The sequence below is a fragment of the Solea solea genome, chromosome 12 (genome assembly GCF_958295425.1).
Source record: "Solea solea chromosome 12, fSolSol10.1, whole genome shotgun sequence".
NCBI lineage: Eukaryota > Metazoa > Chordata > Actinopteri > Pleuronectiformes > Soleidae > Solea > Solea solea.
Genome location: NC_081145.1, coordinates 25,082,935 through 25,371,292, shown reverse-complemented (window position 1 = coordinate 25,371,292; position 288,358 = coordinate 25,082,935). Strand labels below are relative to the sequence as shown.

General features: G+C 40.6%; 14 protein-coding genes, 1 long non-coding RNA gene and 2 other non-coding genes across 22 annotated transcripts in view; 8 read left to right on the top strand and 9 right to left on the bottom strand.

The window, feature by feature from the left end:
• The window catches only part of nrn1la (neuritin 1-like a), a 70,234-nt gene extending 57,390 nt beyond the window's left edge, over positions 1-12,844 (top strand). The window contains exon 3 of the mRNA XM_058646631.1: positions 11,103-12,844. Coding sequence (XP_058502614.1) covers positions 11,103-11,403 — 301 coding nt within the window. The 3' untranslated portion in view covers positions 11,404-12,844. The remainder of the gene's footprint in view (positions 1-11,102) is intronic.
• A 29,652-nt stretch (positions 12,845-42,496) lies between these two features.
• Positions 42,497-52,685, top strand: pskh1 (protein serine kinase H1). Of its 2 annotated transcripts, XM_058646624.1 has the most exons (5): positions 42,497-42,901; positions 44,634-44,786; positions 44,879-45,426; positions 47,184-48,095; positions 51,376-52,685. In XM_058646624.1, exons 3-5 carry the CDS (start codon positions 45,358-45,360, stop codon positions 51,691-51,693), a joined length of 1,299 nt encoding a protein of 432 aa, XP_058502607.1. In that variant the 5' UTR covers positions 42,497-42,901; positions 44,634-44,786; positions 44,879-45,357; the 3' UTR covers positions 51,694-52,685. The 2 variants fall into 2 exon arrangements, with proteins under 2 accessions (XP_058502607.1, XP_058502606.1); XM_058646623.1 differs by having other exon boundaries at positions 44,634-45,426.
• Positions 52,686-63,622: 10,937 nt separating this feature from the next.
• On the bottom strand, positions 63,623-95,450 carry fa2h (fatty acid 2-hydroxylase). Its single transcript, XM_058646626.1, has 7 exons — positions 94,931-95,450; positions 71,099-71,218; positions 66,644-66,786; positions 65,436-65,536; positions 65,176-65,348; positions 64,752-65,004; positions 63,623-64,302 (listed from the first exon to the last, which is right to left on the bottom strand). Exons 1-7 carry the CDS (start codon positions 95,210-95,212, stop codon positions 64,235-64,237), a joined length of 1,140 nt encoding a protein of 379 aa, XP_058502609.1. The 5' UTR covers positions 95,213-95,450; the 3' UTR covers positions 63,623-64,234.
• Positions 95,451-107,060: 11,610 nt separating this feature from the next.
• Positions 107,061-116,848, bottom strand: csnk2a2b (casein kinase 2, alpha prime polypeptide b). 3 transcript variants are annotated; one of them, XM_058646627.1, is made up of 12 exons: positions 115,830-116,848; positions 114,208-114,319; positions 113,389-113,490; positions 112,376-112,438; positions 111,913-111,972; positions 111,735-111,818; positions 110,763-110,873; positions 110,565-110,666; positions 109,852-109,952; positions 109,424-109,572; positions 108,799-108,882; positions 107,061-107,859 (listed from the first exon to the last, which is right to left on the bottom strand). In XM_058646627.1, the coding sequence occupies exons 1-11, from the start codon at positions 115,931-115,933 to the stop codon at positions 108,806-108,808; spliced, it is 1,065 nt and encodes a 354-aa protein (XP_058502610.1). In that variant the 5' UTR covers positions 115,934-116,848; the 3' UTR covers positions 107,061-107,859; positions 108,799-108,805. The 3 variants fall into 3 exon arrangements, with proteins under 3 accessions (XP_058502610.1, XP_058502611.1, XP_058502612.1); XM_058646628.1 differs by lacking the exon at positions 112,376-112,438 and adding an exon at positions 112,126-112,176 and having other exon boundaries at positions 115,830-116,845; XM_058646629.1 differs by lacking the exon at positions 112,376-112,438 and having other exon boundaries at positions 115,830-116,847.
• Positions 116,849-118,205: 1,357 nt separating this feature from the next.
• znf319b (zinc finger protein 319b) lies at positions 118,206-124,836 on the bottom strand. The gene is made up of 3 exons (XM_058646622.1): positions 124,491-124,836; positions 122,404-122,562; positions 118,206-122,307 (listed from the first exon to the last, which is right to left on the bottom strand). The coding sequence occupies exons 2-3, from the start codon at positions 122,406-122,408 to the stop codon at positions 120,468-120,470; spliced, it is 1,845 nt and encodes a 614-aa protein (XP_058502605.1). The 5' UTR covers positions 122,409-122,562; positions 124,491-124,836; the 3' UTR covers positions 118,206-120,467.
• A 1,115-nt stretch (positions 124,837-125,951) lies between these two features.
• On the top strand, positions 125,952-130,103 carry usb1 (U6 snRNA biogenesis 1). The gene is made up of 7 exons (XM_058646630.1): positions 125,952-126,305; positions 126,977-127,116; positions 127,450-127,633; positions 128,109-128,162; positions 128,309-128,414; positions 128,823-128,903; positions 129,488-130,103. Exons 1-7 carry the CDS (start codon positions 126,139-126,141, stop codon positions 129,593-129,595), a joined length of 840 nt encoding a protein of 279 aa, XP_058502613.1. The 5' UTR covers positions 125,952-126,138; the 3' UTR covers positions 129,596-130,103.
• A 2,659-nt stretch (positions 130,104-132,762) lies between these two features.
• Positions 132,763-140,309, bottom strand: pla2g15 (phospholipase A2, group XV). The gene is made up of 7 exons (XM_058646625.1): positions 139,993-140,309; positions 138,275-138,431; positions 136,243-136,361; positions 135,352-135,450; positions 134,887-135,111; positions 134,634-134,746; positions 132,763-133,195 (listed from the first exon to the last, which is right to left on the bottom strand). Exons 1-7 carry the CDS (start codon positions 140,141-140,143, stop codon positions 132,794-132,796), a joined length of 1,266 nt encoding a protein of 421 aa, XP_058502608.1. The 5' UTR covers positions 140,144-140,309; the 3' UTR covers positions 132,763-132,793.
• Positions 140,310-141,102: 793 nt separating this feature from the next.
• lcat (lecithin-cholesterol acyltransferase) lies at positions 141,103-147,327 on the bottom strand. Its single transcript, XM_058644858.1, has 8 exons — positions 147,228-147,327; positions 146,914-147,143; positions 145,419-145,575; positions 144,739-144,854; positions 144,501-144,596; positions 144,131-144,355; positions 143,361-143,556; positions 141,103-142,716 (listed from the first exon to the last, which is right to left on the bottom strand). Exons 2-8 carry the CDS (start codon positions 147,062-147,064, stop codon positions 142,353-142,355), a joined length of 1,305 nt encoding a protein of 434 aa, XP_058500841.1. The 5' UTR covers positions 147,065-147,143; positions 147,228-147,327; the 3' UTR covers positions 141,103-142,352.
• A 2,088-nt stretch (positions 147,328-149,415) lies between these two features.
• uba2 (ubiquitin-like modifier activating enzyme 2) lies at positions 149,416-160,214 on the top strand. Its single transcript, XM_058644857.1, has 17 exons — positions 149,416-149,652; positions 150,923-151,006; positions 151,368-151,438; positions 151,548-151,612; positions 151,703-151,803; positions 151,928-152,049; positions 152,167-152,234; positions 152,375-152,496; positions 153,265-153,364; positions 153,481-153,632; positions 153,759-153,852; positions 153,999-154,111; positions 154,294-154,449; positions 156,836-156,932; positions 157,397-157,502; positions 157,606-157,757; positions 158,822-160,214. Exons 1-17 carry the CDS (start codon positions 149,512-149,514, stop codon positions 159,064-159,066), a joined length of 1,989 nt encoding a protein of 662 aa, XP_058500840.1. The 5' UTR covers positions 149,416-149,511; the 3' UTR covers positions 159,067-160,214.
• Positions 156,293-162,993, bottom strand: LOC131469647 (uncharacterized). Its single transcript, XR_009241823.1, has 3 exons — positions 162,915-162,993; positions 162,647-162,712; positions 156,293-156,954 (listed from the first exon to the last, which is right to left on the bottom strand). It is a non-coding gene; the product is annotated as an uncharacterized LOC131469647 (long non-coding RNA).
• On the top strand, positions 162,033-162,103 carry trnag-gcc (transfer RNA glycine (anticodon GCC)). Its single transcript has one exon. It is a non-coding gene; the product is annotated as a tRNA-Gly (tRNA).
• A 731-nt stretch (positions 162,994-163,724) lies between the features above and the next one.
• On the top strand, positions 163,725-163,796 carry trnad-guc (transfer RNA aspartic acid (anticodon GUC)). The gene has a single exon. It is a non-coding gene; the product is annotated as a tRNA-Asp (tRNA).
• A 1,732-nt stretch (positions 163,797-165,528) lies between these two features.
• Positions 165,529-177,496, top strand: ano10b (anoctamin 10b). The gene is made up of 16 exons (XM_058646369.1): positions 165,529-165,693; positions 166,187-166,248; positions 167,721-167,998; positions 169,508-169,681; positions 170,207-170,344; positions 170,800-170,916; positions 171,564-171,680; positions 172,303-172,635; positions 173,581-173,763; positions 173,939-173,994; positions 174,088-174,162; positions 174,423-174,587; positions 174,672-174,863; positions 174,957-175,094; positions 175,200-175,316; positions 175,777-177,496. Exons 3-16 carry the CDS (start codon positions 167,728-167,730, stop codon positions 175,798-175,800), a joined length of 2,100 nt encoding a protein of 699 aa, XP_058502352.1. The 5' UTR covers positions 165,529-165,693; positions 166,187-166,248; positions 167,721-167,727; the 3' UTR covers positions 175,801-177,496.
• A 5,149-nt stretch (positions 177,497-182,645) lies between these two features.
• snrkb (SNF related kinase b) lies at positions 182,646-212,145 on the bottom strand. Of its 2 annotated transcripts, XM_058644739.1 has the most exons (10): positions 211,108-212,145; positions 210,907-211,007; positions 210,128-210,293; positions 209,523-209,591; positions 209,298-209,369; positions 208,214-208,283; positions 196,239-196,612; positions 195,756-196,150; positions 184,718-184,859; positions 182,646-183,958 (listed from the first exon to the last, which is right to left on the bottom strand). In XM_058644739.1, the coding sequence occupies exons 7-10, from the start codon at positions 196,472-196,474 to the stop codon at positions 182,881-182,883; spliced, it is 1,851 nt and encodes a 616-aa protein (XP_058500722.1). In that variant the 5' UTR covers positions 196,475-196,612; positions 208,214-208,283; positions 209,298-209,369; positions 209,523-209,591; positions 210,128-210,293; positions 210,907-211,007; positions 211,108-212,145; the 3' UTR covers positions 182,646-182,880. The 2 variants fall into 2 exon arrangements, with proteins under 2 accessions (XP_058500722.1, XP_058500721.1); XM_058644738.1 differs by lacking the exons at positions 208,214-208,283; positions 209,298-209,369; positions 209,523-209,591; ... (1 more) ...; positions 210,907-211,007; positions 211,108-212,145 and adding an exon at positions 199,013-199,435.
• LOC131469604 (piggyBac transposable element-derived protein 4-like) lies at positions 203,396-206,412 on the bottom strand. The gene is made up of 2 exons (XM_058644737.1): positions 206,015-206,412; positions 203,396-205,572 (listed from the first exon to the last, which is right to left on the bottom strand). Exons 1-2 carry the CDS (start codon positions 206,410-206,412, stop codon positions 203,511-203,513), a joined length of 2,460 nt encoding a protein of 819 aa, XP_058500720.1. The 3' UTR covers positions 203,396-203,510.
• Positions 212,146-212,543: 398 nt separating the features above from the next.
• LOC131469603 (probable E3 ubiquitin-protein ligase HERC3) lies at positions 212,544-224,841 on the bottom strand. 2 transcript variants are annotated; one of them, XM_058644735.1, is made up of 23 exons: positions 224,547-224,841; positions 224,285-224,405; positions 223,634-223,710; positions 222,297-222,518; positions 221,426-221,517; positions 221,010-221,140; positions 220,787-220,914; positions 220,474-220,550; positions 220,283-220,401; positions 219,823-219,882; positions 219,439-219,544; positions 219,083-219,278; positions 218,745-218,893; positions 218,242-218,358; positions 217,620-217,718; positions 217,313-217,480; positions 217,086-217,226; positions 215,935-216,101; positions 215,779-215,845; positions 215,608-215,678; positions 214,833-215,016; positions 214,608-214,710; positions 212,544-213,667 (listed from the first exon to the last, which is right to left on the bottom strand). In XM_058644735.1, the coding sequence occupies exons 1-23, from the start codon at positions 224,767-224,769 to the stop codon at positions 213,456-213,458; spliced, it is 3,030 nt and encodes a 1,009-aa protein (XP_058500718.1). In that variant the 5' UTR covers positions 224,770-224,841; the 3' UTR covers positions 212,544-213,455. The 2 variants fall into 2 exon arrangements, with proteins under 2 accessions (XP_058500718.1, XP_058500719.1); XM_058644736.1 differs by having other exon boundaries at positions 220,283-220,389.
• Positions 224,842-246,637: 21,796 nt separating this feature from the next.
• gnrhr4 (gonadotropin releasing hormone receptor 4) lies at positions 246,638-267,610 on the top strand. Its single transcript, XM_058644501.1, has 3 exons — positions 246,638-247,165; positions 265,184-265,388; positions 265,478-267,610. Exons 1-3 carry the CDS (start codon positions 246,647-246,649, stop codon positions 265,942-265,944), a joined length of 1,191 nt encoding a protein of 396 aa, XP_058500484.1. The 5' UTR covers positions 246,638-246,646; the 3' UTR covers positions 265,945-267,610.
• Positions 267,611-288,358: the final 20,748 nt, after the last annotated feature.

The following is a 288,358-nucleotide window of genomic DNA, read 5'->3' as shown; positions in this document are numbered from 1 at the left end:
CCAACTCTCTCTCTCAGTTTTGCATTCAGATCCATCCATAGGAGCTTATTTAATAGAACATTGACTATTCTAGCCATTATGACTACATTGTGTGTGTGTGTGTGTGTGTGTGTGTCACCATGGCCCTACAGCCCACCCGTGGTCCTCCTCCACAGTTGTTACCTCTCCGCTATTCCTTGAGGTACCAATTAAACTACTAATCCTGCAACTCAGTGAGAGAGTGTATCCTAATGCTGGGACATATAGTCTCTCTCTCTCTCTCTATCACACACACACACACACACACACACACACACACACAATTCACATATCTACGTACACACTTCCCTCTAATTTACGCTAACTCCATGTTCTCGCCTCACTTCCTGCTCTCTCCATTCTCATCCCCCTTTTCTCGTCTCTTTATTTTTCTCTGTCGTCCCTCCCCCCCTCAATCGCTCCTCCCTTCCTATCTTTTCCCTCCCTTTATCATCCCTCCATCCCTCCTTTCTTTTTCATTCTCCTCCTCCTCTCTTCTCTCAGGAACATGTTTTAGCACTTCTATCAGAGCCACCTAATGAGGAGGTAACGTGGCACTCCCGTCTGAAGATCCACACACACACACACACACACACACACATATACAGTGTTGTCTGAACAGGAGGCTATGATTTGCATCTAGGCCAAGGCTGCTCCATTGTCAGTGATCTCTGAGGAGTACAGTGCTGCTTTTATTCCTCATATTCACAATAGGCTTTATGCAGCAGCAATCACTTGCTGTGGATCCTGAGTCGGTGAAGCTGAGAAGGAAATATTTGGGACTAAAGATACTGAGGAATTAGGGACAATAGAATTAGGCTGTGGCCATTTCCTGCTGCTTTATAATGAACAGTACAGGTTTGGATGATGAAAATAGTTACCACGTCGCCTCATATTAAAGCACAGATGCCTATCTGTCTGTCTGTCTGTCTGTCTGTCTGTCTGTCTGACTGTCTGTCTGAGTTCTTGCCTGAAACCCTTGATAATGATGCTACCATCACACGGGCTGTGGTGTAAACTCAAAGACTGTGACTGGCTTAGTTGTAATAAGAGCTGCATGGTTAATGGGTCATTGTGCAGTAAACGCCACACTAAGCTCCTCCAGCCACACTCCAGGTTTAACAGCAACACGTCTTTGCTTCCTCCCACTGAATTCAAGTGGAGCCAAACATCAGCGTTGAGTTCTATGTTTGTCCAACCAATCACGAGTCAGTTTCAGCTGTCAATTGGGAATTTAAATCTTTTTGAAGAGCTTAAATGATGGAAACCACATTTAGGAAGTATTTATTTGAGTCCAATCTGCTAATGTGGAGGAGTCAAGGGTTTATGACCTGACTGCATGACTGCAGCCTGATCAAGATGTTCTGGCCTCACATTTGGGAGCTGTCATGTCGTCCATCTGCGTGAACTCATTATTTTTCCATAATGGGAATGTGTTGGGGGCTAATGGGGGCGTCATCAGTGCAGTAGGAAATCATAAACCAAAGCACCAGGAAAGCAGATTATTATCCGAAATGGTACAAGATTAAAATCCAACACAATAAAGTAGAATAGAATGTCGTCGTCATAGTGGAAACAGGAGAAAAATCAGTGGGTCTTTCTTTCCAGATAGATAGTGGTGGAAGTTTTTTATTGAAATGATTTGGTTACATTGGAACAGTAAATATCTGCACATAAATCCATGCCAGTCCATCATCATGTACTGTGTTGCGACTTTTCCATGATAAAATGTGACGTCAACCGACTGCCGGCTACTGGTAGAGTCATGAGCGCGACGTATGACACAAATATCCAACCCACAATTTTTAAAACCAGCAAGAACTTTGGAGACGTTCCTGTGACGAGAGGATCCAGTGTGTTTGTGTCGCGTATAAAACGACGGCCGTTCCACGCACGTGATGTGACGATCCTAGTAGACTGGAGTCGAGCTGAGTTGTGGTACAACTGTATAATGGAAAAGCACCATTTGTGCGTAGGCATTTTGTATTTCACTGAAAATGCAGTCTGACCTGAATCATGACATTCATTGCAGCGCACTGTTGACGCAACACATGCAGCAAATTCAATGGCGATCCATGTGATTTTTATGAAGACATTTCATTGTCTCAAAGTAGCTCAGTCGAGTCATTACAACACGTGTCATCATCCTTTCATGTTACCTCAGGATGGTGGAATTTACTGAACCTGAAGAGCAAAGTAAGAGCCAAGGTTTTATTTTCACCAGGTAAAATGGGTTAAAACATTAGCAGAATCAACAGACACACCATCATCTCTTTATATTCATTTATACATAATATATGCACAAACACTTAAAACATAATATATAAACAGAGAGTTTATATATCCATTCGAATCATAAAAGCCCATAACTAGTGTCGTAATCATCATAGAATCATCTTATTATGCAGTGTGCGGCTCAGAATTAGACATTTATAATATGCTCAGTCAAAGAAACCAAAACAACACAGAGAGAAGTTTGTCATGGGCAGGATGTGATGGAAAAAAGACAATTATCTGACAAAACACAAGTGCTTAGGAAGAGTGCGGCATTCGTTTCCTTGGTTACGGTCAAACATACAAAAGCCGGAGTCCTCCGATTGCTAAAATGGGTTTCATCCGAAAACCCTCTCTCACACAAGGTTGAGTTTTCTTTCAAAAGGAGCCTTTCTGTTCAGATTTATATTTTTATCCTCCACAGATTTAGATAAGGCCATTCCCTTTTCTGTCATCCCGCTGCACTTCTCTCTATCCCTGTTCCTGTGACTCTCAGCGCTGCAGCTCATTTAGGATGCAGCCGTTATAGGATTTAAACTACTGCCAAACAAACACCCAAAACACAATAAGCTCGGAGTGCTACTCAGGTGTGGTTAATAATGTCCCTCTAGTGCTCTTTAATTTTAGGGATGCAGAAAATCTTAGACAAGCTGAAAACATCTATGGCATTCAAGAGGATCACGAATTAGAGCACGGATACTCGACCTGAGGCCATCGGGATCCGCCAGGTTCGGACAAAATCCTGAAATGATTTTGGGGCTCTGGTTGGAATCGGGCATGTAAAACTGGTGTGGTTAATTTCAAATTGAGCACATTTAAAAACAGCCCATGGTTTAAAAAAAGTGCTTGACAGAGTTAAAGGCACAGCAACATAAAAGGTATAAAACATAATAAGATGGTAAAATCGAGATAGAAGTATCCGGGTTGACCAAGGCCAAGGAGAAGAGGTGGGTCTTTAAAAGTGGTTTAAAATGTTCAATGGTGGGGGCAGATTCAATTTCCATGGATAACTTGTTCCACATTTTGGGGGCAGCTCCAGCAAAAGGCTTGATCGCCCCCTGGAGTTTTTAGTCGGGATTTTGGCACAGCTAAAAGCAGCCTGTTATTAGACCTCAGAGCTCGGGATGGTAAGAGGTAAGATGGTGCCAATCCGTTAAGAGAGTGTTTCAAATCAATCCTAAAATGAATAGGAAGCCAGTGGAGGGAGGAGCAACACAGGTCAAAATTCAATTCTTTTTCAAAAAACTTCCACATGTGGGAAACGTGATCGTAGCTTCTGCTTCAGTTGATTGATGGATGATGGATGGATGCTGCAGTCGTATCCATCCATATGTCCACATTAAGCTCTACAGTCCACTGAGCATGGCTTCACGGAAGAGTGGTCAGGAAACACATGTTTGGAAATGACATGCGACATGTTCCCTTAATACACAGAGGACAGGGAGTGCAGTGGGAATGTTCTTGTACAGGCAGGGAGTGGAAGAACGCTAGTCGGGATTGAAGGGACGATGGATGTTTACCGAATCCATGAAGAGGAAAACCTGCTGTGGGGCAGGTTAACGTCAAGGCATTTGGTCCACTGGTGTTTTAGCTTCGCCTTCCAATCAAGGAGGTCACATCATCAGCCTCTAGATGCTCCTCCTACAGCATGGATGACTTCATCGTCATTCATCGAAAATGAGGGACCATGACTGTTCCATCATGCTCCTCCATTTTCGATTTGAAGCAGAATTTTGCAAGTCTGGTCGCTTCTCTCTACAGTTTTGCACCACCACCATTGTCTACTGCTTTATGCATCTTTATGCAGTTGTTTTCACTGGAGCACAAGCCGTGGAGCCATGTCCATGCTGGTCAGCATCCTCTTTGCACGATTCTGTGTTTTTAAATTCTCGCTAAAAGCCAGTTCAATGTTTACTCATGTGTGGCCCCGTCCTGGATCAGACAGTCGTTTCCTCCTTATAGCCAGTGATGCAATTTGTGTATCTCGTGAGACACTAGACTTCCCGAGACCTCCTGATTCTGAGGACTCCAGGTTTGTGGTCCTGATCTTGAAAGGGTGGTTTCCTGCTCACAGACAGTAGGGGGCAATGGAGACAGCCTCCAATCTCCCCAAAACAAGATGTTTAACCATCACAAGTTAGACTCCGACTTGGCATCTTTAGAGTATATAGTTAAGCCCCTAAAACTTAGTGTGACAGCCCTGTTTTCCAGGTGAGGTCCAGAACATTTCGTATTTGTCTTCTTGCCTTTGGTCTTTCACAGATTTGTACAGGGCCTGAGGGCTCAACACCCTCCAACTTAAGAAAGAACAAACTGGAAAACAAGTTAAAAGAAGAACAAGAAAAAGGGCAAAAAACAACACATCAATGGGCACGACAAACAAAAGGACAAACACAATGTCAGTCTGCTGCTCGCCTGTAGGTTTTTGTTGTGTGTGCAGTGCATGTGTGGCCCGATTTGCTTGAGTTTATCTATGTGCGTGTCTTTCTTCTGATCTGCAGTGCAACACCTTTTATGTGGTGGAAACGATTTAGTCAAACAGAGCAAACTTCCTGAAAACCTCAACATTTGTAAAACCAAGAAGAACACAAAGAGGGGGTGAATACTTTCTTATAGCAGAGTGGATCAAAGTGAGTTGAAAATCAGAAAGGACTTTATTCTCTCTCTCTCACTCGCTCTGCAACAAGGTGAAGGAAGCCTTCATGAAGCACATCAATCTGGTAACCCCGATGAAGGCCACTGCAGCACAAACATGTCGGTTGTTATATAAAAGCTTTGTCAAAGTCAATCGCAAGAATAGAATTCTCTTCGTTTCTTTGCTCCTTTTCAATTCACACATGAGCTGAGAAAATGCAATGTTTGTTTTTTTTACCTTAACCTTGGACAGAATAGTCACGACACACTGTGAGGTTTGTGCAGGATTTATAAAAAGGCCCACGTAAGTGATGTTTAAGAAAATAACACTTTCACATGCCGTGTTATTTTCAGCTCGTGAAGGGAGATATGATAGTGAACGTGGGCAATGTTCTGAGCGAGCTAGACACTGTATCGACTCCGTGGTTAAATATGGAACATTTGTGAATTTCCAAGTTTTTATTTCATGAATGAATAAGTAAAATTGGAGGATGGAAAAAACCACACACTCCAAAAACTCAGCAGAGTACATCAACACCAAGGCCAAGTTTTGATCGTAGAAATATCACATGAAAAAAGAAGAAGTTAAAAGAATTACTGGATTGTAAATCTTCTCCCAGGCCCAAACACTCTTCTCCACAAAGTTTGGTTTGGAAATCAGTTTAGCAGATTTGTGTGTGTGTGTGTGTGTGTGTGTGTGTGTGTGTGTGATGGCAGATGTGGCAAATGCAGTAGTAGTGCTTTACTTTGAATATGAATGTACAAATTAAAACAGTTTTTAAACAACACAACTATAACTAATGCAGTCTATAGTGTTACATTTGTATCAATATTAGTCAAGCACCGGCTACTCCTTTATGGGGCCCAAACTCAGCTTAGGGCCCCATAAACGCCCTGATTAAGTGTGTTGAAAATGGCTCCAGATGTCAGTAAATGTATCCTGTAACACGGAGCAATGGAACACAGTCAAAACCCAGATGGCCATACTGCTGTGTTCAATCGTTTTTGTTTAAAAACGTGGACGGGGAAACAAGCTCCGACGTGGGGTTTTTGGAGGTTTTCAGATATAAGCAGCAGCAGAGCAGACGGACCCTCGGGAAAGGTTTTGGTTCGCGAGAGCAGCTGGTTGTCTGTCAGTGTCCTCGCTGTGTTTCTGCTGTCTCTGCACCACCTGTGACTGGAGACCGGACCTAAACCCAAAAATCCCCAAACCACGCCATTGAATTGGCCAGTTTACAAGCTCTAACGGGGGGGAAATCAATTTATTATATGAAGTGTGTTCACCTCCGCTACAGTAGGTGGAGATACGTCCCTGTCCCCTGACCGGGTCGGGAACCCAGGTCTTCTTGCTGCAAAGGCAAGAGTGCTAACCAGGTCATCTCACCTGATAATCAAAAATCTCTGTAACTGTGTTGACCAAATACGTCACACACCATAACACCTTTAGTTGCCAGCATGCTGAGCGTCTCTCCACCATCTACTAACTTTAAAATGTTCAGTTCTGTGAGCTGGCAGAACATTAACTTTGTCTCATTAGTCCGACAATGTGGTGTTTGCCGTGTTTTTCCTCCTTTTTCTGTGTATCGGCTTCTTACTGACTCTTAAATGAAGTATGAAATATCCCCCATTTCACAAGCAATAGCCACACTGGTTTAGGAGGACACACAAGTAGACCCGCACACACACACACACACACACATCACCAGATGTTGTCACCCCCTCCACCCCCTTCCGTCAACTTCTCCTCCCACAGCAGCAGGTAAACATTCGTCGCAGAGCATTTGCTCTGTCACAGCTGGACCTCTGGAGTGTTTAAGTCTTGAACACAGTCCAAACGCACTCACTCACTCACATACACACAAACAAATGATCTTACTGAGGACATATCATAGACATAATGTATTATCTAACCACTTACCTTAACCCCAATTCTATCGCTAACCCTTTGGTCTCAACCCTGAAAAAGCTCTTTAAAGTTGTGGGGGCCAAAAAAAATGTCCTCACAAACATAGGTTTGGATGTCACAAAGAATTTAATTCAAGCACACACACACAGACACACACAGGTTTGCTCAGTGTTCTTCTCAGGACACTGCATTGACTGCATTGTCCCTAACCTTAATCTTAACCCTAACCTTAGACTGCTCCTCAGAAAAGCAGGTTCTTCTTCATGGGGAAGTCTTAAGCCTGAAGAATTCCTTTAAAGTTGTGGGACCCAGCCAAAAAGTCCCCTCAAGGTCAAAATATCCCCAGGTTTTTATCTTTTTGGGGTTTTTTTTGGTCCTCACAAAGATATGAACCTCTCTAAGACATTCTACCTCACATCAGGGACTTTACTCACGCTGTGGAGACCTAAATCTGTTTACACGGTAACGTTATGGGGACATGTCTTAGGCATGAATACATGTTGGACAGTTTAAGGTTAGTGTTAGTATTAGGTCAGTAGTAGTTATGGTTAAGGTTAAAAGAAGTCTCCAGAAAATGAATGTCAATGTAATGTCCTCTGAAGTCATGGAAACCAGACTGTGTGTGTGTGTGTGTGTGTGTATGCTTGAAAGTAAACGTAATCCACATGACATTGTATAAAACTTCAAATATTGTATTTTTAAAGGACTTTCTTAAGCTGTTTAACGTCAACTGTTCAGTTACGGCGAGATTTACATCAACACTTTGCAGGATCAGAAGTAATAAAAGGCTGCAAGGCATCAGAGCGGCAACAAAGGAGAACATCCCATCATATTTATCTTATTTGCTCCGGTGATCAATTCCACACAACCACACAATGAATAAAAAATGAGTCTCCGCTCTTCTCAGAAGCAGTTGGTCTCACCAGCATCAGATCTGTGTCTCTTTTCTGTCCCTTTTTTTCTTTGATGCATATCCGGAATTTATGAGGACTGACTCTACCTTTGATTTATTATGTAGTAAATTGAACTTTGATTTTTTTTTATAGGGTCAGTCCACGCAGTTTGGAGAATTGTAGAGCATTCAGTCTGAGGAGTCTTAAAGGGACAGTTTAGGTTATTTGAAGAGTGGTAGTTGTTCTCGCTGATAACACAGGAGGTTTCAGAGAGGGAAGCAGATTTTAGCCACTTAACACAAGTTACAACACCTCTTTAAAACCCTATCTGGACAGGAGTAGTTTTACATGAAGAGGTGGGGTAATGTAATGATTGGGAAGTTGGGGTGAGGTTGTTTCCGGTGCCAGGTTGGGGATCTCCAGGTTTGTTACCTACCCTTGCCCTCCAGGTCTGGGCCTTTGTTGGTGTCCCGGGTCAGAACATGTGGCTTGTCTGAGTGCACTGAATTAGACGTAACGGCAGTAAATGGCTCCTGGAAGAGACAAAGCGATTTACCCCAATGTACCCCTCCCAGTCGTGGTAGTTCTACTGAGATTTCTTATCCCGTGCAAATTGGCCGTTGATATTACAGATAAAATGACATTACTCCACCTTCCCATGTAAAACTAACCCTGGTTAAGAGTATGGTCAAAACTGAAGTTTATCAACTTCCCACTCCCCTGCACCAAAGTCCACAGAGAAAATCAGTGTTTTTAGCTTGTGGGGACACAGGAGGTAAATCAGTGACTGATGGAGGCAACAGCGGATCAACATCTCCTGTGTGCCATGATATAAAAAAACGATGATATTTTCCTTGTGGGCTTTGGTTTAGGGAAAGATTGTCACTGAATATTAATAGAATTTCTCAAATATGTTTCTGTTTTTAAGGTTTGGGGGGAAACTGCTTTGTATCGTGTTGCGTGTGAGGGTGCGATAGACACACAGCTCCTGTGTTGTGAACATGGCAAAGTCGTGGTAGTAATTAGATGAATGTGTTTTGTGTGTTAATGTGAAATGTGTTGTCAGCATTTGTGAGTTTTGTGTCAGGCATATTTTGAAAAGTGCCATCTGCTTCGGCTCCTTCCACCGTCTCCCCCCTCCCCCCTCTCCCTCTCTCTCCCTCTCTCTCTTCATGTATTTAGCACTCAGCCAGTATTTCCTTGGAGATAAACTTGTGATGAGAGGAAGAATTACCAGCCATTTACTGTCAGACTCAGCATGAAGGTTACGTGACATAAAGTTTCACTAAGAAAGGAAGAAGAAGACGTGTGTATCCCGGGGAAGTCTGTGTAAGATAATTACTCCTGCCCGTGTGTTCTTCCTCGCTTTCCTTCTGTTTTCCGCCCTCATTGTTTCTCCTCTCAGGTCTAGGACTGTTCCAAACAATCACATTTATATGAAGCAGCAACAATTCAACAAAGTCCATGACAGAATGAAGTGTTGTTTAACCCACAGGGAAACCTTTGCTCTCCGAGCGGTGAAGAAGAAGACAAACAGAGTTACTCCATGAAATGACTTGTGCTTCTCTGTCACAGCGACTTCCTCACTTACGTCTTCATTAGTTAAACCATGTGAGCACAGAGATGATTGGTGTGGAAGTGTGGATTTAAAGGAATGATGCATCAAATCCTTAGGCTTAATTTGCTCAGTTTCATATCTATAGGTCGACTACTGCACTCGTACTGTTGCAGCACTGCCTGTGATCTCTTTTTCTACTTCTGTGTCAGCGTTGGAAATAGCCAGGGGGACACAGTGTGGACTGCCAACAGCGTAAAAGAAAATGATTCATTAAAAGATAGCTTTGGAGATCCTTGAAAGACAGTAAGAGCAGGCTACATACTGCAAACTCTACGGCAACAAGCGCTATGCGCAACAAACGTGGATTTGCAAGCACTTGCGCACCATCTGTCGGTACTTTTTGTTCAAATGACAACGTGATGCCGAAAAACAACAAATACTCTCAAAAGATCACAAAGGTAGAAAGTTAAACTGCCTGTGCAGTAGAAACAGCGCCACCATGGCATCGCTTTGCAGCCCTTTCCGAGCTTTCAGTCGTCGCCACCGTTCAAACGCAGCACTGATGTTCACTCTGGGCTTGGATCGTTCTGCATCAGCCTATTTCTTGTCAGTAGCTTTCCAAAAAAAAAACAGTATTTGGATTGCAACCAACACCTGCTGTTGGTACCTCTTCTTTTCTGCCATAACGTTGCTATTTAGGAAGCTAGCATATTCTCTGGCGTTGTCTTCTGAGCATGCGCGATTAGTGCACAGTTTACGGGCATTAATTAATTAATTAAGTAGTTACAATCTGGGTGTGAAGAGGATTTTAGGCAATACAGTAAAAAAATGCTCTCCTACTGTAAGAAAACACTCCAAATCCTCTCTTTGTTGTACCGCAGGATATATTGTCTGTATGAAAATGTGTGTTGTCTCCTGGTTCTGTGACAATATCTGCCGTCTCATCGGTGGATTGTAGTGTGTGTGGCAGCTGGATACTCCTCACTCTTCCCTTCCGAGTGTGTTGGAGAACCTGTGTAGCCTTTAGTTTGCTTCTATTGTGGGCTGTTGTAAAAAACAAGGAAGTCCAGAAAGGCTGCCTCCGTAGAGATGACCCAGCTCCTGGTATAAATATAAAAGGTAATGAAAAACAACAATTCATACAATCAGGTGAGAGTCCAAAAAACTAATAAAAAATAGAGACTAATTATTTTATCTGCAGTTTGTGCTAAATGAAAAATAAATTCACCTGGGATGCCATTGGGTGAATTTATTTTTATACCCGTCCAAACTAACGTTCCAAACTGAACTAAACTGTGTGTCTGGTACGGATTGGACAGCGATAACGGCCGTGGATGGATGGTTTTCTGAAGCAAAACTGCTGAGCTAACCAATAATGCTATTTTAACTCATTCGGTCACTCGTCTAAAAGCTTTAAAGCAGAACTATGCAGGACTTTTACCCTTATTTAACAGCTTTGGAGTCATTGCGATGGTTAAATGTCTTATTGCAGGGAGATTGGAGACTGTTTGGAGTTGTTTCCCCAACTGTCTGTTAGTGGAAGTCAGGAAGGCAGTGATAACGTTATTTTAGACGTTCATCATGGAAAAGCTGGTGAAAAAAGGAGGAAAAAGTTTTCGGAGGAAGAGAAAACGTTGTGGGGGGGCTACACATGAGGGACAGGGAGGGGGGGATCATCAGACGATGGATGCATGTTTACAGTAGTGTCGTAAAAACATGTACTCTGAAACTGTAGGGGGAGCTCTGACCTGACTTGCACAGTTCCACTTTAAATCCATCTGAATACCCTGAATCTCCCATGTGCTCTTCCTTTCTACAGGTCGTGGGATGACTTCCATGACTGTGCCAACGTGGCGATGGCCGGCTGTCCGGAGGAAGCAGCAGCCGTGTGGGAGTCTCTGCGACAGGAATCCAAAAAGATGCAGTTCTCTGGGAACCTCTACGACATGTGCTCCAACCGGAACAGCCACCCAGTCTCCTCGGTGTCCTCGCGCGGCTCGTCCAACCAGGGCGAGATCAACCAGGAGTCTCTACGAGGCCACGCTGCTCGCCTGACAGGCCGCCTCCACTTTCTCATGCTACTCTCTCCTCTGCTGCTGCTGCTGCTGTTTTGGATATAACCAACGTTAAAGAAGTGGGACTCATGTGAATAGATGTAAACTTTGTGTATCTTTTTCCCGTTCCACACGTCCATGGACTCTCCACTGTGTTTTCCTCTGCCCTGCCAGAGGCTGAATACGTCTAACTGCATGTTCAGAGGCCAGAAAGCCCTTTTGATAATGTATCTGTCAACTGCCTGTGCTGTTTCATGCATATTCTCTGCCTTTAAATTAGTCTTTCTGTCTCACACACACACACACACACACACGCAGCTACACAACCACTGTACAAACAGGCCTGCAAACACATGCATAGTTAAACAGATGCAACCAGCAGCCTCATGTCATCTGTCCTTATCTCCTATGCCCTTAAATCTACTTAGTGCAAGCTTGTAGATGCTGGTTCCCGCAGGAGTCAACATTTGTCCTCTTTTAATGAGCCGGAAAAGTGGGGGAGATGAAGATGCCACGGGTCGTTCCTGCTTCATATTTGTTTATCGTCTCTCGCTCAACTCTGTGATAAACGGTGACACACCTGGTTTATCACTCGCTCCGGCGCAGTCTCGTCTTCTCCATCATTTTCCTCTCTCTCTTGTCTCCGAGGCCCGCTGCTGTCAAAGCTCCTGTTTCTGTGACTGACAACAGCAGCAGAAAAGTTCCAAACTGTTTCTCAAATGTCAGAATAGACAGAGAGTTTGATAGGGATGATTTTCCAGAAAGGGAGGAGGTGTGATGAGACGCATAATTAACCTGAAAGTGAACACATTTACATTGTTTTTGGGGTCGCTGCATTCAAAGCCGGGGTTATTATTCGTTCCCTGACAACTTGTAATGTTGCAAATTGGACCTTTAATAGATTTTGTTTTCAATTTTTAGCAACGCACAACCATCCTGCGCTAGAGACTAGAGGCGTTTAATGAATTTTGTGTCTGTCAAGACTCTGCGCTCTGTGCAACACAATATTTGAATCCAGCGAGAGAAAAAAAAGACCAGAAAGGCTGAGAAAGATAAAATAGAGAAGAAGTCAAAATAAATGTTTCCCCTGAACAACTTAAGACCGTCCCACACGAAAGGATTTTCAAATCTGACTTGATTTTAAAAGCATTGGGAGACCAAAGGCACAACAAACTTGAAGATTTCAGGGAGGAGATTCCAGGGAATCGCAGAAACTCGACTCGCTGTCGTTGGTTATCGAGTGTTCTGCTCACGCCTCCGCCAAATCACTGTTTAGTCGTAAATATCAGACACGTTTAATCCAATGACCTTAAAATCCAGGATAATTTGGCCAGATAATCTGTTCAAATCAGAAGGCACCCCCGATTGTTGGAAGGGCCAGATTGGGATTGAAACCTGGCCAATGAATTCTCTAGCGTGGAGCAGACTTTAGCGAAAACAAGTACTGAAAATCTACAGTCCGTATGAGCAATATACGACTTCTCTAATGCAGAGTTTCTCAATCCTGGTCCTTTAGATGTTTCCCTGCTCCAACACACCTGATTCAAGGCTTTTTCAGAGCTTGATTCAAGGCTTTTTCAGAGCTTGTTGATGAGCTGATTATTTCAATCAGGTGTGTTGGAGCAGGGAAACATCTAAAACATGCAGATTGAGAGACAAAAAAAGGAAAATCAACAATGAGCATAATGTACATAAACCGTGGAGGAGCATGACATTACTCACTGTGCAGCGGAAGTTAAAGTAAAGTCAAGAGTTTATACTTTTATTCGGTGCTTAGCCAGGTATGAAATCCTGCGGGGCTCCTCCTTGGCATCCTGCCGCTGCAGCCATACAATATGGGAGCAAATATGTTCTGCAGAGCGAATCACGGTCCTCTCACATGCCAAGTGTATTTCCTGCTTGCGTCGTAGTCACAGTTTGGTCCTGCAGGGCTTTCGGCTGAAGCTGCTTGTTATTCTACGAGGCTGCAGGTAACAGTTGTTTCTGTCTGGTGCAGGATTAGAGAGAGAGAGAGAGAGAGAGATGAGTTCACCCAGAAAACAAACACCGTTCTGCCTAGTTGACGATTGAATCCACCTGTCTAACAGTGTGTCGTACACAAGGGGCTCAAAGTTATAGGTTGCCTTGCTTCACAAAAAGGAGGAAAACAAAAGCATTAAATCAAGCCGGGCTGACTTTAAACACTCGACGGTGAAGAAGCTCAACACAGAAGCCTTAAAGGCTTCAGGAGATCCACACAGAGTCATATTGAGTCAAACCTGTCGACCCATAAAGTTCATTCTTCATACCAGCAGTTATTTTCATCATCGCTTCATTACGTTCTAGTGGAAAATGATGACGCTCTCAAACGTCTTGTTTGAGTGATTTCTTTTGTTGTGTGGAGCAAAGAAACCAGAACATTATTATTATTTTGAACACACAGAAGCTCCCATTGAAATAAAGTCATTTTATCTCTGGTCTAGCTTTAAAGGGGAAGTCTGTAATTAGTTCCTAACTTTCCTTATTCAGACATGAAGAGGATTTCAACAAGGATTTATGGAGGTTTTATGGACTCTGTTCTTTCATATACCCCCCTAGCCTACGACGATAAATGACTGGATCTTTAAGTCAAATAAACCCAGTGTCTGTTGGATTCCAGTGGCAGAAAAAAAACCCTACAAGGTCAAAGGTCGTGAGCAGAAATAAAGAGTTTGTGAAGGATAAGAAAAAGCTCTCCAATCAGCCCATAACGTTTTCTTCCTTTCCATAAAAAAAAGGCAGGATGTGCTCGGATGGTTTAAAGCAGCTGCTGTACGTTTGAGCATTAATTAAACTGGCAGAATTAGCAATTAGAGGCCTGCGCTGCTAATTCACCGAGGTGCACCAATCTGAAAAGTTACTCCGCGGTGCTCGGATAACATGTCGTCACTGGAGGCTGAAGCTCAGAAAAGCATAAATCTGCAGGCTGCGGAGACGGGAGGAAAATCCGAGTGCATGTGTTTGTACGAAGCAGAGCCTCAGTTCAGTCGTCACACTGTTGTTTTATAGGAATATAACTCGTGCAGATTGGATCTCGGAGTGTGTTCTGTGCGGAGGTGCTGCTTTCATTGTCTCAAACACCAAACCCCTGCTATGAGGAGACGTGTTCCATGTAAGCTGCAGGGGACAAATCTGATTGCGGTGAAGTTTTCAATAACGCAGCAGTGGAAATGTAACGTTATTGACCAGAGCAGAGCGCCACCACATCTTTTTGCCTGCGGCGACGACTCGTTGCTCTGACAAATGGGTTAAATTGGACAGAAAGGACTGTGGGAGAAAGAGAAGCAGCACTGAATCACTGTCACATTAATGGTGCAGTATATTTGGTGTGATAACGTGGATCACTACATACCATCGTGCATGTGTCGCATATCACCCACTCCTTCTTTGACGATGATTCTCTTTTAGAAGAGGCTTTTGAATCTTTAATGAAAGCTTAAAACTTCAAATTCAACTCCCTTAAAATTGTTTTACTTACATGAAAGAGACAAAATTTACAAAAGAAGATTTTTTACTTAAGTACAGCACTGAGTGTTTCCCTTTGACAAAAGGTTAAGGTTAGAGATGATGCTTTGTTTAGGCAGTGCTCTAAGAAGAATAGCTGTATGTGTGTGTGTGTGTGTGTGTAACCCCTGTCCTCCAATTCCACTGTGCACGCTGAAGTAGCTTTAAGTTTCAGCGGCAGATGGCGGCGTGAAAAATGCACGATCCCTGTGACCAGAGGTTTAAGTGGGACAGTGAGACTCAGCCTTGAGGAAAGGAAGGTTAACCTGAGCGCTGGAGTCAAACTGTCGCCTGCGGGGGAAAATGGTGCAAGCACAAAGTTCTGTGTTTTCAAACTTTAGGCTTCAAACCCGTTCTTCTCACTTCTCCTGGATTTCATTAATGATGGAACACAGGACACGAGATACAGTAGGTTCAGCTCTGACCGCCACATACAGCTCAGAGAAGGGTTTTTGGAAGAGCTGGCAAGTATCTGAGAGACAATCTGGTCGTAGTCGAGTTTAGCAACCTATCACCTTGAATCTGAAAAATGTGACAGCGATCAAAGACAACACTGCTATAATGAAAGTTCAGAGGTCATGAAATCAAGCCAAATTATAGCAATTTAATGTAAGATTTCAAATAAAAACTTCATATGACGTCATCAAGATCGATTTTGAACGTCACCTCCGTCAAAGCCTGAGTGCGTCAGAATTCCCTGAATCATCTGAATCAAGCTGACAAGAACCAGGGGCCCGGGTTTGAGAAGGGCCCAATAAGACAATCTGGAGTTTAGCAACCAATCGCCTTGAATCTGGGCGATTAAAAGCTAAATGACCCAGGGAAAAAGAAGTACCCACTCGCGGACGCTAGGGACTTTTTAGATTACCAGGAACTTTAGAGGGGCGGGGCTATGTGCTGAAGAATGCTGTAAAACTATCTAGTTTGTCATGATATTTAGTGCGTATCGTTCTAAAGGTCATTTGCACACCGGACATGATGAAATAGTGCTAATAAATTTGGATGCAAATTATGGCGCAGCCTCCCGTGCACATCAAACAAGATGTTCTTGTTTATTAAAATGGAACGGGTGACATGAAGTTTGAGGTGCGGTGGAAACCACGCAGATTACCGGGTGGGAATTCTTCTCCCCTGGTAAATAAGTTCCTAATAAAAGTTCCTGCAAATGTTGGCTGTACTGAAAGACGTGGCTTGTGTGGTAGAAATTACTCCTTTACACCAATGTCACTAACTTTTTTGTCTTAGTTTGACGTAGAATGGGGGGGCTAGGGGCCCTAGAATCTTCTTAACACCCTTGGTTACACATAGTGTGTCTTGTGCAGACTGAAGAGGAGGATGATGGGAAATAATTATTTTTCTTTTTTTTTTAAATCCCACTTTTATTGCCTGTTTTGAGGAAAAAGACGTTAAACAAATCAAACTAAATACCTCCTCCTTTGATTAAACACACACGCAGTCTTGCAAATCACTGTTTTATGACGAGACATGCACAGATTGGTTATGAGTTGTGTCGCATCGCCGTGTGTAGTGTGAATAATTACCGCTCTGTGGATATCAGTGTATATAGGAGTATATTTCATATTTAAATGGACAGCGTCATATTCTGCAAGTGCTACTTTTAAAGCTTTAACATTTTATGTAAACTGTGCTGTTTCACACTGAGCTCCATTTACTCCTTTTGTTTATTGCTCTCGCTGAATTCCCGCTGAAAGTTTTCACTCTCGGGTTTCTCGAGTCAGAAGAATGGGAGGATGAGGGTCAGCATTATCTGCACTCTGGTGCTGCCATCTCTTCACCGGTGACATCATGTTTTCTTTCAACCTGTTTTTATGGATCATGTGTCCAATCTTGAAGTCATGGTTACAGCCGTGTTCCGACGCCACAACAGATCCAAGCTCGAGTAGATTTATTTTTATGTTTCCTCTGACTCTAACGGGACGTAGCCATTGGTCAACTGTGGTTGTTTTAAAGTGCTTTACAAATAAAGTTGGATTGGATTGGATACAATTGTATTTAATGCATGAAATGTGACTGTGATTATCTCCCGTTCTTTACAATTCCAGGGGAAGATACATAAATGCCAGTGATTACCATCATTCTTACCATGTTGCCAGGATCAGACTTTCTGTAACTCCTTATCCACTGCTATAGAGGAGAAGGAGGAGAAGGAGGAGGAGATGATGGTGTTTATGACTTGTACTAAAGCCAGCCACCAGGGGGCGATCTAGTATTTAATACTGGGATCAGACTACACGATATTTTTGTCTTTTGCCTTGGTCGCCATGTCAGATTATCGTATAATCCCCGTTCTTGCCATGTCTTGTTCGTGTATGACCCCCGACCAATAATGGTTCACGACACTTCGTAAGGTCATAAGTCATCGGGGAGGCGGGGCAAGCAGTTGTCAATCATAGCTTGTGGACTTGGTGTTCCCTTGAGGAGATGTCAAAGAGGCAGAGGTACTGTTGCCAAAATCCAACAAAATGCTCTTCTGTGTCACTATTCCACCTAGCAGCAGCAGCAGTCTCTATCTCTACTCTATCATCCTATTGATCAACGTCCAGGGGCACGTCGTAGGAGACTAGAGATGCTAGTGTTGTCCATAATCGCGTCCAACACTGGAAATGTGTCAATCACGACCAAAACGCTTGAAAATCGACCTGAATTTGTGTCGTCTGATCCTGGCGTAGGTCATTTTCCCGTAGACTTTGATCCAAAGAGAGATCTCTTTGCAACAGGTAGAGTTGCCCCCTGGTGGCTATACACCTACAGACATACTCCTACTTCATGATTTACTTCACCAAGGAAACCGAGAGATTTCGTCAAGTTTTCTCTCTGTATATGGTCTATGGTACTGGAGTGTGAACTTTTCCATTTTCAGTAAAAAAAAAATGCAGATAAATGTAAACAATACGGACAAAAATATTTGACCACACCTGTTATGTATTCAATTCCAGTTTTTCAGTCCGGCTTTGAGCTCGAGCTCCTTAATCTTAATCTCAATCTTAACTCTTCAGCATACCAAGACGTTTTTGGACAATGCTTTGAGGAAGGTCTCTTTTCTGTTCCAACATGACTGTGTCCCAGTGCACAAAGAGTCTAACCCAGCAAGGACTCTAAAGACATGGTTTGATGACTTTGGTGTGGAAGAACTTGACTTGGTCCCCACTGAGCCCTGACCTTTAACCCCATTGAGCACCTTTGGGATGAACGCCAGTACCTGACCTCATAAATACTCTGCAGAATGAATAAATGGACACAAATCCACCATAGAAAGTCCTCCAAAAACGTGTGGAATAGTGTTATAGCTGCAAAAGACGCTGGGACCAAGGCGTCTGAATACTTTTGTCCATATAGTGTATTTGCCCAGATCTTTTCTTTCCCTCCTGTGTTGTCGTCTCTGTACAGCAGATGGTGATGGATGTCTGTGCTCAAGGTTGCGTGTGAGTGTGTGAAAGAGAGATCACGTTTCTCACTGTGGTGTAAATTTCTTTGTGGAGTTGATCATTTATCTGCACAACGCGTGTCATTGTTGCTTGTTTCCAGTCAGTGACTCACCTTTATTTCCCCCCGCCGTGAATAAAGGGAATGAAGATCACACTTAAAGCCGGCGTTAACGCCGACACACGCTATTCACACACACACAAACATGTATATATAAACCTGAGAGACGGAAGTTTCATGGCAACACGGACAAAACACGGACTTTCACAGAGACTCACAGACTTTAAATCATGTCAGTGTGGACAGTGAGGAGGACAGTCCCCGGCACAGCAGTGCACCCAGGAGTCCTTTCACATCATGCAGATGCAGCGTTTTCAGCTTTCAAAGACAACTCTGTGGAGACATTTTGTGCTCGTCCTTGTACGTCTTTACTTATGTCTGCTTGCCTCACACTTTTTCCCCCTCTCTCTCTCTCTCTCTCTCTCTCTCTCTCCCCCCTCTTTTTTGTTTAGTTTAGTTTTGTTTTTTGTCTTGACCTTCATGTCCGATCTCTCTCTCTCTGCCTGTCGGACAGGTACTCTCTGCGCTCCTCCGCCTCCTCGCTTACATCCATACATACACATAACGTAGTGGGATTTGCTACCTTTATAGGGAATCATTAAACTGGTGCTGACTGACTGACTAATTGAGTGTGTCCTTATTGCCTTCTAACATTGAAATGAATTTTTGTACAGTTTTCTTTCTTTTTTTTATGTTATCTCAAACGCTGGGACCTTGGTAAAGCTTTCAAGGTTTTGTGGCCATGACTTACACACATAAAAAACATTATACTGAAAGGGTTGTTATTGAATTTCGGCTCAATAATAAAATAAAATGTGCTGCAGATTTACACGGCATGCTCGATGGATCGTTATAAATAACTTGAGTTATTCTATTTTTACCCTGAAATATTTAACATATGATAATACGAAGCAAATGATCTGAGCTCACAGAAGTGGTAATTATAATAAAGAAGCTCTGCTGCCTTCTGTTGCATCACTGAATACTTAAGGCGAACACACGGCCTTGGTCCGACTAAATCCTCCCTCGGGCTCGGTGTTTCTTTAAAAACAATTGCTTCTACATCCAAAGTTTTTCCCGTGGGTAAATAATTCAGAGTGGATTCCAGTCACACTATTTTTACACATTATGGCCATTATGTGAAATATGATACAGGATGCTAACACACTTGTGCCTGGACTCCTTGTGCTCATGTAAAACCACCACAGGGATGGTTTTACCCCGCGGGCCTCCTAAAATATCTGCTGTGTGAATGTGGTCAGGGATGTTGTCCTACAGTGGACACTCTGCCGCCGCCTGACCTTATGCTGCTGTTTGCACACAGTGAGCCAGAGCAGTGGACAAAATGGAACCAGCGGGGGTCACATGGTCACACACTCTGTGTTGTGTTGAGTGGAAGAAGCCAGGGCCGGACCACAAACTCTTTAGGAGGCTGTCTTTAAGTATTTTCTCACAGAAAGTTCACGAAACAAAGGGGAAAACAAAAAAATGCCAGTCAGACACAAAGTGGAGCCGGTCAAGTATAGAGAAGAAAAGTCAAACTGACGAGGTACAAACTGTTCAGTAAGCTTGAGATTATATCAGGATGTTCATATTCAGTAATGATGTTCATGACGATAGTTGACAGAATTTAAAAGTTTATTTTGATATTGAACGATACAAAGTTCACGTTCTAGAGTTCAATAAAAACACATTTGCAAAATCCATCTATAAATAACAAACACACAACAGAAATGACTTATTACAACTTGATATTAAGTGGCGGGCCTCATGACATCGATTGCAGGGCCTCATGTGGCCCTGGGGCCACGAGTTTGAGACCTCTGCTCTAACATGAATGGAATAATAAAGAAGAGTTTGCAAATGACATGAAAACATTCATAAATAGCCTTACACACAGGTGCACCTACAACAACAGAACAAACAAACAAACAACAACAAAAGGTTCCACATGTAGTCAAAGTACATTAAGATGTTAGAAGATAGTTATTTACTTGCATTCCTGAACAGAAACATTAATTTAGTAGTTGAATGTCATGCTCGATTACTTTCTGACTCCTCAGAGAACAAACCCAGTGAGCCGTCTCAAATTTGGTTTGTATAAAAAGGTGAATTCAGTTTGTTATTTTGCCAAATAAATAACAATACAGTTTTAGTACAAGTTTTTGAAAGACTTGTAAAATATTTGTTCATACCATCAGAGTAGGTATGGGATGATACCACTTTTTTTGGGATGCCGATATCACAAATTTGAGGATCTACCGATATCGATATTAGTCAACAACACATTCGTCGAGTCATTTCATTTTCAAACATGACTCGGTTAAAATGCTTTCGCGGATTTTTTATTTATGTTTTTTACAATCTGTGCATAGTGAAGCATGTGATATATAGGATACTTCGATTGTAAAGTATTTTACATTTTTATCTGTCTGATCCAATGATTTTCCAATCCACTCCAACTTTATTTATAAAGCACTTTCACCACAACCTGTCGAGGCAGATGACCGCGCATCTTTAGCCCCTTTTCCACCCCTGCCACATCCCAGCTCACCTGGCTTGGCCTCGGCACGGCACGCCACGGTTTCGGTTGGTTTCCCACTACAAACATAGTACTTACTCAACGTGGGTGGAAACAAACAAGTGACTAGTGACTTGTAAAGCAGTTGTTTTCAGTGAATCTTTGCCCAGGGCCTCAGATTTCCTACAACCACCCCTGCCCGTGCACTTGAGTGAGTCTCAGGTGAACGTAGGCCACACTGCTGTATGTTGTGCAGGAGTTGCTCGCAGTTATTTGGAACATTTTTTTCTTTTCTTTTTCTTTTTTTGCAGATGAATATTTTATTAGCGCCGGATGCCTCAGTAAACAGAGAAGCAGCAGCAGTTTATAGAGCGAAGATGAAGTCCCGGGGGCCTCGGGGGCCTGCACAGTAAGTGCAGGAGCACGTGTAAATTCACAGTCCACCGGTCCAAAGACAGTGACACACAAATCCTCGACATCTGCATGGACACGTACGCAGCCAAGGTGTTTTTCAGCCCCGATGTTTCCTTTTTTTTTAAAGGTCACTTTCCTGCACTGAGAGTTTCCTCTGTGGTTTTGCAGCGGGGAATGAGCAGGGAGAAAACCTTCAGCTGGAGTTATACAAACACAGCTTCTCCCTGGGTTTGCACTCAGAAAACTGGGGGTAGTTATCTGTGTCAAAAGTTCTTTATTTATTCATTTTGACCTTGAGGCGCAAATGTTTCCGACACAGCGGCGGCTCTCTCCTTTATATATACCAGACAGCTGTGAAATGGGTGATTATACCTCTGTAAAGAAAAGCTGAAATGAAGCAGCGGGAAACTTTACAGCAACAGAAATTAATTGAGAGTCTTTAAAAGGAAGTTGAAGGATTCTTCGGCGCACTCAGACTTCTGTTTTGTCCTTTTTTTTACTGCATGAATTACTTATGCTGATGAGTTTTAACTGCATTGCAATAAAGTCTGATTTTTCAAACTAATAAATCTGGCTCATTATTAAGATTGGTCTATCTTTATCTTCTTATCTCATCTATGTATATATATATATATACATAGATGAGATAAGAAGACATGTATATATGTGTATATACATATATACACATATATACATGTATGTACAGTATATATATACACATACACATATATACATGTATAAAGTAAAGTGAAAAAAAGCTCGGGCCGGCCCTGTGTGCCTGTATTTGAATGACAGGACAATGAAAACAGGTTTCCAGCTCGTTACAGAACTATTTTTATCAGTTATTCTTTTCCTCTTTTTTTTTTTTTTAACGATTAGTTCTTAAATACTAATTATCTTATAGCAATATTTTCACAACTCACTGCATTAAACGTTTGACTAATATGCCGCAGTGAAATTAAACCATTTAATTACACAAAGGGTCTGGAAGGGACACTGTACAAATCTCATAATTAAGCAGAAATGAATCCAGGCTGAACTCCTTAATGACTGAGCGAAACAAACGAGAGCGCTTTTGTGTTCTGTGGTTACAGTCGCAAGCACGAGGGTTTATTTATAAAAAAAATAATAATAATAATAATTACAATAGTACAAAAACAACACACTTAACAGGATTTTATTTGACAACACTTTTATTGTGTGTGATGAAATATATATTCCAGTGCTATTGTAGTGGAACTCCACTACCTCTAGTATTATTACCTACAGTATCTGCAGTGCTATTGCTGCCCCTAGATGAATATTATTATCATAAATATGATCAATTTTATTTGAATATTGTACTTTTAGGACCGGAAACTGAAATAGTGAGTGGGGAACATTTTGTTATTCACAGTAGGTTTTTAATCTGAGTCTGTCTTTACACGCACAGCTCAGCTCATTGTCTTATTTTGCTTTTTCATTATTGATAGCATACCTGGTACCTTTTTTAGTACCTGCACTGGTGAGGTTCCACTCGAGGTGAGCCGAGCTGTCCGGCGTTTCAGGGTCAATGTTGCCCCTTCCCCTTGTGTTTTTCCTGCCCTGATTATTTCCACCTGTTCTCCATTAGCGATATTGTCTGCGTCTCCCTTTGTCGGTTACCAGTTCATCTTGTCTTGTGAGCCAGAGAACCAGCGTAACCCCCAGTGTCATCGTCTTGTCAAGATTCATCAGCGTGTTCTCCGTGCCACTGTCGCATCAGGGTTTGTACTTTTGTTTGCTACTTTGTTACTTTTTCGTTGGAATTTCAAAATTGAATATTGTTTTTTATTTTTTCACTCCATCTCCCAAGTCGTGCAATTGGGTCCAAGTCCTTGTTCAGCTGTGACAGCGTCGGCAGACTGCCGGTCACTGACTGGTCAGATCGTGTCATCACTGGACGAGTCACGAGAACGACGTCCGACACCGGATTCAACCAGAACAATGCCAAACTGTAGATCAGTTAAAAAGTCTTTAAAGGCGACATAGACCGGAAAAAATAGTGTTGTATTGTTTTCCTGGGCTCTGCGAAGCGGATCGGCACTTCCGTATGTTGATGATGTCATCAGTATACCTCACCACTCCTCTCCCCACCGTAGCGCCTCCCGGTGCGAGCACTAGTCCGGGCACATCCGGTTGCGTACATTCAACCGCAGAAGAAGAAGAACTACTCTCGTTGTAGCTGCTGAGATGCAGAGCATCCACCGTGCCAGAGGGGGAGCTGTGTATCTGAGAGCTGGCCTACCAATTACGTCACTTCCAGGTACCTGGCCAATCACAGGACAGTGGGAAAGCTCTCGTTGGCTGGCCAATCACATCCACTGGTTGCCTCTCCCTTTGCAGCTGTCTTCAATCAGTCCTCATCACCTGCAGAATAAATATCTATCCGGCTCTTCACCTCGACCACTGCCAGATCATCAGTTTCCACAGCGTGGTGACAGTGTTGGCCAGCTCTCTTGTGTGTCATATTTTTAGAAGTCAGTCGTTTTCCTTGTCTGCCTCTGCTCAGGTTTTATTAGACTTCACTTTGACTTGTCATAACAAATTCCTTTAAAACTGCTAATCCAGTGGGTCACTAAACTGAACCTTAATGCCTTAATGAGCCATTATATGAGGTCTTGCTTGTTTTGTAACATCAGTAAACATTTTTCTTCAAGAGTTTTAATCTCAATCACTAGTTTTGGGGCTTCTTTAATACAGCATGACATCCATTTTGGAAGTCAGAGTCAAATATGCTGGATGCCCTTCCTGGCACAAACCCAACCCACTACTGAAAGCTTATTTTTTCCCAAAAGTTTGGACTTTTTTCACTTAACTGGCCAGACTACATGTTCAGTGCTCCCCAAGGACATTTAAGTTTGAGATCCCTGGTTGAGACTGTCAATCACAGTGCTTATTTGCAGGTGTTGGTGGAGTGAGGCTCCACCTCCTGTTTTGAAGAAGGAGACTTTTACCAACAAACATGGACAACTTTGAATTCATTTCATTTTTATTTTTCATCTCTGGGTGAATTCCAATAACATACTTCCAGGAATTTCCAGAAATTCTCACCAAGAGACATTTAATTCAGGTGTGAAACGCGAGAATATGCTGATTCTGTGCTTGAAAACTGGCATTCGTGCAAAAAAGGAAGGATTTCTTTCAGGTCTGTAACCTGACGCTTCATCCATTCAACGTTCCAGGCGACTCAACTCTATCTGCCCTCATGACCAAACTACATCTGGCAAATTAGATTCATAAGAGAAGTTAATAAATCATTTTTTTTTTAAATCAAATCCATACAAAGGTGCACGCTTTGCACATCAGTGACTCAGAGGCACCGCTTCTCCTCATTCTGAGCATCCACAATCGCTGCGAGTGAAACACTGGGAAATACTGTGATGTAGAAGTCTTCTCTCCTTCCTTAGTCTTCTCACTTTATTTGGTTTAAATTGAATGCATTGTGACAAAGACAGCAAGAGACTGTGAAGATGTAAAGACTTGGACATGAAGGACAGATTATGAAAATATATGCAAGGGAGACGTGAGCACGGGGGGGGGGGGGGGGGAGAGAACGCAAGGTTGTATTAATGAATGGTTTCACTGGGAGGGCAGAGAGAGGAGGAAGAGGAGGATAGAAGAAAGTAAAGAAGAAGAGGAGGAGCCGGAGGTTAGCACGAGAATGGGTGAGTGTCAAGGGATGTTAAAAGAAAGATGGTTTTGTTATTTCAAAAAAGGAGGACAGTGTGAGCGTGTGTGTGTGTGTGTGTGACCTTGAGTGGACGAACCAGTAGCTATATAATTCAAGGCATTTTGCAGACGTGCACCAACACACACACTTTTCTTTATAGGACACTGCATTGACGTCCATTCATTTGGACTAACCTAAACAAAGCCACAGCATTTGTATGCTGTGTTTTCATCATGGTACAGTACAGCACAGTTTGGAATGGTAAAGTCCTGGGTCAGGCTTCGTGCTTCGATTAGAACAGTGCCTTTACTGGGTAGGCGTGGTGTGATGATGTCGTACCTGGGCAGCGACAACAAACGACAGCATTAATTCAATTCAATTTTATTTGTATAGCACTCACCATACATGATCTCAAGGCTCTGTGCATAGACGACACATAGAACCAAGAATTCACACAATGAGCAGCAATGGAGAGAGAAAGAAAACTCCCTTTTAACAGGAAGAAATCTCTGACACAACCAGACTCAAAGATGTGCGGCCATCTGCCAAGACAGGTTGGGGTGAAATGAAAAATGGGGGACAGAGAGGGGGGAGATAAAGGACAAGAGGGAGGTGAGGTAGAGAGAGAAGAGAGAGACCAGGAGTAGATACACAACAGTTGTGTCAAGAATCAGTGATGAGTGATGAGTTAATGAACTCGTATGTTTTAAGGTTCAAGGAGCAATGAATTTCTTTTGAGTTATAAATGAAAAAAACTCTCACTTTTCAGAATTCACAATTTGTCTCCTCATGTTTACTGTCACATATATTCATATTCACATATCTATGTATTTGTATGTATTTTTTAGCCATTTACTTCATCATCATCATCATCATCACACTGTTATGTCTTATATATTTCCTCTTCCCCGTTCCCCTCCTGTTACATGGCTGTCTGTCTGTTTTCCCCTGGTCTGCATGAGTGGGTGTGTCTGTGTGTTTGTGGGTGTGTCTTCTTGTTTTTGTCCCTGCAGTCTGGCCGGAGAAACCCCTTTACCTGGTTTCCCTCCAGCTTTTGCTTTTCATTTTTTCCAGGATCACCTGTACTTTTTGTCCCTACCTGCTGTGGCCAGCCTGCTTCCTTTGATTTTGCTTTGCTGCTTGTTTTTTGTTGTTTTTGGATTGACATGATTTTTTCAATTTGGATTGAAATGAAGATTTTTGTGATTTTACTCTGGACTCTGGAGGTTTTTGTGTCTGCATTTGCGGGTTCTGCTAATGTCTTAGAGGCAGCGTAACACGCCCGCTTAGTTTAACAGTTTATATGTTTGCCGTGAATGATCTTGAGACTAGAGCTGCAACGGCAAATCAAATTTTGATTTGATGTATCACCTATTTCATTAATCGAATATCAATTTGAGTGATTATTTTCTGGGGGATTTCTTTCCTTGGTTTTTGCTCCATAGAAAAAACAAATGTCTCATTTGTGGATAAAAAAAACAAGAACGTCATCATTTCAAGGTTTGAGAAAACACCCAGCAACATTTTCTAATATTTTATGAACCAAACAACTGATTGATGGTGAATTGACCGTGTCTTAACCCTCAAAAAAAGCCTTTGATGTTGCGAGGATCTGCTACAATGTCCTTGCAACATCAAAAATGTATTCAGTGTCGGTGAAGATGATCTGACAGAGTAGTAATGGTCAACAGAGCTCATTACACATGAGGAGGATTGATTGACGGTCCATGAGTGTCCACACAAAGACTGCACCACCAGCGCACGTGTGTGTGTGTGTGTGTGTGTGTGTTTGCCTGCAGTAATCCCAGTGACAGCAGCCTCACTGCCTCAGCTGTAGCCTGACCTTTTCTCTAATTGATGCTAATCAATTGAGCTCCATCCCGCTCTGTCGCTGTGTTAGTTTCCTGAATTTCATCACTGCAGATTCACTTATTCACTCGCTCGACCGTTGTGGGGATTTTTCTACTTTGGGTACACACGAGGTCGTCCTCATGTCCACAGTGTCCTGACCAAATGTCCAAGTTTGAGGACGGTTAGGTTGGTAAAAATTGTATTTTTGTATCAGGTATAAGGTGCAATTTCCATTATTAACACAAATGGTTTGTAAATCTAAAAAAAAAAACACAGAACAAACAAACATGAAATGTAATACATAAAATATTAACCCTTAGAACACTGTTTTTTTCAGCACTATCTATAGGCAATCTGATCATTTTCATCAACTATATAGACACAACTGAGCAAAAATTACTAAAAATGTTTAAAATCTGATTGAATTTGTGAAATATGTCACAGTTCAAAGTTCACTTGGCTCATTTTTTATGAACAAAAACAGTCGAATTTTGTGACTTATGCATAATTATTGCTACTTTATATCACAAATAAAAATGCGATGTAAAATGAATCTCAACAACACATAAGAAGAAGAACCTCACAAGGGTTAAGCAAACTGTGATGTTTTATTTATCCACAAGGGCATCTAAACTACATATATATATGCTAAATATAAAAAATGTAACAAGAAAAAAATATGAATTAAAAATTAAGTAGAGAAAAATATTTCTCAATTGCACAAATCCATCAGAACAATGGTGTTTTTCCACTGAAGAGAAGCCAGTTATTACACTATAAATATGGAAGAAATATACACAACAATAAAAGTGGAGAGCAACAACAATAATATAATTTAAAGGAAATAAAAATATTTCTCAATTGCACAAATCCTTCATCGCAACAATGGAAAAACACACTGAAGAGAAACCAGTTATACTATCACGGACAGCCAGGGGTCAAGACTAAACCAATCCACAAAAGCTATGAATGAAATGTGGGTTATTTGTATTATTTATTTGTAAGTCCAGGTGTGACTAATTCCATTAAAGTAGCCTATTGCTATAACTCCCATACTCGTTGACCCAGAGGTGAACTGTGTTCTAAACACAGCTCTGGTAAATCTGAAGAAAATATATATGAATATTATTGTTTGGGCTGATTACGTATTTATGGTATTTCCTGGTTACAAAAACAATATATTGACAGTATAATTACTGTATAATCTATTGGATTATTTTTTTACAGTGTACTGTGACATTTCTGACTATTGTTTAGAATGTTTTTATTTCCAATAGGTTAAATCAGACATTTTTTTTATGTTTCTGTAATAGTTAATACACCAGTGTGTAGAAGCTCTTTAACCATAATGATTTTTTGTAAAACAGTACATGGATAACAATAATAATGATTTTTAATGCTAAAATCTAATTGTTGTTATCCATGTGCTGAATAAACAGTAAAAGCATGTTATTATTTCTTGATTAAGATGTTAATCCTTTAATCCTTTACCAGCAAAAGTCCTGCACCCGACGACACATGCCGCAAGAACTGCAGGCATGCTCGAAATTTCGGCACGGAATTGCCGATCTAGTTGTTGATGTTATTTACTTGCATTCCTGAACAGAAACATTAACTTTAGTGGTTGAATGCTATGCTTAATTAATTCATTAATGTCTGAGCCCAGTGAGTCGTCTCTAATGTGGGTATAAAAAAAATGTGAATTCAGTTTTGTTATTTTTGCCAAATAAACAACACTAACATTTTCAGTTTTTTTGAACGATTTCTAAAATATTTAAGTTCTCTAGTTTCTTTATGACAGGTGTTCTAATAAATGAATAACTTCCAAGTTCATTTTATGTGTTTTATTTGATAATTATTAAGCAAAAAGGCTGGAAAATAAGTTGCAGACGCCAAAATAAATCAGCCTCTGGGAATCACTGATGACACTAATCAAACCTCTCTCTAAAAGCTTTTCCACTCCGACTGTTTCCTGTTGTTTGAATCCTTTTTTTCTTCTTCTTCTTCTTCTTCTTCTTTTTCTTTGTTTAGTTTGTTTTGTGGCTGCAGCTCGAGCGTCCAGCTGTCGACGTGAGCTTCAGTTGCAACGTGTTGCGCCAGAGAAGAGGCCGTTTGATCGGTTTCTAATGAGGCCAGATCTCAACAGACGTTCTCCTGCAGGTCTGTGGAGAGGTCAGGTGGGGGTGCAATAGTCCCTCACCCTCTCTCTCTCTCACCCTCGCTCTCTCTCTCTCTCTCTCTCTCTCCCCTGCAATCACACATATGAGAAGAGCTGTAAGTGCATGCTGTGACATTCACTGGTGTGCACACTGGGAGCCACTCAGTTCCTGATCAATACACTCACTGCCTTCTGCACACATACACACACACACACACACACACACACACACACTCACTCAGCTATTCTTCCCAGGACTCTCAGTCATTGACCTCCATTCATTTGGAAACCCTAAACAACCCCTAACCATAACCAGTTAACCAGGTCCTGCCTCATTAGGACCAGGTTTCGGAACAAGGTCCAGAACAAACACACTCTATTGTGGGGCTGCAACGATTACGACATTAACAACAACAATTTTAACATAATCAACTCAACAGTTAAGGAAGAGTATAATTTTGAGTTTTGGGAAAATACCGTTAGAGATTGTCGACCAAACAACTCATCAATTAATCTGGAAAAATAATCAACAGATTATAGGATTATGTAAATAATCGTTAGTTGCTACCCAATTTCCAGCTTTTCATTCTCACCATCATCTTTTACACCAAAACCTGTTTAAGTTTAGGACTAAGATTTGAATTGTGGTTAAGTTAAGGTCAGGGTCAGGATTAATGAATGTTAGTCTGATCTTCAGAGCAGCAGCAACTGTGTGTGTGTGTGTGTGTGTGTGTGTGTGTGTGTACACCTGGTATTCCTAATGTTGTGGGGACCTACATCTGTTTACACAGTCACATTATGGGGAGTCCTCATAACATAAATTATATTATTATATTTTAAGATGAAGTAATGTTTTAAAGTTAGACTGAGGTTAGGTTCAGGCCTGTATTATTTATGGTTAAAGTTAGAGTAAGTCTCCAGAAAATGAATGTAAGTCAATACAATGTCCTCTGAAGCCATGGAAACCAGTGTGTGTGTGTATGTGTGTTCTTGTATTTATATCTATGTGAGGTCCAAGAAATGTAAAAAAAACAAACAAACAAAAGTACCTTTTTCAGTGTTAAGACCCCTGGTTTTAGGGTAAATGTTAGGGTTAGGCACTTAGTTGTAAAGGGTTAGGGAATGCACTATGTCGTGTCCTCACTATATGAACAAGTTTGTGTGTGTGTGTGTGTGTGTGTGTGTGTGTGTGTGTGTGTGTGTATCAAACACTAAGTAAGTTTGAAGTGAAGGTGAGCAGATGTGTTTAGTTTAGTGGGAAACCTCTATATTGTGGAGCAGTTGTGTGTGTGTGTGTATGTGTGTGTGTGTGTGTGTGTGTGTACAGGCGTTAGTATAAGGTGGCTGTGATTAATTTCTCTCCGTAGCCATGGCCCTAATTCCCGGCTGAGCTGGGAATGGTCCCTGAAAGAGTCCCAGTGGAAATCACAGTAGGCAGGCAGGCAGACAGCAGCTGAGAAACACTGATGAATTATCCATGGAGAGAGAGAAAGGGAGAAAGGGACGGTGGGCAGAGATAGAGAGGAGAGAGGAGAGGAGCAGACAAAAAAAGAGGTGGAAGGGGAACAAGAGGAGGCAGGAAAGAGGTGATAGAAAGATAAAAGAGATGCGAGGAAACTAAGCATAAAAAAGAAAAGAGTCCTGAGGAGGAGGAGGAGGAGGAGGAGGAGGAGTGAGAGATAAAAGAGAGAGTCTGAGAGTGTGTTTGCTGATGGATGGATGGCGAAAGTGAAAGCTGTGTTTTTGCCCCCACTCGAGAACACACAGCACACTCACTGCTGGATCAGCGTCAGCGTGTTGGTTTTTACACAGTATCTCTCTAGGTTTTTACGTCTTCATCCCAGCAGCTGTCAACGGAGAAGGAAGTGGGGACTCGCAACAAGCTGCTGCTGCAGAGTGTCAGGGGCCCAGGACAACAGCAACAGCAGAGAGAGAGAGCGCTTAAATATCATCAGATATCCACAGGAGAGGGAAATGACACCATGGCAGCAGCTTGTTTTCAATTGGTTCAGTTTGATGTACATGTAGGGTGTCTGTGGGCCCTGGAAGTGATGAAGACCAAATATGTGCATATTTGTAGATTTAAATGTTTTACAGAAAATAAATGAACATTTTACAGGTTTGACGGTAACATATGGTATTTTTCTATTACCAACATAGATGTTTTGTATATTTAACACCAAAAATCTATGTTTTTCTATTTTCAACTAAATAATTTTTGAGATATAACAGTCATAAAATGTGTATTTTAGAGAAAATCAATGTAAATTTTACAGTTTTGTTAGTAACATATGTTTTTCTTCTATTATGAACAAAAATGGTTTGTAGATTTAACGGCGATGAAATTTATATTTTACAGAAAATAGATGTTTTTCTATTATCAAAATTTTTTAGATTTAACTGTCATAAAATTTACATTTTACAGTTTTGACTGTAACGTGGTATTTTTCTATTATCAACACATTGTAGGATAAAATCGATATTTTACAAAAAACTAAATGTAAAATTGAAAGTGTTGTTCTTCAGAAAATGTAAACATCACCAAGTCTGCAAACCTTTAAACTGTGTTTGTATATTTACATATTTCATTATTTTGGTTTACCCACTGTATATTTTGAGGATATTTTTTTCTTCAGTATGGTTTTCAGGGACTCTGTATCTCTGTACTAGACCAGACCTTTGTTTTATTAGTAGTATTTTGATATATCTGGATTATTTCCTGATTAGGTTTGAGTTTTATTTTTCTCTTAGTTACTGTTACTGGTGTTATGTCACTTTATCACTCCCTGGTCTTTGTCTGCTTTCCCGCCTTTTTGATGACCTGCCCCGCCCTAATTAGTTTCACCTGTGTCTCGTTGTCCCGCCCCTTCCTCGTGTGTATATAAACTTTGTTCTCTGTCAGATTTTACTTTCTGCTCCTCGTATCCTGTTCCCCTCGTGGATTTGATCTCAGTAAGTTGGTTTTTACTTTACCTTTGAGTCCTTTTGCTTTGCTTTCTTTGTTCGTGTTTTATTATTGTTGCTTGATTCTGCCTTTGTTTCATTCATTAAGAGGATTTTTGCTTGCAATAAAACCTGAATTGTCCTGCACTTGGGTGCAGTTTGTGACACCCTGTGCCTATAGAACCACTTAATAAATGATATGCCTGCTTAAGTATGTGATATCTTAAGAATATGTTTGTTTTTTCTTGTCAATAGAGAGACTTTTTTTCAACTGGAAACTGAAGTTTGTGTTGCTGTATAAACTGCTTACTCCCCTGCACCAAAGCCCACTGAGAAACACAATAGTGCAACTTACTCCATCAGTAAATACAAATGTTTGTCTGTTTTGTGTACTGGGTGTCGAATTCTTCATTCAGGTTTACCCGTGTGACACAAACTCACCAAACCAGGCAGATCCTGTGTCCCCTCAAGCTAAAAAATGATGATTTTTCTCTATGGACTCTGGTGGGAGAGTGTTTGGTTTACAAATGTCCTTTTTTCAGTCACAACAGTGACAAAAGTGGAGCAAACCTTAAAAACTATCACTCTAATATTGTGTTGTTCCCCCAAAACGTCGACATACAGTGAACGGCATATGTAATGATGATGTGTACATGAAGTGAAGCTCTATATGAAACTTAGAGGAGAACGTGTATCTGCTATACATATTTCATGGCGTGTGTTTTTTATATCCCACTGAACCACCGGCTAACCACGTTACCCTGTGTGAAATAGTTTTTTTGTTGCGTGCACCTGACGGTCACGTAGTAGTTTAGCTATTAATATTCACCACGACGTATAATTAAAGCATCATTTCCATGTGGGGTAGTTGTTGATGACTTGTGTACGACTCCGCGTTGTTAATGACTGTTGCTGTTTGACCTCGCGTTAATGCCGGGTATGATAACAGACAGCCTGTCATCACACAATACATTATAGATCTGTAATGGCCGAGTTATGTGGGTGTTGTTTTCCACGTTCCCTCACATGGTTCTCTCTTTGCCTTGAGGTTTTCCACAGTGTCCAAATCGCACAGAAGATGATTATATTATGATGATTGCGCCTGTAATGAACTCATAAGCTACTTTTAATGTCTAATGACCAGTGCTCGGACGAGAAGGGCAAACACATTTGCTAAAATGCAGGGGAATGAGGTATTGAGCTGTTCTGTTCCTCCTCTGCAGATGTGACAGGAGGGAACTTTGATGTTTGACTTTGTTTGAGGTTTAAAGCACTGGTGAGTACGAGTGTACGTCAGTGTTTTATTCCTGGACCGACGTGACAAATTCTGCGCCAAAATACGCCCCTGACACATCCTTATTTTGGATGCTGTGTCCGTGGTTTGACCGCAAATTTGTCACTCGCATACAGCGGTGGCTCCCAACCTCGTGGGAAGCCGAGGGAGGGGGACAGAGAGACACAGCAATAGGAGGTGTGTGTGTGTGTGGGTGTGTGTCTGTGTGGATGAACAAGGGAAAATATGAAGTGAAAACAATCTGAATGAGTGTGAAGAGAAAACAAACAAACATCAGTATCCTGCTGCTGTTGTCCTGACCTTTATTTCATTAAAACTCAATTTGGATCCTTGTCTTTATTATTTGCCTCCCCTAAAGAGAAAGATCAGGGGTTGTTTTTTTATGACGTACTGACATAATGGTTACATCCATACAACAATTTCCCTGCCGTGGGACTATTAAAGGAATATGTTGTGTTGTCTTATGCCATGTCATGTTATGTTATGTTATGTTATGTTATGTTATGTTATGTTATATTGTATTATGTCATGTTATATTATATTATGTCATGTTATATTATGTCATGTCATATTATATTATGTCATGTTATATTATATTATTTCATGTTATATTATGTCATGTTATATTATATTATGTCATGTTATATTATATTATGTCATGTTATATTATGTCATGTCATATTATATTATGTCATGTTATATTATTTCATGTTATATTATGTCATGTTATATTATATTATGTCATGTTATATTATGTCATGTTATATTATATTATATTATATTATGTCATGTTATATTATAATATGTCACACCATGTCATGTCATATTATGTCATGTTATATTATGTCATGCCATGTTATGTTATATTGTATTCTGTTATGTTATCTTATCTTACTATTGTGTTTTTAAAATTCCTCTGACAGCGTTTTTCTTTGCTTAATTTTCACCGGCTCTGCCATGATGAAAATAATTCTATCACTGCCTTGATCGTATAGATGGTACCTGGCTAGGGTATGTGTGTGTGTAGTGTCCTGATTGTGCAAGGCTGGTTTTCCTCTAACAGACAGAAGAGTGGAGTGGAGACGGCCCCCAAATCTCCCCACAACAGCATCACAATGACTCTGATGCTGTTAAATTAGGGTAAAAATCCTGCATAGCTCTGCTTTAAGTGACAGGGACACATCGTCATGTCGCAATCGAACCACGTCAGAACGTTCAAAATCACAGCCATCTGGTGAAAATGGTCCACCTGTGTGTATGTTTTATGTTTGACAAAGTTGAGGATTGCAATTTTCAACGCACTAAATGCACCGAATCCCCATCATGGTGCAGTGTATGTATGTGTAATGGTGTATTTCCAGAGAGTTTTGTCCCAACTAAATGCTATCAACAAGAGACTGTGGCAGAATACACTGAGAACAGGTTGCTAATATCTTGTTTTCTCATCTACCTCTGTTACATTTGTGCAGCCCAGGGGAAAACAAATCTAGAATAATATGAGACAGACCACACTTTTGACTTCAGAAGTGTTTCCTGATGACACATTTAAGACTTTACCTGGCGTTAGTTTGAAAGGAAACGACATAGAGGCAAACAGACCCCTGAAAGTCAGAGCCTCAGTGAGTTGTTGTTGTTGTTGTTGTTGTTTTTTGTTGATGGACATCTGGCTCTTGGCTGAGATACAGTGAGCGTCGCTGCTGCTTCTCACTGAGGCTGGAGGTTTGGTCATTATCTGGCCTTTGCTGACAGTGCAGTGTTTTAGGAATAACACACAACACTGAGCCAATCACACCGTGTTTGCAGCGATCCTGCATTTGATTTTTTTACCTGCAGTCGAATCAATATGAACTGCACACAACTACCCAATAAAGCAGGGGTGGGCAACCTATTTTTGTTCATTGTTATTGATCAATAATTTCATCGTTCGAGAGAGAGAGAGAGAGAGAACTAGACTCCTGCATCTCCTCTGGATTTTGTTTTCAGGCTTAGTGTAATCTGATCTGTGATGGGGGGACTTCAACCAATCCTAGAGAGCCAGAGAGCGCCTCCTCCTGGCTGTTCTACGTAGTGTAAAGCGACTTAAAAAAAGGGGGGGGTCAAAGTTGCAAATTTTTTTTATTTTATTTGAAGAATGGAATACACAATGTCTTTGTACGACGGATGGGTGTAATGGCTTAAAATAAGATTTCTGTATTTTTAGATTAAATAGCGAAAGACATTATGTAGTTGTATTTTATACAACTGTTCTAAAAGTCATATACTGTATGTGATGACACAGGCAAACAACAGTTTAACAGTTTAATTTTCTGCATAGCAAAGCACAAATCACAGAATACATGTTATTGACAGTACTTCGACTCGCTGGATTTGACCCCACGACCCACCAATCTCTGTGCACCGGTCAATGCCAACAACACACACACAAATATACATGTAGGCAAAAAAACCTGCATGAATTCAGGACCATGTCACTACATCGTCTTAATCCTCCTATAAACTGTTAGATCTTATAAGTTTATTGCGAACTGCATTGTCTGACATGGATCTAATAAACGTTGATGCAGACGACTGAGTCACAAGCTATGATGCACGTCAAGATCATCGGTCAAGACACGAGAGTGATGACGCTTTTCTATGATGCAGTTGTAGCATTACTCAGCTTGGCACGGCTCAGCTCCACACAGCTTGGTGTCAGAAATGTAATTTTCCATTACTATAGTATCTACTCCACTTGGGTACTATGGTCGTCATAGCACGGCTGCGTGAAACGTTAAGTTTTATATGCGACACAAACACACAGACTAGTGACGGTCAAAGCAGTTGTTTTCGGTGCATAGTGGGAAAGCACTGAATCATTGGAATCCCACTGAGTTAATCTTTGTTTTCCCTCCATTCTGTCCGTCTCTGTTGCTCTTCATCTCATGCTGCATTTCTATTGGTTCTTTAGCAGATGTGGGTCGTAGCAGCAGCCAATCACACTACGATGTTCATCCTGAATTTTGTTGTCAGAGACTGTGACTAAGAGGCCGGATGTGGGCCTGTCTAAGACAGAAGATATCGCCACGTTTAGTCATCTTTTGTCTGAGACTGAAAAACATCAGATCTGATTCACATCGATGGGGAAAAAAAACGGTCTGAACATAGTCCTCAGAGAGAGGGGGAAATGTTCTTAGGTTATCTAAGGCTGCATGTTCAAAGCAGTGAATGGGACTCAGGACAGAGAACCGTGATCCAAAAAAAGTTACAATCCAGGGATGAAAATCAACAACTGCTGTATTTTTCTTCTGCAGCTTTAAAGCTGTTGTAGTGAAGAAACTGTGGTTCTTTTTCTGTGTCTGCGCCCTCTGAGACCCGTCTGCTCTATTTATCTCTGTCTGCCCGTGGATCCCTCTGTGCATGCCTCTCTACTCCTCTGTCCCCTAAGCAGCAAGCTAATGAATTAACATCTACCCACACTGCGATGTCTGAGGAGTTCTTAAGCACTCCATCACAGTAGTTTCTTATTCACTTCCTCCTAAAGTGGTTTATCGGGCCTCAAGGTTAACTCCAGGAACTTTTCCTTTTCACGTAAATTTGTCAGAGCGTGGTGCCTCCTCCCCTCTACATGTCACCCCACTTTTCAGCGCCAACACTGAGCGATAGTTGGCTCAATTTTAGCTGCATCTGTCACTGTCTCCGTGTCTGCATGTCACTCTGCTTGATGATCTGCCATTCAGCCCCATCTTTAACAGTCACAGCACACACACACACCTATGTACCTGCTGTTCTCCAGTCAGTACTATAGAAGACTGTCTCCACTCTCTCTCTCTCTATCTTCTCAACTCTTTTATTCACTAAATATTCATTATTAAAATGTATTGAAATTTTAACCACATTTTCATAAAAGGGTTTGCTGAAAGAAAATAGTCATTTCACTGCTGTTAACTCTGCCTCTGTTTGGTCTTCGTGAACAGAAACACATCCTTCAGCTTAATATTGGCCCTGTCAAGTAAAACTATCAGACCTGACTGAGGGAGTGGTTGTGTGTATACAGCAGCAGAGCAGGGGCGGGTGCTTATTAGAATCTTTATCATATCAAACTGGGTTTTTTTCTGGACAATTCTTTGTGTTGGTATGGCGCTTTTCCACTGCACAGTTCCAGCACCACTCGACTCTATTGCTTTTTCATTAGTGATGGTACCTGGTACTTTTTTAGTACAGGTTCCAAGCGAGCTGAGCCGATTGATTGGTCAGAGTGTCGTCACTGGAAGAGTCACGAGCGCGACGTCCGACACAAGAATCAAACGAACAATGCCGAACTGTAGATCAGTTAAAAAAGACTTAAAAATCCCAAAAACATGCGTTAATCTCCAACATTTAGCAAAGGACGTGTCCAAAATCTCAGGTGTATTTAGTGATTGTTGTTCCGTGACTGTGACTGTTTAAGACCTCTGCTCTACACGGTGTTTTACTCACACAAACAGCGGAGCAACATTTAAATAAACACTATTATGTTTATGACTGACTTAATGTAACACAAATAAGTGCAATTTACAGTAAAAGTAGCAGAGGGTTTTTTATTTTTGGTATAATCTGATTTAAAGAGGGCGTTCCGGTTTGAACGTCTGACCAGGAATGTGGACTATAGGTGGAACACACCCATAGTTATTGCTTTTTTTGAAAAAAAGTCTTAAGGTTTTAATCTCAACAGTACAACCCAATCAAATACATGACATAGAAGGAAAATACAAAATTGTTTTACTTGAAAGGTCCTTTTACTTTTACTATAACTTTTTAATCCAATTTTTATACCTCTATAAATGTTCTTTTGACATATTTGGGGACTGTCCAGCTGTGGCCACTGTAAAGTTGAATTTAAGGACACAAGGGACTTTGAATCTGTCACATGGGGGAAATATATCGCCCTGGTGATTTAAAAAAAACTGCCATAAAAAAATGGAGACACAGCATGAGCAGTAACTTATGGGATGGACGATTAAAAAAAAAAAATAAATAAAAAAAAAAAGTTATTAGCACAGGAATTTAAGACATGTCCAGTTTAATCTGGGACCAGATGAAAATCTGGCTGCGTGTGGAATAATCACTGTGAACGTTCTGAAGGAAACTAATATCTTGCCCGAGGTGGTCAACGATATCCTTGCAAACGATCGCAGTAGTATTCTGTGATATTTTTATCTCCTGTGGTGTCACTAGAATATTCACACAATATTCCCTCAGGGAATTAATGCGCCTCCGGCAATCAATAGTGCGTTTACTATGACCTGATTGTACTGACAACGTGCAGCAGTGCTTTCTCTGTTGTTTTTTTCTTTTTTCTTTTTACTACGCCTCACTCTCTGGGGGAAGTCCCCCCGTCAGAGTAAGAGGGGGGGAGGGAACAAAAATAGCAATATCCTCCAATAAGACGGATGTGATTTTTCTCCTGTTTCCCCCACTGCACCGAGCCGCTTGTAAACGCCACATCAAAAGTTGTCCACTCACTGTAAACTCACTTTATTTCATCCACTGCAGCATTTACACTGAAACACACACACACACAGATATGAGGGAGGAGCCAACATCTGTGTCTCCGCCTGAGACACAGACGGAGTCAATTGGGCTTTTAATAGAGCATCTCCTCTTCCTCTGTGTGGATAAATAATACAACAGTCAGCAAATCTAGATCTTAAAAGATGATCCTGACCTTTTGGAGGAGGGGTTGCATGACAATGGAGAGTGAGTGTCGGGACTGAGGAGGAAAAACACAGCACAATTGATGCAGAGAGACACACACACACACACACACAAGTGTCAATAGAAGCATCTTAATCAGAATGTGACTAAGAGGTGATCAATCATGAGGACGACAGAGTAGGAGAGGCCCTGACCTCAGCTGCACTGCAGATACAGATACAGGAGGAGCACTGAGGCTGTTTGGGCAGCACTGGCACCTCAGAGACTCCGCTTCTTCTGCTTTTTTTTTTTATCCCCGTTCTTTGTCTTCTCTCTATCTCCCTCTCTTTCCATTTTGATTACTCTCCGCTGTCTCATCTCTCTGCCTCCTCCTCTTGCTCCCTCCCCATATTTCTGTCTTGTACCCACCATCTGTCATCCGCTGTCTCCCTCCCGTCACCCTCCGCCCCATCCGTCTCCCGCTCATTTTCACCCCCTCGATCCAATTCAAGGACCTTTATTGGCATCATAAGATGAATTTTTACTGTCTCTCTGTCTGTCTTCCAGGAACATTTGTCTCCCTCTTACTAAGTCTACACTAACTCTGCGGCGTCCTGTGCAGGCTGAAGGAGTCACGGTCAGTCGACGCGCCATCCCGCCAAAGCTGGAGTCAAGGCCGTGCTCTCTTTTATCACCTCGCTCATGAACAACAACGCAGGGTTAAAGTAAATGCTCCTCAGGCCCCAGGATGCTTTAATAGTGGAAGTATGAGTGTTGTAAAGAAACAACCGGCCTAATAAAACCCCTTCAAGGCAGATGTTATCGTCAGAGACGGCCTTGGACGGGGACTTTTATGTGTACAGTGACACCATGTGGAGTTGCCATGACTAACAGATTGGAGCATCATTGTTCCATAATGAGCCGCTCATGCTGCAGGAGTCGCAGCTGAAATGCATTTTTGTCTACAAACGTCTGCAGGAGACGTTTGTCATCTGTTTCTGGACGATGCGAGGAAAACACCGAACCGTGACACATACCAGAGAACAACTCGTTTCATTTCATTTTGTTGTGGATGTTTTTGGGGGATTTTTCTAACAACTTCAGACGATCTTTCTGTAAACAATAAGACATATTTATTTATTAACGTATATGGTGTTGAAATCTCAAGCTTCCTTTTATTTCTTCTATAAAAGCAATGCAGACCTATGGAGGACTAATTAGTCTAGGTCAGGGATCTGAAAAAAATATACTGTAAATTAAAAGAGCCATTTTTTGTCCCTTACCCAACCAAACCAATGTAATCTGGAGTCGCAAAAACCTATTTGATCCATAAAATGAAGAACACATCATGTATTAAGTTTATATATAGATCTATATTAAATAAAACATAGTTTGTTGCATTTATGAAATTTAACAAGTAGAAAAGTAGCTTGAGTAAAAGTTACTTAGTTTCTTTTTTAACAAGTCTTTTTTTTAACTCATCACTCACTTGTCCTAATCATTCCCCTGTCCTCATCACTCACCTGTCCTCATCATTCCTCTGTCTTACTCACTCACCTGTCCTCATCATTCCCCTGTCCTCATCACTCACCTGTCCTCATCATTCCCCTGTCCTCAACATTCCCCTGTCCTTATCATTCCTCTGTCTTACTCACTCACCTGTCCTCATCATTCACCTGTCAACATTGTTTTACTCAGTACTTAAAGTACAGTACTTAAAAGAAACATACTTAAAATTACAAATTTTACACAAAAAAGTACACAAAAAACCTACTCAGTTACAGTAACGCGAGTAACTGTAATTACTCAGAATTAAATCAGACATGGCAGGATGACAGTGTGTCAATACCTCGTAGAATAGATTAGAACAGACTAGAATGGTCTAGATTAGAATAGAATGGAATAGAATAGAAACTGAAAAAGTTTTATGTATCTAAATATAATGTCCATGTCCACTTTTTAAATCCCCTCACATGTTGTTGTTGTCTGTGAGGTACAATCACATCAGGTGAGAATAACGTAAAATGAAGAGTTTATTCATCTGTGACTAAAGGGACATGAACTTTTGATGGAGCTGGGAAATAAAATATATTAAAAAAAGAAAAAAAAAAAAAAAAAAGCAGTGCCTCCCAGACTTTCTAGTACTTTTCCAACAGAGATGTCAGCACTTTGTCAGAGAGACTTCGCTCTGTATCCAGGAAGTGACGGTGAGGAACTGACTGGGGTCGAAACACAAGCTGAGGGAGGTCGTCCCGTCTCTACAAAAGAAGTTGGGTGGAAGAGGAGCTCAGTCAAGGTGGCGCGAGACAGGGAGACACACACAGGAAGTCTAGGAGTTTGGCCCTTCGAAATAAAAGTCCACTGTAAAAGGGATAGTGAGGGAAAACTAAACTAAAATATGAAAGACCTGAAATAGGATAGGAATAGGATTTCATATATTCTACGGCACATAAGAGACGTTGATCCACTGCCGTCTGCATCAGTGGGTTCCAGCACATATACCAGGCCTGTATGTGAGACACCTTGAGCAGAGAAGAAGACGTGGATCGTGTAGCTCATACAGCCACACATCAATAAAAAAATTCCCTTTAAGAACTGGCTTCAGATTTGGTTTATGTTAAGGTATTTCAAATGAAAATAAAAGTTCTTTAAACATAATAAGTACACAAAGTTGGTCCAGTCTTCTGTCTCGACGTCATCACATCATCTCGTCACTTCTACGAGATGATGTGGTGCTCGTTGATGTAACGCTCGTGCCGCCTCTGGTACGCGGTGTGAATGTCGCCCCAGACACCAGTTTTAAAAACTCTGACAAGCTTCATCAGCAGTGTGTATGTGTGTGTCCACTTTTGGCTGATGGAGATTAGCATTTGTTTATTAATATGTAAGAGTCCGCACTTTAAAGCTTTAAAGTCCAAACCCATTATCATTAATTTATAACCCTTAAGTGTCTCATAATCCTATAATGTATTCAGTAAACTATTAAAAAACCAGCTGATTGTGAACTGCTATTCTCAAACTTTGAGGTTATGTTTTGGACATTTACACGTCGGGTGTTTTTTGGCCTCGTCCACTGGACGTCCACCTACACTTATAGCCAGTGAACTGTCAGTGACGTGGTGTCCATGTCACAGAGCACGCTGTGCTTCATTAACTACTGTAAACATGACCAAAATTGACCAGATGGACATCGTACTGTAAGAGAGAAACCAGTGATTGAAACTATAAACCCTGGTCTTCTATAATCTCGGTCAGATAAATTATGTCGTCCATCTTTCTGACTTTAATCTCAGAATTTGACTTTTTTCTCAGAATTTTGATTTCTGATTTTAATCTCATATTTATGACTTTCTGGTTTTAATCTCAAACATCTGACTTTCTGATTTTAATCACAGAATTCTGATTAAATCTCAAATTTCATGCTGTTTAAATGTATTTTATTGTTTTAACTTTCTTTTAAAATACATGTGGCCCAAATACTCTTCCATAACAATGCACTAAAAATTGCTTCTAAAAATGAAAAAATTCACACAAGCATTTTATTGTGAAATTTCCAACCGGAAGCTGTGAGTTGCATTTCCGTCTCTTCACTTTTCTGATTCTCGGATTTTTTTGGGAAGGTGGTCCTGAGTGAGGAGAGGAGAAAAAAAGAAAAAAAAAAGAAAAACAGCGTCCACAAGAAGCGAAAGAAACGACGAGGACAGTTTCCATGTTTTTTTCCGTCTCTTCTCGTTTTTAAAACACCTTAAAGGCAGAAACGCGGAGCTGCGGGAGACGTTTAGAGCAAGTTTAGGTGACGGACGGAGCGCTACATGTGACATGTTGGTCTTTCGGGGGGAGAAAGTTGTGAAAGTTGCGGGGTGAAAATGGAGAGCTCAGCTGAGTGAGAGTGGGGTGAGGAGGCTGTCTTTGGCAGAGCTGCGAGTCCTGCCCTTCTGCTGCTGCTGCTGCTGTTAGCACCATACTTAGCACCACTCTTAGCACGTCCCGCTATCTGCGGAGAAGTTTCTGAAGGTGAGTCACTTTTCACTTGTGTTTTTCTTAATGTCATGTAAAAGCTGTTGTTTTCTCTAAACTGTCTGAATGTGATTGTGTTTGTTGCTGTTTTTAGTCAAAGAAGGAGAAAAAAAAACATTGACATGACTTTTAAGGCCTGGCCATTTTTTTTAATCTTATCTTAAGTTTTTTCCCTTAACTCATTCACTCTGCTTTGTTTTCTGTTATCTTTGTGCCAGTTTTCCTTTATTTTGAAGCCGGGTTTCTACTTACTTGGCTGAAAACATGCTTGACAAAGTAAAATATGACAACTATTTAGTTGTAAATACCTTTTTAGTATTGAGCTCAATTAAACTGTCTGAGTGACAGTATATTAAGTTTTTGTGGTCATTTCCAGACATCATGTACTGCACTAGCTTAGTTTCACTATATAACATAACTTATTTAATTAAAGTATGTTTTCGTTTTACAATGGTGTACTTCTGGTTTTACAATGGCAAAGTTGTTTTAAACTAAATTCTTTTAAATGAAGTGTTTAAAACATGTCACATCACACAGCCTCTGTATGATGTTTCATTAAAGTATTAAATCAAAATGTGTGAAATGCTGTACCATGACTGATGTTTAACATCACAATTTGGCTGGATACTAATGTTTTGTTGTTGTTGTTTCCTTTTACCACTATTACACAATCTTTGAATGGTCACGAAATACAATACATCATTTAAAAAGAACACGTTTTCTGCCTTCAAATTATTTTATGCCCTCTTTCTTATAGTGGATTAGCTGTAATTGTGCTTATAGTTTAGTTGTAGATACTTAAAATACCGTATGCAGTTGATTTAGTGGCATTTTTTTTATTTTTAATGGCAAACATAATTCATACCAACTGCTGTGAATCACCAACAACATCAACATTGTGTTCTTGGCCACTTGACAGCATTTGTGTAATCATATATACTGTGTGTGTTGTGTAACATCAGTACTTTGTGTTAAATGCTGTGCAGATACACAGTATTTTCAATACTGTTATCAAAGTTTTGTTGTTTTCCTTTTGTACCGCAATCTTTTAGTTATCACAAATTCAATAAAATATATTAAATAACCTCTAGAATTACATAACCCTCATTCATAGTTACTTTTAATCACCTTTTCTTTGTTTTATGAGTTTATATTTCTTTACTTCAGCTACTAATGACACCTAAATCACCCCATGATCAGCGAAAATCTTAATCTTTTGACCCTAATATTTTCTTTCTTGGGCAATAATTTATATTCCCGGAAATAATGTCATTAAAATGTGTTCTTTATTTTATTAATTGTGATCCTCACAAACAGACATGTGTGAAAATGTGATGTAATAATGTAAGAAAGCTACTCCGGTCACATTTTTATTTGAAATTCAACATTATTTAGATATGATAGGGACAAGATGGTCACGGGTTCAAATTCCAGGATAAGACGAGGGCTGGGGAGCATCTGAGCAAGGCAGATAAGTCTTGTCCATTGCTCCTGTGCTTGGTTTGTCTGTGTTCTACTGGATGGGTTAAATGCAGAGGTTTAAATTCACTATCACTAATAAGTGTGCATTTGTGGAGTTTTGGCGAGGGGTGTTTGAGTTTATTTTATACATTTATTCAAATTAAAAAGTGACTTCAGAGTTAACCATATAGTCAAGCATTGTGCCTATTTATTTGGTGAACCACTCAAGTTTCATGTTGCATTGTATGTGCTTTTTCTTTTTTAACAGAGGCTCCCGCTGCTGTTACTCAGCCTGTGATCCTCCAGGGGAGCTGCTTTATCTGTGGCAAGACCACTGCTGACACTGCAACTTCTACCATTGGATCAAAGCATAGCTGATGGTCTTCGTTTCTGTGGAAGTTTTGCATGAATCCAGAGAATGGTGTTACATTTCTCCTTAAAGCAACCATACTTTAGAGGCTCTGGATGAACGCCACCTCCCCTGATCAAGGTTTTTTTTCTGTGTGTGTACAGTGAGCATCTACTCTTACTGCTCATGCACTTTTCTCCACAACTGTTGACGATTCATGGCATCTGACATGGCGCCCTGCTAGCTTCTTCAGGGGGATTGAGCTGCCGCCTGGATGCTGACGGTGCCGCTTGGCCGAGTGTGTACAAGAGCCATCAGCGCAGGTCTGTAAAGGAACATAACAGCTGATGATTAAGTCCTTGCTGGAAGAGTCGAGGCGGCCGCTGCACTTGCCAAAATGCTTTCTTGAACTCTGACTTTTTAAAGTGGACTTGAGTGGATGTATCAGTGAACTCTTGACTGCTGATGCCAGCTCGTTGGCTCTGGAGTGGGTGTAATCTGCTTTATTCATGAACCGTCTGTCTCCGCGCGGGTACGGCCTGGATGTTGGATGCCCTGAGGTTGTTAAATCGGCTGTTGCGGTGATGAGGCAGGGCTCCTGGTGGCCTGTGTGGCTCGCTGGGCAGTGGCCCAAGGTGATGTGATGGGTTGCAGGAACAGTAAGGTCCTCCCTGAGCCTCCAGGGGATGTTCAGCTGGACCTCGTCAAAAAGGTAAAGTAAAAATGTACATTTTGATAATTATCAGTACGGTCCTATTTGATGATTTTAACCCTGTTTCAGTCCTTAAGTCACTAAAATATTATTGAAAAAATTTAATAAAAACCCCAAAGTTGTTGAATATACATTGATAAAAACTAGGGATCAGTCGATACTGGTCAAAATGCCTGGATCAGACATCAAGGAAGAAAAAAACATCAAATCCAATATTAGCCGTGAACCCTACATGTCACATAAATGCCTCACTAAGCACAGATTGTAGAATAAAAAAAAGTTTTATGGTTTTAAAATGTTTAAAAAGTTAACAAGTCGTCTGATAAATACAAGCAAAAATAATAAAATCCTCACTATGAGAAGCAAGTGACAGAAAGAATCTGTGTGTGTATGGGGGGGGGGGGTTTCCCTAAAGAAAACAAATATCATTTTACTCTCAGTCAAATAATGAACGATCTATATATGTTCCCCACAAAGATAGTGTAATTAGGATGATGTCATTAGTGGGATAAGAAACATATCATTAGAGATAACTTGTTACAGATGTCTTATCTTTGTGTTGTTGACTAATATGTAACAAGTATATGTATTAAATATGTATTTTCTTATTTAAGTCTGACAGAAAGGATATGTTGTATGATATTATTATTAATAGTTTATGTTAAGTCAATACCACACACAGCATATTGTTTTAATAAAAATATATTAATTTTTAACAGCCTCAGAGTCATGGTGATGGTGATGGTGATGGTTAGATGTCTTGTCACGGGGAGATTGGGGGCTAACGTGGTGGACAACGGATGGGTGTTGGATGTTTACGGTGGCAGTGTAAAAATATGTCCTCCGAAACTGTAGGGGGAGCTCCGTAGAGGAAAAAAGGCAAACATAATATGCGCTACTAGCTCTGTAACATCCACGTGTTGGCACCTATACGTCAGTATTTTTATGCATTTTAGGGAAATATGGGAAATATAAACAACATCATTGCAGATTAAAAAAAAAAACCACACAATAAATGTTACTTTTAAATATTTACTTTCAAATATTGAGATGAAAGGAAAAAAATCATTAAAAATTCACACGACTGAATAGAAAATGCTGTCTAGCTCAACAACTACTTAAAATTCTTGCGTTTTAAATAAACATATACATATATATATATATATATATATATATATATATATATATATATATATATATAATAAATATATCTTGTGGCATGTTTTATGTAACAAAATAAGCTTCCGCTACATTTCTGGCATCGCAAATAATGTTTCAATAACTTCTGCATAGAGTTTACATGTTCACCCCGTGTGTGCGTGGGTTTTCTCTCCGGGTTCTCCAGTTTCCTCCCACATGCAGATTTGGGGATTAGGCAAAATTAGACACTCTAAATTGACCGTAGGTGTGAGAGTGGATGGTTGTTGGCCCAGTGATGGACTGGCAATCTGTCCAGGGTGTGACCCCGCCTCTTGCCCTATGTCTGAGATTGGCACGGTGCATTTTATGTCAAAAGTTTTAATCTAACAAAGAAAATGCATGTTCTTAATGCGTGGGGATCTAAAAGAGAAGCTTATTTTTTCAATCATCACAACAACTGTGAATTTTTAATTATTTTGGTCAGTTTTATCATGCCAGGAAATACGCACCTTAATAAACGTTACCTTATTTCTCCGTATGTAAAGGACTACATGTTATTGTTCTACTCTGTTGTTATTGCTGTTTCCATCTGTGATGAAGTTGTGTTGATGTTTCAGGTTGATCCTCCCCCGCCCCCTCAGACAGATATCTTTAAGCACTTCATACGAGGGGATGGCGCCGGAAGCAAGATGGGCAGGGCCGGTGACAAGGCCGACTCAACCTCCCCATATCAGGCCCTGGCACAGGCCGCCACTCCCACCGTCTCCGCTCAGACGCCCAAGGACCCGTCCGAACTGTCGGACCCGCAGCGGAAGAAGGTGGCGAAATATCGAGCCAAGTTTGATCCCCGGGTCACCGCCAAGTACGACATCAAAGCTCTGATAGGACGGGGGAGTTTCAGCCGCGTCGTCCGCGTGGAGCACAAGAGCACGCGGCAGCCGTACGCTATCAAGATGATCGAGACCCGTTACCGCGAGGGGAGGGAGGTGTGCGAGTCGGAGCTGTGCGTCCTACGGCGCGTCCGTCACACCAACATAATCCAGCTGATGGAGGTCTTTGAGACGGCGGAGCGCGTCTACATGGTGATGGAGCTGGCCACCGGGGGCGAACTCTTTGACCGCATCATCGCGCGTGGCTCCTTCACGGAGCGTGACGCCACCCGGGTGCTCCAGATGGTGCTGGACGGCGTCAAGTATCTCCACACTCTGGGGATCACTCACCGCGACCTGAAGCCAGAGAACCTGCTCTACTACCACCCGGGCGCCGACTCCAAGATCATCATCACCGACTTTGGTTTGGCGAGCAGCAGGAAGAAGGGTGACGAGTGTCTGATGAAGACCACCTGCGGCACGCCGGAGTACATCGCGCCCGAGATCCTGGTGAGGAAGCCGTACACCAATGCGGTGGACATGTGGGCGCTGGGGGTGATATCGTATATCCTGCTGAGTGGAACCATGCCCTTCGAGGACGACAACCGCATGAGGCTTTACCGGCAGATCCTCAAGGGGAAGTACAGCTTCTCTGGAGAGGTGAGGAGTTACAGTAGATCTGTGTCCCGCTCACTCTCGCACTCTCACACACTCTCTCCACTTCACCCATATTTGGAATACATTCTTCACACCGCAGGAGGTTTTGTCAACAAATTTCCAAGAAGTTCAGCTTTCGGCAGGACTTTAACACACACATGCACACTTTGTAAACCTTTTTAACTGCACTCCAGAATTTTTACACGATGTGTCACTGTTCTCGACTGCATTTATTTGTCTTGTCTAAGTCAATATTCACCTCCCCCCCTCCTTCCCTTACCCCCGTCAGAGTACAGTAATTTAAGCTCTATCTGTGTATTTAGTTGGAAGAAGAATGCTGAGTAGTCTGTTGCCTTCTCTGGTAGTGTGGGATGTTTATGTTGCGAGTTGGTTTTACAATGATAATGTTTGTCCCACATACAGTTATTCTAGCGCAAATAGAAGCTGAGTGGTTTTACAGGAAATCATGTCCACTTTTTTTTTTTTTCCATGTCTGTGACCGCCGTGACCTCAGACTAAATGTTTTCAGGTTTCTTACCACTAGGGCCTGCAGCAATTCAATGATTATTAAACTATTTTGTCAATCGATTAATTAGTTTAAAATACATTTTAAAACTAGCCGTCTGATTTTTCAGCTTCTTAAATCAGAAAATGCTCTAGTTTCTTTGCTACGTGTAACAAAGAAATCATCAAAAGTGACAATTATTCGAGAAATAAATTGGTTATGAATATAATCTTTGTTGAGTGGCAGCTCTACCTACCACAGTGTCATGAACGCATTAAACCTTAGGGGAATTTCTTCAAATTTGGCAGCAACATCTAGTTTTAGTTCAGGATAAACTGATCCGAATTTGGTGGTGAAAGAAAAAGCAAATATTTGGTTAGATTATATTTTTTATATATATATTCGGACTGCAACTAACACTTATTTCCATAATCGGTTATTTTGTCTATTATTTTCTTGATTAATCGGGAACTTGTTTGGTTCAGAAAATATTGAAAAATGTTGATCAGTGTTTCTCAAACCTGGAAATTATGATTTTGGTGATTCAGTTGTAATGATTTCTTTGTCATATTGAGCAAGGAAACCAGAAAATATTCACATCTAAGAAGCGAAAGAATTGTTTTAATTCTTCAAAAACAAACAAACACTCAAAATGATCGATCGAGTATCAAAGTTCACAATTAATTCAGTAATCAATTGATAATTGATTAATCGCGTTATTGTTTCAGCCTAATATAAAATGTATTATGCTGCATTTACATGTACATATAAATCTAAAGCTACTAGAGCAGTAAATGTGGATCAAAAGAGTTCAGATGTGGGCAGGAAAATCTAAACAATGAGCTGAAATTACACAAAAGTGGCATCTGCTGGTTTGTCACTGTACACTGTCACACCCCCTTTGCCTTGAAAAATTCACTCTCTTTATTTATGGAAATAGTTGTTCTGGAAGTTATAAAACATTTGGAGCTGCACAACCAAGTTCTGCTATAACTTATGGTAGCCGCTCATTCTCACTCGTGTGTGTGCGTGAAAAAATAAGTGCCAGTTCTCCCCTTATCCATATGTCTGTCAGTATTAGTAAATCATGAAACACTTGAGTTATGAGAATAACTAGATATAGAATAAAGATACCAAAAGATGTTGAGTCCGAGTTAAAATCTATAAAACATGTTGCCCTTAGATTACCATTAACGTTTCCAAGAACAATAAGAATTAAAATCTCTCGTCACTAGAAACAAACACTAGAACAGGGGCAAACTCATGTTTGTTCAGGGGCCACATCTCACGTGGGCCTGACCAGTAAAATAATAGCATAATAACCTATGAACAACAAGAACGTTACATTTAATGTAATATCTTTTTTGGGATGTGATTATTCTTTTATTATTTTTTTACTGGAAAATATAGTGAATAACATTGACAGACAAACTGTAAGTTTTCCAATTTTTTTCCCATAATTTAAAGTGAAAAAAATATGAAATAGAAATAACAGATACCACTGCGGTACTCAAAACTCTAACATTAGTGTGCCGATACTGTGTTTACACATGAAAGTGAGTATGTTCTCAGTGTGGGAGCAAACTCAGCTGCATTTTTTTATTGGGAACATGCAGTCGATCTTTACATCTGTGTTAAATAATGCTCGTGTTTCCCTGCTGTTTCCAGAGAGGATGGAATCACAGTCTGGACATTGTTGTTGTTGGTGGAGTTTTTTTTACCGTCACGTCTATAAATAAATAAATGAGTATGACGTCGAATCATCGTTTAATTAACAGTCGGCAAGTGTTACACTGGATCATGTGGGAACATGACTCATCAAATTAAAACTTAGACTGAGTTTGACAGCATTAAAAATCCTAAGATGTGTAAAAAAAACTTGTTGTTTACAGGAGTGTTTGATCAGTGTGCTTCACATGGATCAAATCCATGTTGCTCTGCTGCCCTCTTGTGGCCAGAGCTATGCAGACAAATAACAAACTGTCCATACATCACTTTTCTCCACATTTGTGCCAAAAGGTTGATATTTGTAGGCCTTCAACTAACAATTATTTTCATAATCGATTGATCCGTTCAATTTTCAATTGTTTGGTCCATTAAATGTCTGGAAAATGTTCATCAGTGTTCAACGACGTTCTCTTTACGTCAAAACTTACTGAGTTTTCGCTTAATTTGTTTGTTACACAGACAAAAAAAAAGGAACCTATTCATAAGAGAGGTTGTTTTAATAATAAGTAACCAAATTAATTATCAAAATAGTTGGCGATTTATTTAGTGATTGATTAATAAGCGATTCATCTGTGCAGCCCTAGATATTTGCGACATCAGAGCTTAAGCTCAGGTCTAACTTTTGTCATTTTGATGTGGAAATTTCAAAATGTTTGCATTTCCATTAGGGCTGAACGATTTTGGAATAATATATATAATTGTGATTGTTTTTGACAGCAATTGCAATTGCAATTGCCAAATCAGAGGGAATGGTCATTTTGGAATCATTATTCTCATTCGAAAAAACACATGTTCAAAACATGATTACTCTGTGATATTTGTGCAGATCTGTGAGAAACAAAGATGTTTTCTTCAGTCTGTGGAATAAGATAAGACAATAATTAGTGTAAAATTACATTTTGACACACATTTTGCTTTGAAAAATATTGCTCATCCTGTGATTTGAAAATTGCAGTAGACTGCATTGCGACTTTAATAAAAGTTAGATGAATTGTTCAGCCCCAAATTTCACTTTGTCTCACATCTGTCCGTCTGTCTCCCGTGGTGCAGCCGTGGCCCAGCGTCTCCAACCTGGCCAAAGACTTTGTGGAGCGGATTCTGACGGTGGACCCCAGCGAGCGGCTCACGGCCGGCCAGGCGCTCAAGCACCCGTGGATCGTCAGCATGGCGGCGTCGTCGTCCATGAAGAACCTCCAGCGCTGCATATCGCAGAACCTCCTGAAGAGGGCGTCGTCACGCTGCCACAGCATCAAGTCGGCGCAGTCGACGCGCTCCAGCCGCTCCACCAAGTCCAACAAGGCGCGGCGGGTGCGGGAGAAGGAGCTGCGCGAGCTGAACCGGCGATATCAGCAGCAGTACAACGGCTGACGCTGACGCCTGCCGCCCTTGACTCTGGATTTCTCTATCACCGTTTTGTGATTATTCTAAAAACTGATCCCCGATCTATGAAGACAGTGAAAATAATGAGTTCTATATGACACGGTGTGAACACAGAAGGACACACCGGAACAAACGTACTGTACTGCAACGGTTACATCATCATCTCTTCGTCCATTCCTTCACCCTCTCTCTGGCTGGACGGCGCCTCCCGCTCCTCCCGTCCCCGTTTTTGTGCCTCTCACTTTCCTGTGTCTCTACATATTTATTTATTATTATTAGTCTCCATTGGAATGGTCACTGGATAATGACCTTCCGCGAGGATCTGTTGAACAGAGTTCTGGGTACTGAACTTTCTAAAAAGAAAAAGAAATCGGGTGGAGATCAAACTCCCCCTTCACTCATTCCTGATTGAAAATTGCTGTGAATTTATTGTTGTAGTACTTGTACAGACCTTGTCTCGCTTTAGATGTGGGTGATGGAAACACACTGCAAAAAAAAAGACCACACCCCTGATAATCCAAAATGAAGGCATGTTGTTTTTATTATTTTTATTATTATTATTATTATTATTATTAGTCACTTCTAAGCTTATCTAATCTTGCCATTTTTTCCCTCTGATGATATTCTGAAGCTGTCAAAAGATTGTGAAGCTGTTTTAGTCTTAAGTGTAAATCTGTCACATCCCAGTTTATTTTAAAGTCGTGGTGAGCCTGTTAAGTCATTAAGTGTTCGGAATGGTACGCGGCCATTTGTGGGCGCTGTGTAATCGCAGTGAGAACGACACAGTGAAGGCAAAATCATTCATAGGTGAGAGATAGGAACTTTGTGTCGTGACCACCAGTCCCTTTTGTATGTTAAACTAAAGCCCACTTAAAGGTACAGTGTGTAAAATTTGAGTTTCAGGTCTGAGAAAGGATGTTACAAGTAACGTTATAGGTGACTATCCAAATACAAACGTAATCTCTAAGAGGCTGAGAAGGGGAAAAACCTTGCCTGCGGCGCGTGCAGTAAAAGCATCAATGAATCAACGCTCCAAAGCACTGCAGCGTTTTATGCTGACGTAACACCATGTGACTCATAGCCCTGGTATGTGACACAATGAAAACACTAAAGATGTATACAAAACCTCAAAATCAACCCGTAACAGCCAACACTCAGTGATGAGTGCGAGTGGATGCAAACGATCTGAAAAGAGAAGAACACAATTTATCATGAGCTTTTGAATTATTCATGAAGCCTGCCGACGTGAAGCCTGCCAACTCTTGCTCTGGTCGACCATCAGGGGGCAGTATCCATATTTTACATGGCTTGTATTATATTGCTTTTTGAGACACCAAGTTTCTTTTTCTTTTATGTTTATTTGTCACATCGACGACAAATACAGTGACATAATACCTTTTGTGGAGAAGCATAAAAAACAAGGCAATCAGAGATGGCCGACTTCACCCCATTCACGCAACAAGCCTCTGGCGGCCTCTGTTGGTCATATTGGCAAGTGCAAGTGTGGAAACATGCACGGTACAAAAAAAATAAAAAAATCAATTGACATTTCAGTCACTAGATGGTGCCAAGTGCTCACTCTCACCAGAGGAGTTATGTGAGTATTTCACAATATAGGATTTTGGCCCCCCCCCCCTCCATAAAGCCAATTCTTGCCGAAGGAAAATTTCACCTAAATTTTACACACTGGACCTTTAAAGTAATAGTTGTGTTATGATAAGAAAAAAGTTTTGCCTCTTTATGTCACTGTTTGACAGACTTTTCCAACTGGAAAAATTAAGTTTGTGTCGCCTTTTTTAAACCACTCACTCCCGCTCACACCAAACTCCATAGAGAAAATCAGCGATTTTACGCCACGACACACGGGAGCCGTTGATCCACTGCTGCCTCCTCCACTAACTTCAAATGTGTTTATTGCCACGTCCGTGTTTGAAATCCTCCTTTTGGCTTTCCCCCAAGTGACTCAAACTCACCAAACAAGACGGCACACGACATTCGCACCCGCGTCCCTGTGACCGTAAAAACGCTGATTTTCTCCATGAGGTTTGGTGCAGGAGGGTGAACTTGAGTTTCCAAGCTGGAAAAGGCTGAAATCACTTAATTTAATGTGTGACAAAGTAACGGTTGTTATATTTTCTGTCCTTGCTAGAATGATGGGGTGTAGTGAGGTCGTGGCCGAGGTGATTGATAAAGCTTTTGATTGTCTTTAACACGTTTGTCTGAAGCTTTCAGTGCAAAAAAAAAAATGATGTTGGATCTTGCACTCAAAAAAAAAAAACACAGAATGAAGGAAGGAATCCACTGAGTGTATGAAGGTGATTTACTATGCAGTCTTTGTTTGGAAAGATTTATTTTTTATAATCTTTTAAGTGCACTTAATTGAGAACTGAATCAAAATCGTAATTAAAATTAATTTTGCAGTCACAGCCAGAACAAAAGCATGTCGATAATGACGTCAGTATTGATCTGAAATGAGATTTCAGTTTTTGTAAAGTAAGTTTACATTAATGTCATTGACCTGAATTGACTTAAAGCATGGACGTGTTGTTTTATGACTTATATCATTGTATTTAACGTCTTTTAATCCCAATTTGCCCCAAAATAACCTAAGTCATTGATTCAGGAAAAGAAGTCATGGACCTCTTCTTCTTTTAATTTTTACCTTTTTATCCAACAAAGCTCTTGATGTACAAACTTTCGTAGACTCTTTCTTTTCTTCTTCTTTATGTGAGTGATTTGTTTTTGCTGTGATTTGCCCCCGGACTCATGAAATGTGCTGTAGTTGTGAACTTTTTGTTTTTGTTTTATTTTTAACACATACTGGAAACCTAACCGAGCCATGTCAGCTGACCTCAGTTTTTCCTCTTGTTTTATTTTTATTTTTTTATGTCTCTCGCTCTTTTTCTTGTTTCAGGATCCTTTAATGTTTCTGGGTTTTTTTCTTTAATGCTATTTTATTTCTATTTTTTGAGGACGTCTCTGTCCCACTGCTGTCTTCTGATCTGATATGTCATTTACGTCTTCTTGGTGGGAGTAAAATTCTTATATCTTCAAGCAGTTGGTCAGCAATTGGTGGTGCGTGGGCCAAAAGTGGCCCGCCAGAATCAGTATCTGGCCCCCGGCAGATGAGTTAACAAATCTGAGTTCAGGGCTTTTATTCTGAAAAAAATATATAAACTTATTCAAATGAGATTCTGTTGCTAGAAATGACAGTTAACCTAAACTAAAAGTTTGGTTTGCAAACACTGCTGTTGTCATGGTGACAGCCAGGTTTGGGGAGTAAATGTCCGTAAAATAACTACTTGCACGTATTAGACTCAAAGAAGAAGAAGCAGTGATTTTAATTTAAATGATTCACAGTAAATATTAACAGTACGAGTTTGTGTCCACATTGTTAGTTTAAGGCAGCAAAGACGTTTTAAGGCATTTTCTCTGATGAAAATACAATGTTTTGGCCTAAAAATTCGATTGCTTACAAGAATTGTCCCTTGGCCATGTTAACTTGCTGATCCCTGTCTAAAAGAATATACATTTACACTCCCATCTTTACTCTGTCCACATTTTAGACAGGGTATTTCCACTTAGGCTTGAAAAGGTGCAATTGAAAAGTATATATGTATTGTTTCTTCATTGAGATAATACCTGTGGCCACTTTGAAATAGATTTTATTACAACATAAAGTGTTCTGAGGTAGCAGCCTGAATGCTAGTTCACAGATTTCTGTCCAAAAATAAACATATCAGGTTTTAAATGTTACGGTTTGGGCTGCAAGGTTAATTGTTTGGTCCATAAAGTGTTGGAAAATGTTTATAAACTTCAAAATGATCATTTTGATCATTCGGTTTTTCGCCAAACCTGAAAATAATGATCTTCTTTAACGTCTTATTTTGAGCACAAACCAAACATTTCCCCCCAAAAAATATGTTTTAATGATTCCTTTGTCAAATGGAGCAAAGAAACTGGGAAATATTTACATTTAAGAAGCTGAAAAATCATACAACTTCTCATTAATTCTTAAAACAGAACATTCAAACTGATTAATCGATATTATAATAGTTAAAATAATCTATCCAGGTACCGGCACTAATTCTAGTTCACAGATTTCTGTCCAAAATAAACATTTTATCCGGTTTTAAATGTGACGGTTGGGCTGTGAGTTTAGTCCAAGAAATGTCATAAAATGTTGGAAAAAAAGGTCACAAACCAAAATGATTCACTTTTAATGATTTATTTGTTTTTTACAAAGCAGAGAAATCATATTAAAAAAACAATGAATCAATAATCAAAATAGTTGGCGATGAATTAAGTCGTTGATAAATCGTCGCAGCCCGACTCACAGCAATGTTCCAAGAATCACAGCAGCTCAGTTATTTTCCACTGTTGTTGTTGTTCATTAGTCATCTTGGAAGAATGTCAGCAGCACATTTTCCTTTCTTCTTTCTTATTTTTTTATACACTTATACGAGTGATTTTTGTATCGATGTCGTCCTGAATGAAGTAGCCAACTCAACACTGTTCCCTGAAAACAGCTGTTTGTCTCTTTTTTTGTTTGTTCTCATTGTTGCCGTGTCAGAATAAATAACACTTTGATTCTTTTACCATTAACTTCTTTTTTTTCTTTGTTTCTCTCTGAGTTGTATGTGCAAATAAAACACCTGAACCTGACTCACTAGGTTTGTTTTATTCCTTCTCATGACCCTGAAAGGTTTGTTCAATGTCAAAGCAACCACCACGTAACGATGCATGACTTTTTGTCTTTACTTTGGATGTTGAACTTTAAAATGTCTTCTACTACATAAGAATTGCCCACAACCACAGGAATCTTCCAGTCCACAAGGTGTCGGTCCCCGTCCTCTGAGGTCGTCAAGTGTTAGAAAAAAAAAATTATGATATAAGACGTTTAAACTATGACATTTTGGTCACTTTTGGACGACATACTATACTATGACTTTTTTGTCTCATTTTGGACGACATACTATACTATGACTTTTTTGTCTCACTTTGCACGACACACTATACTATGACTTTTTTGTCACATTTTGGATGACATACTATACTATGACTTTTTTTGTCACATTTTGGACGACATACTATACTATGACTTTTTTGTCTCATTTTGGACGACATACTATACTATGACTTTTTTGTCACATTTTGGACGTCATACTATACTATGACTTTTTAGTCTCATTTTGGACGACATACTATACTATGACTTTTTTGTCTCATTTTGGACGACATACTATACTATGACTTTTTTGTCTCATTTTGGAACGACATACTATACTATGACTTTTTTGTCTCATTTTGGACGACATACTATACTATGACTTTTTTTGTCACATTTTGGACGACATGCTATACTATGACTTTTTTGTCTCATTTTGGACGACATACAAAACTATGACATTTTGGTTACTTTTTGGACGACATACTAACTTATGACTTTTTGTCACATTTTGGACGACATACTATACTATGACTTTTTTGAGTGATTTTGGACGACATACTAAACTATGACTTTTTTGTCACATTTTGGACGACATACAAAACTATGACATTTTGGTTACTTTTTGGCAACATACAAAACTATGACATTTTGGTTACTTTTTGGACGACATACTAACCTATGACTTTTTGTCACATTTTGGACGACATACTATACTATGACTTTTTTGAGTGATTTTGGACGACATACTAAACTATGACTTTTTGGTCACATTTTGGACGACATACTATACTATGACGTTTTTGTCACATTTTGGACGACATACTATACTATGACTTTTTTGTCACATTTTGGACAACATACTATACTATGACATTTTTGTCACATTTTGGACGTCATACTATACTATGACTTTTTTGAGTGATTTTTGACGACATACTAAACTTTGACATTTTGGTCACTTTTTGGACGTCATACTATACTATGACTTTTTTTAGTGATTTTGGACGACATACTAAACTATGACGTTTTTGTCACATTTTGGACGACATACTATACTATGAATTTTTTGAGTGATTTTGGACGACATACTATACTATGACGTTTTTGTCACATTTTGGACGACATACTATACTATGACTTTTTTGTCACATTTTGGACAACATACTATACTATGACATTTTTGTCACACTTTGGACGTCATACTATACTATGACTTTTTTGAGTGATTTTGGACGACATACTAAACTATGACATTTTGGTCACTTTTTGGACGACATACTAACCTATGACTTTTTTGTCACATTTTGGACGACATACTATACTATGACTTTTTTGAGTGATTTTGGACGACATACTATACTATGACTTTTTTGTCACATTTTGGATGACATACTATACTACGACGTTTTTGTCACATTTTGGACGACATACTATACTATGACTTTTTTTGTCACATTTTGGACGACATGCTAAACTATGACATTTTGGTCACTTTTTGGACGACATACTATACTATGACGTTTCTGAGTGATTTTGGACGACATACTATACTATGACTTTTTTGACTGATTTTGGACGACATACTAAACTATGACGTTTCTGAGTGATTTTGGACGACATACTATACTATGACTTTTGGTCACTTTTTGGACGACATACTATACTATGACGTTTCTGAGTGATTTTGGACGACATACTATACTACGACTTTTTTGTCACATTTCGGACGACATACAAAACTATGACATTTTGGTTACTTTTTGGACGACATACTAACTTATGACTTTTTGTCACATTTTGGATGACATACTATACTATGACTTTTTTGAGTGATTTTGGACGACATACTAAACTATGACTTTTTTGTCACATTTTGGACGACATACAAAACTATGACATTTTGGTTACTTTTTGGCAACATACAAAACTATGACATTTTGGTTACTTTTTGTACGACATACTAACCTATGACTTTTTGTCACATTTTGGACGACATACTATACTATGACTTTTTTGAGTGATTTTGGACGACATACTTAACTATGACTTTTTTGTCACATTTTGGACGACATACTATACTATGACGTTTTTGTCACATTTTGGACGACATACTATACTATGACTTTTTTGTCACATTTTGGACAACATACTATACTATGACATTTTTGTCACACTTTGGACGACATACTATACTATGACGTTTTGGTCACTTTTTGGACGACATACTATACTATGACGTTTCTGAGTGATTTTGGACGACATACTATACTATGACTTTTTTGTCACATTTTGGATGACATACTAACCTATGACTTTTTTGTCACATTTTGGACGACATACTATACTATGAGGTTTCTTAGTGATTTTGGACGACATACTTTACTATGACTTTTTTGACTGATTTTGGCCGGCATACAAAACTATGACATTTTGGTAACTTTTTGGACGACATACAAAACAATGACATTTTGGTTACTTTTTGGACGACATACTAACCCATGACTTTTTTGTCACATTTTGGACGACATACTAAACTATGACGTTTTTGTCACATTTTGGACGACATGCTAAACTATGACATTTTGGTCACTTTTTGGACGACATACTATACTATGACGTTTCTGAGTGATTTTGGACGACATACTATACTATGACTTTTTTGACTGATTTTGGACGACATACTATACTATGACTTTTTTGTCACATTTTGGACGCCAAATTCAAAATTCCTGTTGACTTGAGGCCATGGTCACAGTGGACTTTTTTGTTCGTCTTGGGCTTTGTTTCCAAGTTTTGTGGACATTTTGTGCAACGTTAGTTTACAATTTCTAATTTGTATGAAAAGTGCCGCATAAATAAAGCCTTGATTGATTGTTTGTGTTTAAGATGAAGCTCCTCCACATCGACAGGAGACTTAGCAATGTAGCAGTGGCCCTTTAAATGTATAACAAAGAGACAGACAACACAGACCAACATCAGAAATATACAGTTATTTATTTACAAATATGTTTGCATTTGCATAGACGTTTTAAAATTCAAAAGTATTTTTTTTTTTTAAGATGTTAGAGCAGAGGCCTCAAACACACTTAAATATCAGGTTATTTATGGGTTCATTTTTATCGTCTTTTTGTGAACTATATGTCGTCACATACCAAAATAAACACTTTCATCTGGAAATTCTGTGAATTTTGTGACCTTACGACACAATGTTAAGCTCATAGCTCCCTGTTAAAAAGACCAGAGAAGACTTTGTACTCATGTGAGTTTGAGACCCCTGCGTTATAGTAAACAGATTTAGGAAATATTATTATTGTATGTATGCTGCATAATTTAGCACAAGGAAAAGAAAAAGAAAAAAAAACTTTTCACAATCAAAGCTGTTGTTTACAATTTTTTTTCCATCTCATATCATATAAATATACATAAATAAAATCTATTATATCATTATTTCTCCAACAGGTGGAATCATGAACAATAAACTCATCATCATCATCATCATCATCATCAATATTATAGTCTTCACCATCATTTAAGACATTAAAAATATAGATTTTCTTATTGGTTATTTCATAAGAAAAGTGTTTGCTGTGAATAGTTGGTCAATTTTTCTTCCATCACAATGTTTTTTTTTAAAAAAAGAAAAAGATCAGCACGACACATTCTGCTACTCGATCAAGTCCTGGACGAGGATTATTCGGCGGGTTTGGATGACGCGAGCCTCTCGCGGGATCACCTGATGACTTCATTATTGCTTCAGTGAATAAGTGAAAAAAACTAAAAGAAAACAATTCTCTCGTCTTTAAAAGTGGTTACAAAAATTCTGAATCACACTTTTTTTCATGTGTACAAATGAACATTCTGCTTTAAGTTAATCCTGAGCAGAGCTGCAACTAAGGATTATTCTCATAATCGTAAAGAGTCAGAAAATGTTGATCGTGTTTTCCCCAAAACTTGCAAATCATCACGATATCAAATGTCGTGTGTTTTGTTTTGTCCCCAAACAAAGAAACAAAGCTGAAAAATCATGAAAGTTATCATGAAAACCGGCCCAATAAATTAGGCTCATGTTATTAAATGCATATACAATTGCCTACATGTTATCATCCATTTAATATATTATATTTCTCTCTGTTTTTGTGATTAACAGATTAATTTTTGCATCATAAATGTTAGTTTCTTTGTGAATTATATAACAAAACAAACACTTTTACTTTGAAATGGTGCAAAATATCATCCCCTGGATTAACCGATCATCACAAAAGTTGGTAATCGATGATTAATCGCATAATTGCTGCAGCCCTGCTCAGGAGTAAAGATCCTTTTTTCCTCTGTTCTGGTCAAATATTCTCTCACTGTTCACTTTGAATCATCAGTTAAGTTGTGTAAAGTTTTGTTGTCGGATGTTAAAGAGGAGGCGGGGTTTTTTTTAAAGGATCCACCAGTCACTGTGAGAACGTCCCACTGGGCGGTCAGATGAGTCACGCATCGTCATCCTGCAGGGGTCGGCGGGGTCAAACACTCCAGAGGGTTCAAATGTACGTAGATTCCAAGAAAAAGAAGAATTTTGTTGTTGAATAACAATAAAAACAACAAAAACCCTGTGGACGTTGACCCCGCGACCCTCACAACAGGGAAGTCCGACAGGCCTGGCTTCATGCCTCTGCATCACTCCGCCTCTGTCACCATGACAACACATGATACTATACGTCTAACACACACACACACACAGTATAAGTATGTCTCTCACTATCCGCTCAAGTCTCTTTTGTACAAAGCGTCTTCGAAAATATCTTCTTTTTTTTACATCTTTGTTAAAATCATTAACGACAAAACAAAAGAAAAAAAGGAAAAAAGGAAAAGGGACACTTGCAAAAATATATCTCCGCACACATTTAAGAATTCTGCTTTACATGACGTTGTTGTTGTTGTTGTTGTTGTTGTTGTTGTGTTTGGTGATGACACAAAAATCTACGCCGGCTAAATCTACGATATCTTAAAGGAAAATGTTTCCTTGCTTAATGGAAAGGTTACACACGTGTAACTTTATAACTTGTGGTAACTTTAATTTGTAACCTGCTCACTCAACACCACACCAAAGTCCATACAGAAAAACACTCCACCGCTGCCCCGTGTGGTCAGTTTGTGTCACAAAATAACACATTTGAACTTGTGCCGTGAGAGGAGAGGGAGTGGTTAACAAAAACAACAGAAACTTCAGTTTCCTGTTAGAAAACACAGATTTAAGAGTTTATAAAAAAACAAAATGACAGCCTCTTCTCTCTGGCAGCCATGTTTTCAGTGAGGGTGAAGGTCTGTGTCTCACGCTGGTTCAGAACCTGATTATGTCTCCTTACTTCATATAACACTCTGGTCTAAACCCTTTAACAGTTCACTGGATTAATGTGCTCTAGTTTCACGTTCACTGGTGATTAACAACTTAACAGCATGTTCCAATATGTGAAGCTTCAACACAGAGGAAATAACCGTGTGATGGAGATGAGTTGTGTCGCAGTCACAGCTGGAGAACATGACGGTTGTGTAGCAGCGAAGCACAGACTCAGCAAAGACTCAGCAAAGACTCGGCAGAGACTGAGCAAAGACTTGGCACTGACTGAGCAAAGACTGAGCAAAGACTCAGCACAGACTGAGCGAAGACTGAGCAAAGACTGAGCAAAGACTGAGCAAAGACTGAGCACAGACTGAGCACAGACTGAGCAAAGACTCAGCAAAGACTGAGCAAAGACTGAGCACAGACTGAGCAAAGACTCAGCAAAGACTGAGCAAAGACTGAGCACAGACTGAGCACAGACTGAGCAAAGACTGAGCACAGACTGAGCACAGACTGAGCAAAGACTCAGCAAAGACTGAGCAAAGACTGAGCACAGACTGAGCACAGACTGAGCGAAGACTCAGCAAAGACTCAGCAAAGACTGAGCACAGACTGAGCACAGACTGAGCAAAGACTGAGCAAAGAATGAGCAAAGACTCAGCACAGACTCTGCAAAGACTCAGCAAAGACTGAGCAAAGACTTGGCACAGACTCTGCAAAGACTCAGCAAAGACTGAGCACAGACTCAGCAAAGACTCAGCAAAGACTTGGCCAGGATGTTTTTTTCCTGAGCTTGGTGATAGAGTTGGGGTCTCTCTCTCTTTCTCTCTCTCTCTCTCTCTCCATCTTCACAGACACTTTTTCTTTGACTCTTTCCTCCGCCCCTTTTTCTTCTCCATCCGTCTTTCACATTCACGCACCATCTATCACTTTCTTTTCCCTCTCTACATCACAGAGCCAGGACAGTGTTGAGTGTGTGTGTGTGTGTGTGTGTGTGTGTGTGTGTGTTCTTGTATGGGTATCTTGGTGAGGACCAAAACAAGTGAGGACATTTTGGCTCGTCCACACGTTCCATCATCCCTTAAAGGGGCTTTTTGAGGGTTGACACTTTTAAAAGTTTAAGGGTTATGGTTAAGCATTTAGTTGTGATGGTTAAGGTAAGGGTAAGGGTAAGGGTCTATGAATGCATTATGTCTATGAGTGTAAACTGTGAGGAGATTCTGGCTTTGTGAGGACATTTAGGCTGGTCCTCACACAGGTTAAAGGTTAGGCATTTAGGCGTGATGGTTAAGGTAAGGGGCGAGGGAATGCCTTACTTTTTTTAAGGTTAAGACCTGGTTTTAGGGTTGGGTTAGGCACTTAGTTGTGATGGTTAAGTTTAGGGTAAGGGGTTAGGGAAGGTCTACGATGTGTCCTCACATGTTATAAAAACAAGGTTTTTGGCTGGTCTTCACACAGGTTAAGGGTTAGGCATTTAGTTGTTAAGTTAAGGTAAGGGGAAAGGGAATGCCTTATGTCTATGAGTGTCCTCACAAAGTATGTACGTGTGTGTGTGTGTGTGTGTGTGTGTGTGTGTGTGTGTGTGTCTCCTTTTCTTGCAATGCTATTGGCTAATGTTTAAGAAACCGGGAAAAATCATTTTGTATTTGGAGATGGTTTGAATTTTTTTATATATTATTTAAAACAAAACATAAAACAATAACAATCAAAGAAGATGCTGATTTTTGCACATGTTTTGCTTTATATGTGTGTGTGTGTGTGTGTGTGTGTGTGTGTGTGTGTGTGTGTGTCTCCCTTACATTCTCTCTATGGCCCAACAAACTCCAGCTGAGCAGCTTAGTGAGGGGAGGGCGTGGCTGGCAGGTGAGTGCAGCAGTGGTGTTTACCAGTTTAGTTAAAAAAAAAGTTAAAAAAATAAAAAATAAAATAGCACAGAGAGGCCGCGCAGCTGTGCAGACATCACTGCAGTGAGGAGTTCAGATGCAGAAAATGAAGGAAGAGTCGATGGCTGGATGTGACGCACGGGGGGTTTGGGGCGACAGCACAGCGCAGAGGTTCCAGGCGCGTGCAGACGTGGACGTTTCTGTCCTGTGCTGAGGAAGCTGTGGAAGCTGTGGAAGCTGTGGAAGCTGTGGCTGCAGAGACGGAACCATGTGATAAAACGGCATCAGTGGGCTTTTTGGGAGCATGAGGGCCGGCGACTATAACAACAACAAGTCCTGAGGCCCTACACAAGAGCCGGGTCTGCGTTAGAACTCCTCGTCGGGGATGACTGTGTGGAAGGGGTGGTCCCAGAACGTGGTGGTGATTCCGAAACCTGGAAGAGAAAAATGCGGGATTATTATGATGAAGATCAAGCACACGGGGTTCAGTCCATGAAATCAAGGGTTTCAACGGGGCCACCGAATTTCAAAATAAAAGCATTTGTGTTGATGTGGGCAGTGTTTCATGTGTTTTTGTGAGGCAGTTTCAGCGTGTGCAGTTTTCACATCTATGTCACAATTTAACTTCCATTCAAGAGTGCTTTTAAAAGGGGATAAAACCTATAGAGCAAGTTTAAATTGTTCAAAGAAACAGACTTTAGTCTAAACTGCTCTGGCATTCATTTTCATCCATGTAAAACTTTTATTTTCTTTCCTTTATTTCACTCCTTTCCATCAGTTTCTGTGATTGTATACGTCGTGAAGTATTTAACAAAGCTTTATTTATGCTTACTTAGGCCTGGCACATGTGGTATGGTACACACTACAGTGCTGAAGCACTCACCTGATCGCTGGTGTTCAAAGTGGTGTTTGACGTGGTAGGCCTTCAGGCTGTACATGTACGAGCCTCTCTTGGGCGCGCCGTAGTGAAGGTAGTAGTGGATCATGTCGTACACGACGTAGCCGCACAGTCCTCCGACGAACAAGCACAGCCCGATCATCTCTGGGAAGGTGCTGTGGAGGACGCCGTAGAAGCATCCCACCACTAAGGAGGCGAGGCCGGGCGGGAAGACCAGGCGAGAGCCGTCGAACGGAGACTGCGGGGGAAAATGCAGCCGGAAAATTCGAATGACTTGATTTTGAATAATCAATTTAGTTGAAGAATGAAATAGATCGACTGTTCGCTGCGGCCCAAATAATAAAAGCCAGTTTTATGATCGTCAGGAGACCTGCTCTGCTGATGATGATGATGATGATGATGTTCGTACCTTGTGGTGCTGCCCGTGCAGGAGGAAGTGCAGCGTGATGAGGTAGTAATTATGGGCTGGCGGTTTCATGTGAAAGACAAAGCGATGGATGCAGTACTCGATGAATGACCACAAGAACCAGCCCAGCAGAAACAGCAGCGGGAACGAGTACTTATGGATCGTGATGGAGAAATCTGGGAAGGCACGCACAGATGTTGACACACGTGCACGTGAAAATGACGTAACCAGTGAGTGTGTGTGTGTGTGTGTGTGTGTGTTACCTGAGGTGACGTCTATCCTGCTGTTGCCCTTGGCCAGCGTCGTGTAGCAGTACCAGCTGAGATATAACACGAGGGGCATCCACACCACTGGAACCCAGTACCTGTGGCAGGAAACCAGACAACCACCACTTTAACAAAGTCTCATCCTCACCCTCTCTCCTTAAAAAAAAAAGAGTTATCGTGGCATAAACTCAATGATTCTAGACTATGGCAGAACCATCTGCGCTCTTAAAATCGAAAATGAAATCAAAATACTTCGTAGTATCTTCTGCGGGATATTGTGATGTACGGATCATTTCAGTCGGGCGTGTGAATCACAGGTTACCTCGCGATACCAATAACGATTCTGTCATAATCAACATATTGCAAGACCATCACATAGCGATGCATCACCATATCTGTCCAAATGAAGAAAACAAAATGCCGTAAACTCGTTTACAATGAGTTTCCCCCTCATTGGCAGGGACTGTTTACTCTAGAGCGCCTTCATGTGTTCATTAATCTATTGATATTAGAGGAAGGAGGACGATATCTCACCAAATCACTATTTTGACCCACTCCAAGTTGTGAGACCTAAACATCAGTTAAAGTGCAGTAAGGGCTACAGCCAGTAGGGGGCAGCAGATGTGTCAAACACCCTTTGCCCTTGTTGTTTAAGGTGATTAAATCAGCTGTTGAAGTGATCAAATATAGAGATGGTATCATGGACTTTGTATCTTGGTAAGTGTCAGCTCATGAGGACGTAGGAAAAACCCGGTGCTCGTGCTGTCGCTGTAGCAAAAACAACGTTTATGAAGAGTGGAAGCACGTTTATTTAGCTATTATTTGAGTTTCAGTACAAATTCTACTGCACAATACGATTAAAGCACTCACAAGAAGATGATTGTGGTTATTTTTAATATATATATTCTATTTACAAAGCAGAATTCCTCCTTTTTCTTTTTACTTAAATGTAATACTTAAAAAGTGAGACAATTTCAGAGGTTAAATATAACAATACTCATAGTTATTCCATGTATGAACAACAGCCACTAACACATCAGAGGTGCAGACTTTAAAGATTTAAATTAAGCTGAAACCTCTATTAATTTTCATCAAACCCAACAAACTCCTGCAGAACACTACAGTATTTTCTTTTACATGTTCTCCAGTTTTCAATCTTTTATAATATAAAAAATGTACAGTAAATAAATGTGACGTGGTCTTACCAGGAAGTCTTGGTGCCGGCCTCCAGCAACGGGTTTCCAAACAGTCTGATGGGTCTGTCGACGGGCTGGTGAACCCACGCGTCATATTTCTCCCCGAGGTGACCCACCTGCCACGCCAGAGGCTTCCGCCAGTCCACCAGATCCTGCACACGCACCCAACAACACACAGAAATCAGGTCAAACACCAGCGCTGTCAAAACTGGCAACCCATAATGAGACATTCCATTGTAATTATAACATTATTCATTATTTTGCATCATATACAGCATACAGTATGTTTTTAGTGTGAAGTATACATATGAAAACAAAGACTCTTACTTTGAAATGATGTGGAAATATCATCATGAATACCTTATTTTGTGACATCATGATGGAATATTGTGTTTAGGGCTGCAAAAATGTCATAAAATGTTGAAAAATGTTGATTGTTGTTTACCAAAACCTGGAAATGATTTGTCTACAGGCCAAAAGGATTAAAATTTTAATGATTTCTTTTGTTGTATAGAGCAAACAAACCAGAAAATATTCACATGTAAGGAAAATAAGAAAACTTGTTTTAATTAGTGAAAAAAGAACTGACTTATTAAATGAATATAATAATTGATTAATCGCTCGATCCTGAACTGTTGTTTATTCCAACTTTTTTTATTTTCCATCTACACTGGCCCCCTCTTGACCAGACTAATGGGGCCCCAGGTCAACTGAATTTTAACACCCCTGCTCTTCACTGTATTGGGTAAAGAGTCACTTTACTCCAGCAGGAGGCAGCAGAGAGCCAACACCTTTAGAACAACACAGGAACAGAGCAAACCAGGAAATGAGCGTTCATCTGTCTCGCTTGACAATCTGCAGCTTTACCTCCGTGTCGCTGAATTTGAATACAGTTTTATTTTCATGACGAGTCCAAAGGCCAGAGCGTGATGTTTGTTTTGGTTTTTTTTAACAAGCTCCTCATGCTTCAGAGAACGGCACACGTGAGGCACTGACACGTGTAAACATGTAAACAAACATGTAAACAATGGAGCTTCAGACTGGTCTGTGGTCGGGTCTGAGGTGTTTGAGCAGAAACATCAACTACTTCTGCAGCGTCACATGCTGATCACACAGGAAGTGGCTCTGATGGCCCTGAGGGTGAGGATAACGGTCTCAGGCACCTGAGGCTGATCAAGTGCTAATTACACACACACAGACCAGACAAGTGAAAACCATGATGAAGCGGAATATTTAATGTATATGTATAATGTCTTTCAAGTGGTAAAGGCATCAGTAGTAGACTGTGGTAGTAGATAAGTCATCCCTCGGCAATACATTTGCATTTTAGAAGCTGAAAAAAAATCAGAGAAACTTCCTTTAATTATTGAACACTCAAACACTCAAACTGATTCATCAATTATTAAAATAGTTGACGCTTCATTTAGTAATTGATTAATAATGAATGAATCGCTGCAGGCCGAGACTTGATACCACCTTACTGCGACTGACACCAATATCAGACAATTATTTTGCTTCCAAGGATGAAATTAGTTAAGTTATAATGTCATTTTATTGTTTATTTTTCACAGTAAGATTTAGGTGATTTTTTCAATTTTATATCAACTTTTTTTTTTAAACGAGATTTCTGATTGTCTCAGTTGCTTCATGTGAATATTTTCTTCATGTCTTTGCTCCATATAACAAAGAAATCATTAAAAACGTCATCATTTCCAGGTTTGACAAACACGTTTTAACGTTTTCTGACATTTTATGGACTAAACAATTCCTCGATTAATCGTGAAAATAATCGACACATTAATCCACTATGGAAATAATCGTTCATTTTTTTAAGTGTCACAATGTATGATTTCAACCTTCAGATAATGTCTCCAAGACAGTGGCTCGACAGTGGCCACTGTTTTACTCGCATTAGCGAGTATAAATAAAAGTGTGTGACTTCTAAAAATGTATAACATATAAAACAAAATATGGCCAGTGTGTCAAAAACTCTCAAACTTAACCAAATCTTAGACTAAAACCAGAACTTAACTCTGAAAAAGCCCTTTAAAGTTGTCTGCGACATTTAATGTCCCCACAAAGATAGGTTTGTACGTACACACACACACACACACACACACACACACACAGCTATTCCTCTCAGGAAACTGCATTGACTGCCATTCATTTGGACAGCCTGAACAAAGCCTTATCTTTAACCTTAACCTTAACGAGTTAATGTATAACCTTGACCTTAATCTAACCTTAGTTCAAATCTTTGCTAAAGAAATGAGGTTCTGCCTCATTAGAACCAGGTTTTGGTCTCCATGAGGACTACTGGTACAGTGTTTATGCCAGAAAACACACACCTTTATCTGGAGTAACCACATTAAATGTGGGGTATTATTTAGTTTGACTCAGATTTGTACTTATTTTGTTAATTTTAGTTTGTATAATTTCTCATTTGGTGCACGATCACCACGTTACTTTGAATGGTTCACTAAGGTTTTCCTTCAATTCAGTTCCTTTCATGCACAGAACTCATTAACTTTGCTTTAAAATGTTCTGCATACAGAGAAATCATATATATATATATATATATATACATACATATATATATATGTATGTATGTATATATGTATATATATATATATATACATATATATATACATACATACATATATATATATATATACACATACATATATATGTATATATATATATACATATATATGTATATATACATACTGTATATATATGTATATATACAGTATTTATATGTGTGTTTGGCACATCGCGGCTTTCGTTACCGACATCAGAGGCACAATGGAGCTGGAGAACATTGATGGACGCACTGATGCTCAGCAACAGAGCAAACAAGATGGACTGGTTTCACTCTGTCATCATCATCACAGCTGAGTCTGTGCGAGGAGGTCTGCTGCTGATGTAACCGGTGACAATCACACCAGCAGGTTTTTTAATTCATGACGCAGTCATTCTGTGTGTGTGTGTGTGTGTGTGTGTGTGTGTGTGTGTGTGTGTGTGTTCCTAAAGTCCCTGTTTACTCAGGGACTTGTCTTCCTTACGGGGACAAAAATCAACTCCCCATAACGTTAATGTCTACATTTAAAGGTGAAGACATGTTTTTAAACGTTAGGCTGAGGTCAGGGTTAGGATTTAGCCAGTAGTAGTTATGGTTAAAGTCTTATTTCTACAGGTACAAGGACGCATTATTCAAGTTTGAATGAAAATGAAACTGTATTCATGTGCGTGTGTGAATAACAGTAACCCTTAATATCTGCCAAAAAAGATAGCATAGACTGATACTGGTCAAAATCACTGGCTCGGATATCGGACAGATACAATTGTGAAAATCTAATAACATCCAAAAATCTTTTAAACAGCGCATGCTCGACTACACACAGACTGTAAAAATATAAAAAGCAACAGCATTTTAGCTGAGTCATGTTGTGGGCTGTTTATTTCTTATTTATGATTTATTTATTCATAGCTTAATAAAATAACTAAAATGACTCAGTTCACACTGTAGTTTGTGATTTCCATCCCTAAATGTTCAGGTAAAGCATTTATTGACTAACTGTGCCTCTGAGATTAAGTCAAAAAAGTGCATGTCCATTATAATCTCAAATGAAACTGTGAAATTCGATCCTGTTTAGATGAGATGACACGGGGGAAACACATGGTGGGGTGAATGAGTGAAGGGGTGAATGAGTGAAGGGGTGAGGTTGGTTGTGACTGTGAGTCCAACAGTGTGAGAACTTCAGGGTGAACAAACACACGTATGAGGAGGTGAATAACCTGACGACCGTTCCACTCTTCATCTAAACTGATCACCAGTGTGCACACACACACACACACACACACACACACACACACACACATATCAGGACTCCCACATCAAATTCAATGACTTTTCGAGGGGTTTCCAGGACCAATTCCCTAAAATTCAAGGACCAAATGTGCTGACATAGCCTAAGATTGGAGGGCAACGTGTAAGAGCGTCTTCGTCCACGATGACAAGTGATTGTCCTCGGGATCTTGGGTCAAAGTCAGTCTTTGTAATTTTCCTTGGAATTGTTCATTACCCAGGCATCATGTGGTCATTCGCTCTCTCTGCTTAACTTTACTTGCTCATTGTTCTGCGCAGAATCTCACAGTAGGTGGCGCCGTAACAAACAAGCGAGACATTTAAACACTTAAATATCAACTTGTTTCTTGCTAAATTCAAGCACATTCAATGACTCATGTCTATTTCGGGCCACACGAGCATAACCAGTTCATGTGTCACTTCAACCTTATCAAAAATCAAATATTATCCCTAAAGTTACACCAGTTCCTTTAGATATGAGGTTCTTCATCATGAGGACCAGGTTTTTGGTCTCCATGAGGAGTAGTGGTCCTGACAGGGGACAGTGTTTATGCCAGAAAAGGTCACTCAGAGGTCACAAATAGACAACAACACACCTTATCCAGGTCTACAGGGCTGCAGAGGTTGTACGGGGAGTTCTCATCCTCGTCTTCCACCTTGGAGTCTGTCTTCTTTCCTTCCGTCTCTTCCGTCTCCTTCCTCCTCTCTCTCAGAGTCTGCCAAAAAACGTAGGACAACGTCTTATCATCTCATTCAATTTGATTTTATTATAAATAATGTAAATATTAACACACTTAGATTTAATTATGTATTTTACGTGAGTGAGCGTGTGTGTGTCAGTCTTTTATTTATTTAAATTTATAATCTTCAACCTTTGAACCCCCTTTTATACGCCTGGAAAACACCACTACGATCCTCGGTGAGTCACCAATTCTGAAGCAGAACAGTATTTGGGCAAACCTTGATTCAATAAATGCATGAGGGTCAATCATTGATCTGACGTGTTTGCTCAGTTTCTTATTTTAAAATGTGAATTAATGCAGGTAAAGGTCGAGCTGAACACAACGGGGCTTTAATGTGATGCGTGAGCACAGCAAAGAGAGGTGCCATATCTAGATGTAAGAATTTCAATGGAAATATTGGTGAGCCAACAAAACATGGGTGACAAAGGATGTGGTTTCTTTGGCTGCTGCACACACACACACACACACACACACACACACAGACTGGACGCTTTGCATGTTGCTCATAATTGTTCAGTCATTCTGTGAAACTAAAACCACACGGTCAAAGTTTTCAAAGTCCACCGCGTCACACGTTTGTGACGTCAGCCACGATTGCCTGATCTCGAAAGTTGTGTTATCTTGGACAAAAAGGGGGCAGACCCATTTTTTGGACAATTCTACAGCCTTAAAAATCAAAAATAATCATGATCAGGTCATAAGAGAGTCAAGGGTGGGAAAGATTTCAGCAAATCTGAACGTGTGACGACCCAAAGAATATGTCCTGTGACACATTTCTGGTTCCCCGACCCCAGTTTTTGAGAATTAATGTTAATATAGCAACGGCAAACTAGAAAAGAAGTAACGCCGTTTACGTCAACGCTAAAATACAGTGACGTAAAAAGGCCGAGCAAAGTCACAGGAGGCAAATTTACTCTCACTCATACCCGGGTATGTTACAGCAGAAACAGTATTTCTAATTTTAGTATTAAGTACGACCAGAGGAAGCTTGCGTACCACTGGAGGTACACGTACCACAGTTTGGGAACCATGGCACTAAGTAGTCTGAATATATGGACCAAAAAAAAAAATCTGCTTCCCTGTTGTTAGTAACAGTGACATTCAGGGATGAACGATTTTGAATTCTTATCTAATTGCGATTATTTTGACAGAAATTGTGAAAATATGAGTTTTTAACTCGTAATTATTCTCATTTTCATTGAAAAACACATACTTAAAATGATTACTGTGTGATATTTGTGCAGATCTGTGAGAAACAAAGACACATTTGAACAAATATTGCACCGTATTGCGATTTCGCTAAACTTTGATTAATTGGTGACATGTCATAAATCTCTCCCATCTCTGTTGTGTAACTGGCCACAGATGCTTTAGCTCGTCATCCTGAAATATTGAACATCTGGCAGTGTTCAGACTCACAACTACACACACACGCATAAAAATTAAGCACACACACACACACGTGTGCACGGATCCCCTATGGTTTGTCGCAAACTTCACCTTGGCAATTCAACACCCGCAGATGCAACACGACACCGTCTTGTTATCACGCCGCGCTAAAACGAAACAAAGCAACAAAAAAAAGCAAAGAGAGCGTGAAATTGTCCTGAAGGATTTAATGAATGGAACTCTGACGTGTGGTAATATGAGCGCCACACTTCTGTGGTCACGTGAGCTCGTCCACAATAAACACAGGAAGGAATACGTTTTTATGAAGTAATAATTACAGATGATATTTATTCATTATTTATTACAGATATATATATTCAATGACAGATGATAATTACAGAATAAAAAGAAAAGAAAGTTTGTGAAGCATTTCTTTTTTACTATTGTGATCCACTAATTATTTACAAGTTTTAATAACTCATAATTGGAGATGAAATGACAGTTTTGAGCATTTGTGTTATTCATATACTTTATATTTGAGTAAATACAATATTTTGCTGCCCGATACATTCATTTAAAAATGTTATAACAACACATTTGTGCTGAGTCATTTTTCAAAGACATAATTCTCTTGTAAAGACTGTAAATGTTCTTCTCCCAAAAAGAAGAAGAAACAAACAGCCCAAACATGACTCAGCTAAAATGCTTTTGCTCATTTTGATTTAGGTTTGTTTACAGTCTGTGACATCGTGAAGCATTTTTAAACCACTTTCTTTGTTCTACGGAGCAAAGAAACCAGAAAATATTCACATTTAAATTGAACAATTTTGGTTTTCTTCAGTTTCTTCAGTCTTCAGTTAGACAGATATCGTGATGTATCACTACATGATTGTCTTGCAATAGATACTGTATCGATTATCACGGAGTCGTTGTATCGTGATGTTATTGGTATCGTGGCCCATGTATCGTAAGTCCTCTATGGAGAGTGGAACTGTTTTCCTCTGCATGCTACAGGCTGTTTACCTTTTTCAGTCACTATCTGCTTTGTCACATGTTTCGTTGCTTTGATAAGTTGTTGTTCTGCTCTTTGATGTTCGGGAATTGCCTCAGAAATAAGGATGAATGGATTTTTAAATGAATCGTGATAGCTTTCTGATTTGTTTCCCCGCTTCTTAAATGTGAACGTGTTTCTTTTGCTGCATTTAACAAAGGAATCATTAAAACAGAATCTTTTTTTTTCCACGTTTGGAAACCACTGATCAACATTTTTCTCAATTCATTGAGAAACTTATTGACAGATGAATCTATTATTAAATGAATTGTTATATTTGCAGGCTTGGACTTTAGTAAGTAAGTGAGGTTTATTTCTTTAGCACACAACAATCTTCTGTAGTTGTGAGGTCTTTTTTCTCAGAATGTCATAAATCCCAAATTGAAAAGCACAAGTTGGTGCTGACATATGTAGAATTACAAGTACACACACACACACACAGAGTGTGTTGAAAGCAATCAGCAGACACACCCATTGTCTCCGTCGCAGCAGCCATGGCCTACGTGAGCCTGGGAGTAATTCCTGAATCTGATGTTAAAGGTTACTCTCCTTCTCTCTCTGTCTGTCTGCACAATCAATGCATTCTGCAGGTGTGGTGTGTTTGGGGAGGTGTGGCCTGTATCAACAATATGAAAATCCCACCAGGTTGTCACTGAAACAGGACAAGCAGCTTAGAGTTATTTGGCCAGACTCAGTGGAGTGGATGAGTGCGCTGGTGATCCTGAATCCTGTTTGCTGTGACTGTGTTTCTGGAGGCTTATTGTACAAAGTGTGTTAATGTCCTAAAAAAATTCAATAAATAAAAATGAAAACACAACCTGCTGCCCCACAAAATTAAGTAAGAAATACCTCGACAAAAATAAAAGTGATTGATTTAGTCATTGATTAATCGTTGCAGTTCTACTAACAACTTCAATGACAAGAACAACAACATAAAAAAATAAAGACCTCGTGACTGAGATTATTAATTTATCGGAACAGTGTTCTAGTGTCTCTTTTCTTGATAGAAATGCCCCCTGGTGGCCATTTAAGAGAAGACAGCTTTCAGACACCTCAGCGTTTGCTTCATTTAACACTGGTCTCAAAATACAGTATATATGCAACAAAGGAGCATGTGACATATTTGAGGAGTCCTGTTGACATGGTCGTCCTCTGGTTCACTTACATTACTGATTTATATGATTACACAGCAGGGCTTCACAATATACACATACAGTATATGTATATGTATATGTATATGTATATGTACAGTACACCTCCTCAATGGTCAGTGTGTTTGTTTAAAACACTGGCGACCACAAATCTGCACACACACACACACACACACACACAAACACACACACACCCTGTTACAGATTATTATGCCCACTGTGCAACACAGAGCTCAACTCTCCATGGGGCTGAGAGTGGAAACAATGAGGTAAATAGGATCTGAATTCACACATCGACCCATCAGAACAACACAGTGAGAGAAAAAAACAAAAAAAAATAAAAATAAATATGTGTTTGCTCATTAAAATCATCCCTTCAAGTATCAACGGGTCGTTCTGCTACACCCAGCATTCAGATTATGTGAATATGTGATTTGTGTACATGAATACACATGAATAAAAAGAAAAGAAAGTTTGTGAAGCATTCATTTCTTTTTTACTATTGTGATCCACTAATTATTTACAAGTTTTAATAACTGGATAATAATAATTGGAGATGAAATGACAGTTTTGAGTGGGAAAAGTGAGCATTTGTGTTATTCATATACTTTATATTTGAGTAAATACAATATTTTGCTGCCCGATACATTCATTTAAAAATGTTATAACAACACATTTGTGCTGAGTCATTTTTCAAAGACATAATTCTCTTGTAAAGACTGTAAATATTCTTCTCCCAAAAAGCAGAAGAAACAAACAGCCCAAACATGACTCCGCTAAAATGCTTTTGCTCATTTTTATTTAGTTTTTTTTACAGTCTGTGACATCGTGAAGCATTTTTAAACCAGTATCAGCCCGATATCGATACTGACCGATACCGCTGCCCTGATTTTCACGTCAATTTATCAGAAAAACGTAATTTGTGCCAAATCACAAGACATATTATCTCAAGACACTTAAGATGGAAAGATTTCACGATTATTATAGAGAGAGAAATAGAAACGTGCCAGTTTGCGCCATGACCAAGCAAAAATACAGTTGATAATTATGATATAACGACATCATTTTTGGGGTTTTAGACTTCTCAGATTCAGAAAAGGTGTAAACAATTGGTTATTAGTGAAAGAACTGAATTTATTTTAGAGCAGATTTATTATTGATTCCTATGTGTGTGTGCTTGTTTTAATGTCACATGATTTCACTAAAAAGGAACACAGTGTCACAAGAGGTTTGGAGAAGAGGAACAGTGAGGAATAATTAAATAACATAATACTTACTGGTGTTGGTTAATAATGTTTAAAAATGTAACTGTGAAAAGAGAACTTTAAAAAAGGAAATGTGTCTTCTTTTTTTTTAAACCTATTTTCTGCCAGTGTCTCCAGACTGATGAAATTCTGATACTGAAACTGAACAATTTAACACCAAACAATCATATTAGAGGAAGTGTATGGAGAACTGTGGAAGGAGAATACAAATATACAATCCCAATTCAATGCATTCAAAAGTTGTTTTATTATGAAGAGTGTAAAACTACAGTGTCATCGCAATGTTGAAAAATGAGCGTAATCAACATGAAATGATATTATTTGCTCATTTTACACAGGTTTATTTATATCAAATTATGATTTGACATTTAATTAAACAGGAAGTTAGATACATACTGGAAATGATGGTTAGCTGCAGGTTTCAGTAGAGTTGTAATTTATGTATTATGAGGTTTTCCATTACACTCTTAAGGATGTGAATGTTTATAGGAACAAAATGTAAATGGATGACCTTTGTGTAACAGAACAATAACTAAATCAATCTGTGCTGATGACACACTGTCCTCTGTATGTGTAGAACCGCTCTGTGACTTCCTGAAAATGTACCACTATCTGAGGTCGTGATATAATGATGTTTGGTAACATCACATATTACAGTCTTATTAATAATAATAATAATAATATAAACTAAGTACCAGTGAATGTGTCCTCTGAGCAGGACTGTGTTCTAATAATCATTAATTATATATAATTATATTGTTGCCCATATTTTTATGCTACTCACAAATACTGGGGCCAAAGAAAAGTGTCAAAATGCAGTTGTTAGTGTTTAAGTATCATGTTCGAAAAACAAATACTAACTGAAAAAATAAAGTGTTGAAAACCATTTTGGTCGTCTGGCAACTATACTTTTAAATAAATGTTCTATAATTTGTTTAAATGAGATAATACACAGGCTGTGGGTGGGAATCACAGTGTGCCTCGCGACACGACACATGGTCCACGATAAGGCTGAACGATTTTGAATAAATATCTAATTGCGATTATTTTTGACAGGAATTGCGATTTCGATATGATTCACGATATCACAGGGAAGCGGCATTTTTACATCATTATCCTCATTTTCATTGGAAAAACATGTTTAAAATGATTCCTGTGTGGTATTTGTACATATCGGTGAGGAACAAACGTGTTCTCTTCAGTGTGTAGAATAAGATCATAACATCTAAAATGATATTTTGACACACATTTAGGCTTTAACAGATATTACGCCTCCTGCGATTTGAAAATTGCAGTACGCCGTATTGCGATTTTGATAAAATTACGATTAATTACGATTAATTACGATTAATGGTGGATGGAGCAACGAAAGGCGACGATATATCACCAAATCCATATTTGCCATGGCAACACACACATGGCAACACACCAACTGTGTCCAAGGGAGGAGAGGACTTAACTTATCTCACCCTCACATGTCCCCCTTTATGCTCTCTGACTCACACACGTGTCCGTCCTTGTGCCGGCCGGCTGCGTCTAAAGCCAGAAAGCTTAAGAACAAACAAGCAGTCGTTAAGTAAACAACGAGACACGGACGAGCGAGCGTCATTAAGCCATTGTTGTGCCTCGTCAGGAGTGCATGTGTAGTACTTCTCCGGGGCCTGAGATGAGACAATGAGTGTCATGTCAGTGCTGTTGACATTACTCTTAGCCCATGTCGACCCATTGTTATGTGGAGAAAGATGGCAGTTCACTGCGTTATAGCGATGCGTGGAACATTAAAAGAGCCTTTTGTTGTCGTGTTGTAGATAAAAATGTTGCATGGCAGGGTAATAGAGATGCAGCAGGTGTGACTAATGACTGTGCAGAGACGGGGAACGTACACACGCCGAGCAGCAAAAGTTTGGTATCTTGCACGTAATGCAGGTGGACATTCATGCTTTTTGATGCAATATAGGATTAAAAACATTACATTACATGACATTACATGTCATTTAGCAGACGCTTTTATCCAAAGTGACTTACAATAAGTGCATTTAAACACACACACACTAACGTTTATTCATAATCTTAAAGTTAATGCCAGATGACCACCGTCCGGAATCTGCCTCGAAAATGCAAAAAGTGGAAAAAAAAAAAAAAAAAAAAAAAAAAGGAGGGAGAGTCGCTGAATATTCTAAAAGGCCAGAGGAGTCAAACATAAGAGGGGCTGTGTGTGTTCTTGTAGGAGGACAAATGGACAAGAATGAGAGACAAAAAACAAAGGAGATGTGAGAGGACGGCAGCGATGTGGCCTGGTACCATCACAACACAGGAACTACTCTGCAGCAGCAGCAGGAGCAGCAGCAGGAGGAGGAGGAGGAGGAGGAGGAGGAGGAAGAGATTTTTGTAACCAAACACATTTTTGGTTAGAACCACAATGAGCTGTTCTGCTTTCTGGTGGTTCAGTCTATCAGATAAGAGCTGTTCTACATTGGAACAAGAGCCACAACACAGGGAACGCTCCAATCTAGGGTAACTTTCTCTGTCATACTGCCAAGCCCCGGTTAAATATCAATAACAAAAAATAATATAATAATAAATAATAATAATAATAATAAATAATTTTCTTTTGTGCCTTAGGGTGTTAAGATAATAACAGTCAACCAATAAATACAAATTATGTGACGTGCAAACGTAACCAAGCAATGTTAAAAGATTTAGTAATCCGATTTTAGTCAGACTAAGACAATAGTAAACATGTTAGTCCAATTAAAATCAAACTATTCTTAGTTGGACATAACAAACCTGGATAATTCGATTGTACACACTCTGACTATAAACTATAAACTGAACCACGGGGGCTCTCTCCACTCTGCCAGCCAGGCTTGGGCCTCCTCTGCCCGGGCACACAGCTGCCATACTGTCCTTTACCTCCCTGGAGCTCCACTCTGAAGTGAGCCACGTATAAACTGAACCACATACAGAACCGCAACATGATCCATCTCACCATTAGTCAACAGGAAACGGATTCAAAATTATGCAAATTATGGAGGCGGAGTCAAACATACACGGCCAATAAATCCCTTAAGCAGTTCCTCGGAAGTGAGGTTCTGCCTCATTAGGACCAGGTTTTGGTCCTGACAAGGTCAGTGGTTATGCCAGAAAATGGACTAAAGAGGAAACAAATACAGATTATACTTATGCTTGATTTAGTTAACAACATTCTTCTTACTTGTCATCAGGTTGTACGTCTTTATTTGTATTATCATTATCCTTCCATTTCTCTTACTCTACCAACAATCAAAGATCTTTATCATCCCACTCAGTTTATTTGTCCCACTGCTTGTGTTAAACGACGGCCTTCGACTGTAAATCATTCCTTCACCTTGGATATAAATTTTAGAGCATCTGCTGTCATTTGGTTTATTTCACCTGCACGACTTTTTTTTTACTGTGTTGTTTACGACTGGTTATAGGGAGAGAGTGCAGGGACAAAGGGTGGAGGAACGGTGTGTGAGGCAAAGGTTGTGCGTGTGTATGTAAGTAAACCTGATCGTTGTTGGTTTGTAGAGTCGAGATTTCTGTTTGGTGACAATAGCGGTGCATTCACTGAACTCGGGCAACTCTGTTTCCTCCCAAATCAAACTCAAAGTTTCAAGAGTTTCAAACAAACCACATCAGATGCTGACTTACAGTCCCTCCTGAAGATGATCCCGCTAACTAGTCATAATAAGACTTCCCAAATCAAACTTCCCAATCAGTCAAATAAATGTCAGATAATTAAGTAAAGTAAATATGTAACACATTCACATCCATCTGAAAAATAAAATTCTATTCTATCCTATTTCTAACTCTCGGAGTGTCTTTGGCGTCATTAAATATCATTTGTTATCACGGTAAAGTTTAGTGCAACTACAACTGGATATTGGACCTACGTGAACTTCCTTATCGCCAAAAAATGTTTTAAAAATCAGTAGTAAAATTTTCAAAGCAGTTTATTTCCAGTCATAACTGCAGGACACTTCACCCCACGTTGCTCCTGACGGCTGCGAGTGAGAATGACGGGAAAAAATGTGCGATCGATGAAACAAAACTGTCAAAACTGTTGTGTGAAGCAGCTTTGAGGGGTCATCAAGTGCTTTATAAATACAGATCATTTATGTTCTGTCACTGTACTATTTCTACAATGACACACCAACTAAATTGGAGGATTCCTGCTGGATTTTTGTAAACATGACATCAAAAGAGCGGCGGCGGCAGCAGCAGCAGCAGCAGCAGCAGCTGCAGCAGCAACGACAGCAGCAGCAGCAGCAGCAGTGCTTCTGGTCTCTGGTTACTTCTCGGGATGACACTGACAACACCCAGAGCTGGACCCCCGCCCACCAACACATCATCTTTTAGTCAAATACACCACACATTTTATCTGTATTTCAACTATGGTGATTTTGTGGTCAGGTGCTCTCATATATGTGCCACCAGGAAGTGGAGTCTGGCGTCAGCCTCACTTGTTTGAGGTTTCACATTTGCCTCTCGTTCTTTCCATGACAGGTGGGCCAGAGCACAGCGTACACAAATATGCACAGTAAAGTCATTATTAGTAGAGATATTTACTGCACTTGTTGTTTGGTCCATAAAATGTGTTAAAGAAAAAATGTTTCCCAAAACAAAAAATGTTCTCTAATCTCTTGTTTTGTCTACAAACCATGACTTTAATGATTTCTTTGTTATATGGCATGAAGAAATCAGAAAATATTCACATTAAAGAAGCTGAGAAATTAGAGGCTTGGACCAATTAATGGATTATCAAAATAGTCTAGTGACAATAGGGTCAATTTCTTATGTCCATAATGGACTTCTTAAGGAGTCACCCCCTGTTGGCCATTCAAGAGAATACATGTTTTCAGTACTTCTGTATTGGCTTCATTTATAGTCTCAGGTCAAATTTTGTGCTTGTGCATCACAACTTGCTTAAAAAAGTATAAAAATTGCTTCTTTTTTTTTTTACAAAGGTATGTTTGTGAGGGTGTGTCGGACTCAGCAGCACTTCCCTGGTAAGATGCGTGTGGAGAGACGAAGGGTTAAAGTTCAGAGACACTGCGGCAGGTTTGATAACAACGTTAAACCATGAGCTCTGAATACACACTCACACACACAACGTACACGTCTCACACACACAGTCATGAGCAACTGAAAGTCTTTGGAACTCTATTTGACGTACATGTCTCAGTAAAGTATCACATCTTGGGTTAAAGTAAAATATTTCCATAATCGATTAATCTGTCGATTCTTTTCTCATTTATTATGTACTTGTTTGGTCCATAAAATGTTAAAAAATGTTCTCAAAAGTCTTTTTTTGTCCACAAACCAAAATGAATCTGTTTTAGCAAAGAAACCAGAAAATATTCACATTTAGGAAACTGAAAAATCAGGGAGCGTAGCCTTAAAAAAAAACACTTATACTGTATCAGCCAATATATCGATTGTCAAAATAGTTGATGATTAACTTCTTTACAATAAAGAAAGTTACTCATGATTTTTGAGTAAAACACACACAGAGAGAGAGAGAATGTGATCACGTTGTGATTTATGACACAATCATAAGTCAGTGCCACGCACAGCGTTTTCAGAGTGATAACAATGAGCCTGGTGTCAGGAGGGATGTCACATGACTGTGTGTAAAGGTTGAACGCTCACATGGAGGGAGATAAAACCATGCGCACACACACACACACACACACACACACGCCTCGCCACTAATATTCAGCCACAGACACAATCGTATTTCACCTGGAATTCAACTCATTGCACAACCGCACTTATCCAAAGGCTGAAAAGGTTCACCACTCCCAAAATAAGCCAACCACACACGTCTGGGATTGGAACGAATAAATATGGCCAAACCCTGTGTGATCTCTGAGTGTTTGTGGTTAACAAGAGTGGACAGAAAAGGAGTGGTTTGATGTGATAATCTCATTATTAACTATCACATGTTGTGGTGGTAACTTCCTTCCCCCTGATGCAGGCGTTGTAACACCAATACAGAAACACCAATAATGAAACAATAATGAGTGACTGGAGGACTGTGATTGGGGCGGTTGGGGTCCAACCTGTCTGCTCTGAGGTTGTGAGGTTATTAAAATGATATCTGTGCCTGCTGGAAGACATTTGTAGTTAAGATTCAAGCAGTGGTGCACAAGCACACTCTGAGCTCTGAGGACCTGGGACCTCCACCAGCACCTGCTCCTGTTGTGTCTTCATGGACAACAAGATGTAAGGCGGTACAAACTCTGGTAACTTCATCTGTTCTTAGGTGGGAAGAAGTTCGGGTTCAGACGGAGACACGTGGCCCGAGCCAAAGGGTAAAGAAGACGGAGCAGATGATCAAAAATCAACACATTTACCCTCTAATCCAACAAAACCATGAAGCTTTCTCTCACAAGTAAAAGTACACACAAGATCAGCAGCACATTCTTCTTCTTCTTCTTCTTCTTTTAACTGGCCTGACAGGTCTGCACACCTCCCCATCATTTGCCTCTTTCATAAGGTAAACAACACCTCCAGGTATACTCTGAATACATGACAGTCTGAAACTATACAAAGCAGCCACAGCGCCATACATCACATCTATATGGTGTAACAGTGGCGCCGACTCGTGCAACCAGTGCAACATGGACTTCCCACATGGCGTCCATTTTTATTGATTTGCAGTGCACTCTGCATCTGGACAAGTGATTGTCCTTGAGATCTTGGTCAAAGTCATTCTTTATCATTTTCCTTGGTGACACAGAGATCTTTGAATTTGCATTTCCCAGGCATCACGTCGTCATTTGCTCTCTCTTGTTACTCCCTTGAATCTCCCGTCAACGGCAGACAGACTCCATGTTTGTTCAGTGTAGGCCTCGTCCACGTACATCAAGCAATGCAGGGCATGAAACAGTAGGTGGCGTCGTAACAAACAAACAATCAACTTCACTTCTTTCTTGTACAAAATTCAAGCACTTTCAATGACCCATGTCTATTTAGGGGTGGACTTTCATGGCAATCTTTCAAGGATTTCAAGGACATGTGGGAACTCTGGTTATTTTACACTGCCACATTTTCCTCCTCACTTGCACATGCACTGCGTCATAGCATGCTACTGCTATAATCAATTAGCAATTATGTTATTAGCACATTTTAACAAGTGTTAATTTTTATTAACACTTTTATCTGCAGCTGTGCACGAGTGGAGACTCTTGTTACGACATGATACGCTTTGAACACGACAAACTTGGTGTTCAAATGGTAGCGTTGTGAGAATGCGGTCGCTAAGCAACGGCAACGTGGACGCCAGGGGCCTCCTCGTTCTTCTTTTTTTATCCTTTGCATTTTTTTTTTGCATTGAAAAGTTCACAGCACAAGGACACTGAGCACTTCCCGCTCTTATGGAGGAGGCTCAAACGGACTCGCCGAGTAACACCGTGCACACGACCCCATGTGTAGGCAACACTTGTCTGGCTGGAGACAGTTTTCATTTTTAAAATGCAACATATTAGTTAGAGTTGTTCCGATTCCGATACCAGTATCGGAAATGCCTCCGATACTGCCGAAAATGTGGGCATCGGTATCGGCGAGTACTGGAGTCCATGCACCGATCCGATACCACGTAATGTATTAGAGCTCCGTTAGCTCTGACGCGGTTCTTCTTCGCCGCTCTTGAAACAGTTGCGCTGTGCTGTTTTAGAGATGTGAAGAAGAACTGATCACCCGACACCTGTAGACAAGGAGCTAACGTTAGCTCATCATGTCGGCGGTTTGGCAGTATTTACCAGTTAGCTCCATTGGCGTTGTTAGCTGCGCTAGCTCCGTTAGCGCGCCTACAGTCAAACTGGAGCGGCCCATTTATTAAACGAAAAGAGCAGCGCTACAACTAACCAGCGTACTTGTGTCCTGCGTATGTATGCCTTTTTTTTTTTTAAGTTTAGCGTTACTTCAGAGACTCATTTTATCTGGAGTCATGTAAAAAAAGATGTCACACGCGTCCTTTCCCGGTCAATCGTCATGGAAACATGAAGCTCTGCCAGTGCTGCGGTGTTTGGACCAGAGTCAAAACAAACGTACAAGCTGAAAAACGAAATAACATATCACTTGTAAAAATAAATGGTGTCCATTTGCTGTATTTGTTCATGTTTTACAGAGGGCTTAACCTGAGCCAAACCTTACCACCAATGATAATCATATCACAGTCATGCAGGCATAGTATGATATTTTTTTTTTTATAACACACTGGTATCGGTATCGGTACTCTGTATCGGCCGATACCCACAGCACAAGTATCGGAATCGGTATCGGGAGGGAAAAAATGGTATCGGAACATCTCTAATATTAGTGTGTATGTGGGCAGATAACTCAGGTTGGTACATTTGGTTTGTGTTTGTGTTCACGTGAGGACATTTTGGCTGGACCTCGCATTCTGTTACCCCTCAAAAGAGCTTTTTAAGACCTGGTTTTAGGGTTAGGGTTAGAATAGGGTGTAGGTTAGGATTAGGGTTAGGCGTGTAGTTGTAGCAGTTAAGGTTCAGGTAAGGGAATTAGGTTAGGGAATGCATTATGTCAACGAGTGTTCTCACTAAGAATGTGTGTGTGTGTGTGTGTGTGTGTACAATGAGATCACTCATCTCCCTCTGACTAAAGTAACCAGTAAAACCTGAAAGACCAGGACTCAGGATTTCATCTCTCTCTCTAAGTTGTGAGGTTGTGTGTGTGTGTGTGTGTTTTGTGCACAAGAATCAGAGGCCTCGTGTAACTACCCCGGTTGTGCTGAAGGTGTTGTGTTACCATACAGACAGAGTAACTAGCGAACCACTTAAACACTGCAACCCGCCCCCTCGCCATTGTGCCGTATTTTAAGTAATTTAAGTTGCAGCCACGTGTGTTCGTCCATGCTTCACTGTTTTAATGCATGAACATACCCACGAGCCCTTGCCACTGTCGCTGTGGGAGAAGAAGCCGCTCACACCTGCTATTAACATTAATATCCTGAATGACCTGATGAAAAGTTGACAACAGTAAGTATCTTAGGGGACGCAGCTAATGATGCTAATGACTAATCGTTGCAGCCCTGAATCACAAAACACATTTTCATTTTAATCCCAGTAAATAAACGGTCAAACATAACATGGTCCACATGTGGTCGAATCTCTGGGGCCAGATGTTCAAACCAGGACAAACTGATACGGTTGCCTTTCTAGGCCACAACTGACAAACAAAGCTAAATGACTTTGTTTGTTTGTTAGATAGATTTCAGATGTCATCAGGGTTTGTGTTTACAGTCTGGCCAATCACATAACTGCTCTGTTGTAGTAAATCCAAGTGTATTGTTTAGCCGTCAACACCCTGCCCTGTTTTTGGGACAGGGTTTGGCAAACTTGTTTGTTTTTCATTTTTTCTCAAACAAAAGAACAAGTTTAGCAAAATCTGCATATGTTTTTTTCTTAAACCATATTGGCTTAACACGATTCTCCAAATCCTCGATTCACGATTTGGTTCCTTGTCTTTTTTTCCCTCTTTTAGTGCAGAGGGTCGTCCATTTTCAGACTTAGACTTGGAAGAGAAGCCATAGAGAGTCAAGTCACTCTCTGTTGCTTTGAAGGTCCAGCAATCTGTTGTTAAGGCCACTGAATCTGACCTCTGACCCCAATAACATTATCATATCATGGAAGGAAAGGAAACACCTTTGTAGTAAGATGTGAGCTTGCTTTTCTTTTGGTTTGTGGAACTTTTAGGATCACTGATCAACATTTTATGACATTTTATGGACCAAACAACTCGTCGAGAAGATCATCGACAAATTCATATAATTATGAAAGTAATCATTAGTTACAACCCTACCTGTAAGCCTATTTGGGCTGGGCATACATTCTCTATGCCCATCAACAAATTCATAAATACAATATACTGTCCTGTAGCACCAATTAAATACAACTTAACAGGCTCACGTTCCCTTGACTCCACCCCCCTCTCCTCTGGGTGTGTCTGAGAATCTGGTCTGTTTCTCCCCACACCTTCCAACCGTTTGTTTTACTGCAACAACACACCTTTGAATGTGTGTGTGAGTGTTTGACAGGTTCAGCCCCCCCCCCCCTCCCCGGGATTAAAGCCAGCCTGTGTAATCCACAGACACTGGACTGCTGACAGCCCCCATCGAGCGAGACCGACGTCTGCGTTCATCACAGAACGGACAGACGCACAGAGGATTACTCGACTCTGACACTGAGCTTATGATACAAATAAGGGTGTCACATTTTTTTTGGGCAATACCGCGGTTTACGCTGTCTTTGTCACACCCACCACAGGTTTACTCATGACCACAAAGAGGAAGCAAAAGAATGTGGAACGCGCTCTCTAGGGAGACGAGTGCAGCGCCCAAACACAGACGATCATCACAGTCATTTAGAAACCGGCCAATATTTGAAATTCACCATGTTGGGAAATGATTAAAAATGACGCATTTATGCTCTCAGAGACTATGTCAGTTACACACAAATGCACTGTTGTATCATCATTTTATTTTCCTTGTAACCAAATCTAAGCCACGCAAGAGTGAACAAATGTTATCTGGAGTCAGATAATATCGGTTATACAAGATTTTCTGTTGCAGTCTGTCCTGGGTCATAAATAACACATTATAAAACAGAAGCTGCGGGCCGTACAAGATCTGACCGAGGGCCATGATTGGCCCGCGGGCCGGACTTTGGACATGCCTGTTTGAGACCTTTCTAACCATGAAGCATTTGTGCCATTTCAAGCTATTTCAAAGACAAAATAAGGCAAAAAAAACAGCCCATAGAGTCATGAAGTTAATTATTTTGTTATCATTTAACTGTTAATATTTTACCAGATGGATGGAGAAGGGGAAAAAACATAATCAGCATAAATAGAGTGTCAGGCTGTCGTGTCAGCTGCTGACGGCTCAGTGCACGGGTTCATTTGCCGCCGGCACCTGTGGCACCGTGAGTCTTCTCCACTCAGCGACTGAAGCTTGAATGTCAGTGATTTCTCATGCAGCTAAATCTCTGCGATTGATTGATTTCACTGCGCTCAGCTGCCACTGTCTGTGTGTGTGTGTGTGTGTGTGTGTGTGTGTATTAACCATCATTGTAATTAAGGAGAACAAGCACCGAGTGCATTTCCAGGTCTCGACCTTGAGATGAGACTGTTTTTGTTGCTATTCTTCATGTAATTTGTACAATTATCTTCTGTGTCTTTCATGTCAGGCTGAAATAATGACTCCAGGTTGTTTTCTCTCTCCTTTCAGCTTCTTAAATGTGAATAAGTTGTGGTTTCTTTTCTACAAATAACAAACACGTCGATACATAAACTTAAGCGTTTGAGATTTTCATAAACTAATCCCACAGTTTGTGTGGTCACAACAAACTCATTTGAATAAACAATAACACTGTAAAAAGACTGGTGACAGTGAAACGGGTGAAAAAGTAAAAATGCTGAATGCAAACAGAAAAGACTAGCGGCAGACTTTGGCCGCTCTCCTGTGACACCTTGGCCCAAATCAATTGCACCGCTCCAGCATATGCTCATCTCCGTCCACGCTCTCCGTCTACTTCCTTCACCACTTCACTCTCTCTCTCTCTCTCTTTTGCAGGTGTTACCGTGGCGATGAGGGGAGGGAGCCACCTGAGGCCTGCACCTGAGCACTAATTGCCACGCCGGCAGTCTCTATGGTAGCAAAGATAAACAATGTCCTGGGTAATACATCACCACGGGGATGAACACAGAGCAGCTCAGATGAGTTGTAAAAAAAAAAAGAAGAAGAAGAAGCATTTCCCCTGAAAAAGGCTCGTTGAGGAACAGTGGAGTCGAGCGAGTGGACGATACACTGATCGCGGTCTTATTTCATGTGATCGAAGGTGCACATACTACATCATGAAACCTTTCAACATCATGAAAATCATCTAATCTGAGAGAGAATCACACTTTTGCACCTTTGTGTGGACTACTGATACTGATACTGATACTGATACTGATTATACATATACAGTATCTGTATCAGTCTGATTATGGATGAGCCGATTAATCCGAAACTGGTCAAAAATCAGTGGATCGGATATTGGGAAAAAACTCAATCCAACTACAATCCAAACATCTGTCACAGTTGGAGAATGATGTTCTTCAAACCATCCCCAGGTCTGATACTAAATCCAAATGTCAAATCCGATGTAATCTACGGCTACAAATAACGATTATTTCAATGAATCTGTCGATTATTTTCTGGATTGATCGTTTGGTCCATAAATTGTCAGAAAATGTTGATATTTTTTTTTCAATGATGATTCTCAAATGTCTTGTTTTGTCCACGAACCAACATGATTAAGTTTTAATAATTTCTTTATTATATGAAGCAAAGAAAATATTCACATTTAAGAAGCTGAATTCTTTAACAAAGACTCTGAATTTCAACCATCTATGTCTCTTGCTACCGATTCTTCATGTTAAAAGAGAGTTTTCCTTTCTCTCCACTGATGCAGAGTACTTAACTATTGGGTTTCTCTGCTCTTGATTATGTTGTAAAGGTTTCGGCCTTGAGATCATTTTATTGAGATTTTATTGAATCGCTACTCCACCAACAGCAACTATGCGGAAAAGCAAACTAAAAAACACTCTTAAAGTTAAGACAATAAATGACATCACTGTCTGTTTGTACTCATCTGCAGGGACCGAGTATTTTAACAACCCTGCAGATGAAACACGGCACGGAGGAAAGGATCGGATCTTTATTGTCATTATACAATCATGATTGAGAGGTCAGAGGTTGACAGAAGAGACCAACTTGACCTCTCACATTCAGTGAAGGCTCACACTCGTCTACAGCAACAAAAGCCTTTAATAAATAACCACCTTTTACAACCTCAGTGTGTTGCTGAAAAATGAATTGCACCAACATATGGCTGCTCGACAGGTGTTAATGTTAACACAGCACTGGACCCTTCCTCACCCTCACCCTCCTCCACCTCCTCTTCCTCCTCCTTCCTGTGCCCTCTGAGGAAAGACAATGACATCATTGAGTAAAGAAAAATCCATGCAGAGTGTGCATTCCAGTCCGACACCCACCATGATGACCTCCACGAGACCCCGTGGTTCTCAAACTGTGGTACGTGTGCCAACAGTGGTACGCCAGCTTCCTCTGGCGGTACTTGGAGTACAATCAGAAATGCTGCTGTACTGTATAAACCAGGGCGCGCGATCGGAGTGAAGTGGATCGGGAATAAATCTGCCTCCTGTATCTTAACATCGGCGTTACTACGAGAGCTCGATATCTGTCTCAGACCTGTTTATGTTTGAGAAACCTTTTGATAACTTCTTCCCCTTTTTCTCCAAGAGTTCACAAAGTCTACTCCACTATCAGCTCCATATGTTCCCATTCACACTATCGCCGTTGTTCACTCATTCATTCATTCCAAAACATGTGTGTAAGTCACTCATTTAAACAATACGCGTACTATCCTCCAGAGTTCATGACTGCGCAGCTACATTGTTCTTATGGCGTACACACACACACACACACACACACACACACACACACGTATACAAAGTGTCTCTGTTGGACTCACGTACATTCCAAGTGCAAGCAGAGGAAAGAGAGACACAGAGACACAGAGACACAGAGACACAGAGACACAGAGACACAACACCAGCGATGGCGTTGGACGGGATGTTTCCACATTCTGTCAACAGGTGGATGGAGCACGCAGGTTTGTCCAAACTCCAGGTGAACAAAAAGTTCCGCCGCCGCGATGTGGGTTCGTTTTCTTTACTAAAACAAAAATGCACACACAAAACTGTCTTTCTATCACGACACTGGTGCGTGTTTGTCTTCACAGTGCCATGAAAAACTTTTCACGTCCCTATGTCCATCAATAAATATCAAAAAACTGAATTTCCTTCAAGATTCAAGATGTTATTTGTGCACACACAGACCGTTCAAGCACGTGTGTGAGTACATTTAAAGTAGTTTAGCTGCAACTAACGATTCTTTTCAAAATCCTTCACTCTCTCCATTATTTTCTCCATTATTCAAACACTTGTTTGCTCCATAAAATGTCAGAAAATGCTGGAAAATGTTGATTGGCGTTTCCAAAACGTGGAAATGATGGTGTTCTCATGATTAAAACATGATTTTTTTCATGATTTTGCTCCAGATAACTAAGAAATCATTCAAACCGGAATCATTTTGGTTTGTGGACAAAAACAAGACATTCCAGAACATCATCATCTCCAGGTTTGACAAACCCAGACCAAGAGATTACTCGATTAATCGAGAAAATAATCGACAGATTCATCGATGATGAAAAATATCCATTCTTTTCTCGATTAATCGAGCACTTGTTTGGTCCATAAAATGTTGAAAAATGTTGAAAAGGAATAATCGATGATGAAAATAGTTGCTGGTTAATTTAGTCGTCGAGTCATAATTGCAGCCCTACTTTTAAGGCAATAATAATAATAAGACGAGGAAGTGTGTTTAAAAATCTGCAGACTCACCAACAGATGTCAATAAAGATAAAACGTTGTTTTATGCGAGTGATTCAACAGTGCACGACATTTAAGAACTTCAGCGTAGAATAAGCTGTGCGTTTCTATTGTAATTTTAGTGTTAATCTTTAACCCAGTATTGTTTCATAACCCATTCAATTAACCGTTGAGAAATATGCTTGGAATTTGCATCCTTGCTTTGAGTGACTCTAGTTATTTCAGGGCATCTCTTAAACCTAAACATGAACTAAATATGGTTCCAGTTTCCTTTTTCAGGATTTAAAAAGATCATTGGTTCCATCCCTAACAATGACCTATGACACACTGTAATGAATGTGACTCAGTAGTTGAAGTTGGCATTTGTTTGCCCTTCATGCTTCGCTAATTCAAAGCGCCTCCTCTGTTTGATTAGAAACCTGCTCCCAAACACACACACACACAGCATTTAAGCCCTCACACACACACACACACACACACACACACACACACACTCCTTTCTTACTCTTCTCTGTGGTATCACCATGACATGGTCTCCACATGTAAGGAAATACAGCTCAGCAATTATATTTTATGTAAACATTAATATTCCTACTGACCAAACAACCAAGCAGAACTAGTATGGAAAACTGAAATATCGAATCGAGACATGGTGAACCGGAATCTAATCGATTCAGTAAATCAGCAGTGATACCCAGCCCTAGACTATTTTTCTTTTTTTGGACCAGTGAGACTGAGGCATAAGCGTTAATAACGTAAATTAATAAATGTTAATTCAAACTTATTTGGCAGCTTGGTGAAAAAGCAGGTCAAACAAGCCACTACAACAGACCTGGGCATGATACGGCCCTATTAGTAATTAGAAAGTGCACGTAAATAAGTTGACATCATGCATGCTTTTAATTTGAAGCCGACTTTTTCACTCAATTTACGAACATACGTGTTCATTCATTCATTCATTCATTCGCGTGGGTAAGAGGGGCGTCACGATTCTGCGAATCCTTGGTTCCACTGGATTTTCGGGTCACGATTTCTTGGTTTTATGTCATGATAACTTATTTATTAACTTTTTCCTTCCCATTTGGAATGTCTACATGACGTCATGAGTGATATAATGTCCATCATTTCTTTGCAGTGTACCGCACTGACGCCTTATTGTCAAATTTAAAACTATTTATTAACAATATGAATGTAACAATACTCCAGACATCCAGGGTTTCCCACCACCAAATCAGCAGTTGCCATGGTTACTATTAGGTTTGCGGGAGGAGGTGACATTTTGTTCACCATTGTTTTTGGGGCATTTTTGAGTGTATAAGCTAATACGATGTTGTTGTTTTTACTAACCCTTCTTGAATTATGACAAAATGTATTGTTAACGCTTGTGAAAACGATACAATTCACCGCTAGATAAAATTAAAACATTGAGCAGAATTGACCTTAACCTACTTAGTTAGATCAGGTGACTGGAGAAATTGAAAAGTAAAAGCGGGCATTGTTTCTTCAAACCTGGAGCGCAGAGCATACAGAGGCACTATTTCATCCAAGACTGGAATGTCCTGGTCAATCAGACAAAAAAACAAAAAAAAACTATACGTCTCCTGTCTCATGATTGTCACTTTTGGCCAGAGACTCACTGGTCCAGGAGGTGGACTTGTTATTTCCTCACCAACGATTGACGGTATTGTTCCTCCGCAAAAAATCACATGAGGATGGTATCTTAATGACACATTCTCAACTTGTTTCCTATCACCACTGTTTCCTCTCAAGGTTTTCCACACACAGCCTGAGCTGGACAAACGTATGAGACACAGTAGCCTCAGTGCTGAAAACAGGGATGGAACAATATACGCTTTTAAGTTTATCATATATACATATATATATATATATATATATACATACATATATAAGTTTATCATATATATATATACACATATACATAGATATAAGTTTATCATATATATATATACGCATATATATATCTATATATATAGATAGATAGATATATGTATACCGTGACGACGTAGCGTGCCGTTGTAGTGAGATTGTAGTGAGATAACTCACTACAAAGGTTATTTTGGTGCTATTCCTAATGGAAACGCAATAAAAATTCCTACCATACCATACCGTACCAAACCAACCCGTTCCACTCGGTGGCTAAAGAGGCAACTTTTGTGTCCCGAGCAGTTGTTGTTTGTTGACTGTAGTAAAGACACAGCAGTGGCAAGACGCCAATTAGCACAATGATACTTTTCTTTAGAGCTGGTGTCGTATCACAATAAACACCCTGATGTGTAGACATAAAGTGAATGCTATTCTCTGCAAGTGTTTTGAATATGCAGCTCATTTTCACTGCTACATTTTTTTTTAAAAAACAACAACGACCTCACCCCCAGTGGAAAAGAGAACATCGATGTGAAAGCAAGACTTTTAGGAACCACTGTTCTTAAGAGCGAATCTGCTTCCTGTTTACACCAACAAACACATGCTCAGTGTACACGAGTGATCGCATTAACATACACTTTTCAGATGTGATGAGTATGGAAACAGATTATTTGGATGGGGGTCATTTTTGTTTGAAAATGCACTTAAAAAGCACTAGTGTGGACGAAGCCTACCAAGTGAACACACAACCATGTAAATGTCAATGTTGTTGGAAGAGATTTATGCAAAATCCTTTGCTTTCTGTCTCCACACGGGCCAAGAGAGAGAGAGAGGGCATTGCAGTGTGGGTGTCCATTTTCCCAACAACAGGTGAAGGAAATCCTGTTTGTATTAAAATTCACATTAGTGCCCTCCACACACACACACATGCTTACAGGGACAAGATAAACCAGTTTTCTGTCGGTAGTTTCACAACACACACCTTGAATCATTCATTAACAATACCACCCCCCCCCCCCCCCCCCCCCCCAACACACACACACCCTATCAGTTGTGTACCCTTCGCACCTCCACCTCCCTTATAATCAATACAGTCCAGTAGAAAAAAAAAGAGGATCAAAAGAAAGAACAGGAGGAGGAGGAGGGAGCTCCGTCTCTCTCTCAGTATCTCACAGGCACCGCCCAGTAAAGTCAGGTGAGAGACAAATATTCACCTGTTACACACTATCAGCTTCTCAAACCACCATTGGAGGTAAAGCCACTGTATCTGATGTCACAATATAAACGCATTCAAACCTGTTTACCCTACATACAAGAGGGCAGGTGCGAGCATGACTCAGTGTGAGGGGTGTATTCACCTCCTCAGTCTCACACTGAAAAGCTCCTCAAACCCCGATGCGTTTGAGGAGCGTTTGACATTCAAACACACGTGGAAAATTACATGTGGGCCAAACAGGCTCAAAGTTTCCAGAGAGGAGATGGGATTGTCCACATTAGGCTTTAGACAGGATTATCTTGACTGAAGTAAATGCAATACGTAATATTATGGTTTTAATTATGAAAATCTGCCATAAACTGCTATCAAATGGCTCTCAAACACAATTGAAGTCACTTTTCCTGACATTTTGGTCACAGGAAAGGTTACGTTTCTTACAATTACCTCACCTTTTTTGTTTTGGTAGTGCTCTAAATGCCAATATAAGTGATGTTTTAAATAGCATTATAGTTTTGAAAGTATGTGTATGTAACCAGAGACATTACTTATATGTGCCCAAAATAAAGATGTAAACTTTCAGAAAATGCTTACGCCGATGAACTGAAACCACAAAAAAAATCTATATAAACCATAAACATTTTTACAATGGTATAAAAACAAAAACTGCACATGTTACATAAAACATAATGTTAGCTAGAGAGCAGCACACTCATGCAATCTATATATAATTCCCATTTGCGATTACCTCATGAAATGGCCTAACATAAGTGCTTTTTATGAATATCTATCAGCTTTTAATTTGAAATGTGTGTTTACACTTACAATAACATGTGCATAACGTCTCCAGGAAATATTAGCTGTTAGAAAAATGGTAGTAAAATATTCCCTATAGATATAATGTATGGAAAACACTGGTCTACATAATAGGGAGGTCACTGTTACGTTAAAGGAGCCACAACCTTCCCCTGAGGCCCTTGTTTCTTTACCTCTGAGGCCCGAGGGGGGAAACTAAGCTGGGTATATATTTTAAGTTTAAAATAATAGCAATAACAATAATAAAGTTTTCTTAAAAAAAAAAATCAATAAAAAAGTAGACAGTGTGAGTTCCGGTGTGTTAAATGTGTGAATAAACAGGTTTTCCTTCTGTGCACCTGTCGCTGGGAGGCTCAGGTCAGTGATGTCAGTGATGTCAGCCTGCCTAGGTGTGGGTCAGATACGCACCTGTGCCTCGTCGGTGCGGCTGTTCGTGTCCAACTCCCCGATGTAGTACTGCTCCATCCACCGCCGGGCGTTCTCCGAGTGTCTGTGCGGGGGTCCCTCCATCTCCTGGCTTACGTCCTTGCCCGACCGGCGAAGTAGGAGCGCCTCCCCGCCCGGGTGCATCCGCAGGAAGGCGGTCACATCGTACACCCTGGTCCCCAGCAGCACCCAGCAGGAGTCCTTGGTGCAGTGGCGGGCCACCTCCCTCTCCGTGAAGCAGCGGGGGGACGTGGACGGAGACATCCTGGCGAGCGGATGGAGTTGCGGAGCGTCCACCCGAAGTGAAAAGTGAAGACAGGGAGGGGACGCAGAAAGAGAGTGACCTCCTCGGGGGGCCGTGGACCTGACTGTTGTGTAGAATGCAGAGCTCCGCCGGTGACACCCAGCTGCTGTAAAACTCTGGGGACTTCAGCGGAGGACAGCGACTGAGGGGCGGGGTCAGTGAGGCGTTCAAACGCGCCGGCACAACAGCTCACAAATGTCCCAAAACACGTAAAAGCCTAATAAAAAAAACATCCATATTGGGTTAGTTTCATCTTTAAAACATATATCCCACGTTTTTAAAACATCACTTACGCCACAAAGTTGGAAAAGAAGAAGGAAGAATCACGCACGAGTTCCGTGAACGCATCACGAAGAAGCACCTGTAGCTGTTGACTCACGGCGACAGTGAAGGCATCTCTCAAGTTACAAACATCATAATAATAATAATAATAATTATATAATTATTTTATTGTAAATTAAAAAAAAATACAGTTTAATTTAAAAACATAAAATGTGTTCGGTCAAACGGAGCAGGCCACAGGAAGACATTCGTGTCGTCCGTCATCACTTCCTGATCAATAATGTTTCTATATATCGTCTCCGAAACGTAGACTTTTCACGTGGGGACACATTTTTAACACGTAATGCGTTGATAATGTTCGGTTAAATGCACGTTTAAGTGGCCTCCAAACACAGGGCGTGTGTTTGCACAATCTTTATCTTCATCGAACAGCCGTTGACAGCTGCGGCGTTCACGTGCTTTCGGAAATACCAACACTGAACGCTCACCTGGCACCAGGTGCAAAAAGGTAAACAAAGAAAACCGATAGTACGTGATAATATCTCGCGATGTTTGACGCAAATACATCACACATGTACAAATAATGAAAGCTACCCTGCTGCATTTTATTTATTTATTTTTTTAAATATTTGAATTTTCACCTAAATACTTTCTTTTTAACTTACAGAGATGACTTTGCCTTGCAATCGAAACATTGTTTGGGATAAAAAAAATAATAATAATAAAGAGATTAAAATGCACAGAGACTGGTATTTGAAAGTTAATTTGACAATATCAAGAAAAACAGTGACATGGACTGCAGCTATGAAAACAGCGCGACCCTGAGGTGAATATGCAATCTGCCATAAAAGAGTAGTTTTTATGCAGTCATGTAGATAGCAGGGCCGGCCCAAGCCTTTATGGGGCCCTAAGCTGAATTTGAATGGCGGGGGGAGATATGTAACACAATAAATAGCATAACTTATAATGCCACTCCTTTTTTTTTAACCCTAATAGGTGGCCTGGTATTAATTTAAAGTATTAGTACTTTTACTTTTAAGTATTAGTCTTAACACCATGGCGGTCAAAAACAACAACAGCAACATTGCTGCATGTATACACCTGAGCCCCTAGGTGGCAGCACAGCAACACACAACACACACAGAGCAAATGACACTTTAAATCAGAACATTACACTCAAAACAAATCTGCCAAGGCCACTCAGTTTCCCACAGTGTTGATACACTCACATAACCTACATTCTCAGATCATTTAAATCAAAATCGGTCCTTTACTTTTTGCATTACACAGACTCAAATAACAATTGTTTTAAAAGAGCTTGTTATTCATCAAAACACACTTAAAACAAAAATTTCATCAATATTTTGTACACATGTGGCCATGTGACTGGTTACAGCTTCTCGTGTGTCCCCAAACTTTTTTCCTGATGACGTTTTAGCACCAAAACAAAGCAGATTCATTGCAACGTATTATTTTATTTCTATATTCAGACATGAAAAGTTATTAAATCCTAGGCGAAATCTCTAAATAAATGTGCAAAACTGCATTTTTGTACAGGAGACTCACATTAAAACTGCAGATTTATGTAGAAAACAGCAGGGGGCAGTAAAGGACCAGCATGTGCACACAGTAACTGAGCGATGAGGTGTTGACAGAGAGTGTTTGTGAAACATGAAGTGAAACAAGATCACAAAATCTCACCTCTCTCGTGAAACACTGAGTCGACATAGTGAAGAAACATCATGAACACATTTTAAGCCCACCTAATAAAATCTACACTGTTTTCTGAATCTTTTAGCATTTTTGTAATATTGTGTTCTCTTAAATGTAGCAGTGTTTGGCACTCCAGGGCCACCGTATATTTTGTGTACTTCTATATTACACGACAACACTGAAATCCACAGTGTTTGAGAACACGTTGACTTGTTGCATGTGCGTGTGAATAATGAGTTATATGTGTTACCATCTAGTGTTTCTGTGTAGAATAGAAAAGCACATGAGAGCGAGCGTGTGTCCACTCACCCGGTGCCGTTTCCCATCACTGATGTGTAATATTGTACTGATTGACGATATATATGTAACGCATGAGTGAGTCGCATTGTTGGAGCTCATCACCCTACACCGCGTGACGCAGGCCTCCCTCCTCGCCTTCAAGGCCTTTTGTTGTATCTGTTTTATATCTGCTGTATTTTTTCTGCCCTTTCTTTCACATTTTGTCATCTCTCTCCTCTTTCCTGTCATCCCACCACCCCCATCTGCCTTTTCTCCTCTTTTTCACTCTGCTTCCCCAGTGTTTTCTCCCCCTCATTTACATCTGTTTCTAAAAATAACCTGCGAGCAAAAGACTGCGTGTCAGTGTGTGAAACCTGAAGCTACATGCAACTCTGTGTGTACGTGTATTTGTTGTGTCTTTATGACCTTTTCTCACATAAACAATGACGTTGTCAGGACCACTAGTCCCCAATGGAGACCAAAAACATGGTCCTAATGAGGCAGAATCCTTATTTTTGAGGAAGTTTAGGATCAGACATTACCTGATACCCCCCCCCCCCCCAGTCAATTCCATGCAAACCTTTCACTTATTATCAAATTTTATTTACAGATTCATTTTGTGAAAATATTATCACAAATATGGTTATTGCGATATATAGAGATTAAATTTAACCTCACCCCTTTTGAACAGCCCCTAATGACCAGACTGTCTAAATGTATGGAAGTCAATGCATTACTATTTTAAAATGTATATACAGAGGCTATAAGAATATGTGTGCAATACAGAGTCGTCTTATATCCTTTTTTTCGTCACAGTTAAAAGTTCTCTTGGCTCGTTTTTATGAACAAAAGTAAAATAAACTTTTTTGGTCTATTTTGTGACTTCTGCACAACTACTACTACTACTACTACTACTCCCATTTTTAAATATGCAATCTAAAATGAATCATAACTTTGACTTAACAACACACAAGAAGACAGAATAACGCGTTGTGTTAAGCCTGAAGGACTTAACACCTCCAGGATGTCCATATAAGGAGTTGTGTATTATTGCCACGGCATTTTAACCCAGGGTAAGAAAGAAAAAGAAAAAGGAAAAGAAAAAAGATAAGTGCACATGTCAAGTTATTGGTTATACATATACATATATATATATATATATATATATATATATATACATACATAGACAGACGTCCAGTCTCTCAGAATCACTGTCTTTGCAACAAGTGAAAGGAAACAGAAAGACAGAGAAAAGCCAGAGCAGTCCAGTATACTCTGTTTTTCTTGCTTACTGTGTATCTGTACATCACTGGGAACTCATCAAAGAGTTACCAGTTTTAACAGTTTGAATTTAGAAAAGGAGAGAACTGTGAGAAAAGGAACAAAAACACCTACAACTGCTGTTTACTTTTGCATAAAAACGTCTTTTGTAATAATTATTTGATTCTTTTTGGTGTGTGTGTGCGTGTTGGGAGTGGGAGTGGCCTCTGGATGGCGATGTGAGAAGTAGGCGGAGTTGTCGTCCGTCTCCTGCCTCACCATTGGCCTGTTGTGTGACCGCTCGTGTATAAGAAGACGACAGCGATCCTGACATGAGTCATCGTTTCTCTATTACAGAGCTCACTCACTCACTCACTCACTCACTCACTCACTCTCTCTCTGACCATGGCTGCCGTCGTACCTGTAAGTACCTGTGTGTGTGTGTGTGTGTGTGTGTAGGATTTACATCACTCATGTGTCCTTTATTTTTTTTAACCTGTACCATCAGGTATCAGGTAATTCGTCAGGGTTTAAAAGTTTCAACGTTAACATTTTTCCTAGTTTACTGTCTTTTAAATGTGAGTGTGTTATTGATGCTGCAGAGACGGGATTTATAATCTACTGCAGCTGTTTTAATCTGTACATGACAGTTCTGCTACTGCAGGTCAGCAAGTTTGTGTGTGTGTGTCAGTGTGTGTGTGTGTGTGTGTAAACAACATGATCAGGTGTCGCTCCTGTAAAAGAATCTGCACAGCTGAACTGTCTTTGTCAGATTGATCCTTTGTGTGTGTGTGTGTGTGTGTTGGGTTTCTGATTGAGTGGGTGATTTAAAGCAGCTTATTCAGTCGCTCATGTGCTAATTAAAATGGGGCCATTTTTGCGAGTCTGATAAAGTTTTTTATCTTCTGTTCTTCACGGGTTCTCAAACTGTGGTACGCAAGCTTCCCTTGGTGCAGAGGTGGAAAGAAATGAGTGATAGTTAACTCACGTTACTGTGATTGAGGAGGTGTTTTGTGTCGTTTTATTTGTACTTCAGTAGGTTTTTGTGAGTGAGTGAGGAAGTTAAATGTTGACTGATGCATTAGGTGTTTACATAGTTTGTTTTGTCAGCACTGGTTTGTAAAAAAACCAACAAAGTGAGATTTATGTCCCTTTGACACACAAACTTGTTATTAAAGTAACTAAGTAACTACATTTTTAGACCAGTATACTCTTACTAGTACTCAAAACAGTGATACTTTTACTTGAGTAGAATATTCCAGTACTCTTTCCACCTCTGCTCTGGTTGTACTTGGAGGTGTGTAGAAACAATAAAGCAATAATAATTAGCTCCATCTTAATTTAATCTCACTAATGTGAGAGTGTTTGTGGAGTGTGGATATGTGAGGAAGAGGAGGATGATGACAGGGCAAATGATCTTATTGGGCATAAATCTGTAAATCCTGTAAAAAGTCAACATTTTCTCTGGTGGTTTAGACGATATGACAATTATTCAAACTTTCCTCAGTAACAAAGTGTGAAAACAAAGCCGTGTCAGTCGCAGAGATCACACGGCAGCAGCGTGCGTTAATGACAGACCTGACACATTTAGCTGTTAAACACCGACATGGAAATAATCCTTCTGCTCCGTAGTTCATGCAGCTGACAACTATTTAGGTGTTTATATAGTTGGTGAAAATGAAAAATAAAATCTTTTTCATCAGATTGCCTATAAGTTGTGCTGAAAAAAAGATATAAAACACTATGCTGTACATTCTTATAGCCTCTGTATTTACGTTTTAACATGGAAAAAACTGCCTAAATGCTCTGTGATCTAAGGATTAAACATTAATTATACTGTCTCACTGAAATTATGAACATCCTAAAACTTTGGCAGCTGTAGTCTCTTGTATCAACACTATCAGATCTTAGAATTTATTTACAAGAGTTCTCACAAAGGTGTCGTTGCTGTAGAAAAACATAACCAGCTGTTTTTGGGGCCGTAACCGACGATGTACCTTTGTCTCTCTCTCTCTGTGTCACAGTTTGCCTCCTGCTATGGCAACGCTCAGCCCCTGCATCTGTTTGGAAGAGGAGGCAGACTCCTCATGTACCGGGGCCCCCACTGCGCACCGCGACCCCGCCTGGCGTGCCACGCCCCCAAGCTGACGCTGCGGCAGATCTGCCGCATGCTGAGGGTGATGAAGCAGGTCAGGAACAGAGAGGCCGCTGCAGCCGCTGCCTCCAGGTAACGAACACGCTTCACTGCAGAGAGCCTGGAACGTAGCTTTAATACATACACGGAACAGTTTTCCTGATTTTACCAGCAGAGGAAGCCAGCGTACCACTGGTGGTACACGTACCACAGTGTGAGAACCATGGGTTTATTCAAAAATGAACACATAGTACTATGAAAGGACATTTAGCCTTTAGCTGGTCATGCTTTCCACGTTCTAAAGTCATATTTTGGCTTTTATAACGTTTGTTTTGACCGAAAATGAGGCTGAACCTAGTCCTATTGCTTTTAAAGGGATTTTTGTGAAGAACTAGCCCGAGACTTAAATTTTACACTATCTTAAGTCTACGACGTCGTAATAATAGGTTTGCCACTTTATTTTACCGTTAGATTTCCCCCCTTTTTTTCCAACTGGAAGCTGAACTGTGCCCTGCACCAAACCCCATTAAGAAATTGCACAATTTTACACCACAGCCTTCAGACAGCGTCGATCCACTGCTGCCTCCATAAGTCAGTTCAAACGTGTTATTTTGGGGACTTTCGTGATTTAAAGTCTCCAAAGTGACTCAAACTTGCCAAATGTGGCAGCAGCAGCAGTTTTTTAACTTATTTAATTCTTTTAACGGTGTCATTTTATGTCATTTTAATGTTATCGTGCAGCACTTTGGGCAACTGTGTTGTTCTTAAGCTTGCTCTATAAATAAAGTGGATTGGATTACTAATGAGCGAGATATTCTTAAAGACATCTTAGACTTAGATTTGATCAGGTGAGCCTTTTGTGATCTTTTAAAGGAAAACTACACCGTGTCAGGGTGTGTCCAACCATCAGGCTGATTGCTGTTATTGTGACATTGGCGATGCATTGGGAGGAGATAATGAGCGGCCCCTGTGTTCGCGTCCGTGCTCGTCTCAGCTGGCCCACTCTCGACAGTGATCACACCAGTGCTTTGTTAGCTGAGGCCACAGGAGGCTGCGGTTAATAATTAAGTGCTCGCGTGTCACCGCTCCAACACACATTCAATCACACTTCCTCGTCTCATCTCTCTGTGTCTGGTTTCTATTTCTCTCTCTCTGTGTGCACAGGAAACAAGGATCCATGTCTCCGGCCCCAGCGTCGCCCGGCTCCAGGTCGGACAGGAAGTGCCTCCTCGGCTCCTCCAGATACAAACGCAACATAAAACGTGTCGGTTGAACCCGCGAGGCCTCTCTGACCTCTCTCACACCGTGGGAGGAATCTTGGTCAATGTGCCCCCACCTCCCCCTCCTCCCCCTCCTCCCCCTCCTCCAGTGTGAAGGTTAATTCAGATTATTCCAGATTATTTGGACAGCTGACCCCAGCAGTGCAGTGAACATGGACAACGGTGTGTGCGATGACGTTCGCTTGACTCGCGGCCTGCGAGAAGAAAGATTTTGTGGTTTTTATAAAACAACAAAATAGTTGAAGTTACCATTTTTCTAAAGGAGCTTCGTGAGTGTTTTTTGGGTTTTTTTGTTTACCAGAGTGGATTTTTGTGAGTTTTGTTACTCTTTAAAGAATCATGGAAATCATGGAAAAGTCATCATGTTTGACTGCAGCTTTGTTTGATGTGTCTTTATCTCCTGTATCAATAAAACTAAAGCATATTTAATCACATGTGATCACAGTGACTGAAATGATCATTAAAATATCATTAAAAGTGTGAATCAATGACAAGATGACTGTCTCCTGTGTTATCATTTCAACAACTTGATAGTATAATCTAATAGATTTTTGATAGAGCGACTGTGTTCCTCTGAATTTATGAGATAACTTTTCCTTTTTTTTCTTTTTCTAAATTCTGAGATTATTCAGGTCTCAAATCACAAGATTTTTTTATGTAACTGAATTTACAAGATTTATATTTTCCAGGTCTGAATTTATGCCATTTTTTGAGGGGGGGGGGGGGGGCTCAAATCACAAGATTTTTTTCTGGGTCTGAATTCCTGAGATTTTTTGAAAGGTCTCAGATCACGAAATTTTTTTTGTGGGTCTGAATTTATGAGTTATGATTTCTTCCTTTTTTTAAGAACTGTATCTATAAAAGTTTTTTTGATGGCCTCCACGTGAGTAGTTTATCAATTTATCTATTTATTTATACACTCGTTTACTACTTCCTGTATTAATTAGTTAATTAATGAATTAAAAAATGTTTTTGCTCATGCCAAAGTAGTATTGTTATGGTTGCATAGTTCTATAGTGTTGCATGATGGGAGTGCTTGACCTCAGTTATACCAGAGCACCTTAAGGAGCACCCGCCCGCTCTCTGCTTTAACTGCTTAATCATTGGTTAAAGGTTCCATTTCTCCCTTGTATTAAAAAAACAACAACAAAAAAAAAATGCACACACATTAACTGCTGCCACGCCCTCATTACCCCGGTGTCATTACTACACTCAAAAACATGAACTGTCCCTTTAATGGTGGCTGTGTACAGTTCATGTAAATGCAGGAAAACTCGTGGCTTTCATTAATTTGATGATTAACACCAGTGCTTTTCTCTCTGTCATCTCTCTACAAGACGAGGTGTGATTTCATTTCCCTGCTGTCAAAGTGTCAAAATGAACTTTTAGACTAAAGGTCTGTAACAAACTGTAATTCATCACTGTGAGTGCAGAACTGCAAGAATTCCAAGGCTAAATGATTCTTTTTTTGACTCAATCTCAATATTATGACGGAGTACTGAAGAGGAAAAAAGGATATTTAATATTTTGAGATACGTTATAATTTTTGAAGAATAGAGTCGTAATATTACAAGAATTAAGTCGCACCTTTACAGGAATAAAGTTGTAACTTTACAAGAATAATGTAATATTACGAGATAAAAGTCGCAAATTTACAAGAATAAATTTGTAACTAGAATAACATCGTAACTTTAGGAGAATAAATTCGAAATATAAAAAAGTCATAATATTACGAGATAAAAGTAATAATTTTACGAGAATAAAGTCGTAATTTTACAAGAATAAAGTCATCATTTTACGAGAATAAAGTCGTTATATTATGAGAATAAAGTCGGAATTTTAAGGGAATAAAGTCTTAATATTGTGAAAGCAAAGTCGTATTATTATGAGAATAAAGTCATAATATCAAGAGATAAAAGTCGTAATATTATGAAAGAAATTATAATTCTTCAGTTTAGCCCTAATACTCCGTCGTACAGTATTTAACACCTCTTATGAGGGAGTCGGGTCTTTTTTGATTTATTTTTAAGAATGCACAAAATCACTCAAAGAACTTTAAGGTGTGTGTGTGTGTGTGTTCCTCAGATGGAAAAGTACTGAAAAAGTAGTGCGATGGTCGTGAGTTTGTTTACTGCACAGAATTATTCATCTTCTGAGGAAACACTGGAAACTACAGCTCAGCTGCACATGTACAGGAAACACACAGGTGACACAGGTGTGTGTGTCTGAGTGGACAGTAAACAGTGCATGTTACATGGCCAGGATGCTAAAAATGTAATGCACTGATCCTGTGCATCCCGATATGTGTGTCTCTATACGTGTGTGTGTGTGTGTGTGTGTGTGTGTGTGTGTGTGTTGTATGTAAACGTGAGTATGGATGGAGTCAGGTTGTAGAACAGGAAGCTAATGATCTGGTTTCTACACAAGGAGGAAGCTGATACTGATACTGATATACACACACACACACACACACACACACACACTGGTTTTTGCTGATTTTTTGTTTATCTGGTTCCATTCAAACCACTAAATCCCTTGTTTTTACACTAAATGTTATTTTTTTATTTTCTCCATCTTGTATCGCCGTTTATAACTTATTTACCATCTTATTTCATTTGTTTAAAGTCTATTTTCTCACATCTCACATCTTGTGTTTCTTATATGATGAGCTGTTAAATGCCTGAAACTGTGCTGTTGTAACTCATTCATTTCCCACTTTGGGATCAATGAGTGCAGATATAGACACACACATATCTTAATATACAAACATCAGTGTGTGTGTGTGTCCTTAATCAATCATACTTTAGCCCTGCCCCCAGAAATTAGATTCTGCTTCATTAGGACCAGGTTCTGGCCTCAAAAGAGGGAAGTGATTTCTACTACTCCAAAAAAATCAACAGTCATTCAGCAGCTCCTTGTCCCGGTCCGCCCCTGCTCTGCTGCTGTATACACACAAACGCTCCCTCACTCTGCTCTGACACAACTCAACAGAGCCTGTTTTCAAATGCATCGTTTACTGTTCACAAAGACTAAAAAAGGGGCCGAAAAACAACAATCGCAACGTACCAGAGTCCAACTACTGTGTGTGTGTGTGTGTGTGTGTGTGTGTGTGTGTCACATGTGGACCTATGGAGCGTCGCACATGACTCACAGCAGGATGTGAACTAGTTGTCACAGCTTTAGGGAACAACAGGCTCAGCTTTCAGCGTCCACTGCTCTCATTACAGAGGCTCAGCGTCTGCGGGACAACACGTACCGTGTCCACATGTCCAGTGTCAGCGTGCTGGCTACTGTACATGGGAGCGAGGCTGGGGTCAAGGGTCAGGGGGGTTTAAATAGAGAAAAGACAGCGATCTCGGAATTTTCATTTCCCAGGCGTCACGTCGTCATTTGCTCTCTCTTGCTTAACTTTACTCGCTCATTGTTCTGCATGGCGACGGCGACCAGAGACGCAGTGGACAGTGTCCACAACAATGCTAGTAATTATGACGACTACATCAAGCAATACAGGGCATGAAACAGTAGGTGGCGTCGTAACAATCAGGGGGAGACATTTACCTAAATATCAGCTTCACTTTAAGCACTTTCAATGTCTATTTAGGCAAAACTTTTAAGGGCCTTGAACACTATTTTTCAAATTCACAAACTTTCAAGGACCCATGGGAACCCTGGTATGTGTGTGTGTAAGGGGGGAGTGCTAATAGAAAACTAGTAATCGGTATTAGCGTTTTTGAAAGAATTGCTCCTTGTAAACATTAAAACGAAATCCTTCAGGTGTGTGGACAAAACAAGACATTGAAGAACAACATCATTTCAAGGTTTGAGGAACACTGATCACTGATAATCATTAGTTGCAGCCCTATTTTCAATGTTTTTTAATGTCATTCTAACCATGTTTATCTCTTTTTATTGCAAATTGTTAAAAAATAAATCTCCTTTTTTTTAATCTTGTAAATTCTCATAAATGACGTCTGGTTCAACCACCGAAACCTACTCACTTCATCCTCCAGGTGAACGTGTGAACAACAAGATGTAATTACATTCCCCACAAGTGTTCTTAAAGTGTCATGTTCCTTTAAAATGTGACCTCTCTGCCGCCAGTTTCAGTTTCACAAGTTCCCTCAAATTTGTGCTCAGTTCTAAGACATTAAACTCGGATTTCTCAAGATACTGTGTTCACGAGAAGTGGACGGACAACCTCAAAATGTGATTTTAACCACTTCATGAAGGGCTCACTTCATAAAATATACACCAGGTTAACTCTACAGTATGATAAGAGTATGTTTGCCAGTTTATCTTGTCATTCGACAGCCGTTTCACACAGGAAACTGAAGTTTGTGTGCATTTAAATACACCATTCACGTCCCACACCAAAGCCCATAGAGAAAATCATCAATTTTAGCTCACAGTGGACACACAAGCTGCTGATCCACCGTTCAAATGTGTTCTTTTGTGACTCCTGTGTTTGAAATGATTTACTTTGGTTTGTGACACAAACTCACCAAAGGAGGCAGCAGCAGCCGACCGTCGTCTCCTGTGTTCCTGCAAACTAAAAACAACAATTTTCTCAATGGACTTTGGTGCAGGTGTCACAAATTTCAGTTTCCAGTCAAAAATAAAAAAGAGAGGCTGTTTTACAGTAAAGATAAAACACATTATTAAAATACTGTAGACTTAGGGATGGCATACCTCACTGTCACTCATATTTTCACGCTCGTCTTTATGCTGGTTCTTGAGTTCCGTGATTACGGCACAGTCGGCACACAAGCACACTTTAACAAAAAAAAGCCAGAAAAATCACATGAAATTAATTTAAGCACACGTTTGGCAATCAGAGTGGATGTGCAATAAAAGGCAGAGTTCATCTAAATAAAAATCATTTATTTTCATTAATATTATTAATATTATCATCGTCATTCTACCTAGAGAGAGAGTCCACCATGCCACTTTCAGAAATGGAGTAGTGCTAAGACGTCTGTCTGTCTGTTGGAGTACATGATTGAGGAGGGGGGGGGCAGACAGACAGACAGACAGACGGATGGGTGGGTGGATGATGAACAGTTTTTAGGGGAGGGTTGGGTTGGAGGGGGCGGGGCTTGTACAGGCTCTCACTTCTGCTCATTCTCCATGCTGATGCAAACAAAGAGGGGGGGGGATGATATACAGGAGGGACGACAGAGGAGAGGACACTGAATTGTCTTTAAAAGTACTTTGTCCCTGTTGACCTACGTGAGACTGAGCTGGGAGGACGTTTGGACCATTTGACGGGGACGATGAAGGGTTTGGAGTGGGGTGGGGTGGGGGGGTTTGAGGGGGGCAGCAGCTTCAAGCTCATTGGTCAGGCTGCTGGACAGGAAACCAGGACAAGCCAATCACAGACTGACACAGAGGAGGACGAGGGTGTACTGTATGTACGCGTGTGTGTGTGTGTGTGTGTGTGGATATGGAGTTGTGCTCCCCTGATGTATACATGTGTATGTATGAGTGTGTGTATCCGTATGCACATGTGTGTGAGTGTATAACTGGTCGGAGATACTTTGATCCATTGTCACTGTACACTTGTCAAAAGTTACTGTCACAACCGGGTACAAAGTTGAGGTAACAAGCTTTTTTTCTTCTTCTTCTTCTTCTTCTTCTTCTTCTTCTTCTTCCTCCAACTCTGTGAAGACAGAGAGAGAGAGAGGGAACACAAGGAAGATATTTCAGGAATCATGACATTTGGAACAAAACTGAGGTTAACAAAGTCTTTGGCTACAAGGATCACACATGTTTCTGGGAGGAGACCCTTCAGAGCTACTAGTTAATCTACTATTAAAGTCCCTGTAAAGTGATAAAAACCGTCTCCCCACAGGCAAATGTGTTATTAAACACCTAACCACATATAAAGTCGCTAAGAGTTTAAACATTTGGTTTTAAATCATGTGAAATTCAGCTTCATCCTCCACTCTGAGATGGTGGGGGCGTGGCCACTTTAAACATGCACGTTTCCATATCAGTCGAACAAAGACAATAATTCTCGTTATATTAATGTCATGTAAACACGTTAGTCCGACTACAATCGAGCTAGTCTTAGTCAGACTAAGATACCTGAATAATGCGATTCATAGTCCGATTACTCCTGCATGTATGCACTTAATCGGACTGGAGTCGGACATGTTTCCTCCACGGTCTTTGACAGGGAAGTAGAAAGAGACGACGTCTAAACTCAACCGCAGCGCTGTTGCTGGAAATCATACGATGGCGGTGGCGTCTTTCTCCGGACAACGCGGCAACCACAAGAGCCATACGCGATCTAATTCGTATCATGATTAGCACGTACGGTAGGTACTTTTAAATACATATACTGCACATTTCCCAGTGATCTGTCAAATATAGTTCCAGGAAAAAATATTTACGAAACAAAATGCAGTAGACGTGCTGCCTATGTGGTTTACATGGCTCAATTCAGCTCAGCAAACCAAACTCCTTACATATGAACAACGCATCAGGTGAATATCTAACAACATCCAGGGAAATGAGGGGCTGGCTTGGTCAGGCTAAAGTTTGCATATCAAATCACACGCAGTGACACGACGACACAATCATTTCCAGCCGTTACCTGTGTTTCACCGCGTTGTAGTGTTGCCACTGGAAACCATGTTGTTGTCAGAGTTTGACAGCGACTGCTCCTTTACTACTGGATCTGTGGGAGGGACAGTGAGGGCCGACCGTCAGTGGACTGGGTTACCGGGTGACAACTTCATCATACTATTCTGTGTCTTTGTGGTTTGAAATCCTTTGTTTGGGCTTTGACCAAGGGACACAAACGAGGCAGCAGCAGAACCAGCAGCTCCTGTGTCACTGTGGACTTTGGTGTGGGGGGGAGTGAGTGATTTATAAAGTCACACAAACCTCAGACTTCAGTAAGAAAAGGCTGTTTAACGGTGAGATAAAGTGGCAAAACATTCTTCTGACATCAAGGACTAAAATAAAACCTACGTCTGCTTAAGTCTACAATATCACTGCACCAAAGCCCATAAATATCAATGATTTTCTCTATGGAATTTGGTGGAGGAGAGCGAGATGTTGCAGGTGTGGATTTTATGACATGAACCTTATGTTAAGTGGCTGAAATCACACTTTCCTTGTGTTCTTGTTCTTGCAACTGTGTTTTTTCATGAGAGTGACTATGCCTGATTTTGCATCGTCTCAGTGGCAGCAGTGTGTTGGTGGTGCGTGCTTACAGAAGTAGGGATGCTCCATGGCCTCCGTCGCGGTCAGCCTCTGTTGGTGGTCGTAGCGTAGCAGCTTGTCCAGCAGGTCCAGAGCTTCAGGACTGACCAGGTGCTGGTTCTCTGTCTGCACAAACTGTTCCCACCGCTTCCTGCTCTGCCTGCGTACAGCGAAGCACAACATATGAGAGAACACACCGACGAAGAAGAGATATTTACAGATAATGAACAGACTCTTGGTTCCTCTCATCTTCTCAGTGCCGTTAACTAAACTCGCTGTAAGTGTCCCGGTAAAAACACAACGTCATAGAGAGAATGTTTGCGATAAAACGCAAGTGAGGATTGTCGTGTGTGTGTGAAAAACTAAATACATGTATAACTCAGCGTTCCCGCACATTCTCACACTGTGTGTCGCAGTGACAGAGACAGAGTGGACTTACTGTCCCAGCAGGTCTTTGAATCGCGGGTCCAGTTCGATGTGGTATTTACGCAGGTAGCCGAACAGCTCGTCTGTCCCCAGGACCTTGGCGATTCGCACCAACTAGAAAACACGACAGATGCGAGGCTCAAAGACTCTGCATTTATCTCTGATCACACTTTACAGTGACAGCTCTCGCTCCAGCACTGACTGCACTGCGTGACAATGTCTTTCCTTCACTGTCCGACAGGTGTTTCCAACTGAAAACTCACATTTGTGTCACTATCCAAAGTCCATAAAGAAAATCAGCGATTTTACATGATGACTGACTTGAGTCAGACATTGTTGGTCCACTGCTGCCTTCACTAGTGTCATTTTTGGTGACTTAGATGTTTGAAATCCTTCATTTGATTTACCAAATGGACACAAACTCAACTTTCTCCATAGACTTTTTGTGCGGGAATAGAACACTTAATTTTATGATGGAAAAGGCTGTTTAATGGCAAGATTCTTACTATATTCTAGAGCTGATATTGATTTATATTAGCTTTTCCTTTTGCCTCCGAGATTAAGGCAGGTGTCAATAATACCTACAACAACAACACTTTTAAAAGCCCAGTGTGTCCAGATTTTATTTGTTTTTGAACACAAATCAGCAATTTATCAGCGAATTTGTCAGTGAGTGTGTAGGAGTTGTGCATGTGTGTGTGTGTGTGTGTGTGTTGGACACTGTACCTGATCGTAGTTATCCTGTCCGTGGAAGAAGGGCTCTTTCTGAAAGATCATACTGGCCAGCATACAGCCCAGGCTCCACATGTCTAGACTGTAATCGTACATCTGAAACACAACGAGTCATCAAACAATGATGAGAGCATGTGCAGAGGAATTTGGGGAATTTCGTGTGTCCTCACAAATATAGAGTGTGTGTGTTACCTGGTAGTCCACCAGGAGTTCGGGGCCCTTGAAGTATCGCGAGGCCACTCTGACGTTGTACTCCTGGGACGGGTGGTAGAACTCTGCCAGACCCCAGTCTATAAGACGTAGCTGTGGAAACACGAAACACCTGCTCCTTTAATTCACCGTTTTCGTTTTCGTAGGAGGAAGCTGGGCGGAGCTAAACAACACCTGGAAATAAGACTGACTGGTGGTGCGTGTGGAAGGAAAAATCAGAAATACTGTTGTACTGTGTTTACCAGGGTATGTGAGCCGCTTTGACCACAGTGTGTAGAAGATGAAACAAATAAACATTTACACCACTGTATTTTAACATTGGTGATAATGGTTTGGAAACCACTGCCCTAGAACATCCTACGCAGAATAAGACTAATCAAATTTCGAGATCAACAGCCTCCGCATGTCAGAGCGACCTCAGCATTAAACGTGACATTTTACAAATTGCAACTATGAACCAACATCAGCTGTGACCTGATGTAATAAAGCCCCTGTGATCAGTGAGTAAGAGCAACATCCTGGCAGGTTAATTCATACTTATGTTAGCCTGCTGCCCCCTGCTGGACAAGGTTGTTCTACAATGAACTATTCAGAAAATCAGTGACATTTATTTACTTATTCTACTTTGACATTAACTGTGGATGCATTTAAAAAAAAAAAGTGTCCAGAGTGTAAAATATAGGTGTATTTATTTTAATTTACACACACACACACACACATATAGCCAGGACACGCTACATCACACAGAGAGGCTGCATTAAAACTGCAAACCCCTCTCGCTGTGAGACTCCGGTGCCACCCACACACAGTCTAGATAACAATAATCTCACACCAGAGAGAAAATAAATAGAAAGAGAGAAGCAGAAGGGCTGAAATAGTAGGGTGAGATATTAGAGTGTGTGTGGGTGTGTGAAGGAAGGAAAAAAAAGAAAGAGAAAGAGAGGCACCGCCTACCTTTCTCAACTGGTGATCGATCATCACATTGTGTGGTTTGACGTCACGGTGCATGATTCCCATACTGTGACAGTAGTCCAGAGCCTGACGAGACAGAGACAATTAACCAGGTGCACCTTCCACACACACACACACATACATGTAAAACAATCCTGCTTATACACTAAACAAGTCTCACCTTCAGTAGTTCATACATATAGAAACGGATATCATAATCTGTCAACTTCTGGTACAGCTCCTGCAGGGGGGGGGGGAGAACACATTTAAACGTCACATATGCAAACTTTTACTGTCACGTGACAAAGAGAGGCAAGAGAAGAGGGTGAGTGAGAGCACAGTCAGTGTGAGAGGCAGCGGGGGGAGCATGCAGAGGAGCGGATGATGATTGTACCTTGAAGTCTGTGTTATTGATGCATTCAAAGACGAGCGCCGGAGTTCTGGACTGAATGTACATCAACCCAAACATAAAAGACAGGCGGGAGCGGAAAGTGTCCGAAAATCAAAAGAAACAAGACAGAGAGAGAGAGACAGAGAGAGACAGAGAGAGAGAGAGAGAGAGAGAGAGAGAGAGAGAGAGAGAGAGAGAGAGAGGAAGAAAAACAAAGAAAATATGTCATTAATGATTCAGTGATTTCAGTCACCTGATTAATCACAGATTTGATGATCATCTGCAGCACATGAGCAGGCGTTGCTGATTTACAGGGCTGCAACAATTATTCAATTATGAATCGATTACTAAATTAATCATCAACTTTTGAGTGTTTTTCAATAATAACAAGTTTTGCTGATATTTCAGCTTCTGAAATGTGAATATCTTCTAGTTTCTTTGGTCAATATAAAATCATTCAAACTGAATCAGTTTGGTTTCTGGACAAAAAAAGACAACTTAAAACCCTGTTGTATATATTGGGGCTGCGACTTACATTGTTTTCCATAATTGTTACAGTGTCCGATTATTCTCTTGATTCATCCAGTAATCATTTGGTCCAGAAAATGTCAGAAAATGTTGACCACTGTTTGTCGTATCTCAAAATGATGATGTGTTCAAATCAAAACTATTCAATTTATTCTACGAAGCAAAGAAAACTTTTAAAAAGTTGAAAAAAATCTGAGAACCTGGTTTAATTAATAAAAAAAAACATTTAAACCAATTAATCGACTATAAAATGTCAAACTCAATTTAAAAAATCTCTCTAAAAAGCCAGAAAATGCTGGAGCCTAGAAGCACACTAGGCAGTTTAAAGTAATTTTCACGGTGCCCAGCAGAGGGCGTGAGCACAGCTGCGAAAAAAAAAGTGACCAATATTACATGTAATATATAGGAAAATAAAAATGAAATGCTCTTAAATAAAACCTCCTGATACTCCAGAGGATGAACTAGAATTTGGCGTCATTACATATGTTGACAGCTGTCACTGTCCGTGCCAGAAGTAAACGTCATAGTAAGATTTCACTTCAGTATCTATCAGGTTTCCTTTCTATGCTACAAGAAAAGGTATTTGTGGGGATTGATACGAAAAATAATTACAATAAATACAACTTCCAGGTTATTTTCTTCTATAAACTCTAAAACAAAATTAATTTCTTGTGTGTTCTATTTCCTCTCTGTGCCAATATTAAACTCAAAAAAAAGGGGGGAACAGAATGAGCCTACCACTGGGTCTTTAACTGTGTCCACAAGTCGAATGATGTTGGTTCCTCCTCGCAGGTTCTCCAGGATCTTGATCTCTCGCTTGATCTTCTTCTTCTTGACTGGCTATTTGGACAAACACACACACACACACACACACACACACACAAAAACGAGACATTTAACGCTGGAGCCTGTAAATGTGGACGAGCTAAGAATAGCATGCTAAAATACCAGGCTGTGACAAAATGCAGCTGATACAGCCCACTCGCTCCTGTCGACCCTCGCATCAAAGCATGGCCCCAAAACACAGGGAATCCTTGTTTGTGGTGGAACGGTGAATTTTTCTCTGCAGTTTATCTGTGACTAGTTTCATATAACTTTTCTCTATGGTCCAAGTCCTCTATGCAACCAACGATTATCTTCTCGACTAATCGAGTACTTGTTTGGTCTATAAAATGTGGAAATGATGATGTTCTCAAATGTCACAAACCACAATATTCAGTCAGTTTTAATGGTTTAACAGTTGACAGTGATCATTGCAGCCGTACTTCCAAGCTTGTTATGCAGACACCAGAGCTCATCTCAGGGTCGCCAGTAACATTCAGAACTATTAAAATAATTATCCCCTGAATAACCAAATCATTCTTTCATCTCGATGTCAAATCATGTAAAGAAAACTAAAGAGGCCAGAAAACTAGGAAGTGTTGCGTACTCCATACCACCACCCACTCAGACATGTTCCAAGTCAACCATGTGAGAGAAAAATTAAATATGGAGATCTGAACCCAAATCAACGATTCTGAGAATTGTCACTCAGTCGCCGCTCGACATAATCCTCACCTTCAGGATCTTAACAACCACCTTCTCGTTGTTGGTGATGTTGATCGCCTCGAACACTTCGCTGTACTTCCCCCTGCCCAGCTTACGAACCAGCTGGTAGTCCTCCTGGTTGCTATAGGGACAGACGGGGAGACACAGCGGAGCAGATGTGATGGACAAGAGAGAGAAAATTATTTTCAGCATGAGAGTGCGATTAAGTCGGTGTTGGAGCCGTTAATAAGCGAGTGTTTCTGTTACAGAGAGGGAGCTGAGCCTCGGAGGGATGATGTGAACTCTGGCTCTGACTTCAAGGGAAGGGGTGAGTCAAGTCAACGGCCAGGGAGTGAGGATGGGGACAGAGGTGGAGGTAGACTGAGGACGGGGACATGGACTGAGGTAGAAAGAGATGAAGTATCAGCGATTGAGGAACGGTAACTACTGGGATAGAGCTGCAGGAAGAATGAGGAAGAGAACAGAGATGGAGAAAGAGCGAGTACAGGGATAGACACTGAGATTAAAAAGGGTGAGGATTAGGGGTGGGACAATGTATTGATATGGAAAAATATCATTGTCCTGACTGGTAATATTTGTCTAATACATGGGGACAGAGATGGAGGTGAAGTTAGACAATTGACAGATTGAGGGATGGTAATGATGGGGCAGGTAGGGACAGAGATTGAGGTAGAATGAGGACAGGTATTGAAGTAGAGTGACAATGGGGACAGAGCTGTAAATAAGAGTGAGGACGGAGACAGAGACGGGGGTAGAATGCATGTAGGGACAGACACTGAGATTCAAAAGAGTGAGGATGGGGACAGAGATAGAGTGAAGATTAGGGCAAGGACAATGTATTTCATGTGATGGAAAAATATCATCCTCCATATTTGACTAATACTCTGGCAACACTTCTCAGTGTGACCGAGATCGAGTCAAGTTGGATACAGCGATTGGGGTAGAGTGAGGATGGGCACGTGGGCTGAGGTTGAAAGAAAAAATAATAGTGATAGAGGAATGATAAAGACAGGGACAGAGATGGAGTATGGAGACAGATGTATGCATGTAGGGACAGACACTGAGATTAAAACGAGTGAGGATGGGGAAAATAATGAGTGACAGTGGGGACAGAGGTGGGATAGGGACAAAAGTAGGGTAGAACAGAAATCGGGGTAGAGTATAGAATATAGGGATATACACTGAGGTTTAATAGAGTGAGGATGAGGACAGTAATGGAGGTAGGGCGACAACGGGGACAGAGATGAATGAAGAAATTAAGACAGGACCCAAAACTATGGTAGGGAGACACTGGGGACAAACGTGTGGATAGAGTAAAACGCGGTAGAGAGATGAGGCGGACTGGGATGAGGACAGGGACAGAAATTGAGGTAAAGTGAGAAGGGAGATAGAGATTGAGGTAGGATGAGGACAGAGATTGTGTCAGACAGCAGGGTAGTGGGCTGACAGAGGTACTATCAATGTGTCATTACGCCCTCACACATACTGTATACATGTATAATAATAGACACCCATCTGCCACACTCTCTCCATCTCTTCCATAAACACAGAGAGGGAGACCAGCGCTCTGCTGTGACCAGGAATCACACGCATGCAATTAAAGTAACATGCAGTAAAAGAATAGTCCTTACTTCCAGTTCGGTACGTGGGCCTCGTAGTCCCAGTACTCCCGGCTCTTCAGCGTGTTGACATCTGCGTACACACGGGACTTGCTACCGGCCACCGGACCCGGCATGGCGAGACCCGTGGCTCGGGCGCTGCGGTGGGGCTGGAGGGAGGGTTGAAAGGGGAAGGTCCGTAACTGGATTTGCTATCTGTGTGGGTGTGAAGAGGAACAGAGCGGTGAGCTAGCTCCCCTCTGCTGCAGCCACACTGAGCGATGAGGCAGAGATGGAGAGAGCAGGATGTGTCCACTGCGGTTCGCCGCAGTCAGTGCACGCCGAGCAGCAGCGCTCCTTGGTCGGATTGTCAGAAGCAGCAGAACCGGTGTCGGTGCAGCCCGGAGGGTGGGAGATAGTGCAGCTGAGGTTACACACGGGAGCAGGGAGGCATCGGGGTAGTGAGGTAGAGAAGACACGGACCCCGAAAATCCCACAGAGTAGAACTAGAGGAGGTTGGTGATCTAAAATCCACGGGTTTACACTCCGAGGTGGCTCTCCTCGCGGGCCCTGAGCGTAGGGTGGGCTTCCTGCGCTAGGCGGTGGTCGGTCGGTGGGGTGGGAGTGTCCTAGGTGGTCCAGTGTTAGCTATTAATCAGCGGCCGATGAGAGGGGCTCGCTGACGGGGGTTGACCGGTGGGAGAGCGATGTGTGTTGGGGTGGGGGGGGGGAGTGGGGGGTGAAGTAGTTGAGAGATCGATGTTGTTAGCTAACGTTAGCCAGCGATGCTACTTCAGCGCGGAGATGTCGCACCGACGGGGAGCGCTCGGCGCCGTGCACCACCATCGGCGGAGCCAGCGTCATGTGCAACCGGCTGTGCGGGGAAAGCAAGGGGGCCTCGGGGTGGGGGGGAGGGGAGGTGGAAGAGGGCGGTACCTGACGCCGGCGAAGGGGCCCGGAATGCGGTGGTTTTCTTGAGCAGCCGCGGACCTCCCCGGTAGAGAGCGCAGGTAGGGGAAAGGAAGCGGATTGCGACTGAAGAGGAGCGAGAACCGCCCGGATGTGAAAGCCGCTCGCTGCCGGGGTGAAACTGTCTCTGTGTACCCGAGGGAAACAGCGCCCCCTGACTGTGTGGATGTGATAGAGAGGCAAAAGTTAAAACTGTTAGTACTTTTACTACCACTACTGTAGAGGTAGTAAAAGTAGTAACAGTTGTATTACTATATTACTACTAATAATATTACTAGTAGTAGTGTTATTGCTGCTACAACTACTACTTCTCGTAATACTATTTTCCTCTTTCCTGGGTAATGATAAATCACAACATCATTATTATTATTGTTACATTTCTAATGAATTTGTTCTTCATTTAAAACCACAAAATAAAGTAAGTGGTTACGACCTTTATTTTAACCTGGAAACTTAAAATTAAATGGGACTCAACTGTCATTCATTTCATTTCCTACTGTGTCCCATCAAAATGACTGCTGTGAAAAAAGGCAGATGCCACTACTACAACTACATGTCCCATTGCACAAGAGTAAAGCTAAAGGTTTCTCGCACGGTCTGACAAAGTAAAAACATTTTTTACAAGTTGGAACACAGAGCTTACAAAATAATCCCCAAAGTCGTGTAACTATATTTATAAATGGAAAAAAGTTTTATTTGTTAGTGCTGTGTGTAATTGAATGCTACATACAGATAATCTTAGCATGAATGTACACATACTGTACGTTGCCACAACTTTTTTTCTTCTTCTTCTTTTTTTTTTTTTTTTTTAAAAGTGTTCCCCCCCGAAACATCATTCACATGAACTACAGTACAATTTGAAGAAGCTAAAGGAGGGAAAGGTGCTGTGGGAAGGAGGAGGAGGGAGGAAGGTAGGGAGGGAGGGGGCACCAGTTCCCAGGGACAGAACACATAAACTAACACAGCAAGCATGCAGCAGAGAGCAAGAGACACCAGGGTCTGATGGGATCATGGGCTGGTGAGTAAACTGGTACATAAACTAAATGCTTGATTTAAGGGTTTAAAATGCAGAGTGGTAGATTAATTTTCTTTGTGCTTATACCAGAGCTCTTCCTCTTTCCTTGTGAACATTTCACTCTAAGTGCAGCTTCACAGTAACTGCATTCTCAGATTGGTCCATTGCTAACCCAGAACAAATGCTCTACCAGACAGCTGCCCTCACTAGTACTAACAACTACACATGTGCAGCTGGGCTGGAATGATTCTTTGGCATTGAACGTTCACTTGTGTTATTACTATGATACACGTTAGATCAACTGTCAGCATGTAATGGGGCTCTTGTCCTGCACCTGGAGTGTCTGTTTTGTTCTTGTGGTGACGCGTCAGCACCGAGTAACAAGTCAAAGTCCTTGAGCACTTGTGGTTATCGACAACTGTGGGCAGAGTTTGTGTCGTATTTATTTCAAACCTCCACAGAAACGTGTGAGCAGAGTCGGTTTTCTCTTTAAATTGAACCCTACTTTTGAGAAAGCTGGAAAACAACTCTGGAAAATGTCCCAAACCTACCCCGAGGCCCTGGTCTCTCCGTCCAAGATTATAGATATTCATATCAATTCAAAGAATATTAATAAAACTTGTACAAATAAATGCAAACTTGTGAAAAACAAACAAACATACAGTTAATTTTTTAAACTGCAAGTTGTTTTCAGTGTTATAATGCCAGATTTCAAAAATAAAAACACAATGGCAGATGCATGGGTTTGACCTCATATGAGACGGGGATGAGGCAGAGAGCAGGAGAGGAGGCAGCAGGGCCGTACTGTGGCCCCACAGTACCGCAAACACTAAAATAAAGAAATAAAATACTGCACTCAAAACATGAATCAACATTGAAAGAGAGGAAGCAGCTCCCTACATGGACCGACGAAACAACCGCAAACATGGCCGACATGTAAACAAATTCTGTAGCATTCAAAGAAGAGGAAGGCATCAGTCACTCTGGTATAAACGCACCCCGAAAGTTAGATGTGGAAAAAAAAGTAATAGTATTTCTTTCAAGACATGGAAAATACAGCAGGTTCATCCTGCAAAACGCTCTTTAACAGACCAGGAGGGTGGTTAGTGAATTAAAAACACACACAAAAAAGAAGGTGCAGGTCTGTTGAAACATTTCTAATACAATTCGCTTCCGTCTGAATTTCCCTGTTTGACAGAATACCAATTATATTCACACACACACACACAAGCAGGGGACTTTGTCAGGCTCCCCGCATCATACCAATACAATCACGACATGGACTACAAAAGAAATGACGAGAGCGTTTGTCAAAACGTTTCACACTGTAAAAAGTAGCAAGAATAGAAAAACAGTTTTTTGTTCTTATTTTTTTAAGAAAGACATGTTCTAACATTATCAACTCGTCTGGCTAATTACACTCACACATCCATGGTACAGTATGTACAGGCTGAGAGAGGAAGTGAAGAGCAGAACAGCACTGCCCCCTGCAGGAGTACATTAGTGTGAAATATATAATTCTATATTTGCCTATACTGGAGGGCGAGACTGGTTATCAACCACGTGGGCTCTTCTTTTTTTCTATACTGTTTTGGTAGAAGCACAAATGGCCATAGAGACGGTGGACCACACACACATACAGACATTGTATCCTCAGAATGACTTCACTATGGGACAATAAATCCCACAAACTAGCCCCTCACTGTTTCCCTTCACATTTGTTGAAGACATTACTTCAGAGCTAAAAGGTTAAAATAAAAAAAGATGTGGAAGTTTAATGCGAAGTTTTACTGCAAGAACATGAACATTGAAATGAGTTGACTTGAGGGTTTTGATGGTGAACAGAAAACTAGAGGAGGGAGGGAAAATGAGGAGAGGAGATGGAGATTGCTGCTGTCAAATTATTTTGTTTAATGCTGTGTTTTCTTCACGGTGCGGTTCAGTTTGGTACGGATTGGTACGGTTTGGAATGGTAAAGCCCTGGGTCATGCTTGTGTTTCGACTGATCCATTCGTATGAGAATAGGGTTAGTCCTGGTTTTTAGACTTTTTTAGACCGCTGGTTTTTGCCTCGAGTTTTTTGCATCCAAGTAAATTTATCAGATTAGCTCAGATATCACTCAGGTCCAAGTCACATGAATGATGGTGGTAAACATCTCTGTTTACAGCATGTTCAGTTGAGTATTTAGTTCTTATTCAGTTTTATGCATGGTACTGGATTTCACTTTTTTATTTTCACTCCGTCATTTTGGCCACTATCGGCCTGAAAACCGAATATTGCATCACAAGTTTTAAAGGAAATGGGGGGAATTTAAGCCTTTGCTTGATAATAATCCAGCATTGTGGCATCGCATTAGCCAGATTTGTTTGGCAGTTATTCTGACTGGCTGGTTGGGGGGGGGGGGTTGAGTTCTTGATTGCGATCAACTGTTGGGGTAAAAAAAAGGGAGGGCAAATAAAAGAAGAGTGAGGAACAGGGCTCCTTAAGATTTCGATGAAACGACGAGAGTAGTGTCAGGTTCTGCAGCAGGTAATTGGAGCAACAAAGACCTGATGTCGAACTAGTGGGAATGAATGCAACCGTAACAGCCTAATCTGTCCTGAAAATGTCATAAATGTTAGGCTGGACAAACAGCCTACAAGGTAGACAAGAGGGCAAGAAGGTGAGGAAACTGTCCGTTCGGGGTTTTATAAGCACTGGGACACAGAGTAACCTCCGTCAGCTGTGTGCTGCACCGTGTGATCCTGCAAAGAACCCAAGTCACTGAATCTCTCTCCACACCAGACACATTTAAACTGGCCCTCTCTGGAGTGTGTGCTGGAGTGTTTGGTCAGGTGCTCTCGCTGTTTGAAGCCCTTGTTGCAGTGGTCGCACTTGTAAGGTTTCTCCCCCGTATGCGTGCGCACGTGGCGGTTCATGTCTGAAATGTATTTGAACCGTCTTTCACAATCCGGGCACTTGAGCGGCTTTTCCCGCGAAGGGTCGCAACGGTGCTGAACAAATTCCGATGAGGAGAGGAAGCGCCGGTCGCAGAGCGAACACTTGAGGGGCTTCTCTTGGCAGTGAGAGTTTTGATGGCGCTGTAACGTGGAACTCTTCTTATAGCCTCTACCACAAATGTCACACTTGTATGGCTTGTCTGGCGAGCTGACGGGCGACTCTCCACATTTGTGTCTGAGCAGCTCCCCTGACTGACTGAACTCCTTCTGGCACGAGGCGCATTTGAACAGGTTGTCCATACCATGGACGTGCTGGTGGTAGAGGAGGTGAGACGGCTGTATGAAACACTTGTCACACAGATTGCATTTGAACGGCCGGTCAGTGGGGTCTTTGTGTGTGCGTCTGTGGCGCACAAGTGCATACTGCTGCCTGAAGCTCATCTGACACTCATCACAGTGGAAAGGACGCTCCTCAGAGTGCGTGCGCTCATGTTGGCGAAGGTCAGACGGCCTCTTGAACCCCTTGCCACACGCGGCACAGCGAAACGGACGGGATCCCTGCGGGTGGCAGGGGTGGTGAAGAAGCTCTGACGACTCTTTGAAATGTAGCTCACACAAGTTACATTTGAACAAGTGCTCACCAGAGTGCACCAACATGTGGCGCACCAGGTGAGAGCGGTGCTTAAAACTCTTTTCACAAACGGCACACTTGAACGGCCGCTCGTTGCTGTGAGTTTTCTGATGGTGCTGGAGGTGTGATGACTGGCTGAAAGCCTTGTCACACGTGTCACATTTGAAGGGCTTCTCTCCTGTGTGCACCCTCTCGTGCCGCGTCAGCTCCGACAGGTGTTTGAAGCCCTTCTGGCAAATGGGGCATTTGTACGGTCGGTCTCTTGCAGATGGAAATGGAAGAATGGAAGAGCTGCTGCTGGACGATGCCCTCTCACTGCTGGCATGCAGAGGGTTGTTTGAGTTTGATGAAGCAATACCAGAGGAGCCAGGTCGGTAGGTCTTCTCACATATTGAACATTTCATTGGGTTGGAGCTGTTATGTGATGAGTGGTGCTGGGCTAGAGAAGTGAGTAGCGAGAACCCCATCTTACACACGCCACAGACAAATGGCTTTTGTTCCACCTGAACACACTGATGTTCGAGCAAGTCTGTCGCCTGGTGGAAAATCTTCAGGCACTGCGTGCACTGAAATGACCTATCCTGACTCACCATGCACTGGTGCTCATGCGGGTTTGCCAGGTGGGAGATATCGTGTCCACAGACTCCACACTTGTGTCCGCCCTCTGCCCCAACTTGTAGTGAGGTCTGCTGGACCTGGGCGACGTGCTGCTGCTGACTGTGCTGCCCGCCTCCATGCGGCTGACTGCCGTGCTGCTGGCTATGCTGGCCGTGCTGGCTCTGTTGCTGCAGTGCATCTGGCTGCAGTACAATACCATACACAGCACAGCCTAATGCATTCTCAGATCCTGTCGGGAGGCTGTGGACGACTGGAGGTGGAGCAACTGCGTGCTGCGGCCACGCCTCCGACATGCGGGCTCGGGTGTAGGGGTTCAGCTTGGCGGCTGGTGTAGCCCAGCTGCAGAGAGAAGGAAAGATTGACACACATTAAAATAACAAACTAAGAGTGTATTTTTTTTTTTTTTTTTTAAAGAACAGGACAACAAAAACTCACTCCATCTCTGCAAGTCCTACAGGAGAACTGGGAAGGTTGGTTGGTGATGGAAGCCGTGACAGAAGACTTGGTAACAGGAACAGTGATGCACAGAGCAGAACAGTTATGTGGACAGAGCTAAGAAAACTCCATACTTCCACTTCGTTCTTTGGGTGTAATCTGTATTAAAAAGAGAATCAATGTCAAAGCAGGTGTCAAGCAAGCATTGTTAGATTCAAGCTATGGACTCATCCAGGCTTAAAACTAATATCTGTCCAGCAAAGTGCTCAAAAAGTTTTCTTTAGAAATCTTGCCAGAGCATCTCCAGCTGCCTGTCTGTGCCTTTTAGAAGTAATAAATCATTAATACTATATGACATGTTATTATGTTAAGTATTTTAGAGCTGGGTATCAGCAAGTTAAAACATATCAGAAGTTTTGGGTTTTGTTTTTTTTGCTCCACAGGAGCCGATGCCTGGGAGACAGACAGAGCAGTACACGTTCAATTTAGCTCAAAAGATCACAACAGACTCACTGCACCCTCTTTTAGGCCGAGTATGGACTTTTAAACTTGGGTGCAGGGTGTCCCAGAAACGGACTTCGCATTCAGCTGCTTAAAAATCTCTGATATTACTTGAAGAACTTGACAGTGGGACTGGTGTAAAACTGAATAATTTTAGTTTGTGAGCAAAACAAGACATTTGAGAACATCATCATTTCCAGGTTTGGGAAACACCAATCATCATTTTACAGACCAAACAAGTACTCACTTGTAAAAAATAATCGTTTGTTGCAGCCCATTAATGTTATTCAGCTTTTTATATGTGCTCCTTTATGACAAAGTAAACCTAATATCTTAAGACTGTGGACATGGATATGACTGGCTTGCAATATATTGATTATCTCAGAATCGTATCATGATATTGCTGGTATCGTGGACCATGTATCGTGGTCTTTTTACTGGCCAAATTATCCTGTAGTGTGAGGGATTAGCAGACGCGTTTTTATTTTAACGTAATCGGACGCATCAACTTCTTCCAGATTTCAAATTGTAAGCATTAAACGTGTTTTACATATACACTGAACAGTGGTTGGGGGCGTGAGCAGAACCACACAATAACCAATGTGAGCGAGTTCACCGGGAAACGGATGTTGTTTTGTTTAGAACCACAACTTGTACAAGTCAAGTTGATTCCATCTTCTCAGCCACGACATCCTCCCCTTTTTTGTGCTTCTCAGCACTGCGCACACATAACAGCTATTACCCGACTATTCGCCTCCATGCCTGTTTATATTCTGACGTCACGGTAAATCACGCGAGTTTCTGTGAGATCCCAAATCCCTGGTCTCTCTTCCCTGAAATCATTTGATTAATTAAGTGTGTGGTCCTGGGTATTGACTGACTGGATGGTAGTCATCTGGATCATAGTCTGTGCCTTCTCGGATTAAAACATTGAACTATCTGGTTACAAAGTTCGTTGTGTATGTGGTCTCCCACGTTTTTAAAATCAAATCAGATTTGAAAAGCCTCTAGTGTGGGGCAGGCTTAAGGTGAACGTTGAGGCAAACCTGTAAATAAGGCGGTTTCACCAAAATCAACATGAAAGAAAAAGAAGAGACTAAAAACTTTATAGAAACAACAGAGACATTCAACTTTCGCCTGTAAAGACATCTCACTGGGATTTTAATTTATTTGCAAGATGATCAATTAAACGTTGATTGTAAACACGGGGCTGGTGATGGATGTGCGTAAACATGTGTGTGTAAACACAGCTTGTGAGCAGCACTCATTAGCATATACACATGAACACAAGCGACGAGCGCGTTAACATTCATTACGATCTATGTTTTAATGGGATGTAACACGAGCCTGAGTACAAATACGCGGACATTCCAAATGTCCTTTGATTTCCGGCACAAAAAAGTGGAGGGAAGCGTCTGCGCGTCATCAAAGATCACTGTAATCGGTCGGCTAGTTAGCTTAGCCACTTGCTATTGCAGCCACTGGTGAGAGGCAGCCACGACAATAATAAAAGCCATGTTAGCAGCTGCAGCAGAAACGCCTTTATTATAGTGTAAACAGCGACGACAAAGCCGGCTTTTACATACCTGATACATCCAGTTAAGTCAAATAAAACACCGGTGTAACGGAGGTTAGCTAACCGCTACACCCCCAAATAGCGCTCGGTACCCCCTCACATCCGCAAACGGTGCTCTCTTGTTCGACCGCTGAGGCTCCAGTGACCGATAAATTTGATTTTATGGGTCATTAAAACGGCTGAAATATCCATTGGTTGTCCCCGAAGTCCTTAACCAACGGTGCTCGTTTCACACGGAAAACATGGGGGCTCACTGAGGCGTCATCGCCGCATATGGAAAGGGCTTAATATGCATTTTGTTCCGCAAAGCTAACGGGCTAGCTACATCGGCTAGCTTCTCTGAGCTACCGCTGCCCGCGCACGGGAACATGAATAAAGCAAGATTTAAATGAGCACGCGCACATCACAACACGCACACACACGCACACACTGTAACATAAAAATATACACATTTTTACTCACGTTTACATTTAGTTATTTGAAAGCACCCTTCAATAAAATTGGTGTTAGGTTTATGATAGTAATGTGAATTATTTGTATTAGTTATATTTTTTTATATACTATTTTCTCAGATATTATGAACTGTTTGTGCGATTTAAATATGTTTTTTATTGTGCTATTTTTCTACACATTGAATTTTTTATTTACTTTCGAATTGGACTATGAGTCTGGTATACAGTCGAGATTTAAGTGCTGTGGAAAAATAAAAGAACATGTTTATAAAAAAAAGCACTGTCTTCCTTTTGCTCCTCATAGTTTATATATTTATATCTAGTCTTCATCATGTAAAGTGACCTTGAGTTTGTGAAAAGCATTCTATAAATAAATATTAGCATTCTATAAAAAAATATATAATATATTATAAACGTTTTTTTAATGTTATTGTGCTGTTTGACTGTTGTCTATTAACTCAGGTCTCAAACTCACTAATGTGATGGTCATGATCATTTCACTTGACCTGACCAGACTAAAAGTTCATTGACATTCATTGGTCATTTGAGTTTGAGACACTGATGTAAGGTGACGTGGAGTTCTATAAAGGGCACCTAAAAATTAAATGTACTATTATTATTTATCACACATAAGATAAGATAGTCCTTTATTAGTCATGCAGTGAGGAAATTTACATTACAAGTTATACACAAAACAGTATAGATAAATAAAGAATAAATAATAAACATGCATCTCCACATGTGTAAAAGTACAATTATAGAAAGATATTAACAATACACAAAAAAAGTTGTAATAGAATGCATATTATAGACAGTTAGACGTTGTTTTGTCATTACAATGATAAAACCCTAACCCTAACCTTAACCCCAGCATGTTTTCCTAATATCATGCAGTCCTTAAAAACTGTAAATGATAAGTTATTTTATAAAGAACATAATTACAACATTAATATATAGTTTACAACTAAAATCACAGCTGTCAACATAACAAGAAGAGGGGTAGTAAAAAAAAAGAAAAGGTAGGAACTCGTCAGCGGTGGCGTGTGTGTCACAGGGACCTTTATTATCAACACACTTACAGGTTGTTTATGCCGGAAGTGCCGCGCAGTTTGGATTCAGAACGTTTCGCCGACTGAAAACGCTGTAAAACTCTGGCGTAAATGTAAACAAACATGTTTTTCTGTAACTTTGGTGACGTGTAGCAGGATGTTGGTCGGCTACAGCAGCAGTTCAGGTGAAGACAGCGACGTAGAGCTGAACCTAAGTGATCCTCGAAAACCGGGTCAGGAGAAAGAGGATGACGATGTTAGCGATGGCTGCTGCTCCGCCAGGAAGAGAGCCAGAACCGAAGATGAGCGGGTTATTAAGACAAGGTAAGGCAAGGAAAACAGATTCATCTCTTATGAACATTCAACTGTTCGTCGTAGTCCTAAAAGGCTTCAGGTGGAATTTGCACTAATGATGGATTCAGAATCAAGGGATAGTCACATGTGTGATGCAGTACTGAGAAATGTTAACTGTATTAATAATGTGTGAGTCGAACTGATTTGAAAATGTAATTATAATTTAAGCCTAAAAGAACAAGGTAAAACATGGTTAGGAAACATTACACTGTCAGTTAATTTGTTCTTATCACTTTTTGTACTGTCTGTGTTACTGTTATTATTAATGTTTTTTACATTAAGCTAAAGTAAATTTAATTAAATCAAAGTGGCACCATCTACTGTCTAAGAGACATAAAAAATACAATGGATAAAAACGTAGACACAAAAACACAAACTCGGAGCCATAAAAACCCTCATCTAACTCAAAGTCTGCTTGAATGAAAGAGTCTTTAGCTACTTTTTAAAAGAACTCAACTCGATAATGTTTGACTTGTTATTTTACTTTGTGGGAATTCTTTTTTTAATATATCATGTATACGACAGATGATTATTATCTGTCTGGTGGACAAAACAAGTGCTCGATTAATCGAGAAAGTAATCGACAGATGAACCGATTATGAAAAGAATCGTCCGTTAAACATTGACTGTGTTTCCCGCAGACTGCCTGTCCCCGGCTGCCTGCTGACCATGTTTCCAGATGAAGTGGAGCCACAGAATGAAGACAGCTCTTTTCACGGCGGACGCCTCCGCTCGTTCAAACACGAGAGAGGAAACTGGGCCACCTACGTTTATTTGTCATGTGAGCACTGTTCATAATCGATTGAATTGGAAATTTGTACCTCTTTACATGTTTTTAAAAGAGAAATAAAAGTTTATTGCCACACGGATGTTCCAGGCCCCTCTTTCAGCATGTTTTCGAGTAATAACACAATAAGTATCCACATGTGTGAAAATTATAAGTAACTTCAACACATGACAGACACTTTCCAACAGGGGGAGACATAGCATGTTCAACCTGGGACTGGTCTGATTAATCAGCCTTCCTTTACTCATGAGTGAAGTACCTGGTGCACGTTTGGGTGCTTTTTCAATTATGTTGCTTCTTTGGTAAATGTTCCTCTTTCATCATCAGACCATCCTGAGGAGGAGTTTATGGAGCTGCTGCAGGAGCTGCTCTCAACTGCAGGAGCCAGCGGTGTGGTTTTGACTCCACAGGAGGAGTTTCACCTCAGCCTGTCCCAGACAGTGGTGCTGAGACACCACTGGATCCAGCCCTTTACACAGAGCCTCCGCACAGACCTGGCCCACTGTAAAAGGTGGGGTTACCACTAAAGAAAGTTTTTTGAACTTACACTGTGGAGGTAGATTCAAGGTGCTCTACAGAGACATTAAAAGCAACACAGAGACAAAAACAGATTAGATTAGATTAGAAACAGAAAGATTTCTAAACTCAAATCATGATATAATAAATCATGACTAGAGCAAATGTGTATGCATGAATCTTTCTGCAAAATTTGCAAAAAACAAATCCAGTCTTTTAAAGCATTTTAAGACAAAGAAGAGTTGCCTACAGCTGGATGCTTAAAAAACGCTGTCCGTCAAGCAGAACTCATGAACATGAAATCAAAACATTCACATCGTATACAGGATGTACTGCACCTGAAGCTTTTACAAAACTAAAGGATTAAAGTGGTCAAATTTGTGTCCTAATATTGCATATTGAACGTTAAAGTTAAATCGAGTGATGTTTTTAAGTCTAATTGAAAAGTGCCCTTTGTTTCTTGTTGCCAGGTTTGTTTGCACAGCAAGTAAACTGAATGTCTATTGTAACGCTGAGAAGACGAGGTACAGTCAAAGCTTTTTATTTAATGTCTCTAAAAACAAAAAAAGACCAAATCTTTCTCCATGTTTCTGTTTTGATGTCCCGAGCATCAGTTCTTCAAATTCTGACAGTCTTCTTTAACTGTGTCTCCATCTGTCGTCGCTCACAGGACATTCCTGGGTATAGAAGTGTGTTCTGGGCACGCTCAGTTGTTGGACCTGGCTCGAGTTGTGGACAGAACGATGACAGAGTTTCGCCTGGACACTTTCTACAAGGTCACTGATAAACAAGTTTTATTTCTTTGTCTTTTCCTTTTTCGGGTGTTTTTTTCTCCCATTGAATGAGACAAATGTGTCTGTACTCTGGTGGAAAAGAGAATTTATTTTTACACTCTAGGGCCCGTCTCCTCCACTCATGCCACACACTAATGTTAAACTCTAAAAAGGCCAAAAACTTGAAGGAACTTCATTCTGATTTAGAAAAAAAAAACACAAAGGGGAAATTTGAATGATGTGTCTTTGTGTCAGTATGAATGATTAGGAGTTGAAAGATGCATGAAAATACTTCTGAATGGTTTTGATTATCTTAAACTGTACGTGAGTTACGTGTCAAAAAATGGTGATTGTTTAAATAAAAAAACCAAAACAATAAACCCATGATGTTCTGTCTGGTCGTTCCTCTAGGAGCCTTCTTTCCATGTGAGTCTGGCCTGGTGCGTTGGAGACGTGACAGAGCAGCTGAAGGAGTGTGTACAGGAGCTGCAGGTACTTGGACTTACTTAGTGGTGATTTGAGGACACTTAAATGCAATCCATCAGGATGAATTAGGCTGTGTTTACACTGCAGGCCTAAATGATGCCCAGTTCTCACTTGTTGTCTATCTCAGATTGTTTTTTTTTTGGGAGTGACCCCATTATATCTGCAATTACTCTGGTTAACACAAACCACAGAAATCCTCGCCCCAAGGGTTAAAAGGCATGAAACCTCTGGATGAGTCCACTGGTTTGATCCCCCCCGTCCTCCATTGTCTAGAAGAAGATGTAGGTTTTAATTGATAGAGGAATTTATATGAACACTTATGATTTCTTTTTTTTTTTTTTTTTGATTCACTCACGCTGCCCTTGGTCTCTTAATTCTCTCTTTTGATCATATGTGGTCAAAGGAGAATTTTAATGCCGGGTGTGAACTGTCTGCACACAATCAAATCACTGGAGGACCAATTTTAATGAAATAATCCCACTGTTACACGATAATTCAGTCCACTCCTGAGCCAATGGAGCGGAAACATCATTATTATTATCATTATTAATATTAACAATATTAATAAGAACTATTTTCTTTACATGGAGCGTGTGGTTGACGAACAAGAGGAGGGCCCATTTGTCCTGAGGCTGGAGGGAATGGAGCTGCACTGCAAGACGGGAAACAAGACTTTCTGCTTCCCCCTGCAGACGTGACACCAAGTTCAACTTCAGTCAGGAGAACAAACTGTTAATCTATCATCTTTTTGGATTTTTCCCTCTATGTCTAACTGATGCCTGTAAAGGTAATCCAGACTAAATATCAAGATGTCTGATGAGGATATAAATGCTTGAGTATCGAATGTTGAATATTGTTGAAGTGCTGTTTATTTTTTAGTAAAGAGAGAGGGTCGAGATGGACAAACACCTCAGAGGCAAAGTCAAAATATCTCTGAGGGAAAAAGTGTGTTCACATAGTTTTTTATAACCAGTTTGTCACGGCATTAGTTTGTCTGTGTGTAACACACAAAAAGACGCCTCCAGAACGAAAAATGTGGCCTCGGGCCTCGCAGTAATAGTAAATCAGTGTTTAGCCATATGGTCATATAAGTCTAAATGTTGAAACAAGCAATAGAATGAATTTATTTTAAATTGCAGTATCATATTGTATGTTTTTCACTGTATTATTTTTATATGAATAAAGTTGCTATTGATTTTACACACACACGTCTCACAGGACAGTATTTGTACCACTTGACGTGGTGTGTGTGTGTCATGTGAGGAGCTGCTCAATCTGGATTATTTTAAACACGGATTCAACCACTGCCCTGATTTCAGAATAAAACGCTCAGATTAGGCATATATATTTCGTTAAGGTGGCAACAAAGGATGTCTTGTTTTGTTCTATGGAGCAAAGAAACACAGCCACAATCAGATTAAGATGTTTTACAATAATGTCACTATAGTCAGTTTAATTTTAATTCTAAGAATGACTCTATTTGGGCTAGTAGTCAGACTATTGTCTTAATCTGGTCAGAAGTTTGATACCTCAGAGTGGAAAAGGGCACAAAGTCGTATCTTTACACTTCAGGAGTTCTCAGGGTGCAACTGTTTTATTATGTCATGCTTGGAAACGGTGGGTAAATGTCGATCTGAAGATCACATTCTCAATATATTAAGTTTACGTTGTCATGAAGGAACAAGTAAACCACAACATTTAAACAATCACATAATCTAAAAAGACTGAACACTAGGGCTGCACCATTTAAACAATCGATTAATAGTTTGGTCCAAAAAATATTGATCAGTGTTTCCCAAAAACTGGAAATGATGATGTTCTCAAATGTCTCAAGTTTTTTGTTATATGGAGCAAATTAGATACTGACGGATTGTGGTGGAACTTTAACATCGGAGGAATTTTCTGCACACAGAAAAGTCAACGGCTCAAAGTAATATTTGACATATTTTACTCTGTAGAAGGCAACACATGTTTATGACACACAACAACATCATCATCATCGATCACGGCAGAGGTGAAGCATCTCGCTCTTCCTCGGGGACGACTGAGCGAATCGTGTTTTTAAGACTCACTGAACAGCATTTCCGGTACAAAGACAAATATAATATCCAGTCTAATCCAGAGATAGATCGAGGATTAAAAAAAAACTAACAGTCCCCTCGTTGCCGAGTCCGGCGCGTTTAGGCACTAAACTTGAGACAGAAACGTGTGCACAAAAAAAACCCTGAAAATATATACAGTGCAGAACATGGAACTGCTCCTCTGTGATGTGTGGACACAGAGGAAGACAGGAGTCCAAGCTGTCGAGGTACGTGGATGTAGCAGTTTAAATTAAAAAAAGGTCCAGTGTGTAAAATTCAGGTAGTAATGGATTCTTTTTCTTGACCAGGAATCGGCTCAGTTCTACAGAGGCAGCCATTTAGGACCTCCGTGTTGTTACAGTCGCCGACTGAAGCGTGAGGCGCAGTTAAATGTTGCCAAATATTACACACTGTGCCTTTAATCATTGTTTACATCTGGATTAATATGCAAGAATGCCTCAATACTGGTTAGTTCAAGTTATTAAAAAAGGAAAACTCAAAGTACTACGGTCTCCACAACAGCTTTTTAAATCTCCATTTGTCGATGAAGACGGCGAAGAGCAGTTGAAAGGACGTTGAATTTTGATTTTCTTTATCAGACCTGGCATCTTTTTCTTATCTCTTGGTCCATTTGCACACTTTTTCTGAAGCTTTCAATAAATTCATACCTTTTATTGATCAAGGCCACGAGATAGAGAGATAAAGCTGCTGAAAAGCCAGTAAATGGACTATTGAGTGATATGTTGAGTGGTTTTGGCGTGACTAAATATCGACTTGCATATCACCAGCAAGATTTTTCAGTCCTTTTTTCAGTTAGTCGGTTAACGACTTGTGTAAAACGGACGATTAAAAAGAAGGAAAAGCAACAAGAAGATCACATGACTGGTAAAAAGTCTGCTTAGGTTTACTCAATACATTACAAGCACTAGCAAATATGATCTAGAGCACTGAGATACATACTGTAAATAAAATAATGTGCCTGACCATGAGAGGGGAAAAAAGGACATCTCTTTCACAGCACTGATTTAAAATAAATGTTATGGGTCAAATGGGTTAAACGGACAGCTCCAACAATGGCACAAACACCTACTAAAATCTCTCTAGAATACGTTTGCAGCGTTATCTTGTCGTTAAACAGCCTTTTCCACCGTTATTAAACCGCTTGCTCTCCCTGCACCAAAGTCCATACAGAAAATCAGCGTTTTTAGTCATTAGTCTACTGCTGCGTGATTTAGAAGGTTTGTGTCACTTACACGACTCCAAATGGAGATTTTCAAACACAGAAATGACATAAAAACACATTTGAACTTCCTGATTGAAGCAGCAGTGGCTCAACAACTCCTGTGAGCCGTGATGCAAAATTGCTGGTTTTGTGAGTGGGCTTTGGTGCACGGTTCAGAAAGCGACATTAACTTCATTTTCAGGACAGAAAAGACTTACTAATGCTAAGATAAGGCTGGTGTAAGGTGTAGATTTTTGTTTGTTTTTGTCTGTTATTTTGTTTTTATTCCGTTTTCCTGTGCACAAGCACGACCAAACTTCAAAAATCCTGAACTTGACCTTTAAATTGTGAGACCAATTATAAAGGTAGTTGTGTTTTGGTAATCTCAGTGGTAAACAACCTGACATTAGCATTAATGGTAAAAAAACAAACAAGAAATTTAAATTTAAAAGTTTGATTTTGTTGGAATTCCACCACAAAATGTCAATACTTTTTCAAAGCAGCAGGTGGAGGAGAATATTTTGGCAGTGACTCCCCCGCCCCTCCGCGCCACCCGCCCCCCCCGCGCCCCCGCCCCTCAGTGTTCGGCAGCATCAGGGCGAAAACAGCACAGACTTGATGTAGGTCACAGTCGTTAAGTTCAACAACATGTTCACGTGTTCGTTGGCCGGGAGCTCTTTCAGCATCACGGGCTGCTTCTGTTTCCCCACCCACCTCTTGCACTGGAGAGCGCTTTGCAGGTTCACCGTCCCGTCGCCGTCACCCACGACCACCGTGGGCTCCACGTCGGGGAACTTGTTGGAGTACTGGAAGGCCTCGGACGTGTCGACGCCGGTGCCGTACAGGCAGTGCGTGGCCACGCCCGGGGGCGTGAAGTCTTTGACCAGCGACTCCGTGTCCTGACGCATCAGCCAGGCGTCCTCATAACCGATGTCAGAGAAGAGGCGCTTGTAGTCCTGGATTGTGTAGTTAGTGGTCGGCGTCTCCACCAGGACCTGAAGAGGGATTATTTTGACTGTTATATTTTCTTTTCCCCCCCCTCCATCTGATAAAATACAACTGTTTAATGACAACAAATAATATCACTTCAGTCACCAGTTAGTGAACAACGCTAATGATCTGTCCTGTCTACACTGTAGAAAAAAACTTAGCCATGATAATAAAAAATCTCTTCAAAGTTAATCGAAATTATGAGACAAAAAGTCATAATTATGAGATAAGAAGTCGAAACTATGAGATAAAGTCATAATTATGAGATAAGAAGTCGAAATTATGAGATTAAAAAGACATAATTATGAGATAAATCGAAATTATGAGATAAAAGTCATAATTATGAGATAAGAAGTCGAAATTATGAGATTAAAAAGACATAATTATGAGATAAATCGAAATTATGAGATAAAAGTCATAATTATGAGATAAGAAGTCGAAATTATGAGATTAAAAAGTCATAATTATGAGATAAGAAATCGAAATTATGAGATAAAAAGTCATAATTATGAGATAAATCGAAATTATGAGATAAAAAATTGGAATTATGAGATAAAAAGTCGGAATTATGAGATACAAAGTCAAAACTATGAGATAAAAAGTCGGAATTATGAGATAAAAAGTCATAATTATGAGATAAATCGAAATGATGAGATAATAAGTCATAATTATGAGGAAAAAAGGCTAAATTATGAGATAAAAAGTCATAATTATGAGAAAAAAGTCAAAATTATGAGATAAAAAAGTCAGATTATGAGATAAAGTCATAATTATGAGAAAAAAGTCAAACTATGAGATAAAAAGTCAAAACTGAGATAAAAAGTCATAATTATGAGATAAGAACTGCACATGCGGCTCAACGGCAATGTTTATAATGGCCCCTTCATCCATCGCCTTGCTGACATCTTAATGATTATGTTAAACATCCGATGTAACTAAAGTCACCTGTAATAGTTTCCTCATTTAAGATTGCACATTGTGAGCGTGGTTAGACCAGAAAAAGGGCCATTGCAAACGTTAAGGTGCATGGACACTTCTTATCTCATAATTGTGACTTTTTTATCTCAAAAGTTTGACTATACATGTTTCCCCCGTGTGCACGTGGGTTTTCTCCAGATTCTCCAGTTTCCTCCCTCGGACGCTCTAAATTAACCACAGATGTGAGTGTGTGTGGGTGATGTTGTCCCTGCAATCGATTGGTGAGGATGTGGAGGGTAAAGCGGTAGATAATGGATAAATGAACCAAACAGGACATTAAAAATAAAGAAAAAACCCTTTCTGACTTTCTGAGAACTGAAATGCGTAATTTGTGATAATTGGCTGATTAATAAATAATATATCCGACCAATGAATCAGTCTACCTCTACTTAGGTCCCATGAGGACTACTGGTCCCGACATGACCAGTGTTTATGCCAGGAAAGATAACAAATACAAGAACACACCTGATCTTTGGTCCACGAGCTGGCATAAGGCAGCAGCCAGGAGGTGGAGACGGCAGAGCGTTGCTGGGAGCGAATCTTCAGCGGGCTAATCACCGGGATGCGGTTATTATCACCTGCAGACAGAGAAAAGAAACCAGAGAGAGACAGAGAAATGAAACTGGGCCTTACAGTTTCCAGAACCTGAAAACCAGAGAGTTTCTCTGTAAATCTTTACAGAGTCTACACAAGACAAATAAGTCGCAGGTTCTCGTACCAGAGATGATGACGCGGAGGGTCTTGGCCACGCCGGCCCACGGCGCCCCCAGACTGATGAAAGCTTTGATGTATCGGTCTTTCCAGGCCTGAGGCTGCTGGTTGAGGAAGTACAGGGTGTACATGTTGCCCATGCTGTGAGCGATGAGCACCACGGGTCCACCGGCTTTCTCTGCCATCTCCTCAATCATCTGCTGCAGCGCCAGGAAATACTCTTTGTTCTCATCTGGAAGTACAAACAGAGGAGATGAGACCTAGTGATGATTGTTGTCGTTGATGTTGTTATTCCACCTCTATTCAGTCTTCAGGAGCTTCTCGACTCCGCCCGTCCCCTGCTCTGCTGCTGTATACACAGCAGCAGAGCAGGGGACGGGCGGGGTCGAGAAGCATTTACCTCTGAAACCTTCGGCTGATTGGCAGTATCGGGGTCTTGTGTGTGTGTGTGAGTGTGTTTGTGTATGATTACTTGGGGCTTTCCTCCAATCATAAGGAGCTCCTCTGACGTCATCATCTCTGGTGTATCCCCAGTCCACCAGCGATTGGACAATAGTAAAAAAATACATGCCTAGGGAGAAGGACACACACACAGAAAAGAAAAGAAATAAAATCAGCCTTGGACATTTTAGTATCCGTTTTCAAAACAATGGCGGTGTCTAGCAGTGACACATGCAGATTAAATCAAATATGATTCAAGTCACAAATAAATACAAGTGACTTTCCTCTTGGCAGAAAAAAGTCATATTTTAGAGATGACTTGCTATTTAAAATGAGAGATTATGTAAGACGATATAAGAGGAGACAGGATCAGATGCATTCAGAATCCAAAGCTATGGCAGGGAATTTAAACTGTACATGTCAGTGACCTCACAGTGACCTCACAGCCAAAATAATCAGACCTGAGTAACGACAATGGAAAAAAACTCAGATACGAGTCACTTCAGTGCGGTGATTTGAACGTAACCAAACATTATGTGATTTTTGCCGACCATTCGGACTGAAGCTGCTTTCAGAAATCACAGAAATCACTCCAGAGAAATCTCCAGAGACTCTTCTACCAGTTTCCAAATCTAATCTCTGGATTATGTCCAGGTGAGAAAGCAGTTGGAGAAACTCCTGTGAGTCATGATGAAGCCACATTTGTTAAAGCTTACTGGAGACAGTGAAGACAAGAAATGCTAACTTTGCTTTCCATGGTCTTTATTTGCAGTCTCTACTGATTCCATGCCTTCTGTCTAACTTTGACGTGGATGAAAGAGAATCTTCACAGACACCAATTCTCCAAACATCACCTGATGTTCTTCTCTTGAATGTACAGTAAGGACGATTAGGCTGTTTGGGTTTCACACGTCCGACTCACCCACACTGCGTTTGCTGGGGTCCAGAAACTCCAGTGAAGACGTCTGTCCGAAACCAGGGACACGGATGTTGACACCTGGAGGGGACGAGGTGGTGTGTGTGGTCCGGTTGTAGATCAACCTGCACAAGCATATACCACAAGGAGGATGCGATCAGTGTTAGTTCTGCATCTGTGGGGGAACCACATGACTTACACAACAGAAGTGAAATATATGGGAATATTATCTGAAAACTGTACATCTGTGAAACAACCATCGTCGTGTGAGAACACAAGTGTCCTGTAATGTTGTGCTGTTCATTTTCATATGTGAAAACAGCTAGGTAGTTTAGTTTAGTTAGTTGGATTTATTTATCCATCATTTCTTCACCTTCTTTTACCAGAATTATTGAAGTTATTTTCACCAAAATGACTTAAAAATTCAGATGTTCAGGTTCAGTCTCCCACAGCAAAGTGTATTTAACAAAAAATCTAACTACTAATACAAAAAAAGTGAAACTTTCCTTCAGTTTACAAACTTCAAGTTCAAAACATGAATCTTTATGTGTAATTACTACAAGTTTTACACCAAAATGTTCATTAATTCAGAAAAATTCATTAATCGAGTCCTTGTTTGGTCCATAAAATGCCAAGAAACTGTTGATCAGTGTCTCTCAAACATGGAAATGATGATTTTGTCCACAAACCAAAATCACTCAGTTTTAATCATTTATTTGTTATATGGAGCAAAGAAACCAGAAAACATTCAGATTTAAGAAGCTAAAAAAATCTGAGGACTCGTTTTAATTATAAAAAAAACATTCAAACCGATCAATTGATTATAAAATGAGTTAAAAATGTATTTAGTAATTGATTAATAATCTATTAATTATTGCAATCCTGCATACGACACAAAATGTTCATGTTAAGAATCTGTTAAATACAAGATGTTGTGTGTTTGTTGCCAGTCACATGCAATAGTATAATCAGCCACTTGTAAGAGTGTTGATGACAGTTTCCACAGTCTGCTCATGTTCCCTTCATTTCAAAACTAGAGCACGCTGTTACTTAAGATAACAGTCAGCACTCTTGTCACAATCTTCTGACTGCACAACACCTTCAAACTTCCAGATATTGCAGTTTAGGGGAAATCTCATTTCCAGTGTATCCTCTGAAGAGAAGAAAACCTGTATTTTGTTCCAGTGTTGACACCAACAAAACATACGATTAGATAAACCAGGTGAATGGCTAAAAAGAGGCCGGGGGGAGGGGGCAGTGCTATCTAACCCTCTGTATCCTCACAGATGCTGTTGATAAATGGAGGGTTCAAAAGTCAGTTTATGCAGAGACTAATGATTAGAGTTCACAGAGGGTCAACCAGGTCAATGACCTCATGTAACCTGCTCGCAACTGACATTTAGAATTCATAACAAGCCATGTTTTCTTCCCCCCCCCCCCAAAAAAGAAAAAAATCAATTTTCTGCTAAACAAAATAGCTTTAAATGTGTTTGTTTTTCTTAAAAAGGTGATACAGTGAGTTAGACCCCCCCCTTCATCAAGAACCAGCTTGACACGCAGTTCAGTTTCCTCTTATCCATGGGCTGCCGGGTAATATCTCAGGAATATGTTTGAAGTGTTGCACAGCCTTTTCCTGCTCCGTTAACCCCTCGCTCCCTCCCTGCACCAAAGTCCATAGAGAAAATCTGCAATTTTACATCGCAGCACACAGGAGTGGTTGCTCCGCTGTTGCCTCCGTTACTAAGTTCAAATGTGTTATTTTGTGACTTTGGTGTTTGAAATTCAGTTTTTCTTTGTTTTCCCACTGGGAGACGTGTTTTTGGAAAACTACACTTAGAAAATTATGAAGTACCTTGTGGGAAAAACAGCGCACTTACCCTAACGTCATAAAAGCTAGTTACAATCATGCGTTTTCCCTGTTTTGTACGATGCCACAAACCTGGAAACTCCAACAACCAACTGTTTTAAAGATATGGTTCAGTTTGTGAGTTCATTGACGTAAAGAGACTACGTAAACAGAAAGAATCCCACGTCATACCTGATGTTGTCAATCCAACAGTCTATGGCTACAGGGACCAGCAGCTCCAGGTTGAGCCACAGCGTGAAGAAGGTGTCAGTCTTCTTATAGCAGATGTAATGGACCACGCTGGGCTTATCCAGCTTTGCCTCCAACTGGTTTCCCAGATCCCCAGGAACTGAAACAAGCAGTACAGGCTGTATCTTATAACATATCAACTGTATATACAGTATGTTGAATAAAGAGAATCAATAATCAAAGAGAGTCATCATTTCAAAGCAGCAGCTCAGTCCTTTGTTTTTATGATTTTAAAGCCTGAAGAGAATCAATGAAAACCTTTTACATCAGGTCTTAAAACATGTATGTTTGTTTGCAAGAGATTTTAAGAATAAATCATGATTTCAATGCCTTGTGTTATAAAACCATTTAAAAACAGTTTTTTCTCTAAAGCACTTTGGATTGCCTCTACAGTACGTATGACACATGTTTGTCTTGTTCTGCCTTGTGTAAAAATTCATGGCGCGTGTACCACCGGTGGTATACAAGCTTCCTCTGGTGGTCTGGTGGGAGTAAATTAATTTATTGGGATTAAATCTGCCTCCTGTGAAAAGCGTGTAGCTGACTTTGCTCAGCCTATTTAGACCACAATGGTGTTACTTTGAGAGCTCTATATTTTCTCACTATTGTTGTAAATAGTTTGAGAACCACTGTTTTAGGGATATTGCCTAAGTTTTTTCATCGTGAATCATCCACACCTCCTTCATGTGGGATTTTCCAGTGTTTTTTAGAAGACACTGCAGTGTTGGAAAGTCAAAAACTTTCCAAATCAAATCACATCACATGACCATGGCAAAAACAGTAAACAATCACCTCTAACACACCTTATTACCACAAGACTAACAAGTACAATGTTGGCAGACATAGTGGTTTTGTAAGACAACATTTTGTGGAAACAAAGAGATTTTTATGTGTGTAAAAATGCCCCTAACTGACTTCCAACCAAACCCCATTCAAAAATACAGCAAAATACATACGGCGACAGGCCAAACATTTTTGAAAAGTATCATTTTTAACAACATATCATGGTAGGTGTAAGCAAGCCGAATTAAAGAACGGTAAATAAGTGATTTAACTAAGCTTGAACATTATTTAACTTATGTATGTCGCTTGCAAAAATCACGCATTTATATTGAATTTGTCAGATTTTAATGGGAGTTCGGTTTTACTTTCTCCATCGCCAAACTCCATTCAAAAACACAGCAATTTCAGGACGCCTTCCCTGGGAGCCGAGTTGTCGTTTTCGAATTTACGCAAACATATTGCACAATATAAAATGTTCTGCGTAATACAACAAGGTTGCCTGGTAAACACGTGGTTCGGTACTGACTTGCTCGCTGTCTTGACGTATGACTTTAGCTGAAACAACAGGCCAAACATTTTTTTAAATGTCTAATTTTAATCGACACATATGACATTCAGGGAATGTGTGTGCAAGCCGAATTGAAGAAAGGTAAATAATTAATTTGACAACGTGGACACTAGGTAACTTCTGTAGGTCGTTTTATTGCAACAACCAGTTATATCTTAAATTTGTCAGAGTTGTATAGGAGTTTGGTTTTACTTTCCATCGCTAGCTGTTGGAGGGATGAGAAGAAAAAAATACTTGCGCAATGATTTAGCAAATGATGACCCGGTAAAGGAGGCAAGACCGTCAGTAAACACGGGAGACAAACACTTACTGAGGACCACGGGAGGTCTCGGTGGTTGACAGGACTTGCCGCCGGGACATTTCTCCAGCGGTTTCGCGCTGCTGTGAGCCGCTGACAACAACAACAGCACACCGAGCAGAAGCAGCGAAGAGAGAGCGGTTATCCGGTACCGACCCGCCATGGCTCCTCCTGACGTCTCATAGCCGGACAGCCATTGCGTGTTTAATTGACTCTGTGTGTGTGATTTGTTGTTTACTTCTTCCTCAGCTCGTTCACCACAGTCAAACTACGGATGATGTTTATTGGTGACTAAGAAGGTGACGATCACGAGACTCTCACAGAACGTAGACCTGCCCAGTGACGTAACCTCAGGCATCGAGGCGCAAGTAGTCCATCTCAGATATAGTCGAACGGAGGCAACGACAAAGACACACTCAGAGCTGTAGGGGGCAGCATATTTTCAAACACCACATTTCACAAAGTAAGCAACACTTTTTAAGAAACAAACAACAATTTATGAATTGAGCAAACAAAAATGAACCGCCATACTAAAGTGTTACAATACAAATCTTATTCCACAGAGCACCACCCTTTCTGGCTTGCAGCAATTTTTTCCAGTGGCCACTCATGGTACTCCAATAAAAAAAAACTTTTGTCTTGCAAAAAGCAATTTTACAATAGTCCACAATAGTATAAGAGATGCCTGTAAAACAGTTTTACAAAAACAAAACTCCATGAAAAAGACATTTCTTTTACTATTGTGGTCAACAGGAAAATTGCTTTTTGAGCCGCGTGAATATTTTTGTTGCAGTAACATGAGTGGCCACTGAAAAAAAGTTGCTGGTCTATCCACTTCTTATAATACACCCATGCTACAGTCTGTTAGAATTTCTTGGAAGAAGGTTTTATTAATTTTATTAAAAGGTGCAGTGTGTAAAATCTGGCTAAAATTTATTTTTATTTGGCAGAAATTGAACATACAATTTTCTCCCTTTAGGGATCGCCACAGCCTCCATCTTACCCCCATCCCTCATATCCCTAATATGTAAGGTTTAATATTCTGGTATACATATGGTCTGCCGTGACCCCCCGGTACTTTGGTGTACTTTAATGAAAGCTAAACAAAAAGAAGGGGGGGTATTAATATTTAATGCTTTATTAAACCTTCAAACATGACATGTTTACAAAGCAATATACACTTGTTTTATATACACAATTTATCATTTAATGCAATTAGTTATTATTAGTATTGCCATATACTGTATGTCACCAATATTATTATCATACAACAGTACAATTGAAATATGCTCATATGTTTTATCCATGTCAATATGTCTCATATTCATATGTTTCTATAGTTCTTTTATGGACATTTATGTACATACCATATATTACATTTGCATATGGATTCTGACATCTTATGGGCAACCAGGGGCGTTTGCAAGAGAGTGGGACATTTTCCTGAGCTGAATGTGAGGACACATCTGCTAGAACCATAGTCAAATTTCAGGATTTCAGACATTCTGTTGTCAACACTTCATATGTTAATATGAACCTGCTTTTCTAACAGAGTTCAAAAATTAGTCCAAAGAAATGCCACTTTTTAAGAAAAACCTTAATATTAGTTGCTTACAACAGCTAATTGTTCAGTTGATGAACACCCATGAACTCCCTTGAAACGGCTCTGCAAACAAATATAGTAAATTCAACAACTAAGTGTGCTACAGTAATATTTTACTTATTGATATATACATACATATATACATATATATATATATACATACATATACATATATATGTATACTTAAACATCTAGTCCCCTCGATGTAATGCGTAACCTTGTCTTTAGAAAACAACGACATGAACATAATCTGGATTCTCCATTCAAATGTGTTTTTTAATGCTTGTTACAGGGGAAACAGGGGTGTAGGACTGAGCTGTCTTTCAACTTAAAAAATGTGTCCTTGGGTAATATTAAGTATATTACACCAAAGTTGCTGTGCTGGCAGTATGTGAATGGGTATGAAAGATAAGTGATATGCTGTATGAAAGTGTGAGTGAATGGGTGTGAATGGGTGAATGGCGAAACTGTAGCGTAAACAAGACTAGAAAAGCACTATATAAATGCAGACCATTTACCATTTACCATTCAACAGGATTTGTGAAGTGAATTTGGCCGGTGGGGTGCGAGGAGGAGGAGGAGGGGGTGCACGGTCAGGTTATCTGCAAGTCCATATCAGCTTAAACCTGCTGAACTAACACAGTGTGCTAACATGTTGGAGCTATGTTATCCACATGAAAGTTTTTTTATTCAAAAATACAAAATATAATAAAAATCCAGCACTCCATGTGTTGTTTTTTTTGCTTTTCAAAACTGAATTCGTAAACTGCTATTTAGCTCCAGCTCTCATATCAACTTCTTGAGGTGTATCGGATTTGCCCTCCAGGATGTGCTGGATTTGGGTGAGCACCGTGTCGTGGAACACTATGTCCAGGTGGGGCAGCCCTCTGTACTCGGTGACGTGGACAGGCTTCTCCTGCTTCCCCACCCAACGTTTGCAGAGACTCGTGCTACGGCTGTCCACCGTGTCATCCCCGTCGGCATAAACAAAGTCCACTGGGTCCACATTGGGAAACTGCTCGTCGTAAATGTACGTTATGGGGGTCGGAAGCCCCACGCCGTACATACACCACACCTCTACGCCTGGTGGGTAGAGATCGCCAGTGAGGTTTTTGGTGTCATCCCACATGTACCTGAAACCAACAAGGGCCATTAATTGGTTATTAAATGGAGCGCAACAAAACTTATGTGATCATTATTACTCATTTCTCTAGCTAGCTAGGGGTCTCTCGATCAAAACAATAACAGAAGACCTACAGTAGTCAGAAGATGCCACGACGAAGCTTGGAATCATGGGAATAGTTGTGTGGTAGTTGTAATCAATTATTGACAAATACACAAAATATAATGTGAAATTTTGAATTTTTGTCAAATTGGGAACCATGGTCAACAACAATATTCGACTTTGGGAAACAATGATGTCATATCCCCAACATCTCTAACCTAACCCTTAACCCCGCTAGCTTTATGTGCATGATTCACATCTTCATCTCCGTTTTTATGGTGTAATTATGTGGCAGCGTTTCAGCGCCACATACTGGCCTGGCATATATACTACAGTGCTTAAAGTCGCTGTGAAAGGTTTTGTGTGTACAGTATGACGACATTTCTTGAAAGAGTGTTGTGATAAAGAAAAAGATCGTACTGTACTAATTATTTCCTTCCTCACTCTGATGTTTCATGGGGGCTTGCCACAGTTAAGTTATGGCCGTCATATACAGTAGTATACAAATGTGGTGGCACTATAAAGAGGAGAGATTAAAGGTGGTTTTTTTACCAGCCGTCCTCAAAACTGATGTCCCCGAAGAAGCGCTTGTAGTCCTGGTTTGTGTAGTTAAAGGTCGGCGTTGAGATTAACACATGATCCTTTGGCCAGGTGATCTGAAAGGGGATCATCCAGGGATTGGTCGTCGTCATCCTCTGTTCCTCACGGATCTTGATGGTGGAAATCATTGGGATGCCATCATTCTCTCCTGCAGGGGAAAACAGTGACACCAAAAGTGAGAACTGATCATCTGATTCCACAGAGTTAAAAGCCCAGTGTACTGGAATCAAGTGGTGAAACTGCAGATTGCAACAAACGGAAGACTCCTCCACTCACTACCGTGGCCTTTACATACCACAAAGAATGTAAACACTCTCCCACTCTTTCTCATCATTCTCTGTGTTTATGCACTCGGTTTATTATGTAGGCAAAGCTGTTTCTGTAATAAGCTTCTGCTTTAAGGCCTGAAAACTGTGTTAAACAGAGGCAACCATTTTGTGGCCTCTGTTGAGGAGGCATCCTTGACTCAAGTACATGTAAAAGGTTTATTTTAAGGCTACAAAAACATATACATTTTTAATTTAAAACATGTAAAAGTGTATTTAATTTCAGCCAATCTTCAAGAGGGTTTAATGTTCACTTGTGAAGCTTTGGATTCTTTAAATAACAACGACTACTGTTAATAAGGACATTCAGTAATTTGTAATACAGAGGGCAGAAATCCATTCATACTGTAAGTCTCTTCCATTATATCGTACTCCACTCCAGGTGCTTTGCATTACCTGACGCCAAGACTCTGAGTGCCTTAACAGCGCCCCCCCATGGTGCTCCCAGGGAAATGAAGCCCCTGATGTACTTGTCCTTCCAGGCCTGAGGCTGGTGGTTGAGGAAGTAGAGGGTGTAGTGGCAGCCCATGCTGTGGCCCAGCAGGTAAACAGGATGCTGGTACTGCTCGTACATCTCCTCAACCAGGTCCTGCAGCTTTTTGAAATACTCCGCATTCTCGTCTGTGGGAGGAAAGGGCGGCGGCAGGGTCAGGAACTTTTCGAGTTGTTCGGCTGGCAAATGGCTGCTTATTTACAATTAAAGTTTATTACCCTTCTCACATGTTCTCCTATTCTCATTCAGTTTGATGTTTCTCATGTCACTTACTTGGCGCTAATCTCCAGTCGTACGGTGCTGCTCGGACTGTCTCGTTTCGGACATAGCCTGCGTTGACCAGATGTTGCACCATCGTGTAAAAATAACCTGCAAAAAAAAAAAAAAAAATCAAATAACTGTAGTGTTTTGGACAAAGTCCTATGTAGGCATTTTTGTCTCTTATATGACACTTTGGCTTTCTATTAACAGTCTTGTGTCATTCAAAAAGAAACTTCTCCTCTTCTCTCACCAGCGAGTCTGTTGGAGTCAAGAAACTCGATGGGATAGGTCTGCCCAAATCCTGGCACTCGCACCTGCACTCCGGGTGAGTTGGATGACCGCCGTTCCGTCTTGTTGTAGACAAGTCTGGGACACGCACATGGAACACTCACATTAATCTAATTAGCCAGAAAAACATCCTCTCATATGAATCCCAGTAATGGCCCCTTTGCACAGCAGACATTTTGACAGGTCACAGTGGGGGGAAATAAAATATGTGTAAATAATCAAACTAATGATAATGTTCACTGTCACACTGTCCTGACGAACATGAACTAAACAGAAACATTGTTAATGGGCAACTGGTCACAATGTCACCCTTTAGAATCTAAACTCCAAGATATGAGAACTGGAAATATAAATGGGAACTTAATTTAGAAAATGGACATCATGTGCAACTGAAGTAGACCTGAAACTAGTGATAGAGACTATTAATGTTTATTGATGTTATAAACAGAGTGCGAAGACGGCTCGTTTTCCAATAGACTGCCATTAAATTTGACTTTTTTTGTAATCAGCGGAATCAGCCCCTTGGTGGCTTTGAGGAGAGCCCCATTCCCAGGTGTCACAGCTACATCACATGCATAACAAAAAGAGGGTGAAAGGGAATACAGGACAGTTGACAAACATCACAAGGTCAGTCAGTGTCACCTCATGTTATCAATCCAGCAGTCTACACCTATGGGCATAAACATGTTGAGGTCAATCCACAGGGGGAACCAGTGTTCCGTTTTCTTGTAGCAAAACCAGCTGACCAGTTTGGGCTTGTCTATCTTTGCTTCCAGGCGGTTCCCCAGGTTCCCTGGAACTGGACACATGAACACACACATGCATGCGTCACATCAGGTCCAGTGTGTGAGAATTACTGACATTTAATGCTAAGAATGCAGACTGTAACAAACAGAGGACAACCCCCCCCCCCCACCCCCCACCCCTTAAACCTCCCCCTTTCCCAACGTGAGTCAGAGAGCAATAGTGGACTTCACATACCGGACAGAAAGTTATTTTCTTTGTTAGCGCATTAAGCTAACACGTTTGCTAGTTTGTCCATTCAGGTTACTGTAGAAACATGGAGGCACAAGATGGCGGCCTCAGTAAAGCAAGGCCCTTACCTAAAGTACAAATGAAAGGCTTATTCTGAGGGTGGGAAGCCCGTCCTAAATGTTACACACTTTTGAAGTGTGGCCGGCTGTATGAGGTACAGGGTCCAAAAAGGGCCCGAATTCGTGGAATTTTCTAGGACAGAGGGGCGGAGCATGAACTCTCAATCACATTTTGGCCCTTTGTGCCTAAAACCCTCAGCACAATAAGCTGGATAAGCAGCAACACAAACAGTAGAATACAAGGGCAAATGTACACAGTAGACAGTGTCACTAATTGCTAGGAACAGCCATTCAAAGTGCGATGATGCAGTTATCCACATTCTGATTCCCCTGATCCCCCCTGATTGGTTCTTATCAGTTGCAGCTGTGATTAAAACGCTCTGTTAACACTTACTTTCAGTTTCTGTTTTTTAAGTCATTGTTGTTCTAATGAATTAAAATTAAATTAAAAATCCCTGCACTGACTTCTGCTGGACCATGCAGTAACTACATAAAGCTACCATTATGGTATGGTTCAGTTTGGTACAGTAAAGTATGGTTTGGAATGGAAAAGCCCTGGGTCAGGTAAACAGTGCCTTTACGTGGTAGGCGCGGTGTGGTCCGATGTCATACTGGTGTGATAGTAACGTACAAGAACATCGAAAGCGACAACGGACAACAATGGAGGACATCCAGCAGCTCTTTTTTTTCTACTCGGTTTGTGGCTGTTTGTCTCAACAAGACGTCAAACTCTGTCTCTTTGCCTCAACTACAATGGAATCTCTGGAGTCATTGATGGAGTCGTGACTCTTCCAGTGACGACACTCTCTGACCAATCGGTGGCCGGCAGTCTGACAACGTCACATATGGTGCTATAAACAGTACCAGGTACTATCGCTAATAGAAAAGCAAAAAAAAAAGTCCCTTGCCGAGTCGAGCCGTGCCAGAACTGTGTAGTGGAAAAGCCCCATGTTTAAGCCTCACAACCCCCCCCCCCATGCCCTAGGACCCCCATTCCCCTTTGAAACGCCTCTGCCCTGCTGCTCCAGTTCAGCGGTACTTACTGATGATGAGTGGCGGAGTGCTGTTGCTCGGGGCTCTGTGTTTGGCGCTGGGAGGAAAGACCACGTTGACGATCCAGAAACCTGAGGAGTGATGAAGCCCGAGCAGGAAGACGAGCAGCAGCACCGAGCAGAGGTGCACAACGGATCCCATACTTCCTTCAACCAGCTGGACTGTAGATCTGATCTGACTGCTGCTCCTGCTCCTGGAGAAGGAGGAGGAGGAGGAGGTTCTGGAGAGAAATAAACTTTATTATAAGCTGCTCTACAACTGTATCCACTCCTGAGCTGTAGAGAAAAATCTCTGAAATACTCACTTCACAATGATTCACTAAACCACTCACGGGGACAAACGGTCAAAGTAATGTGAGGACAAACAGAAAAGGGCTCAGCTGGCAGTTACTCATTGCCCTGGTATTGATTCCTCCAAATCACATCATCTATTTATCCACAAAAACAGACTGTGAATGATTGACAAACAGCACGACTGAGGGGAGAAGATGTGTTTTTCTGACACATAATAAACTTTCCCCAACGAGAAAATGACATTTGAATCAATATGTACAGGTTACGTCACTTTTAAAAATGTAGCTACATATTCGCTTTACATTCGCGGCTAATGGAAACTGTATACATTTTTAATTTTTATTTTAAAGTTTAGTTCCCAAAAAAAGAATTTGAATTCCAATTAAAAAGGTAAAATAGGATAAAACTTACTTCGCTTCACATACGGTGAGTTTCATGGTGTTGCATTCACGCTCCGTGTAAAAACATTATTTGACCTATTTGTGCGGGACACCGCGGTGTTTTTGAAGCAAAAGCAATAATCAAAAAAAGATTCAAATGGAAAACCAACATTAAAACACACAGACACAAATAATCGCATGTATAGGAAGACAATGCGCAAATACACACGCGAGTCTGTATGAGTCTCCACATGAAGTGAACTCTTAAATTTAAATTGGTTTATGTTTTTGTTGTGACATTAAACATAGGCAGTAACGTGTTGTATAAACTACTGTATACGTTTTATGTATTTCCTTCACAGTTCACTGGGATGAAGAGGGGGGACAACAAAAAACTCCCACATTTGTAACGTTACGTGAAGGCCTCTTGTCGTTGCCATGGATACAGCCAGAGCGGCGACGCTGTCGGATTCTTAATCACAGCAGCAGGTAAACTGACTAATCCGGTCAGAGGAGCCGGTTTGTCTCACACAGAGACAGGCGATGCAAGACGCGCGAGTTTACGTACATCCGGTTTTCAAAATAAAGCATTAACATAAAACGTGAAGCGTTGAGATAAGATTGGTGGTGAGGGAAAGATTGAAAGAGTGAGGGGTAATTTTAAAAAAGGCAAATAGAAAGTGAAAAGGAGGGAGAAAAAAAAGGGAAAAAAAGATTAAAAATACCCAGTGAAAATTGCTTGGATTTTGCTCATTTGACATACACTTTATCATCGATCTTTCATTTATTGCAAGAAAACATAGCTTATATTTGAGTCCAGGAAAATGTACACATCAAAACAGGGGTGTCCAACTCAAATGATGTTTTTTAGCCACAGAGCATGTAATCTGGCCAGTAGGGGGCCAGTCAAGAATAAAAAAGCAACTATTAATTGATGATGCAAAATGACACCTAAAAACATACATAAATATCTCTATTATCTCTATTTAATCATATTTAATTAATGATCCTGACAAAGTTGAGTTCAGAGGCACAATCACTGTGGTTTTCAAGGTATTCTAACACAATGTTGTGTACTAATACTACTAATAATAATGATGTTCATGCAAATGCTGTGGCCTTGTAAACACAAACTCACTTTATTTAGAAATATCGACCTTAAATCTTGCCTGACTAATAGATGATGCAACTTGACCCAAATAATCTGGGATTCATCGCTTTTGTTTGCTTTACTGTGACACAGTTTACCAGTTAAAAGTTAAAACTATACTATTACTATTATTATTATTGTTATTATTATTATAATTATGATTATTATTTTTATTGTTATTATTATTATTATCATTATTATTATTATTTCTAAATCCCATGATGTATAAAGAGTGGAAAGGTTGACTACATATATGAGTTCTCAAAATCATGGCAAAAACTATTCCACTGAATCCTGGAAGACAACAGTTAATGAGTAACTACAGGGTCTTAATGTACAGTTGAAGGACATGTAGAGTGATTCCCGACACAAAACATTTTCCAGGGAAAACCTAATGGAAAATGAAAAGGTCATAATAGTTTGGGTTAGTTTTAGTGTTTTAGTGTGAGGAACTATATTGTAAAGGAAAACCAACCAAACCGTGTAGAGTCGAGCCATACTGGACTGGACCGTGTCGTGCTGGTACCATGAAAACGCCAGTAGGGCCCCATAAAGGCTTGGGCCGAGCCTGGTTATGCCTCGCGTTTCCAGCCGCCAGAGACAGAGGGCGCTCAGGCAACGTATTTGTCAATAAGCGCCTCGGAATACTCCCGGAGAAGAAGTCGGGTGACATGGAAGTGGGCGGGACTTAGGTTCTGAAGGCGAAGAAGCTAGCCGCTAGCCTCCCGGCGCTACAGGCTCTGGTTCTATCTCTAGCCGATCGACATGGTCCAACTAGTGGGTTCCCTCAGGAAAGAGTTGGCGGACTCCCTTTCCACCTGCAAGGTGCTGGTGGTGGGAGCGGGAGGCATTGGCTGCGAGCTGCTGAAGAACCTTGTCCTCACCGGCTTCAAAAACATCGAAGTGGTCCGTCACATTCATGTTTGTGTGTATGTGTGTGTGTGTGTGTGTGTGTGTTAGCTCGCTGGCTATCATGCCAGGTCTTTGTGCTGCTCTCTCACTGCAGACTCGCACTGAATTCCCGAGCCGTGGCTTTGATATAAGTAAAACACCAGAATCGGCAGGATTTAGCTGCACCTCCGTCCCTTGAGAATGCAGTTTAGTGGACAGACGCGGGTATTATACAGTAAAAAAAAAACACAACAGGAACACTAACTGTTAGCTGTAGCATTTGGCGCCATTAACACAGCTAAGTTAGCTCAACTTCTTTGTAATGTGACGGCCGGTGTGATGGCTACGTGCCATCACAGACACAATTTACACACATTATTATTATTAAGTTATATATTATACATATTACTGAATATAATGATGACTTTTTATGGACCCCACCAATTATACTCAAACTAAAGTGTAGAATAACATACATACCAGTTTACATGTATTTACTATTTTCTATTATTTCACTTATAAATAGCATGGACAAATAAACAGCCTGATAAAGCATATTTAACCAGGGGAAACACATTGAGATCAGTGCCCCACATTAATAATACTAATGTTATGTTTATTTATGGCTACATCTGTTCAACTCTAACCAGCTGTGGCTTGTTTCACTAATAAGAGACGTCTATAACCTCCTGTGGAGCTCTGAGCCTTGTCATGTTTGGAAAACAGTTTTACTCAACTTGTGGACAAAAACATTCACCCTGCAGTAACGTTTTTTAAAAGAAGCCCAGTTCCAAACCTGCGCTACAAGTACTTAAAGGGGTCACTAGAACATTTCGTGACTGAGTAATACCCACCACCATTTCTTTATTTGTCGATTATGTGCAGGGTGAATGTATGACAGATTTAATCATCAGTGTCAAAATGACACAGTTACAAAGATAGCAAGAAGTATTTATAGTTGCAAATGATGCAACTAGCCAGCAAGAACAAAACGTTTAAACATGCCAACAACCGACAATGATATGACAATTACATTTAAATCATTACAAGCAGCAAGTATTGAACACTGTAAAATCTTAAAGGGGAACGAAAGAAAATGAGCTATACTTGTGGTTTTTCTGAAGTTTTATTTACTATAAAGGGCTGAGAGGAGATGAGAGGAGGAGCTTTGAGAGGGAGAATGAGAATTAAAGAGAACTTCAAACTGTGAAGGGCAGTATTAAATCTCTGCTGTCTGCAGAAAGCATACATGAATTATAACTCAATCTCTTTTCATTTTTGACAGATTGACTTGGACACAATTGATGTCAGCAACCTGAATCGTCAGTTCCTCTTTCAGAAGAAGCATGTTGGCAAGTCTAAAGCACAGGTATGTAAACAGGAACCTGGAGTAGATCTTATTCAAGCAGCCCTTCTTATGTAAACACAGTAAATCTCCTTCTGTGTGTTGTCTAGGGCTGCAACTGATTCTTTTTTATCAGTGAATAATCTTTCAATCACTTTCCTGACTAACTGTTTAGTTGTGTGGTCCATACAATGTCAAAAATGGTTGAAAATTGTTGATCTGTGTTTGTCAAACCTTGAAATGATGATTATTTGATCGCAAATTTAATGGTTGTCTTTGTTATATGGAGCAAAGAAAACTGGAGCAAAGTATATTGCTATATTACTAGCGCAGATATGTGTATTTCTGCCTCAGTGACTGACTTTGAATGTTTGCTGTTTTGCAGGTGGCAAAGGACAGTGCCTTGCAATTCTGTCCTAGTGCAAATATCACTGCCTACCATGACAGCGTCATGAAGTGAGCTGCTTTCTGTCTTTCTTGTCCGTCTCACACATACAGTATATAATAACACTTGAATCACTTTTGACACGGAATCTCTCTCTCTTTTTTTTTTTTTTATTAACAGCGCTGACTACAATGTAGAGTTCTTCAGAAAGTTCATGCTGGTGATGAACGCTCTGGATAACAGAGGTAATCACGTGCAACCTTCGGCATTGTTTTTGGTTTAATTGTCAACACGTTTAACGGTGAGGAATTAAAATCACATTTTCGTCTCCATAGCGGCCCGCAATCATGTGAACAGGATGTGTTTGGCGGCTGATATCCCTCTGATAGAGAGTGGCACTGCGGGTTACCTGGGACAAGTCACAGTCATCAAAAAGGTAGGACATGCACATCTTGGGCTACATTATGGCAGAGCAATAAAACATTAATTAAACGTTTTCTCTTATCCTTTCTTGTTCCCTTTTTCCCCCCTGTCCTGTCCACACTCTCTTCCTTTGCCAGGGACTGACTGAGTGCTACGAGTGCCAACCTAAGCCTACCCAGAAGACCTTCCCAGGCTGCACCATCAGAAACACTCCATCCGAGCCCATACACTGCATCGTCTGGGCCAAGTATCTCTTCAAGTAAGTTCTGGCATCCTTCAAGTGATATAGAAAATGTGTGGTTGAGCTGCAAAGAGATTAAAATGTGAGAAAGCTGCATTAGTTCACCTACCGTTGTCTGTCTTTTCTTTAACTTAGTCAGCTGTTTGGAGAAGAGGATGCAGATCAAGAGGTGTCACCGGACACAGCAGACCCAGAGGCCACATGTGAGTCACAGCGCAGTATTGCATTACATTCACATTTTGTTCCTCAGTCACTTATTTTCCTTCCATTTGTGACAGAAATGGTCAGATAGTGATAATGGTAGATATATGCAAGTGTGTGAAACTGTGTGACTTGCACACAGGGAACCCAGAGGACACAGCAGCTCGTGCCACAGCCTCAGAAAAGGATGGAGACATCAAGCGCGTCTCCACCAAGGAGTGGGCCCGTTCCACTGGCTACGACCCCGTCAAACTCTTCAACAAGGTAACAATCAGAAAAATCACAAGACATTGTTAAAGATTTTACTGGTATAAAAAATTTTGACTCTTCACGTCCTGATGGACGGAGCACGGGTTCTTACAGGTGCTTGAAATCATTGAAAGTGCTTGAATTTTGGAATAAAAAGACTCAAACTGCAACTAACCATGAAATATCAGCAAATATTAATCATGGTTTCCCAAATCTGGAAATGATGATATTCTCATATTACATATCTTGTTCTCAAACCATAAGTATTACAATCACATATTCTGCTGAAGATGCTGAAAAATCAAAAAGGTTGTTAGTTATGTTAATGATTAAAGAGAATGTAAAGTAAAGAAATAAAGATTTAAGTCGATTAATCTTTGAAGCCATAGCTAAAGCATTTGAAAATAATCTTTCACAACAAATAGCTATCTGACTTGAGTTGTTTACTGATTCGATGGAAAAATTAAAATCATTTGTAAAATGAAAACTGCTCTCACTTTTTCTGTAAGTTGAATTTCAAATGGCAAACGTAAAACAAACGTGATTTTCTTTAAATTTCCTATCCCCATGTTACAAAATGCAAATGTGGCTGTTCATAGCATGTCTTATAACGTGATTTAAAAAGTAAAAAAAAAACAAGTGAGTATGGACTCTTATGTACTTCTATAAACATCTAATGAAAGTGCTTGAATTTGACCATAGAAAACTCACAGCCCTGAATCATGGAGACATTTTAGTGTGTTGCCACCACAAACTTTGTTTATCATTGTCTTTTCTCTGCAGCTTTTCAAGGATGATATCATGTACCTGTTGACCATGGACAAGCTGTGGAAGAAGAGGAAAGCTCCTACTCCTCTGGACTGGCACAAGCTGGAGGACAAGCGTATGTGTGAATATTTGTGTCATTGATTGAAAACATTGACTAGTTGTAGAGTGTATGTCTTTCTCTTGGCGCTGTGCATTTGTCAGGATCTTTATCTGTATCTCTGTTTGGCTCAGTGCGTCCTCAGGATGACACTCCAGTTTCAGGGCTGAAGGACCAGCAGGTTCTGGGTGTGTGGGGTTACTGCCAGCTGTTCCAGCACAGCGTGGAGACTCTCCGCTCCCAGCTGCAGGAGAAGGGAGACGGTGCTGAGCTCGTCTGGGACAAGGTAAGGGACGGAACTTGAAATTTTCTACATCATGGATCAAAGCTGCTTTTAAACCCTATAGAAGAAGGCAAAGAATGTACCTTTTGGTGTGACTCGTGTCTTCACACTGTGTCCTCTTGTCGTCAGGACGACCCCCCAGCGATGGACTTTGTTACAGCTGCGTCAAACCTTCGTATGCACATCTTCAGCATGAACATGAAGAGCCGCTTTGATGTTAAATGTAAGTTTTGTCAATGTTTTTTAAACTAGAAATCAGTTTCAGTGCAAACCTAGTGTATTCTTTATTTTGTAAAGAATATTACACATGACTGAGAATTAGACGGATCCTAGTGGGTCACGTAAATGTAAATGATTTATTTGTTTCAGCCATGGCAGGAAACATCATCCCTGCTATAGCCACAACCAACGCCGTCATTGCTGGGCTCATCGTGCTGGAGGGGCTCAAGATCCTGTCAGGGGAACTAGAATCCTGTCGCACGGTCAGTTCAGCTTCCTTCGCGTTATTTCTGTGAAAAAACTTTCAGCATAATCAAGTGATTAGAGAGAGAACGACAACAAATGTTATTTTGTGGCATCTGTCACTAAAATGTGCTTCTGTTTGTACTGATGTTTTTTTTTTTTTGTAATTGTAAAAACTTTTTGTCTTTTTGTCTCGTCTCAGATCTTCCTGAACAAGTGTCCCAACCTCAGGAAGAAGCTGCTGGTCCCATGTGTCCTGGATCCTCCGAAGGCCAACTGCTACGTCTGTGCCAGCAAACCAGAGGTCACAGTCAAACTGAACGTCCACAAAACCATGGTCCTCTCTCTGCAGGACAGGGTGAGCTGTGTGTGTGTGTGTGTGTGTGTGTGTGTGTGTGTGTTTGACTTCAGCCTATTCTGGACAAATCTATTGACCCATTTGTGTTTTTTCACCCTACGCCAGAACAAATAACAGAGCTGTACAACCTATCAAAGAGTATATTAAGAGTATAAAAAGAAGAACTGTGTCATAAGTAAAAATGTACAATATCAGGGTTTTTTTCTAGAAAAAGGGAGAATGAGGGCCACACTGCGTTAGACATTAAAGGGGACATATTACGCAAAATCAACTTTTTAACCATTTTAATACTTATATTTGGGACTCTGGAGGCCCTACCAGTCACCAAAGTGTGGAAAAAGAAAACTCCGTCATGTTTTCGTGGTTCCCCTTAGTGTAAGTATAGGCGATAAAACACTCGATGTTGAATTCCCTGCGCTTATGACGTCATAATGCGCATTTCACCGCGAATGTTACCGCCCCACCAGTAAGTTTACTTCGAGAGCTCCACCTTAGCTCCACCTTGTCCCTGCGAGAGTGCAGGCGAGGGAGGAAGAGCGGTATTATGTCAACGCGGAGGGACAAGTGTGCTGTTGGTGGCTGCACAGTGGAGCACAGTGTTTTACACAAACTTCCACAGAGGATTTGATATATGAAGCTAATGTGCCGGATAAAGTCAGCAAACGTGTGTTCGTGTGTTCGCACTAGACTGCGGCCAGCGGTCGCCGTATTTAGTCAGGGGACGTATTTCACCGACGTACAAACACACACACGTTGTTAAGAAAAGGTCACATAGATCTCATAACTGACCATTCTGACACGTCCTAATTAAAAATATTTGTTCAGTACGTCCTCCATGACCGGAGCACAGACTCAGTCTGATACAATCACATATACAGCGGCGAGCGGCAGTTTATGCCGCTCGCCACTGGCGATCAGCGGTGCTGCACTCTCTGTGCAGAGGTGCTGCACTCTCTGTGCAGAGGTGCTGCACTCTCTGTGAAAATCAGCTGATCGCCACCGCTGATCGCCAGCGGCGAGCCGCCTAAACGGCCGCTGTATGCGACTGATCGCCAGCTCCGGTGCAGACCGGTGACTATGCTCCGGAGACCTCGCCACCACGGCACCGCTGATCGCCACCGCGGCACCGCTGATCGCCAGCGGCGAGCCGCCTAAACGGCCGCTGTATGCAACTGATCGCCAGCTCCGGTGCAGACCGGTGACTATGCTCCGGAGCTGGCGATCAGTCGCATACAGCGGCCGTTTAGGCAGCTCGCCGCTCGCCGCTGGCGATCAGCGGTGCCGCGGTGGCGATCAGCGGTGCCGCGGTGGCGATCAGCGGTGCCGCGGTGCCGAGGTCTCCGGAGCATAGTCACCGGTCTGATACAGTAACATACAGCGCCAGCTTATGCAGCTCGCCGCGCGCCGCTGGCGATCAGTGGTGCTGTTCCTAAGTGTTTTTAACTGATTAACAGTTCGGCACTGTTCGGCTCGATCCTTATGTAGAACGTCTCTTCCTGTGACGGCACTCTGGCTGTTTTCTGCGCACGCTGCCATGTTGATATTGTCGGAGAACTAGTGGAGGGAGGGGGAGACGAATAGAGCTGTAAAGCGCTGTAAAGAGGACAAATCAGAAACTCCCTGGAAGAAGTGGGTGTGTGTTTGCCTGTGTCTCATTTGCATGTAAAGGGACCATGCACGAAAACCGAGCGTTCTGAAAGGGGCGGGCTTAGCAGGATTATTGAACTGCTATGATGCTTCATCCTTATGGTATTTTGACCAAGGCATGTCACTGACATGTTCATTAGGACACCAGGGAACTATTTTAATGGGGGAAATAGGGTATAATATGTCCCCTTTAATGTTTGTTCTTATATTTTCCCTTTTAAGATGAGAGTAAATAGCAAAGAACACAACATCGGGACTGTGGTGTTTATGTGAATTCAGAGCTGTTTAAGCCCTTTGAGTGTCTGCTTACTACACTTTTGGTATTTATGGAGTCATTCTGCATTTTCTGGCAAACGGTAATAGTGTTTAACTGGCATCAATTTGATATTTTTTAAGAAAAAACAATCATTAAAAGTGCATTTCGGTGAGAGGACGCAGCGCCCCTGTTACCCAGTTAAGAAAAAAATGTGAATGTGCAAAGAAAATACATCGTGACTCTACACAAAGGAGGAAAAGGGAATCGTAAATATGGATACTATCTGATCGCAATATTTGTAGAATTACAATAAATCAGGATCGCAGTGCAAATCCAGTGACACACAGACACATTTGAGCTGCGTATGTTGTCCCAACTCTAGTTTTTGATACTGTTTTTTTTTTATATATATACTTTTTTGACCGTCACCTTGTTTATTTGTTTTATGATTTAATGTTGTTATTTGTTTTCCCCTGTGCTCAGATCCTGAAGGAAAGGTTCGGCATGGTGGCTCCAGACGTTCAGATAGAAGACGGAAAAGGGACAATCCTCATCTCCTCAGAGGAAGGAGAGACAGAAGGTGAGGACAACTGGGGGGGAAACTGTTAAAAAAGAAAATGAAAGCATGAAAAAGCACTTTGAGTCTTTACTTGGACAGGTGAGGGCGCTCTATCCCCTCTATATTTCAGCTGGTGCACTGGTGCACTGACCTGTGTTAATTGTGTTGTAATTTCATACGTTAAAGCCTATTTAAGTGTATTAAGTTTGCAAATTATCGTACTGGAGTCAGAAGTAGGTTTGTTTTGACTTTTGAAACAAAAAAAAAATCATCTTTTAAGATTGACGACTGGTTTGTAGACGAAACAACACATTCGAGGATATCATCATATCATCAATATCATTTTCATTGGACCAAACAAGTACGCGATTAATAGCTCAAATAATAGACGTCGTTAGTTGCAGCCCTGGTGAATAAAGAGTAAGTGTTTTGGAATAAATGAACATAAGTGTACTGTAAGTCTAATTTTCCTCCCGCCTTCACAGACAACAACAGCAAATTCCTCTCAGACTTTGGGATCCGTAACGGCAGCCGCCTGCAAGTCGACGACTTCCTGCAAGACTACACGCTCCTCGTCAACGTCCTGCACACGTATGTCGCTCTACTCGTGCGTTTAGTTTTCATGGTGCTGCCCCAGGGAGCGAACCATAAATAAAATGCTGAATGTTGTTGTTTTTGTTGCATTTGTTGACAGTGAGGAACTTGAGCGGGATGTGGAATTCGAGGTAGTTGGTGAAGCTCCAGACAAACCTCCGCCACCGCCACCGCCGCAGACTAACCAGGAAGAGGGAAACAGCATCACCAATGGCAACAAGGACACCGCCCAGCCGTCCACCTCCTCTAAAGGTCAGCACAGCTGTTTATCTGTTATCTAAAGTGAGGTCTAGATTCCTTGCCATCATGTTAACGTCATGAAAACACGGTTCTAGACAACAATTATTCTCATAATCGATTCATCTGTTGATTATTTTCTCCGTTAATTGAGTACTTTTTTGGTTTAAAAAAAAAAAAAAAAGGGTTTGAGGTTCCCAAACGTCGAAAACACAATACACCGGATTAGAGAGAGAGAGAGAGACTTCACTGTGAATTATTCGTTTCTAACACTTAAACACTAAGAGCAGCGCACTCGTTCCTCGTTTGTGTAAATTACACTCACTCAGCTCTGTGACTTGCAGTGATATTTCTGCTTGGCTGTGATGCATTCAATGACGCTCGTAAAATCCGCTCACTGAATTTGTGCACACGTATGCATTGCCCCATCTCTGATATTGGTAGGGACAATATGGTTTTCTCCAAATATTCTGCACTTGGTGTACAATTTGACTACATTCATAGGAGCTACGACTCCCATTGGCTCCCACATAATTTGCATATGCGACGTTAGAAGGACAAATGTCTTCAATTGAGTATTTTAATAATTAAAACAAGATTTTTTTTAGCTACTTAAATGTAAATGATTTCTGGTCACACACGTGAGTGTCTTGCATGTAGACTTGCGCAGTGTTTCCCAACCCTGGTCCTCAGGGAACACACCTGATTCAGATGAACAGCTCGTTACCAGGCTTCTGCAGAGCTTGTTGACGAGCTGACCCTCTGAATCTAAAACATGCAGGGCAGTGTTCCCTGAGGACCAGGGTTGGGAAACACTGGACTAGCGGAACCGATAATCGTACCCACACCCTTCCAGTTAAAAGCATTACCACTGAGCTACTGTCGCAGCGATGCACATTAGATGTAGAAAAAGAATAAGTTGGAGAATTTTGTTCATAGCACAGCAGCATCTCTTTATGTGAATTTAAAAATGTACAACGATATTCTGTTAAAATACACATTGAAGGTGCTTGAACTCGATGTCAGAAAGACCTGCAAATGAAACCCGAGTGTGAACCGTGTTCTCCTGTGTCTTTCAGGTCAATCAGAGGACGATGACCTCATGATCGTGGACTCTGACGACGAGGAGGAGGAGGAGGAGGAGAAGAAGGTTGTGTCCTCCAGCTCTGTAGCGGCGGGCAGCAGCAGCGCCACCAAGAGGAAGCACCCGGACCCAGAGAGTGGAGAGAGCTCCACCAAGCGCCCCCGCACGGCGCAGTCAAGCGCAGCCGCCGCCAACGATGACGACGACGACGACGACGACGACATCATCACTCTGGACTAAACCCGTCCTCCTTGGTCTCCAGAAGGACTGAGAACTCTTTAAAAGTGTCATTTTTTTTTGACTTGAGACAGACAGTAGGCCGAAATAAAACACCTCTTTTATGAAGAACAATTTACTGCCCAACTTTATCTTTCGCGCCCTCCCCCCCAACTCTGTCTGTACTTTGATCGCCCCCCTCCTCCCTCCACATGACGCTGTATATAGATTCTCCACTTAAAAACAGTTTGTTTTGTTGTTTTTCAAAAGTACACGCACGCAAACCTCTTTTTTTGTTATTTTTATTCATTCCTTGTCCCTATATGATGGTTAAAAACAAAAAAATCAAGTGCTTTTTTTTGTATTTTTTTTATAAATGTACTGTATTTCTCATGCTACACAAGTCAGGGTGTTTTTGTGTGCTTTGTGGTCAGGTTACAAACCATTTGAAACCAAAATAATGTTGTGGATGACGACAGTAAAAGAGAGGTTGACCTTGGAGTGTGCAGTTGTGTAGGTTCTGTTAGTTAATGGGTAGGTAAAGCACAGAGGCACAGCCGGGGCAACTTTCTTTAGCCACATGGTGATTTTTGGGATTGTGAGTTTGCTACCTCTTTTCTAGAACTGACGACGTTGTGGCTAAGGACGAGCGACTGTGCCCTCCATAACACCACTGCAGTGAGGCATCGGCTCTTAGATATTTAAAAAAATAAAATAAGAAGTTCTTCAAACAGCCATAGAGCAGCAGCAGCAGCACAGTGGAGCAAACACGGCTCCCTGTGAACCTGCAACCTTCACAGGCTCCGACTAAGCACAAGCAGCTTAGATCCAGACCGCTATAGTCGCTGTGTTAATGTTTCCACATAAGTGGATTTTTTTATCGGTTTAAATACTTAATGTGCAGAACAGGTGGTAGATTGATTTGTGATGGAGATGGAGTAGATGAAGTCGGTCATGTGTTGTACTGTAGAGGTGAAACTTGGACGCTGGTGGTGGATCCTGCTCTTATATATTTAACACACACAGACAGTCACAGGTGAGCAGCTGCTCCAGTCCAACCTCTGTCGGTGTCCATGATTTCATATTTCATTGTGATATGACTTGTTCTTTGAAGGCTGCAAGGAGCCGTTTTGGACCAATTTGATGAAGACAATAAATTTGACCATGCAGAAGTTCCTTTGTCTTTGTCTTGTCCATCGGTGCTCGTGAACATATCTATATATAAGTGAGGAATGAACTGGTCCCATACTAACAGAAATCCCCAGATTAGTTTAGGGCTGCAACTAACTATTATTTGTTTTCATAATCGATTACTTGTTCGGTAAGTGAAATATCAGAAGATCTTGGAAAAATGTTTTGTGCACAAACCAAAATGATTCAATTTTAATAATTTATTTGTTAAGTGGAACAAAGAAGAGCTGAAACGTTTTGATTATGTTTCTGTAATGTTTAATGCAAGTATTTGGACGCTCTTTAACTGAAATTACATTTTTAATGCTAAAATACAATTATTGTTATCCATGAGCGTTCAAATTGACTGTTTTATAAAAAAAACTGTAAAAGAAATAGTAAAGCACGTTATTATTTCTTGATTAAGATGTCAAATTATAGTTATTTACTACAAACTTATGCTTGATTAATTCCTGACTTCTCAGAGGAGAAGCCCAGTGTGCATTTATTATTTGCCAAATAAAGAACAATGACACTTTTAGCTTTAAACAGATATAAATGTGAATGTATTTTTTGACTTGTCTAAGTATTTATGGAGTTTAATCCTTATTTATTAGTTCATTGTTGATTTGGAGTCATGTCCCAGCTTCTAATTGGACAACTATCTGTGTCCGTTAAGAGACTATAATTGAGGCTGTGGAGAGAGTGTGTTCGTTTTTTTTGAAACCCACGCTTTTCTTATTCGATTTCTTGAAGTTTTACGTTTTGTTTTCGTACGTAGCGTTTCGAACGTAGCTTTCATATAGTAAAGCTATGTTCCTCAACTCTACAGCTAATTTGTGACGAAATTGACCGAGCCACGTTAGCATTTAGTCAAAAACTAATGTCAAACCTGCACTTTACACAGATTAAAAGACGCACGGGGACTTTCATTGCTGTCAGAATTAAGAAAAAAAGTGAGTATTACGTGTATTAATTTCTTTTTTTTTCCTGGTCCACATGGGGAAAAAAAAGTATCTCCCCGTCGGGGAATTGAACCCCGGTCTCCCGCACGGGGGGACAGCACTTATCATACTGTAGCATGCAGTTTTGTCATGACTTCACCACTTACATATAGTATTTTCTTGACAGTGGTGAATCATTATCATTCAAAAAAAAAGATAATTTTCACATTATAAACGATATATGTGCCATGTAAGCATTAATGATAAGTTTGACCGTACAAGTTACGTCTCGCGGACACACACACACACACACACACAGAGAAACACACACACAGACTTAAACGAAAATATTAAAAACATATAGAGTATTTACGCGTGATACCGACACAAAAAACGAAGGTTTCTTACATACATTTAACCGACATAAAAAACGAAGGTTTATCACATACATTTCTGAAAAGTTGCGCGTCTCGTACGAGATTCAAGCTGTAAATACGTAAATATCTGCACATTATTGATATAGTCCGTCATCAAAACATCTCTTTACTTATTTACTTACGTTTGTTTGTTGGATAAAACCAAGTATTCTGCGATAAATGTCGTGCGCTTCGGATCTCCAGCCTGTCACACTGAATGAAGAAGTGTTTTGCGTGAGGAAGGCGTGTTTACAGTAAGCGGGCGGGCACAACAGCGCCAAAGGTGCGAGTGGCCGGGAGGAACATTACACCCGTAGTGGTTTAGCACTACCATAGAGAATGAATGGGAAACGTTTTAGGGCCGTTTAGCTGAAATTTAGGGCCGTTTAGCTGAAATTTAGGGCCGTTTAGCTGAAATTTAGGGCCGTTTAGCTGAAATTTCCTCGCTCCCCGACATCAAGCATTGGTGGTTCAGTGGTAGAATTCTCGCCTGCCACGCGGGAGGCCCGGGTTCGATTCCCGGCCAATGCAACAATCTTTTTTTTTTTTTCCTTAAGTATCTGGCATTTGACATAGACATTTTTTTTTTTTTTCATTCACATTACCCATAACTTTTATTCGATAATATAGTTTGGATGTAAGGCTTGTAGAAAGAGCTGCACAGCAGACATATAGATTTATAGGTTTAAACTATAGGTTGAGTTCAAGTTTAAAGCCAGTTGGGAGACGTTTGACTCTCTAAACAGATTCCAGGTGGTCTATCGCTTTAAGAATTGGAAAAAGTGTCAGTGTTTCTGCCAATGCAACGATCTTTATTATTTCTTTCCCATATCTGCCATTTATAATATTTACATTATAACCATCTACATTACACACGTCTTTTATTAGATCATATAGTGTGCATGTAAAGTTTGTAACACGATCCAATGAATAAGTGTTTCTTCTTCTTTGATTTGTGCAATTCGCAAAACATACTATTTACGTAATATCAAGTAATATTTATTGAGTTCTGAGTGTTAGGGGAGCGCTGCTCAGTAGTTAGCGTGAAGCTGATTCACCCCATAGTTAACTCACCATGTTTGGAGGTCCCTCTTCCTCTGTGGTCTCTCTGCTAACTTTACCTAACGTTCAGCTAGCAACCTGTGTGTGTGTACAAATACAGATCCACGGTATTAGCAACATGCTAACTCAAAGTTACACACTGTCTGCGTTCATGAATACAAACGGGATAACTGGTGAGTTGTAGACAACGAGGAGACTTGACAATAAACGATAATATGTTGTAAACACTCACAATAAGGTCTGTGTACAAACAAATAATCTCTCATTTCTCATCATTTACCTCTGTCCAGTGACACTTCCGTAGCGGAAACTTCCCAGCATCCTTAGAGCCACAGATAACTAACGAGTAGCTATCGCCATCTCGTGGACACAGCGCAAACAAACAACCGTAATATCGCAATATCAATGAACACAACCTTTTAAAATTGTATTCATCATGCAGTCGTGTTTGACAGTATATCTGGGTCATTGCGTGGCTCGAGGCGTTTAGAGAAAATTTAAAAGACAAATGTGAAATATTAAGTACTTTTACTGTATTCTCTTGGAGTAATCCAGGGTCAAAGTTCACTTTTTGCAGGATTATCTTCCATTTTTGAAGAGGTAGTAGTATTTATTAGCAGTTTAGTTCTACCTCTTGCACTTCATACGCAAGTTATATAACGTATATCGCAGTATACTTTTGGAGTAATCCAGGGTCAAAATTCACAGGGTTAGTACTTCACAAAACGTGTGTATGAAGTACAAGATCATTCAAACTAATAATTATTTTCAAAGAAATAAAACAAGACAAGATAAAATATTATTTTATTCTGTTGCATCGAAGAAATTACCAGTTCAACCTGTTATTCACATTGGAAATAAGATGAACATCTGTGGTTTGTGGACAAAAAAAGACTCAAAGTTCTCGCTCCTTGGTCTAGGTGAAGCCAGGTGGCTTCAGTCAGGGCAGGCCAGACTGGCGAGTGGAGAGACCATACTCTACTCACGACATCCAGATGACTCTGCTCCACACACAGAAGGTGTAGCGTTCATGTTGTCCAAAGGAGCACTGAGGGCTCGTGTATCGTACTGCATTATGGGTTTCCTCACCTCCTCGTTAGTATAGTGGTGAGTATCCCCGCCTGTCACGCGGGAGACCGGGGTTCAATTCCCCGACGGGGAGATACATTTAGCATTTTTTTTTTATTATTTTTTTTCCCCATGTGGACTAAAAAGAGTCACTTTATATGGAGGACGAAACCTGACTTATGTATAAATAAATACAGAAATAAATAAATAAATACAGAAATGTAGAAATAAATACATACATAAATAAATAAATGCATAAATAAATAAATGACTGTGTCTAAACGGAAACACACCGATGTTCTGCACGTCTCCGAATCTCGTTTATTATCAGTTAGATTTAATTTCCTTTCAGTCCTCACTTTCCCTTTTACTCTGGTCTTCAAAATAAGAGCCCTGGCTTCGGCTACAACAACGTCCTGTCCAAACCTATTGACAAGAAGAAGATAGCTTTCAATAATAATACTAATCCAAGTGTAAAGTGACCCTTGTTAGTCCACATGGAAAAAAAAAATTTGCTAAATGTATGAATTGAACCCCGGTCTCCCGCGGAAGGTCACTGTTTTCCTGCCAGGAAAAATGTTGTCTCTCTGCTGCATGATAGCCTGAGAGAAATCAAACAAATATTAGAGGTATAAAACATGTATATCTTTTCAAGTTGTAAAAGGTTGAAAGCACTTGATTAGCCTTTAGGTTGAACACCATCATTTGAAGGTGAGGTGTTTACTCTCATTCATTGATCTGGTGAGGTGTGAAACAACTAGGACTTGAACTCGGGGTGTGAAGTCAGCAGTACAGGATGAAAGGAAAAACAACAAAGAGGAAAGAGGGGTGGGGGGACAGCACTTATCATACTGTAGCATGCAGTTTTGTCATGACTTCACCACTTACATATAGTATTTTCTTGACAGTGGTGAATTATTATCATTCAAAAAAAAGACAATTTTCACATTATAAACGATATATGTGCCATGTAAGCATTAATGATAAGTTTGACCGTACAAGTTACGTCTCGCGGACACACACACACACACACACACACACAGAAACACACACACACAGACTTAAACGAAAATATTAAAAACATATAGAGTATTTACGCGTGATACCGACACAAAAAACGAAGGTTTCTTACATACATTTAACCGACATAAAAAACGAAGGTTTATCACATACATTTCTGAAAAGTTGCGCGTCTCGTACGAGATTCGTTCGTACGTTAGACCGGGGTTCAATTCCCCGACGGGGAGAAACTTTTTTTTTCATGTGGACTAAAAAGGGTGACTTTACACTTGGATTTGTATTATTATTGCACGCCATCTTCTTGTTGTCAATAGGTCTGGACAGGACGCTGTAGTAGCCGAAGCCAGGGCTCTTATTTTGAAGGCCAGAGTAAAAGGGAAAGTGAGGACTGAAAGGAAATTAAATTTATATAATATATATTTTATAATTTATATGTAAATAAATAAATGAGATTCAGAAACGTGCAGCACTTTGGCAGTTCGATTTGTTTACGTTTAGACACAGTCAACCAATGTTTTGCCCTAACACACCTCACTTCCCCTTTTAGATCTGGCCTTCAAAATAGGAGCCCTTGGCTTCGGCCACAACAACTTCCTGTCCAAACCTCTTGACAACAAGAACGTTTTACAATAAAAGCTCACATAAAATCCACAATTGCACGTTGTGTTCACTAACCCAAGTGGGTTCCTGTAATACCGGAGGCCGCAGCCAGGGGTGCTTGTTGTTGTTTTGAGGGGCATTAGGACCCTGGGGTGCAGCAGCAGGAGGGGCGGCAGCAGCAGCAGCAGCAGTGCAGGGAGGAGAGATTGATAAAAACTAAACAACCCTCCACGCCCTGCAGTCTCTGGGAAGTTTCTCCGCATTCCTGCCATACACATACACACACACACACACACACACACACACACACTAATATATATATATATATACAGACAGACAGACAGCTGGAAGGAACCACACACTGAGGCTGGGTAAGTGTATGTGTGTGTGTGTGTGTGTGTAGAGAGAGTGAGAGTCAGAGTGCCCTTTTCCTGGTTTTGGTTTCTCTGCAGAACAACTGAACTGTGTCTTACTGTGTGTGTGTGTGAACTCGTTTTCTGCTATAAACACTGATTTTGTCAGGGCCGGTCGTCTTCATTGGGGACAAAAGCTCAGTCCTAATGAGGCAGAACCTCATTTATAAGACTGTCTTAGGTAAAGCTAACCCTACTGTGGTTAGGTTAAGGGTTAAAATGAGTTATTAACCAGTTATAGTTAAGGTTTTGTTCACGCTGTCCAAATGAATGGCAGTTAATCCAGTGTAATAACACAAGAAAAGCTACGTAAAACCTGTTTGTGTGAGTGTATAATACTTGTGTTTTGTTGCCTTTTAAGGGCATAAACACTGAGGTTGTCCAAATGAATAGAAGTCAATAAGTGTCTATGAAAACCTGTGTGTGTGTGTGTGTGTGTGTGTTCAAACAGGACTTTAAAGGCAGTGGTGGTGTGGACCTGCTGTAGGAGCCTCACCATCAACATCCTGCCAGGTATTGATTGTATTTCCTGTCTCATTCTCTCTGTCTATGACCTCGCACTATGCTCAGCTGTCGCTGCACCGTCTGTCACAAGTGGAAGTCCAGACTGAGTCACTTTCCCTCTGGTCCACTGCGTGTGCCTGTGTAAAGACAAAGGAGGGCAGTTTATCTCTAAAATTCCTATCACCAGAGAGCGTCCGCTTCAGCTGAAACATCCAGTGTTCATTCATTTATTATCATCGCGATGCAAATGATCCAGAAATGACCGCTCTTTAGTTTCACGTGCAAATGTTAAAGTGTTATATCTGATAATGCAAATACATTTCAATTTGTTATGGCTCTGGTCAGTTTCCTACAGTAAACAAGACTTTAAGATCTCTGGATTTAAACATTAATAACTGTTTATAATGATTAATAATACTGTATATGTCCTGAATTCTCATATTTTTACATGGACAAATATTTCCACACAGTGGACATCAAAAGTGTAATGAGTAACTTTTAAACATAAACAAAACCGTTTTCATATGAGGTCATACAGTGATGATTTATCAGATCAAAACCCGAAATGCTTTATTGATGTTACAGCTACTACAACCAAGAACAGAAATTAACATGAACTAAGGCACTATAAACTATATATATAAGATTTTATACCATAAAATATTCACCTTTGTGTCAGATATACAAGAACTGAATAAATAAGTGCTGATAAACGGTGTTAGAAGATTGAAATTGAACCTAAATAAGTGAACTGTGTGTAACCTAATATATAATATATAAATGTAAGTGTTGAAATGTGCAACTACATTGGTGCTGATTGTAAATTAAGTCCATCAGACACACACGACTATACACACATAGGTATATATCAATATAATAATGTAAGAACTACATAGAGAGTGCTTCATTTAGCCGGTTGCTGCTCCTTTGATCTCAAATGCTTCACCACACCTCAGTGGTCGTTTTATCACTCGATAAGATCGTCTTCAAGGCACTTTTGGATAGAATTTACTGCTCTCCGCTGTGTTTCTCTTCCACTCTGAGTGCGTGGAGAGGGGGAAAGGGACAAAGACACTGATTCACCGGCTTCCTGCAGCAGTGTCAGTTTAATTACCACACTATGTATTGTATGGTTTGGTTTTTTTCCACTAATAAAAAAAAATTTAAAAATATTTTTTTCCTAAACCTTCATACGTTTACTTTACATCACAGAAAAATGACAGAATATTAAAGAAGTCAAATCTAATAATTCGCTTGTTGTAGCTCTAAAGTATCACAATTTAAGACTAGAAGGTCTTAAACTGTTATTGTATTGTTGAGTCTGGCAACGTTAGAAAAGGTGTAGGTTTGGTAAATCCTGGAATTCCACTTTAAACTTTCATTTAACCTCTTCCTGCGAGTGGAGCAAGGAAAAAAAAAGGTCTGTGACGATCGATGACGCTGCAGTTTGAAGGTGAACTTGTGAACTTGTGTCTCCCCAGTCTCACCATGAGTAAGGCAGGTGCTGATGAAGGTGGAGGAGCTGGCGGTGGCGGCAGTGAAAAAGCCTTGCAGCAGGCGGAGGATGACACTCCCGAGGGAAAGTTCCCGGGAAAACTGAGCGCCGTCATCAGCGGACCGGGCTGGACCAAGGTCACCTGCCCCTGCTGTGCCACAGAAAGGGTGGAGCCACTCGTTCTGGTGAAGCTCGGAGCGAATGTTCGGCCCGAGACCAAGAGGTGGCTCATCAAGCTGATTGGAGCTTCTCAGAAAGATGGAGGTAAAAGAATAAACATTTATCAACTCTGTTTCTCTCATACTGGGAATCAACTGGACTTTATTGCGTAGAAGGACGTTCACTGTTGCCACATGGCTGCTTCCACTCACATATTACCTTTTTTTATGTCTAATAGAGATCAGATATCAGATATTTGACATATTTTAATCATCACCATCAACTGATTCTCATTTAATTAAGCACTTATTACACATTATTTGCATTGTTACAATATTCTACAATATACTACAGCGGTTAGAGTCGTTGTGGTTGTTTTCATGTGGATGAAGCCAATGAGTTGTTTTTAAGAACGAGAAAGAAAAAGATTCTATAGGGAAAGTTCTGGAAACGGCCTAAAAAAAGTTACGTTTTTCTTGATTTCATGCATTTACTTTACTTTTTTCTCTTCTAAAATACGTACAAAGCATATTGGTTTTCCCATTTCTGTTTATTTTTTATTAATGAGATATTTTTTCCTGATAGCTCAATTGCAAACAAAGTTGTTCAGTTGACTCCAGTTTTATAAAAATTCCGTCATTAATTCAGAAAAACTGAACCAAAAAAAAAATCGGGAGAAATTACATCATTAATTCAGATTAAAAAATCGGGAAAAATCATCTCCTCAATTCATAAAAACAGCCAAAAACAAAAAAAATTATGTTTTTCATTCAGAAAAACTGAACCGAAAAACAAATTCTGGGAAAAAACATGTCATTGATCAAGAAACACGGAGTCAAATGTTTGTTTAAACAAATGCACTGTAGACAGAGATACAGTTTAGTTTAGTTTTTTGAATAATTTATGGGCCAAAACAAAAGGTGCACTATCATCATCCATATACAGTCGACCTGTCGTCTCTACAGCAGCCTCTCTTTTCATCACTCACACAGAATGTCCTCAAAATGTCTTCAAAATGTCCTCCGTCCCTCCCCAGCTGCTGGTTTATTGGCTCACAAGAAAGAAAAAGATTCTATAGGGAAAGTTCTGGAAACGGCCTAAAAAAGTTTTTCTTGATTTCATGCATTTACTTTACTTTTTTCTCTTCTAAAATACGTACAATGAATATTGGTTTTCCCATTTTTGGTTCTGTTTCTGTTTATTTTTTATTAATGAGATATTTCTTCCTGATAACTCAATTGCAAACAAAGTTGTTCAGTTGACTCCAGTTTTATAAAAATTCCGTCATTAATTCAGAAAAACTGAGGCGACAATAAAAAAAATCTGGAAAAATCATCTCCTCAATACATAAAAACAGCCAAAAACAAAAAAAAAAGATGTCTTTCATTCAGAAAAACTGAACCGAAAAACAAATTCTGGAAAAAAACATGTCGGAGTCAAATGTTTGTTTAAACAAATGCACTGTAGACAGAGATACAGTTAAGTTTAGTTTTTTTGAATAATTTATGGGCTAAAACAAAAGGTGCACGATCATCATCCATATACAGTCGACCTGTCGTCTCTCACACAAAATGTCCTCAAAATGTCTTCAAAATGTCCTCCGTCCCTCCCCAGGTGCTGGTTTATTGGCTCACCCGGGTGAAGACGCCAGTGGCGACATCATCGTGGTCGCCGCTCCTCGCTGCACGTTACTGCGAGGCGCCGAGGAGTTGGGTCTGTGTAAGACGTACCAGAGCGGGGACATGGAGGCGTTCTCCTACAACGACAGAGACAACTTTAAAGATTCAGGTCAGGAAAACAAGTTTTCAGCTTCTTAAATGTGGAATATTTCCTGGTTTCTTTGCTCCATAAGACAAAGAAATCATTCAGAGTGGAATAGTTTTGGTTTGTGGTTTGAGAACTTGATCATTTCTTGGTTTGTTAAACACTGATCAACATTTTTCAACATTTTATGACATTTTATGACATTATATGGACCCAACAAGTATTCGATAAATCGACAAAATCGACAGATTCATAAATTACGAAGGCAGTCGTTAGTTGCAGCCCTAATTTAGATCATTTTTTCTTTGTTTTTTTCTGTACAAATCCCCTGTAACTCCCATCTACATCAAAATAATCTTTATCTTATGTTATTAATGTTAAAGGTCTATATCACTCAGCCCTACATTAGTACATTCAATCGTTGGTGTCAAAATAAAGCTCTAGTATCTGGATCATCTAATTCTAATTTGAGGTTTGCTGAGGTTTTCTGTTCATCATCATTGGATTTCTGTGTTTTCTTGATGCGTTTTTTTGAATATTGTGTGACAGACAACACGGAAGTGTTCCTGACTCTGGCCGAGCGACAGTTCATGGTGAAGTACGAGCTGGACGGTCTACGGGCGCAGAGGGACCTGAGGATCCCCGGGCTGACGGACGGCCGTGCGCTGCAGAACCGAGACAACGTCTGTGAGTTGTTTTTGAGTCTGTGTTTGTTTGCTTTTAATAATAATATAAAATAATAATACATGTTCATGATCATGTGTTCATTTTTGATTCTTTTATTACGATTTATCTCAACAACTTTCATATGTCCAGTACGGGTGCAAAAATGTGCTAATGTATTTTTTGTATTTATTCCTTATTCTTCTATATAGATTCTTACGTTTATATTTTTTATACATAAGTTTTATACATTTATATTTTTTTTCTTTTCTTTGGTATTTTTTATTTTAATTGAACAGGACAAAAAAATTGAAGAATCTAAAGGTCACACATTTACAGCAGCAGTGTAACCCTGCACTGTGTGTATCCACTGTAGAATTCTTGCTGACCTCAGCTGTTTGAAATCGCTTTATACAGCGACATTTTCTCTCTTCTTTCTTTGTGTTACTCGTGCGTCCCTGTGTGTGTGTGTGTCACAGGGCAGAAGCTCGGCTCGGCTGGTGTCATCGTGGACACGTTTCCTCTCCACAACCCGGAGCAGCTGAAGGAGCTGAGTGAAGCCTGGTACTCTGGGAATCAGCTGGTTCAGCCGCTGGGTGGGTTGGAAAAACAAAAACAAAAACTCTTTTTATTTTCATTGTCACAATTGTCATTTTTAAATGGCAATGTCACCAAATCGAAGCCACGCAGGAGTGAAAATATTCTGCTTTTCTATCACAGCTAATGTGGATGACACGTGACTGAAAACTGATTTTCTAGCTGCTATGAAAACCAAAATCTGACAGTCCCATCAACTTAATTTTTAGTTACTTAACGTCTGTTGGTGAAAAATGGGTCGTTGACAAACATGTTTCGGCATAGTTTTCGGGACAGCCTGTTCAAATGTTGGCCCGTGGGCTACATGTGGCCCAAAAGCAACCTCTTATGGCCCTTTTTCACAGCACAGCACAGTTTAGGTTGGTTTTCCACTACAAAAATAGTACCTACTCAACGTGGGCGGAGTCATCACTGTTGTTTGTTTTACACACGACACACAAACGACTTGTAAAGCAGTTGTTTTCAGTGTAACTGAATGATTAGAATGGACAGAATGAGCACAATGTTTTGATTTCAGAGTGAAAAACATCATTGCTCGTACCTCAGATTCTGTTTATGCAATTTTGAATTTGTTTTTTTACGTCCTGCATCACTGTAACCGTAACAACCGAGACGTCTTGTAATTTCTGATTGTTGCTTCATTCAGATTCAGTCAACGGGTATTTTGGAAGCTCTGTGGCTTTTTACTTCAGCTTCCTGGATTTCTACACCTGGTCTCTGCTTCCACCCGCCATTCTGGGTCTGTCCATCACATACTTCTCAGGTAGGTGTGTGGATTTACCTATTGTTTTTTTTATGTATATATTATTAGTATTATTATTATAATAATATTTTATGACAACCTTTTCCGACTGAAAACTGAAGTTTGTCTCACTTTGTAAACTTCCCCGTCTCTCTGCACCAAAGTCCAATGAGAAAATCTGTGATTTTACATCACGACACACTGTTGAGCTGTTGATCCACTGCTGCTCCAGTCGGGACGTTTAAACGGGTCATTTTGTAGATTTAAGTGTCTGAAATCCCTGGATTTTAATAAGTGACACAAACTCACCAAATAAGGAAGCAGTAGACGGGCAGCTGCTGCGTCTCCATGAGTTAAAAATGCAGATTTTTTCTATGGGGTTTGGTGTGGGAGAGTAAGCGTTTTTAAAACTAGAAAAAGGCTAAAAATATACATATACATAAGGTTGACAAGGTTGTATAAAACATTCAAAACATCATAAAAGGACAAGCTAATTATCTCATTATAATCACAAAGCCATTGCAGTGAAGCCATTAGGATAATACGATTGGGAAAACCCTCATATTTGAAGCAGAGAAACCACACAAACACACAAACACAAAAACAGACTAACTGGCCACAAAGTTCCTGTTGCCGCTCACAGGTGAGGCACAGAAGGAGGTGGTGGACTCAGTCTCGGGCGCGCAGGTCGAGGAGGAGGATGAAGATCACGGTCACAGCGGTCACATGATCCAGGCGGTGTTCAGCATGCTCTGGTCCACGGTTTTCATGGAGCTGTGGAAGCGCAGGAGCTCGTCCCTGTCCTACCGCTGGGGGACCCTGCACCTCGCCGAGCGCTTCGCCGAGCCCAGGCCTGGGTTTCACGGCGACCTCGGGGTGAACCCTGTGACGGGTCGCGTGGAGCCACTGTTTCCTGGCTGGCAGAGAGACCTGCGTATGGCGCTGGTGTCGATTCCTGTGGTGGGGCTGTTTCTGGGTAAGACTTTGATTTGTAATTTAAAGTGTGCCGGATTTTTTTTTACATTTTTTTATTTTCCTGACTTTTTTTTTTCTTGTGCCGTATTTTTTTTAAATTTCTTTTTTTCTTGTGCCGGATTTTTTTTTGACATTTTTTTTTGCCTGACTTTTTTTTTTCTTGTGCCGGATTTTTTTTTAACATTTTATTTTTCTTGTGCCGGATTTTTTTTAACATTTTATTTTTCTTGTGCCGGATTTTTTTTTACATTTTTTTATTTGCCTGACTTTTTTTTTTCTTGTGCCGGATTTTTTTTAAAAAATTTTTTTTCTTGTGCCGGATTTTTTTTTACATTTTTTTTTTGCCTGACTTTTTTTTTATTTATTGTGCCGGAATTTTTTTTTTGGTTGTTTTTTTTTTGGCTGGCCCTAATATACCTTCGTAGATTTTAGTCACTACCTAATAAAAATTGCTTTATCTCGCTGTTAGACAGCCCTTTTTGATCTGGAAACAGAAGTTTATAAACCCTCCAGTCTCCTGCACCAAAGTCCATAGAGAAAATCAGCGTTCTTATTTCACAGGGACACAGAAGCTGCTGGTCTCCTGTTGTCTTCTCTGGTCATTTTATCTGCATAAAGGATTTCAAACACCATAGTCACAAAATGAGACATTTAAATTTACCTTTGGAGGCAACAGTGGATCAGCAACTGCTGTGTGCTGGGATATAAAATCGCTGATTTTATCGATGGACTTTGGTGGACGGAGGGAGACAGAGGTTCAAACTTCAGTTTCCAGTTGTAAAAAGCTGTCTAGCAACAAGATAACGCGGTGAACATGTTCTTAATATAATCATACACTTAAGCAGGCATGATTATTATTATTTCAATTTTTATGTTATTAGTAAAATAATGCTTTTTCTGAGTCTGTGTTGTTCAGCTTTGCCTCTTCCCTCGTCTCCCCCTGCAGGGCTGGTGATTCTGGGGATGCTTGGCTTCTACTGGGGTGAGGCCCAGGTTCAGCAGCTGCACACTGACTGGGACTCACTGGTGTCACAGACGTTGCTCTACATGCCCTCGGTGCTGCACATCGTCTACACGAACATGCTGGCCACTGTTTACAAGACGGTGGCCCGGGCTCTGACTGAATATGGTGAGAGAAAGAGAGCGACGGAGGGGGAGGGTTCTGATTCAACTTTATCATCCAAGGAACGGCAATGAATACCACAAACACCCCGGCCTTCAAAATAAGAGCCACTGGCTTTGGCTACAACAGAGAGAATAATACATGCCCTCTTTGCCCGACTTTTTCACTGTGTCTGTTTCAGAGAACCACAGAGAGGAGTCGTCCTTCGAGAAGCACCTGACAGCTAAAGTCTTGGTGGTACGTTTCCTCCTCCTCTTCTTCTATTGTCACACTCGTACTCGTCCTCCAAGCTCATTATTAACCCCCTTTTTCTCTCTGTCTTCCTTCCAGTTCACCTTCTTCAACTATTTTGCTGTGCTCTTCCACATTGCCTTCTTCAAACAGGACGTGCCTTTGCTCCGAAAGGTAACACAGGGTCCCTGCAGGTCCTTGAAAGGTTTTTGAGAATCGAGAATCTAAATAGACATTTTGTCCAAGAAAGAAGTTGATATTTAGGTCAATGTCTCCCTTGTTGTGTTGTGGACACTGTCCACTGTCTGTCTCTCTCCGCCATTGACGTGAGATTCCGTGCGGAACAATGAGCGAGTAAAGTTAAGCAAAGAGAGAGCAAATGACGACGCGACGCCTGGGAAATGAAAACTTTGTCTCACCATCTCTGTCTTTAGCGTCTGGCGTCGCTGCTGATCGTGTCGCAGCTGGTGAACCAGGTGACAGAGGTGGCCATACCGTTCCTGGTGGACCGCTTCATCAGCGCCCCCCATAGGGCAGAGAGTGAAGACGACCCCCAGGAGGACAAATTCAGGAAGCAAAGCACCCTCCCCGTTTTCCCCGTGTGTACAGATGATTAAAACGTGTTTATTTTGTCGTACAGGTGCCGGTTGAGTACGACAGCTCAGTTTCTTCTTTTATTCCAGGGTCTGTTTGCAGAGTACATCGAGCTCCTGGTGCAGTTCGGGTACCTGAGCCTCTTCTCCTGCGTGTACCCTCTGACGGCCGTGCTGCTGCTCGTCAACAACATGACGGAGATCCGCTCGGACGCCTACAAGATCTGCAAGCTCTTCCGCAAACCGTTCACGCCGCCCGTGGCTAACATGGGCGTGTGGCAGGTCAGCAGAAACACACACACACACACACACACACACACACACAGTGGAAATGAGTCCCAGGCAAACAGCTCGTGCCATTGTCCTGCGTTTCAGCTCGCATTCGAGGTCCTGAGTTTTGTCTCCGTCGTGTCCAACTGCTGGCTGCTGCTGCTGTCGCCACGGTTACAGGGCCTGTGTCACGAGGCCGGGATGAGCAGCACAAACATTCTTTTGTCAGCTGTTTTGGTCGAGGTATGAAGGAGGGCGAGGAGATACATGATTAGTCTGTGTGTGTGTGTGTGTGTGTGTGTGTGTGTGCGCTCGTAACATTCGCACGTCTGTGTGTGTTTTGTGCAGCATTTTCTCATTTTGGTCAAAGTCGTCCTGTCGGTCCTGATCCCAGACGAACCGGACTGGATCCGAAGAAAGAGAGAGCATATAGAGTTCACGTCCATGGAGGCTCTGAAGCTACAGGTGAAACCAAGTTTTCCTGTTCATCGAAACAAAGACTAGTTTATAATAATAACAAATGAACGGTCCTGAAACCAGAAGTAATTGTGAGATTATTGGAAAGTTGAAATCCTGCCTTGTGTCGCTTTAAGAAAAAAAAGCATAAATAACTTCAATTTAATTCATGAAACAAGTCGTGAAATTGACAAATAAACATTCGGATACAAAACAAATCCATGTGTAGAGAAAAGTTGCATGTATAGGGAATAATCGGACAATAAAATAAATGATATATATACAATATTATAAAAAAAAGGCTAAATATCTGCTCCAATAATCAGCTCAATAGATAAACTAGTGTTCCTTTAACTACCACTCTCAGTACTGTACATTTATTGTTTGCTTTAATGACATTTCTTGTTGCATATTCGACTTTTTATCCTTTTATCTGCATCACAACGTTTCTTTCTTCCTTCTCTTGCAGAAGCTGCAGCCTGACGAGTCGTGATTTCACTTCGACTAGAAAAGATACTACTGTGCAGAACCATCGTCAGTGTTGTGTCCACGCTCCGCTGCAGGGCCTACCATATTATACAGTATATATATATATGTATATATATATATATTTATATATATATATATGTACATATACACACACTGCTCTGCTTTAACGCTCACTGTGTGTTCACCGTTGAAGCCTTTTCTGCTCTGCTCTGCTCTCTCATCACCAAATGTGCTCATTATTATACATTTGAACCTGGAATTGCACCTTTACATCACTCACAAGGTAAAGAAAAAAGTGTCGCCTCCCCCTTTATATTTAATATTAGACAGCGAATGAAATGTAATGATAATTATTATTATAATTATTGCACTTAAAAATATTATGTCTCAGTATAGAAGGGATTTGTTCAGATTTAATTGATATATAATTAAGATTAAGTGAGGGACTAACACGAAACAGTATAAATTCCTCGCTCTTTGCTACCACCTGGTGGTCAACTACAGCCTGATGAATATTCCTTCTTTCAGCAGTATTGTATTATGTTACATCATAGTTCCTCCTCAGCGTGGGTCACTGCGGTCGTCATAGTTGGGGATTTTTACGCGACACAAACAAGGAAACTTTAAAAAATGTTTCTCAAACCCGGAAATTACTAAAATGATTGAGTTGGAATGATTTCTTTGTCATGTGGAGCAAAGAAACGAAGAAAATATTCACATTTTTGAAGCTAAAACAATCAAAAATCTTGTTTTTATCATGAAAAAAGCCTTCTCAAAGTAGCTTAAGATGAATTTAGTAATCGAATAATCGAGTCATTGTTTCAGCTCTAGTGTATAGTTCCTGGAAAAATAAGACATTACTTAAACCTCATAAGTATTTATTCAAATCTATGGTACATCATTTACAGCAAGTATCGGGGGATTTTAGGTTGTAATGAAATGCCAAAAATAATCCTGGTTTTATTGTCCTTAGGGGCAAATTCATTTCAAATTCATGTGTTTCATCAAATAAAAACAAAAAAGGTATTATTATTATTATTATTATTATAATATAATAATTGATACTGTCTTTTCCCCCTTATTAGAATTACTTTTATTTGCACACACACACACAGTAAGTAATCCCACTATAGTTAAAGGAACATCAAATATAATCTGAGTCTCAAATGTGGATCAACCAAAGAACCTTTATATGCTTCGTTGTTAGGAATATCTTATTTTTTTATGCCTTTATTTTTATATTCACCTTATCAGGCTCTGCGTGCCTTTAAGAAGTGACTGCTTGACTTCACTGAGTTGCAGAAACTCATTTAATCTCATACAGAGTGAGTGTTGCTTCATATAATGAACGTACAGCTGACGCCACAGCGGGAACGACCACCGTGTATTGTTTATTAAATATAAAGTATATCCTGCTGTAAGTTATTGTTGTTTTTTTAAGGAGGTAGTATTTCTTTACAGCCACCAGGAGGCACTATACGCTTGTATTTACAGTCAGTATCCAGCTCTCCACAGGCCCTGGTGGCTGCAGCACAGATGCTCATCTGTGGTGTGAGGCGCCCCCTGCTGGCTGCTGTTGTACATTTTCACGACTGGTGTGTGTGTGTGTGTGTTTGTGTGTGTGTGTGTGAGATCTGAAATACAGGTGGCAGTGTTGCTTGTTTGTCCCTAAAATGAAATAAATATGTACAAAAACTTCACCTCTTGTTATTATGTGTAGAAAGTATCTTAAAGATACTTGTACTACTAAGTATCACCACTTGAGTAAAAAGTATCTTATCATAAAATGACATTGGTAAAAGTTATTACTAAAGTAAAATTACTTAAATTGTATGACATTTACTGTACTTAAGTATAGTTTTTTTAATTTTCTGATATAAAATGTACTGAAGTTTTAGATGTAAAAGTATTTTAAAAAAAGTCAGGAGTTAAGGATCGAGCCACGGTGGCTCAGTGGTCGGGCGAGGTGTCTTTCAGCTCTGCTGGTCTATAGTGTCCTTGAGCAAAGACACTTAACGCCATGTTGCAGCGTGTGAACGGGTGAAAACTGTGGTGTAAAGCAGCTCATCAAGACTAGAGAAGCTCTATGTAAATACAGACCATAATAATAATAAAGTAACGAGTAACCAAGATAGTTAGAGGAAATGTAGTGGAGTAAACGTTAAAATATGTGAATTTTGTACACAAAATTCAACATTAAACATGCAGAAACTGAATTGATAAATGAAGTTATTCTGTTATTTAACAGTTCAGACTCTAAATATGTAGAAAAACATGATTTTCTCATATGAAACCATAAGTTAAGATGCTCCCTCCTGTCATTTTGATGCATTTGTATTAATAATAGTTCCAATTAGAATTAGAATTAGAATCCAAAGAATTCAATTTCTCAATTTAAGACAATAATAATGGCCTGAAATGCAGATGAAGATTCACATGGACTCACAAAGTGGACTAATCTTAAAGTAAATCGGTCAATTAACAGGTTGTAAATGAGTTAAATTAGAATGATTTAATACTGATAACGAGACGAGTAAAGAAAGGAAGCGTCAGAGTGTTTGGCTCCAGGTGAGAGTGGATGACGTCAGCTGATGTGAGTTGGAGTTAATCAGCCTCTCTGTACATCAACCAGGAAAACCAGAGTGTTAACGTTGTTTTTTATTGTCTGTGGTCTCAGCTCAGAAGACTCTCGACTCTGCTGCACTCATGTGTTCACTTTCACCTCCTGATGTGAGTCACACTTGTCTTTACATTTTTGTTTGATGATGCAAGACACTCTACCATCTACTGTCCTTCTTTTTAACTACTTAAAGTATATAATATCATTTCATTTACCGTCCAACGTGTCATTAAGTTAAGATGTTTAATTGCTCTTCTTACTTGAGTAAATGTATTTTGCTCTTGGACACGTTGTCCTCACTTAAATGTCCTATTTCCTGAACTTTGTTCTAAAGAGCACCCACTTTTATCCCCCCCAGCTTTATCTTTATTGGGCAATAAAAACACACATGCTGTAGTTCTTTATACATTCAGAAGTTTCCCTTTCACTTGTTCACCTGAGGTCTATTTTGGCAAAAATCTAAGAACTACTTTCCCCTGGAACTCCCCTCCATATGTTTGCATTGGTGACTTTATAGATTTTACTCTTCACTGAATTCTATCTCCAGCTTCGCCCACTTCACATTTGCTGACTCTCTTTACAAGAGATGTTTGGTGCAATAATTAAAGCTTCCTTGTTTGCATGTTATTCAAAACAAATACACTGAATCTGAACTAAAAAAAGGACCCAAAACCACCCGTTACCCATCTACCGATCCTGACCCAGTTTTTCGGAATCACTTGTTAAGAGGATTATCACAAAGAGGCCAAACTGTGCAAAAATGTGATTTTTATGCTCAATTAAATGACTTTGAATGTACTTTTAACGTCGCTTAAGTCAAAGTACAGTCAGACAAACCTGTTAAACTGATTAACTGTGTCTGTTGAACTCTTCATTGGATCTAAAACACGAGTTTAGAATAGAAGTAATTCAATAATTCAAACACAGATACAGTAAGTGGAGGACATTGTGTCTCACGGGACATGAAAAAAAAATCAATTATAAAGAGTCACAAGTCATCAGCTTTTAAGAAAACACATTTGACTTTCTTTTTTTAAATTTATTTATTTCTTTATTTAATCATTTTTAATAAATAAATACAGAAAAATAAGTTCATGGCTCCATAAGAGACGTGGTCTTCGATATAATGTAGGTCAGCAGACACGCACACACAGGCTGTAATCACACATTTCATCCCTTTTCTGCACAGACTTTCACTCCTTTTTTCTCCCTCCACAGCTGATGAAATGTCAAGCGAATAATCCGATTTCACGTGACATCCGCTCCGTCTGTGGGCAAAGGACTGTCCGATCACACGTCACAGGATGATTAAAAAAAAAAAAAAAAATCCAATTTGTTGATGCCGTGAAGCTGACAGGATTAAGTTTACTTTAACTATAATACAGCTTTGACCTTCAGTGACTCTGTGAAACACTTCACGTCTGAGGTTCAAGAGAGAGAGAGACAGTGTTTGTTTGTTTGTTTGTTTGTTTGTTTGTTTGGTCCAAAAGACTCAACAAATGTGAACTGCTCAGTCGTCGTCGTCGTCGTCGTTGTACTGTGCGCAACTCATCGTTCAGCAAGGAAACCTCGAGGTACAGTCACAGACCAAAGACACACGGAGGTATATTGTGATAAATAACAGTAACAACATGCACAGAGCCACAAATCTCTCATTTTATATATATATATATATATATACGTATATATATATGCATATATACGTATATATATAAAACACTTAAAAAGGAACGTCATATCTGCTCAAGATCAAACACTGTTCAAAATGTGTGGAATATTTAAAAAGAACAGCTTCAAATAATGGTGGAAGACCTGCATCCTTGTCAACGATCAAAGGCCATAGATAGAAACAGTATCATACACTATGTTACAACAAGCCCGTGTATACATATACATATATATATATATATATACCGTATACATATATCATTAAGAGTTAAAGATTAACAGAGAATCATATCATCGTCCCAGGCTTCAGCGTCATATCATACATAAGTACATTAATCTTACAACTTATGTATATATATATATATATATATCATCCTATCATAACATACAAGTTTCATGGCATGTCATTTATACATTACATCACGTCCTATAATACATTATTACACACATGTATCATATCATATATAACAAACGTCATGTAACACCTGCATGTGTCATGTGATGCATGTATCCCAACATACATGTATCATGTCACATAACTGATACAACAGCCTGTAATGCATTGTCATCTTATATTATACATATCATGTCATGTCATATAATACCTGTATCATATCATATATGTATCATACCATCAAATGCTTATATCATACATGTGTCATATCATACCTGTATCATATGATTTGATACATGTATCATAACATATACATGTACCATATCATATCATACATGTATGATACATGTATCATGTCATACATGCATCACACCATACCTGTATCATATCATAGGATACATGTGTCATATCTATATCATATGATAAATATATTATATTATACATGTATCATATCATGTATGTATCATACATCAAATACCTACATCATATTATACATTCATCATATGATACATGTATTATAACATATTATATGTGTATCATGTGTAACGTCCAATCATATCACATCATATATATTTATATATATATATCATATATGTAACAGTCTGAGTCAAAGTTAAGCTTATGTTAAGAGCTTTTAAACAAACAGAGGAGAAGCAGGTTGTGCAGAAAAGGAAAGAGTCGATATCTCTGCAGCTGCTCTGTAGCAGACGCTGGTTCTAACTTTATTCTGATATATTTATACATTTAAAAACAAAAACAAATGAAGCTCTGGATCTACTGAGCACATGTGCCACAGCCTCGTGACCTTTTGAGGTGTTTTTTGTTTTTTACAGTCAGAGGTGAAGTGACACAGTGGCTACCAACAGTGGAGGAATCCATTGTGTCATTGTAGGCACCTTTTGAACAAACAACACAGACCATAGCTTATTCACTTACAACTGTTACAGTCATTCTCTTCCTCTGGACTTCTTGAAATGCTCTGGAAATGCTCTGGTTGCACCACAGCGAATGGATGAAGCTCTATGTAGTTTGACTACTGTGCTGCACACAGGCTCAAGCTTAAAGTGATAGTTCAGGTACAGTTGTTTGTATGAGACTAATAACCAGCCTGACACACTCACTTTAGCCAACAAAAGTCTCACCTCATAAAATCACTCTTGCACCAAAGTCCACTGAGAAAATCTGCATTTTTAGCTCATGGTGACACAAGAGCTGCTGGTCTGCTGATGCTTTGACTGGCACATTTATGTCACTTAGGTCATTACAAACAGAGAATTCCATATACAGAAGGAACAAAATAAAGCAATCAAATGTACTGTTGAAGGCAGAAATGGATCAACAACTCCTGTGTGCCATGATGTATAATTGCCCATTTTCTCTAGGGACTTTGGCATAGGGGACGACCGGTTTACAAAGCGATGCTAACTTCAGATTTCAGTTGGAAAAGGCAAGAAAATGTGGCAAACATAGTCTCAGGATATCATCTTAAACCCGATTTGGATTAGATCGGGATTAGTTTTACATGGAGAAGTTGAGTAAAGTCATTATTACCTGAGCTTCTCAGTGATTTTGTTCCTGTCAAGATTATGGTGACTTGGGTACCCCAGTTAATACTAATCACATGTGAATAGATGGCAGCACATATGTGTGTAAATATATCCTATTTACAAGTTGATTTTCAAGCATTTAAGAAGCATTCAGTTTTGCACAAAGTGGTCACGCATGTCTGTGGCTAACTTTTTTTACAGTGTACGATAAACACGATTCCGAAGCAAAAGAAGGATATTTATCTGCAACTATTTGATAAATCTCTTCCCAAACTGCCTCTAAAAGTAAAAGTAGTACGCACATGACGACAGGAGCTAGCGGCAGTGGTGTGCATAAATCAACTGACCCCTCCCACTTTTGGTAGTTTTGGTACAGAGATTTCTTATTCCGTGCGAATTGTACCTTTAATATTCCATTATTCCCACCTACCTGTGTAAAACTTGAATTGAATAGTGCTTTAAACTCATTTTATTTGGTGAGCCTTTTGTTAAATGGCAAAAATCTTGGTTTGTCCCTTGTGTCCCCCACTAACAACTGTCCATGTTCTAGGCTGGTTCCCAGTGAAAGGAGACATACAACCACACTGGGGACAAAAAAACACCCTTAACCATCCCAACAATATAACGCGGCTGTACACGTCCCGTCCTGTACACTTGGTGGTTTCAGGCTTTCATGTCTCAAGGTCTCTGCAGCAGAAAGACTCAGCAGGAAACTCGGCTCTTTGCCACTTCTAACAGACACACACACACACACACTGTGCTCGGTGGTCAGCCGCTCGCTGAATGCTAAACAACATCCATGTCCCGAGTGTTGGAGCAGCAGGTGACAGACGGCAGCCCGGCCGAGGTTTCCACTCACAGCACACGGCAGCAGTTGTACTGAGCCAGCGGCAGGATCTTGGGCTTGTTGTGTGTCGGTATGTTGAGGGCCAGAGCTTTCTCGCACAGCGGGAACTGAAAGAGTCTCTCGCGCAGCTTTATGCTGTGCCGCTTCCCCGGCTCCACCCTGGGTGTTGCCTCGTCGCGGGTCCCAAGTGCATTGTGGGGGGGCGATCTGTCTGTTAAGAGGTCGTCCTTTACCCCTTCCTTTGTCGTTTCTTCCCGTGCTCCCTCGCTTCCTGCGTCTTTGCAGTTCAGGCTGAGTCGGGCAGCGGACGCAGGGAGGGAGGAAGGAGGTTTGTTGGTGTTGTTGTTGGGTTCCACCTCCTCGTCCTTTCCTTCCTCTGCAGTTGTCTGGTTGTCCGGTTGCCCCTGACAACACGGGACCAGGCCGGGCAGAGACCATGATGGGACTTCAGGGGTCTGACTGACTGATTTGTCTACGTGACTCGTTGGCTGGTACGCAATTACACTTCCACTGTCTTTAATCTCTAATTCCATCTCCGTCTCTGCCTCTTCGTTGTCCTCCTCCTCCTCCTCCTCCTCCTCTATCATCTCCACTGAGCTTCCACACTTCTTCTCTCTCTTGCATTGTTCTCTGCAGACTTGATCTTCTGCTCCGTCAAGCATCTCCTCAGCTTCCTTCTCTGGTTCTGCTGCGAACGGAGATGCCAGACTTTCTCCTTCGTCCAAACTACCCTCCTCTTTCTCCTCCTCCTCCTCCTCGTCCTCCTCCTCACAGATCTGCTGAAGAGCAGGCACGTTCTTGGGGACAGTGGGCTCCTCCACAGGAGGTGGACGGAGGGTGAGGCTGAGACTCGGCTGCCAGGGCCCGGGAAAAGACTTCAGAGGGCGGGGCTTTGCGGCCAGCAGGTCCCCGCTTTCTGGCGCTCCCGAGAGGGGAGCGCTGAGCGACAACGCCCCTGAGAGCCAGTGGGGTGGAGCCTCTGGGCTAAGCAGCACATTCTCCAAACCTTGGAGCCAGTTGTGAGCCTCGATCTCGTCCAGTGAGGCACGGCGACAGGGATCCTTCTGGAGCATGCTCGAGATCAGGCTGAAGGGGAAAAGACAGACTGTATGAAGATGACACAATGATATTTGTTGGAGACAACGAATATTCACCATCTTATTACTGCAACTGAAAACAACGCTGGGTGATAAAACAACAACAACACTTATCACAATGTAATAGCAGAAGTACAACAGGTCAACATTAATGCTGTTAATGTCTAACCCTAACCTTAACCTAACCACTATTCAAATGTTATCACTAAACTTAACCAGTTCCTCAGAAATTAGGTTCTGCCTCATCAGGTCAAGGTTTTGGTCTCCATGAGGACTACTGGTCCTAACAAGGTACACACAAACAGACGTAATTCCTTCCCTATTCCCTTACCCTAACCATAACAATCACAAATAATGCCTAATCCCAACCTTTTCTCTAACTCTAAAACCAGGTCCTTAATCCTCAGAAAGCCTGTTAGAGTTGTGTGGACCAGGCCAAAATGTCCCCACAAGGTCCAAATGTCCTCACAACGATAGGTTTGTTTGACAATTGGTCCAAACAGCTTATTTAAGACATGTACTTTCATGCAGAGGCAGTTTTTGCTGCATTAACAAGGTCATTATTTTTATTATTATCAACATTAATGGGATTATTTTTAAGGTCAACAGCAAGAACACGGCCTTGGATGATGAATTAAATTATGATAAAACAACATTTTCGCATATTCTTCTTTGGCTCTTCTGTTGTGCTCAGACAGGACACGACCCTGGCTTCTTTTTGTGTGTGTATTAATTCATCAACACTCACTCTCTGCAGCCGCTGGAGACGTGTTCAGGGACAGAGTAACGACAGTCCAGAATCATCACCAGGGTCTCGCTGTCGTTGGTTTCCTGAAAGGGAGGAACCCCACACACCAGCATGTAGAGGATCACCCCCAGAGACCAGATATCTGGAACACACACACAGACACACACACACACACAGAGACAGACAGAGACAGACAGAGAGACATTAGCATGTGATAACCTCTATTCTTATCAGGCCCCAAAATAGCAACGAGTCCCTCTGCTCTCAGATTATCTGCTGTGAGCGCCATCGTTCCTGGCCATCGTTAATCTCACTTAAAAGACTCACCGTGTGCATTTGACACAGTTTGACTTGTCCTGCACTCGTTTGTGTGTGAGATATTGTTGTCTTTGCTTGTCTTTTACTTATTTACTTTTGTTCATTTTACTGTCATGACGCCTTTTTGGGTTGGATCTGTTTTCTTTACATTGTGCTTCCGGTTTTTCAGAAGTGTTTCTTTCCCAGTTTTGCTTCCTGTCCTGTCTTCCCTGGTGATTGCCAGCTCCGCCCTAATGTGTTTCACCTGTGCCTCGTTAGTCTCACCTGTGTTTGATTGGCCCCGCCTACGCCACAGTGTATTTAGTCTCTGTGCTGCTTCCTTGTCAGTCCTGTCTGTTGTTGTGGGTTTTATGTGTTTTTGTTTTTTCAGTTTAAGTTTTATTTATTACAGAGAAATGTGGGTTAATTTGGGTCCTGTCTTTTTCACCACTTTAACATTTATTACTTTACAGCAGTTTGGTCGACTGTTGTTTTGTTTTACAAATTTTAAAACAACATTTGTCAGTTTTTAATTTAATTTGGGATTGGCTGTAGGGCTAAATGATTTTATTTAAATGAAGGTGCATAATTATTCAGATTTTACCTTTGGAATAACACATTAAAAAATGATTACTGTGTGATATTTGTGCAGATCTGTTTTCTTCTGTCTGTTGAACAGGACAATATTAAACTAAAATGGTGATTTGACACACATTTCTTGCAATTTGAAAATTGCAATAGGCCGCATTACGATGAATTGTTCAGCCTTAGTCAGCAGGACATTTTTGCTGTTACTGATCAATAATGTTTGTTATTTCAAAGGCACTTTCAGGGCCGGGCATTGGCAGTTGGCAGACAATTCTCAATGTTACAATATCTGTCCTTTTTATGTCCTTGTTATAGAAACACTCAAGCTCTCTCAGTATCTCCCGTCTGTTTTTTGTAAAGAATAAAGCTTCATCCAAAAGTAATACATGTACCCCAGTTTGAGAACTGTGGCTATTAAACAATCACATTACATTCTATTCTCACATCTCTGAAGCAAAGCATTAGCTATTTGTGATGAAAGAAATGCAGCACTTTCAAGCACTTCCTCCAAAATTCAAGCACTTTTCAAACCTTGAATGAACAGACATAATAAATATTTAAGCTTTTTTTATTATTGTCCACGTTACAGTGAAGGAAAACAAGAGAGAGGGAAGTGCATGAGTATCAGCTGGATGTCTGGTTTTTACATGTGTGACACACACACACACACACACACACACACACACATGATGTCAGAGGACATTTCCTGAAGACTTAAACTAACCTTTAACCATAACTACTACTACTAACCTAATCCTAACCTGTCATTTAAGTTATGGGGACTTGATTGTTGTCTCCATAATGGTCCCCACAACATAAGGAATACCACACACACACACACACACACACACACATGCATCCTGGTGCTGACCGACAGTGCTGACAGTGTGTTTTCTCTCTCTCTCTCTCTCCTCCCTTTCCTTCCCCTTCTTGCCCTTCCCTTCACCTCCCCCCCTCTCTTGTTCTCATGCAGATGCAGAGAGACAGAGTCCATGTGAGTTCAGCACAGTCTGAACTAAGAACATCACACACACACACACACACACACACACACACACACACACACACACACACACACACAGAGAGATACACAGGGACACACGCGCACATGCACGAGTGTCAGACAACAAACAGAGGGCCTGTTGTGGTGTTTGTTCTATTCTCAGAATTATCTTTCTTTCCGTTTTGTGTTTCTTTCTGTCTTTCCTGCAATGAAAGCACTGCATGTGTGTGTGTGTGTGTGTGTGTGTGTCAGCCCTGTAAATACATCAAATCATAAAAACAAATATTTGTTTCATGAATTAAAGAGGCAACTTTAACCCATAGTCCTCACAAGGTCTCACAACTTAAAGTTAAAGTTATGAATAATATTATATTGCATATTTTAAAAGCAATATGTTTTACTTGTGTTTTCCTCCATGTTTTACTTGTGTGTTCTCCGCGTTTTACTCGTGTTTTACTTGTGTTTTCCTCATGTTTTACTTGTGTTTTCCCTTCTGTTTTCCTCTTGTTTTACTTGTGTTTTCCTCATGTTTTACTCGTGTTTTCCTCCATGTTTTACTCATGTTTTCATCTTGTTTTACTTGTGTTTTCCTCGTGTTTTACTTGTGTTTTCCTCATGTTTTACTTGTGTTTTCCCTTCTGTTTTCCTCTTGTTTTACTTGTGTTTTCCTCATGTTTTACTCGTGTTTTCCTCCATGTTTTACTCATGTTTTCATCTTGTTTTACTTGTGTTTTCCTCATGTTTTACTTGTGTTTTCCTCCATGTTTTACTCGTGTTTTCATCTTGTTTTACTCGTGTTTTCCTCATGTTTTACTTGTGTTTTACTCATGTTTTCCTCATGTTTTACTCGTGTTTGTGAGTTATTTTTGTTGCTCGGGTGTGTTTATATATAGTTGGTGAAAATGAAAAAGAAATTATAATTTTCATCAGATTGCCTATAGGTTGTGCTGGGAAAAAAAGAATATAAGAAACTTCATATTGCACATATATTCTTATAGCCTCTGTATATACGTTTTAACAGGAGAGAGGGTTAACTGTCGCTAACGACAGGGACACCAGCATGTTTCCCTCAGTCGTGTTGTGTCATAATAAACACACCTGTGTATGTAATATCAGGATATTGCTTTCCTCCGCAGTGTTTTGAAAACTGAGTAGCATCGCCTCTCTTTGTATTGTCAACTGATTTGCTGTTTTTTTTTTTTTTTCCCAGCAGGCAGGACAGTCACATGATGTTCTCTCAGCGTTACACTGCACCGTCCGTTTGAATGTCTGTGTGAAGTTACGTTACTGTCTTGTCTCTGTGACATTTGTGCAGTGAACTATTCTGGATTCTTACCCTAATTTAACAGCTGCAGAGTCATTGTGATGGTGAAATGTCTTGTTGTGGGTACTACGAGAAACACAAATGGCTTCACACTACACATACACACACGGTACTGGCTATAACCTAAGCTGATAATTATTAATCGCCTTAAAGTGCCTTTTATAATGGCTTATGTATTCTTTTATATGTAGTTATTTATAATTAACCAAAACCTGGGTACTGAAATTTGTTTTCATGTTTTTTTGTTTATGCTAATTTATTTAAAATTATTTATTATTTTACGCCTATACACTTTTGTGTTAAAATGTCCCATTTATTTTAATCTCTTATTACCATTTTTGTCGTACTTTTAATCCTTGTTATTGTTACCTTTGTTTGTTTTTCTGATGTCTTATTTTTGCTTACATTAACCTGGCACTCTGTGAAAGTTATTATAACTGTATATATATGTTGTAGAAAAACAACAATTAGATATTTTACAATGTCAACAGCAGATTGAATGTGTGTGTGCGTCTCAACGCAACCCACCATCTATGGAGAGATTCTCACATGTGTGAAAACCATTCAGCTGCTGTCCCACATTATACTCATGATGGTGCAAACAACAGCCCTCAGTTCTTGCCTTACAAAGGAAACACACACACACGCACACACACACACACACACACACACACACACACTCTGGCTCAATCTCAAGACGAGTTATGCAACAAAGAGGAGAAGCCACCGTTCACCACTGGGAGTGAGCTTTTCTCTGTTCACTGGGGAATATCACACATTCCCACCAGCACAAGGACACACACTCGCATGTTCACACACACAAATACACACAAACGGATACATGACAAAAATACAGCGTTATCTGTCGCATCTATGCTTAGGTTGCGTCAATTCACACTGTCATTTCTGGTGTTTTTTTTTGTAAAACATAAGAGTAAAATAGGTTAAATTTAAACTGCTTTTACAAATGTGGTGTAAATATTTTAAAAAAAAGTACAAGTAAGTGATAATATAGAGAAACTGTTCAGTGATTGTGGTGTTTCTAACGCAACACACGGGCAATTGGTTCCTCTGTGTTACTGTGGTTTTCACTAAATAATGATGAAGGACATGAAGACAAACGTCTCCTTGTTTAGCGGTTAGAGTTTAACAAACGTAAATAAAGAACTGACTTTCATGTGGTGCTTATTATGGAATAAGATTTGTGTCAATGTTATCAAGCAACACTTTTCACGAAGCTAGCAACACAAAATACAAAAAAAATGAAAATAAAACACTGATTTAATCCTTCAAAATGATTATATTTCTTTGTTTGCAATGATCTGAATTTCGCTTGTTTTTTTTGTTTTGCGATTCTGTCCATGGGCAGGGCCTTAGGAAGCTGCCTGCTGATTGGCTTGTTTTCCACTAACAGACAGTAGGGGGCAGTGGAGACAGCCCCCAATCTCCCCGATATTTAACTTACAATTTAGGGTCAAAATCCTGCATAGTTCTGCTTTTTTTTGGATAATATTGATTAATAATTAAGTATCATCACTTTCAGCATAATGTAAGTGAGTGGCTCAGCCAAAGAGAATGATCCAGAATGGGTATAAAGCAAAGAAGACCAGGTCCAGGTCCAGAGTGTTGAGATAAAAAGTTCCTGCCAAGATGAGCAGCATAAATGATGTGGCTCTGCAGAACAGCGCTGACCTTGTTTCAGGGCCCACCTCCTTTTAAGTACTTATTCCAAGCGCGAGTGCGTCACAAAGGGTCAGCAATGCAGCACCGTTCCAAAAAGGTCCTTCAAGTTCACATAAACACGCGGAACAGAACCGCAGCTGCCTCTTTAAGACAGGATGTGTTCAATAGACGCTGACAAATTTAGTCTGTTTAGAAGCCAAGTTTGTCCTGATGAAAGCTGAAGATCCTGATGAAGCTATTTTGTTTTTTTTTAACTGATTAAAGCGTCATCGTTTCTATTTTTGTGACTGTGAATCAGTGAAACATTGATTGTTAATGTAAAACACGTCATCTTGTTCTTTTAAATATTTGGAAACCTTGGTTCTAAAAACAGACTGACAGAGGATGAGACACATCCTCGTGTGAACGTGGCTCAGAAAACGCCCGATCCTACATTTTCCATGATCCTCTTGTCAAAGCTCGGGCGGATGTGTTGAATGAATCGATGAATCGATGTGTTGAATGAAGTGTGTCCACCTCCGCTACACTAGGTGGCGATATTAGGTGTTTTCTGGTTCGTCATAGATTAAAAGAACTTTAGCTAGGGGCTAGTGGTTAGCATGTCAGTCCTTGGTCGTTTCTCAATACCCAAATATGCAAGGATGTACTTACAGTACGACTGGAGTACGTACTTGCCGAGAACAGGAGTACACAAGTACGATCATCGCAATTGGAACAGCTGCGTACTTCCTCGTTTTACTGTTTGAATGGTGACGCCGCTTCAGCCTCATTGTGACGCTGCTTGCAGGTCGTGATCAGCAGTGCTGTCGCTAAATACTCCAGACTCCTCTGTTAAATATTGCGATTTTAGACATTTCCCTGCTAATTGTTGGAGATAAACGCACATTTTTAGGATTGTTAAGTCTTTTTAACTGAACTACAGTTCGGCATTGTTCAGCTTGATTCTTGTGTCGGGCGCCTCTTCCTGTGACGGCACTCTGACCAATCAGTGGCCGGCAGTCTGACGACATCACGCATAGTATCGCCTCAGTGCACTTGATAAAGTTCCTAGTACTGGAACTATGCTAGTGGAAACACAACCGAGTCGAGCTGGTGGAAACACGCCATAAATGAACTTGATTACGTTCATGTCCTCTTCGTTGTCTTCAGAAAACCTTTCCTCACGAGGACTCGCTGTGGACCAGAGGCTGATTTAAAAACAGTGTGCTACTTTTTATGAGTCTGTTTTTGGACTTGGTTGCTAAGACAGCAAATTTGTTCGTTTGTGCTATCCTAATTTCCGACATGCCTCATGGTGGTGTGCAGAATGTGGGCTTCTCAGACGCTTTGGAAAAAGTCTTTGTTGATATAAACAGTCCTGTGGCCTTCAGGGTGGTTTGAAAACACTGACAAAGGGGTTTTGTCTGAGAAAAAAAGCTTTCTGGTTTTGGAGCCATTTCTTGATTTAAAATAGAATGGCTTTTAAAAATGTGCTGCACACCAAAACAACCAAAGAGACATGAGAGGTGAGTGTGATGTCGGCGGCCAAAGAGGAGACATAGAAAAGTCCATATTCTAAAATAAACATTTTTAAACATCAACTCGGCCTCAGACTTCATGACAATGCACGGGTTCCAAACAGAATAGAAGAGAAATGACGTCATTATGTATTAATATTATTGATTTTTTCTATGTTTACATTGAAGGAAACAGTAAAGATAAAGGTTTTACTCCAACAAAGTCAATTAGAACAAAAAACAAAATAAATCCCCTCAATGTCACCAGTTCTATCAACGGTAATGACTTTTTTGAGTGAATCTTTCAATTACAGCCAAAGGTCACAACCACATTCAACACTATTTACACCTCCATGGTGTAAATAAAGGTGTGTCACTGACACCCGAGAGACTTTACAGGATCTGTGAAACACACACACACTTCACTCACTGAGGTTTTATGGAACATTAACTAAATGCTGTGTGTTTATTAATGAAAAAGAGACGATTAAATGTAGTATTAGGTGGCAGGTAGCAAACCACAGCAGTGACGGTGAATGAACTTCCACTGAGCGAAAATTACGTCTTCAACAACGTGTGTGCATACAGTACTGGACACATATTATGTAATTATATGGGGGAAAGGCCCCCGAGGACAGTCTTGTCTCTTCTTTACATCACAGGACTATCATTAAACACACACACACACACACACACAGGTTTACATAATGAGGACACAGCGTTGACTTCCATGCATTTGAAAAGGCTAAACAAAGCCTTAACCAGATCATTTCTAATTCCAACATTAACCTAAAGTAAAACTCCAGTGGTACTTAAAAAAACAATTACTCAATTAATTGATTATTAATCGATCACTAATTTGCTTGTTGTTTGTGTGGGTTTTCAGATTTTTCAGCTTCTTAAATGTGAATATTTTCTGGTTTCTTTTGCTCCATTGGACAAAGAAATCCTTTAAAACTGAAACATTTTTGGTTTGTCGACATTAAGACATTATCTTTTCCAGGTGTGGGAAACACCAATCGTCATTTTTCATATTTTATGGACCAAACAAGTACTCAATTAATGAAAATAATCATAAGTTGCACCTCTACATGACAGGAAAAAGTACGCTCGATAATTTCAAAAACATGCCAGAGAAACATTGCTTAATTTTACCTCGTTAGGACCGGATTTTGGTCCAGGACTACTGTCCCTGACAAGGTCTCTAATTGACAGCCTAACCAGCGTTAGGGTTAAGAAATGAAGGGTTTTGCCTCATTAGGACCAGGTTTTTGGACCTCTAAAATGATACAACTACAGTCTGATAATTCAAGACAGAAATAGCAAAGAGAGCAGCAGTGTGTGTGTGTGTGTGTGTGTGTAGTTTGCGTCACCACATTAAGCTGAGATCACTTAGGGACACCTCTGACTCTGTGCGGCTTGTCTCACACACACACACACACGTACACGATATGTACATTTCTATTTTAGTGATGACCTAACCATGACATAACCATGATGAGATAGAGAAGAAGAAGAAGAAGAAGAAGAAGAAGAAGAAAAAGATGACACACATGACAGGGGTTTAAATGGACGCCCTTCGAGGGGACACTTTTAGAAACAGGAACTAACATTGAAGAATAAAGAAGAAGAAGGAACTAATGTAACTCTTGAGTCATTGTGAAGTTCTGGAGGACGCGTGTTGTTGTTGTGTTTTCGTCAGTGCTATTGTGTTACTAGGGGTATTTTATGAAAACAGGAAAACACAAAGATTTTAGTTTCTTTTTAACAGGGAATGTTTACATTTTCTTTTTTAATACCTCATAAAATCTATTCCAATGTGATAACTTTGTCCAACAAGAAACTTAAGTTTGTGTCTCTTCATAAACCGCTCACATCCCCGACACCAAAGCCCATAGAGAAAACCAGCGATTTTAACGCCATGGCACACAGGAGCCATTGATCCACTGCTGCCTCCATCTGTAACTTCAAATGAGTTACTGTGTGACTTTGGTGTTTCCGATCCTGTGTCCTGGTCTATGCAAGGGACCCAGACCTACCAAACAAGGCAGCAGTGGACCAGCTTTTGCTGCATCCCCATGAGCTGAAAAACACTCATTTTCTCAATGGAATTTGGCCTTTTAAAAAGTGGGTGATGTCTGTACTCCCACGTCTGTCCGTCAGTAGCTCATACACCCGCACTTCAAAAAACATAAACTGTCCCTTTTTCAAACTACACTTTCACTTTGACCCATCTGCAACTCCTTCTTGCCAAAGGCCGTCTTTGGACAGAAACAAACGCTAATAATAAACTAAAACTACAGCTCTGTTGTCTCTCTGCTTCTATGACGTAGAACCAGACGTCGACCAGCCTGTCTCAGCTTGTACGACAGATTATTCCAAACAAATCTGACTCACCGCCTTTACTGTGGGTAAATGATCATGTTCTCTCTGTCCCCTCTTATGAACACACACACACACACACACACACACATACACACTAACACTATGCAGTGGTGCTGAGCTGCAGTGTTTGGTTCCACTGCAGAATTTGCCCAGTTGTCTGCCTTCGTTGGACTGACCCAGATACACACTAATCCTACATGAATGCACACACACACACACACACACACACACACACAGTGATACAGCAAATGCATACTCAGCAGATACACATACATACACACACACTGAGATACAATGGATACTCAGGAGTGGATACATTGGGTCAAGGGGCCAAATCTATCCACACAGACGCTCCACATATGGAACAAAAGCACACACAGGATTCATAGTGAGGACACTCATAGATATAATGCATTCCCTAGCCCCTTACCCTAACCTCAACCATCCCATCCATCTTCTACCACTTTATCCACCACTCTAAACTGACCAAACCTTAAGCATCACAACTAAATACCAACAAAACCTAAACCCAATTCTAACCCTAAACCTAAAAACCAAGTCTTAACCCTCAAAAAGCCCTTTAAAGCGGTGATAGAATGTGAAGACCTGCCAAAATGTCCTCACTACCTATGGTTTTTGGTCCTCACACTGATACTCATACAAGAACACACACACAAGTGTGTGCAGCTATTTTTGTACACTGTCTTCCATGCACTTGTAGAGCCTAACCAAACATACCAAAGCAAACGTTCCACTCACAGAGAGCACTCCTGCGTTTCCTCGAACCATTTTGAGCAGATTAGCCAGTGTGAGTGATTTTTTTTGGTTTATTCCTCTTTGTACTGTAATAAATCTGTCAACATGCTGGAGAACTATGACAGTGTTCAATAAATCACAAGAAAAATAGCTCCGTTTGGGGAAAATAAGACGAGATCTCCACGTTTTTAAATGCTAGCATTTTGGGATTGAGTCTTCCTGTCTGGAGTTCCTCCAACTAGATGATCATGGACAGATACATGCACTTCAAATGTGTCAGGAGACCCGAGGCAATGTGTCAATCTCCAAAAACGCTTCACCCATACTTCGCATATACAGTTCTACACTTAGTAGCACAGTTTAAAAGAACAGCCAATGTTCTCTCTGTATAAACTGCCCTAAGACTGGTCAAAGTCTCCCATGAGCCTTGGGAGACTTTGATTTCCATAAGGCTATAAATGGAGCCTAGCAGAGATGCAGATGGTCGCAAGCACTTAAGAGAAGAATGGGGGCCTTTGTATACAAGAGGAGGAATTTGAAACTTTTGCAACTCTCTCCAATCATCTCTTCTATTACTCTCTGCCATTTCCTCTTTCTTCTTCATGTGTTTATGAATTGGGTTTATGTGGGCAGAGCCTTTATTTCTGATTGGACTGTTGTAGAAACATGGTGGTCGCCTCCATAAAACAAGGCCATTTGCCTAAAGAACATATAAAAGTTCTATTACAAGGCTAGAAAAACTAAACACACTAGACCTTAGAACAGTTTCTACACTTTTGCTCTGCAGAGAACACAGTTTTGGCCAACGAAAAGGCCAACCAATCACTTACTCACTCATCTTCTACCACTTTATTCTCCATATGAGGGTTGGGGGCGCTGTGCCACATGCAGGGTACACCCTGGACAGGTCGCCAGTCCATCACAGGGCCACATGGAGACAAACAACCATCCACTCTCACACTCACACCTACCATCAATTTAAGAGTGTCCAATTAACTAATCCCCATATCTGATATCTGCATGTATTTGGACTGTGGGAATAAACCCACACACACAGGGAGAACATGCAAACTCCATGCAGAAAAGGCCCTTGTTCCGAACCCGGGTCTTCTTGCTGCAAAGGCAAGAGTGCAAACCACCACACCAACCGTGTGGCCCACTAACCAATCCCAAATGGATTATTTCCCTTGGCAGGCAAGAGGCCGGCTTGGATGTACACATCCAACATTGTGGACGCCAAAGAGCAGTCGTCTTTGGATTCAGCTGTTGCTTAGCCTAGGTGAGATGTGGTCTGGCATTAGCCAGGCTAGGCAAAAGTCAGTAGACACCATTAGTAGATAGCCATCTCTCAGAGAAAACTACCACAAACATGTTTGTTGACATGCCTACATCATCTGGATCCACCATTTGTCTGATTGGTGGTTGGTCTGTCCAGTAGCATACAGAGCATTACCCAGGTTAGCCAGGCTACACAAAGTTAGCGAAAAAGTATCAAACTTTTCTCACCGACAGCTGGCGCATCATATTCTTCTCCCAGCAGAATCTCTGGGGCAGAGTACGCTAGCGACCCACAGCTGGTGGCCAACATTGTCCCAGGTTGGAATAAGTTGCTGAAACCAAAGTCTGTCAGCTTCACGGCACCCTGCTGTGGAAAGAACACCACATTCTCTGGTTTCAAGTCCCGGTGTACCACGTGCAGCTGGTGGCAGTACGCCACAGCACGCACAATTTGCGCGAAATGGCGCTTGGCGGTTCCCTCGGCCACGCCTCCCTCGTGGCGGAGGATGTAGTCGTAAAGGTCGCCCCCCTCAGCGAGCTCCATGACCAGGTGCAGGGTGGTGGGCGTGTCAATGACCTCGTAGAGTCGGACCACATTGGGATGCTGCACAAGCCTCATGCACCTGAAACAAATTGATAATTATAGTGAGACCATGCACAGAAGTAGGAATTTCAGAATTTTAATTCACTACTATCATTTATTTTCAGTACCTCACTTCCTGTAAGAGGTGACTCGTTGCCATGACATCAAGTTTTGTCTTGTCAATCATCTTGATAGCCACCAGTTGGCCAGTGTTTACATGACGAGCCAGTTTAACCACCGCAAAGTGACCCCTTCCCAACGTCCGACCCAGATAGTACAGTCCGCTGAGATCAGAGCGACCGGGGCTGCACCTGGGGGCGAGGAGTCCATCCTCGGCAGCCATAATTTCTCCACAGGAGTCCATGATTGAGATAAAGTGAGAACTTGGAAAGAGAGCAGGCTGGAGGATGGATTAAATTGAAGGACGTCAGGGGCTTGGGGCCTTTTTACCTTACAAAAAGGTATAAAAAGACAGAGCAAGTGTCGAGGTGTGGAGAGTCGCCTGGCAGGACAAAGAAGAGACAACACAATGAGACAAGACGACTGTGTTGATCATTTCAGCCTTTGGCCTAAAGGGAAAAGGGCTTTAGATGAGGTCAGCTGCTGCTAATGTGTTACCCTTTTAGGCCCTGAAGACCGGTGACCGACTGATGTTTCACGGCTTTTATTAAAGACCCAGAAAAGAGAATTTTAAATTAAGTAGTGACGATTACTGTGTACGACAATATAGTACAGCAGAAAATTCAGAGGGTAAAATATTCTTTTATTGAACGAAGGCTCGTGTTTGTCTCCGTCTCAAATAACATCCACCCAGCACAAATGGTACGTCAAATCAATACTGTAACTGGAAACCATAATGCACGTACGTGTGTGTGCGCATACGTGTGTGTTTGTCTTTAGCAGGTTGTGAGGACAAGATTGGAACCAAAACCATTGTTTTTAGCAGGTCCTTATGACTCCAATGGGCCTTTTGAAGGGTAGAACTTGGAGTTAAGGTAAGGGGATGCTTTATCTAAGAGTGTCCTCACAATTATAGAGAGAAGTGTGTGTGTGTGTGTGTGTGTGAGAGAGAATGAGAGAGAGAGTGAGGGAGAGATTAGCTTAAGAGGGTCAGAAGGTGTCATTAGACCTGATGATGTCATGATCAGATCATCCTCAGGAGTAACTGCGTCAGCTGGGTCAAAAATCCAAACAAAACTGAGACTGTAAACTGTAAACAAACTCATTTCTTTGACCTTTTTATAGAATCTTTTTTTCAAGGAAGCACATTTTGAAATTCTATACAAAATATACGCCACGATCCTATACCACCTGCTCTTTATCTCAGTGTAAACACGTGCTTACGTTGAAAATTCGGTGGAAAATGTACAAAACGTTCAATAAAAGATCGAAGCACTTCATTGTCATGATGTAGCACAAAGTCATTTACAAAGTTAGGTATGACAATTTGAAAATCTAAATTCAAGGGGATTATCCAATAAAATACTTTTAATGTTCCGATGCAGGCCAAAATTACTGGATTGGATATTTGAAAAATTTAAAAAAGGCATGACATAAATGCTTCACTAAACAGAAATGGCTGGATTTAGCCAGGCTGTAACTACATCGGTACAAACTGATATCGATATGGGTAGAAATGGATTTTTTTGATTTTATGGCTGTAGAATTTTTAGAATAAAGAAAATGTTCAGTGAGTGTAGAACCCTACAGTCAGTTAGTAGTTAGACAGTTATTAGTTAGAAGTTAGTTACTAACTACAATCAGTTAGACAGTCAGTCAGGTTGTAAAACTGACAAGTCTTACAGGTTCTGATGATAGATAGATTTACGAAGCCACTTACAAAGGCACATACGAAGGTCATATATAATAAAAGATGGCTTTGACACTGCACCTTAAAGGCACTTTAAAGGCAACGCAAGGCTGTATTTCTCTGCTTTCCAGTGTCCGTCCATCCATCTTCTACCAATCTCAGCTGACATAGGGTGAAAGGCAGGGTACACCCTGGACAATTTTCTAGATATCGCAAACGGTCTAAGAGTTATGGTAATGAGAAGTACGGATGCAAAATCCTGTCAGAGACGACCGGATGGTCCCAGAATGGTTAACAACACTCTGATTGTGACATAAAAGAACCCCAACAACCAAGATTCGACAGAAGAAAAGTTCATTTGTAGCTGTAAACACATTTAAGGTGTTTTTATTACTCACTTTTTGTCAAGTCCACAAAGTTATTCCTCTCTCCTACGGCGTCCATTACAATTACATACACAAGTCAAGCGATTTAGCTATAGTGACTTTTAGGACAGTCAATATAGACTTTCCTTACAGAGGAGTTGGCAACGCTAGCTGGAGGGGTGCGGGGAGGCACCAAATCCCTGTCTCGCCCAGGGCAACAAAATACATAGGGTCGGCCCTGACCATATATATATAAACTGTACAAACTAAACAGAATGGTACGATAGAGAGTAGAATAGAGGGATAATCGTGCCACTTTTATAATGGAAACCAGGCTTCACTGACAACCTCATCATCATCCTCATCATCATCATCATTTATTCATGACTACATAACAGTGTTATTGTTGCCAATACACACAACAGCAGCCTCCTCCTGCTGCTCCTGCTGCTGATACTGTCGCTGGTGGACACTAACAGGCCTGAGCACCGAGGACATAAACGCTAAAATTATTGATCAACATCCCAAATATCTCCTGTCATCTCGTGTGTGTGTGTGTGTGTGTGTGGTCAGCTGTTCTGCACTTGGCCTCAGCAGCAGTACAGAGTTGAGCTCGCTCACTCACTCACTCACACACTCACACACACACAGTCAAACCAACGCCACAGTCCGACCATCACAGTGACACAGACCCGCTGAAACACAGCAAACATCGGCGTCAACTTACCATTGTTGCGCAGAAGCTCCGTGAGTGTGTCCCTCCACAGGAACACGCAGCGCCGATGTCTCTCTCCCTCTCTCCCTCTCTCTCTCTCTGCTTCACAACACTCCACACACACTCACACTTTCCTCATGACTGCCTCGATCCAACCACCACACACACACACACGGTGGAACGGCGCGCGTGCGTATGAGCGTGCACCATCGTGACGTCAATGCATTCCGCCTCGCTCCCGCGGCAGCAGCAGCAGCAGCAGCATCCGCGGCCACGAGCCTCGCGTTCACACGAGAATGAGCGAGTGAATGCGTGAGTGTTGGAGATTGAGAGATGAAAAAGGAAAACATTTATATTTCCAAAAAGGGGGTGGGAAGAAGTACAACTTATTTGCATAAAGTAATAATAGCAATTATTAATCTTCCTCTTCCTTGTGTCTATATATTATATATATATATATTTCTGGATTGTGCTGGCAAAAAAGTTAGAAATAGATAAATAAATAACCCTCCATCAAACTGTTCACACCACAAATAAATATTCACATCTAGAAAATTAGGATTGAATCTCACTCAGGATCAATGAAGATTAAAGTAGATAGATATACAGTGTGTGCATTCATGTAATGTACTGCTCAGTGTCTGGGGATCAGAGTCACTGAGGCTGTATTTACATTCCAAACATTCTTCTATTGTAATGTGGCCTTGATATCCTGCAGAGACTTCCTTTTTTACCCACAGTTTGCTCTTCAAGGAACAGCCGGAGTGTCCGGAGAGAGGAATTCCCACAGCTTTCCTGCGCAATCCTTAGATTATTATCATGTAAATGGTACTGTGTTTGCGTCCTTCATCACACTCACATTCTTGACTCTTAAGAGTCATACCAAGGTTTTGTTGTTTCCGATTTCAAGCAGCTATTGCACTGTAAATGGTCTGCACACACAGCAGCCACCACAACAGCTGATCTCATCCATCACCGTGACTCTTTGTTTCATCTCAGGAGTAGCACAATGAGGCCATCTAGTGGTTCACATGCACAGTTTACATTTGAGATTTTTAGAAATTGCAAAAAAAAGGTGCACCATGTATTGGGGGAAAAAAGGCTGGAATTCTTTACCATGGTTGCCACGGCAACCCACAAACAGATCACAGGCAGCCGTCTGTTTACATTCATGGACAGTGGTGAATAAAAGTGAATAAATGAGTGATTGAATGATTATTTTTCAAAGAAGAAACCTTTAATTTATGTTATCCAACACATTTTACTGCTGTCACCAAAGGTAACAAGTAACACAGGAGAATGAAAGGTCCGGCCCTCCTCCTCCTCCTCCTCCTCCTGTGTTTTCTCTTGCCATTTCAATGGAGTGGAACCTTGACTCGCCCCGTACCAAATGAAGAAGTAAATGGCGTAAGGCCCACTTATACTCCATTTATGTCCCTTTTACATCTGTCCGTTGGTATGGACGTTACGTCATGAACCATACTTGACATGCATACTGAACGGGACGGATTTTTGAAGTGAGCCAAACGGTCTGGACCATCTGTAGTGGTCTTAACAGCACAGGTCGAGAGGCCTGTGAGCAGTAGTCGAGGCAGGAGATTACCATTGCCTGTACAAGGAGCTGGGTAGCCTGTTGGGTTAGGTATGGCCTGATTTTTCTTGTACTGATCTGTAAAAGTCAACTGGTCATCAACACCCAAGTGGCTTGCTATCTTGGAAGGAGCCAGAGATAGGGAGTCGATATTAATGCAGATGTTATGATGTATATTCCATTCCACCCCTACTCCACGACAGACGTGTGAATCCAGTGTAACTCACGTCTGTTGCGTATCTGCTGCTGAATCACCGTGTGGTCTGTGGCCAGTGGACATGTCTTCATGATGAGATGGTATGTCCTGGGTTGGTGAGGTGGTAGCAGGATTGTGTCCCCATTTGAAGTAGGGGCCATGATGGATAATGTCCTGAAATCGCATCTTAATGGATCTACCTGCACTCGAGAAAATCCTGGCGACAGCATTTCTCTTTTTTGTCTGAGCAGTCAGGTGGCTCCTCAAGGCCTTGATGACAACATCGTCAGCTCGCTGAAGTTCCGCCAGAAGCATCTTGGCAGAGTGAGACCTTTGGTACAGGTCACTGAACAGAGCGTCACAGGTCTTGTTGAGAGCTTTGCTGGCAGAGATGTCTTTAAGCTTGATCTGTTGCAGTGCCTTCTCTGACACAGTCTGGACAATCCTTTTGAAGTCTGCTTGACACAAAGATGCCTGGGCCTTCTTCATGGTACACATGAGAAGCTCCGTCACCACCATGATGAGCAGTTTGTAGTTTTCAACATGGCTTTCCAACATTGCTGCTGACTCTGCAAGTGTTGAGATATCGGGGTCATCTGCATCTTCTTGATCATCTCCAGAAGGAGACCATGTTAAGTCCATGCCGTCGTCACAGTATATGGAGTTGTCCACGTCTTGGTCATTAGCTGTATTGATCAGGGTGGCATCAGTCTCGGTCAGGATTGTCATCACTGCTTCATCTGAAGTGAAATAAGAGATGTCACAGAGACTCTTCCTTATGGACACTGCATGTGGTAGTAACAAATTGGCGGCATGTATTGGAGCGGTGCTGCTCTTGTCACGTTTCTGGGGCGAACACTTGCACTGGTCAAGGGGCATGCATTCTATTATTTCCGCAGCTAAACTGACGAGCGTGTCCATTGTTTTGAAATCGATGCACTTACACTTGGAAATCTTTTTGATATGCACTTGTGTTGAACACATTTCCAAGGCAATGCGGCTGTTCACTTTGGCCACTGCGTCTGTGGCAACCATCCTGGTGAACTGGCGCAAACTCTTACAGTCCACGTGAGAAGCGTTTAAAGCGCGGGCGAAACAAGACGGAAGGACGTCTGCCATGTTAGACAGGATGTGGCCCTCATCCACCCCAAAGAAACACCGGGTACTTTCCACAGATGTCCAACTGTACAACAGCTGTTTTTTTCGCCCCCAGTCTGACAGGATGGGCTTGATGTGATCCATGATATGTAATTCAACGGTATGAATAAAGTGTCGCGATAATTCAACCAAGGGCCTGAAAAACTCTTTATCCCTTGACTCTCTCTTGTCTCGGTAATTGTGAATCAAAGAGGTTACGTATGTGAACATCATGAGGTTGGACACAGTGACTGGAGGAGGATAGACAAATGCGATCAGCCCAAGATGGGACGACTTTGTGGTGGTTGAGTCTGCGCTCATTTTCCAGCTTTGTTGGTTTGATGTTAGTTGTTGTTTTTGGCAAAAAGCAGCTGCGATGTTGCTTTACTGGTTACCTCTTCTCTTTCATTGGCCTATTTCTCCATAGGCTAATCGAGTACTGAGTAGGTGGAGTGTTTTTTTTAGGTAGTTAGTATTAAAAATGTTGCATTGCTGCATTCCCCTGCAGTTATTTAACCTGCAACTTATTCTCGTTCCCTGACTCTTCTGTGCTACACGTAGCTTAACCGACTCCTTTAGTTGTTGCCTTGTTCTTTAGAGTTTTTCAACACAGAGCAAACTTCTCCAGCACAGCTTGCTTTCACATTTAGTTGTAAAGGCACACGGCTCATGAATACACTACATCAAAGACTTATGAGGCTTTTAAGTTGCCATGACAGAAATCTAAGCAGTTGAGTGGAGAACACTAAGCTGCTGAGAACTCTAAACTGTGTACTTTTAACTGTTGTTATTATTATCATTATTTTTGAATGATATTGTGTTGGAAATTCAGAGGAAGAATCTTGAAGGATTCCATAAGCAGGCAGTAATCCAACATTATGGATGCAATCCGACAACGCCAACAAACCTCACCAACCCTGACATTAGATATGAAATTTTCATACCATTACATCCCTGGTCAGTGGTGACAGACTTGTGGCTGACCAGTGGATACAAGATGAATGTGCCATGTCAGTTTGAGCTTTTGATTGAGGTAAATTATGAATAAACTTTGGTTTCTTTATTCATTGTAGCTGTTTTATCAAGTCAAGTAAAGGTGAACCATAGAGATTATAGAGCAGTAAAAGCAGTAGTTGATTGTGCAAATTTCTTCAACTGAATTTACTAGAAATGCTGCATTTCTAAAGTAATTTATTAATTACCAAGTTTTATGGGCCCCCATTTATCAAACTTGCATAGAAACCGGTGCAGATTTAGGTGTAAATATCACTGTATGCCAAGTCGCACATGTCTTTTATGAAGTGTGCGTGTACCCCTAATCAGCTTGTGATAAATGTGCAACCTCATGTACAAAACTACTTATTTCATTTGTATTTCACTACTGCTGTTCAATGCATCCAAATACAAAAGTTTATGGATTTTTTTTTCTTCACACCTATATACATATCCTATTTCAAAAAGAAACTGAATATTGAAAAATCAAATAGATTTATTTTTTTTATCAAAATACAAACCAAGTATTTCTATAACTGAAAAAACACAGCTATTTACACTACTCAAACACATGATACACATTGTCCATTTATTTACAAACGATTTTTCTTTCCATCATGCCACAACTGGAAGCAGTTCTTCTTTGAAGAGAGGCAGAGAGGAACATTACATTTCCTACAATACACTGCTGTCTTCACCCTGGATATCCCATCATTTTGACACTTCTTGCAGTGCTTCCTGGCCCTTCCCTCCCCATTGTCATAGAATAAGGGCATGCAAGTGGTTCGGGGCCGTGGTGGCGTCTCTACTGATGCTCCAGCAAACTCCATCATGTTCTTCACCAAATGCTCCCTGAAGATCTTCTGAGTGAGGGGCTTTTTCAGGGTGGAGTCCTTCCTGAACTTAAACAGCTCCGTGTGTAAGAGGAAACTGTTGACAACGGAAATGTCCATAAAGTGAAAAAAAAAACTCTTGTACCACTTCATTGTCTTCCGGTGGACAGAGTAAAATCCAATCAGTGAATCAGACAAATCCACACCACCCATGTGCTTATTGTAGTCCAAGATGCAGTCCGGAACAGGTATGGATTTGAATTTCCACGCGCCAGCCTCCTTCACTCTTCTCTTCACGGTCTGCCCACTGTAGGACCGATGCACTGTGGAGCACATCGAAACCTCTCTCGTGTCCATCCACTTCACGAAGAGGAGCTTGCCATTCCTCATCCAACGAATGTCCCCCCTTTCTGCCTTTTTGGGCAGATCGTTGGTCTCGGTCTGTGGGAAGCCACTGTGATGTTTCTTGATAGTCCCACAACAGCCAATGTTCTTTTTGGACAAATCTGTGAAGAGAGAGGGGCTTGTGTAAAAGTGGTCAGTGTACAATGTGTAGCCACTACCGAGGAGAGGAAAAACCATAAAGTTCATCACAGCTGTGTAACTCAGACTGTGGACTATGGAGGACTCAGTTTTGTCTGTGTACACGTTAAAATTCCATGTGTAGCCTATAGATGAATCAGCCAGCACAAAAAGTTTGTATCCCCATTTTGTGGGCTTGTTCTTGACATACTGCTTCATGCTGATGCGGGCTTTGCTGGCAACCATCCGCTCATCAATGGACAGATTCTGATAGGGCTGGAAATTGGCTTTGCAGGCACTCACAATCTCGTCGTACAGGGGCTTTATTTTGAAAAGTCTGTCGTAGTTGGCAGTGTTCCTTTTCTTTTCATTTTCTACATCTTCCTTTGGGTCACTCAGATGAAGTGACCACAAAATGGCTTCAAAGCGGTCCCGGGACATCTTTTCCTTGGGGAAGGAGAAGTTGTATGGCCATTGCTGCCTCCAGTAATCTGCCCTGTGGTGGACTGACACAAGGCCAGTGTAAACAATGATGGCTAAAAATGTGTAAAAGTCCTTCACCGTGAGCTCTTCCCACTTGAACTTCAACCCAGCTTCCTTTCTTTTGGCAGCGTTGGCATTTGTGTTTTCAATTATTGTTTTGACCACAGAAGCCGAGAAGAAAAGCTGGAAGAGGCTGAGTGGAGACCATGCTGTGCTGGTGTCAAATGTGGGGCCAGGTTTCTGGGCCGGCGTGAATCTGAGAGGATTGGGTTTGATGTCCTCCTCCTCTCTGTCTTGCCACTTGTCCCCGTCCCCATCCCCATTCTCTGCAAATGTCAACCTCCTTTTTCTAGACGATTTCCTAGATGGAGTAAAACTTCCCGGAGAGCGTGCTCTCTTCCGCTGAGAGGTGGGGGTAGTTGGTGATGGGCTTGATTGAGGTGATTGTGAGGGTTGTACATCTCCCGGGGTGGAGCAGCGTGCTTTCTCCTGCTGAGAGGTGGGAGTAGGTGCTGATGGTCCTGGTTGAGGTGACTGTGGGGGTTTTACATCTACCGGGGTGGAGCAGCGTGCTGGTTGCTCTGTTTGAGTTGACTGTGAGGGTTGTACATCTACCGGGTTGGAGCAGTGTGCTTTCTTCCGCTGAGAGGTGGAGGAAGACGCTGATGGCTCTGTTTGAGTTGACTGTGACGTTTGTAAATCTACTGGCATCGAGCAGCGACGACGTGCTTTTGTTTTCCGCTTCGTTGTAGGTGGTCTTCGAAAACTGGTTAGGGGCAACTCACAATCCTCATCCTCGTCTTCGTCGTCGTCATCACTGCAAACCCAAATGTGGAAGAAAAACAAATACATTCATTCAGTGGTTGTCAACACAAAAGCAAAAACAGTTCGTACAAATAAACACACTGTATATATATATATATATATATGTGTGTGTGTGTGTGTGTAGGCACCTGAGGATGAAGTTTTTAGTCCCTCTATGAAAATGTAATTGTTTGATGTATTTCATATACTTTCATACTTCCATTCTATATATTCAAGTTTCATTCTATATTCAGACTTTCATTTAATATATTCTTAATTTCCTGAATGGCTATACATGTATATATACACATATACACATGCAGAATGTGTGCCCTGTCTTCAGACTAATAACTAAGCCAGAATCGTGCCCTGACAAAGATGCTACCTCTACATAGATTGAATTGTTGACACCAATGCAATCTCTACATACAGAACATTTAGAAGACATCCCATACCTTGACGATGGCGGGGGAACGTAATCTAAATCACGACTATCTTCCGTGTCGTCAGGATACAAAAGATCTTCATCCTCTGACGACGAGTCAGAGACACTAATATTGCTCTCGGTATCGTCTCCCAGCACTACCTCGATCGTGTAACACGTCTGTCCTTCTTCTTCTGACATGTTTGTTTTTCCACATGTGCCAAAGCACCGACAACGAACCGCGCGCGACACGAAAACAAACTTGTCCTGTGTGTGTGCTCTGCGCGCTCCAAATGTATCTGGAACCGAGGGGCATTGTGGGAGTAACTCTACTGCGCATGCTCCATGGGTCGCGCAACCCGGAAATAAGTCCTCGAAGTCAGTCAGCAGTGTCATGATATGTGGAAGACACACAAAACTACTAAACATTCACTGAATTGAAGAAAAGAACCACATTTACAGCCCTTTCCCACTATGGTCCCAGCTCGTCTCGACTCGCCACACCACGGCACGGTAGGTTGGCTTTCCACTACAAAAATAGTACCTGCTCAACGTGGGCGGAGTCATCACTGCACGGCTGCGTGACTTGTAAAGCAGTTGTTTTCAGTTTAACTGAATCATTTAGAATCAGTTAATTAAAAGTATTTGTTCAGTACTTCGTCCATGACCGGAGCACAGACTGAAATACAGCAGCAGGTTTAGACTCACACCAGAATATTTTGTTAAATATTGAGATTTTAGACATTTCCCTGGTTATTGTTGATTAATCCACGTTTTTAGGATTAAGTCTTTTTAACCGATCTACAGTTTGGTATTGTTCGGCTTGATTCTTGTGTCTAGTACAGGGGCCTCAAACTCAAAATGGGGTCAGTGAACTTCTTGTCTGGTCAACAATTCAGAAAAATGAATGGTTTAGTGATTAGAAATTCAAATGATAGCTTGGTAATCCATCATGATGTTGTAATTACAAATACTTAGGATGACATCGCACAGCATTTCAAAGTAAAAGTGTTTGTTTTGTTATATAGTTCACACAAAAAATGTACGACACAAAATTAACCTGTAAATAACAAAAGCAGCCAGAATCAAGGCAATCAGAGATGGCAGACCTCACCCCATTCACACAACAAGCCTCTGTCACGGCAGGGTCAATTATAAAAAAGTTATTCTAAATTCTAACAAATTCTAATAAGCCTCTGTTGCTCATGTTGCAAGCAAGTGCGGAAGCATGCACACAGACAGACAGACAGAGCCACCAAAAACAATAATAAAACAAAATTAATACACAAAATCAAAATATACATGTAGACAATTGTAATTAAAGCAGTTGACAGGCTTATATATAATTAAATGTTGAATTTAATCATTTCAAAGTAACATCGACTGGCAGGCCGCAAGTTTGAGACTCCTGGTCTAGTACTATGCTAGTGGAAACACAATTTAACCGTGCCGAGGCGAGCTGGTGGAAACAGTTGAACATTCAGGCTGGAGACAATGAACCAAACCACACACACACACATTATGTTCAACCTTTGTGGAAGAGTATTCACTAAGTGACATACTATATGATTCCTGGTTTTAGTCTAGTTTTATATCTTGAATATGTGGAAGGAACTGTGCATGTAAGGGACAAAAACACCTGCTAAGGATTCTCCTTGTGGCTGGAAAGAAAGCTATTACAACACACAGGCTTAACATTCAAAGTTTACTATCAGAACAAGAACATTTAATAGAATAAATGACAAAAAATAGAACATTAAATATAACGTGAAACCAAAACAGAACCTTTCCAGGTACTCCAACGAGAACAAGACCTTCACTGAAACCTAAGTACAACAAAAACCAAACTGGAGACAAACAAGCCACAGGTAAAAGTATTAGTATTAGTGAAAATTGAAGGCTGTTACATTCAATACATACATTCTATCCTTCAACAAAATCAAACTCTTCCTTTAGTATTTCAGTTCGAATGCAGTTTGATATTGTTGAGCTTAGTTCTGGCAAATGAATTCACAGTCAAAAGTTAAGATTTATTCTTTGTGAACAGAAAAAGTCAATTTAGTCAACTACTGCTTTTACCGCTATAATTTCTCTAATGTTCAGCCTTTATTCAACATGATAAAGCAGCCTTTTATTGACAAAAAACACCATTTATTTTATTTTGTTTTAAAAACTGTAAAAATGACATTCATTATGTAATAATGAAATAATAGACCAATAGATCACTTACGCATGTGTGTCTTTCCATTTCTTTATCTTCTGCTCCTGCTACGGCCAGGTGTCTCGCTGCTTGTTGAAGCCTACAACAATCAATTTCGAAATCAACACAATATTTAAAACTTCTCAACATTGTACCAGATCAATGGAATGCAACTCGAGTTCCCCCTTTTTTTATTACAGTTTCTTGGAGAGATTTTGGCTTGTATTTCTTTAGCTGTACAACTTTACCACTGTTTATGCTTTATTGGCCATTTGAGAGCTGATGGAATTGACAAGAACTACTTCAAGTAAACTAGATCCAGATTCAAGCAAGAGTCAGAGGAAGCTGGTTGGCAACTGATCTGTATATTCGGTCGAATGGTACGCAATTGCGCTTCGATGGTCCTCGCAACAATAGCACCTGAAAAGTTATACTTGCAAGCCGGTGGAAACACACCATTGCTTTCTTGATACCCATGGTTTCAGCTACCTGGGAGTCTCTGTGGGTGTGAGGGATTGGATTTGAACAACGAGCAATTCTTTGCTGGTTGTTTTCTTTAGGGAGGGTAACTCAGTCAATGAGATTGTGCGGGGGAGATTTTGAATGGGACAATGGATGTACTGTATAATATCAGTAGTGCCTGTCTGGAGGAGGTTTGTGTGAATCAGAAGGTGTGAAGGCAGTGGGTGGGGCAGGTAAAGAGGTAGTGGTAGCTTTGGAAATGTTAATCTGAAGGGCTAGCATGTAAATGTGTCTGTAGAAAGGGCTTTTGATGTGTATATTTGTGGGCACTCAATGCTCCAGACACTGGAAACCACCAAAAATCCAACAATTGGACACATCTAATTACATTCCAAAAACTACTTGTTCTGCTGGTACTGCTGTTCTGATTGCTCCTCGGCAGCATGGGAAGAAAGAAAGAGGTCACACAATGAGCTGTGTTTCTTTAACAGTCAATCAAGCCTCAATCAATCATAAAGTTAGGAATTAATGATTGGAAAAGCAGATTCTGCGCTGACACAGTCACGGAACTAAAATAAACAGCTAAACCTGTTGTGATTCTACTCACAATTGTCGACTGTGTGACATGCAAACCAGTTTGTGCGGGCATTACCTGGGTCTGACAAGAATATTGGAGGCCTATGTTCATCCAAATCCGCTGTGGCCTCTGTGCTGCTCCCAGTATCTGTCACACAAATACAACACACCTTAACATTGACAATAACACAACGCAGACTGGAGATTCATTAAAGTGACAGCCCTAATTCCTATTAACAATAAAAATGAAGATTATATATATTATGTGTGTGATATGCAAACCTAGGTACTTTGCATTTACCTGGATCTGTTGTACAATTTGCCTTGGTCTGAACTGAGGCCCCCTTGGCCTCTGTGCTGCTCCCAGTGTCTGTCACACAAACACAGCACTTCCTTAAAATTGACAATAACACCATTTTATCAGACTAGAGATTTGTTATCGACCTATTATCTTTATTACTACATTGAAGAACAAACATGTGAAATTATATGTTTGCGCTTCCTCATGATGGTTCCTATAGAAAAGTAATTAAAGTGAGAACAGGAGGGGCCTGAGGATTGAGCCTTGTGGCACCCCACAGGAGAGAGGAGCTGTGGAGGACACAAAATCATCCAAATGAACAGAAAATCTGTTTTTATGCCTGAGCCTTCACTGAAAGAGTGAGGGAGAAAATTGGACCAAAACTGCAACAAGTAGTACCTCAAATTCTGATAAAACCAATAAAAACTAAGCATTTACAAAATAAATTGATTAAACAAATCAATAAAAACAAGCAAACCCGCTCTTAAAACTAAATAAAACGGACTCATTTAAAAAAAAGTCCAAACTAAATAAAAATTATTACACAAGCATGCAGCATGCTTAATGAAAAATAACATCAACAGCCAAAGTTAGTGTGTTTTTACCTGTTCACTTTCCTGCGTCATTGTCCCAGGAGCAAGGGCAGACTCTTTTAACCTTTCTTCTAATTTTTCTATCTTAATTTTAATTCCTAAGTGTTTTATGTTGACTTCTTGAGGGGACCTTTTGTCTCTGCTCTCGCACTCTGTCTTTTCCAACTCCTTCCCCAATCTGCAAAAAAGCGTTTTTAAGTTAAACACAAAGTTATGTTACAGACAACTCTTACAGACAACTCTCATGGCTAAGCTCTTAGTTGTAATCAACAACCAAACCAGGTGCCTGAGGGAATGTGCCATGTGTAGTTTGGAGGAAGGAGAGGTTTGTAGAAATGTTGGGTTTATGTTTGATTTTCTGTAACTTTACACAATAATAATAATACTACTACTAATCACCTGTCCTGTACTGGACATGAAGTACCTAAAAGGGATACTTACCAGAAAACGACTTTGGTAGAAGTCCCGTTTTATAATATTACTTAAGCAAAAGTCTTAAAGTATATGACATTGATTATACTGATATAAAATGTTCTTCAGTTTTAGAAGTACAAGTATTAAAAAAGTGAGGAGGGTCCTTGAGCAAGACACTTAACCCCACGTTGCAGCGTGTGAATGGGTATGAAAGATGTGTGAATGGGTGAAAACTATAGTGTAAAGCAGCTCATCAAGAAAAGACAAGCTCTATATAAATACAGACCATAATAGCAACTCTTCTTCTTCTGATTGTATTTGATAGCAATGAGTAGTCACTCATACAACATCACTACATTGTCTCAGATGATACTCACTGTTTGACTTCAGAGGCCAGTCCCTTTAATTCATTTTGAATTGCCTTGATCTGGCTCTCCAATGCTGACACCTTTTCACGTTTTTCTTTCAGTCTCTGCAACTATAGTAAAAAGAGAACATGTTAGGTTTACAAATGTTTTATAATGTTTTACAAAAGTTCTTATTCTCCACCCATGCTGTAACAACATGGCTGTTTGTACCTGTTTTTTGTTTTGGTCCATCAGCTGCTGAAGCTTCAGGTGTTTAGGGAGCTCCTCTATCCATGATAGACTTGGACTCATGTTTGTTCTGTATCTGACAGGGTGGTAAAACAACATCAGTGAGTGTGTCCTGTTTTAAACCATTTATTTATTTTTCACTCCGTCTCTGTGTCTTTTATCTGTTGGTGTATGAAATGTACTTGATAAACAAAACTTCCTTGCCTCGGCGTCACCTCTTTCACCACTCTGTCCTGGCGACTCTGCTGGGCGCTCTTTCCCTTTGAGTCCATGTGCTGAGCCGTGCGGCAGAACGTCTCCTGGACGTCTAACAGCGTGTGTTTTTTTAATGGAGGCGATTCATAATGAGGCCGGAGGTGTTTCTCACAGTATGACACCAAACAAAGCAAACACGTTTTAAAGGCTTTAATTTTCCTCCTTGTGCAGACATCACAGGTCACATCCCCCGGTCCAGCGTAGCAGTTATCCGCAGGAGCGGGTTGTAGTCCGGTCCTCTTCAGCTTCTCCACCAAAGCTGCAAACATGATGTTTTTCACCAGATTGGGCCTCGGTATAAAGGTCCGTCTACACTGAGGGCAGCTGCAGCTACTGTTGTCTTCTTGTACATCCCAGTTGGTTTTAATACACTTCATACAGAAGCTGTGTCCACAGGGAATAGTCACAGGATTTGTGAGTGAATCGAGACAGATCGGACAGCAGATCAGTTCCTGCTCCAGATGACCTCCGCTCTGCTCCATATCTCAGCTCTGAAGTGTTCTTCTTTGCCTTACTGCCGCCCAAATCAACTTTCCTCTTTTTCCTTTGCCAACTTCTGCTCCTAATAGTTTCTTTACACCACAGTTTAAAGCTCAAAGTTCTTCAAAGGTTCAAAGTTCTTCAAAGGACTTCAAATTTCTAACGTTCTTCATAGCAGTTCAAAGCTCTTGAACACACTGCATAGTTCTTCATAGGAATTCTTTGTCATTCCCAAAGTTCTTCAATCCAGTTCAAAGTTCTTCGACACACGATCTGGGGTAAATAGTGCAATGCGTCTATTACAATTCATGGTGTTTATTAGTTTTATTTAACTTTTATTCAGTGTGTGTAGTCAATGGTATATGTTCATTGTTGCTATTTTAATCAGCTTATTACAATCATGTCTGGTTTATTGCTTTAGAGATGACCAAATGCCATAGTCACTTTGTTTGGCCACTAGAGGGCAGTATAAGCCAGATAAATGGTGTTGTAAGCAGCCTGAATCTGATTTCATTCCTTGTTTAGACTAAAAAGTTGCTTTTCAGGATTTACACCCATTTCATTTGTACTCATTGTTGATAGCTCTCGTTTCAGGTACCACCACACATATTAGTATCGTATAGTATCGTATAGAAGGACAACAAAAATGCCACTTTCTCTTCATAACACTTTAATTTTTTTAATCCAAGGGAAATTCCCCTGTTCCAATAACAAAGCCCACAGTGTCACCACTGTTGTATTTAACAGTGATGTGGTTAATGCACATTTTATTTTACAGTGATTTTTGTTGTTGTTGTAGAAAATGGAATGTTAATGAAAATATAATGATTCAATTTTAATATAATGTCAATAAGTGTACAATATATATACATATCAAGTAAAGTGCTAATTGTTCTGACAGTATACCTGTATTGTATTTCTTCTAATACACATATTAATGCAGCTCTTCAATTCACTTTTAATTGGTTCAGTGAAGCTTTTTTGACAGCCAATGCTTGGACTTAAATTACGATAACAATTATTAAGTTGTGATTTATATACATTTTTATAAGAGCTCTTGCAACAATTTGAGAAGATTTGCCAAGAAAACATGATCATATTATTTCCTGAGAAGTTCCATTGGGAAAAAAATAAATAATATAAATGAGCATGAGATTTTCTTTTAAAGGTTCACACAAAATTTATAACAGTATTTTTCTTTTTTACATTCACATCCACTGCGTATACACATATGTACACAAGACATTTTAATGCATGTTTGCCAACACAGAAGTCCTCTTATCAATGGCTGTCACCTTGTTAAACCGTGGGTCACACGGTGGTGTGGTAGCTAGCACTGTTGCATTGCAGCAAAAATACCTGGGATCTTGTGGGTTTCCTCCCACAGTCCTGTAAATTGACTGCACGTGTGAGAGTGAATGGTTGTTTGCCTCTGTATGTTGGTCCTGTGATGGATTGGTGACCTTTTTCGCCCCATGTCAGCTGGGACTGGCATCGACGTGGAGGATAGAGCGGTAGATAATGGATGGGTGTTAAGTCGTCTTTGCAATGCAGATACTGGGAATAGGTGTGGGCACAGTCTTCCACAATCACTTTTAGTTTTTACGTTTATTGCTCAGGGCCTCTGTCAGCTTGGTTTGCATAACCTCCCTTGTTGAGTAGAAGGGAAGCTCCAGGGCAGAGAAACATGTGTGTGACTTAGGGTAGTACTGGTCGTCAGGGAGGTTCCACTCTTCTTTTACCCGAATTTTCATCTGGATATTTGCCATCCCATGAATAGGAACCCTATCAAAACCTGTCACGAACCCTTGTTAAAGGAAAAAGTGATAATCAGTCAGCTTCTCCATTTTCATTTTATCATCATCCTTGGCATAAATGCTTGCACTGCTCTACTAAGTTCAGACTGTTCAGACAGGGAGCTCTTACTGCTAATGACAACCTCATTTTTATTGATTTTAAGCATCCCCCATCTACTTTACAGTTTGATTTTAAATGACAATGTATTCTGTGCAATAAAACATATGTTTTTTAATGTCATATAAACATGTCAGTCTGAGCTAGTCTTAGTTGTACTAACATACCTGGATAATGTGATTTATAGTCTGATTACTCCTTTATGAATACAGTTAGTCGGACTGGAGTAGGACTTGGCGTTCAATTTTTTCCTCCACATGTATACTTGAACTTGGCAAGTTGTCCGATTGTCATTCTGGCCTCTCTGACCTTATCTCCAAAACATCTAAAAGGCTGTTCATCTGATTGACTCATTCCTGATCCTATCCATCTTTGTCACTCCCAAAGAGAACCTCAACATCTTCATCTCTGCTACCTCCAGCTCTGCTCCTGTCTTTTCCTCAGTGCCACTGTCTCGAGACCATACAGCATCGCTGGTCTCACCACTGTCTTGTATATCTTTCCTTTCATTCTGGCTGATACTCTTTTATCACACCCATTCCAACCAGCTTGAACATGTTTATTCACCTCTTTTCCACAATCTCTACTGCTCTGGTCTGTTGACCCTAAATACTTAAAATCCTCCTGACATAAATATCCCTTTATTCTGTGCATAAATAGCTAAAAAAAATAGTTTACAGTCTAACATACATTAAATCTTACTACATTGATTTCAATTTATAATTATAAGAAGCAATGTCCAAATAAAGACGGATTACATTAGTGATATAAATTTAACTGAAATGTCTAAATTCTAGTGTGTTTCATGTGTTAAAATAAGGAATAACACTTACATAGGAAGCTTTTCTTCTGATCCTCAGTCAGCTCTTCAAAAACATCCCAAAACATCTGTATGGTTGGGTGATCAACATGGTACTCGCCCTCATATATTGTGTCCTATTTGCAGCACAAAAAAAGAGATAAGAAATCACATCTGTTACCAATTTTTTAGACTATTGACCATGCAATAAACTATTTGTGAAATTTGAGAAAATTAGGGGCTCTTGTTTTGAATGCACCTGTTTCAGTCTTTCCCAGGCGTGGAAGTCTCTGCCCACCAGCATTTCCTGTAGCTCCTTTGGCTGGAACAGCTTCACCATGTCCTGGCAACACACCTTGAAGAAGCCTTGCTTGAACTCCGTAAACACACTTTTCACTGAGGTGTTGAAGGCGTGGTTGACATAGGCGTCCACAAACTCCTTCCTGTTTGGCAAACTTGGTGTTAATCTGACATATAGCTGCACACAAGTGTCACTTTCGGCTGTCTCGCGTTATTTCACACGAAACAAGTCCAATTCAAATCTCCCTTGACTATCTTTTCACTGTACAACATGTGGTGTACCTCAAGGATCAATTCTGGGTCCTATGTTTTTCTTTTTACATGCTTCCAAGTTATAAATAACAATTGAAACCAAAGTATATTTTTTATTGCTTAAAGTATGACCAACCTGAAGATGTATCTGAGGATATTAAGTGTCCCAAGCTTTTTTTTTCATTTTAACAAAACCTCATTAGAAAGGTTAAAAACGATGCCAACAACTGAGCACATTTTTCTTGCTCGGCTTCTTTTCTTTTCATATCAGATCTAAATCTGAGGGTTTTTTTAAGTTTCTCACCTCAACAACTAAGTTACAAAAATAACCTGCCAGTCTTAAAGGTAGTAAGGTAGTGAAATCTACAACACATTTACACGTGAGGAGGGCACTAAACAAGTTTGACGACCCAGTTTGTCAAATAATGACATATCTGCACTGTATTGTGTGAAAAAGACTAAATGCTTTCACAGCCCCTTACTTCGTTTGACTTGTCACTGGTTTTTCAGGATTTTCCGGGTCAAGGTCAACATCTGTCCCATCCCAGTTGATCTGTGATGAAAGACAGTATAATTGCTATGTAGTTGCTCGGCTGAATAAGAGAGCAAGAGGATAAATGGACCATGTTATTGATCATCTGTAATACACTTACTAAAAAATCCATTTCTAGGCTTTTAATGTCCCGATCCGTGTACTCTTCCAGGATGGACAGCAGACACCTTGAAACAGAACAGAAGCAATGGTGTTGTTCAAGCGTTGTCAAGGTTACACAATGTAGTACAGTAAATCTTCATGGGATTCCACTCACTTTCCAACACGGGGACAGAATTCCATCATGTCCTCAATTGAGGGCTTCACACCAAGCAGCTTCTTGAACAAAGCCATCGGGAAGGGCAGGTAAATGATGCACTTGTTGTACAAAGCCAATCCACAAAGAACTCCAAATAGGAAGTACCTGTGATGGTCTTGTGTTGGCTGGTGAGACAATTAAAACCCACTGAATACAGTAAGCCTTTAATTTACAATGAAAATGCAAGTGAACTGACTTTTTCAGGTAGGGAGTTTAAATCTAATGAGGCCTTTCCATTATACAGTTCTACTATACAGTACAACTTGGCTTTTTTTTGCTTTTCCATTAGCAAAAGGTTCCAAGCGAGCTGAGCCTATACTAAAATGTGATGTCAAAAGACTGCCAGCTACGAATTTGTTAGGGAGTGTCGTCGCTGGAAGTCATGGGTGCAACGTCCGACCCTAGAAACAAATCCGCCATTTTTTAAAACTGGAAAGAACGTTACAGCGAGCACACAAGACCGCTGCCCGCAAAATATACACGTGGTCTGTCGAGTTGCAGACGCCATCACCTTGATGTCCTCCATTGTTTGGGTTTGCGTGTAAAACGACGTCACAGTGCATGACCCCGCCCACGTTGAAGTAATGGAACACGACGTGGAAAGAGTACTGAAATATTCTACTCAAGTAAAAGTATCACTATTTTGATAACATCTGTTGATATCAGTCAACATGGGTCAAAGGTCACAAATGCTTTAACTTTCTCACTCACCCAATTCACCATTCCTCATCGTCCACCTGTCCTCATCATTCACTGCCAAAGTTTCCGGTGTTTTCATTTTATTTATTCAGGCCAACAATTTTTACTCAGTACCGGATGTGATTTAAAATGTAGTGAAGTACAGTACTAAAATCATACTTAAGTAAAAGTGAAATGACACATTTTAAAAATTACTTTACACAAAAAACCTACTCAATTACAGTAATGCGAGTAAATCTAATTCATTACTTTCCACGTCTGGAAATGCCTGATACCATACCGTGTTGAACTGCATCATGGAAAAGCACCACAAACAAAAATGAATATTGTTTGCATTTTTTTTTTAAAAAATTACTACCTACAGCTAAAGTCATATTCAAACTATTGAACAATATTTTTTCAAGTCTTACCCTGGAGGGGAACCATGCCAGTGTTTTGGCGTCATTGAAAATGAACATCTCCGACTCAGCTGATACCATCTCATGAAAGATGTCATAAAAGAAGTCTTTCATGTGGACGTTGTCATATGCAAAGTTTTCATCAAACTGGACCTAAAAGAGAAAAGAAATGGGTTTTTAACTCATCCCAGAGAAGCTGAACATCATTCTTCCAGCCAAGTTATTGCAATCTTATTTACTGCAAGCATTCTTCTGTAGTCACTGTGAGGAACAGCAGCCAGTTCTTCAAAAGTGTCCTCTAAAAGTGCGTCTCGCCTCAGGTCCAGGTTAAAGAACAGGTCAGGAGGCAAATTTTCAGGTCCACATTGTGTAAACTTATTCCACCAGAAGTGCCCCATTGTCATCATCTGCAATGAGAATGAACAGATTTATTCCCCCACAATATCTGCTTTCACGACTGATGCATTATATAATTATTATTATTATTGTTGTTATTATAATATACACTGATAAAAGAGAATTAGACATGTCTTGATATAAGCTTACCTTGGTGGTATTAGTATACATGTCAAAAACCAGTTTCTTTGACTGCAGATCCATCATGAATGGAAAGCTACAAAGGATAAGTGGCTTGGCATTTGAATTCTGTATGGAAAAAAGCATACATGTCATTCGTCATACTCAAAATTAATAATCAAACGACTATTTGATTATTAAAGGGCCACTTCACCCAAACATATACATGATATATATAAAATAAATATAATATATTAAACAATGATAATGATTTTAAGGTTATTCTTCATTTGACCAAATGGGAAAAAAAAAATAGGTGAAACTGCCCTTTAATCCATTACTTAATTAATCGTCAAGTAGTTTGTAAAGTTGTAAAATTGTTTTTTTTCTTCCAATAATTTAAACAAGCTTTCTGATTTTTCAGCTTCTTATATGTGAATTATTTTCTGGTTTCTTTGCTTCAATTGACAACGAAATGATTTGATCTGAAAATGTTTGGTTTGTGGACAAAAGAAAACCTTATGATAACTTTATCTGGACCAAACGATTACTTGATTCATCGAGAAAATAATCAACAGGTTAACCGATTATGAAAAATAATCGTTAGTTGCAGATCTACTAAAAAAACCCCACAATATTAATTTTTTTGTACCTTGTGCATCGACTGTGTAATCCAATGTCCCAGATCCTCTCGAAGAAAATTGACATCGACCACCAGGCAAAAGTCGCTTGACGGTATCCTGTGGGATTCTGCCGTCCTGCTGTTGGCCTGTTCAGCAAAGTGAAAAAGCTTTAGTATAAAGAGTGTGACATCCATGGAAAATAGAATTAACTAGGAATTGGCGCATTTTTTGTTCTTCATGGTCTATAACATCTTACCAACAAGTTTCGGGAAATTCGGTGGAACCCAATTTGCTTCCGTTTTCGCCTTAGGGGCCGCTATAAGGCCCTTGAGCGACACACAGGTCCGGGAACTATGCCAATATCATATGTTCGACAGAGTTTTTATGCACGTTAACCCCCTCAAAAATGACCGCAAAGCCATGGATATAATAATAATCTGAAGGATAACAATAGGTTGCTTGCACAAATTCGTGCCAGGAGCCGTTTCTGCCCCTGCCATTCATGGCTCGGGCCCTAACAATGCATACTTACATTGTACATACACTGGAGGACGAGCAGCAGATTTTGGACTCCAGAGTTGCGGGGAACTGGCTTAGACGACAGGATGACGGAGAGAGCTTTTTTCCAAACCATAACATATTTGGACATGGTGGAGGCCGACAGTGAGTTCCACCAGTTTCCTGAGGAGGAAGACGCAGAGGTTTGGAAACAATCCCAGTGAGAATTTAATAATTAAAGACAAGCGTCCCATTTGAAATTGAGTCAGCACCACCATGTTTTTAAGACCAAGGACCAATGCAAATATTACAAAAAAAATCCAATAACAATATAATATCATGCTTAAGTCACATGTGGAGAGGTCACAGTACCTATGACCTGAAGGCTTTCGGCAGGTAAGCCGAGCACAGCGGCAGCAACTGCCTCGGTGAGCTTCGTGCTCTGTCGCCCTTTGTGTTTCTGGATCCTAAACAGAAGCTCGCTGAGAAGCAGGAAGATCCTCAAACCTTCCACTCCCACTGGCGGCTCATGAGAGGAAAGAAGCAAGTGCAGGACTGCGGCTTCTACCTGTTCAATCAAAAACAAGTGTATGTGCAGAGCAGCTGGAGTTAGAGGAAGGGATGTTAAGATTGACTGTTCCAATACTTCTAAAGGTGTAATTAGATGGAGCCATTTTCGCAGTAACACCTTCATCCAGACTGGATATACTTTATAATCAGATACGCACCTCTGCCAAAACATTCTCCTTCTTCACCAGTTTCTTGAAAGTGTGTCTTGCGAGTGACAAGTTCAAGCCGTGATACTTTGTTGAGGTCTGGAAATGTTTGTCTTTGCTGTGAAGGCAACCACAACAGCAACAAAGAAAAAGGTCATGGTCAAGGTCATACAAAGATGATGCAAAAACATCTCAGATACTGCTAACGACGCCTTTAAAGACGAATAAAGGTCGCTTAGAGTGCACTCATTCAAAGTACACCAGAATACGATACTATCACAATATTTAAGTCACAATACGATATTATCACATCTGTCTCTTCTCAGCTGATGAGAGGAACTACAGATGTACAGAGAGAAAGAACTGTTGACAATCACGCAGTGTCGTGGTGTTTACCTTTTCTCAAGGAAGCTTTGATTGGCACACGCTGCAGAGGAAAACGCCCTGTGGATTTCCCTGTGAAGATTTCATCATTTTAAGAAAACAGTGTTCAATGCTTTACATTAACATTGAAGCATTTAGTAGACACACACAAAAGAGGGATGCACTACATAGATGATAGTCTTGGAAAGAACTCCACTAGATAGGAACAGTGGACTGATAGAGGGTGAGAGTGTAGAAGGAGATAGACGTGCAAAGGAAAGGTATGAAACCTGTGAGGGCTTATATGAAAACCTCTCCCATGAAGACATAAATCAAAGACCTGTTGCAATCAGACAAAAAAAGTAAAAAGTAAAACATTTAAAAGAATAAGTAGAAATGAGAAGTGGACTTATATATAACAAAAACTTGAGGGTAAAAGATTCATTTTTTTGCTGAAACACTGAAAACACTTGAACATTTCCAAAGTACTTACTGGTTGACCTTTTTCCACGACTTTGGATCACATGTGGACGTCCATTTGTCAATCACGTCTTCGAGACAAAACAGTGAGACATTTCCGATGGCGTCAGTGTTTGACTCCTGCAAAGGGAACTTGACTTGAGTTCACGGCCACGTTCATCGTCCATCCATCATGACGTGCAATAATTATATACATGCTTGTACCTCATCAGACGTGCATGTCGCAAAGGAGCAGTTTCCTCCGGCGTAGATGTTTCTAATGTTGGGACTGTCACAGCTGCCTGAAATTATAATTATTTAACACAAATTAATAATTAGTAGGATATCTACTGGTGTCGGTGACCTAACGATACCAACAAGGAGGCAACAACACATTTGTCCTGTCATTATTTCCAAAACCTAACGCTCAAAAACGAAATAAATAGCCCACAACATGACTCAGAATCTGAATTTCACTCACATCAGTTTTAACTGTATCCCTGTGATTTACTTATATTTATACCCGAAATGTTAATACCTTGTGGCAGTTGAACAGGCAGCGGCACCGACGGGTGACCCTCCGTGTCTCCTTGTCCCAGTTGCCCTTTCTTTCCACACCCAAAGGAGTAGACCTTGTCAGAGTCTGTCAACACTAACGTGTGATGCCTGGAAAAATATAACGCACAACAGGTTCCAGATCTCTTTCAAGTGATATTCAGGCCATTTTCTAGGTCATTTAAAAAAAAAAAGGGATACTGTACATTCCACATGCAATCTTGGTGACCTTTGCCCCCAAGAGCTCTGCAACCAGACGAGGACGGAGTTCGTCGCGGAGCGAGTTGTGCCCGAGCTGCCCATACTGACCCGAGCCAAATGTAAACACGGCACCGTCCTGAGGAAGCAACGTGACAACGACAGTTAAACGCCTGTGTATGTGTGTGCCAGTGTAAAGTTAGTAATGTATAATTACATTTTTTTTTTAAATAGAAACTTTTTAAGCTCATAATCCCTAGGGTTTAAATCAAGTCATTACTTCTTTGCTTGGCTGGTGTTTATCACTTAGCGAGTAAATCAAAAACTAAGGATGAATCTGCTCAGCAATTTCATTTTTTTTTTGTTTTTTTTCCACACAGTATATAGACACTTTATATATATTATATATATATTTTTAAAAAACCTTTGTCAAAGTGGCAGTGTGATCCTTCCCACAGCAGATCTGAACACTTTTCTTCATGTTCAGACATTTCACAGCAGTTGGCTTGTGTCTGTCTACAGAAAAGGAAAAAAAAACAAACACATGGGTATAATATAAGTTATAGTTAAAATTCATGTCTCTTAAATGCATTGTTATTGCTGGCAAAATTCTGCAAATTATGTAAAAACAGACAACTGCAGTTTTACTTTGGCATGTACTGTAGATCCAATAGATCTTGTCAATCATGGATTTAACTTTGATTTCCTTTTCATGTGTGAGTGCATATATAGAAGTGTTTTTCGGTATTATTTAGGTTTTTAAATATAGACACTGATTATAGTGTGTAGAGCTGCAATGATTATTTGATTATAATTGATTATCAATCAATTATCTTCTTTCTGTGACAGGCTCTTATTGGCCAATTTTTTTTTTTACCTTTTTTGATGCCAATTTATGAACTTTGAGATGTAATAAAAACAGATTTCCACAAGTTTTAGACAAGACTGACTAGGTTGTGTTCACAACATCTATGACTACTACAAAACTGTAAATCAGACATTTTTACTGTAAAGTTTTTGAGAAATTTCTGGCCAAGACTTACTAGGTTGTGTTCAGGACATCTATGACTACTAGTATACTGTAAATCAGACATTTTTACTGTACAATTGGATATTTCAAGCTAAAATTCCCAAATTCCTGGGACTTTTTTCCTGCAGTCGAACATTGAACAACGTTTTGCTCTCTTATTTATTTCTATTTATTCATTTTTGGTATTAGGTCATACAGAGGAAGTTGAATACTAAGAAAGTACTGAGGTTGGATACAGACAGACACATGTACAGATGTACAGCACCTGCAGTGTCTCCCAGTCCGAGCTGTCCGCGGTCGTTTCTGCCCCAGCCAAACACGCCTCCAGAGACAGAGAGGGCAAAGCTCTGCTCTCCTCCTGCAGCGACGCGAACCAGCGGCATCGCAGACAGAGACTTGAGCTGCTGGGGTGAGTTTGCACCGGGCCTCCTCTTCCCCAGACCCAGCTGACCCCTGGAGTCCTGACCCCACGTGTACACCTGACCATCTGTGGGGGAAATCAACTCTATGATAGTGTCTCTCTCAAATAGCATGACAGGTTTTGACATCATTGCTTCTGTAGGTCGGAGGTCTCAAAGGACACATGTTGTCCTATAATCGACACCATGTGGTCTGCCAATTAATATCAAGTTATAACGGCGTTATGGCTGTACGCTTTTATTTTGAAATTCAGTGAAAAATCTATCGTCCCAAATATTTTTATTGCGATATCATGATGGAATATCGTGGTAATAATAATTTTAAGCTCATAGTGCCCACTCCCTGTGTAATAGTTGCCAGGGTTCCCACACCTTGGTTGACATCATAGTCAAGGACTTTTCAAAGAATTTCCAGGACCGGTTCCCTCAAATTCAAGGACTGAATGTGCTGACACAGCTTAGCATCAAGTAGGTAGATATTTGCCCACGTCTATTTAGGGCAATCTTCCAAAACTTTCAAGGTCCTTGAATTTTTTTTAAATTCACAAACTTTCAAGGATTTCAAGGACCCGTGGGAACCCTGAGTTGCTTTTTGTTTACTCTACAGCCCAGACTAGACACTCTGTGGCTCTGCAGTAGGTAGAAGCAAATCTGTCTCACCAGATTTAGATTTTTAAAAGACTTGAAAATGAGGGTTGGTTGAGCTATTTTCCTCTGAATTCAACCCTTGAAAATGTTCAAAATCTCATTAGTAGTACACTTCTTTGCTTCCTGTTTTTTTTTCCATTTTCCTTGTGTCTAGTCAGTTTCCTGTTTTATTTTGCAGTAATTCCTCGTGTGTGTGCCTTGTTTAGTTTTACTTTCCGTCTTGTTTTCCCTCCTCTGTGATTGTTGACGTGATTCACCTGTGTAATGAGCTCCACCTGTATTTAATTATCCCTGCCTCCCTGGTGTATTGAGTCTCTGTGCTACATTCTGCTCACTAGCATTATCATCATCTCCAGGTATTTCTCTGTTTGATAAGGAGCCTCGAGGCCCAATCACTCAACACTTCTTGAGGATCTTGAGGTCAGTACGATTTTAATTTCTACTTTCTAACATACATATTGGGAGTAAATAAATGTAAAGAGGTCCATGTTTAAAGCAGGTTCAAATGTTCTGTATGTAGCACACAGCTAGCTACCTTTGGTCAGGACAAGTGAATGCCCACTTCCACAGGCAACCTGAGAAACGGGAATGTTGTTCAGAACTTCTGGCTTCCTGAGAGGCAAGGAAACAGGAAAAAATGCTGTTAGAATTTGCAAAAAGTCTGGGAGAAGCAGCAAATATTCTCATCATCATGAAACTGATGATGAGAATATTTTGACAATCTAAATAAAATTATTATCATTATTATTATTATTGTTGTTATCATTATTATTATAAAACACTTTTTAACAGTTACTGTTTAAAAAAAGGTCTGAAGGAACCATTGGGCCCCCGGAAATCTTCACTTTATGTAATCTAAAAGTTTGGACACCTCTGGTATAGTGGAAAAGTGCCAAAAGTGGGCGGGACTTGACACATACCTACACAGGAAGTCAGCAAAATAAAAGTATAAAAACAGATACGTGTTGTCAGATTATGGAGAGGGTTGGGTCACAATTACACAATTGGGTGGAACTACAAGTGGTGGCACTTGAAGGTGAAGAAATCACTTAGTAGTTACGCCCCTGTCTGACAGACCTCTCTCCATCAAACAGGGTCAAACTTTAACATGTCACTCTTTATAACAAGCAGAATATTATTACCTGTCATATAACTGTTAATAACGGTAATAATAGAGTAGTAGTACCTGGGGGTGAAGGGGGACACAGTTGTGTCCACACAGTAAACAGAGCCTCCCTTTGACAACAGCGCGACCACATCATCACAACAACTCACAGCCTCGATCTGCTCTTTACACTGGACACACTCTGGAAGAACAACAACACAGATAAACAGCTCTTTACACTCGACATACTCTGGAAGAACAACAACAACACAGACAAACATCACACACACGTTTTATTAAGTTATCAAGTTATTCAGGGAGGAAAAGAAGAAGTGACGCTTACTCTGTTTCCCTCGGACTCTTTTTCCATCTTTACCCTCGTTGGTGCGGATGATGAAGGCGTTCCCGTTGGTTTTGACAAACGCGAGAACACCGCGGCCCGCGGACAAATCACTGACGTGATAACCGAGGTTTAAGGAGTGAACTTCAGCCTCTGCTGCTGTGTGGACGACGTGGGAGTCCTGGAGCCGAAACCCGGTCCCACTGTGTTCTCCCCACGAGAACATGCTGCCTCTGTCCGAGTGTCTGTGTGTGTCCGTGACGACGCTCTGCGTGCACCGGCTTTATATCATCAGCTGTTCTCCAGAAACGAAACTTAAACTAGACACAGTCACAACATGACGTCACGGACGCAGAGAAAACAACAAACATTGAATGAAGTAAGAAAATCAGCACATTTTCACAAAACAGTCAATATTTCAGACAAACGGCACAATTTCACCACGATTATTAGTATAACACTATTTGGACACGTGTCATTTTGCCAAAAAACGGCACATTTTCACAACAAAAGTCTGCATAAGATACTATAAACATTCATAACCTTTTCAAAAAAACTTTATACAACAGTCAATATTTCAGGGAAACAGCACAATTTCACAAAATAATCTAAAAAACACATTATTCTTTATTAAAAACGCTTAATTTCAACAATGTAATGTAATGTGTAATGTTTACACCAAAACACATTAGTCAAATATTATGACCCTCTAGGCCACCGTAAGTACGAATGGAAACCGAGAGTTAACGTGACATGTGAACAACGTGATGAAACGAAACTGCGCCGTCACTGTTTCTGTTCTGTGTGAGTCAGAGAAATGAAAGTGAAAGTAAAACTGTACGATCCATGAATCCGTCTCTCTGACTGTTATATAAATAATAAATATAAGCAAAACTCATCTAAAAACATTAACAGCAGGTTATTTTCCCCCTCCATCCTGCGCTGAATGAAAAAGTAAAGTTGTACTCAAGTATACACAGAGGTAGTTTCAATAAAGCAGTAATTTATTCACTTCATTATAGTTTATGTATATATATGTATATATACACTGTATGTATGTATGTGTGTGTATATATATATATATATATATGTGTTAAATTTAAAAGAGCCATTGGACGTTTTCAATAAAGCTTACATTACATGTCATTTAGCAGACGCTTTTATCCAAAGCGACTTACAATAAGTGCATTTAAACATTTGGGTACAAATAAGATCTAGAAGTAAGTAAGAGCTTACTTACATAGATTATTATCATGAAGGGAAAAAAAAAGGAATTATTATTACACATTAAAACCTGATGATCTGATAACATGTACACAGTTAGTGATCATAACACAGATACACCACAAGATGGAGGCAGAGACTTGTATTTTGTTGACATTGCATTGAGGCCTCATGGCACAGAGACATGATGTAAAAAAATTAAATAAATGTATTTATTATTATTAATGTATATGTATGTATTATTTTTAAATATTTTTATTAATGTACTCTCTCGCTCTCTCTCTATATATATATTTATGTATTTATTTATTTATTTAGATATATATTTAAAACAATTTCATGTTTCAGACGTTAAGATATGGAAGCAATTTAATTAAGATGAAGATAATTTAAACACATTTCCTTCCCTCTTTCTAATTACGTGTGTCTGTGTCTGTGTGTATATATATATCATATTTCTGGCAGTAACTGGCAGTGACTCACTGGAACTTGAAGGGATGTTAAATATTCATAACTTTGCCTGAAGACAGAACACCTTTTAGGTTTATTTCCTCTGACTGCAGTATTGAAATGTATCAGGATTTTAGGATTTTGTGTATTTTAGTTATTTTACCTTATGTTTATTCCCGTCCTTGCGTGTTGTGTCTTCCTTGTGTGCACCAGCTTAGTTTATTTGTCTGCATGCATGGTTGTCAGCCAGGAAAAAAACGAAACAACAACAAAAAAAGAAAGAAAGAAATCCAGACTATAAAAACTTTATTGTGCTTTTTTGTTTTCATTTAAAAAGTTCAAGTGTCATTTGACCAATTAGTTTTTGCTGGAGTTACACGTCTGCTGTTTAGTGTCATGGTCTGTTCATAGAGGGATTAGAGACAACAGAGGTGGATTTACTTTGACTCATTTGAATGTTGTTTTTTTGTTTTTTTTTAACTGTAGCACAACAAATTAATCTGCTTTGTGGCTAATTTCCCATGAGTAAATAGTGTCGCTCCACAGCTACCATGCTAATTATTGGACAATGAGCCAGGTAGCCAGCAAAGCACAAGTCTGAGAGAGGACTGTGTAAGACTACTGCAGTACTCTGAGTTACCAGCTGAAGGTCAAAGAGTCCAACTTTTCATACCACCTGAGAAAATATAGTTATCTATTCAATAGGACAATTTGCTCTCTCAACATCCTCCTCTTCCTTGCATTATACTTCAGCGCATATTTGGAAGTATTTTTTAGAACTTGTGTCCGATCAATGCAGCATTCACATTTGCCCGTTGACTGTTATTTTTCGGATTGTGTCTGATTTTCCCCGAGCTTCCTTTTCTGACGAATTCACAGCTACAGCAACGTTTATTTTCCCGATTAATAATCAAGTACTTGTTTGGTCCAAGTAATGCTCAGTGTTTTTCACACCTGGAAATACGGTGGCCCTGGAGTGCCAAACACGTCAACATTATACAAAACACAACAACATTAACAAAACACGACAACATTAAGAAAGTGCCAGTGTCTTGTCTGTGTTTTGCTAATGTTTTTGCACTTTCTTAATGATGTAGTGTTTGGCACTCCAGGGCCACCGTATGTAAAGGATGACATTCTCGAATTTCTTGTTTTGTCCTCAAACCAAGATTATTCGATTAATGATGTCTTTGTTATATGGAGCAAAATTTACAAAAAAACTACAACACTCAAACTGATTAAACGGTTATCAAAATAGTAGATGATTAATAATCAAGTAATTGTTCCAGCCCATCATGTCATCTGTGTTTCTGTTACAATGAAATTCTGACAGATGTCAGTTCACAGTAGAGAACAGTATAAAAACAGTAAATAAACTGTAAGTATTTATATTGGGCCACAGTTATCTGCCATGCTTTTTCTCCAATCTTATTAAAAGTGTCTGTATCACCTTCTTTATTCTTTGAGTGTTTCCCCTCCTCCATCATAATCTGTCGCTCGCTTGGCGACACACGTCTTCTCCATTTCTGCATCAGGGAATTTGGGATCGACCTCGGGGTTGTGAACGCTCTCTTACCAGGATTAGTTACACCTGGCTTGACCAAGCCACGCCTTCTCATCCAGTTTAGTTATATGGTCCATATCCATCACAATCCAGTGTTTATCCGTATTGTCGCTGCAGAGCTTGGTAACATTTGCAAGTTTAGATTAGTTTCTGCACGTATATATAACCTTTTGTCACCCACAGCAGTAAGTTTTCTCCTCCTTGACCTTCACCCTTGAAGTGTGGACGCTTCATACACTTGTCCCAGATCATTAGCTCAGTCAGAACTTAAACAAACATACAAGCGCGCTGTTATAAATGATTTGACGAGCGCTGTGTATTCACACAACAATAAATCACCACTGATACTTTTGTTTGCTCCTTATGTGTTTTTCAAGCAGAAGAAAATCAATGGGGAAAACACTCTTTTCACTTCAATTGGAATCTTTCACCTTTTTTATTGGCCATTACCCTGCTGAACTGGAGACAAGTTTGTGCACAGAGTGAGAAATAAACAGCAGAAATGCACTTGTGTAAGAGTGTAAACAGTTTTTTTAAAGGAATATTGACCACTGTACGCCAACTTTTCATACAGATTCATGTTCTGGTTCAACCAGGACCTTTCTGTATGGTTTATTACCACATTCTGAATAGATTAAGGTGCAGGTTATCAACTGAATGGTTCAATTTTATTTGTACAGCACCAAATCACAACATACATTATCTCCAGGTCGCCTACATAGTAAGATAAAAACCTTTACAATATTGTAGAGAGAAGAGAAACCCAACAGTTAAGACCATGAGCAAACACTAGGCTCAAAGATGTGCGGCCATCTGCCTCGACAGGTTGTGGTGAAAGGAAAAATGGGGACAGAGGAGAGGTGGGGGAGAGAATGTGAAAGAGGGAGGCCTGGGGAGGTTCCAACCGAGTAGGTACTATGTGTGACGTCGTCAGACCGTAGAACGTACGATGCAGGATCCAGGAATCAAACCCGCCATTTTTAAGAGAGATGGATGGAGCCACCCGGAATGAAAGGGTGTACCAGGAGATCTCACAGTTAATGGCCGCTCACGACTACCACTGCACACGGGAGAAACTAAAAAGGCTTAAGAGCGACTACCGGGCAATGAAAGAACATAACGGCAGGAGTGGGTCGAACTGCAAGATTTGGAGGTGGTTCGACCAGATGGATGGCATTTACAGGCACCGGACTGCAAACCGAGGGAGAGAGGGTGGCTTTGAATCGGCCACGTCGTTGTTGGAGGCGATGGTGGAGGATGGTAAGTGTTTTTTTCAGCTTAAAAGCAACATTTAACCACTGCTGATAAGAAACTCACTCGTCTCTTGGCCTCTGGATTGGAGAGGTGGACGAAGTGGCCGGGGAGAGGGAAGTCTGGGCTTCTCTGCTCAACCCGACCTCGTATAAGCGGTAGAAAATGGATGGATGGACGGAACATTTCTGAATCGGTTATGACACGTTTATAGTACTCAACTTTATAGTATATCGACTTTAATTATAGCATAATAATGATGACAATAATGCGAATGCTAGTGATAATAAGAATAACCTTGAAACTGGATCTGGATCCTGCAGCCTGCCAGATGAGGACAGGAAGGAAAGATTTAATCTAGGGAGATAAAGAACAAGGTAAATGACATGTAATAAAATCATTTTCATACCCAGCCTAAGCATCAACTAAGAGATGCCCTAACTATAAGCTTTATCAAAAAGGAAGGTTTTAATTCTAACTTTAAAATACAGAGAGGGTGTCCGCCTCCTGAACTGTGACTGGGAGCTGGTTCTTGGTCTGCCTAGTATCGCAGTCGATAGATAGACGCCATGATGTGGAACGTACCATAGCCGTCTTGTCAGTTAAGCTGGTTTTCTGGGATAACCCTTTACAATCATATCCCTCATGAAATCAATGCGCTCTTGACAGAAGACTGGGATTCCTTTTGAATTTCCCTCTTCAGCACGGGAGCTCTTTGTTGTTTGGGCATGTGAGAACTGCCGTCTCCTTTGGAAGTCCAGTGACATAATGACCATCAGCATGGCATGTAGAGGTTCTCACACAGTGCACAAACTGTTGATCCTCCTGTGACATTTCCACCTTGTCATCACAAAGGCGTTCCAGAAAGCCCTGATTGTTCTGCTGCAGAAGCTGCTCTACGGGCCTTTCTGCATGGAGTTTGCATGTTCTCACTGTGTCCAGGTTTTCTCCAGGTTCCACAGTCCAAAAAACATGCAGATCTGGCAATTTGGACACTCTACTTGGCCCTGTGATGGACTGACGACCATGCTTTTATTTAGATGTCTAAGCATTCTGTGGAGTAGGTGAAGGATGGTTTATCAGAAAGTTGAAGATGTTGGAAAACTGCAGCTCTGGTATAACGCCCGCTCCGGCTGTTCTCATATTCTAAACACTGGGGAACATTATAAGGTGTAGGTATATTCAGTTCTCTGACATTATGTTCAATCTCAGTGGATCTAAAGTGCACGGTGAACTTTGACTTAAAATGACTGATGCTTTGCAGGAGCTTTTCCTGCCAACATGGCGAGACAAACAAATTAACATATAATCTAGGTTTGATCAACTGAAACAACCCTAAAATATGAAACCGAGAAGGGCAGGTGTGTTTACATGGACAGTATTTACCAAAGCGCTTCTGTTGCCTAAATCTGAGCACACTCTTTCTCGACGTGAGCGTCTGTTTCCCTTTCCAAACATCAACACAAACCCCCGTGTTGAGACCACCTGTCTGCACTGCAACACTGCAGTAATTACATTTGTCTCAAACATCACTGACACACAAAAGTACATAAACATCGACAGGATTTCCACAGCTCTGCCATCCACTGATCCACTCCGATGAAAATCTATATCAATTTATTTCACACTGTTTGGGTGCGCGACTGAATGACTGTCCAGGCAGTTCAAACACGCTGCTGAGTTTCCAGGAACAAACAGACGGTGTTAAAACGGCACAACCCAAATATTTTATCAGCACTCAAGAGATTTCTCATTTCAAGGCTTGCTTACTGCTGAAATACATGCTGTCATTACTGATGACCATGGATGAATAGCACTCTCAGGGGCTAAATGAGGTGAGTCAGCCACTACATGAAGCTCTAACAACCAGCGTGCATGAATCTGGCTCAGAAACAAGACTAAAAACTGTTTAGTTACCTTCAAAAATTAGGTTTTTTCTCTCTGACTAATGGCAGAGGACGTAATTCGATGAGCTGTTTCAAAGCTCAGATTTTAAGAGAGAAATAACCCTTAGGTTTTTCCCCTCTTCTTTTCAGATACACCTTAACTAAAGTAACTGATGGGACACCAAGTGTTTATAAAAGCTTGTTCTCATTAATGTTGGTCTCCCATCCCTAATGTTTGCTTTACTGGGCAAGAAATGAAGCCGCACAGGTGATTCATCTGTGTTCGGCTTAAACAAAAGAAAGAGAAATCTTTGTTTTCCCAGTGCATGCGTCCTGATACTGGCATAATACAAGAAACACCTATACTTTAGTGTTGGCTGTTTTCTTATTTATTCATCCAGGGGGTTAGTTCATCTTTAAGATACTTAAAAACGACCAGGCTCACAGCAGCTTCCACACAAGAACAGACAAGGAAAGGAAAAGACTGTAAATATTTCTTCGGGCTCCACCCGTATCATAGCATTTTAGTCCGGTACCCCAAGGGAAGGATACCGAAAAATGGAAGAGTTTTTTTTTTGGGTACCATATCGACTTGCAGTAAGTTCTGACAGGTCTGTACACTAAGAGGTGCAAGGCTGCCCTCCACAATTTGAAGCTCCCGATCAGATCTAGAAGTCTGTAATCACAGTTTCAAAGGAACAATCTGTCCTTGTTCCTTTATCCTTCTGGAATCTGGATAATCTGCAGTTCCGTCTTGGTGCTTGAAGTTGAAAGCTTCCCATTGCAGATCATAGTCAGTCTTCTAAAAAAGCTGTTGGTGCTTTGCAGACGTTTCCACAAGGGTGCCGTAGAGCTCAGAGTATTCACACACAAAAATAATCATTTATCATAATCATTATCATCCGGAGAATTTCAACACTGATTTGCACCTTTTTTTCAGCACAATCTAGATAATCTGATGAAAACAATATATATTTTCACCAACAAACACACCTGAGCAAAAAGTAATCAAAATTGGATTGAATTTGTGACATTTGGAAATAAGTCACAGTTCAAAGTTCGCTTGGCTCGTTTTTATGAACAAAACAAATAAAATAAAAACGATCTGTATTGTGACTTCTGCACAATTATTGCTACTTTATATCACAACCAACAATTTGATATAAAATGAATCGTAACTTTGACTCAACAACACATAAGTAGATGTCCCAGATGTCCCTATAAAGAGGTTAGATCTGTTTTCTCCAGTGTGCCTCGCTCCCCCTCCCCTCGCTGTCCTGATTGTCTCAGGTGTGCCTGTAAGACGGAGCAGAGCAAACTCCACCAGCTGCATCCAATCCTGCAATCACCTGCGTGGCTTCTTAAGCTCAGTCCTGACACATCCACACTGCTGGATCACCACCTCTGTCCAGTCAGTACACATGCTGTGGTTTAGCCTCTTTGCCAAGTGTTTGTTTCATGAGTTGAATTCTGTCTCTTGCTGTTTCTCGTTTCCTCTGCCTCAGTATCAAACCTGCCCAGCCATTCATTTGCTCCTTTTTTTTTGCTTTGGCTCTAAACTATTGTCACCTGCTCTGTGTCCACGTCTCTGCTGCCATGTAACACCAGTTGCATGAAGAAATGCTTAAAAACTCAAGGTGAAATGCCATTGTTTTGTTAATTCATGCTGCTGTTCGTGCCCTTAAACCTCCCCACTGATGCTGATGAGTAAAGCAAACCATAGTCTCTTTCACTCTTTCACTGATGCCCTCAATTACACTGAGTCCAAGGACCAAACACTCTATCAAGAATTTGTTCAGCACATATCGTCGTGTACAATCCGTCATAAATATACATATTATATTCTATTCGTTCATTTCATGGTTGAAATACACTTGAGCTTCATTGAGTAATGGGAAACAGTAAAGACCGGTTGTAGCAGATCATTTGGTCTCTTTTCAAATGCACTGTGTTTGGATAATGAGCCAATTTGAATGCATTTCTCATGTTTTATTCACGTCACTGTAGAAAGAGGTGCATACACGACCAATGTTAGGAGCCAAAAGCAAAGTTTAGAGGTGGTTTCTCAGCTCACAGAGTAATGAACTTAGAAGACAGAGGTTTGGTGACTGTCTGTGAGATCTGCAGGATTCTTCAGTCAAACATAGGCACAGGCCCCTTTTACACCTGACATAAGAATGTGCTTATTTATTTTATTTATCCTTTATTTCGCCGGGAAGATCTCTTCTTCCACGGAGTCCTGGTCAAGATAGCAGCACAAATAGTTACAGAGACAACAAACAATCTCAGATATAAAGCTCCCCACAGAATATGAAAGCTAAAGGGAAGTAATTAAAGGAGAGTAAGAAGGAGAGACAATCTTAAAAGTAAATGTTAAAAGTACATCTTTCCTGGGATCGCCCACTCCGAAAATGGTCACCTCCTCCTTTTCTTCTGCAAAGATTTCCAGCAGTGTGTCATCCTCCGTGTTGACACACGGGTAGATCAGCCTAACCTCCGTACCTCGTAAAGAGATCGCTTATGATTACATCGTCTTTATTTTATTTACTTAATGTCTCGTTTTTTCGTCACAGTGAAATTAACACTGGTGTCGAGCCTCATTCGTATGTGGAAATAAATCTGATATGAATCAGCGATGCGTGTTTTAGACATTTGGACAAAAATACAACTCCAAACATGGCTGTGTGAAGTGACCGACTGTAGGGCTGAACGATTTTGAATAAGTGACTTTAGTTCAGTTATTCTCATTTTAAATGATTACAGTGTGATATTTGTGCCGTTTCCTTCAGCCTGTAGAATAAGATGTGTAAACATCAGGACAATATTTAATATAAAGACGTCATTTTCCACATATTTCGGCTTTTATATATATAAATATTGCATCTCCTGTGATTTGAATATTTCAGCAGGCTGTATTGTGATTTTTTTTTATTTTGATAAATTGTTCAGCCCTAAGCGACAGTGATGAGATGAAAAAATGCTGCCGTTTATCGGCCTTTGTTGCGATAAATAAAGCTGCTGGTTGCGTGCTGGTCGTCTTCGTGATGATTTGGGTGTCAGTGCCACTTTTTCCCCTGACACAGCGTCATGGTTGGCTGCTGTTTTTCTGCCGTGTGTCCTGGGCCTAAAACAAACTTGTTGTTGTTGTTGTTGTTGTTGTTTTTAACCTGCTGGGCTCAGCCAGCCATGTATTAATGTGTGGACTCCTGCCGGACTCTCTGTCAGCTCAATCTTTTTGGATTTGAATGACAGTTAAACATCCTTTTTCCGTTTTTATTCATGCATGCATTCAGTTGAGGAGCATTTTGGAATTGCAGTATTTAAACCTGTGTGTTCTGCTCCTGGAACGCAGCCTATTATTTTAAATAAACGGTGGGCTCTTTTCACATTTATCCTGAAAACGAATAATTACGAAAGCCATGTCATGAATTATAAATGGAACCTTCAACTCGGGATATTGTGTAAAGCTCATGACTTTTGTTGTAAGTGAAGACAGAAGGCGAGTGATGAATCTCAGATGGCGTGTTAGTGAGTCAGGGTCCCTGGTGAAAACCTTTTAAAGCTTGTTCTCATTAATATTGGTCTCTCAGCTCTAATGTTTGCTTTTGCTGGTCAATTAATCTGTGTTTGGCTTCAATAATCCTCAGTGAACCATAAACCTGCACAAAAGTATTTTCCTGTGCATGCGTCACATGGTCAATATACAAGAAACGCTTCATCCTATATGTTTTTTTTTATTGTTATTATTGTTTATGTGTCCGTGGGTTTGTTCATTTTCAAGATACTTAATAACAACTGGGCTCACAGGTGCACTTCCCTTCTGTTTGGGAAGCAAAGTCTCTACAGCAGCTTAGAGAACTGTTAAAGAACAGACAGAAACAAACAAACAACAACAAAACTGGATGAAAAGGAAAGGACTGTCTCTCCACCTCTTTAAAAACAGGTACTGTATTTAGGGGTGCTATATTGATATTTACTTTGAACTTTTTTTTTTTTTAATTTCCAGATATTTCAAACAGCTGGACACTGCATGACTCAGACACAAATAAATAGTGCACTGGTGGGTTACTGATTTTCATGTGAGAATCAATAATACTCATTTGTTATTTTATGATTTGACCACTGCTGACCCTTAAGACCCTGGTGTACTCAGGGAATACGACGCATTCTTACCACAGTCCGTGGGGCAGGGGGGCCCGGGGTGTCTGCCGGCCCGAGGGTTGGATGACTATCCTTGGCGACGACTTCTTCTGTTGTCAAAATGTTGTTTCTGCTTGGTCAGCGCGACTTAATACTCCACCTACTGGTGGGGCGGAAATTCAGTTCGCACATGCGCTGTACACACGTACCCATGCGCGATGTTACATCGTGGAAAGCAATACTTCAACACACTGTTTTTAATTCCTATATTATCGTGTAAGCAAATTATCATTCAAGGTTAAAAAAAGCAAAAAAAATTATAAAAATAATTACAATTATTCAATTTCTTTTTTTAAAAAAAGCAGAAAAACACCCAAACTATTTACACGCTATGTGTTCCACCCCATGTCAGTAGGGGGTGCTGTAACACCCTCAGTGCTCCACTTCCTGGATCCCTGTGGCCGTTTCTCAATATGCAAACTTCTCTGTACTTGTGTACTCCCGTACATGGCAGTATGTACTCCAGTCGTACTTCCCAAGTATGCAAGTACATCCTCGCATACTTGGGTATTAAAACTTCTGTTAGCAACTTCCTGTCTACAGTTTTTGTCAGGTCACTCTGTATTTATTTATTTATTTATTTATTCATGTATTTACGGTCAGGTTATTAAGTATTACACAAGTGTCAGGTGACGAGCTACCTCTCAATTGAATATAGGCCATTATGAACCTGATGCGTGGCACCATGTTGATGAAAATCAATGCTGTCCGCGCCCACATGGTGCGAACTGCTGCGGCATATATTCACAGGGTTAAACAGGAGGGCGGAATAATCTCCAGGATTGTGATGATTCTCCTAAAATGGCTGCTCCCACCATTATGGATCCCTCATTTACGTTACCAGATGGCGTCCAATGGTGGGAGGTGACATTTGGGTCACGGCAAATGTAAACATCTCTTCTATCGTGTTGGAAAAGGCATGAATCTATATCCATAGGTACACAACATGATGCCGTATATGGTAATCCAGATCCCTGACACATTGCTCACGGGTGTTGTTTTTTATCTTATGCAGATCGTTTTGTTCATCTTTGAGCTCTGATCTGCTCTGTGTTGTCACAAACAGCGGGTTCTCCTGCGGCACGGAGCGCTCCGGGACATAGTGATCATTTATTTTCTGCTGGTGGTGTCTTTTGATGTCTTCCTTGACATTGTAAGATATTTTTTCCCCCCCTGCAGCTTTCCTGCAGTTCCAAACCATCAACGGTTTCTTGGATTTCCAACTCTGCAGAAGTTTTGTACCGGCTTTATATCCACATGGATCCGGCGCTGTTGATCAGGCAGTACTGTCAGACCAGAGGGGTATTCCAGAAAGCAGGTTCAACACACTCTGAGTCTATCCCTGAACTCTGAGTTGACTTACTCTGAGTCGGGAAACTCTGAGTATCCGGTTCCAGAACAGCTGATCAGAGTTAGTTCAATCAACTCTGAGTATGTTAACCTCGAGGTACGCGCGTGCACAACCACTATAAAAAGCCATCATCAATGGAGCCCCGATACCACGAGTCACCATGACAACCGAGAAAAAAAAAAGATCAACATATTTCAGTGCGAAGGAGTTGGAGATCCTTTTGCTGGGCTACGGAGAATATGAGCACATATTTCGCCGCGAATGCAACACAGCTGCAGCAGCGAAGGAGAGAGAGACCGCATGGGAGAAAAATGCTGCCCGAGTCAACGCGTAAGTTTGAATGTACTATTCCATTGACGTAACATTTAACCGTAAGATCGTAGCATAGTCTATAGTTATGAATATAAGTAGGAATGAAATCTGAGTTTTTCATTTAGGTGCAATCCAACAGGAGAAAAGAGGACTTTGAAGCAGCTCAAAATGAAACATAAAAACATCATTCAAAAAGGTAAGGCATATTTTGCTAGGCTATGATTGCACCTCACTTTGATTTATTTTTTTATTTTTAATTGACTAAGGCTATTAAACGTAACGTAAATATTAATTCAGATTGCAAACATTGAGTTCTGCTCAGCCAACAGAAAGAAGGCAGAGGCCCGAAAAACGGGTGGAGGGCCACCTCCACCACCTCTGTCAGGGGCTGAGGAGCTGGCTCTCAGCCAATACAGGGGTCGCCCTGTGGCTGAAGGCATCCCCGGGGGAAGCTCATCTGAGCCTGTCACCCCCCAGGACACAAGTGCCTACATCAGATGCAAGTATACACTTATGTCTTTTTTTTAAATAAAACTTTTATTTATATATATATATATATATATATATATATATATATATATATATATATATATATATATATATATATATATATATGAGGAGGAGGAGACGCTGTCTGCTGCCACAGGGAGAGATCCGGAGGGTCCTATGTGTCTTAATATTATGTATAGCTACTGGCACTGCTCTACCCATTCATATTCATTTACATTCTTGAGTGTAATTTGGAGTTTGACATGTACACTGAAGTGATGAGCATAGATAATGGACAAACTAGCACATTCTTGTCCTTCCACAGAACATGGCTGGGCATCACCAAGAGGAGGGTCCATCAACTTCTAGAGCACAGCTTGACACAGTGAGATTTTCGGTCACTACCACGTTAAATCTGTATGTAGAACTGCAGGAATTAAATGTCGTCCATATGTTTCCGAGTTGCCGGTAAAAGAGTTGTACAGGGTGCACCTAATGAAAACCATTCAAAAAAACCGAGAAAGAAATGGTGTACCTGGACCGGCAAATCAGAAAAACAGACTTGTAAATTCTATTACTTGAACGCCAGTTGAGGTGGGTGCATTGTCATGGTGAAACAGGTGAATATGTGAAATATGTTAATAGTTGGAACTATATTACAAATCCTGACTGTTGCTTTTGTACTTTTAGAGAATAAAGAAGAACCAAATCACATGTGAATTTGTCTTTTATTTTTAATCAAAACGTCTAATCTGGGTCAGAAGATTCTCTCACGACGTAATGCATTTCTAATAAATACGGCTTCGATGTCGATTGGATTTCTAATGAATGGGCAATCCATGTCTAACTGCTTTCTTCGTGTGGGAGAAGACAGGTAGAAACTCTGGGTTTCTTATAGTAAACCTGCCAGCGAGCAGGTTATGTTCACAGAGTAAGTTACCGCAGTAACAGACCCAGAGTTTAAGTTACCTCTCTTTCTGGAACGGATAACTCAGAGTTTCCCTCATCTCAGGGTTAACAAACTCAGAGTTCTCACATAACCCGCTTTCTGGAATACCCCTCTGGTTGTGGGAGCGTTTGTGTGTGTTTACAATGGCAGCACAGGGGTGGGTGGAGGCAAACTGCTCAACAACCAGGTTTTTGAACAGAAGAATTCACGCCTGGAGGTCTTTGTGGGTGCTTGTTTGTGTTTTTCAGTCACATGAAAACTGTTATTACCCTTTATACAAAAAACACCTACAGTACATGACTAAATACAAAAGCTGCTGCTGCTGTGGCCTCCATCTGTCTCGATGTAAAGTGAATCACTTCCTGTGTGCAGTGCGGTAAAATGTTGTTGTCTAAACAACACCAGACTGACAAACAAAGAGAGGCTGTGGTTGGATATTTGTTTTCGTCTAAAAGCTACAGTTTGAGACATGTCATTGTTCAAATCTAATGCCAACAACCTCAATGTTCACAAGATAATGGCGTCGCCGTCTCTATGACAACCACACCAAACTCCCACATTCACCCACAGAGAGGAAAAGTGTGGCTGATCTGAGCACAGCACTAGTTAAGCCGAGCATTTGATGTTATCAGTGATCAGCCTGTGGGTCCGATCCCTTTTTCATATGATCGTGTGTGTGTGTGTGTGTGGATAATTATCTGTCTCCACGCGGATCCTCAACTCATCTCCTTCTGTTTGTCTGAGTTCATCTAAAGACAAATGTGTTGCTTTGACACTCACGTTTAAATGCTGTATATGCCCATGTTCTCTCCATCTCCATCTTCTCTCTTCCTCTCCACTGACTGTCAAAACAAGACATCTTCTCTTTATATTTTCTTTAATGAGTTGCAATCTTTGGCAGAGCTTCGCCCAGGGGAACACCCATCGCCGGCGAAACCAAAGCGAAACAGCAGATAAATACTCGGAGACAAGTGACACAGCGTTCACCGTGGACGATTTGATTACCTGCACCTAATTGCTATCATACTTTGCTTGAATTTTCCAGAAAAATAATAATCATGTTGGGAAAGCGTCACCGAGGACGGCTTGAGACACCTCGGGTTATTATGTGTTACTGTGTGATCAATTTCTGCCGTCGAGCTCGTCTCTGTTTCCGTCTCACAAAGCCAAGATGTGAAAGATAAAACCTAGAACACATTATTCACAATTACTCAGATTAGGATTATCGTTTCTTTTCTTCCTTTTTAAAGCTCTTTAAATCGATACTGTAAGAAATACAGTTCCTGTGAGTTGTTGCACGTGAGTTGTTGCACATGAAAAGCACATTAACACTTTTTTGTTGTTGCTTCAGTTGACGCTCAAATTCATAAAGATGTGTAATCTCTACCCTGGAGGAAATCTGCGGTTTTTAGTAGAAAATGAACTCCTCCTACAGCAACATTAGAGGTCAACGTGAGGTTCTGCTTCAACACGAGTGTGGAGCCTGTAACCGGGTCAAAGTCGCGTTGATTTTACTCAGCAGTCGCAAAAAAACCCTGTTGATCTTCAGTGATGTGATCACGTTAGGTACAAGTCTGAACGCTCCAGCAGCTTTGCTTTATTTGGCTTCACCACAGTGGATCATCTGCCTCCATCTTGTCCTCTCCCTTGTGTCCTCCTTCACAACATCCATGAAACCGTAAACTTATCCACTTTCTTCTACCTCTGCTCCCTTCATCTTCACGTTCCCACCTTCATTCATCTTCTCTCCGTAGAAGACCTCCACCTCCCCGAGCTCTCCTTCACCTGTCCCGGGCCACTCCTGGAGACTCCTGCCTGACAGATACACCAGCTTCCTCTGGTTGTACTTCAGAAAATCAGAAATATTGTTCTTTTGTAGATACCAGGGTATGTGATCAGAGTGGAGCTGAGGAATTTAATAATTAGAGTCACCTTATCTCTTGCTCCATCTTAATCTAATGTCACTAGACCAGTGTGTGATGTATACGTGAGGAAGAGGAGGATGATGAGAGAGAAAATGATCTTATTGGGAATAAATCTGCCTCCTGTGAGAAGTCTGTCGCTGACTTTACTCGGTCTACTTACACCACTGTATTTTAATATTAATGGTGTTACTTCAAGAGCTCAATATTTTCTCAGTTGGCATTTGGTATACAAAGTTTGAGAACCACTGATTTAGAACATTATACCTGTAACCACATTTGTAGACTTAATGTGCTTGACATTTGCTTTTCATTCTTACTCTGTGCAGCCTGTTGTGTCATAATAATAAGAGCATTGCAAGAAGTGCAGGATGACAACTTGAGAAGATACTGAAGTCCTCATGACGCGGCTCTCGCGGTGCGAGTAGCTTCCACATCTTTGCATATTGAGGGAGTCAAGTAGTCCCAACGCAGCGATGACTCAACACGTTAACACAACTATTAATGGGAAAACAACCTGCCCACTGTCTGTGGAGGACTGTCACCTACATCTGTGGTGTTAACCAAAGTGGAAGCTGAGAGGGACGATTACTGATGAAGAGGATGAAGAGGATGATGAGCAATGACGACATTTCTGAGTCAGGCTCATATATATATATATTTATATATATGTAAATGTGTGTATATATATATATATATATATACGTGTGTGTGTAATCTGACTGTCACAAAGGTGGCTGTAATCATAATTCATAGTTTATGGACGTTATCATTACATCCAGGATGTATAAAAAGAATATCAAACTCATCAAGTAGTCCCAACGCAGCGATGAACAACAACAATCACTTCTTCTGTATTAACTCTTGAACTGTAACCGCTGATACATTTCTGCATAAGTTTCTAACACTTGTTTTTACTCATTATACGTCTTTTTATTTAATGTTTACCCCATATTTATAATGATGCATTTAAAAATGCATTTAAATTCACTACATTCATTATACTCTACATGTCACTTTAAGAACTTGAAGCTTGGCTCACGTATCCGTGCCCTATATGTGAACACACAGATCCCATAAACACATAATGTCAAAACTTTGGAATTGATTTCTGTAAGAGGTTATCACTATCAGAGTCATTCTAAGTGCTGCAGTGGCAGGAGATACAAAGCTCTCGCTGAAACGAGTACATCTCCATTTCAAAGACTTCGAAGTATCTGTGTAAAGTGTGGATCGAGCGGCTGATGGGATTATAGTTGCCTATTGTTCCGCCGAGCTGTGTGAGCAGAGCAGTGTGTGGTAGTAATACATGAACTGTGAAGATGCATGGTTGGTGTGGAAGGATCACACTCCACCATCTGCCTGATGCTTTTTAACAGCTGATGCACAACATCGGGGGTGTAACATGTCTCACCTCATCAACTGTCCATAGTCAATTAAAAACCCCGAGACGTGCTCATTGGAGAATCTGGCGACCTGTCCACAATTTACTCCACCTTTAGCCCTATACGTCAGCTGGGAGTGGCACCAGCAGCCCTGCAATATCCATGTGAAGGATAAAGCAGTAAACAGTGGATGCATGGATGGATGGTCTGAGTATTTCAGAAGCTGCTGATGTAGTAGGATTTTCACACACTCTGGTTTTCTGCTAATGGTCCAGAAAAAGAGAATATATATATATATATATATATATATATATATATATATATATATATATATATATATATATATATGGTGAGCTGTTCTCTGGGTGAGCGAGCCGTGTTGATGTCAGAGGTCAGAGGTCAGAGGAGAATGGCCGCGCTGCTCTGAAATGACAGAAAAGGCAACAGCAACTCAAATATCCACTCGTTAGAACCATCTCTGGATGCTCCACACGTCAAGCCTTGAAGAGCAGCAGAGCAGCAGAAGGGAACACTGGATACTTTATTGGGTTTACGTAATACCTATGAGTCAACGTATATAATTACCTCAGCCAGGGAGGCTACGCTTTTGTCTGTCTGTCTGTTTTGTGAGCTGCATATCTCAAAAAAATTAAGAATAGATTTGGAGGAAAGTTTCTGGGGATTATGACAGAGGGAAGACGTGATTAGATTTAGTTTGTGTTCTGCATGCAGATCCAGAATCAGGAGTGTCGTGTGCATGCATCCATCTATTGTCTTTTTGCTTCATCCAGAGGGTTGCGGAACAACAAGCACCCACTCTCACGTTCACACCTACGGTCAGTTTCGTGTGTCCAATTAACCTGTGGATGCAAACCTGGATGTGCTTTCTGCGAGGCAGCAGCACTAACCGCGACTGTGGCCCAAACTGTAGTGCAGTGCGTCACTTTTAAACATAAACAAATGTCCGTTATATTCAAACCGCCGTCAGATAACTTCACACATTTGACTAAATATAGTATTGACTGTAGATCTAATGTCACCTGGCGATATTTCTGTGCTGCACACAGGAAGTGATCAGCCATGACAGACGGAGGCAACATAAAGAAGATTGCACTAAAGTAAAGTGAGACGACTGCAATCAGGTAGGACAGAAAATACATAAACCACATAGGACAGGATAGATGCTTCTTGTTAACACTCGCCCCTGAGCTGCTGCTGCTGCTGCTGCTGCTGCTGCTGCACATACACAAACACTCTCTGTCAGGTCTTAGACCTTTTGAATGACAGCTCCCATTTTCAGATAAAGGACACAGCATACAAATAATGTTACAAACCCCCAAACAGAGGCAGAATAATAACATCAACAACAAGACAAATCACTAAAAGTTGCTCCAACTTTACCAGCGCTTTTGATCATCCCTCCTGAGCAGCAGGGGGTGTATGTGTGCACCAGTGTTGATTTCTCTAAGGCAGCAAGTGAAGCTCAGCTTCCTCTAAAATGTCTTCAAATATGTACTGTGTTGTATTTATGTTTCAATACTAAACGTGCGCTAGAAGAAGATCAGAACGTGTCACTAGTTTGTTCAGAATCAGGTGTTTATCACGGACGACCGACCGTCTTACGTGATTTTCGTATTCCCGTAGCAGCTTCCGCATTAAATCCACTTACGGCGAAAATGTCGCTTCCACAGAAGCTCAGCTTGTCTTGGAGTCAGTGGAGCTGTGGACGGGCGCCATGGATGTATTATAAGAACTGGAAAGAGCAAAATTGTTCTTCAAGGCAGAGGGGGCGGCCTTTGTCATGGTGGCCACTCGTGGTACTGCAACAAAAAATACTCATGTGGCCCAAAAAGCAATTTTCCCATTGACCACAAAAGTAAAAGAGACGCCTGTAAAAGTGTCCACAGGACACCTCGAGACATGGACATAGGCATGTATAGATCTTTATATTCTATATTTTTAATTCATGGAGTATCATATTTGTAAAACCTTCCCAAAGGCCATAAAAAGCCCAGAAAAATCTTATTTCCCAGAGTGACGTCACAGCTGTGGACGAGCACAGCAAAGCGCGGTCATGTGGCGTCTCAGGAACGGCGCTACTGTCAGTTTTAGTTATTTATTAGTCGCTCATTCGCATTCACTTTCAAACTTATTATCGATGTATTAACGAGCTGCTGTGTGGATTCATACTGACATCGTGAACACGGGGCAGATGTGACCGTGTGATGCACATAGCCGAAAGGCATTATGGGAGCTCTATGGGCCTCACAACCAGCAAATAAACGCCAAAGTCATATGCACTGGGTGAGCAACTCCATAGGAATGAATGGAGCCAAAGGGGCGGTGCTCTATCCAGTTCTTTTAATACATCCATGGCGGGCGCAGATGCTGGACTTGTTTGAAAGGGCGGAGCCAGTTTTTGATTGACAGCGTTGCAGAAACATACACAACAGCGGAGCCTTTTCTGCCTCAGTCCTGTGTGGATTTTGTGATGAAGTCTATAGACAAATACATGGTCGCTGCGTGTTATTTGCTTGGCGATATAGACCATTTTTATTTGTATATACACTGTAGATAAAAACGCTATTTTAGCATTTCAGTTTTACATAATGATCCTGTTTCCTTGCTCACAAACCTCATTCAGCAATCAGTAGCAGCACAAGTGTTGGATTCAATCATAACTTCCATTTACGTCAGAAGTCAGAACTACTGTAGGAGTGAGTTGACTGTGTTCCGGTTGAGAACTCAGGGGGAAAAACATGGACATAAACAGTATATCTGTGGCTGCCCATTATTCATAATACCAGTCAATAACATCGCTCTACAGCGGGGGTTTCTCTGACTCACTGCGCTGCATGTTTGAGGTGCAGTGACGTGCACAGACATTTTGGAAAGGCAGGGGGTGAAAATGAAAAGGGCAACTTCTGCAAAAAAAATGAAAAGGGCACCTGTTGGGCACCCCTGGCGAGGGCAGGAACCATTTCCCCACATTCTCACACACCTGTGAGTACCTACACACAGCACAGCATCACTGTATATCACAGAGATGGGCATACAGCACTAAGGGCACCCTCTGGGACGCTCTCATTTAAAGTATATTTAGCTGTAGAGGCCACATACGAATGCAAGGAAACCCCTAAAAACATGCAGGGCAGTGAGTTCCCAGGACCAGGATTGAGAAACTGAGATGGGTGGAAGAAGAGAGGACTGTGTGACACGCTTATATTGTATACAGAAAATAACATTTTCAATCATTTGCAGTCATGGAGTGTATCATTTTCACTGAATGAGAATGTATATAAATGTTTTTGTCTAAGATTGTTAGCGCTTAAATGAATATAAAATGATTCATCATAATCGGAAAAGTGGGGAGTGCAGACTTGTGGCTGCAACTGGATCACAACATAAGTGTCTATGAAGAGAGAGAAGCAGTTTTGACCGTTTTTAACATCATTTAACGTATAAAAAGTGCTGAAGGCCACAGGTTATGGACGTCGAGTAAAATAAAGGTATCATGTCATTATATATGGACAAAGTTTGGATTTCAATTCACCTTTCACGACCTCATTCATTGACCAGTAGTATTAAACTCTTCTTTTTTTATTCTTCACCTTGCACAAAACAGAATACAGTCAGTCACCATGTCATTTCATTTGTACAGTCAAATAAATCTTCTTCAATCTTGAATCTACACGAGGATCTGGTGTTTGATGCAAAAAGCTCCAGCTTTTGAAGCACCCTGTGATACCATATCTGTGAAAGGTGCTATATAAAGTTTACTTTACTTTACTTACTTACTTACTTACTTACTTTTGTGTGATATACAGTGTGTGTGTGTGTATATATACATATGTCATATATATATATATATATATGACATATATATATATGTCATATATATGTCATTATATGTACTGCAACGTGTACTTTGTACTTTGAACATCGGGAACAAAGCTCCTCAGAGAAAAGAAAGTCACAGCTTTGTTACAGTAAGACATTTAATTTATGTCTGCTGTTCGTGTGCGTGCGGGTGTCAAAAAATAACATTACTGTTTAGTGTTTCATACATAACACTCAAAGTCCATGGTTCTCAAACTGGGGTATGTGTACCACCAGTGGTACGCGGGTTTCCTCTGGTGGTACTCGGAGGAAAATCAGAAATAGTGTTTTACTTCATATATATTTATATACTGTACAAATATATATATATATATATATATATATATATATATATATATATATGCATTTTTAACATAATAATATTTCAAAGTAATATTTCGTCAGGTCTTACTTAATGATGGAAAACTCTTAGAATAAGTGCACACATTCTACTCCACACTCAGGGTTGGATATTTATAGAGAGCACCTGAGAAAACCAAAGAAAATGTGCTTTTTTCCCCCCCTCTTTCCACAGCATTTTTGATTATAGGTTTTCATTTCCCTCTGCTGCTGCAGTGATGAATGGATGTTTCTTTCATTTTTTTTTTTAAGGATTAGTTTCGGTATAAGATAATCCTTCATTGCTGCTACAACAGGGATATTTGCATTAAGAGGAGAGGAGGAGGAGGAGGAGGAGGTGATGGTGGTGGTGACGGTTCTTACAGAAAGATTGATCAAATCAAATTGCCTTTTGCGCGTCAGAAGGAGAAAGAAGCAACAGCTGCAGCAGCAGTGACTGCAGCAGAGAGTCTGAGTGACATCTCCATCTGGTCTCAGCTCACATTTACAGGTGAGCTATTTTTAAATCTGGATGTATTTTCTCATTTCTTTTCCTGTGTCTGTGGAGATGAGAACACGTGAACTTCTATATGATTAATATTCTTAGTTCATTTCACTCGCATGTGCTGATTTTTGGAAGCGGTTTGAGTTTTAAGTTTAAATGAAAGGTGCGTGCGCAAAGGATTCTCTTCATTTTAAGCGCGTCTAGGTGCGTTTTACGCGCGTCAGCATCAGCCTCTTATGGCACAGAAGTGGAGCAATAAAAAACTGACAAACACTTTTTCTGTTTTCACAGATAAAAAAAAAATCGTGGAGATGGATGTGATTCTTTACGCAGTCCAAGAGTAGGACCGCGCGGGACGTGAATTTGCGCATCGCTCTGACACCCGTGTCCTTCCATCATGTTCCACAAACTGACGGATCCGTCAGTGAACGGCAGCTGCCACGGAGCCACCGCGTCCGCGTGCAACACGAGCGCGGATGGAGACACGCTCCAGCTGCCCACTTTCTCCACCGCGGCCAAAGTGCGCGTCATCATCACCTTCAGTCTGTGCGCCGTGTCCGCCGTCTGCAACCTGGCGGTGCTGTGGGCGGCCGGCAACGGCGGCAAGCGCAAGTCCCACGTGCGGATCCTCATCATGAACCTGACGGTGGCGGACCTGCTGGTCACCTTCATCGTGATGCCCGTGGACGCCGTGTGGAACATCACGGTGCAGTGGCAGGCGGGCGACGTCGCGTGCCGCCTGCTGATGTTCATGAAGCTGGTGGCGATGTACTCGTGCGCGTTCATGACCGTGGTCATCAGCCTGGACCGACAGTCCGCCATCCTCAACCCTCTGGGCATCAGTGAGGCCAAGAGGAGGAGCAAAATCATGCTGAGCGTGGCGTGGACCATGAGTGTGATCCTGGCTCTGCCTCAGGTCAGAAACTCCATGAAAAACACTGTTCATGTCAAATGTGCTTCCCAAAAAAAGTTTTACAACATTGCTCTGGTTCTCAAACTGTGGTACTTGTATCACTAGTGGCACGGCAGCTTCCTCTGGTACAGAAATACTCTTCTACTGTTTATACCAGGGTAACTAAATAATAATAATAATAATAACAGAGTCTCCTTATCTCTCATGCCAGTGTGTGAAGTATATGTGAGGAAGAGGAGGATGATGAGACAGTGAATTATCTTAAATCTGCCTCCTGCTCTTAGCTCTTCGGTCATCTCCTTATCCTTTCTCACTCCACTGTGAGCAACTTTCACTTGATCCTTGCTCTCTTCACTTCCATCATTCACTTCTTCCCGTAGCCATTTCTTGCTATATGGACCCCCAGTCACCAGGGGGCCCTAAAGCTTCATGTTCAACCTCATCTGAGGAGAATTAAAGTGACTTTATCTTATGTGTTAAATCCATTATAGCTGCAATAATAGTTTTTGTGCCATAATAACAGAAAATTGTTGGATCCAAAGTTACATGTTACTTATTAACTCCAATATTTTTATTAGCTGAATAGGGTCCGGGTGGACAATTCTTCTTCTTCTTCTCATTATTATTGTTTTTTTTTTTAATTTATTCACTTATTATTTAATTATTGTTTTGGGGTTGTGAGAATTTGTGTTGCTCTGACCACAAAGACTCAATATCTATTTTAATTATCGACGTGTAGAGGATTGTTGTTGTTTTCCATGTATTATCTTTTTTTTTACTGGTGTAAGTTGCTTGAGTGGCTCAACTTAAGAAGTTTAACTTAAATACGAGAGGTTATCACGACTGTAGCTTGTTTTGCTCATATATGCATCTTTGGGGATCATCTAAAGGGTTTGGAATCACTCCATCGTACCCCCCCCCCAGCATCTTGCATAGGCCCCCCACAGAGCTAGAAGTGGCCCTGCTTCTTTCTCTGTCTGTTGATTCCTCTACAAGCAGGAAGTGCAAAGGATGGATTTAAAACCTCTTAACCTCCTTTTAGCCTATACATGCAACTCACACTCTATTCTGCGTTGTACATCTAACTGGTGGTTATTCAATATATTCTTCCTGACGATTGACTTCCCTGAGGCAGTTTTTATATACGGTCTCACTCTCTCTCTCTCTCACACACAGACAATCAGCACTGCAGTCATCATGTAACGTACGGTTCATCAAACGATGACCCCCAACATTGTTGCCCGCTGAGCAGTGAGCAGTGCCACTTCCTCTACACTGTGACACACACTCAGCGTCTGTGCTGTGCGGCTTGTAAGCGTCAGTCCAACTTCATTAGTTGTGCCTTTTCCATCAGCTCCAGGTCGTGGAAATACAATTAGTCTTATTCATTGGTGGGGGGTGAATGTTCTGTGTGTGTGTGGGTGTGGGTCAAGTGCTTCTGCTCAGGTCGTGTTATGTTTTGCAGCTCTTGTTCTCCACAGGTTCTCTTTTTTTTAAACCTGCCATTTAGGCCATTAAAATTTTGAATGGGGCAGAAATGAATGGTATGAACAAGCAGACAATGCCTCTCATTTCACTGAATGATTCATACTCACAGTCGCCTCATGTTGTCTTTCCTCTTTAGAATGTTTGTTTCCATAAAATGTCAAAACATGTTCCGTCAAACCTGAACATGTTGATGTTATTAAATGTCAGGGTTTTGTCCACAAACCAAAAATGTGTCAGATTTTAACGATTCCTTTGTCAAATGGAGCAAAGAAACCAGAAAATATTCACATTTAAGAAGCTGGAAAATCAGAAAACTCGCGTTTTAATCGATTTGGAAAGACCCTCAAATCAATAATTGATTATCAAAATAATTATCTGCTCCAGCAGGGGGCCAAAACCTCCCTTTCCCTGGCCACATCGTCCAACTCTGACTTGAGGAGTCTCAGGTGCTCCTCAGGTCAGTGAGGAGATATAATCTCTCCACCTGGTCCTTGGTCTGCTCCAAAAAGTACTGCTACTTTAAGATAATAATTACTCAAGTAGAAGTAAAAGTACTCATGAAAATAATTACTTGAGTAAGAGTAAAAAAGTATGCAGTGAAAAGGCTACTCATTTATTTTTGAAATATTCAGAGCAACACAAACGGTAACAAAATAGACACAATACAATATCAAACAGCAATGTTCAAATTAAGATATGTTAAATAATAATATTTTAAATTAAACAATAAAAACGATCTTTAAAATAAAATAAATAACCTTTGAACTAAAGCAATAATATATCAATGATTTGGGAAATTAAATACCGTTTAACTAAAGTACAACAAGTTCGGATTATCCAATTCAGATACATCGGCACGGTAAAAGTATTGGTTGGCTGGTCAGCTGACAGCTGGCGTCCGGAGTGTACAACAGAAACCCGGAGACAGGAGACCAAAACCTGGAGACAGGAGACCAAAACCTGGAGACGGGAGACCAAAACCTGGAGACGGTAGACCAGAAACTGGAGACCAGAGCCTTGGGGCCGGACACAGTAAACAGCGAGCCGCTGGTGTGTTTTAAATCCACTTAAAACAGCTGGGTGAGAGTCGGAGTCATGGCAACACTTGTCATGTGACTCAACTGGCTGCATTTGATTGGCAAGATTTTTTCAGCCACAGCTAACAGGGAGAGATATTAAAAAATAAGGTAACTTCCTTCACTTAGCCAAATGGAACGGCGTAAAAGTACAGTTCTTTCTTCAAATATATACTCAAGTAAAAGTAAAAGTATGTTGCAGTAAAACTACTAAAATTACAATTCATCCAAAAAGTTAGTCAAGTATATGTAACACAGTAAATGTAGCACGTTACTACCCACCTCTGCTCAGGAGGTGCCCCAGTGACATCCTTACCAGGTGCCCGAACCACCTCAAGTCAACCCTATCTCTAAGGGAGACCCCTGGCTATCCTACTGAGGAAACCCATTTTGGCCACTTATACCTGCAATCTTGTTGCAAACCTATCGCTCATGACCATAGGAACGAAGATCTGGTAGATCTTGAGCTTTCCCTTTTGGCTCAGCTCCCTTTTTTGCCCCCACTGCTCTGATTCTCCGGCCAATCTCACGCTCCACTGTTCCCTCACCCAAGATACTTAGGGGTGCATTCACACCAGACCTTTTTAATCAAACCCTAGTTCGTTTGCTCTGAAAGTCCGGTCGGTTTGATGCAGTCTGATGCACACCAAGGATGCAAACTCTGGCCTTAAAAACGTAGGTCTTCATTCCAACCAAATGCAGGGCATTGTGGGTACAACGCGACCATACTTACTTGTGTGTAGAACAATAGCTTCTGATGCAGCTCCATGTTTTGCTCTTATGTGGCGGAAACAGAAGTTGTTCTGCATTAACCAAGAGATGAGTGAGTTTTCTTGTTCATTGTTGTCTTGTCCTTTCCTTTGGTAATCTTAATGCAGCACCACCTCAGGCACACCTATCGTATAGTGTTGCCACTTTTGATTTCCTCTTCTCTAGTGTTGGAAATACATGTGTAGGGTTCTTCACATTTGTTCAGTCTTACTTGATGCCGTGAGACTGCAGCAGAGTGTGTTTGAAGGTTGAGGAGATTCTTTTAAGGGTTAACTTCTTGGGGTTTCTTTTTTTTTTGGATTGGAGGGTAATAACGGAGCATTTGAGCCACTCACATCTTTTTCCTTCAAAACTCACACTGCACCCATGTTTTGGCTTCTCTCAGCGTGAAAGCCGCTGTTTGTACCTCTCACATCTCTGTTTGTTGGCACTTTCATCAGCAGAGGGATCAAAGAAAGAAAGTGAGATTGATTTAAAATGGAATACATGTCTGTTAAATGTTGTGCTGCAAAGGGCGATGGCGGTGAATTGCTTTTTTTTTCACCACACTTCTATTTGTATCCCTGAGTTCATTGACAAACCTAAAATGGTGTACTCACCGGTTGCAATCCCAGGTTTATTTTCCACTCTGTGGGGAAGCAGCACAACCTTATGCGAGAACATGACGCTCTCTTGCTCATACAACCACAAGGTTACTTACTACTCATCGTTTGCTGAAGAACCATGTGAGAGATTGATTGCCTTTGCCAAGTATGAGGCAGCCCACTCGTATTATCCCGACTGGATTTCCATTCAGCTGCAGCATGTGATCCATGGATTATCAACCTGACGGGAGATTTGCAAACATTATCAATGGTTTTCAAGCAGCTAATCAGGTGCAACAGGTACCTTATCATTATTGTCTCAGCCTCAGTTGGAGACACGAGTGGACTGAAGTGACAAAAAGTCAACGTCTAACTCGAAGCGCTGACTTGACTTTAAAGGTCTGGAAAATTTAGGTGAAATGTTTTTTGATTGGCAGAAAAAGGAGATGAAAAAAAATCAAACTTCATTTATTTTCTATGTATGGAAGAGTATTAGGGCCACATGAAAAAATAAAATAAAATAAAAACCTGGAGAAAAAAAGTCAGAATTCTTTCTTTTTTCTCATAATTCTGACTTTAATCTCAGATTTCTTGACCTTTTTCTCAGAATTATTGACTTTAATCTCAGAATTCTTTACTTTTTTCTCAGAATTCTTGTCTTTAATCTCAGAATTATTTACCTTTTTCTCAGAATTCTTGACTTTTTTCTCAGAATTCTTGTCTTTAATCTCAGAATTATTGACTTTAATCTCAGAATTCTTGTCTTTAATCTCAGAATTATTGACTTTAATCTCAGAATTCTTGTCTTTAATCTCAGAATTCTTTACCTTTTTCTCAGAATTCATGCTGTGTGGCCCTAATACTATTTATGCAGAGTATTAGGGCCACAAACGTCAGGTGATCTGCTGCGACCAGCGTCAATGTGAGGCACACAGAGCATTTTGTGAAGTTACATTTTGATTCACAAATACTCACAAATAAAGAAACGCTGAGTCTGTTTTGAAGCAAAGAATCACACAGACTTGGCGGACAGTGGCTGGTAGTGGTCAACTGCGAGGCTACCGCTGCTTCCATCTTTCATTCTGTTGCTATGTAAAATGTCATGTGGCTCTGTGATGGACCGGTGACCTGTCCAGGATGCACCCCCCCCTGTGTCCGCTGGGATTGGCTGTTATGTGGCTCCAGTGACCTGTGACCTTCATGTGGAGGATAAAGTCGTAGAAGATGAAGATGAACAGACGGATGGGGAAAAATCCACTTTTCTCACATCTCACACTCAAAATAACTTATTATGTTCGTCTGGTACTAATTCTGGTACTAAATCAAATTTCTGAGAATAAAGAACGGTTGATTTTTAAGAAATGGCCAAAAATCTATCCCCCTTTAGTGTCTTTAGTCTCTTTGTTTGTCCGTCTGTTGTGCTGTTTTTGGATTTGCTGTTTTTATTTTTTCATTTGGTTCCCCATTTATGTTGAAATGTGACAATCAGACAAACAGCAAAATGGGAAAACTCATCCTCCTGCTCCTCCTCCTCCTCCTCATCTTTGGAGGTAAAGATTCGTTCATACAATGAAAGGTTAACGTGGCAGAATTTCCTCCAACAGGTGATAAAAATAATTAAACAGAACCAGGGATAAAAAGACGAGATCATCCCTGGGCATATCGCAGTCTGCACACCTGGACAGATCGACAGCCTCTGCGATCACAGGCTGCGACACACACACACACACACACAGAGGAAATATACATAACAAACATGAAAATTGTGCAGCGGCACAAACACAGTCTGTTAATATACAAATCCAAGTTTATTTGTTCTATGTTCTATGAACATGCACGGACAGAATAAAGCCACTTCTAATTCACATTCACACACAAGTGACTCGGGCCCTGTAACAACTCTGTAATAAGAATGTCACTTACGTCACGGCAACATCATAAAAATGATTATTTTTTTGAGATCATTGTGTCAATAATCTTCTTGCCCAGAGGTGTGTGGCAGTGATTATTTTGAGTGCCTGCAGCGCTGCACAAAAGCCGGCTGCTGTGACTCCACCGCACATAGACTCTGTTTCTGTGAAATAAGGGAGAGAATGAGAGAGAGTGAGAGAGAGATGACAAACCTCTCACATGAAAAGCACATATTGTACATACTCAATTGTATAATATGTGAAAAAACTCAATTTCATTCACTGGTAGGAAACGAGGAGAACCTTTGGAAATAAGTAGAGTATGTTGTTTCTAGTTAAGGATGTGAAACAGCTTGCATCGCTTTCATATTCAAGCAGAACTTTGCAAGTACAGTTTTGGAGAAGATGTTTTGACGACACCGCCATCAACATCCATCCATCGATTCTTAGGTGCATCGGCATTCAGACGTGGATGATTCTGAATTGCCATCACAAAATGTCCAAATTCTGATTATTAAAATAACATAAAATAGACTCTGAAGTGGAGTGCACCGCCATCCGGACATTATTTTTGTCTTAAATATGTGAATTTGTGATTCAAGATGTTACTTCTTTACAACGCAGTAACTTTCCAGTTTACATATTTCATTGGTTTAATAAATGATAATGGAAATGCATTAAACTCTTGTTTCCTGTTACAAATGCACTGTTAAAAATACAAAATAAGAGAAAGATTCACTTAAATGAAAATAAAAATACACAACAAAAAGCTTTTTGCAGCGAGAGAAAGGTGTTTGGTGCTTCTTTGTCCATGATGAAACCGGTAATTAAGCACTGGTAAACGTACATAGTGTCTGTGTGTCTGTGTGCGTGTCTCAAGTTTACGAGACAGGCGCCCGAAAACCGGAAATACGTAACTAGCCCGGCATTCGCCGTGAACGAGTTAGACAAGTTAACATTTTTAAACTACATTTGAATGCAGATTACACACGGTAGTCACAAACTATACAACGTGTAGCACATTTATTTAAATTTTCCATGTTTTTATAAATTATTATAAATGATTCCTATCTTCTTCTTCTTCTTCTTCTTCTTTTTCTTCGACTTCTTCACATGACACTGGTGGGGCAGTGCCCTAGCGCCCTCTATGGACGGGCCGTCACCGCATTTAACCGTCACAAAGACTCTGAAGCTGTTAAAATAGGGTCAAAATCCTGCACAGTTCTGCTTTAAATAATAAAAAAATAATCAGGGTTAAAATCACATCAACACACGATGACAGATTTGAGGGCATGGACGTTGATGTTGCTGGAGACGAGAAGCACACAGTTCACTGTCTTAATGGCTCCTGCTGTTTTCTGTGTATCTGAAGCCTGACAGGCGGCAGAAATCCTTCCATCCTTCATCTGTAATGCTTCCCTGTGTTTGTGGGAGCCGACAGGGAGCCGAGCTGAGGTCAGGGGAGAGACAGGGTCATCCTGGACACATCTGTAGCAGCCAGTCTATTCATGTAAAGACTGTCCGTAACACCTCTTCTGTTTTTAACGTCACAAAAGTCATTTATGTAACACTTAATTACATGGTGGTACAGAAGTGGAGGGAGCATCGATGTAAGTCATTTACCACTCATGTAAGCGTTGGTAGGGTTTAAAAAGGTCATTATTTCAGACAGAACTATAGTTACTTAACAAGACATCTTATGTAAGTTAAAGGTTTAGTTACTGCAGCTTTAAAGCTAAAGGGAACGTCACCAGATCCAAGTGATAGATTAACATTTTTATTATAATGTGTCCCAGAGATCCTAAAACACTTTAGCTGGAAGAGGATCCAACAGGCAGACGCTCATTAAGTGTTGGGTTTAATCTGTGCCACAATTCTATGGACAAGCTTGTGTAACTTCAAATGTAACACCGAGGTTCACCTGGAAACAAGGGGTTTAGGGGTTTAGTTACATGTGCATCACCATCTGTATTTTACCAAAAGAGACTCAGTTACATGCATGATAAAAGACAATCATTTGGTTTTCTTAATTTCATGTAAACATGTTAGTCTGACTAAGCTTGTCTTAATCAGACTAACATACCTGGATAATGTGATTAGGGCTAAAACAATTAACTTGATAGTGTTTTTCAAAGAATTAAAACACATTTTCATTAAATGATTAATGATTCATTAAAATCATTAAAACTGAATAATTTTGGTTTGTTGACAAAACAGGACATTTGAGGTCATCAACACTTCCAGGTTTTACAAACACAGATCAACATTTTTCAACATTTTATGGTCCAAACAATTAATTGAAAAAATAATCATCAGATTAATCGTTTATTATATATATGTATAATAAACGATTAACGATAATAAACGATTAATCTGATAATTTTTTTTCAATTATATATATGTATATATATGTGTATATATATGTATATATATATATATATATACACATATATATACATATATATATATAATTGAAAAAAATATATATATGTATATATATATATATATATATATATATATATATATATAATCGTTAGTTGCCACCCTAAATTTGATTAATAGTTCAATTACTTGTCACGAAGCGCCAGATCTGTTCGTGTTTTTGTCTTGCTTAGTTCAGTTCTTGTGTTAGTTTAGGTTTAAAGTCACGTTAAGTTCATGTCACCTTTGGTGTGGGTTTGATTTTCACTTCCCCTTTTATTTTGGTAAATGTTCATGTCTTCCTGTCGCGTGGTTTCTTCAGTTGTCTTGACACATCTCCCTTAATTCCCTCATGCACTTCACCTGGTGATCCTGCAGTAATCACTCGCACCTGCCCTTGATTCCCTCTTCCCTATATAGTGTCCCCAGTCCCGCTGTCATGTGCCAGTGCGTTGTTTATGCTTCCAGAGAACACGTCAGAGTCCACATCTGTTTCGCCTTTTGTTAAGTTAGCACAAGTGTCAAGTTTTGTCTTTTTTAAGTTTTTTCAACTTCAAGGAAGAAGTGATATTGAGTTGAAACCCTTGAATCTTTCATCGTGCCTCCTCCTCTTGTGCATTTGGATCCAAGCAGTGCATTCACCTCCCTAACATTACTCCTGTATCTATAAGCTTAGTCGGACTGGAGTTGGACTGGAGTTGGACTTGCAGCAACAATTTTCTCCCTGGTCTTTGACCCGGAAGTACAAAAATACCTACAGAGGCGGAGTCAGATGTACACGGCTATGTGCACGGCATATATACTCAGATTCGACAAGTTGTCCAATTGCCTGTCTTAGTCAGACTAAGCTCAGTTGAAGTGCACATGTAAAAGTACCGGGTGATGTATAAAGGCAGCGTCAGAGCAGTAAAACTACAAAGAAAATAAATCAACAAGTCTTTTCAAGGAAAGTGTAGTTAACACCAGAGGAGTTTTCACACTGTGATTGGCTGATTGGCTAAAGAGAATTCTACTGAGTGCCAGTATAATAAAGAGTGTAGCACAGCAGGGACATAACAAGAGCCACTGACCCTTGATTAGCAACTTTGCATAGAAACCACTGAACACCCTCTCACATGTGAATACACGTTCGTTATTTGCTCCTCCACAGAAGGACAATAACAAACAACACTTTTATATCGAAATTGATCAAATAATAAGGTACATTTTTTAACTGCCCTATCCAGCACAGTTTTTTTAGCAAAGAAGAAACAAAAATGGAAAAACATATTTAATCCTTTAACACCGAGCGTATCACAGATGACGCGTTTGTGCAATTTTTTATTACGGTAATTTCAGTGTCTTAGACACCAGAGAGGAGAGAGTTGGAAAAATGCCTGCACATTTTTTAGGCCCCGTTTTTGGACAAACTCCAACAAATGTTATTTTAAGTAAGTTTTATACTGATTAAATTTCAAATTTAACATGCACAATCTGGTGCTCATGTACAACTACAGTACACGTTTGTTTTTCTTCATTTTAAATTGTTAATAGACTGCAGTAAAATGTAAATAACTGCCAGATATTATTCTGGAAAAATGGGCAAAAGCACTTAACACACAGGATAATTTTATGGTCCTTCTATGGTAAACAAAATGTCCAGAGAGACATTACGAGTACCTTGTAAATGAGTGTTGGAATTTGGGATTTTTCTCACAGATTGATTTGGGATATGATTATTTTAAGTCAATATCTGTTCAATATTCTCTGTTTTATTGGATTTAAAGAATTATGGAAAAGTATCACGTTACACATCATTAAAAAAAACCCCACAAAATTTGCTGTTTAATCATTCACTTAAGGCACAGTTTTGGAGCCTTTGCAATTCGCTGATTGAGTTTTTTTTTTTACGCTGCTATTTTCAATTTTCACAACTGTTCTGCTTGACGGCTGATCCAGAGTCTGTGGCAGTGACAGAGAGCAATATTTCCCTCAGGATTTGATAAAGTCAGGTTATCAGACGTGGTTTGTTGAAACGCCGGCAACAGAAAGCTTGGAAACACCAGAAAGATTTGAAAACATTACTGCTCATATATAACAGTTGCTCATATTGTCGTCTGAGAGTGTGAACCCCTCTCTGCCCACAGTACTGTGTTCCCATCTGTAACCCATAGCAACCGGCTCACGGCATCACAGCAACTTGCATTTTCCACCTCATCCTGAATGTGCACAGACTTAGTTCATGCTCGTGAACCTTTGCCGTGAGGATGAACTTTGATAATGGAGAGTGAAAGGAAGGAAAAAAACAATTTTAATACACGTGCAAATGTTTCACACAGTTTCATGAGAACTCGACGTAATGTTATCTCTACTGTGAGAGTCGCTGGATATGTTTCCATTAACGCAACGTTTAATTAGACTGCATTCAAGAACCTGAACAAACAAAATGTCCATGACATAAATCCATTCTTTTTAATAAGGCAATTTAATTATGATGTCAATCCATGGAAGAAATTACTATTTTTTGGATATGTGGCTATGCTGGGTTTATTTATCAAAAATGAACAACCGAAAAAATCCTTTACATGAAGTAAAATACAAACATGATTTTACTTAAAATGAAAATTAAAAGTTGAATTAAAATGCTAAAAATTAAGTTGTGATGAGTTTATCTTTAAGAAATAGCTGGTTCACTTATTCAAGACGATATCACGAAAATGATATTTTTAATTTTTGTCACAAATTATTTGGTGTCAAAAGCGTGTTGTTGTCTTTAAAAAGTGGGTTCCCCTTAAAGAAGTGTGGCATACTCTGCTAACTCTCTTATAACTTAAAATAAGAGTTAACTGATCCATATAAGTTGACACTTTGCAGTTATTACTAAAATCTCAAATGTTACACAGACTAATAAGTGGCTCCTTCACTGGTTGATGCCTCCATTGTTGACATCCATTAAACTTTCTATCTCACAATGCGTCACTGTTTCTTGACGATTCCTTTGACCACAGCACTGTTATTGACCTCCTCGCTCGGCGGGCGAAACACATCGACGCACAATTATGTTTCTGACAATTTAATGGACAAAAGTTTAATTACAGACGGCGTGTTCCTGTGTGGCAGGTGCAGAAAGTGAGCGTCGCAGGCATCACTTATGTGCCTCTTTCAGCCAGCGTGAAGCTGCTTGAGCTGCATTTGCAGCACAGCATCACATCTGATTAGATGTTTTTTTGGACTCAAGATCTGTAAATGACTGTAAATAGCTGTGTGTGAGTGTGTCATACATGTGTGATGCACATGAAACATATACTCTAAAGCCTCAGCAGGTGCACATCATCAGGCAGCTTGAGTTTTGTAAAGACCTGTATGGTCTTAAAACTCCTGCTTTTCTGGACTTCCGGTTTGGTAAGATGGAGTAGACACGCGTGTGAGTCCCGTTCCCGCAACTATTCTTTTGGTACCCCAACAAGTCAATGCGCAGTGACATTATTTTTGTCTAAGAGATACAGCATCGAAAAATGACATCGCATTCAACCAGGAAAAGTACGAGAGAGCAGAGTACCAAGCCCGATCCCCCCAGCGGAGGTGACGGCAGGCTAAACCATGTTAAGCCCCCCGAAGCAAAACTTGACCACGTTCACGCCAGTGTCCACCCATGCTCAGAAAATAACCTCGGTAGAGGAAAACCCAACTTGCAAGATGAATGTTTGTTATCATTGGAGACAACATGTGCTACGCTAACTGAGAGCAGTGCTAAGCTGCTGGCTACAGTGAGCGGAGTGGTCGGCATCCCTGAATCCGTTGAGGGGCCGTGTCCCTCCACCTTTTTTGCGGAATTGCTTACAGAGGTTTTTGGCGAGGGTTTCCTGGAGTCACCACCAGAGTGCGACTGAGCCCACCGGATGCTTTCCGACAAGCCGAAGCCAGGACAGAGACCGAGACCCGTTATCATCAGGCTGCACAGGTGAAGGAGAAAATCATCTGTGAGGCCCGCGCCAGGAGAGGCAAGCTGCAATATCGAGGCTCCCCCATCTCCAAGGTTTACGAGGATTACGCTCCGGAGGTAATGGAACAACGCCAGAAATACTGAGACGTGATGTCGGAGCAATACAACCTGGGCTTCAAACCAACACTGCGCTACCCTGCCAGGCTCGTCATAGTAACCAAGGCGGTAGCAGGAGACTGATCTTGGTGGCAGAGGCCAAGGACTTCATAACATCCACTCGCACAAAGGATGCCTGACTGATGAGGGCAGCTGGTAGTCCGAATGTAATCTACTCAGTAACCTGAGTTAGCTGATGTTCATTTATTTCTCTACACTTAGTTCCACTCTTTATTTAAAGAGAACTGTTTAGAGTAAAGAGAAAATGTTCATTTATCCACCAAGGTTTGGTCTTAGGTCAAATCTTACTGCCACCCATGTGTCTTGTTAATCAGTGTAATTAAGTGGTATTCAGCCAGTAATACGTCAAGATGGGTGCTAATTTACCATACATGGATAGTGCTTTTCAAGATAATACTTATAATATTACTAATACACTGAAGGAGGTTATTGAGACACATGTGCCTCAATAACATATATGTACATGTTGGTCTTTGTTAAATTTTATTAACATTTCAAACTTGATTCAAGATATGCATATTGTTTATATGTTGATTTGATTGTTCTCTTAAGACCTATGGGGTCAGTTATCATTATTAAGGGAATAACGATAACCTTAGTCATCAACCCCTTGCAAAGTTGATGACTAAGGCTACTAAGAAAACAGGTAACGGGGTACGTTTGATCTCTTGGAATACCAAGGGCATGAACAGCTCATTGAAAATTGGTAAGGTCTTGACACGCTTGCAAAATCTCAAAGGAGATATTGTGTTTCTACAATATCGACGCATCTTAAAACATCAGATACTCTCCGTATCAAGAGAACGTGGATGAGCCATTTGTTTCATTCAAAGTTTTCTAATGGATCTAAAGGGGCAGCCATTATCATTAACAAAAGGGTCATGTTCGAGCCAACAACATTATCCAAGATACTGACGGCTGTTATGTTGTGGTTGACTGAGTTTTCCATTGTCGTACAATGAACTGAAACCGAAAAGGTCGGACTTTAAATGATTGCGTGTAACAAACTGTACGACTGTGGGAGCTCCAACACAAACAAGAAGTTTTCCTCTACAACTCCCACCATCACAGTCATGCGGCATATAGGTTACGGTTGATATAGCAACACATCCCGACATGGAGCCGCTGTCAAATGATGTTGACGCTGCTGCTGTTGCTGCTGCTGCTCATTGGCTATCTTGTGCGTGTCAAAGCTCCAGTGGGTTTGTGGGAGTATGACAGCAGCATCAGTGTTGTATGGATTGAGTGACGCTTTATTTGATCTGTACTGACAGTGTTTTCCAAACACTTCTACTGTGCGTATACTATCATATATATATGTATATATATATATATATATATTCATTCATATATATATCATATATGTATAAAGGTCAGTGCTTCTCATGTAAAATTCACAATCTTGGTCAAGTTTAAAAAAAAAAGGTGACACAAAAAGGATGATCCCATTGATCATTTAAAATTCACATAAGTATAATAAAAAAAGGTGCAGTGCCAGCGTAATTACTGCATTTCTAACTAACTGAGATTCCCACTTATGTACAAAGACTCTCCCCACCCTGGATATAACGTTTCATGAAGAGAAGTTAAATGAATGAAAATGAATAAAAGCAGGAACAAGCCTGAAGGGTTTTTTGCATGCGGTTCTGGTTCATTATTATCACAATATCTCATTTATTCAGGAGTTCAACCTTGAAACCTCCTGAGGGCAGGCTGGAGGTACTGGAAACTTTACAGAGAGATCTCTCTTCAAAACCGCCCTTTTCATTTTTCTTTAATTCTCATAGGTCAGCACCTTCACTAGATCTGTTTCAAATGCCTCTCTTCTTATTTCCTCTCTCCTCGAGAGAAAATGTTTTTCAAATTAATCTAAAAACTTGCTTTTGTCAATTTTGTTGATGTACAACTCAACGGGGTTTTACATGATTGTGTTTATAATAATTGTTAATGTTTGACATCCAGCAAATTTTGTACTAATGTATCCCAAGTGTGAAAGCTCGTTATCACCAATTTTGTGGATTTTTACGATAAATTAACCCTTAGAACACAGAGCATTTAGGCTGCTTTTTCCATTACCGTATTAAAACGTATATACAGAGGCTATAAGACTTCACTTTAGTCTTATAGTGAAGTCGATGAAAAAAATGCTTTTTGTAAAGCCGGGAGACGACCTTATATGGACAACCCCAGGATGTCCATCCGTGCCACGTGAGCACGAAGGGTTAACAGCTTCGGAGTCGTTGTGATGGTTAAATGTCTTGTTGCAGCGGAGATTGGGGGCTGTCGCCACTGCACGAATCAGGAGGTCCTTGTAGTCTTGTGAAAAACAGGCAGTTGCAAGATGTTCCATTTGCTGAGATTTTTATTGTATCAAAAAGTGCCACACAAGGTGTTGATGGCATGAATAACACAAGTAAAGGTAGTTTTATTTACACACATTTCCTGGATGAAATGAGTTATTCACAGGTTGGCTTATTAAAAAAAAAAAAAATAAAGAAGGAACAAGTCTTTTTAACGGCTCTTTGAAAGAAACAGCTCCCTAAGATCTGGCTCCCTCAAAGAGCTGTAAAACCCATCTCTACACGCCAGGTGCTGGCTATAAGATCAAGGCACAGAAGAGTAATCAACACAGAGAGATGCAAAATAGATGCCGACCACGACTTGTGTTCGCCAGCTCCTTTGAAAACAAATGCACACGGACAGGAGAGGGGAAGGGGAGGAGGGGAGCTTCAGCTGTGACTTTTTTAATCTACTCTGAAACTGTTTGGGGAGCTCCGTAGAGAAAAGGGCCACCAGACTTGCTCTCATTTCTAAAGGTCTTGCGAGCGACATTCGTAGAACGTGGCAGTGGTTGAACCAGAAACAGTGGAGTGGCACTACATGAAACAGGAAAACATGAAATTAGTTGTCTTATGTTCTACCATTAGTCAACAGGAAGTGAGCTCAGACATAGTCTTACCAGCGGCAGAGAAAAGCCGGTGCTATGTTTTTGTTTATCACAGTAATAATACAATAAGACACATACTGTATGTGGCAACTGAATTGACATTGTTCAAATGTCACAATTGTAACTATATATATATATATATATATATACTAGATACTATAGTCTAGAAGGGTTGCAGTCCATTAACTCCTCTTTACAAAGGTGACTACACATTTGTTCCCACGGAGACTATTGAGACAGTCAACAGAGTTTTTTTGACTATGCCTGGAATTTTAACCATGAAAAAAAGGTTGAGAGTGAACCCTGTCAAACTAAAGCCAACAATTCCACAAGATCAAAGATCTAAAATAGATTTGTTCTGACTGGCTCAGGTTGGTTGTTTGGGACTATTAAATAAAATGTCCATGTGCAGGAGTGAAATTAGAGAATCTAGGCGTGGTGGAAAAAACGCAGATAACAAAATCTCCTTTGATGCAGGAGGAACTGTAGAAAGCGTGTGACAGACTAGATAGATTGGAATGTGGTTTTGCCACATCTACAGTCACAATCTCACAATTGTGATATACATTCCAGAGCAGATGTTCCCGCAATACCTCAGCCATTCATCTCACTCTGCCATCAGATCAGCTGATGAGTCAGTAATCAGATTCAAATCTCTGCACCTGCACTTTCTCTCAAAGCCTCCCTTTCTTCTCGCCTCCTCCAAGAAAAACGCAAGAGGGGATTAACACATGTATCACAGTGGCAGATTTGACTAATCCACAGCTGAAGCATGGAGGAACAATGGCTTCACACATTCTAATGATGTTGTCCTCAAGACTTGATTTTAAGACCTGTTTTTGAAGGTCTCAGACGTAGAGGACTTAGGAATCTATCTTGAAATGCAACCAGTAACATTAGTAATGCGAATGTGCGTGACTGTTATGTCACTGATAACCGCTGCTGTCCCTTTACACTAAGAAAAAGTTTGTCAGGACTCGGTTTTTCTCCAGGTTCTCCAGTTTCCTCCCACTGTCCAAACACATGCAGATGTGGGGATTAGGTCAATTGGACACTCTGTATGAATTGTGTGTCTCTATATGTGTGTCTGTGATGGACTGGTGACCCGTCCAGAGTGTGACCCACCTTTCACCCTGTGTCAGCTGGGATTGGCACCAGTGCTCCCGGCAACCCTTGTGTGGAGGATAAAGTGGTAGAAGATGAATGAATTAATGAGTTTCTGCTTTGTTTTGTTCACATATCTTAGTTTCCACATTCCACGTCCTGGTTTTTGTTAAATTTTCCCAACATTTGCCTGACCCTGCCCAATCCCCGGTCCCTGCTGTTTTCACCAGGTCAACCTGTGTCATTACTCACCCACAAGTCCTTGTCAGATTAACTTTGTTTCCTTTGTCTGCATTTCCCTTATTATTTTTGGGTATTTTCCTTGTCTTTTGTTATCCTTTCTGCATCTGTATTCTCTGTTGTGCCTTTGTCTGGAAGAGGAATTGTTGCCAAGTATACCCCCCCCCCACTTCAAAACCACAAGCCATTTATTTGGTACCTTTCCCAAGACCCAGAGCCGTGACAGATGAGTGTGGGGACTGATTAATGCTCCTCCATTACTGTGAACAATGTATGTAAATGTATGAAATCAACTAGGCTGCCTTACGCGAGTATAAGCAGACAGGAAATGAATTTATTTTTGCTGATTTGAAATGCAAAAACAGAGTGTCAGGTCAAATACTACCTTGACATGAGATTTATACTTTATGTAATTCTTCAATTTTGAGGCAAGTTTGCTGTTTCAGTTCACTGCTATTACCTTTTTATTAAATAAAACACATGGTATGTGATATAAAAGTTTACTGCTGGTCTTTGGTCGTTGGTCGTTTCTCAGTTTTGATCTTGGTCTTGATGTTGGTCTTGTCTTAGGACACTGTGGTCTGGGACTTGACTTGGCCTTGGTTGGTGTGGTCCTGACTACAGCCCTAACTCCTTCTGTCAGACCTGGTTTTAACATCCGTCCTCAGTGATCCAGTCACATACAAATCAGGCTAAATACAAGTTTGTTTTGTGCCTTTGTAGATCAACTGGGATCTGTATGTTGTAATCCACAGGTGTACATGGGAAACTTGCATTTTTGCACATTTTTCATGTGTTTTGTTAAGAGATACTTCATTAAATGTAAAACAATGGGAAAAAAATTAAGTCCTAGTTGTGTATAGGTTAGTATGCTATTAATATTTTTTTTCCATACTAGTCAGTGCCCATACATGTATTTGTAGCCACCATTACAATAAAAAAATATCTTATGGTTAATAACGGGTGCACGGACATGGACATCCAACTCGAGATGACGCTAATGAAGTTTTCTCTGAGGGCAACTGTTGTGCAGACCTGTTTTACTATTTTTACTACTATTTACTACCTGTTTTTCTCTCCTGGTTAAAGTGTGAGTAGAGCATTGCTCTATTAAGCTCCTCTGTCTCATGCTCACACACATTGAGAGACACAGATTTGAAGGACTCACATTAAAATCCATTAATTAGGACAGCCTAACCAAAGCATTAACCTTAATCATAACCTGTTAATGCCTAACCCTAGTTTTAACCTAACTGCAATTAAAATCTTAGCCCTAAACCTAACTCGAAATGAGGTTCTGCCTCATTAGGATCAGGTTTTGGTCTCCTACTCAAACTTAACACCAGGCCTAAGCAGAAACTATGCTTCTTTCTTCATACAGATGTTCCTATTTCACAATGTGACCATCACAGTCCCAGAGAACTTCACCCAGTGCACCACCTATGGCAGTTTTGTGCAGCACTGGCAGGAGACCCTCTACAACATGTTCACCTTTGTGTGCCTCTTCCTCCTGCCTCTGGTGATCATGATCTTCTGCTACACTCGCATCCTTATCGAGATATCGAGCCGTATGGCTCGAAACAACCGTGAGTCTCGTGTTTTTTTTCCCACAAAACCTGCAAACATATCAAGTGTGATAAACTGAGTGTGATGAAGATGTTTTCTTGTCCTTCAGTTGTGTCCAGGGACGTTCATCTCCGTCGCTCACACAACAACATCCCCAAAGCTCGGATGAGGACTCTGAAGATGAGCATCGTCATTGTGACCTCATTCATCATCTGCTGGACGCCGTACTACCTGCTGGGCCTGTGGTACTGGCTGTTTCCCGAGAAAATGGAGGAGACGGTTTCCCATTCACTGACTCACATGCTGTTCATCTTTGGCCTGTTTAACGCCTGCCTAGACCCCATCATTTATGGCTTGTTTACCATACATCTAAACCAACGTCTTAGGAGATGCTGCCGGAATTCAAACACACCAACAGAAATAGAAAACAACACTTGCCTTTTGCACATGACACACCTGTCATGTCACAGGCAAAACGCCCCAGGTGTCAACAGTGCAGACATCGAGGAGGGACATAACACAAACGCCTTGAAACACTGCTCAAGGCCAGTTATCCCAGTGAGCAAAATAACATAACTTTAATTATTTATTTATTTTATTTATTAGCAATGAATACTACATTGTTTTTGCTCTGAAATCCTTCACATTCGCAAGAACATTATGCCGTTTGTCAGATGAATTTGCTTATTTTTGTTGCACTAATGCTGCATCCCAGTGCTATTTTAAAGGTCCACTGTGTAAAATCTACGTCAAACGATGTTCATGTGGAAAGTAATTGAAGAAAAATATATATTCTCTATTTTTATAAGGGCACAATCACCTGATTGTATAAATATTTGTTCTCCTTCACACTTTGAAGTGGGAAATGAGGGTTTTGTCCCTGCAATGTTGGCAAATTTTACACACTGTACCTTTATGCCCATGCTTATCCTCCACATTATTTACCACCTTGGATGCCACTGTGAGATTTTGACAGAAACGCATAAGGATGCAGTTGCAGAATGTTCAAAATCACCAGAGTCAGCTTAGTGTGACACTACTCGTCATATACACAGAACTTTAACCATCACAACTTAATGCTTAACCTCAACCCTTTAACTAACCCTAAAACCAGGTCTTAACCCAGGAAAAAGCCCTTTAACGATGTGAAGACCAGACAGAAATTATTACCACATGCTACATGCTTTAAAAAACAACAACAACAACAACTCTTTAACTCATAATGAAAGGTTTGCACAGCTATTTGTTCATGGACTTCCATGATTTTGGACCGCCCAACCAAAGCCTTATTTATTATTTTTTCCAAACCACACAACACATACAAAAATAGGCAATGTAAGAAAAAATAATACAAAATAAAAGAAAGGGCAAGGTCAAAAATAATAACCCTGCTGCGCCAATAGCGTAGCTCATATAAATTACAAAATAAAGGCTGAATTACAGGGTGCAAAGTGACCCAGGAATGGCTGCCTTGTTGTTAGGGGTGATGTGGAAACACATCTCCGACCACCTCCTGGAGTGGTTTGGCAGATTGGATAACAATCTGTCCTCACTGCATCTCTTATGATAATAGATATGTGATCAATCGGTTTGACACAAGGCGGCTGTGACTACAAATGAATGTGAAGGTTTCTCTGTCTGTTTTTTCCCCTCTTTCATTGCTAAGTTAGTAAAAACCGCTGTGACAGGTCATTCGTTATGCATTGTGTGCAGCATAAAAACACTGTGGCTCTGATTCACTGCAGAAATCACTGTCTCCTTTGACTACGGCAGCCTTTTAAATAAATATTATCATATCATTACGTATTGAATGTATTTCTGCCAAACATGTCGCTTAATCCATCTGAGGTCTGTTCTGTACTTACTGTGTTGACAAAGCTCTATGAAGCAATACCATCATTCATTTAATATTGATAATATTAGTGTTATTAGCGTATTATGTTGTGTTGTGTTGTTTTTTGATGATCGTGATATGAAAGCTTGATTTAAAAGAATATTGTAAAGTTAACCGTAAATATGTTGCTAAAAAACAAACACCAGGGGTGAAAAAGAGTGACCAGTAGCATTTGTTTGCATGATATTGTTCCTTTTCTGCAAATGATGCGACCTGTCGTGGTGTAAACTTGTGTTGTGTTGATTTTTAATAGCATCACGCGATGCACAAACATCCCTCACAGCTCCTGTACCTCTGTCATTAGCTGGAAATGGCTGAGTTAATGGAATTAAAATGCTCTGTACAGTATTTTACTGCCTTCTCCTTTGTTCATCACCAAAATGAAAACCTTAATTAGCTGCATGGTGATTTAGTTTTTGGTTTCCCAGCCACAGTGGGGATCCAGAGTCAGTTTCCCCCCCAAAGGCCAAATTATGTTCAAGATGCCAATTGACAGGCCAAAACATGAAAACACTGCCAAAGCACTGAAACAATAATCCACACATTGCTATTTGCTCAGTAAGGTTCCATTAAACACACAAAGATGCAGCTGTTATTGTTGAGGATTCTTCAATTTGTCGAATAATGCACCTTCTACGATTAGTTCTGACCAGGCATAATGTAAGTTTAATAGAGCTGTGATTCATCTGTGGTTTCAGCTGGTGGGACCTGTAAAGTGTTGATTTCAGATGTTTCAATGAGTCTTTGGGCTCTAGGCCCCTTATCTCCAATGGAGGACAACCTTAACACTTCAGCAAACCAAGACATTTTCGAGTATGCTTCCAACTTTGTGGCAACACTTTGAGGAAGTCCCTTTTCCTATTCCAACATGACTGTGTCCCAGTGCACAAAGCAAGGACTATAAAGACATGGTTTGAGAATTGGACTGGCCCGCTCAGAGCCCATGATGATAATGTATAATAGACAATTTAAGATGTCCGAATGTCAAAGTTTCAATTTCTTACTAGTCACAATGGAAGCTGAAATAACACTTTTATAGGCCATGTTGATTGTGGAGAGTCAGACTTGGTGAAAAGATGTAAAACAGTCTGTACTCAGCCTCTCAGTGTCAGAGAGCGGCACCTGCAGTGTGACAGTGGCTGTGAAATCCTTCATTTATGAATTTGAATAAATGTTAAATAGCCATTGAAAACATAATTTTTCTTTTAACCTCGATGGTCAAACTCCTTCATCACGCTGCGACATCGTCTCAGGAATCGTCTGTGTTTGCGTTTCGCCTATCATTAAGTGATGCATTCGAAACATGTGTGCTCATGAACCCGACGCAGAGCCACTACACTGATGTAGTGGTGCAAAGCCTCGGTAGGGGGAACAATGAGTCAGCACTGCCAAGTTATTTAAATTGCTGATTTATTATCCAGCATTTTTGAATTGCTGAAAATGTATCGAGACACTGAATGGTATATCACTGCCAAGTTAGCAAATTCTTACTGAATGGTCTATTTAGTATCCAGGTTTTAAGCTTCCCTTCTATCCTATCACTCCATCACGGCCAGATCGAGTCTTCTAAGAAATGAAGATATTAAAATCTCATTGTGGCCACTTTAATGACTTCTTTCCCCCACAATGGCCAAAAAGCAGAAGTTCAGGGTTTATTCTTGAACCGAAACAAAAGTTGAAAATGAAACAGGGACAGCTAAGCCTTTGGTTTTTTCCACCACAGGGTCTCATGTCAGCACACCCAAGTCTGAGGGTACTATTCTTTGAGTGCTGAGTTGTACCTGTGTAAAGACTAGAAAGTGCTGTGCTGTGCTAATGTGAAGGCTTTTGTAAACGGTTAGAGTGGACCTTTGCACACATGTTGTAAGACCTGGGCCTTGCTGTTAACCCCCCTTACAACTACTCATTCACATGCCCATGCCTCCTCACCTAAAGCCCTGGACACACCACCCTGATGTTTGACAGGTAGGCAGTTGGTGAACATCCAAAGGCCTTGATGGGTCAATGTCTTGCTTTCCATCCTGATACGGTTTGGTTTTGTATAGTACGGTATGGTTTGGAATGGGAAAACAGTACCTTCAACCATACCTTTACTTGGTAGGACAGGTGTGGGCTGTACCCGATGGCCATGTAATTTGACACTGCACTGGTGCGATGACATCAAATGTGACACAACAGACAACAATGAAGGACTTCCAGCTCAGTTTGTGGCTGTTTGTCTTAACAAGACATCGAGCTATGTTACAGAGAGCAGACTGTAGGTGTTTGCCTCCACCTCTATGGGATATATATAGTGATGTTTTTCTGTCGCTTGATCAACTGACTCCTGACAGTTCATCCTGGAACCAGGGGAAGGGGTGCTAAAGGATGGAACGGTTAGGGCAGGTTATTTTGGTACTAATCCTGATGGAAACATGCATATCGTGTCAAGATATCCTGTTTTTTAAGCCTCGATTGTCTTCAAGGCTGATTCAGCACGTTAAATTGGTGGCGCTGTCTGTGGGTTAGCGAGATCACTGTGATCACTGGCTGTTTCTGTAAAGTCAATTAGAGGATGAGAAGAAACACGGAACTCATCTACTGTGTATGAACCTTCTTCCACAACACGTTCCATATTTAATCTGGACATTTTGAACACAAATACAATGACAACGTGGCCATCTGAACGAATATCTGTGCCACCACCGGTTGTCAAGACAAACAAATACTGCAGTTTAGAATTTACTAAGGCCTTATCCACACAGAAACATAACTGTCCCGATGAAGAAGACATGGTGCTAGGTACAATCTCCAAACACAAGAAGAAGACCACAATGACGAAGATCAGCAAATTCAAGAGCCAGAGAATGGTGGGGCCAAAGTAGCTTACTGGGTGTATACAGAGGGTGGCTGTTTTCAAAAAACAGCATTTAAGGGCTCCCAAAATGCCCGCTCTGTGTGGATAAAAAGCCAATATGATACAGAACCTTTGCAGGATCTCCTTGCTCCCGTGTGTATGGGCTGAACATGTGTGCTGGTTGCTTATCAGTTGTAGTTGCTGTGGTGTGTGAAGATGCAGCTTTTTTTTTCCTGACACATGCCAATTTGAAGGATGTGGTTGGTCATTATTCTTTGCCATCAGGGCTGTGTGTTTCAGGTCTAATGGACACAACCCTCTCCAGGACTGGTTCATTCATCAGGACACTGCCACATCATTATTCTCCATTGTGGAACATCAATCAACTCTCAGTTCCTGCTGCCTCCCTCAGACAGCTCTACAATGTCTGAGACTACAATATCAAAAACCAATCCTACCTCCATCTCTAGACACTGGGAAGTGGGAGGTATTCTTTTGCTCACCCTCTGGGTGGAAGTATGCTGAAATTTGCTTCCCATTTAATATTTTCTTTTGACATTTCTGACTGTGCAGCTGAAATTTTGACAGCAGTAGCATACACTTAATTGAAAGAGAACACATCAATGAAGAGAGAAGGTAAATGAGCTGTTCATTATGGAAATTATTGCAGCTAAAACACAATTGAAGATGGACTCTTTCATTGACATTTGGTCACCGTGGACTTTGGCTCTGTTGTCTCTTTTTGGTTTCATTATTTGGATATTGTGTACATATATATATTTGTAATTATCCTTTTTTTTCTTAGTGGTTTTCCCTTTTGTCTGTCTGTTTGTTATTCTGTACTCCTGAGATTGTGTTTGCTCTCACCTCACTCTTGATAGTTTCTTTCTTTTATATTTTAGCACAAGTATGATAAGGAAGATATCATGCTCCGCCCTCATCTCCGCCTGCATCTCCTCCTTTGCAATCAGTTCACCTGCGGTGGGAGCGCACCTGCTCCCAATCTAATCATCAGAAACCTCGATTTATTTCCTGGCTCTCCAGTCACTTGTCGCCAGATTGGTACAGACCTCTGTGCAGTAAACATCACGGCTCTCTTGAAGATATCTGTGCACTCTAGTTTTTTCCTCTCCTGCTTCCCTTCTCCGCCATCTGGATCAGATCTCTGTCTTCACCTCTGGTGTCTGCATTAGTTCATCTCATCAGGTAACATTCAATAAACTGCCTTCTGTCTTCACCTGCTTGCTCTATAGGGTCCAACACCGTGCCTTAACAGAAGACGTATTTAACTGAAATGTAAAGAAAGAGACAGTAAAGGCCAATTTATACTTGCAGATGGATCTTTCAGCCTCAGACGGAGCAATACCACCAGAAATTGTGGAGGCAGTATAGAGTCAATAGTCTAATAATCAGGAAAACAACGAAGAAGAGCTGGAAATATTCGGCAACACCAACGGGTAATATTCAACGGGCTGCCTTACATTGAAGGGTTTCACATTTCACCGCCGCAAAATCAGCTTGTGTTTCTGTATATTTCAGATCAGGAACAATAAAATAACCTCTTCAATGGTTGTTTGTTGACGCTTGCAACTTGGCACACTGCACTGCCCTCTAGAGGAGTTATGTGGGGTAGTGACGGAGATAACGTTTGGGACAGAGTATAAATGGGGTTTAAGATTATTCATCAATTAGCTGAACACAATAATCCTGACTTTCTTGACTCCTTCGATCTGCTTATTAGGGTTCGAGCAACAAGGTTGCAAGAACCCTATTGAAACTGGAAGGATTATTATTATTATTATTATTATTATTATTATTCTTATTATTCCCCCAAATGAATTGCCTTTTTGAGGCCTTTCCCATACCCCAAAACTCACCAATTTTTGTGACCGCATCAATCGTGGTGTAAATTTACGTCTGAAAAAGGTTCGGGGAATGTGCGTCGAAAATTGAATGTGGGAGGGGCCAATAAGTGCGGCGCCACCTGTCCAAATTCACCATGACCAACACAAATATCGCACATGCACGAAATTCGGTACACATGTGTAGTGGGTCAGGATGAAGAAAAAATTACATTATGACCATGATCCAAACCCAACAGGAAATCCGCCATCTTGGGTTGATTGGCGATTTTTTGGCGATTTTGGCGAATTCGCAGCAATGGTATTTGAACCAACTCCTCCTAGAGTTTTCGTGCGATCACCTTCAAACTTGGTGAGGTCCCTGTGGACCAGTTGAGGAGCTCACGGTATCAAAAGTTTTTTCAAATGTCGCACGGCGCACGAGATAGGGGGCGGCAAAGTTCGTGATGATTCTGATGTTTCGCATCAGAAAAACAAAACTCTTATAACTTTGCGATGGAAGGTCCGATCCGAACCAAACTTGCTATGATTGATGATGGGCCATGGCTGAAGACGTCTATGAAAAAACGGTGAAGTTTGAAAACAGTGCCTCCTTGTGGTGAAAGAAAATACACAAAAAAAAAGTTTTTTTACGATTTCGGGAATAACTTTTACACAGATAATCATACCGCACTCAAAATTGGTCACAACGGTCAAAACACGTGGTAGATGATGTGTGATCAATATTACGACAAATCGTTTAACGGTGTTGCCATGGCAACGACGCAAAGTCGGATTTTTGGGACAAAAAATCAAACTGCTACAACTTTGTGAATCCTGGTCCGATCTGAACCAAACTTGCTAGGATTGATGATAGTCCGGCCCTTAAGACGTCTATATGAAAATATTCAATTTCGAAAACAGCGCCCCCTGGTGACAGCAGACAATATGACAGCTGGTATTTTAATTATCTCCTCCTAGAGCTTTTGTGCGATCACCTTCAAACTTGGTGAGATCAATGTGGACGAGTTGAGCATCAAAAGTTATCAAAAGCTTTTTAAAATATTGTATGGCGTAGGAGATAGGGGGCGCCAAAATTGGAGATAATAATAATTTTTCACAACAGACAATGAAACTCTTATAACTTCGCGATGGAAGGTCTGATCCCAACCAAACTTGCTATAGTTGATGATGGTTAGTTGCTGAAGACGACTGTGTTGCTGAAACGGTACATTTTGAAAACAGTGCCTCCTGGTGGTGGTAGAAAATTCTAAAAAAACAAACTGTTACAACTTTGCCAATCCTGGTCCGATCTGAACCAAACTTGCAAGGATTGATGACAGTCCGGCCCTGAACACGTCTATATGAAAATATTCATTTTCAAATACAGCGCCCCCTGGTGACAGCAGACAGAATTACATTTATAGTTTTTGATGCTGCTCCAACAGGGATTGTTGTATCCGCTTGAAACTTAGTATGTGGGACCCCAGACCCTTCCTCAACATGTCCGTAAAAGGTCACCTCCCTACAGGAAGTGGAACGCCCGAAACAGGAAGTAAAGTCTTACATTGTCCGATTGACACGAAACTAGATATGTGAGTTATGGGACCTTCCCTGAACATGTTTCCGGAGACGAACAGGAAGTCGGCCATTTTAAACAGGAAGTGCCCTCTAACTTTGCCGTATGTTGTCCGATTTGCACAAAATCTTATATGTGACACCAGGGACCTGTCCTGAGCATGTCCGTAAAAGGTCACCTCCCTACAGGAAGTGGAATGCCCGAAACAGGAAGTAAACTCTAAGATTGTCCGATCTGAACAAAACTAGATATGCGAGTTACGGGACCTTCCCTGAACATGTTTCCAGAGACAAACAGGAAGTTGGCCACTTTAAACAGGAAGTGCCCTCTAACTTTGCCGTACGTTGTCCGATTTTCACGAAACCTTATATGTGAGTTACGGGACCTTCCCTGAATATGTTTACGGAGACGCCGTTGACCGAACAGGAAGTCGGCCATTTTAAACAGGAAGTGCCTTCTAACTTTGCCGTACGTTGTCCGATCTGCACAAAACCTTATATGTGACACCAGGGACCTGTCCTGAGCATGTCCGTAAAAGGTCACCTCCCTACAGGAAGTGGAACGCCCGAAACAGGAAGTAAAGTCTTACATTGTCCGATTGACACAGAACTAGATATGTGAGTTACGGGACCTTCCCTGAACATGTTTCCGGAGACAAACAGGAAGTCGGCCATTTTAAACAGGAAGTGCCCTCTAACTTTGCCGTACGTTGTCCGATTTCCACGAAACCTTTTATGTGACACCAGGGACCTGTCCTGAGCATGTCTGCAAGAGATGACCTCCTAACAGGAAGTGGAATGTCCGAAACAGGAAGTAAACTCTAAGATTATCCGATCTGCACAAAACTTGATATGTAAGACAAGGGAAGTTCCCTGAACACGTTTACGGACACGCACTTGACCGAACAGGAAGTCTGCCATTTTAAACAGGAAGTGCCCTATAACTTTGCCATACGTTGCCCGATCCCCCCCGAAATTTGGATCGACATGCGTGGGGACGCCGCTGAAAATAACTAGTACTGAAAATAACTAGTACCGCGCGCGGTGAATGAACGGGTGAGAGCGCGAGGCACGCGGGGAGCCGTGGCACACGGCGACCCGCGTGGGTCGGCTCGAACCCGTTCAGAACCGCGCGCGGTACTAGTTATTTTTATTATTATTATTATTATTATCATTGTTATTGTTGTTGGATAACAAAGCTGCATTATTTTCAAGTTTAAAGAACTGTACTGTGAGACCCACAAGTATCCGTGACTACTAATTCCAGTGCCGGCCCTGAGTAATTTGGTGCCGGCAAGATTTTAGCTGGCGCCCCCTTGCATCGCAGCAGTCAATTTCACAATCAACTTGTGTGTAATGTAATGTAACTTACATACAATCACACAGAAACTGCATGTCAGTCTAACCAGAGTGAAAAAACCAGTATATGTATATATAGCCTATGAATGATATGGGAAAGCTAAGGTATGAAAAATTTACAGTAATACACTTTAACTGCACTTTAACACTGATGTAAACTTTAACAAACATAAACTGTGACACATAAAGAGAAAGAAAGAGATCATGAACCTCAGGAAAATGTGGTCTATGGGAAAATTTTCCCATACACAATATGAGTTATTTTTGCAACCAGTAGAGTCTCACCCTGGTGGCTAAGTGTATTTCCATCCTACTTCCTAAGCTTCCTCATTGCCACCAGTTTGTCCCTTTTCTAATGATTTTTTCTACTATGGGAATTCAGATTTCTTGTGTGTTTGAGAACAAAGCCCCACAACAACAGGAGACAATATCAGCCACTGAGTCTTTGTTTGATTGGAGATGAAGTCAAGTGAGGTTACCTGTTTTACGGAGTATTTAATGTCCTTCTAAAAGTCATTATTAGAAATTTGCATGAGATGAAAGAAGAGAGGATTGGCTCCGTTCACTGTGTGTCAAAAAATATCTTTTAATGTTTTTTTTCCCCACCTCAGCAGTCAATATCTAGCGAAGCTCGCATGAAGCAGCGCATAATTATGCAAAGATGCTCAACCTGGAAAAAGTTTGACAGTTCCTATACAGATAGCTGCCTGCGTAATTGTTAGTTGGTGAGATAATGAATGTTTCGACACACCCGATGAGCCACTTTGGTCTCATTTTTATCGACAGCCCTGTTGACCACACTTTGTCTTCAGTGGATCGTTGAAAAAGAAACACGAGCAGCGGAAGAATGCGTCATACATAAATGCCAGTTGTATGTACATATATTATGGGTTTCCACAAATTCATGATCATGAATATCAATAATCCTCTCCCCCATTTATTGTTGAGTTACATTTAAGGTCAACTCCTCCGCACTGAGCAGGGCTCAGTATGTGTTCGGGTGTGGGTGACACATACATGCATACATGGTATTATAGAGACGTGTACTCATTAGTGACCGGCTCCATGTATACTATCACTCTGCAGCAGCAGAAATGGCAAGGATATTAATGTCTACAGATCCCCCTTGACGGTTTCTTATTACTATCGACACAAAACCCTGTGTCTTACCTGTCATAGGCACATTGTTCCATACATTTGATCCCCTTGATTCTTCTCATCCCTGCTGATCTTTTCCAGTGGCGGCTGGTGAGATATTTACAAGTATCTTTACCAGAGAATGGTAGAACTTGAAGTCACTTTTTTATAATATTACTTTGAGTAAAAGTCTTTAAGTATATGACATTTACTGTGTGGATAAGAAGTTATTTTCTGATATAAAATGCACTTTTTTTTTAAGTAAAAGTATTAAGAAAGTGAGGAGTAGGATTGAGCCATGATGGCTCAGTGGTAGGGCGAGTTGTCTTTCACCTGGAAGGTTGTGGGTTAAATTCCTGGCCCATTAACCCCATGTTGAAACATGTGAATGGCAAAACTGTAGTGGAAAGCAGCTCAGGACTAGAAAAGCTCTATATAAATACGCACCATTACCAACTCTTTTTCTGATTTTATTTGGTAGAAACACGTAACAAAGATAGTTAGAGGAAATGTAGTGGAGTAAAAGTTAAAGTGCTAGAAATATAAATAACAAAGTAAACTACAGAACCAATCTTTTTCTTTGATGGTCTTAAAAAGGTTTTTTGTAAACATGGCAGCATTTTAAGAAGTGTCCTCCGACTCACGAATCCACCAAACAACTCTAATCTGTACCAAACAACTCTAAACGCTGTAGGTCATATTATTCCAGGCCTGCATGTGGCGCTGTAATGCTGTTAAGATGTAGAGCATGGAAATAAAGCTTGTGCACTGTTTACAATATCTTTATTTTTTTTAATAAACCTTCGTACATCTTACAAAACAGAGACAGAATCAACTTATTCAGTGGACGGCAAATGTAAGAAGAGAAGAGCGGTGCGGCTATGACATCATTGTTTACCATATTTGCATATGAGTTGGATTTTAAATCCTCTGCTTGGAACAAAGTTTGCCTGATATTTGCTTTCCCCACAAAAAACTTCCACATTAAAATTAAAGTTATAAAAAACTAAAGAAACTGTTTCAGCCCTGTTTGTAAAAGCCACAGTTCAAAACCCACTATTATGTATATATATGTTTACTCTCTCTCTCTCTCTCTCTCTCTCTATATATATATATATATATATATATATATATATATACATATATACAGTATATATATAAACACAATGTTTCCCAGGCTTCTTAAATCAGGACCTAACATGAATCAGTTACACAAATATTTCAAACAGGAAACAATCTAAGTATCAATTTGTTTACATGGAGTAAATCCTCAGGCTGGAAAACAAAATATATCTCCTGTGACTGTGATCTGTGGTGAGTGATGTAAGAGAATGAAATCAGCAAAAACTCACTCATTTAATGTGCTGGAAACAGCAGATGTTTGAGGTCCAGCTTGTCGGGTCCAAGCTCTTTCACTCGTAGCTTCTCCCGCAGGGTTCTCCTCTCAAATGCTGTTGTTTACTATGATTTAACTGAGTTTTGCCCTCTGTTCTCTGCAAGTCTTCTCTCCCTCTGCCCTTCTCTCACAGCAAGGCTCCTCTAACTTACGTGTCTTACTTGATTTATAACAAAAACTTTGCTGGGGATGCATAAAATATTCACCCGTGAGGAGTGAACTGCACATGTGCACTTTATAACAAGTTTATTGGCACTTTTCCACTATACAGTTCTAGGATGACTCGACTCTACTCGTTTTGTTTTTGCTGGTCAGAGAGTGTCGTCACTGGAAGAATCACGAGTCCGACGTCCAACACAAGAGTCAAACCAAACAATGCCGAACTGTAGATCAGTTAAAAATCCTGAAAACATGCATTAATCTCCAATATTTACCAGAGGAGTCTGGTGTAGCCCAATCACAACCCGTATTTCAGTTCAGTGATTGTGTTTATTTCAAACATGTCCACATCATTATGGATGCTAAAAGTATCACATGTGCAAAGTACCCTATCTGCGGCCCCAGCTTCAATACTGCATTAACTGTGTTTCTCGTACTACCTGTGGTGACTGGGATATTGCTTTTGGGCCTCTCTAGCTTCCACTCTGCTACTGCTCCTGTCAGTACCTGCACCAGATTTGTGCCGGTGTGACACTCATAGAGAGGGCGTGTCTGCTGACTGCACTGACTCCTCATCTCAGTGAGCAGTCGCAGTCACGTAGCTTTCTGTGGCTCGGTCAACAGAGGAAGCCTCCGATAATTCCTCAACAATTGTTTTATTTTCTTTTGCGTTAAGTTCTGGTACGATCTTCATGATGAAGCGAGAACGCAGAGGTATTTCGTATCGTGGCTCAAGCACCTTTACCATATTTTTACACCACTAAAAACCACATGGCAGTTTCGTGTAGCTGTGCTATGGCGACCCCACCCACGTTGAGGAGGAACTATGAAGTGATGGAAAACGACGTGTCTGATACCGAGTCAAGTAGAGTAGTGCTAGAAATGTACCGTGCAAAAAACGGCATAATGCGCACATGGGCAACATCAACATCGTGATATTAGCAGTTGCGATGAAAGAATTGGCGCTAAGATGAGAAACGGCCTCAGAAACAGAAAAATTGAATGGACGTTTTTATATTTTTGAATAATAAGAGTCGTTTGAAAGTCTGATATGAGGTGGGAAAAGCTCAGGATCTGTGGAGCGTTATACAAACCTACATTTCAGTGTCATGCACATACATTACTAGCATTTAAGAGTCACACACAGCCGGACTTTTATTTTGAAATACTTAGAGCATATATAAAAAAACATATATTTTTAAAAAAATCTACATTTTACACATTTTCTACTAACATGATTTTTAAAATCTGTGATTTTTGAGTCTATAATTCTTCTTCAAGCCACCACTTACAAGAACAGGAGTATTTCTCATGGTTTAAAGTCATGTTTATATTATTTAATATTACTAATGTTAATGATAAAAAAAAATCAATGTGCAGAAGACAGGAACAGCACCTGAAATAAGAACAAAAAGCAATTTCTCTACACAGCACATGCACCAATACTTTTCGCCACACCACAGGGGGCAGAGAGAGGGATTCTAAATATTATGATTATCTCAGAGAAATGTCGAAAAGCCTCTGATGTATGAACCGCGGGAAATTGCGGAGTTGAATTTGTGTCTTGTTTTTTTTCTCCCTCCCCTGAGTGTGTCCTCACAGAGACAGACGCACCAAATGAATTCCATGACATTTAGTCAGTGTGCTGCAATTTATAAAATGGAGATTTTAACAATTAGAGGCCTCAGTCTCAACAACAGCTCTACATTCCAATACCTTTCATTTCTTTGACTCTGGGGAGCCACTTTTGTTGATGATAAAGCAAATAAATATCTCAAAAATATGAGATGGAGAAAAACAAAATCTTTAGCAGCATAATAAACAGACCTGGAGAGCAATCTTTTAAAAGAAGGACTGACATATTTTTGCTGCACCACTCTTATGAAGACGTTTCCCCCCTGAATCACAGAATGCTGTGTTACAGCTGCTGCCTGGGAGTACGTTGTCAGCCATCCTACTGCGCTTTGTAGTGTTGTGACACGTGATTTAATTTAGAACTCTGTGTTGGTGTTTTATTATTATATATAATTATGTGTTATTATGTGTGTGGGTCATATCGTGCACTGAATCATTAGAATCAGTTCACTAAAAAGGTACGGTTGTTTGTTTGATTAGCTCTTCCTCGGAAGTGCCACTCCAATTTGGATATAACACCGGACGTCACAGCAACATCACGTAACCCTTCAGAAGAACAAACAGATGTAAAGAACGTAGTTTTGAGTATTACATCTTGTGAGCTAGAATGAACCTTTTTGGATGTTCACTGAATCGGCTTTCGGCAGTACTCTCGCTTAATACAACCAGACTCCTTGAATTTCCTTGCAAAATGTTGGCGATTAATTCATGTTTTTGGGGAGTTTTTAATCTTTTTTACTGATCCACAGTTGGACATTGTTCTTGGCTGGTTAGTTTAAGCCTCTGGATATCACTCAAGGCACACGTTCAGTGTGTTCGTAGGGGTGGCAGCAGCAAGGAAAAGAGGAAGACCACTGAAAAGGTTCACGTGTGCTGTGAAGGAGGACATGAGGACACTTGGTGTAACCAAAGAGGACAAGATGGAGGCAGATGATCCGCTGTGGTGGTCCCTAAAGGGAGAAGCCGAATCAAAGAAGAAGATATATTGTGAATTTGGTTTGCAAAAAGCAGCGGGTCCCTATTGAAAAAGTTAGGGAAATACACAGTATTCGCTCAACTTTCCCCGAAACTGACGTGCTAAGAAAAATGATCCCTTATTAGTGGACACAATTAATCAACAAATTCACAAAGAAATATGGGTGCAAGTAATGAATGATTAGATTTTCATTACTCACCGTCTCGTCCTTTGTTTGTGCACCTTTGTGTGTTTCCTCCTGCTCGCCTTGAATCGCCTCTTGAACTGAAATGAATGCTGCATGTATGCAGCGTTTGATCAGTTAATTTGCAAAGAATAATTACAGGAGCATATGACTGTAAGCCCCCCTGATTAGACAGTGATTATAGAATCACCATTACCATTAAGTTACTTGCAGGCGTAAATCACTTACGCCTGCAAGTAACTTAATGGTAATGGATACAGAGGGGAGTATCACACTCCCCTCTGCAGGAGGAAAGGACAGAAGCACAAAGTCTTGTTATCTCTCTTCAGGGGAGAGTTAGCTGTGTATCAGAACTCGGACCCCCATGCCTTTGGCTCAGTTTTTACCCTCAGACAGTCTGATTTCAGACAGTGGCACTGGTTCTTAGTCTGTCTTCATAGACATTAGAGGTACAGTTTTTTTCGCAAATTACAAGCTTTATTTCTAAAATAATGTTTTGTCTTGCACTTGTTTCCATTGAAGGGTGTTTGCGTATGAGCCGTCATTCTCGTGAAGCCGGACTTTTCAATTACAAACTCAGTTGGGCCACATTTTCAAACCCAGAAATATAGCTGGGCCAGAGATTTCCTGCAGCCAGTGAGCAGCAGGTGAGGACACATTTAAAAAGTACATCAAAAAGTGCATTCAAAAATATAATACAAGTTATTTTGGTCATACCTGTCATTTGTATACCTTAAAGTATGTAAACAAAAAGTGCTGTAAATATTTGAAATAAAAAAATAAACGTGTTTTTCATCTCAAAAGGGCACAATATTAGGATTTGTTTCTCTTTGAAATAAGGTAAACATATCCTTACTGGAGGCTGGGCCACTTTGAAGTTGGTTGTGGGTCGCACTTGGCTCATGAGCCGCCATTTGAATAGGCTGGTTGTAAAGTCTAGTCTCGCAAAATCCCATTTTTCTTGTTAAATCTCGCCCTTAGAGACTCCACTTGATGGCCGAAAGCATTTTGGATTTCCATGGTTTTGGAGCAGTGATCTTGATTGCCGTTACTGCAGTGAAGTGATCTGGTCATGTGACCCCCTGAGTCCTACACAAAAACATCTGCCTTTATTTTAAAATCAAATTTCAGACAAGACTGACCACAAATAAACATGGGCTTAAATCAAAAGTGCAGTCTGGTTACATCCCAGATACCCTTAAAACTAAATTGAGTTGTACCATTAAACAGAAAATAACACATTTCTCAAAGCCCAAACTCAAATCTATTTTTCGTCCACAAACCAAAGAGATCCGTATAGACAACGTATAAACTACAGAACTGTTGCTGGTCAAGAACAAACAATACGATGGCTCTGGCTACAGAGAAGAAACACTTTGAAGTATAAGATTAACATGTACAGCAGGTATGAAACAGCACAATCCATCTCACTGTTTTGCTGTGCAGTAAAGGTCAACAGGAAACTGATTCAGTACGTACCAGCTTATAGAGATAGTGCCGACTTTGAAGGCAGAGTCAGACGTACACGGCCAATAATTACATTTTCTCCTCTGCATGCAGACTCGGACTCGATTAAGCTGCACATGTCACTGAGTGTGAAACCAAAAATATCCATTAGGTATTATAATTTAAAGTGAATCATGAAATCAATTAAAATTGTATGGCTGTCATGTTTTCTGAATGGCCATATTGTAATAAAACAGTGTTAAAATCAGTGGCCCTCCAAAGATATACGCCATTCAATACAAACCCTAACTAATTATAATAATAATCTTGGCGTCTTTAAGTAAAAATGCCAAAATTTAAACTTGGTGCTTGGTCATTACGACATTAAATTCAAAGCCTTCTGGTTTTGTAAAAAAAATACTTACATAACTTTGGCACACAACAAGGCAGGCTTATGCCTGAACAGGCTTTAACAGCCTTTGCAGACATTCTGTTTCCATCCAAATCCAGCAATACTTTTTGGACAAACTCAAAAGTGTATCGTAGGTCTTTTGGATAGCCCAGATTTAAGCGGTAGAGCAGGCAAAGCAGGAGTGCACACCGATTTGCAAAATACCCGAGACCCTGAAGCACTTCGACTCCCTCTATAATGATACTGACATCCTCGGGTGGATCAGTGTCTGCCGCTCCCTCATGGCGAATGACGTAGACTCTCATCATCATTTCCTCCATTTCTCTCTTTGCACTAGGATCAAGATCCTAAATGTGGAAGAATGATAAAAAGAAAAATGTTGAATGCATCACTATATTAATGTCACATCAAAATATTTATATAATCCCTTAAGTGTTGTCTTGATGTTTTGTATACCATTCCAAACCCTAGGCAGCTCAGTTGACATGATTTAAGACAAAATGTCAAAATGCCATTAAAAAAATACAGGAATATTTGTTCAGAACTATATTTCATTATATTCATTCATTAATTTTGACCCAGAATCTTTATCATTTCACTCTCAAATTTATTAATAAAGTTATGCAAGTTGATTTTGAACCTGTGATGTCCTAGCTGATATTAAACATTAGCAGGTTCTTAATCATTTTTAAATGTTTGCTATATTAACCTATGATATCCCCCCATATACAAATTGCATATTGTGTAAAGCGAAAATAATTTTCTTTATTATTTTTAAATTTAAATTTAAATACATCAACAATGAATTATATTACAAAACATTTCTAGTTTCAAAAAGTATGGCCAACAAGCAGAAAAACAAGTTAACATTGTCATTGTATCCTACAGGAGACAAAAAAGGTTTGTGGTTGGAATCTGTGGTTGGAGTTTTTTTTTTAAATATAGGTGTTTTCTCCGTTGCAATAAAACAACATGGCTCCAGCCAAATGGACAAACCTTGTGGATTCAGGATGGAATTTTTAGATCACTTTTGCCGCTTGGGAATGAATGCCAAAGATAACTGCAAGCAGGCATCTATTGGGGCAATGCCGGCTGTTAATCACACTGGTGTGCAGTGCACTCACAGGAAGAGGCGGGACAGACTGAAAATAAAAGCCATCTTGGACCTGGGATGCTATCTGGACCCAGTGGAGGTGTTGGGAGAGAGGAAAATGATAGCCAAGCAATCAACTCTCAACGGACAACCTGTCTCACCCCCAGCAGGACACCATCATCACAGCTGGCAGCTCCGTCACTGACAGACTAAAACATCCTTAATGTTTGAAGGAGCAGTATGACAGGTTGTTCCCCCCTGCTGCTGTTAGACTGTACAACAAGCACCACTCTCAGTAGTGTAATTATGCTATGTTCAAACCTATGACAAGTGCATGATGTATATATTTTTTATTACACAATGTCTATGCTGTATATTCTATTGTATCTTTTAAGTTTATTATTTAACTTTTACATTGATTGTCTTTGGTGCTGCAGCAATGTCAATTTCCCACTTGTGGCACTAATAAAGGTTTATCTGATCTTATGTGCCATACTTTATTGTCTATTTTCCTCTAAGTGGGAACAGAATTTACAAAAAGTACATCCTGTGCTGCTGAGGACGAGCCAAAACAATCAACTGAGACACTTAATTCCTCAGGAAAATGGTTTTTGAAGTGATACACCAAGTGTGAAGGAGGCTCATGATGTCACACACAGGAATCTCAAATATATATATATATATATGTATATTTATATATATATATATATATATATATATATATATATATATATAAATGACGGTGTGACTGGCACATTGTGTGGGAAAATGTCAAACCTTTAGTAGTTGTTGTAGTTTGAAGGCCGACTGACAGCTGACTTGACTGTCAACTCAAAGGGATGTCACCTTCAGACAAAGGATCAGAAGAAAGGACATCTCATTTCTTGGAACATGTTTTATATTGATTCCTCCCCCTTTTTTCCCATCTTATCTCCTCTCTTGTTTTTCTGACTCTGGTGCAAGAACAAAAAAAGACCTAAACGAAAAGGAGGATGTAATTGAAGGGAAATACGATGTACATCAAGAAACATTTCTCCTGTTGTGTTGTGAGGCAACTATATATATATATATATATATATATATATATATATATATATATATATATATACATATACATATACATATGTATATGTGTGTGTATATATATATATATATATATATATATATACATATATGTATATGTGTATATATGTATATATATATATATATATATATATATATATATCAACAGATTTATCTTGTCTACAGCATTTGATCAAATGAGTATATCACGTGATATCGGTCACTTGCTATCGACGCTTCTGTCTTGCTCCGCCTTATTCTCCGCCTACGTCTCCTCCTTTTTCTCCATTGAGCTCTGCATGCAATCAGTTCACCTGTGGCGGGAACACACCTGTTCCCAACCCTTTCATCAAGCACGCACTTACTTCCTGGTTGTCCAGTTGTTACAGACCTCTGTGTGATAAACGTCACCGCTCTCTAGAAGATATCTTAGTTCTCTATAGTGCTAGTTATTTGCTTATATTCTGCTTTTGTTAACTCCCACGTACATGCTGCCACTGAAAATTACCTTCTCCCCATCTGGATCAGATCTCCGCCTTCACCTCCGGTTCCTGCTTTGTTCATCATCTGTTAACCCATTCTTCAATTAAACCACCTACTGCCTTCACCTACCTGCTCTTGGGACCAGCGCCACCTCGCCTTTACAGCGTCATCACAGCTATTTGAGGACAACACATCCAAGGTACTAGATTCCTGTTATTTGTGCGATCGCTAGCGGCGCCTATTTTAAAAAGCAGAGCTTGGAGGACAGGCTCCTTCGCTGACATATACAGTCACAAGCATTTCAGATTTTCCTCTAGAAGGATTTTGTGTGCCACAGACCAATGACCTACGAGGAATGACATTGTGCATATCTGAAATTTATGATATTAAATGATCAGAATCTGTACTACATATACACAAACGAGCAAATTAAATGTTCCAACAGCTTGTTTCACAGACAATGTAAAATAAAGCTGGAACATAATTATTAATATTATATTTGAAGCGCTACATAAAGAGACTGACTGGTTCTCTGCTACTTTTCTGAGGTTTCAGTTTTATTTAAATCATTTTCTTTGTTTCTTTAGGCTCTGCAGCAAGGAAAAGACATTCTAATTAAGGATTCATTTGTGGGTCAAGTCAGCAATCACACATTGAGTTTCTACTTACCGTGAGACGCCTACACTTCATAAAAATCGTAAATGCTGGATAATGTTTCTTTGTCACACGAAAAAAAATACAGTCATTTCAGAACAATCAACCTTTTGTTTTGTTTGTGTCGATCTGGCTACATAATTGTTATTCACCGAACACGGATTACAAAGATGAATTCAAATCAAGAAGTTGTTGCTCTGTCTTTATTTCATGTCCCGTCTCCGCAAAAAACTTGGCATTCACAAAGTATCAAGCCAATATACGAGACATTTACAGCGGTGGTACAAATAAACAAACAAGTAACAGTTAAAATGCACCGAGCCAAACATCCATACTACCATAAAAGATGGGTCAGTCCCAGAAAAATCTGAAGTTTATCTGCCTTATATATTGAAAAATTGACCAGCTACAACAAGACTTTTTTCAAAATAAAAGATCTTTCAGACTCTGATAATCAATAAAATGAGGCACCGGGCCACGAAAACGGTACCAACTGGTGGTTGGGGACCTCTGATCAAAAAGGTTAGGAATCTCTTGATCATAGTTTGGCAAACTAAGGGGCCCCCCCAAAACGGCATCTTGCATAGGGCCCCCACAAAGCTAGAAGCCCTCTGGCCAGAAATGTGGTAAAAGCCAGGTCTTTTTTAACCGTTGAGTGAGATGGTAGCAATGGAAAGACTGTGAACAGTGACTGGCTTCACGTTTTCCACACTAATGACAGAAATTATATTAAAGACTACTTCTGTCCAATATTGATATAAAGAAGGGCAAAGCCAGAGTGTATTTATTAGATCAGCAGATGAATCAGGACACCCCCCATCACAAAACTTAGACAACTGTGCATTGGTATAATAGATTTGCATTAAATGGGACCATGTCTCTAATGGAAGATATTTCCTCCCTCCAATAGAATTCAAAGAGTCAAAAATTAATTTAGCTATAAATACGTTAACTAGAGCCTTTTATGGCAAGACAAGAACAGAATTGTCTGGAAGATGGGGAAACATGGGAAATGTGTTCTGAGCAAAGCTAACTCTAACCCTAACACACAATTTCATTTGAAGATATTTTCATGCATTACATGGTGTACAAAATCCCCTCTTTAAATGACCTTGTTATGCACCAAAACAACAAATCCTTTCTTGTCAATAGATATGATTTCTTGTGGTTGTATAAACTCGATATTAAAAATTCTGGCTCTGCTACGTCTTGACAGTGTATCAGTAAATTATTTTAAATTCCCCTCAGTGGTGACTGAGGACAGAGCGAGAAAGAGAGTGTCTGCAGTGACTGGAAATTGTTCTTTTCGGCTTAGCTGTGCTGCCTTCTTATTTACGCCTCGCACTTTCCCTCTGTTTACTTTTATTTAAGGTTGGCATTATTTTCCCCCTCAAAACTAATTTGCTGTGAGTGAATCTAACTATGGTTAGATTTAGAGTGTTTAATTAACCTCTGCATGTTTTTGGACATGTGGGAGGAAACCGGAGAACCTGGAAAAAACCCATGCACACACAGGGAGAACATGCAAAACAACCTTCTTGCTGTGAGGGAGGCAACAGCACTTGACTCATGTGCTGATGTTTTCTGGCTGGGTCTCTTATCTCACGTGTGAAGGTTCAAGCAGATCGGTCAATGTTACTTCCTGACAGCTAAATTAAAAATGGCTGACTTCCTGTTGGGTGAACTTCGTGTCCGTTGACGTGTTCAGGGTTTGTCTCTAGTGTCACGTAGGAAGTTTTGAGCAGTTTTGGTTGATGTATGTCAAAGTTACACGCCACTTCCTGTTGTGTGGCGAAATTCACCAAAATTCCGATGGTTGCCATGGCCACGCCGTTTTCAATCTGTGAGACCATTTACGAAATGTAGAAATTGGCAAAATGGATGCTAAATTCAAAATAGACGACTTCCCACTGTGTTGAGGCCATGGTCCCAATAGACTTTTTTGTTCATCTTAGGCTGTGGCATGTTTATACCAAGTTTCGTGAAATTTGGGGTTACCTAGTTTTGGCGCAACTTTTTTGGCCATATTGCACCACTTTTACATATTTCCCTTATTTTATAAACTTCGTTTGCAAAAGTTCTGATTTGTGTGCCAATTCTTTCCTGTTTTCACCCACGTTTCTTGCCTCAAAAATGTGAAAAAAACGTAGAATTACATAAATTCCGAAAGGTTCACATACCACAGTGTGTATGTGTGTGTGTGTGTGTGTGTGTTTATGTCTTAATTATATTTGCATTTGAGGTGTGAATGGTGATGGACTGGTCAGTGACCCTCATGTGAAGGACAGAGCAGAAGAAAAAGGATGGATGGAAAGTTTTGAAACTCATTGTGGTTAAATCAAATAACTATCACCTATAAATGAAATAGCCAACTTTTGAGTGCTTTGTTGAAGGACGAGATGTCGGTACAAGGATATGGCCGCAATATCATTCTGCTCAGAAAACATCCTTCGTGCAGCTTATCTAATATTCCGATCACGTACTGCATGCTCACATTCTTTAAATTCCCTTGACATACACCCTCCTTTGTGTGTGAATACCCATTTTTCAATAAACATAGGTCTCTTGCAGTTGTATAAACAGAATATCACTCATACGGTATTTTAATAAAATCTCTGCATCAGTGAATCATTTCAAAATCCACACATTGATGTCTGACAACAGAGAGAGAGAGAGACAGGCTGCAGTCAATTTGCTGCCGCTCATTTCTTCTCCATTATGATGCCCCTGACATTTTTGTTTACCGTGTTGCCGTCTATGTCCTGCTTATTAACGCCATTACCGTCATTACAAGTAACTTTTCCCTCCATTACAATGGTAACACACACACACACACACAATGTTC

What these genes read in the sequence shown, in the direction of transcription:
- pskh1 (XM_058646624.1), top strand. Translation starts at nt 45,358, where the DNA reads ATGGGTTGCAGGAACAGTAAGGTCCTCCCTGAGCCTCCAGGGGATGTT. An exon ending in AGCTGGACCTCGTCAAAAAG is followed by an intron (nt 45,427 to 47,183) that starts GTAAAGTAAAAA and finishes TTGATGTTTCAG; the next exon opens with GTTGATCCTCCCCCGCCCCC. An exon ending in AGTACAGCTTCTCTGGAGAG is followed by an intron (nt 48,096 to 51,375) that starts GTGAGGAGTTAC and finishes CCCGTGGTGCAG; the next exon opens with CCGTGGCCCAGCGTCTCCAA.
- fa2h (XM_058646626.1), bottom strand. Translation starts at nt 95,212, where the DNA reads ATGTCTCCGTCCACGTCCCCCCGCTGCTTCACGGAGAGGGAGGTGGCC. An exon ending in GCCGGCACCAAGACTTCCTG is followed by an intron (nt 65,537 to 66,643) that starts GTAAGACCACGT and finishes TTCCTGCCACAG; the next exon opens with GTACTGGGTTCCAGTGGTGT. An exon ending in CAGGATAGACGTCACCTCAG is followed by an intron (nt 65,349 to 65,435) that starts GTAACACACACA and finishes GTGCCTTCCCAG; the next exon opens with ATTTCTCCATCACGATCCAT.
- csnk2a2b (XM_058646627.1), bottom strand. Translation starts at nt 115,933, where the DNA reads ATGCCGGGTCCGGTGGCCGGTAGCAAGTCCCGTGTGTACGCAGATGTC. An exon ending in TCAAATCTGTGATTAATCAG is followed by an intron (nt 111,973 to 112,375) that starts GTGACTGAAATC and finishes CCCCCCCTGCAG; the next exon opens with GAGCTGTACCAGAAGTTGAC. An exon ending in TCGATCACCAGTTGAGAAAG is followed by an intron (nt 110,874 to 111,734) that starts GTAGGCGGTGCC and finishes GTGTTTCCACAG; the next exon opens with CTACGTCTTATAGACTGGGG.
- usb1 (XM_058646630.1), top strand. Translation starts at nt 126,139, where the DNA reads ATGTTGGTCGGCTACAGCAGCAGTTCAGGTGAAGACAGCGACGTAGAG. An exon ending in GACCTGGCCCACTGTAAAAG is followed by an intron (nt 127,634 to 128,108) that starts GTGGGGTTACCA and finishes TCTTGTTGCCAG; the next exon opens with GTTTGTTTGCACAGCAAGTA. An exon ending in GCCTGGACACTTTCTACAAG is followed by an intron (nt 128,415 to 128,822) that starts GTCACTGATAAA and finishes TCGTTCCTCTAG; the next exon opens with GAGCCTTCTTTCCATGTGAG.
- pla2g15 (XM_058646625.1), bottom strand. Translation starts at nt 140,143, where the DNA reads ATGGCGGGTCGGTACCGGATAACCGCTCTCTCTTCGCTGCTTCTGCTC. An exon ending in GAGACCTCCCGTGGTCCTCA is followed by an intron (nt 138,432 to 139,992) that starts GTAAGTGTTTGT and finishes TGCTTGTTTCAG; the next exon opens with TTCCTGGGGATCTGGGAAAC. An exon ending in TGATTGGAGGAAAGCCCCAA is followed by an intron (nt 135,112 to 135,351) that starts GTAATCATACAC and finishes TTGTACTTCCAG; the next exon opens with ATGAGAACAAAGAGTATTTC.
- lcat (XM_058644858.1), bottom strand. Translation starts at nt 147,064, where the DNA reads ATGGGATCCGTTGTGCACCTCTGCTCGGTGCTGCTGCTCGTCTTCCTG. An exon ending in TGCTGGATTGATAACATGAG is followed by an intron (nt 144,855 to 145,418) that starts GTGACACTGACT and finishes TGCGTGTCCCAG; the next exon opens with ACTTGTCTACAACAAGACGG. An exon ending in CGACTGGAGATTAGCGCCAA is followed by an intron (nt 144,356 to 144,500) that starts GTAAGTGACATG and finishes TTCCTCCCACAG; the next exon opens with ACGAGAATGCGGAGTATTTC.
- uba2 (XM_058644857.1), top strand. Translation starts at nt 149,512, where the DNA reads ATGGTCCAACTAGTGGGTTCCCTCAGGAAAGAGTTGGCGGACTCCCTT. An exon ending in CCGTCAAACTCTTCAACAAG is followed by an intron (nt 152,497 to 153,264) that starts GTAACAATCAGA and finishes TTTTCTCTGCAG; the next exon opens with CTTTTCAAGGATGATATCAT. An exon ending in AGAGGAAGGAGAGACAGAAG is followed by an intron (nt 156,933 to 157,396) that starts GTGAGGACAACT and finishes CCGCCTTCACAG; the next exon opens with ACAACAACAGCAAATTCCTC.
- ano10b (XM_058646369.1), top strand. Translation starts at nt 167,728, where the DNA reads ATGAGTAAGGCAGGTGCTGATGAAGGTGGAGGAGCTGGCGGTGGCGGC. An exon ending in CCGGGCTCTGACTGAATATG is followed by an intron (nt 173,764 to 173,938) that starts GTGAGAGAAAGA and finishes TGTCTGTTTCAG; the next exon opens with AGAACCACAGAGAGGAGTCG. An exon ending in GCACCCTCCCCGTTTTCCCC is followed by an intron (nt 174,588 to 174,671) that starts GTGTGTACAGAT and finishes CTTTTATTCCAG; the next exon opens with GGTCTGTTTGCAGAGTACAT.
- snrkb (XM_058644739.1), bottom strand. Translation starts at nt 196,474, where the DNA reads ATGGACTCCTGTGGAGAAATTATGGCTGCCGAGGATGGACTCCTCGCC. An exon ending in CACCTCTTACAGGAAGTGAG is followed by an intron (nt 196,151 to 196,238) that starts GTACTGAAAATA and finishes AATTTGTTTCAG; the next exon opens with GTGCATGAGGCTTGTGCAGC. An exon ending in ATATGATGCGCCAGCTGTCG is followed by an intron (nt 184,860 to 195,755) that starts GTGAGAAAAGTT and finishes TGTGTGTTCCAG; the next exon opens with ATATCTGGTCTCTGGGGGTG.
- LOC131469604 (XM_058644737.1), bottom strand. Translation starts at nt 206,412, where the DNA reads ATGTTTAGTAGTTTTGTGTGTCTTCCACATATCATGACACTGCTGACT. An exon ending in GTTCCCCCGCCATCGTCAAG is followed by an intron (nt 205,573 to 206,014) that starts GTATGGGATGTC and finishes TTGGGTTTGCAG; the next exon opens with TGATGACGACGACGAAGACG.
- LOC131469603 (XM_058644735.1), bottom strand. Translation starts at nt 224,769, where the DNA reads ATGTTCTCGTGGGGAGAACACAGTGGGACCGGGTTTCGGCTCCAGGAC. An exon ending in ACCAAGATTGCATGTGGAAT is followed by an intron (nt 220,915 to 221,009) that starts GTACAGTATCCC and finishes ATATTTTTCCAG; the next exon opens with GCATCACACGTTAGTGTTGA. An exon ending in ACTACAGAAGAATGCTTGCA is followed by an intron (nt 217,227 to 217,312) that starts GTAAATAAGATT and finishes TTTCTCTTTTAG; the next exon opens with GTCCAGTTTGATGAAAACTT.
- gnrhr4 (XM_058644501.1), top strand. Translation starts at nt 246,647, where the DNA reads ATGTTCCACAAACTGACGGATCCGTCAGTGAACGGCAGCTGCCACGGA. An exon ending in TGATCCTGGCTCTGCCTCAG is followed by an intron (nt 247,166 to 265,183) that starts GTCAGAAACTCC and finishes TTCTTCATACAG; the next exon opens with ATGTTCCTATTTCACAATGT. An exon ending in CCGTATGGCTCGAAACAACC is followed by an intron (nt 265,389 to 265,477) that starts GTGAGTCTCGTG and finishes CTTGTCCTTCAG; the next exon opens with TTGTGTCCAGGGACGTTCAT.